This window comes from Atractosteus spatula, chromosome 11 (genome assembly GCF_055471065.1).
Source record: "Atractosteus spatula isolate fAtrSpa1 chromosome 11, fAtrSpa1.hap1, whole genome shotgun sequence".
NCBI lineage: Eukaryota > Metazoa > Chordata > Actinopteri > Semionotiformes > Lepisosteidae > Atractosteus > Atractosteus spatula.
This window is the reverse complement of record NC_142716.1, coordinates 34316405-34560197: the sequence shown is the minus strand read 5'-3', so window position 1 is coordinate 34560197 and position 243793 is coordinate 34316405. Positions and strand designations below refer to the sequence as shown.

Below are 243793 nucleotides of genomic sequence, written 5' to 3'. Positions count from 1 at the left end.
CACACAGTGCACAGTGGCAATGCAAAATGAGCTTCAGAGGCTGGCTCCAGGTCAGTTCCTGATCTTTTAACAAAGTGGATGTTTTGAGGAACCGACAGCAAAAGATTTTAATAAACAAGCTACCTACGTGCATCTCAGAAACAAATGATGTTATCGTTTAACTGACTGCTCAGCGGGAAAGACACCTTGGCCCTCCGGGATCCGAGCCCGACTCCCCCGTGATCGGACCTGGGGCTCCAGGAACGGACCGAAGTGACCCCTTGCTCTGAATTCTGCATCGCGGACCGATTCAGCTGGGTGAGGCAACAGGCTCTCCCTGGTACATGCGCCCGTCCTTAAGAATTAGCTTTCCGAAGGTGCTTTTACTGGCAACGATAAACAATGCAGTGGCACTGTGGGGGAGAGCAGCGATGGATTAAAAGTGTAGTGAACTCCATGGTGGGAGGCTTTCAGTCCGTGATCCACACAGTCCAGTGAGCTGCTTATCCACGGTCTCCATAATTGGAATTTAACAAATTGCAAACAAGCCGTTTTATTCTCTAGCATGCAAGATTGCACAAAGGAGGAAAAGCTCACTACATCTAGCTATGCGGCTCAAAGGGACCGTGTCTGGCAAGAAGTCTTTTTTTTTTTTAAAAAGAATGTAAAGATGTCTGACATGCTGTTCCAGGTACTGTCACGATTACAGACGGGACGCACAGTCTAGCACCAAAACACACACAAGGCACCATTTAAAACTTACATAAATATACATCTTTTTAAAAAAAACACTTTCATATATATTTATACCAGTATATAATTATAATGTCTCCTGTATTTTATTGCAGTTTGTGTCCGGATGAAACTAGTCACTATATGTATATATATAACTTAATAGGAAGATTCTCTTAAACTATACAATGTCCAGATAGGAAAATACAAATAAAAGTGTCCACTCACACATCAGCATGCACGTGCACACTCATCCAAGATGGAGGCAAAGGTGTTGAAGTCCAGTTCAGCCTTTTTTAGCAACTCAGCAAAAAGCTAAAGCAGCTAACTGAGAAGTTGGAAACTGCACAAGAAACCCATGTCACTCAAAGGTTCAGATGCACCTATATGCGTTTGTATAGGAATATGAATTCAGGGGTCCTATTGTTCAGCCACCCTTTACTAAAGTTTTAATACACATTTGCTTTCATAGCAAAAAAAAATTAATAACAATCATTGCTGAAGTGATCTGTTCATAAATAAGGTTAAGTTCCTCTCACCAGGCCAGCCATACAGTGTCTACAGTAACGCCCCTAAAGATGACTGTGTGTCTGTTCTGGTTCGACCAAGCAGGACTGTCTCCTGAGTTCTCCCAGCGCTGGCAGGAGTCCAGGGCATCGTCAGCCACTTCCTCACGCTGTCAAAAGGGGGCGCCAGCAGGGAAGAGCCCAGGCCTACCCACGGGTTTTCCTCCTCTGGAAGAGGCAGAGAGAAGCAACAGTGAGCATCACAGAGTATCACATTGTCTCAGGGCCTCTCTGATGGGCGATACGGGACGGACGCTTTGTGTTCAGAAACCATTTAGAGCAAGACTGGCTGATCATTGTCAGCTTTAAATGGGCTGTAGTTGCCGACAGGAGTGAGGCTGTTGCATTTGCCACTGCAGGCACGGGCAACAACCTGCATCTATGCACCTCCAACAGGGGGGCTGAATTTTCCTCCGGCCGTTATCAGAGAGTTGCCGAAAAGCCTCAGCCCCTCCTGGCCACGGAGAACAGCCAATCACAGAGAGGAGGCAGGAGGCTAGAGCTGGTGATGATATAGGAACACACACAAGGACCTACCAGAGGCGTGAGTCCGATTCTAGGAGCCTCAGCACTTTTTGCAGAGTGTTAATGTGTTTTAACTAGAGGACCTGAGTGATGTCAAGAGTGCCCTCTTTGATCAGTTTGACATCTAAAATATAATCGTCCTGTGCCTTCCTTGAGAAGAGAAGAGGAGGTTTAAAAAGATTCCTTCCTCTTTATATCTGAGCTTCAAACTGCGTGCCCGATCCCAGACTGCTGCAGGAAGGAGCACGCAGGGCTGGGGGCGGTGTTGGGCGGCCTTACCCCTCGCCGAGCTGTCCGGACTCTCTGGGGGGGCTGCTCAGGCCCGGCGTGGGGAGTGGGGGGGTGCCGGCTGGCCCGTGCGGACGCGGTGCCTCTCCAGGCTGTCCAGGATGCTGTCGGCCAGGTGGCGCACGTCCGGGTGGGTCTGGGGGTGGGCGGTGATGCTGTGCAGCTGCTGCAGGCCGCCCTCCTCGATCAGCATGCTGCAGTACCGCGGGGCTGGCGGAGGACAGGCAGAGGACAGTGCTTGACAAACGTTCAGTTACAACGCGGCACATCACACACGTGCAACATCAGACTGTTCGTGCTCCTGGGCCCGAGCAGGATTTCCTGGGGAGTAATATGATTCCAGGTACTCCCTCCCAGGAGAAATCTGCACATAACCAGGGCTGGATTCAAGGACAAACTGCATTATTACTTCAGAGGAATATCCTACTATAACATTCAGCACTCTTTCGTTTTGTAAGCACTGTAGATTCATTCACAGCCGTGCCACCAAGCTTTGAATGACATAATGTCTCTATTTTGGGAATACTGAAATTTCCAGGAAGGGGGACTGTGAGAAATTCACGCTCGTTGGGCAGGATGTTGGCAAGCCCCACAGAGCAGCCCGGGCCTGGTGGGAGATGGCGCCAGGACTCCTCCCGTCCTGTAGGAGGCGCCGTCACCACCCTGCCTGCCTGCAAGCCCTCACCGTTTTTACTGCAGACGTGTTGCATCGCCCAGGCCGCCCACAGCTGCACTCCAGGTGTCTGGGAACACTCCAGCAGGGGGAAAAAAGGGTTAAAGGACCTGGAGGCAAGGAGAGACGGAGAGCATGAGATGATGGGGGGAGGAGGGGAGGAGAACTGAGAAGGAAGGGAAGTGGGAGAGACAAGGGGCAGCACCACTGCGGCATGTTGTATCTGTCCATTTCAAACAGAACCCGAGAGACGGCACTACCGCACGCACGAAAAACCAGGAACCCAACACAGACAAGGAAATGGAGACAGGCAATGACATTTCGATTTTCATGGTGGTGGGGGGTGAGAAGAAGATGAGAAACTCAGGTCAGGGCCCGTCAGCACAAGGCTCACCTGTACGCCACCATCTCGCACTCGGGCGTGGGCCACTTCAGGATGGTCGAGTGCTGCGAGGGACAGGAGACACAAACAGTCAGGCTTCCACACCCTTCGTCTTTACAGCTGGTCCGTTTAGAAGACACTGCAGGCACTGCAGCGCCAGGAGTGACTTAACATGTCAGAAAGCTTTAATTACAATACGGTGCTGTATGGGTGGTCAACCTTAATTACAGAAGTGAGCCTGTGTTAATTAAGCAATTAAGGATCATTTCAGGACTTAATAAGGAGGATCCAAGTATGGAGTCCAAGTCCAAGTGTTGCTGCTGGTGACCCCTGGATTAATGCGCTGTGTGGGACATGACTGTTAACTGGGCGCTCTGGTCCCATGAGGAACTGGTAGGTTTCGGGGTTACCAGTTGCTGCAGCAGGTCGGAGCGCAGAGAAAGCCCCAGCGTCCAGGCGGCCTCCCCCCGCGAGGTCAGGTGGGCCAGGATCCCCGCGGCGAAGTAGCTGACCTCCACCTCGGGGCTGTGCAGCAGCTCGCGGATGTGGCCGACGAAGCTCTGGCACATGAGCTCCGAGTGCAGCTCCCGCACCTCCGCGATGTTGTTCTGCACAGAGGACACCAGGGGGCGCCATCAGCAGGGAGGACCAGCAAGGCACCTCACGCCAGCAGTGACCACGTGCCGCATGGGGCCGGCGGCGGCATGCAGGGCATGATGCTACAGCACGTCACGTTTTCGCCTTTTACAAACAAGGCAGGACTAAATGCATTACACTAATTTAACAAATAAACTAGTCTAAAACATAACTGGGCTTGATGCTGGATAGTCTTTCCATTCTTTGCTCCTCTTGGGCAGCTGTGTGGCACACTGAGCCCTTTCAGGCTGCTCAGTCAGCCCCAGGCTTCAGACTGTACATTTAGTGCTTGCGTTCATTCTAAAGATCACATTTTGAAAAATGAATCTCATTAGTACATGAACATGAATATAACAGCAGCAATGCAAAGGAAAAGTGTTCAAAATGAAACAGCTGGCGTCCCAAGCTCCCTGCTTGACTTTCTTTACCAGGAAGTGGCATTTTAATTGGATGTGAAGGCATTACTGCCCATGTGCAATACCTCCCAGATTCAAAATACCTCAATGAAATATTCAAAGGTTTCAACAGACAAATGGAATTATTGGGTTTTGTCTGAACTGAATGTCCTTTTGGTCATATTTCTAATTTTAAACACCTTATCTGAATGTTTACTCAGTCAAGAGCTAAGGCAGAAAACCACGTGACACACATACGCAGACTCACCAGCAGGCCCAGGACCTTCTGCTGTATGGAAGACTCAGAGGGGAAGGACTGTGGGCAGGGAGAGAGGTTGTTAGAGAACTGTGTGGCCCAGCACTGCCTTTCTTGCGATGTCCAAATGTTTGTGTGTGCTTTAGGTGTGCTTGTACAATGCATGTAGCTGTATGTTGGTGTGGTGTCTAAACACCCACGTGTTAGTATCCATCACTATCACATGAACAGCTCCAGCCCCTGGTCCAGGCTCTGTATGTGCAGGGTCAAAGGTCACTGACCTCCAGCACTTTCATGAAGAGCTCCAGCCCCTGGTTCTCGATGAAGTGCCGGCAGGTTGTAGGAGACTCATCAGTGAGGTTCCAGAGCGCGCTAAGTGTGAACTTCAGCGTGGTGTCCACTAGACTCTGTGTCGTCTTCTGACGCACGATATGGAGGAGTTGCTGAGAGAAAAGAACACACTCAGCCACACAGACGTACCGCGGCACACATAGTGACACAAGACAGACAACAGTAGCAGGGACAGTGCCAGACCCACACATGACACAGACACATAGGCCTGACATATATCAGGTCCGAATATACAGATAATCAGTGTACATTCAGGTCCAGCAGTTTCTTTTTTCTCACACAACACTGCAATACACTCACCCGGACGATGTATAGCTCTGCGCCCAGCTGCGCAGTCTGTTCTGTAGACAGCTGCGGAGAAACAGAGCTCATGAACACATTTTAAAACCAGCCTCTCCTGACACTGCCGCCCTTCCTCCTCTAGAACCACTCACCCACGCCAGCTCTCTGCCTCTCTGGTGAATACAGGCCCCCACTGTTCCCTCCCCCGGGCTCCCCTCGCCCCACTGGCCAACGCGTCTCCCTCCCCCGGGCTCCACTCGCCCCACTGGCCAACGCGTCTCCCTCCCCCGGGCTCCACTCGCCCCACTGGCCAACGCGTCTCCCTCCCCCGGGCTCCTCTCGCCCCACTGGCCAACGCGTCTCCCTCCCCCGGGCTCCTCTCGCCCCGTTGGCCAACGCGTCTCCCTCCCCCGGGCTCCTCTCGCCCCGTTGGCCAACGCGTCTCCCTCCCCCGGGCTCCACTCGCCCCACTGGCCAACGCGTCTCCCTCCCCCGGGCTCCACTCGCCCCACTGGCCAACGCGTCTCCCTCCCCCGGGCTCCTCTCGCCCCGTTGGCCAACGCGTCTCCCTCCCCCGGGCTCCTCTCGCCCCATTGGCCAACGCGTCTCCCTCCCCCGGGCTCCTCTCGCCCCATTGGCCAAAGCGTCTCCCTCCCCCGGCCTCCTCTTGCCCCATTGGCCAATGCACCCACTGCCTCTCCCTCAGCTCGGCTCACCTTGGCTGCGAGGATGGAGATGATGGCTACAGCCATCCTCTGCATGTTCTGGTCCTCATGGTTGCACAGCCACTGCATCACCAACTTGGCAGCTTCAAACCTGTGCAACAGGAGAATGTAAATTAGGCCAATTAGTACCAAATTGATCTGAGGATCTCTTCCAGCTGTTTCTTGAAAGATGTCAAGGTACTGGCTTCAACAACATGGCTGTACAGCTTGTTCGACACTTTAAGAAGCCTTTGTGTGAATATGTGCCCCTTATTCTTGGTTTTAAATGCACGTCTATGTTATTTTCACTTGAGTCCTCACTGCTGTTTCTGAAGGAGCCTGCTGGGTTGACTGTCAACACCCTAGAGGATTTTGAATAACTGGATCAGGTTCCCTCCTAGTCTCTCAAAGGCTAAAATGGTTAACTCTGAAGTGGTACAAGATACATGGAGATACATAAGCTAGAAGGAGGTATATGGTGTGGATACAGTGAGGTGTCCAGAAGAAAGGCAGGAGCTGGGCTGGACAGGGCTGGTCAGAGGTGGATTAGCGTTGGCTGGGACTGACTGGATAGAGATGAACTAATCAACTGGGCTCACCTGTTGAAGGGCACCTCCTGTAGTATTCTGTCGCTGCAGAGAGAGAGCAGGCAGTTTTTCTGCAGCTGGAGAGGAAAGGCAACACAAGCTGTCACTGAGAAGGACTAGTGAGTGTGGGACAGAGAGGACTGTCTCTTGGCTACGCGTGAGTATATGCGTGTACAACACCGGACTGTGTGCAGTATGGGTTAGACTGGACTGCAACACACTCGTGTGACTCGGACCGTTGCCGAGTCCATAGATGAGTCCATATAACCTGTTGAATGTCAAGCCAGGTGAAGATCTGGAAAGTTACAATAAAAAAACCCAATATGTCCCGTTTATCAAGAAAACGAAAGCTTTGTGCCATCAGTGTGTTGGAGCAACACCTCGGGTGTACTTGCTTGCAGTGATGCCAAGCAGAGTCCCAGCAGCTTACTTGAGAGATGAGAACGGGACAGTTCAGCCACGAGTGTCCTGCTCAAGACCTGAACCCTGAACATGTGCCTGTGGGACACGCTGGAACCAATGCACCAATGAACCAATGAACCAATGCACAGCATCCCGGGTTCAATACATGCATCAAAGCCTGCGAGTGTACGAAGCCTAGCCCGCAGCAGCGTGCAGTGTGCATGCAGCTGACAGAGCGGCTGGGGTATCTGTGCTTGACGCGAGTGACGAGGGAAACTCTCCCTGCGCCCGCCGGCTCCGAGCACGCACAGAGCCATCCCCTCAGAGTCTTACACTGCCCGCGCCTGAGCAGCGGAGGCGGTACCTGCTGGTGGTTGGGGAAGTTCCTCATGGCCTCCAGCAGCAGCTGCGTGACGGTGCCCAGCAGGCGGACGGGCATCCCCGCCGCCAGGTCCTGCTTGGTCAGGTTGAAGACGCAGGCGCTCGCCGCCAGCTGGACGTGCAGGGTCATCGGGTGGTTCTGCATCCCGGCCACCACCAGCTGCGCAGACAGACAGGCCGGCCGGCAAGGAGTTAACACAGAGCTCAGTCTGGAATCATCCTTCTTTTTCCTCCCTACAACCCCAAAGTGCAGACTGTTCAACCAGCCAGCTCACTGCTGGAACACTCACAGCCCAGAGGACCTGTGTGCAAGCAGTGCGGACCCCCCCTCCTCCCCCACCGTCGGCCATGTCATCTTGAAGACACCGAGAGCTCCACGTGCTTCACAGGAGAGTCTGCAGCAGCCGGGGGATCGACGAGTGTCTTAATGACACCGCAACCCACAGGCGCTGTGTGGCAGGAGGAGAACAACCTTGGCAGCTCACGCCCACACATCCCCAGCAGTTCTTTCGGCCACTAGAGGGCAGCCTGGACTCAAACCTGTGACGTCGGAGCCACAGGGCTCAGCGTGCACTGCTTGACAAGATGACGGAGGATCAGGAAGACTCCCTCGCTGGAGTTTATGATTCTATGTCCTTGTTTAGTGAGCTTTCAGGGGCAGAGTTCACATTAAGATCATGAACTATAGAGGCTGTTCTATGTGCTCAGTGTTCAAGATGCCAAAACATACATGCTAGTTAATGGTCATAGTACTTTTATGTTAAATGTGGAACCAGTACTGGATTATCAAATATTAAAACACAAATAACCCCCCACACACACTCGCACACATACAGTGGCACAATCCACTTCCCCACAACACTGACTGAAGGACACATACCATGCAGGACCTGATGTAGATGTGTCAGTGTTTGCTCCTTTTCATGCTTGGTGCTGTGCCACACACACACACACACACACACACACACACACACACACGATTCCCCCCCGTTCGACACAGCCAGGCCGTGCGCGAGACCCCCGTTCACCTTCAGGATGTCGGGCCGCGGCTTCTCCATGACGTGTGTCAGGCTGAAGAGGTGGAACAGCGCCTCGCGCACGAAGCACTCCCGCTCGCTGTAGCGCCGCAGGGCCTCGCAGATCTGCCGCTCGTTGGCCTCCCCCGTCACCTGGCGGGACACGGAGAGAAACAGGCCAGCCTTTAATCCTCGCGCAGTCCGTCTCATTCCTGCGCAAACGAGCCAACAACCCGACGCAGACTGTATCGCCTTGAAGTGCAGCCGGTGTACCAGGTCTCCGGAGTACAGCAGCTGAACACCTTTCAGGTACCTGCCGAGACTTTCTGAACTACGTCAGCGGTCCTCAGCCCAGGCCTTCCTCCGTCTCCCCTGGTTGTCACTGCAGAGAACTTCTTCATCACTTAGAGAACTTGCCCGTCAACCTGGCATCAGTCAGCCTATCAGATCTTCCCAAGCCCAGACCAGTTTCTCCCTGTCGCAGGTGCGTGGAATGTCAGACTCTCTCCCACCCCTGCCAGGACCTGATTAATCGATCGTCTAATTATTAAGCACTGATTCAGGAGACATAAGGTGGCAACTGATGGGGCGGAGCAGTGGCTCTGTGGCTAAGGATATGTGCCTGTGGCTGGAAGGTTGCCGGTTCAAATCCCACAGCCGGCAGAGGCCCTGAGCAAGGCCCTTAACCCCAACTGCTGCAGGGGCACTGTACAATGGTCGACCCTGTGCTCTGAACCCAAGCTTCTCTCCCCGTCTGTGTGTCTCATGGAGAGCAAGCTGGTGTATGCGAAAAGTCAAATTCCTAATGCAAGAAATTGTATAGGGCTAATATAATAAAGTGATCGTAATTGGCTTTGTAATTGATAAGCTACTCTGTAAGCCAGTTGAGGAGAGCATGGACATGAGCTCAGGTTACCAAACTGCTGCACAGCAGCAAATCTGCAGTCGAGCCCTTTTGAAACCGGCCACCGAGCACAGGAACAGCGGTCTGCAGAGGTCTTAATAAAGCAGTCACTCGACGACCCTGGCCTGAACCGAGCAGGGGAAATTGGCTCGAAAGCGCGGGCCCCTCCTCACCTTTAGGGTGCCCTCGCCGGACAGGAAGTCGCAGAACCCGGCGTCAGTGGCCAGCAGCCCCACGAACTGCATGGCGGGCCGCTGCTGGACGAAGGCCACCACGGCGGCGTCCGTCACCTGCTTCCTGCCCGAGACGTCGAGCGAGGCCAGGCGGGGCAGGATGCCGGGCCGCTCCAGCAGCTGGCGCGCCACGTCGGAGGTGAACTGCTTGTCGTCGGAGATGTCCAGGTGCTGCAGGCCGTCCAGCTGCGCCAGCACGTCCAGCAGCTGCGCCGTGCTCATCTCCAGCCGCTTCATCTGGTGCATGGTGAGGGAGCGCAGGCGCGCGCGGCAGCCCAGCAGCGGGCCCAGGTTGGTGACGGAGGTGTTGGAGATGTCCAGGCTCTCCAGGCGCGGCAGGGCGCACACGTCGGCCAGGCCCTGGTCGTAGAAGTCCACGTTGGCCAGGGAGAGGGAGCGCAGGCCGGGCAGCGCGCTGAAGCAGCGGCGCGAGGGCTCCTCCAGCGACATGGTCAGGCCGGTCAGCACCAGCCGCTGCAGGCCCTCGCGCGCCTCCTTGCTGGCGGCCAGCCCGCGCAGGATGTCGGCGATGGTGAGGTCGGCGTTGACCCCGGCCGCGTCCAGCTCCAGCAGGCGGTGGGGGCAGAGCGCGCGGCGGAAGGCCTCGGCCGAGATGCGGGCCCTGCGGATGAAGGCCCGGCGCAGGCGCAGGTGCTGCGCGCTGCGGAAGATGCCCACCGTGCTGTCGTTCAGCAGGCCTGCGGGCAGAACGCACACGTGGGCTCCGGCACCGAGAAACTCTCCCTGCACGACCACCACAACTACCTTCCTCATCGCGGACACCTCTTCCCCGATAGCCTGCCTCTGGGACCATTTTTGCCTTCTACAAAACAATTCAGTGCTCCCTAGGAGAGGACAACTGAAGTGGGACCAAGAACACACACGCTACGCAGAGAGCGTCCCTCCCTCCTGCCTGCCGACACCGTGCTGCCCCGTCCTGAAAGAGACCGATCTCGTTCCGAGAGACGCTCCAGGGAAAACCTCTTTCACGTTTTGCAACTAAAAACAGCGCTAAAGCAGTGTTGTAGAACTAGGGAAACGAACACGCAAAACCAGATACATAAGCAAATGAGGAACCAGACGAACTGACAGAGCTGCTTTGGGGGTGCAGGCAAAAAATCCTTTGAGACCAGTGAAACCAATGTCGCAGTGGTCCAGTTAAGAATGGTTTTTGGTAAATACCAATCAGAAGACCTTGTGACCTCCTGTGCCACAATAGGATCTGTGACTTTTCGATTGGATAGTTGTTCTAGTGGGGATAACGTCCACTGCTTGGCTGTCCTATACAAGTTTCAGAAGCTATAGAATCTACACCAAGGAATCTGAAACTCAACATTTTTTTTTTAATTGAAACAGCCATCCATTATATCCATTATGCCAAAGCTGCTTATTCCTGGTAAGGACGGCAACAACTCGGAGCCTATCCCAGCAGCACCAATTAACCCGGCCAGTACGTCTCTCTGGGCAAATGGGAGCAAACCCATGCAGCCAGAGAGAACATGCAGACTCCCCACAGACGGTGTCCCAAGCAGAAACCTGACCTGGAGCTCAGCTCGAACCCCTGTGCAGCGGGAATCTTATTTCCACTGTCCTCATTCACTGTTCAGACGGACCGGCCCTCCCCCCTCTGCCCCTTACCTTCAACCGCCATCTTGCGCAGGAGCTGGCCTGCAAGCTCCTGGGGGAAGACGAGCGTCTCGCGCAGACAAAGCGAGCCGTCCGCACGCTCCAGGCAGAACCGCTCCAGGGAGTGGGCCAGGAAGCTCAGGCAGAGGTCCGTGAGGGACGCAGGGGAGGCCTCCTCCTGTAGGGGGCGACCAAAATCCCATGCAGGTAAAATACAAGTGCAGACTCACACGCTGACTGACGTACGCTTGGGCTCCTATCAGCGTGAGGTGAGGAAGTTATTTGTGTTTCGTCCCCAGGTTAATAATCGTACTCCAGGGACGTGCAGAGAAGCACGTTCAGTTGTCCACCAACGACCACACGGCTCTGTGAAGTACACATTGCATCGCAACCTGCCTGCCTTTCCCACCCGTCTTCCCTCTCTCGGCAGCCGGTCTCTGTGAGCCCCTGTGCTGTGACACTGCGGTGGAGCACAGTGCCCCAGCAGGAAGTACCACACACTGTATTAATCGCCGTCGCTCCATACAGAAAGTGAAAGGTCCTTTTACAGTGTCTATACACACCCGTGTGCAGTTCAAACAGGGCGTTTTCCTGCCAAGCCTAAGGACAGCGTCCACTGCAGCTTGCAGGACAGTAACACCCTGCTGTCGCCCTGAACACTAAGCTCACCTCCAACTCTCGCTGCCTCCCCTCACACCTTTCAATTAACATACGAATTTACTTAGAATAAATGTATCTTTTAATAAAGTGACCCTGAAAACCAACGAGCACAGACATTGCAGCCCATTTAAAAATATGGCTGTAATCGTTGTCGGGGCTGTATTGTATTCAATTTTTCACACTTCTGCACACGGGTATATCTGGCTAATGGTTGCTCTCTTTCTATGTCTATCGTATATCATATATATCGGAAAAGTCGTCTGACAGGGATGCGGTTTAGTAGAATGATTTTTAATAATGCTGAATCACCAGCACAGCTAGACTCTGTGCATCTGTGGAGTGGCGTAACAAAATACGTTTTAAAGTTTCCCGAAAGCCGACAAAGAAGGACCTACTGTACTTCTTTGAAATTGTCAACTGTATCTTTGAGCTCCAGAGCCCATCATATTAAACGAGAAAGGCAGCTCAGGGGTTACAGCACTGCGGTGAATCACCAGACACATTTCCAAACGGGATAATAATCGTTGCAGGAGTTATCGTTTCTCCAGACACTGCAATATTTTTTTCCGGAGCAGATCGCCCTCCACCTGAGTCCGAGAGTCCACGGACTTTGCGAGGATAGTGCGGGCGCCTAAATGCGCCAAAAACAGCCTGTACGCGGTCCAAAACAGAATGAGGGAAAAGGTCCCACGGCCTCTCTGCTATACATCTCAAACAAAATCGAAAGCGATTAGTGACCCTTATTTGTTGCGCAAGACACAGAGGTTAGTTATTCTAGAAACATCAAGAATGACCCCATTCACTGAAACAGCGGGAGCAAAGGCCAAAGACATATCCTTCTCAAACCGGAGAACTGATCATGCACAGAGCTAAAGCTCTACTCCAGACAACCTCTCACACTCGTAATGAAAAACAGGGATACCTTAAAAACACCTACCATGATTCTCAAAACGCCGATCGAAGGCAGTAGAGTTCAGCCGCCGCAAACACCTTTGTAAAATACTGCGCGGTAGAAATAAACGCACAGCTTTAGTGAAAGAGTCTTCCTTGGATTGTTTTTGATTGACATTTGTTCCCGTTAACCAGGCCAGTCGCGTTTACGGCATCGACAGCGATTTTTAATCCCATCCATGTGGATAACTGCTTCCGATCTCCATTTTAAACATCTCACACTCACTGAAGGAGGAAACGAGACCAGACCGTCCCAGGTAAACAAGCTGGTGGCACAGGAAGTGTAACCCGGGGGCCGAAGGCGGGGACTGTATTTGTAGTTTTAGGCAGGGACGGGAGGGGGCGTGATGGCTGCACACATGATGTTGTACTCTTGTATCATTTGTTAAAACAGAATGACTTCCCTCCAGGGAGAAATGGTATATCGAGGTAATAAATTGAAAACTATTGATTTTAAAGACTAAGACAGAGATTAACGAAAAAGAAAGTATATCCAGCAGCATTTATGTAGGTCCCCACACTGCCCTCGATACAACTTAATTGAGGTGCCACATTCTCTCACATAAGATAGATACTTTATTGATCCCGTGATCACGGGGCAGCAGTGCAACAGCAGCTTAACACAGACAACACAGCCACAGTGTAACGAATGATACAATAATAATAATACAATACATACAATACAATCAGTACAGTGAGAAGTGTACATAATTTTCCTTCTTGGGCTGACTTTCAATGAACTCAGGTTCAATAGAAATGCATCGCCAAACACAATACTAAAAAGATGCTCTCGGTACACTGTGACTGTTGTCTCCATGATGTGTGTTGGGTGAGTTGTTGTGGCTGCCTATGAGATGTGCAGGCACTGACAGTTTTCAGGTCACAGCATGTTACACCTCAAAATGCTACTGTATGTTTTCCATCACGGCGGTGGCTGGAAAAAAAAAATGCTGCTTCGACTCCTTCTGGCCCGGTGGCCCAACATGAACCACAGAACCGTTATCATGGATTCCTTGTCAACAAGGTGACCGCAAAAAGGTGCTTAGGTGGGAACATTTTCACATGCTCTATCCAGAATGCAGATCCTGCGTTCACACTCTGATACACTGGGCCACATAGTAGTGGGTGCTGTCCTGACCATAGTATAATCATAATCACCATCATGATAACATTATGAGATCGGGCCAGAGCTACAGCTGAAGAAGGATAGGTGCAGCATGGTGGCTCTGTGGCTAAGGCTCTGTGCCTGGGGCTGGAAGGTTGCTGGTTCGGATCCTGTGGCCGGCAGAGGAATCCTACTCCATTGGGCCCCTGAGCAAGGCTCCGAACCCAACTGCTCCATGGGTGCTGTATAAATGGCTGACCCTGTGCTCTGACCCCAAGCTGCTCTCCCTGTCTGTGAGTCTCATGGAGAGCAACTTGGGGTATGTGAAAAGACAAATTCCTAATGCAAGAAATTGTATATGGCCAATAAAGTGATCTTATATATATATATTTCCTGCCAGGCACTTGGGTTATATACAGTTCTACAAGTTCAGTTGCTATGTATCCAATTATAATGCTTTAAAACGGGGAAAGGACCTGGGAACCTTTGAGGGAGTATGGTCGCATGGTTCTTATGCAAGTTAATTTCCCACCAGTGACTAGAGGGGCACTGCCACAGGTGCACATTTCCACTGGGGGGATTCCCCTCAGAAACCCCTCCCTCACCCCTTCATTCTCTTTCTACCGAGAGCACACCATTTCCGCCCGGTACTCAAATAATGCAAATAAACCTTCTGACAACACGTGGTAAACCCACAATACTTCCTGGATCACCGGATATTGCGTAAGTACCGTCACTGCACTACCGTGAAGCTACTCTACTCGTCACAGCAGCTGCCCAAACGTCCTTAGGAACTGCAGGAGTAGGAGCAGCTTAAGGCTTTTGTAGCATTGTCAAGGGCGTGTTGCACATGTTCAGCATCTAGGTTAACCAGTTTCTCTTTTTACCGTTGCGGTCCGGGCACGGATGTTTATTTTCGAGAGTTGCTTTTAAAGATTCCTTGCACTCATCATCAAGGACATTGGTATCGAGCACACGGACACGTGCTGTGTAAGTCAACATCGGTCTGCTCGCTGTCTGTGGGTGTAGGGTCACGCGTGTCTGATCCTGTCCTGCGTCTCAAGTCACCTGCGGTTTGAGAGGACCAGGGAGAGAATGGCCGGGCTGATTAATTTCGAAGACGAGAAGGAAGTGAAAGAATTCCTGGATAACCTGGGCACGGAGTACAGCTACCAGTGCCACAAGGAGAAAGACCCCGAGGGTAAGACCATTCGCCCAGGAGAGGTGTTGACTGGGATGCGAGGCTGGGGGGGGGACTATTATTGCGACCCGTGTAGACTCAACACGCAAGAACTCGCGATTCGGAGAGCTGCATCTCCATTGCTCTCCTGTAGCCAATGTGAGAATAGTCGATGATAAACATCCACTGCATGACTCCGGATCTGCCCAGGTTCGACTCCCTCCACCTCCACCCCCTTTTTCACACTTGGACTTCACGGACCAGAATTAGCTACAGCTCACTGCTAGACTTGTTGGCGTGACATAGGGTTGGGTAGTGCAAGCTCAGTGTTAAACAGGGGTTAATATTACTTTCGATAGCGTTTGGAAGCCCCAGGAAGCAAGATTTGTGTGTATTTATATGTCTGGGGCTCAGCATGAGTGAGGACGCTAGCGAGAAAGGGTGCAGATACTCCCTGAAAGAAGTGAAGATTTGTTTTTCTTTCATTTTCCTGCGTGTTAACAGTTCGAGGGCTGAGGTGCCTTTTCAGGCATTAATTAATGCAAACGAGAAACGAGGTTAGAAACAACTAATTGGAATCGGGTTAATTCACTGGAAGGGTTACCAAAACATAAGTTCTCTTTCTTTCCACTGTGTTTACTTTCAGGATATTGTACAAAAGTACAAAAACCTGCAGGCCCATTCCATAATTTTTTTTAAAACAAAGCCATTTCTTTGTTTACATTTTCTCAAGATCTGAACTTGTCACGAAGAGTTATTCAGTTTGTGTAGACGCCCACACAATAATGTTGTAGCTGACGAGGGCTACAGCACAGAAAACTGAGTTTTAGAGTGAGGCTTCAGCATGCTTCAGGCGCTCGTGATGTAGTTGCCACAGCAGTAGACGAGGGAGGCAGATGGCTTAGCGACAACCAGCAGCAGCCATGAGGGCCGCTGGACGGACAGTCGAGGGAGAAGAAGCGAAGACGAAGGGTCTCGGGGGAGCGAGAGCGCCCGAGCGCCCGCTCCACCGGGGCCGCTGCTGACTTTCCGGGTTTGTGTGTGTGTGTGTGCCCGTCAGGGTGCCTGCGCCTGGCGGATTACCTGGACGGCGTGAAGAAGAACTACGAGGCGGCCGCCCAGGTCCTCAGACACAACTGTGAGCAGAACGGCCACGGGGAGAGCTGCTACAAGCTGGGGACCTACCACATCGCCGGCAAGGGTAGGGCAGACATCGCCCCCGGCGCCTGGCACTGACGTACAGCTCCCTCACGCACGCTTATATACATACCCGCCACACAGCTCTCAGTGGGGAGGAGAACAGAGTGATGAAGCCAATTCAGAGAGGGGATTATTAGGAGGCCATGGTTGGTCAGGGCCAATGGGAAATTTGGCCAGGATGCCCAGGTTAGACCCTTACTCTTTTCTAGAAACACCTATATTTTCAATGACCACAGAGAGTCAGGACCTTGGTTTTACATCTCATCCTAGGACAGTGCCTATTTACAGTATAGTGCCCTGTCGCCATACTGGAGCATTAGGACCCACACAGACCGCAGGGTGAGCACCCCCTGCTGGGCCCACTAACACCTCTTCCAGCAGCAACCTTAGTTTTTCCCAGGAGGTCTCCCATCCAGGTACTGACCAGGCTCACACCTGCTGAGCTTCAGTGGGTTGCCAGTTGTGAGTTGCAGGGCGATATGGCTGACGTACCTGCGTGCACACATGTACACACCGTCTCCCTCTCAGCCCTTGTCTGCTTCCCTCTCTTCCCTCTCTCCCGGGTGCCTGTTCTCCCGCGCTCTCCAGGTGGGGTCCCTGCGTGTCTGCGCTCGGCGTACTCCTGCTTCCTGCGCTCCTGCGAGAAGGGGGGCAAGAAGCGGGCCGAGGCCTGTCACAGCGTGGGCCTGCTGGCTCACGACGGCCGCGCGCTGGAGGCCGGCCCGGACGCGGGGGCGGCGCGGAGCTACTACGAGCGGGCGTGCGGGGAGGGCCTGGCGGCCAGCTGCTTCAACCTGAGCGTGCTGTACATCACGGGGGCGCCGGGGCTGGCGAGCGACATGGGGCGGGCGCTGCAGTTCGCCCTGCAGGCCTGCCAGCTGGGCCACGTCTGGGGCTGCGCCAACGCCAGCCGCATGTTCAAGCTGGGCGAGGGGGTGCCCAAAGACCAGGCCCGGGCGGAGGAGCTGAAGAACCGCGCCAAGGAGCTGCACAGCCAGCAGAAGGAGGCGCAGCTGACCTTCGGGGAGTGAGGGCGTCTCCCGGGAGACTGGGGGGGGGGGGCTCTCTCCGACACCCTTGACCCTTCTCTACGCCCTCTCGCGTGGCCTTTGTGCCGCTGCCCTTCAGACAGCGTGCTCAGGCCTGCGTTAGTCCAGCCGGGGTGCAGACGAGCCCGGAGCTCCTTCAGAACCAGAGTCAGGAGAGCGCCTGTGTGGCTGCTGCCGGGGGGGGGGGGGGAGAGTGCTCCCCAGCTCCTCCCGCAGTTCGCCAGGGGCTCTGCCAGGCGGAGGCACACGGACCAGGACAGCGGCATCTCTGAACAGAACTGTGGAGCTGCTGCTGCATCTCTCTTCAGCACGGGAGCGCCCGCTCTCTTCTGAGGCCATGCGCTGTGTGGCACTGTCATCCGCCGCCCGGTTGTGTGTCCCTGTGGTGGTGGCGCGTGGTTAAAACCCAGCGTGGTCAGCCCTGCCGGATTGTTTTCCCTGACATACCAGCAGCCTGAGGGCACCTACTGCGATCTCTCATTGTAGGGGGCCCAGAGGGGATGTCTACTGAGCCTACGAGACATTAAAACACAGGGTGGAGAGTTTCTTCTGCGTGTCACTAACAGAATCCAAATAAAGTGTTTAGATTGGCCAGCTGCTGTGCCTTGATTTTGATTTTGCTACACCAATGTTTGTCACAAGTCATGTTTTTATCCTGTCTGTGAACTCATACATTTTATTTACTGTCTGTAAAGTTACTGATGGCAGGTAACCCTTCTGCGATTATAAACAGTTCATACAGCAGCGGTGAACAAACTGCATAGCAGAATCAGCCCAGACTTCTGATTATCTTTGTGTTTAGAAAGAAGTTTGATTTAAAAAATACTCTATAGCAGTACGTACAAGTAGTGTGCAGCTACCCTAATCAGTATCCTCACTTCACCACAAGGTGGAGCCAGAGCCCAGAATAATGGTACTGGGCCTCGGGGCTGTACTGAAGGACCATGGAGGAGTGGTCTCTGTCCAACATTCACTTTAATTAACAGCGACGTAGTGCTGATCACCGTCTGTTTCAATTTGCACGCTAAACAAGCAAAGAAAACACCAGGCTGGATCTGGGCTGGCTGTGAATGGCGAGGGCTCCAGTTTCATTGTTTCAGCATGAAGCCTCCAAGTCCAACCCCCGGGGGACAGCGAGGCTGCAAGTGAGACACCCCGCTTGTCCCACAGCGGGAAAGGGCTGGGATCCTGTAACACGGAGAGTGGGCAGCAGGTGTTAGCTGTGCTCGTTGGCATCGGAAAAGGGGAACCGGAGACGTCGTCCACTAGGTTTCCCGTTCGCGGGGGAGCCGGCGGGCGAGAGCCGATGAAGACACAGCAGGGTCTTCTCGTAGAGCCGCAACACAGGCACTGCCTCGGCGTCAGACCGAGACAAGAAAGGGAGCACTGGCGTGGAGGCCTGGCCCTCCGAGCCAGGAGCAGGAGGCTGGAATACGCGCCGCGGGCGGAGGGGTCCTGTGTTCCTGAGCTCCTGCTGCCTCGGCAAGCGGGCGGCTGCACCTGAGGAGACTGCAGGGTTCACCCCCACTCCCTGCCTGCGGGGGTCTGGCAGCCGGGCGCACCGGACCCGGGGCTGAACGGGGTGGGGGTCCTGGCTCACTGCCGTGGGAGGTTCCGGGGCCGAGTGGGGTCTCGGGTTGGCTCTAGAAACACGCCCGTCAGGCTGCAGGTGCGCAGCAGGATAGGAGCCCTTTGCCCAGTGTGGTTGTGCCCTTGTAGAAAAAGAAAGTGCTTCAAAGAGTGTGAACTCGCCGGACCTGTAAGCACAGGCTGCAGGAGTTGAGAAAACGCTTTCTCTGGGCACCACCCGGCAGCTGTTTCCCCTCCAGGTGGCGTGCTCTGGCCGGGCACCATGTGAAGCAGCAGGTCTCAGGCTCTGGGAAAGTCTTCAGGGCTCCCCTTTGGCACCCAGCTCAGGGATGCCAGGGAGTTCCTTCTCTTGGATGTTTTTATTGCTGTGGCTGATGGGCCTGGAATGTCAAGTTGGCATCGGTTAAATACGTCCAGTGGTCTTAACTGTGAGCGTGGGCCCCGCAAGGCCTTACATAGAAGAGCCTGGTACCCCTGAAGCTTCTCTGCTGGTGTGATGTAGGGCAAATATTCTGCTTTGTTTACAGAAAATATATCATTATTGGATTACAGTAGGGGCATCCAAACTGGGAATGTAGCTAATTAAACGTCTGGATCTCAGCCCGTAATTAGTTTAGATGTGATCTGTTCCAAAACACTCCAGCAGACTTTCAACTGCCGTTTGGGCTTTAGAAGGTGGTAATCTTTTCTCCAATCTTATCTCCAATCAAATTACTAGCGACCTCGCGGCTTTTACACAGCTGCCAGCTGGATGTGGTGGTGCATTTCTCTCTCTCTCTCTGTGCTCCTCTGTTCATTCCTCCTCTCTCTCTCTGTACCCTTGCTTTTAAAAACCTTTTTTAATTTTGTTCGAGGCGTGCGCATGCGTACACCAGCTCGCTTGCGCTGAGCCCGTGCCAGCGGCGCACGCGAAGGCCAGCCGGCTCAGCCGTAGCGTCTTGCGCCGAGGATTGGGGAAGGGGGCTGGCCGTGCGCGCGCGTGTGCGCGCACTCGCGGAGGGAGAGAAGAGGAGGGGGGGGGTGGGTTGAGCTGAGCGCGAGGCTCCTCCCGTTGCAACCGCTCGCTCTCACTGAGACCTGAGCGCTGCACGAGCAACAGGGCACAGCTGCGCCAGCCGCAGTCGCCGTATTCACATCCAGTGCCGAGTGTATGTGAACATCAAAGAAAAGGCGTTTAGGCAGAAACTAGGATTACATTTCCGCAGGGAGCAGCGGCCTGATTCAGCAGGTCAGTATCTCTGCGTCTCGCTAGCGGAGCGGGTTATTTTGGTTCAGTTTGCCAGGAGATGCGCTTTTCCCCGGGATTTTCAGTTGGCGAGCCTGACACTTTGAATTAGCGGGGCGCCCCGCTGCTTCGTGGACCGCCTGGTTCCGTTTTCCTCTCCCCGACCCGTGTACCGCTCTCGCCGCTGTCCGCCGTGCCGGTGCATCAGCGGTCTCCGGCCGGGTGGCACGCCGCGGCGTGTGCGCCTCTTCGCCCCCTCCGTGCGTCTCTTTATCCGCCCCCCCCTCCAACCCGGCCTCGGGGCTCGGGCTACGGATGTGCCCGGCTTGCGGCGGCGTCCCCGTCCCGCCCAGATCCGGGGAGTGTCTCGGCCGCGGAGGGTGGCTGGAGCTGCGGGTCACACAACAAAAACGCCGAACAGAACATAAATAAAAGGAGAAGCGCCTGGCTCCTGGTGTCGGCGTTTGAAATGCAAAGCCGGACCAATTAGAGAACAGCTAGTGAGCACGGTGCGTGGTGGGTTCAGGCGTGCGGTGCACCCTACTGTCTGAGGCTCGCTCGCCCTCCCACGTATAGCATGACAGCCCCGTGTTTTTTTATATTAATTTCATGTTGGAAAGTAATGAAGGGATCCTTTTTTTAAATCGCTGCGACGCGAGGCTTGGCGGGGCCGAACTTCTCTCGGTTCTGCGTGATCCCGGAGCTCAGAGGCTTGAACCCGCGGGGTCGCGTTTGTAAGACGAGCGGAGACCGTGCCCAGGGGCGAGTCCCCCGTGGAATTTGTGCTGGGGAATAGCAGGTATCTGACAAGTCCTCTGTGGGAGACTGATACCAGCGAGGATTTCTTTTGAACGGTCACACGGTCATGGCCGTTTCCGAATCCGTTGCTAAATACACGTGCCCTGCGGACAAGTAAAAAAGTTCTGAACGGTAACTTATTTAAAAAAAATAAATAGCAGTTTTTAAATGGTTTCCCCTAGACGTGTTATTTGAAAACCAGCTATGCAGACGGTTTTTTTTTTGCTTCACCCGACGCATATTCCTTAGAAACTAATGACTAATGCAGAGCTGATACCACCCTGCTTGTAAACTGCTCTATCTCACAAAGAGATTGAAGTAACGGCCTGTTTTGTCTGCACAGCATAAAGGACAAGATATTCCAGTCGTGAACTCTGCAAAAGAGTTTTTTTTTATTTTCTTTCGCTCTGCAGAAGAGTACGCGGTGTAAGATTCTAAAGAAGGGAGATTCTCGGAAGCGACAGGTTCGTCTCCAAGGGGACTTGTTAAGAGCCTGGCCTTGCTCGCAGCGAGCGGGTCTGGAAGTGGGCGACGGTCCTGTAACTGGAAGGTTGTGGGTTCGAATCCCAGGGGAGACGCCTCATCCGCCCTGCTCCGGTAAAACAACCAAACGCCACTCGCAGTGGGTAAGAGTGGCAGCCAAGTGAAAAATAATGTCAGCTGTGAAGGGGTGTTAAAGCCATGGGCCAGTCAGAGCTTGGAGGCTGATGTCCACTGCAGGCGGGTTCTGTAGGTGAAACAGGCCACATTCCAGTATTTAACACGGAAGAGAGGGAATCGTCGGGAGATTTCATCCGTCTCGCTGGAACGCTCTAGCCAGGCCCTTCCCCTGCGGCAGTATCCTCTCCGTGTTTTTGTGTCTGTGTTGTCCGACACCAGAGTTTTCTGCCTTCCCAGGTAGGCCGGCCCGGAGCTTCGGTCAAGCTGGCAGGCGTTTGAAGGGCGCGTGCCCAGGGCTGGGAGGGAGCACAGCGGCTCGCAGAGACGCCCGCGGGGCCAGCGCTCTCACGGGCGCCTGTACGCTCTTGGCTTGTGGCGTTGAGCCTGGTGCTGTCACGTTCCGTTCAGGTTGCTGGCGGGGCTGAGGCAGTTGAGCTCCATCTCACGTCCCTGCTTGGTCATTCCTGAGGGTGCGGGGTGACCACTGTCGGATCCCCACTCCTCCCTTCACTGCGCCCCCCCAAGCCTGGACCACCCCCCGTGTGGCTGACGTGTCGGTACAGCCCTGCAGCCTTCCGGAGGATTTGATCCTGTTCAGAAATGACTGAGCTAATCCACCCACTAATAGGTAGTTCACGGATACTTAAAAAAAGATTATTGGTAATCTTCAAGACGACACACAGCTCTACGGTATTTAGTTGCAGGTAGTTTGTGTTCCGGTGACCCAGGAGAAGAATTGCCCTGTTTGTGCGCTGGTTATTATATGTGATTGTCAGGAGCTGAACTGCTTTTTCAGAAACATTGAATTATTGATTTGTTCTTGTTTAGGGACTAAAGGTTTATTATTATGTGCTATGGAACTGGTATGCTTGTCAGTTTTTGGGATATTTTCAGTTTTAATTTCCCTGTCTTCGGGAACTGGGCAGCCAGCTGTAGGTGTCAGAGTTTTGTTTGTCTTTTTCTTGAAGGGGAACGAATGTTAAATCTTACTGGAGTGATAGAAAATTGTATGACCTGATAAAAGTTCACCACTTCTACTCCTACAGCGGAGTGTGTAATCTAGTCTGAAGTCATGGTGCAGATTCGCAATGTTACAAAGTTACTTCTCAAGTGAGATTTCTCCATTTTGAAACCCATTGTTAAATGAGGCAGTAAATGAGGCTTTAATGAATTTTATTTAAATGAAAGCTTCTACCGTTCATCGTTGTGTCCAGTGGGAATACTCGTTATAATGAATAGTTTACCCTCCACAAGAAAGCAATTGTTTTGTGTCCAACGTAGGATCATATTTTTAGACTGTTTTATGCAAAGACTAATAAAGAGACATCTCAAAATTAAATCACGAGATACTTGAGCATGAATGCTGCTAAAGATCTGTGTACATAGGCACTGTAGGAGCATATATTTGAGTACAAAGGCAATCTTTCTGTGTTAATCCTGACATCACAACGTTCCTTGTCAGTGCAGGCTGATGAACTGGGGCCCAGGGGCGGACCGAACAATACTTTCAGGCACACGCTGAAAGTATTTATTCTCAATGAAGCTTCTGATTTGAGAAACTTTTAAACAGCGACCAGCGTAGGGACAATCTAACTTGACTGAGCTTCACACTTCAACTACAATATGGCGGGGGGGGGGCAACAGTGTTTGGGCTGTTGAGCCCTGTTCGGGTACGAGGCTCCCACAGACAGCAGAGACGTTGTGTTTTCTCTCTTCAGCGTGGAGTTAGGCTCTGCTTGTCCCACTGCAGCCGGCGCAGGCTGCCGCAGCTCCTAGCTCGGCGCTGAAAGCACTGCTCGAGTATAAAACGCAAGCCGGCCTCCGTGGAGCGAGTCCGTCCGGCAGCCTGCCGTTCGCGGAGAAGGGAAACGGTCACGACTCCTTTTGTACGGTGTGCGTAAGCAGGGACCACGTTTTAATTTCTTCGAGCTGGTGTTGGGTTTGGTGTTTCCTGGCGGCACCCTTTTTGAAAGTGTGGTTGATAGCCCGGGGTGAAGCATTACAGCACCCGAGAAAGCTCTCGCATGAAAAGAGTGAGCATTCCTGTGTGATTTCCAACTGGGGGAAAGAAGTCTCTGTTTACATGGTTAAGGATTCTGGCCTGTTTTTTTTTTGTTTTTTTTTTTACAGGCCTCAGCTGAGGAGATTGTTAATCGTATCAGTCGGGTTCGCATGGCGCATGGGTTTTGGTTTTAGAAAACACTGCAGTTTATAACTTGCAGCAGATGATTGTTCATCTTTGCACTGTAAACGCTTTTGGCCGTTTCAATCACTTTTCCTTTCTTAGTCCAGTCTTCCTCGGAGGCAGTGACGGAGTTTGACTGCTTTGTGAGCTTCCCCCCCCCCCCCCCCACCCTTCAGATCTGGCTTTCTGTCTGTACGAGGTTGTTGACCAGTTGGCCGTGCCGTTCCTGCTCTGGCACTGAGGTGGAGTGGGAGCAAGAGCTGTACGGTACGTGCCGCAGGGTTTGTCCGCCACGGTCCCTGAACTCAGCCCACAGACACCACTGGGGATTAATGCTGAAGAGCTGGGATTCGCAGATGCTTTCTCTCCACTTGGTTTTATTGTGTTCCTCGTAATTAAAAGCATGTCTTCGCTTTTGGTCTCACGCAAGTGCTTTGTGTGTTTGCGTCAGGCCTTTGTGGGAAACTGCTATTTCATAGTAATGGGAGCTTTCCGTCTCCTGTGGTTCTGTGCCTGAAGATTATCTGAATGGAAGGGGGGTGGTGCAGGGGCAGTAGGGCAGGTTATTTTAAGATGCAGGGTCATTCTGTGTGGAATTTCTGCATGGCCTCAACATCTGCCCGCCAGAGTTGAACTCCAAAGCCTGAGACATCTTGAAGCTCAGCTCATCTCCAAGGGCCTTTTTGGTTAAAGTTCATCTGACGCAGTATCCATTACGCTGCTGGTAAAAGGTGGGATTGTAAAAGGTTTAAGAGAATTTCCCCAACAGAGTGCTCGAGTCAAACTGCCGTAAAGCTATACTACAGCCATCCAGAAACGAGCAGTGTTGTAAGCCCTACTTTATTTGCAAGCTCTTTTTTTATGGAGTTTTGCACCAGTGAAGTGCTGTGTGCCAACGCCACACTGCCCGCGGTGCCGCATGTGATGTATGACCTGAGCTTTTGGACACCCTCAGACAGGAGATGAGCTCAGCGCATCCTAACCGAGGAGGGTAGATCGCTGTTGGCACGGCAACATAGGAATCAGACCAAGGGACTCCCCTAACACTACTCAAGCATTATATTATGGCCTAGAGGAAATTCAGCTTGCATCAGCTGTAGAGGTTAGGCTTAATAAAACCTTTCAATTTCAGCATCGCTGTGCCAGGGGAATCCATTTTTGTTTTCATTTATAACACTTTTAGTTGTGGCGTTTTTCTCGGGATGAGTCAGCAGCGCAGTGGGTTAGAAATAGAGCTCAGAGACAGCGTTTTCTCCTGGTCTGTAACAGTCTGTAACCGTTCTCTAGTGAGACTCGGCGTATTGCGTCTCTGCAGGTATGCCTGGTCTAGTCAGGTCTGTTTATTTTGGGGATCAAAGTGACTGGTGCAGCGGGCGCAGTCGTCACTGATTTGGAGCGATAACAGCTGGTAGAGCTCAGCCTGTGCCAAGTGTGCCAGCTGTGTGCAGAGAAAGCAGCTGCACGGTGGAGACAGTGTGCTACTGTGCTGCAGTGCAAACAGGCACGACCGGCGTTAGAGAGGAACCACAACAGAGCACAAGGAGGAGGATCATTCTCTTTATTTTGCACCCATTTGTGGATTTTAAACTGCTGCCGTTTCCTTGGTTACTGTGAGTTTTTTGGTATTTTTTGCTAGTTTGGTGCTAGTTGTGGCTAGTTGAAAGCTCTGGTGCATTATGTTGTTGAGATACAGAAGCAGAATGACTGCTGCCATAGGTGTGATATACTGTAAGTGTTCAGTCTGTGAATAGAACGTTCTCTTCTGCTTCTACTTACTGTTGTGCAATAATTGAAATTGGATCTTAAACTTCTTAATGAGTCTTTGTGCTGCGTGACTGTGATACAACGGTAATGTCCCACTATATATGGGGTTCAGAAATTTTATAAATGATGATATATGATGAAATTTTACGTGGATTTCTCCATGTTCTCCACAATGGATATGACAAGTCAGTAAAACAAGCCACTTTCTGTATTTATCATTTGTGATTAATTAATGTAAATATAATCTTGTAGCTCTGATTTGCACACTGTACATTTTTATTTAGATATTAAATTGTAAATTAAAATATTACCTTATCTTCCAGTAATACACTACCATGCAAAATATTACTGCTGCTTAAGTATTACTGCTGCTTAAGCAGCAGTAATATTTTGCATGGTAGTGTATTACTGGAAGATAAGGTAATATTTTAATTTACATTTTAATATCTAAATTAAATTAAATTTGATAATCAAAACAGTTGAATTTTGTCCTTTTCGTTTTAGAATTTGGTAGAAAGCACCATTTTACAAACGTTTGTATAAAATCATTTAAAAAGAAAACATAAAAAAAATTCCACCCTCATGGCAATTTTTAATTCTGGAAAAGTTTGTCAATTTCCATGAGTGAGGTCATAACAGGACAAGCAGCAGACTGTTAAGTTACTGTCTGTACAGGAAAGGCCATGAAATTAATGTCCTTAAGAGGAAAAAAAAAGTCAATAACCCTAGTATTGAAGTACGGACTAATTGCACAGTCTAGTGTAATTGTGATTAGACTAAAAGTTTCACCTTTTTCTTAAAAACGGTGGTTGTTCTCAGAAGTAAATCTATCCAGGTTCATATTTATCAGTTCTAAAACAAAATATAAAGTTAACAATAATAGGCTTTCCCTACTAGTAACTGGTACATTATGTTTTGAAATCAATTAATATGTAAAAACAATGCCTGGGCTAGCCAGTTATTGTCTGCTTTACCTAGTTCAGCAAGATCCTGAAAATGTTACAGAAACAAGTATGGGCTGGGTCCCTGGCATAACATTCATATTTCTCAGTATTGGATGCATCCAGTCACTGAGCCCTGAGATCCATGTTTCTTATCTGCTGCTTTAGTAGGGTGGGGGCAGGCACTCAGAAAAGTGATAACTACAGGTTTTGCAGACTGGGCCGTATTGTTTTCAGTTGTGGCAGCAGCATCTTGTGTCCGGATCCCCTCAGATCTCAGGCACTGAGCACAGCCGGGCCAGGTCTGTACTGGGGTGAGAGAGCTCCATGGAGACGCAGGTTACTGCTGTAGATGGAGTTGGTGGACCAGTAGGAGGAACTAATCCGCCTGTACCAGAATTTCTCATTTCTAATCCAATGCCCCGATATGGTGTCTGAGGACACTGCTGTAGAAGTTGTCCTTTGCGTCGGATTTTAAACTGAATCCGGACTGCTTGGTCATTAACTATCCCATGGTACTTGCAGAGAGAGTAGTGGTGTTGGTCCCAGTGTCCTGACTGAATCCGTACAATCTGGCCTTCCTAAAGATTCCACTTAATTCAGCTGGTGAATTGTTTCTCATGCGTTTGCTAGGTCTGCTGCACAATTGGGCTGCTAGCACATAATGGCTGCGGTTTGCCACCCAGCTGGATAAAGTGGGCTCTTTTCTGTGCACAAGGTGCTTTGAGGTCCTTTGGGATTCAAACCACTATATAAATACATGGAATGAATTAAGATGGATTGGCTGTAGGTCACAGGGAAGTTCTGCTGTAACTCTTGGCACTACTTGCAGCTTGCAGAGAGCGGTGCCATTCAGAACGCGTTATCGTTAATGGGGGTGTGGATTGGTAATCAGTGATCAATCAGCCAGCTACTATGGGTACTGCTGGTACCATTGTTTTCAGAAGACTTGAAACGGCTGATTTACAGGTAATAGCTGTTAAATTCAGAGTGATCACTGACGGATTTGAAGATCACTCTCATTCTTGAAGTGGCGTGTCTCCGTGAGCGTGCTCAGTGCTTACAGCATGCCCATTAAATGTGGAGGCAGTCTGCAGCTTGCAGCAGGTTTGAAAGCTCAGCCTTTCATCTCCCTGCTGCCGACCCGTGTTATAAACATTTCACGGTTTCATGGAGCCCTCAGCGCTGTAGCAGTTCTGCGCCGATTGTAGCACGATCCTGGCAGTGCTAGAGCACAGATTACAGACTTGTGTGCTGAGCAGTTCTTAACCTTGTTTGCCTTTGTTCCTAAACGCTCTCCTCCCCCCTAGTCGCCCAGCAGCGTAAACGTGATAATGGCTGGGTTGAAAAAAGTTGTTTTCTAAAATGTGATTTGTCTGTCTCCTGTCTGTGCTCGGGAGCTGGCAGAGGCAGCGGTGTCGGAGCGAGGGGCCGGCGTGAGTGGTCTGTCGCCGCTCCTGGCTGCCCTGGATCACACGCTTTCTTTGACCATGCGTGTGCGCTGCAAAGGCCTGCTGTGCTTAAGGTTGTTGCTTCCTGTTTTTTTAGCTTTTAGTTCCTTTTAGACTAATATTCCAATCCCTAAAGTATTTTCTGAAAGTATGGACACATAGAGGATTGCGGAACTCTTCCTTCTCTGATGGAAACCTCAGTTCACATATAATAATAATAATAAAAAAAAACTTTATTTTATATAGCGCCTTTAAAGGTGGCTTCTCAAAGCGCTTTACAGGATGACAGCAACAATAAAACATATAACATCTTCCTACAGTGCAGAAGAGTTTCAGGATGGCCGTGAATTTTGTTACCTGGTTAAGCATCCTTCTCTCGAGCGCAGTCGGGAGAAGGCCGGTCCGTACAGTGTCTTGAACACACTGTGCGTGTGGTAAATCCCCGGATGTCCGTCTGCTAAAACTGGACAGAGTGGCCACATTCCAGAAAGTGTTGTGGGCTGTCGCAGAGTGTGGTGTTCGCCAGGGACCCGGCTGCTGATTGAAATTCCAGTGCGATAGTCTTCCGTCATGTAAACCCTGCTGGCACCTTACTGACAACTGCTACTCCTTGTCCACCCGCGCGCTGGAGCTGAGCCAGGGTGGCTGGAGGGACTTTGAAGGAAGAAAGGCAGAGGATCAGGACAGTTGCAAGTGAGAGGAGGCCATTTGGCCCGTTAAGCCTGTTTTATCACGGCTAATTGAAGCTAATTGATCTGAGGATCTCATCCTGCTGCTGCTTGGAAGAATCTGGGGTATCGACAGCGTGGCTGGGTTTTGCGTAGGAGGGTGAGCTGAGCGACTGATGTCACACACAGTGAACATGCTGAGGAGCCAGCAGCAGTACAGTATGTCTGTGAGGGGTGAAGACTGGAAAATTGTGGATCATGCAGTTGTAGATAGGTTAATGTACAATGATGCAAAAACGATCATGTCCGTCTCATCTTGCCTGAATGCTCATCCACTATAACAAATTTGCAGAAAAACCACCCTTGCAGTATAGACATGCTAGTTTAAAAGCAGTGCTATGAATGTGGTTGAAAACAGCAGTTCCTATTTTCAATATAACACTTAGCATCCCTTCCCCTCTTGCTTTCGCACACAGTCACACAGTTCTAGAGGCGTAGCCTAAGTGTTTCTTATTGGGGTTAATTGAAAAAGCCAAGGAGCATATTTTCAGTTCAGAGCTACTGGACCATCGCTCAGTGTTGGAAGTTTTAAATGCATTCATAAGATATCACTGTATTTGTTGAAAAGTACATGATGTATATATTTTTAGCTCTACATATTAAATTACATCAAAATGTTAAAAAGAGACATATCCAAAAGCAGCCCTGCATCGGTCAATTCCTTTCCACCAATTATTTCACTTGGGCTTTTGGAAAGTCCTGGGCAGAAGTTACTGCCAGCTTTCCAGTACAAAGAAATCTCAGCTGTAGATGAAATCTGTCAGTTGTCCCTCTGTCTGAGACCCTGGTGGTGCTCCACTCCTCCGCATGTGCGCTCAGTGAAGCATGGAGATCAGTCGAAAACCGTGTCCTAACCTTGCAGACAGCCCAGCCCCGAGACAGCTTTTATTCAAGACCGCCAGGGCTGCCCCCAGCCTGGCTGACCCCCCTCCGTTCTGAGGAATAGTGCAGCGTGCAGGCTGGTACACACACATAGCTCCTGAGCACCGGGGGAGGAAAGAAAGGAACGGAGAGGCCTCTCTGCTTCTTAGGCTCTTTAATGTGGCAGGTGTCACGTGACCTCTCTCGCGTGAACAGCTCACAGCTCCTCCTCTTCGGGGTGTCGCAGTTGTCAAGGCCGTATTAGGAGGGACCGGCCATATGTCGGCTGTTCCACTGTCACACCAACTGCAGCCTCTCCGCACACTGCTGCACGTGTGTGTGTCCTGTGTCAATCTGTGCAGATCCAGTATTGCCTTGCCTGCTGCCGGCTCTGCTTCGCTGGTGTGATGTGCAAGTGCAGAGTGATCTGAGTGGAGGACTGCAACAGGTTGCTTTAAAATCCCCTTTGGAAAACAACTGTGAATATTTTCACAGATCATCTTGCAAAACAGTTTGCTGAATCCTTTAACAGCAGCACTTTATCCAAAACTCCACCTCAAACAGACAGCTGATAGCTAGTCAGCCACAATATGTTAAGGATATCAATAGGAAAAATAAGAATTTATAGACCAGATCTCCATTTTGTTTCCCTTATGTGTAACAGAGCTGTCTTTTCCCACCCCTTCCCTCACCTCCTACAGAAAGAAAAAATTGTTCATCATTAATTCATTTACAAGCACTTCCCTGAGGTTTTGTTGAAATAGTCTTCCTGAAACGCCCGGCCTGTGTTGTTTGTGAAAGGCAGCAGTCAGGGGCCTCACAACCTGTCCATCTCTTGCTTGGATCTGAAAACACAGTTGCTGCTCTGCAGCTGCAGCAGGCTTCAGTGTGGTGGATTGCAGGTGGTCTCTCTGCCAGACTTGAGCTGCAAAAAGCTGAGAGCGTTGCCTGCAGGTATCAAAAACATAAACTACACATGTACAGCTTGCACCACTGAACCTGAAGAGGAGCTTATGAGAAGGACTTCAGTTTATGTTGAAACATCGTTTTCATCTTCCTGGCATTGTGGGGAAGCAAATACAGTTTGGAAATGGAAAGTTGTGATATATAGGTAAAAGCATAGAATTTAAATTAAGAATTGTAAAGATACAACTGTGCAACATATAAGTCGGACTTAATTTAGAATAGTGTGGAAAATCTGAGTCATGGAGATGCGAGAGAGATCGCGCCTCTGGAATCACTCCAGAGAAGTCCATCAAGATACACTCCCAGGCCTAAAGGAATGCACTGCACTGACGGGCTAAAAGCACCGAACCCTTTTAAACTTGAAAAGGCAAGACTGAGGATACCTGATTCTTGTATTGGACCCAGCAGACGACACCAGGGGACACTAGTGGAAACGATGAGGAAATGCATTTAAAACTGAGAACAGGAGGCACTTCTTTCACAACACAAATGGTTGTGGGTGTCTGGAACAAGCTGCCCAGCCACGTTATTGAAGCCAATGTTCTGGTTTTCTGCGAGAAACGGTAGGGTGAGATCGTCTGATCAGTTAGCTTCTGAGAAAAGCAGATGAGCTACTTAGGTGGGGCAAATGGCTTCTTCTCCTTCATAAAAGTTTCTGTGGTGTAATGAGCTGGGAAACCCAGGACTAGCTGCAGGGCTTTCGTTCTCTGTTCCTGTTCCTTACTCACTCACTCCTGATTCACAGCCGCCGCTACCCGACAGTGAGCCCAGGGCTCACAGGTGCACACAGATCTGAGCTTGTTATTTAAACTGTGAGGCAGGATCTCTTGATAATGAACTTTGAAGGAGTGCTCATTTTGCGGCCATCGCCCAACCATTCAGATTTCTTTTTTCAAAAAAAGTGCTTTTTGCAGCATTTTTTAAACCCGATTCTGAAGTGCGAGTGCTATTATTCAAACCTTTTACAACCGTTTGATATGTGAAACATCCACGCTGGTTATATTATGCGTCCTTTTTGGCAGATGCAACAAATTCCCCAAATGCAAAATAACCCACACTGGCCGACAGGAGGCCCTGTGGCTGCAGCTTGGTCTGGCTGCCCCGATCCCGGAGTGATCGGCTGTTCTCTGGGGGTCTCCAGCCGTGCTCGTCAGACAGGGGCTCGGACCCCCGCTCCCAGCAGGGATGCGCGGTTGAGGGCGTGTTGCCTTTTCTGCACTTCCGCTTTCTTGCCCTCTCCCGTCGTGTCGGGACTTGTGAAGAGACGGTTGTATTTCTGTTGCCTCATCGTGCACGGCGAGTGGGCGTGAGAGCAGGGTTCAGAATCCTAAACAAACCCTGTCCAGAGTCAATGATTTTGCTGCTGCTGCTGCTGTAATTGTTTGCCTGTTGTTTTTGTGTGCTCAGAGTGCCGGGGATAAAGGCATCCAGTGATAGGCTGTTCCACGGCACAGCCTATTCTTTGGGAAGCAGTAGACTTTTACGCAGGGTGAGCAGAACAATGTCTTGTCTATTTTTAGCGTTGAAGCTAATGCTGGAGGCTCACGCATCCTATTAAGAGTTTGTCGCTTCAGATAAACAGCTTTTAATTGAACCATTAAGATGTGTTGTAACGCCTTGTGAAGGCACATGAAGGTGAGGGGTGTGGGGCTGGGACAGAGATACAGCTGTTCCCTCAGTCCGCAGCTGTTGCTTGGCTTCCAGTAGATTTCCTCTGTGTTCCGTTTGGCACGAACAGGAGGGTTCTCCCTCTGTTTACAGAGAGAAACACTGAAACCTTTTTATGCTGTAGATTTTTTAAAAAGGCATTCATTTACAAGCTCGCTGTCAGAATAAATAGCATTGCTTTTTAATAAAGTTTTTTTTCCCATTTAATGATACAGTGGTGAGCTCTTTTTTTAATATAAACCAGTATTTATTTATTTTTTTGAGGGACAAAAGTTGAACCAGGTTCATTATGATTTGCTTTGTGCCTTTATATTTTTCCTTGGTAAACTATTCTGAATTCTAATGAAGGTCTTCAACAGCTTTGCTTGTCTGCTCCAATGGTTTATTGTGAATCTAGGCAAACCATTGCTGCAGTGCTGGAGGAGCCCCATGAGAGATGTCTCAGTGCTTTTCATCATTAAGTCTTTATGGTTCTGTTAGAGGAAATGTTTTATTGTGTGAATTACACACATTTACAGCATTCCTGGGCCTTTATTAAATATTTATAGTTGGTGTTTACGGCACCAACTTTGGATGGAAAGTGCAGAAAACTTTACAGCAGTGGCATCTGATTCTACCCTCAGACATGGGCTGTCTGAAATGACACATTAGCCAGGCCTGCTGTTGACTTTAGTGGTGTAGGAGACGCATATGTGCCAACAGTTCAGCGCAAACATGCCTTTAATGAGTTCACATACATCAGTCTTTTTTTCCATAGCACAGCTAATTGAGGTCTGTTGTTAATTTACGAGAGGTTTTGTGAGTGCAGTATTTTGTATCCTAGCCACAATCCATGGCAACATTTATTTTGTTCTGCATTTAAAGTCACATAAAGGTAAGGAGACAATGGCATTAATTTTCCACAGAATGTGTTACTGTCCAGTAGATATGACTGTACAGCTGTTTATTTAAAAGAATGCTTGGAAATAACACTAGTAGTTGCTAAAGTATGCTCTTAGCATATCTTGCTGTATGTGGCAGCAGTGTGTGAAATTTTATTTGCTAAGCATCTGCAACATGTGTGGGTGTGTGTATTAATGTATCGAACACATTTAGTCTGTGTAGCTCATCTGATATAAAGCACTACATTTAGATGAAGAGAATATTCCACATTATATGCATTTTAAAACTGTGATTGTGACAGAAAAAAATCTCAATCTGCATTGGCCATTCAGTATTTTTTGTGCTTGTTGTACATTTGTTTAATGTTGTTTTCCGTTGCTTTCTCCATTGTCTGTATTTTTTCTTAAGTGTTATTATTTCACATGAGAGCTTGTTGCATGGCTTTGTTCTAACCAGAGCTCCTGAAATCCCTTATCTGAAGCCTCTCGGCTTCATCATTAGCTGTCAGTCTGATCGTCTGGGTTGGCCTAGGTGATGCCAAAAAGTCTTTTCTGGCTCTGACGTTTCCTTGCTTCGTCTTGAGACGACCTCACAACATTTTGTCCTTTCTTCCTCTCCCTCAAATCTCCTGTCGTGTCTGCCTTTCCTTCAGAACCTGCTTTGTGATCTGTTTCTTTCATGTCTGAGTGTCTCTTAATTTTGTCCACTGCCTGTGATATTCTTCATTCCCTGCTACTGGATTGCAAACTTTGCACAGCTCTTTACTTCTTTAAATAGACATTCACTTGGGTTCAGTCCGTCTGGCTTCAGTCTACATTTTGAACAATGCTGATTTTTACATTTAAAGGGGCTTGAATCGGATGTCATGGGAAGTTTTTTAAATGTTTATGAACACCAGATGTAAGCTTTTACTCCAGTAGGCCAGTTTTGTTTTGGTTATTTTACACTGGATACTACCGTCATTTTATTGACCCACTGTTCTAGGAAGTATCAGTGAAAGGTATTTGATTACATTCAAGACAAACACAGTCAGCTCTTCATGTAGCACAACAGCCCACATGCTTAGAACACAGGAAGTGCAGGACCCCTGAGACACATGTCTTTCTGTTAATGTGTGCTTTAAACTCCATTTTTAAAGATTTAATGGATCTAATCCAGTCCCTGGGTCAGAGGTTCAAGATCATTTTTATTATAACATTATTAAAAGCACACTCGTGAATAGCTTGTATTTTTCTTGTAAACTGGATGTTTCTGATATTTACTATTTAAAATTTAAATGGAATCCAAAATAAGGCTACAAGGTTTTTTTAATTTTTATCACTTTAATGCACTTTTTGGCATCAGGTATTATTCTTGTAAAAACAGTTATATGCAGTATAAAATGGATGGAAGAAGGGATGTTCCAATCAAGAAACTCATTCAATTAAGTGATTAAGCTTGGCTGCAGTGAGAGCCAGCAGGTGTGTTGCTCTTCAGGACTAGGACTGGGAAGTCTTGGATGAGTGTACACCAGGCTGATCTTGCTGGATTAGATAGCGTGGCAAAAGAGTTCAGAAACAGAGGGCCACACGTCGGGTGCTGCAGGGAACAAAAGTAAAGACTTGCCCGATGTGGATGAGTTTTATTTTGGGCCTGAGATTGTGGAGGATTTACAGTTAGAATGGTTTTTCAGTAGTACTTTGTGAATGTCTTACTGCATCTGTACTGTAATTTGTTTCTCTCAAACTCGCCAGTAGCTCTTAAGATACCATCTTATTCTTGAACACGATCATTACAATTACAGTGTTTTTCTGTTGTGGATTCACATGCATATATATGAACTTTTTGTAACCACACACCTTTTAAGACTAAGCTACAAGTTATGACAAGCAGAAAATGTCTTATAACTACCCTAAGTGAGCCAGCAAATTGCTTTCCTCTCTGCCTGCTGAAGAGAGTAGCTTTTCCAGTTTGTTGCCGGCACATTACAGCAACACAGTGTCTCGGAGAGCTGCCTCTGGGTGCAGAGCCACTTCAAAGGCAGGAGTGACAAGGGCTGGGCTGGCTGTGCCTCCTTATCCAGAAGCCCAGGCCGGGGATGGTTGTCGGAGAGAGGGAGGGAACGAGAGCGAGATCACAGGGCGAGCAGCGGATCTTGATCCGTACTTCAAACACTTCCGCTGATAATCGCCTCCGGCCTGCCCCAGCAATAGCATAGCCACGCTTAGAGCTTCTAGTGTGGATCATCTCAGAGAGGTGTCGATTAACCATAGCTTTCAAATGGCCTTCTAATTGGAGTCTGAGGAAGGGCATGCGCTACTTCAATATGGTGCTTCTTGTTCAAATGGAATTTAATGGAAAAAATGATTTTTTGTTCAACAGATTTAATAAAAAAATAAGTAATTTTGCAAAGTGAGAGAGTTCATTTACTCTGCTTATTTGCCTTAAGCTCAGCGGAATGGTGAATAAACATAAGAATACTGTGAAAAACTTCAAGCAGCCGGGCAGTTTGCCTAAAGTTGAAGTGGGACCTCCCTGAAATTTTGCATTTCATCTCTTTTCTCCAGATCTCTTATACCTGAAGGTAGTATTTATGCAATTTGACTAGTATAAGTGGCCAACAAAACCGCCCAGATAGGACAGATGTCTTTTTTTGTCTTTGTTTAGATTAGAACATACTGTGACTTCTGGCCAGTAATTCGCCCTTAAGGTTAAAATGTTTGGACTTTGTTTCACCAAGTCCATTGTCTTTCCCCCCCTGTTTCCTGCTGAGCTTCATGTGCGTTCCCTGCTGCAGTGGCAAGTCCTGTTTTCGCCCACTGTAGTCCTGTTTCTGCAGGTCTCGCTAATCCGCAACTAGCTGTGTGCTGCTTTCTTTCACACGGTGCCACAGGGCGTTTGGCCGGCTTCTGAGCCTGACGGCACCACCACCCTGAGAGGCAGGAGGGAAGGGCGCCATGTCTGCAGTGCATCACTCGTGACAAGCATGTGTGATCTCTTCGCACAGCACACAGCGCCAGGCCGCTCTCTGTCAAACGCAGGCGCTGGCGTTTATGAGCTCTGCCTCCCCCCCTCCCCTACAAACACTGAATGTTCTGTGTACAGTATACCTGTTTTACTCATCCTTTAGTGGGCAACATCAAAAACCAGTCATGCAGAAGTTGTTTAATTAGAATGTCTTTGTTCCAGCGAGAGTAAGAGGAAAGTGACTCATTGTGGGAAAGCTGTGTTAGCGACTCGGGCGTTACTTTAGGTTTTGGCACTGCTTCCAACAAGTATGTAGGCAAAATGTGAGGACTGCTGCTTTTGAAGCCCACAGAAAGGTGAGTGCCAATTAAGACGGAGCGATCAACTATTTTCATCTCGGGAATGGTTTGTCTTGGTGTTGTTCAGGAAGCTGAGTCACAGGAGAAGGATTCTGAAGACAATGCTCAGGTATTTGATGACTGGGAAGGAGCTCCCAGGGCTGATGAGAAGCAGATAATCAGCACAGCAGTGCAAACAGGTGATGATAAGTGAAGTGCAGCAGTCTAGGCTACCTCCTGTGTCCATTGTAATGTTGTGTGGACAAGCTTATCTGAAGAAGCTGCATCTCAGTGCTTTTTTTTCTTCTTCCTTTGTAAAAGAAAAAATTGTTTTGAACAATAGTATTTCAAGAGAACTGATAACTTTTCCAAATTACAGCAATCTGATCCTTTTCTTAGTTGACAGTCTCCTGGCTGCACAAATCTAAGTGGAGAAAAGTTCTGTAGAGTTGTACAGGTTTTGAGTATTTCCTCTTAGTGCCAGCTCATGTGCAGATCCTGTGCTTTGCAAATCCTGAAGTGGCTTAAGCCATTATGCAAATGCATGCTTATCCTTTTGTGTATTAGTATCATTGACTCTTCATGTACACACATTTGATAAAAAAAAAACCTCTCATCTCGACTGCGGTTGTTGTCTCCCCTGATTTGAATGATCAGTACTGAATTTGTGGTAAGCTTTCTTAAAACCTTGATACTACAGTTTGGAATTCAGCATTTAATTACAAGGCCCAAATGTGCTGTTATGAAATGAATGCAGTTCTGAATGTCTATTTAATTTGCTTACCTGATTGCTCTAAAGGTGTATGTGTGGAAAAGAAATGATATGGTAGTAAATCATTACCAGATACTGCTTGTACAATCACAGTGAGGGATTTACCGGAGCCTATAGCTTGTTTATTGCCTTCTCATGCTGGGAGTTTCCCTAACATTTTCACTTTTCCGGAAATGCTTGGGGCTTGCTTCTTTCCCAAAACCAAGCACACAATCCCTTCTTCCTTCTTTGTCCATCAAGAAGAGTTGTATTTAGTGTTGTTGTATTGGCAATTAGGAGAGGTCCCATTTCCTCAATTTATCAGTCTCACACATGCATCAGATAATGTTCTTCCCCCTCAACACAGTTTTCATGCAGTTCTGCCTTGGTGATTTCTGAGCCCAACCTTGTTCTAACAGGTTTCTTTTTTAAGCGAGCAGGTGGTTTTTTCTCAGTTTTACTTGTTGTAATGTTTCTGTAGTAGTACACTTGCATGTTTAAAGGGTTCCTTAGAAAGGAATCTCAGAAAGGTTATTAAATATCAGTAACAAAATAAATGTATTGACGGTATAGAAACTTTTGACAAATTCTGAATTAAGTACCAAATCACGAACTTTGTGAAAGTACTGTAGGTCACCGTGGGTGAGAGCAAGAGTTCCCACACATTGTAACGTGTTGCGACCCTTCCTGCTCACTAGTCGCTGTAATAACTGATGTAATGCGATGTCCGAATGAAGTACAGATTGTGCCTCAGAAATTTCACTCAAGAAAGTTTCCGACGTAATGAAGTAAGTTCCATTTATTGGCAAAACCGTCTTGAAGTTGAGAGCAATATTTCTGTGGGATTAAAAGAGATGTATTCAGAAGTCTCACGTGAAGGGCTGCTTCACGTCATCAGATGTATCGTTACCTCATTTTGAATTGCAGAATTCAGTATGGCACTGCTCATTCCTGGAAATTGTCTATTTTGTGATGTAAATTGGAGGTTTTACAAGTTACTGTGTACGTTTTACTTTTGTTGTGGTTGGAAGTGCACTCATCAATGCAGATTCTTTCTAACCCTGAAATATAAAAATAGCGTTGCAGTCCCCCAGTGAGCTTTGCTTCCTTAAACAATGTGCTGGACTGTACTGTGGTGGGAAAAGTTGAGTGGGACCATGCATTCGATGAGAATGAAGAGCTCTAGTGTGTGTTTGCTGATGTTGATTATGTTGCTGCTGTGTATGTGTGAACACGTGGAATGTGTAACTCTTTGTTGAGCTATGTACAGAGGAGAACATTCTGTAACTTCAGCTAACCTAAGAAATACCCTTGTTAATTTTTGTAGTTGTATTTGCAGAGACTTATAACAGTGCAGCTTACCAAGGACAGTTTCACATGACTTCAGCATTAAAGATCCTTTGACCTATATTCAGACACCCGTAGTGTTTTCACAATTCAGTCAGGTTATAGTTCAGAGTATGTTTCACTTTCACCAGACTTTAACAGCTGCAAATGTGCATCAGTGAGGAAATGTGCAATGCTTTTTTATCTGATGTACTTTTGTAAGGCTCGCTGAGTTGATCTTTAACCAATACAAATGCAGTTCTTAAAATGCAAGATAGAATGCTAAATCAAGGGTATTCCCTGTTGGGGCCCTAAATCAGTCTGCAAGTGTGCAGTTCGCACGTCACTTACTGCTGCTCTGGGATCTTGCCATCCCCCCAGCTTGGCATCGATGCCTCTCTCTGGGTTTATAGTGTTCAGCAGCGTCAGGCTCTGCGGAGGCTATATCTAACACGTATCCACAGGCTGGAGTGCCCAGTGCCACAGTGTGTGCTGCTGGTCTGCATGCATCAAAGCAACTGGAGCACATACCTGGAGGCCTTATGGGCTTCTGAATGAAGTGAGTAATGAGCAGCCGGCTGCTGGAATTGGTGCTCTAATTATTCTACGTACTGAGAAGCTAAAAAAAAAGTCTTGGTCCAAGGTCAGCGTGTGTGCTGCATTAAAGAAACTCATCAGGAGAGCACGTTTGACAAGATTCCTGTTCAATTTAAGCAAAAGTTTTTTATTCTGTGGAGTTAAGCAATATTTGTTACTGACCAAGGAATTGTGTATTACCCAAAGCACTTGTGATTGTTTCTTAATGTGTCAAGTCAAGACAAGTACAGCTGAGCTGACTAAAGATTTGTGTGCCGTCTGATAAGTGCTCAGTAATGGCAGCCCATCTCAAGAATGTTTTGTCGAACAAAAAGCTCTTTATTATTAGTCAGCCAGGTTCTTGGTTATACCTGGGCTGTTCAGTTTTTGCTGTTTTCATTGCTTAGGGTGTGTGAATGTGTCTGTCTGTTTACGGCCTTTTTTATAGGAGGAAAGGGATTGAATCACAGTGTGTTCTGGTGTGGAGGCGAGCTGGTACACAGAGCTGTTAGTGTGCTGTCTGCAGTCTTGTTTTCAGGCGTTTTGAGGCTAATGCAATTACTCCTAATGCAGGACTCCAGACTTGGACAAAAAGGACAGATCTCCACTAAGGGCACTCTAGGTATGCCCTGTTTCAGGTTGATTCTGATCATATTTATTCTGGATGATATTTTCTTCCAGCTTTTCATGGTTGTATCATTGTTTTTTCACAATCGGCTGCACTGTGCCATGTTTCCCTGTGTTAGAAAGAATACCAAATTCTCTTTTTTCGCTTTCTTTTAACACACTCCTTTTCTGTTAAGGAAGGAATATTTGTGTTGCCTGCAGAGCATTTCAAGTGCCCTGAGCACGACCAGCTTTGTCTCAATCTTTCCATAATGCCCACAATGTCACTGCTCACTTAAGGGTTGGCTTGACTAAAAGTCATGGGTACAGTCAAAAGGATGACGTTTGCAGTTATTCTCCTGTAGTTTCTGCACAGTCAGTGATCACTTGTTTAGAATTGCGTAATTATTAGTGCTGCCCAGATCCACAATGATCCCGTTGATCCAGCTTTGCCTGGCAATTCCTTGTTCACTCTTGGAGCTGCAGGAATTCTGTACCTGTGCCTCCTAGTCAGGGGTGTAATGGAATATTAGAGAGTAGGGCCTGGAAGCAGAGGAAGTGCTTATCCATAGGCTGAAGGCGGTTAGAGGATTGAGTTCTAGTTACACCAGGAATAGTTCCCACAGAGCAGCACTTTGGTCTTTGAAAGATGGGAGTAAGACGTTTATCATAGTTAGATTGAATTACCAGTTTTGCGTTTAATTAAATGGTGTATTAAGACAGTAGTATTTGATTTATAGTTGGTTTTAGGAAAGCTCAGAAAAAGGTAAGGCCTCCTACCTTCATTTTGAGGATTTTTTCAGTCTGTGTAATGAACTTTGGTCAAGATTAGTGCTTTTCATCTTCTCTGATCCCAGAGTACTTCATATAAGAGAGGGGACCCACTTCACTGAATTCTACCATTTTGTCATGTAATTTGAATACAGTGATGGTGTCCCCTGTCACCACACTACATCAGTGGTTTCTGTAAATTCTGATCTGGAGACTGGTCCCCCAACACTATTTACAACAGCAACCTTAGAGTGAGTACGAACATGTCCCAGCCTTCCTCAGCTTCTGAAATCTCACTGAAAATTGCTAACTCACCACTGCTGTGTGTTAAAGATGGCATGGAGGGGCAGCAGTTAAAACTGTTGCCTCGGAGGTCTTGAGTCCTAGGTCTGGACCTGAATAGGAACATCGTCTGCATGGAATCTGCTTGTTATTTGTTTTTTTTTGGGGGGGTTCTTCAGTGTCTCTTCACCTTCAAAAGATGTGCCATCTAGGTAAATTTGTGTCTCTAAATTACCCTCGTGTCCCACCATGTTCTAGGCTCCTGGCTTAGCCTCTGGGACACCGTGACCCTTAACAGCAGTAAGAGGCTTTGTGGAGCTGGTTTGATATGAACTCCAGCCACTTGTCTGGAACAAACTATTTTGGCCAGTTAAGTCATTTGATTTATTAAACACTTGAATAGGCGGTAATATAAATGGAAGCTCCTGTAGTTGTGTGCAGTTTTGTTTATGATGTGCTTGCTCTCCTCTGGTCTGTTCTGCACAACAACAGTGCCCCTTTCCCTGGAAAAAATACTCATTTTGTTTATTAAAACCCTCAGTGTCGCCAGGCAACCTTAACACATGATAACAAGCTCCTATGACAGAGTGCCTCTTCTACAGACTCCTCGCAGGCTGTCTGCACTTCGGCTGGAACTCTTGCACCTTTCGATTTCTTTGGCCTCGGGTTGACCCGCTATCCCAGCAAAGGAGAAAAAAACCTGACAGAAACAGACCCGTTCCAGTTATGTCTATGACGCCATGGCAGATGAATTTGAACGTTGCTGCCTTTATCGGCGAATCGATTTGGTTTCTAATACTTTGGTGTCTCTTGACATTGCATTAGGGGCTCAGCATGCTGTCTGTGAGAGCAGGGAGAGACCCTGAACTTGTCCGCAGTCGTGTAGAGCAAATACAGCAGTAAGGCAGAGCGGACTCGTGCGAGTCCAGCATGATGCAGCCCGAGGCCGGTGCTTCTCCTCAGTGTTTTCTACGAGAACTCTCACCAGAGAAGGCACCATAGCAAATATGAACTTGCCTTAAAAGCCAAAGGGCTGAGTGTTTTTTTTTTATTTATTTTAGCAGTGTCTCACGTCTCTGTCTAATCTGCTGTGCAGGAGAGGTGCTGCTGCACATGATCCAGCTGGAGGCTGCTCTTCTGTCTGGCTGGGCAGCAGGGAACTTAATGGTGTAGCCTTGTGCCAAATCTCATTCAGTTACAGTCCTACTAATGGTTTCAATTATGAACCACATGGCCTCTGATCATTTTGATTAGGAGAGACATTGATCTTTTTGTAGATTTCCTATTACTTTTGTATAAAAGGGATGTTTGTATTTTCTGAAAGCATTTAATTTCAGAGAATCTCAATCCATGACGGTGCTGCAGTTCGCTCTTCAACAGGTGTAAACAGATTTTTTTATCACTCACTGTGATTGATACCAAACAATTTAGCAGTCGTAATAATCACAGTTCAGAGTTCTAAAAGGCATGTTTTGTACACTCATCGGTTAAAGGGCATCTCATTTTTCCAGGAAGAGATGTGTAAGTGTGTTCCTAACCTGTGCCCTTTGACCTCTTCCAAAAAATTATTACAAAGTAATAATATAATGTTTTTTCTGACTTTTCTGTTCATTATTGTTGTTTATTAATACTATTACCAGTGCAGGACAGCTGACAATCTATGAATGTACCATAACGATGATTGATTTAATGAAAGACGCATTACAAGTCTGTATTTAAACAGCTCTAGGAATGTATGATGATGCTGTTATCAAGATCTCCGTCCCTTGTCATTAAGTGTTGTGCTGAGAAAGATCAATGTAGAGTTCATTCTGCTGGCATCCTGTTATAACGGCTAGATTTTAGTCTTGGTGAAGAGCCAACTTAGTGATCTTGTGCAGATCTTGTACTTAAGCGATCGTGCTGCCTAAGTCTGTCACTAGCAGAGCAGAATGACTAGGGAATTTCCTCATTTACAGCGCTTCTTACCTTAGTCAGGGATATTGCGGCTTATTACTGCTCCAGATCTGACCCTGCAAATGCATATGGCCAAATGCTGCTTCTAATCCTGTAGGGCTGTTTATTCATCCTATCTGTAGCACCTTAGCCCCTGTTATGATTAAATACAGATTTCCAGGACTTACAGTTGAAGGCTTCATTCCCATCCACTAGTTTTCAGTTTTGTATTTCCTCTCACCCAAAATTCTTCTCGCCCAACACATAATATTTTACCAGATGATACATAATATTCATACATTTTAATATTTTAACTTTACACCTGTTGTTGCAAATTCACTCAGAGGTAACAGTCTTGAAATTTAAAATGCCTTGGCCGGCTTTGGCAAGACCCATGCTGCACATAAAACCTGAAATGGATCAAATTGTCCATTTAAGAGTCCATTCCCTTTGTGCTGGGCCTCTCTGGCCCCCTTCAGCTGCCTCTTAAACCTGTGTATTTCATTACAACCCACCTATTCATCCTTCTTCATAGGCTTTGTACACAAGGTGCCTGGAAGCACCGTTCGAGCAAGCTTAGTAGATCAGAGCTGCACTGGAAATGTTCCTACACTGCCTCGCTGGGCACAGAGTGGAGGTGCTGGGTATGGGCAGATAAAGTGCTGTGAATAACAGCCGCCGGCAGGCAAGACCGACGGAGGTATGCGAGGGTCTGATGGGTGTCCAGCACACTTGCAGGGCCGTGCGAACAGGACTGTCATTACGTTCTCTGGTTCTTGTTCTCTGATAAAGGTCTCATTAAAGCTGAGGAGACTGCATGTGTAGGACACGCATACCAAGAACCACTCCTGCCCACGCACGCACCTGCAGCAAATCCCTAGTTCACAGGAAAGGAAAAAAAGACCTATTTCTTCCGCCTCTTGCTGTGGCTTCTTGACTTTTCCGGGGGTCTCGTAGCAGATTGTACTGATGAAGCATAAAATCTCCGGCTCTCGGGAGGCTGGTGAGTGACGTGGGCGTCGCAGCTGCCTGAATGTTGCCTCAGACCCTACTGGAAGGCAGAGGAGAGGTGAGGGTGGAATATTAATGATGTAAAAACTCTGTTTACATCCTGATTTGAAATGTTGGGTGGCTAGGCCTGCTGTTCCTGGAAATCAGAGCACACCGAGGGCTGGTACTGCTATCTGCAAGGTCTTGGGTAGTTTATCCATAATTTCATTTATGAAAAACAGGTTGTGTTAAAGGGTGATAAAGATTTCCTGTCCATTCAGAGTAACAGTATTGTTTAAGAGTCAGGAAATGCAGGGTCAGAGCAGTCTGGGCAGAGAGCAGAGCGCCCGACACAGACAGGGCATGTTAACACAGCTCTGCCCCAGGTTCAGAGCAGTCTGGTCTGAGGGCAGAGCACCTGACACAGACAGGGCACGTTCAGACTGCTCTGAACCTGGAGCAGAGCTCCTGACACAGACAGGGCACGTTAACACAGCTCTGCCCCAGGTTCAGTGCAGTCTGCGCAGCGGGCAGAGCGCCTGACAGACAGGGCATGTTAACACAGCTCTGCCCCAGGTTCAGAGCAGTCTGGGCAGTGGGCAGAGGGCCCGACACAGAGAGGGCATGTTAACACCACTCTGCCCCAGGTTCAGAGCAGTCTGCGCAGCGGGCAGAGTGCCAAGACCAATGATCTCATGGGAGAGGCTGGAGTGAAATTCACAGGCACATGGCTCTTGGAATTTGTCAGTGACCTGGGGGTGTTGGAGAGCAAGGAGTGCCAGAGCTGATTATAGCAGCTATTTGTGATGTTTTTTCTCACCTGGTTCATAGTTTCATCGTCTTTCTCAGTAAGTGTAGTGATTTGTGCTGGGTTTTCATTTGTGTCGTGTTCCTACTCCAAATATAAGCTGCGGCTGCTTTGGTTTTTGTCAATTGTTGTAATTTGCATGTTAAATTTTGATATATTGATGTTTGTCTAAATGCATATATTCTAGGTACTCCTTGTAACCCTGGCACCAGCTTTGTTTCGCTTTTCAAACTTAGTTGTTTTCTGCACATGCTATCTTAAACTTTGATTGAAACAGAGTTTGATTCTCTTCATTTATATAAATATTTGTGGACCCCTTCCATATAAATTTACACTCTTGCTTTCTGGATAGGATTCAGATTCTCAGTTACTTTGGTCTGTTGCTGTACTGTATACTCTGAAACATTACTTATTTCTGCTGCAGCATACCCTCGCTCAGTGAGGGCTCTTTCGAATAGGTTTCTCTGCCACTTCTATCAAATGCAGTATTTCTGAAGAATACTGCAGCAGTAGTTAAGGACTTTGATTCTTATTTTGTTTACTGTGTTTGCTTATGTGTTGTACAAGAAGCTGTCACCAGCCAGAAGTACAGAAGCTGCCTGTCATTTGGTAGAATTTGTAGGGCCGCGTGAATGAGATTTCATTCCCAGAAGGAAGTTGCTGTGAGGAAGGAGCCAGCTTTTCTGTGCTGGACCACCACAGAGTGGGTGTATGAGCAGGCTAGCAGATCACCAGCCCTCTCACTGTCTGAGTCAGTGCTGCTGTGACTGCGCACGCCCTGGCCACCTCTGTCAGCACTGTGCACTTGGCTGGGATACTGGCACCATCTAAACCCGGTAGTCAGCAGCACAGGACAGCTGCTACCTTTCTTCCTTGTCTTGCACTTACAACATTTCCCTCGGTTCCACCTTAGCTGAGGCAAGAGGCCCCACCTTGTGACGACTCGGAGTACTGCAGACCTGTGGGAGAGACGGACCAAACTGCGGTCTGTTCTACAAGTGGTGAAAGGGACAGAGTCATTAAAGTATTTCTCTAATATACTGCTTCAGGCAGTTGCATCTGTGTAGGAGAGCCATAATGAACTATTGACGTTGTATTCACACTTTCACATTTTTAATGATAACGGTCTTTATGTATCATTTTCCAAATTTGCTTTGCCAGTTGGGTTTAGGCAGAACTTTAGGGAGACCAGATTGTTCAAGCTCAGAGTCTCTTTTAGCCTTGACACTGGGATTCATATCCCTTATGAGCAGTGCCGTGGGGTCTTTAAAGACCAAGTAGTCAGAATTTCAGCATGGAAGTCTCATCCATGGAAAGGCTACTCCTTCAGCAGTGTCCCATAATGAGAGTGATGGGTTTGGTCAGTTTTGGAGAGCGCCACCTGCTGATCCACCATCCCTTACAGCCGCAAGCTGGCTCTCCCTACGGGTCTCCCATTCCTGGACTGACCAGGCTCAGCTTTGCTTACCTTCTGAGATCTGATGAGATCCGGCTACCAGCTGCTGTCAAATGCTTTTAAATAGAAGTTTTAAGATGTATAAAAACACCCCTTTCTACTGTGGGATGGTGCAGCCTGTAGGACTGACCGTTTCCTTTCATAGCTGTCGCTATGTAACCCAGGCCTGTGCCTATGTTGTGTTCTTCACTCGTCCATCCAGTTAGCAAAAGAGAACCCCCAGCCATGTTTTTTGTTAAGTTCTTACTTGTTTTCATGATATCCTGGCTGTCTGTCTTAGTTGTGCAATGTTTCTTTGTGGTTTAAGGGCACGGTTGCTGTGTCACTCTGTTGCTTTTTGTAGTCAGGCCACTCAAGTATCACGAGTGCTGCAAGCAGGTTACTTTTTATAAATCGTGTACCCAATGTTCTGCATGTTAACATTCTCATTTGATTAATTGAGTTGATGGGGTTTCTGCACTGCATGACTTTAGGATGCCCTAAGCAATATAATTTCTGAGCACTGTGTGAGCCTCTGTCCTGTCCACAGCAGTGTCAGGAGTGTGTTCCTGAAATGCTCATGTGTTTTCTGTCCTTCCTGTTCTGATCACAGCCTTCTGATTGGAGACAGACGGCCAGGCAGGGGGAGCGGGCAGAGCTTTGCAGCTGACATGCTGATCTGACAGGCGGCTGGTAAGTGACCTTCTGGGAATGAGGTTTGTATTGAATGCTCTGTCATTACTGTAACAGCTTGAATTAATGGCCATTCCTTAGGGATGACTCACCACAACCAGGATTACAGCTGTATTGCCAGGTTTAAAATAAATTAGAACTGTTTAGCACTTCGTTGTTACCTACTCTGACAAAAGCTGCAGTACTAATAGAACCTTTGACCCCTACTTATATCGGTGTGCGATTACAGACAGGAGGAGAGGGCTGTGAATGTTTCTAGACTCCCTCAAAAGGGTAGAACAAGGTCTTTTTCGGCAGCTAAACAAGGATACTTCTATAAGACCCTCAACTTTTTTTTGTTGTTTTCTGAGTAAAGGCAGGGCTTACTTCACTACTGTACCACAACACTTTTCTAATGGTGCTCTGCAGCTCCAGGTCAAAGGCTCACACAGCCTTAAAGACCTGACTGATCTTTAAGGGTTGTGAGGGATACCAGCTCTGTTTCTCTTCAGGAGGAGGGTGCAAGACAACATAGGTCAACTGTGTGCTCAGTGTGCACCATGTACAATAAAATCCCAAGATCATCCTAACCTTTCAGAGTGCTTTTTGCACTTTTTGCATTTTGCACCTTGTTAAGTTCTGCCAAGAGTAGGCAATTTTTCTGACATTTTAAGTTCTAACATTTTACTACATTTCCCTTACAGTAATCCTAGGAATTCAAGATTTAGCTTTTTACCTTTTAGAATAGCGAAATATTTGTTCTATTCTTATATCCTATTCACAATTGTTGATCAGCTTGGCTTACAGCTGCACAGGAGAATGAGGACTTGCGCGTACATGTCTCTGACATGCCCACCTGTTAGAGCCATTTGTCACTCTGTGAGCTGCAGTGGCTTATGGGAAAGTTAGCACCAGCTGGTGCAGGGCTGCAAGCTCGAAGGCATCCAGCATGATCCAGACATTGTTCTTAATTAACTGGGATACACTTGCAAAATCCAGCCTCAAGGAAATGGAGACATTCAACCAACAGAGTTTGCTTGCTTTTATACTTACCTAGTAATTCTTACTGTATGCTCACTGTGTGAAATGCATGCGCACCTTCAACACCAACATGGATGCATGTTGGTGATGATTCACCATCATTAGTACTTCTATGTTTTTTCCTCAACTGTACACCTCCCTAGAAAATACATTTTTACCCAGGTTGTTTCGATGAAGACATTTTGCACACCTAGTACATGTAATGTGTTTAATTTTCTCCAGCATCTCACCACTCACCCTTTTTTTTTGTGGCAACATTTTTCTGTTACTCAACAACATGCAACAAGACAGTATGTGAATCATTGAGGGGAAAAAAGTCAGTGGTGCAACACTCACAGGAAAACCCTTTATTTCAGTAGCCTGTGAGTAAACTTGTGACTGTAATGGGCTTTTCTCCAAGTGAGAGTCTTGTGCTTTCGTTGTGGTGTTCTAAAACAATTTGTGTTCCAGTGATGATAACACACCATGCTTCAGGCATTCGTATGTTCTTACTCTGTCCCTCCCCTGGCTGTTGAAGTTGTCCCATCAACTTTCTTGACAATGCCTGCCTGTATATGACCAACATTAAAGGCCGCAGTCGCACAAAAACAGGGTGGAGTCTCTTTTGCTAACAGAAGACAAGAGCGTTACGTTCGACATGTTCGAAGAGGCCCCTTGATCCATGTGAAAACCATTTCAAACTGTTGGACGATGCTGTGAGCTTTCTTACCACTTTAAATGGCCATTGCGTCTGCTCCAGTTATGAAAGCTGTGTACTGGATGTGGAGTCTCGTGAATGGATCAGTCAGTGATGGTGCTTGCCTGAGCACACGTTGAGCTCTGTGATTGCAGATTGGAGCCTGCATCAGGTCACTAGCCCACTGCGACTGGGCCAAGGTCTGCTGACAGTAGGGTGGGAGTAGTGCCCTACGGCTCTTTCAGCTTCAAGGTGTCCCCTGGTCACCTGCAGGCTTATGTGGGGGGAGCCCCTCTCCAGTATGAGGAGGTGCTGTCTGTGATGTTGTGTTGCCATGCTGCTTGCATGTTAACAGACAGGGTGTTTCCTGGTTGTGGCATGTTCCTGACCTGCGTGTTGCCCTGTGTCTCTGCTCAGTGGGACGGATGGCTGTGCTGCCCCGACCATGAGGTAACTGCTGCCCTTCTTGTGCCACGAGGAGACGGATGGTATGGGAATGATGGACCTCCCCAATGGGCAGTCACATGTCGCCAGCTTCACTGCTACTGCATCAGAGGTGAGTGACAGCGCAGGGCAGCAGGGCTGGGGAGGGGTGCATTGGAAAAAGACAACTTCTCGCACGTAAAACAAGATAGAAGACTTCAAATCCTGATGAAGGACAGGGGCATTCACAGTACAGCCCCTCCAGTCAAGTCTGGCCTAGTGTCAACTCCTTTGTTATTTAACTGAGCTCCCATATCGCGAGTTAGGCAATTAATGCACTGACAGTGAAAGATTGGTGCAGGCGATTGTTTGCAAGATCTGCCTTGAGCAGTTCTGCTGTAGAGCTTCATCGATGTTTGTTTGTGTGTGTTGCCCACTGTTCAAGGACAGCGTTTCTAAGCAGTCTCTTTCAAGAGAATGTTCTAATCGCTCTGCAGGGTGAGATTTTTGCATTAATTTGTCTAGCTGTTTTCTCACAGAACTGAATTTGTTTTTTTGCATATGTTACTGTTTGTATCATTATACCATTCTAAAATTCAAATTCTTTCACGTTGGACATGCAGTAGAAAAAGCAGCTTGTTGATGTCAGTTTTATTTTTGCGCCATTTATCCCATACCCCTTTCCGGTTTCGAGCTCAAGTCTTATCGCAGATCACTGTAATGAGCCTTGGGTCAACATGGCATAGACAAGAACTGTACATTGTCCTGTAAACCGTGCCCTTTTCAGCCTTTCCTCATTTTCCACACTATGGCATACAGTACAGGAGAGTGACAGAGCTCTAACAGCACGGCGAGTTTGCGTGAGACAGTAGGGGACTGTGCTGTCAGCTGGCCCAGTGTGTGGCAGTGCTGTGTGGGGTTACAGTGTGTGTGACGGTAGGGGACTGTGCTGTCAGCTGGCCCAGTGTGTGGCAGTGCTGTGTGGGGTTACAGTGTGTGTGACGGTAGGGGACTGTGCTGTCAGCTGGCCCAGTGTGTGGCAGTGCTGTGTGGGGTTACAGTGTGTGTGACGGTAGGGGACTGTGCTGTCAGCTGGCCCAGTGTGTGGCAGTGCTGTGTGGGGTTACAGTGTGTGTGACGGTAGGGGACTGTGCTGTCAGCTGGCCCAGTGTGTGGCAGTGCTGTGTGGGGTTACAGTGTGTGTGACGGTAGGGGACTGTGCTGTCAGCTGGCCCAGTGTGTGGCAGTGCTCTGTGGGGTTACAGTGCTGAGAGATGGGTGAATGTGTGCCGGTACCTCGACTCGGATGGTTTTAATGGGTACGAATGTTTTTTTCCCAGAAGAGCAGCAGCTCCGAGTCTCTCAGTGACAAAGGCTCCTCTGAACTGAAGAAGAGCTTTGATGCTGTGGTGTTTGACGTCCTGAAGGTCACCCCCGAGGAATATGCCGTAAGACATCCGATTACATGTTTCAGTTGCAGCCCTGTAGCTGAGGGGACTGTGACTAATGTCAGTGCCTCCTGCCGGGAAATGTTTTACTGAGAGTCTCTAATTAGACTAAAACCAGAGTGAGCGTAGCATGAGGAACAGTACTAGACTCTTGGATGTGAATGTCTGTAATGATTATTCACCCGTTCAGCTGACTTTATCCATGAATTCGAAAGCCTGTCATTATTGCTGGCATGCTCTTCTCACTGACAACAGACTGGCCATTCTTCCCGTCTGGCACAGAAAAGGGGCTTTTTTTTTTAAACACAGCTTGTATATCCTGTTTTTCCCCACCGGCGCTTGGATATCGTTCTTGCGATTGCGGATGCAGGCCTGCTCTGGCTGTGCCATGTCCTCTCCCCCAGCGAGCGGGGCGCTCTGTCTCCTGGTGGCACGCGGGAGAGGGCAGCGGATGTGAGAGTGATCTCCCCACCTCCCCCCTGCCCCTGCAGCTGCATGCGTGTCCTGCTCTCAGCTCAGCAGCCAGAACCAGCTTCAGCTCTGTCTTCCACATTCTGTGGTCACCCAGTAAAACAGCAGGCTCCATTTAATCACATTTTTTCTGCAACTTTTGCGCTGGTTATGGAAACAGGGAGAAATTTGTTCATCATGGGTATTTTTTTTCCCCATCCAGCCTTTCATTTTCAGTAAGTGGCTTTTAGGGTCGTGGTGATCTGGAGCCTAGCCTGGCAAGCACAGGGTTCGAACCAGGACCATACCCTGGGATGACCACTTGCCCATTCAGGACATGCATATTCACTCACACATACTGAGAGACACCTGTCACAATTGAAGGAAATTGGAACACGCACAGAAAACCATTGTGATTTTGGGGAGAACATGCAAACTCCACACAGAAGACTGTCCCAGTCTTTAACCCTAGAGAATGGGAATCAACTGCTTGCATCCATATCTGTGACTTTTTACGACGACAGTAATCAGTGGTTATAACTTAAGTCAGTTATCCCCAAGGCCTTACTTCAGAGATCGAAGTGCTGGGATTCATATTCATAATGCAGCTTCTCTGACGGAGGAAAGAATGAAAAACACTATAGCTGACATAAGAACCCCATAGTTGTAACTCGACCACAGTTTCACGTGGTTTCTCATAAACTAGATTAATCACCGAGTCGTTCCAGCTGTGATGTCATTTTTTTAAATGAAAGAATTAAAATATCAAAGCTCTCTTTGTTTTGTCCATTAGGGTCAGATAACACTGATGGATGCTCCTGTGTTTAAGGCCATTCAGCCTGAGGTGAGTAATAACTAAGAATTCCTTGCATTTATATAGCGCTTTCTTTTCAAAGGACCCAAAGTGCTGTACACATCGAACAGAACCCTTCTCACCCAGTCCTGAAGTACATAGTGACATGTGGCTGCAGTCAGGCACCATCAACCTCATTATTCAGCATTATTCAGCAGATCAGGTAGAAGATTGAGATACCAATACACTTGGGGAGCCCACATTGTATATGCCCAGGACAATTGAGTTAACACCTCTGTTCCATGACCTTTCGTGATTTCGGGGACCTGGTTTTAACACTACACCTCCTACAGCAGTCACCACACTGCTTTTGGTTTTTGGTTTGGTTTTGTATTTTGGTTCGGAAATTCGTGTGCCACTTACACCTGCCACTTTGTTTTCCTGAGAGGTCTCCCATCTCAGTACTTATCTTTGGTGTGATACGAAAGGAATTTCTGGCACAGCCAGGCCTACAAACTGAGATCAGATGGTGTGATTAAGCTTTTCTACCACACAGTGGTGCAGGAGACATCAAATGTTTCAATTCAAAGTGCTCTTAGACATATCCCCTAGGGTGCTACAGAGCCCTCAATGAACTGGAAATCTGATACAGATTTCTTCACAATCTTATTCCTCAGAAATAAGCCAATTTGTGATGATTTCTTTATGAGATCTTTCAACCCCTTTGACTGTGCATTAACCCCTTTCCTGTTCCATCTGCCTTATTTGAAGAGAATGTAAGTAGTGTGAGCATCCTGTTGGTCATGGCTGTTCCTTCTGCTGTTGTTGTAATTGAACTATCCACCAGAGGGCAGTGTGTTTCAATCCAGTAGTCATACAGAATTGTCCTTGAGCTCAGTCATCGCTACAGCAGTTGCGTTGACTTAAAAGTGGCTGTGTATCTGCAGTCCATGTGTCATTGCTTTATACAGCCAATACTAAGACTCAGCAGAGCAGTAAACTACTCTTGTTTTGATTCCCCTCCTCCTTAATAAGGCAGGCTTAATAAACAAGGCTGTGGAAGCAGACTCTATACATGAATATAAATTAATGACACATTTTCGTCATAAAATAAGTAATGTTTTTTATGGTACTTGAGGGTTAAGGATATCCTTCTGAATCTGGAACATTACCTTGTGATCTGAGGCTGTCTGTTTTCAGCCAAAGAACTTGGCAAATAAATGCATTTTAATTTTCAAACTATTTTGGCTTTAGCATAAATGTGAAAAAATTAGTATACCTGATTGCTTTACTCTTTCTGACAACTGAAGAATTGTGACAGTCAAATGGTTTGCTGCAGGTTAACCAAGGCACACAGCTCCTATAAGTGGAACTGGCTCTTGGCACTTTCGGTGCCTTAAATCCTCCGGTCTTTCTTATTCTGACTTGGTCTAGTCAACCCGCATTTCATCAGCCTGTATTTCAGGCTCCCACGAACTGACAGACTCAATAGGAAACACCATCATGTATTTAAAGTGATCTGCTTTCAGATGTGTTTTAAAATATGTATTTTTTTGGAGCTTTGCTGCAGCTTTGTTATTTTATGGAAATCTTTCTCTGATCTTCATCAGGCCAGGTAAAGGAGCAGGTCAGTTTTCCTGTTTCTTTTTGCCCTTCTCAGGAAGTAAATAATGTGTGCTGCCACACAAGTTGGTGTCACGAAAGTTATTTTGTGCATGTTGTGCTTATTGCTTATTGTCTGTGTAGCATTGTTGGGGGAATAGGCAAGGAAAGAGGGTGTCATAAACTGAACCTCTTAAGTTGTATCTGTAAAACCATACAATCAGTTGACACTGTAATATATGGAGGTTCGTAGACTCATTTATTCACCCAGGCAAACCCTTCAGGCTGTAAGCTGTAAGCTGCAGCTCCAGCTGTTGTCCTTTGAAACTGTGTTCTGTTGCAGACAGAGCTAACTTGTGTTTAAGGCTTGCCACATCTGGTCTGTAAAATCATCATGTCTTCACAGACACCATGTGGGCTAGTATCAGCTAAGTCGTTCCAGCCTTAAGCAGAAGCACAACAGAAATTTGAACTGACCTCTTTCTGCTTCAAAACTGACCCTCTGTTGAACACAGAAGTCTCTTTTTTTAATTATTTTCTTTTGTATGCATATGTGTGAAGGTATTGGACATGTGTCAGTGCCTCAGGTCAAATGGTTCTTTGTCATTGTTTCTAAATATAATTACTGACACCTTAGTTCCCTCACTTATTTTTAAATCCCATGTTTCATTTTCAGGGCTTGAAGTGAACAGTTGGTTTCCTCACCTCTTTCACTTAAATGTTTTCTTGCTGTTTTAATTTCAGAGTTATACCTTAAGAATAATTATTCTAATAATTTTGTGTCGGGTATACCTTATGACAGACAAAACTATTAGTATGGTCTTGCCACTGTGAGGCTTAAAATCACCACCAGCAACAAATTTATAATAAACTATATGTATGATTTTAATTTTTTTCAAGCATTATTGTGTGCTGTCTTTAAAAAAAATACCTCAATACTGTCTTCATGTGTGACTTAATTCTATAAATGGCTGATGAAATTTGAAATCAATAGTGGTAACTGCCAGATGGGATTGAAAATAATCTCCACTTATCATCATCAGATCGTCAATGACAGTGTAGATTGATCATTGGAAAAAATAAATGAATTTAAACTCATTGGAAAAGCAGCAGATTTGTAACCTGTTTTCTCAAGGTTTAAGTGACACCTGTCTGGGTCAGATATTTTAATATGATGAGATGAGCTTCCTGATGGAACTAGAAAACCCCCTCTTGCTTGTTCTTGGAAACTAACCAGTTCCTCTGTACGCTAGTGTACGAAATGTCAGGGAGACCAGGCTCGTACTGGAAGAGATACTGATGGACCAGTAGGGGGCACTTTGGAATTTCAAACTGATGTGAGAATGCTCATAGATTGTCTTGACATACTCTGCTGTCGATGTGGAATAAACTTAAAATTCTTGATTTTATAATTGATTTCTCACAGTTTTAATAACTGAGTTTTGATCAACATTGGCTTCAGATATACAACATGAGGAAATCCCTCTAAACGTCATTATGCCCTACCTTGTCAACCATTACTGACCCCCCCCAGTGGCCCCCAGACTAACCTGCAACACCTGACTCTCCTTTCACTGCCAGGGTGAGAGAAGGGACAGTGCTGGGATACTTGACCCTGGCTTTAAATTGTGTGTTACAGGACGCCAGGGGAAAATCAATGATAAATCTTATTGGTTACTGGATTTGAAATCCCCAAGTTCTTCTTATACAATGAAGAACCCAGAGCGCTGATCATTTATCAAGCGTAAAATCAGTCTAAACCTCTTCATGAGATTATGCAGGTGTAAATTATTGCTGTGCTCTAGAAAATATAATCGGAAAAAGAGCTCAAGAATGAGAGAAAATTACATAACCGATTAAAAAGTATATGAACACAAATGAAGAAGATTAAAGCACAGTGATTTCTAAAATGACTTTTTAGACCTTTATTCAAGTTCAAGTTTATTGTCATTACACTCATATACATGGTATATGGTATAACTAAATGCTATTTAGCTAACTCTCGGACATAAGTAGTACAAAGAGAAAAAAAAACCAAGAACAACAATACAATTGTGTAACAAAAAAAGACAGAGACATCAGGCAGTGTGCAAAAAAACAACAACAGGCAGTGTGCAAAACAACAAAAAGGTAACAGGTTATGTGCAAAAATATGCATCAACAGAATAAAATAAAGGGATAGAAATTATGGGGAGTGAGCTTTTGACATGTATGGTAGAGGTAGATTTTCAATGTGTGTTTGGGTTTTTGGTAAGAAAGAAAGGAAGAAGGCACTGTGAGGTTCAGATCATAGGTGAGAGGTGAGAGTGAGAGAGGCTGGGAGTTTAACAGTTTGATAGTGCGGGGGTAAAAACTGTCTCTGAGTCTGGTAGTCCGGGCCCGAATGCTCCGGTACCGTTTTCCAGATGGTAGCAGATCATAAAGTCTGTAGCTGGGGTGTGTGGGGTCTTTGATGATGCTTAGAGCTTTCCTCAAGCACCGTCTGTCATAAATGTCCTGGATAGATGGGAGGGCAACCCCAGTGATGGACTGGGCAGTTTTCACCACCCGCTGTAGGGCTTTGCGGTCAGCAGCACTGCAGTTGCCATACCACACTGTGATGCAGCCTGTCAGTGTGCTTTCTGTAGTGCATCTGTAAAAGTTAGTGAGGATCTGGGGACATATCTTAGCCTTCTTCAACCGTCTAAGGAAGTAGTTGCGCTTTCTTGATCAGACAGGTGGTGTTGAAAGACCATGTGAGGTCCTCGGTGATATGGACACCAAGGAATTTAAAGTTACTGACCCTTTCCACTTCAGTCCCGTTGATGTGGATAGGGGCATGTCCGGTTTGCAGTTTCCTGAAATCAACGATCAGCTCCTTGGTTTTGCTGACGTTGAGGGTGAGGTTGTTGTCATCACACCACGTTGTAAGGAGATTGACCTCCTCCCTGTAGGCCCTCTCATCATTGTCTGTGATCAGACCTACAACTGTGGTGTCATCGGCAAACTTGATGATGGAGTTGGTGTTGTGTTTGGCCTTACAGTCGTGGGTATAGAGGGAGTAGAGCAATGGACTAGGCACACACCCCTGGGGGACCCCAGTGTTCAGAGTTAGTGTGCCGGAGGTGTGGTTTCCAAACCTGATTCAATTTTGTATTCCACATATTAAATACTATACGTGTTGTCAATGCCATGTTTCTGCCTGTTGAGTCAACACATCATTGGGGCTCATTGTGAAAGGATGCTTAATCAAAGGATTAATCACATTTTGTGTGTGTGATTAATGAAACTCACATGTTTTGCCAACAATTAAGTCAGATCGGGCTTCCTAGTTTGCCTGCTAGGACAAACACATGCCAGAACGTGGGGTCGGCTTTGCGGTACCTATAGTACACAGAAGAGAGCCGTGCAGGCTCCAGTCCTCCTGCGGAGCTGGGGAGAGGGTCTGCCGAGGAGGGATGAGCGGTGCAAGAGTTTGGCAGGGCCAGCGGCACATGATGTTTTTGTTAGAGAATGAGCGCTGCTGTGTGTGTGTATGATGGAGCAGGCTGAAGTTTCCAGTCCTGCAGTTCTCTCTCATTCAGATTTATAATGGAAAAAGCACATCTGTGCATTAGAAAGAAAAAAAGTGGGGGCACTGGTCTATTACTCAGTGTCAAAGCATTAATAGTAAATAACAAGCAGACTGCCTGGTTTTTCCCAGGTCTGCAGTTTTCATTACAGGCAGTACATTATGAGTAAAGAGTTTTTGTCTTCAAAAGCAATGCTCCTTCATAATGTTAGAAATATAGGCGCTCTGCTGCTGCACTGTCTCTTGAGCTGACCTGGAGTACCTGGAAACCTGGCCCCGGTTTTCACTGTGCTCTCGGATACGGCCAGAGCAGCATTACAGTAGCCAGTGACAGGACCTGGCATGGAGCTAAAAGACAACTAAATTAGATGTTTTTTTTTGGGGGGGGGGAAGCCAGGCTGATCTGCGTCCTTGCCACGTTGTCCCAGAAAAATATGCCCCGTCTTTGGTCGTGGATTTATCGAGGGCTGTATTTTTCCAAGGTGGATATAGATGTGGAGGAGCATTGCTGCAGTCCTTCTTTACATCTGTTTTACACGTGCCAGTCTCTGTCGCTTTACAACAGCACCGTTGGGAGCTCATCCAGTGTCTGACATGATATTATCATCACATCTCCTTTGCTTGATGGTAGTATCTGAGGAAGTGCTGTAGGTGATGACGAGTCAGGCACACCACATGCACTCAATCATGTGGGTAAAGAATTTGCCTTGGATAGAGATTTCTTCCAAATTAGTATGTGGATAAGATGTGGACATTCATTTTCGCTCTTAAAGTGATGGGCATTGCAGAGACAAAGTAATATCAGTGGATGTGGGCTCATTTAAGCCGGGGGGTTGCAATAACTTCGTGAATTGAGAGGCACCAACTTGCTGTGCTGCTGGAAATCGACTTTGATGTTTATCTTAATGACGCATCTTGCATGGAAAATAAAACCCTGCTTGACACGCTCAGAGAGCACTCAGATATTCCTGCAAAAGGATTTGTTTTTCAGACTAGAGCAATCTCTATTGTCTGTATTCCCGTAGCAGTGAGCAAATTTATCACTGCGAAGAGAAACGGTTTTGTTTCTGGCCTCGATGCTGGGCAGGATGTAGAAATCTACTCGGATCCCTATGGGTTATTTGGCTTGTTTTGGTTTCTGGAAAATGTAAAACCATATTAAAGAAGAATGGAGGGAGACGTGTTGGACGGCTGAAAAGTGTAACTCGTGCAGATTTTTCTTGCAGACCTTATAATCTGAATTTTATTAAATGTTTGTTCAAGGGCAAGTCTGGTTTTCTTTAGCAGTGTGACGATAGCTTGATGGTTGCTCAGCCTCAGCTGGGGTGGCAGTGGCCAGGGGCAGAATGCAGAAACCTTGTGTCTCTGTTTCAGGCTGGTTTAGAGTTTTACATTTTAAATAAATAAGGAGCACCAACAGCTTTAAATGGGAAGTGCTAAGATGTCTGAGTAGGAACACAGATGACTCGATATTGTAGTTGCGTAAATGATGGTTATTTCTTCCAAATCTCTCTCAAATGAGGTCGGAAGCTGTTCAAGTATGTTTCGCCTTGTCATATTTCCTTCATGTAACTGATTTAAATGGTCGCAGTAATGACAAACAGCTGTCGTGGGTGGGTTTGTTTGAAAAAACAAGCACCATTTTTTTTAACCAAGTAACTTAAAAAAAAACTGTAAAGCAAATTCACTTCGGCTTGTTTTTCAGATAATATTTCTTCAAATAAGTAACATCAAACAGGATCCAGTTTTGTAGCATAAGGAGTCTTGAAGCCCGTTGATGTCTGAAAGTCCTGCACTTGAAAGTGAGATGTTTTTAGCGAAAGAGACGCTGAACTCTGGAGCATGACTCACACATTCTCGTACTGGACACGGGTGACAGGTTAATGCACATCTAGCCATTATCCACTCATTGTTTCCTCTTCCTGAAAATGTGGATATAATAAGGACATCTGGTCATCTTGTAAAGCAATCTGAAGTTTCCGTGCCTCAGCTTTAAACTCATAATTGTCCCTTGGTTTTGATGTGTCTCAAAATTCAAAACTAATTTTGTAAGAAAACCTTTTTTTGTACGTGCGGCATTTGAAATGAGTGTGGAGGTTCTGTTTCACTGTGTCTTGCGCCCTAAGGATTTCGCTGTGTTTCCTAGCACACTGCTTCTTATGTACCTCTTTGATTGGAGCAGGTGGGTGACAGGACTGTACCTCACACACGCTGGAGCGCTGTTTTGTATCCGAGTCCCCTGTTGCAGAAAATGTTCCTGCTCACTTTGAAGTCTCTTCCAGCACTGCACGATCAGCTTTCCATGAGCCTCCTCTGTCCTGAGTGCTGCTCAAAACCGCAGGCGCTCTGAATGGACCCATAGTTTCATTCTGCTTCACGTCCCTCAGTTTTCATCATATGGGCAACGTTCCTGTCTGGCAGCTTGAGTGGAATTTAAACTGGCAGTGCATGGAAGACCTTTCCAGTCTTTCTACTGGAGACAGAGTGGCAGATTTAGCCTTCTTTTTTTAGCATTAATTTAATAAAGCCGGTGAGACTGTTTTGTTAGCGTTACCAATTCCATTCCCAGTTTTTCCTTTCAGTCCTCTGTCTGTTTGCATTACATTTGTCGCTGCATGTAATAAGCATCAAGGTCTCCTTTCCTTGTATACTGTAACAAAAGATAAAGGCAAAGATCTTTTGCTTTTTCACTCCCTGGGCCATGTGAAGCGGATGATCTGATTGGCAATGAAGTGTAGGCCTGTTGCTCGAGGTACTGTAAAGTATAATCAAGAAAGGGGTGGCTTCACTGTAACATTCTGAGCTGGCAAGAGCAGAGGCTGTCTTGAATTTGGGGCTTAAAGGTGACCAAGGCCAATTTAGAGTTGATATACTGGCACATGTCGTGCTCATGGAAGTCAGTTTGTGTTTTACCTCTGTCTGAGGTGTTGCTAAAGCTCAGGCTTCCTCTACAGTGTGTAAGGCTGAGCAGTGGAGATTTTGCTTGTTAAGCATAGTGTAGCGAATTCGGGTTCTCAGACTTGTGCCCTCGTCACATGGGGTCGAACCCGGGTCCCCGGCGTTGCTCAACAGGGGTTTTGCCGGCTGAGCTAAAAAAGACCTTCCTCAGCTTTGGCGGCTAACCTCCCTGTTATGCGCAGCGGAGTAGAGGCCCGTGCCATCACCGCGCTGCAACCGGCTCGTACAACCTGTATGTCAGCTGTTTGTTACAATAGCTTAGCTTTATGATTTTTTTTTTGCCATCTCTAACTTTCAAGCATCTTTCTAATAAATCCTTACAGCCCTGGTGATACTCCCTGGAGCTGGCATGGGCAAGATTATCACACCCTGTCTGCCGTCTCTCCAGGGCTAGACTAGAGGGCAGAGCTGCTTGTGTTCCTTGGTCCTTAGACTGGCAGTGCCTCCAGGCAGAAGCTCAGGACTCAGACATACCCTGAGTTTGACATCCCGCAGAGCTGTGTGCTTATCAGTGTCACGGCTTAGCCTGAGGCCTGTGGGTCTCTGTCTCTGTAAGGATAATGTCATTTCAGCTTGACATGCATAGTTGAGTTTTACATGTTACTGCTACTCTGTTCTTCCCACCCTTTCTTTGGAGAAATGAATTGGCAAGAATTCACAGAACTGAAGGGGTCTCCTTACGGAAAATGATAGACTGAAAACTGTAGGAAGAAACTGTTAATTGAATTCGCAGTGTTTACTCTGGAGTATTTCAGGACTATTTTAGTTTCATTTAATTAGAAAGACAGCATCTTCAAGACCTCAAGATTGCTTTTAAAACGCTTGTTATACACATACCCACTGCTTCAACATGTGCGTTTCCTACATTAGGTCAGGAATGCAAAATAGAGGAGAAGATGAACTATGTGAACCCTAGCATCAGCACAGTGGGCTCTGAAACAGTGGTTCTTTTAAGGTGCTTTTCCTTTTTAGTGCTGACTCCCCATTGAATCCAGCTGGACGTGAGGATCTCTTGATATGAAGAGGAGTGGCTGGGCCTGCTGTGGAGTCTGGGGGGGAGGGGGCTTTGAAATGCACTGAGCTGCACTGTGCATGTCCAGCTCAGCGGGTCTTTGACACAAGGACAACACATAGCGCACTGTTGCCTTTGATTCTCTCTGGGACCACAAAAGAAGTGTCTCATCAAAGACCTTCTGGCAGCTTTTTATTGGCAAAGGGACTAACTGGCTGCTCCTGATATTGACATAAATCCTTGGAAAACCTGAGTCCTAATCTAATGTTCATATAGCCCAAAAGAGGCATATCGAGTCAGCCAGCGACCTGTGTGCTTTACTGCTCTGTTAAACTTCATTGCAGCTTTTGCACTGTAGTATAAAGTCATCAGTCAATGCTGCTGCCGATAACGGCCTATTTTGCGTTGCGTGAGCTTCTGCTTATTTTCAAGTTTTCATTAAACCGTTAATATAAAAGTTAACAGCCCCATGAATAAGTGTTATTTCAGATTCCTGCTGGTTTAATGTGTTGTAAAAGGATATTAAATTTAGTTTTAGTATAACTGTGAATTTTACTATTTCCGTTTCTAAAAATGGCATGGATGCTTTTGACAGGCAGCACTACGTGTTGTAGCAGTCCTGAAGTCCATTACTGCAGTTTGTGACAAAAATGGGCTTTCGTTTTTCTTAAGCTAATGGGCTCATTTTAGTGCAGAGATTTACGGGCAGTGGTTTACTAGTAGTCTCAATCGTTGGTGTTGCCGCCTCTGAAAAGTTTGATTTTATGTGTTAATTGTGAATCAAAGGATAATTTGACATTTTACAATTTATTTTTACTGCCAATATTTTGGAGCGCAGCCTCATAGCCAACCATATATTAAATCCAGCCTTGCTGCATAACAAATTTCTGGTGGTTTTCTTCCTGGCTGGTATTGTCACTGGCAGGCAGTGAAGGCCTGTATGTTTGTCATCTTTTGTGGTGTTTTCTCCCAAATAAATGTAAACCCTCAAGGTGAACATTTGATGGCAAGGGGTTGCAATGTCAGCTGTGAAACCTGGCATCTCCTCCTTCCATGTGCTTCGGATTCATCACCCCTCCCCACTGTACCTCCGCTCCTGTGTGCTTCCACAGCTCTGACCCTCGCTAATTGAATTTTCTTTTTTACGGCCAGACAAGCTAGTTGTTTCCAGATGGTTTTCAGGCTCACAGATTTGTTTAAATTTGTATTAATTTGTTTGGAAACGTAAATCTTCAGGCAGTTGAGTCGACGGAGACTTTTAAAGCACTAATTGAGGAATTGAGGCCTTTGCAATGTTTAAGTTTGGATTCCATTTCATATTTAAAGTGGGCTTAAACTGCTATACTGCGGTTTTCATGGCCTTGTGTACCTTCACAGGGGCGTGCTATTTGCAGAGGGAGCTAATTAAGTTAGAAAAAATGACTGTGATTGTGCTTAAGATTTGTTTAAACGCAAGTAATACGCAGGAGAAAGTAATACAGTAATATCTTGTGAAACTGCTGGGCAGGACACTCACTCAGAATGACCCGTGAGTGGCAGGATTAGATAGACGTTGAGTACCCAGGGAAGAACTTTTGTGGCTGGAACAGATTCGAGGGTGGTACAGGAGTGCAGTCCTTATGTCAGGTTAATACAAACTTAAAACCAATCCATTTTTCCTCCAGGAAGCATGTACTGATGTCGGTTTGTATTTCCCTGTAACACAGGGGATAATCCACCAGCATTATGTGAAGCTTTTAGTTAATACCTAATAATTCCATGTGTTTCGAGATCTACTTTCATCTCATAGTATGCTGAAGCACTTCACATATAAGAGGGGACCTGCCTGGGGGACACAGCAGATCAGGAGAAGTGATAAATTGCTTCATCCAGTTGAATTAAAGGGGAATTTAAAGAAGAACACAGGGGTTATCAACACTACACTTTATAAAAGTGCCATGGGAACTTTTAGTGACTAAGTACTTAGTCAGGCTCTTGGTTTAACATCTGATCCGAAGAATACCACCGCCTGGCTTGGCAATTCCAGAGTGCAGAGTGCCACCTACCAAAGAGGTTAGAGTTGGGTCGAGATCTGTTTGTGTGAGAGCTGCAGAGAAATAAAGCAGATTAATTTTAAGAGTAAAAATAAGACAAAATACCATGTTTTGGGAGGACTGAGTGAGAGAACAGCCATGAGCCATGTTGGGCAAGGGATGAGTAAGGAGAACAAAGGAAAGATTGTGAAAATGAATAGAGATGGGAATCTGGGAGCTGAGTACCAGGGACTGTGGGAGGCAGGAATCTGTAAATCAATGCAGAGATTTAGAGAGATTTTGTTTTCTTAGCAACCCATTTGCCTCATGTTCTGTTCTAATTCGGCTGACCAAAATAAATTTGTCATTCAGCTACTGCCTTTGAATCTTTAGTAGTGTGCAAGTTTAGTATGGAATAGTGGATCATTCTGGGAATTGTCACAAGTTAAATCAGGGTTTAGACCAAGTGATGTGGGTGCCCCTGGTACTTCTCGGCCATGGATTCCAGCAAAAATTGTTACATAGCGTCTCACTGCAAACCGCATCACACTCAACAAAAGTTCTTTGTCACAACAATTTCTACTCAGATTTTCTCAATGAAAATTCCTTTTAATTACACTGTATTAATCCATCGTAGTAACAGCTGTTGCATTAGGTTCTGAGACGTTAATGTTTAAACATATAATTGCAAGTCAAATACAGTTCTCCAGATGCATTGCAAGAGATTATTTTTTCATCGTTCGGATCATATTTTCATTCTGTACCTTGTCCGGGGATGTGCATTTAACTTTTTCATTGAAATCTAAACACTGTCAACGTCTAAATAATTATTCTTAATGCGAACAATACTTTTTAAAAAGAACTCTTTGTCTGGCAGTTAATTCTGAAATAAGAGTGTGCAGGTTTTTTTTTTTAATTTATGTGTCCTGTTCAATCAGGCAGTGACTTCATTCTTGTATCTCAGACTTCTGCAGTTCTGCACAGCCTTGTTTTCTCTGAGGGCCCAGCACGGCTTCATAACACAGCTGCAGGAAACCAGTGAAGTGGCCAAGAGACCAAGGGTAGCCTCTACGTTAAATTCTTGTACCAGTTTCATTGGTACACATTCAAATTATCGTGTTTTTGTTTCACAGCTCCATAGGCCTTATGTTTTGAAGTAGCCGACTGGTTTGGTTGTGCAGAGTATTTCAGCTGTCCTTTCATCGCTTGCTGCTGTGTTGCACAGTCACGGGTTCGGAAAGGCTGCTTCGACACATAAGGCCTATGTCACAAAGTCCGAAGTCTCCAGCCCTGTAGCACAGGACAGCCTTCCACTCCAGGCTATGCTGATAGACGGAAAATGTATCCATGAGATGCAATGAGATGGTTCATGTATGAAAGTGTCGCTCTCCAAGCTCGTGTCTTCTGCTTCTCCACACAGGAGCACTGAACTAATCTGCCCTTTCAGTTGTCTAAAATGTTACCGTACCTGACTGAGTTCTCCGCTGCTCAATCTAAGTTTACTGTAGCTCAGTCAGCTGAACTCCTGACTCTTATACGTTTCCGCCCCAGCGACCTGGGTTCGAGTCCTGCATATCTCTGCAGTTGTTTTCTTAAATTGCCTCTCTAGGAATGAATAAAGTGTTTTGAATTAAAGAGACAAATTACAAGGAATTGCACAAGTACAGTGTAGAGCCTCCTCCCATTAGCTTGGGAAGACTTTCTTTTAAGGTCAGGAGACTTTACAAAGGTAGGTCAATGACCAACAGAATTTGTTTTGGAAAACAAAGTTTACACATTTGGGATTTATTTTTTGATTGACATCTTTGGTTTCACATCTGTTTGGAGTTTATACTTTTGAAGTACTGATTCAAAATATATGGATTTCATTAGCCAAATGATTCATTTGTTCTGACGTGCAGAAGATTTTTCCTTCTCAGGTCACTCTTGCAGAAACCATTCTGCTCTAATGCAGTGAGAAACCGAATCTGTTGGAGTATGAAATCCACTTGGTTAAGGGTGGAAGCAGGTGTGTGCCATTTAACTTCTGTCAGGCATGATGTTAGCTGTATATTCTGTTGATAACTTACTGAACAATATAGCTGTTGTTAATTTTCTGTAAAACTGAAATGTTTTTCCCTATGAAAAAGAATCGAATGCTATCACTGCTGAGTCATCACAGGTGAGATATTGCTGCTGCTCCTCCCTGCCTCTCTCTCTCTCTTTCCCTGGTGGGTTTCATGGTGAAACCTTCTCAGTGCAAGCGTGCTGTACATAAAGAGCAATTGGTTGCCCACACTTAAGATAATTAGTTCTTTAACTTTCAGTGCCTTATTATGTAATATGAACATCCTGAACTCATTTACCAAAACTAAAGAGAGAAAGAAATTACAGGGAAATTGCTGTTTAAATTCTGGTATGTAAACTTGAACGTCAGTAAAATAAACCAGCAGTGTTAAGTGTTTGTGACTTTAAGGTTTGGAATGAGCAACTCATCCAAATATAACTGCTGTGCCTTCAGCTTTGAGTCTGGCTGACTGACTGTGGTCAGTGTTCTCCTCCTCCTGCGTGGGTTCACATATAGACACGTTTGTTTATTTGTCCTGATCCAGGGATTTGGGACTCCACAACCTAACAGAGCAGTCTTGTCATCCTTTTAAGTGTTCTTAGGCTCCACTGTCACAAGTACATTATTGTCACTTTAATTTTCCAAACCAGCCTGAAGGCATCATTGAATACTGTCTAGGGCTTTGCATGAACTCATTTCTCACAGTGACTGTCATTGATTATCCTTGTGACTGTGCAGTATGTTGCTTTTTTCGTCATATGCATAATTCATTTAAGCTTTTTTCAAGTATTTTTGAAAAGTACATCCACAGATGTAGGTATAAGCTTTTAAATATACAACTGAAGGTTTTTATGAGTCAATCACATTGGCTGAATGGTCTCTTTCTGATTATGAAGTCAGAGTACATTTCTATAGTGTTCTGGATGTGAGGTGTGGATGCATATTGACTGAGCTCCTTGTTAAACAATGGTGCCCCAAAGTGCAGATTAATGTGAAGTCCAGAATGACCGATACATGCTGTAGACTAGGTGAAAATCGGTTTCTGTTTTACTTGGAATCAATAAATGTTGGTTTGTGCTGCTGTGGTTGAGATCCAACTATTTTTCGTTCCAAGCCAGTGTGCCCCAGGGACAAACAAGAGTGAAGCTGATGAATGCAGCTTAGACAAGATTTTCCTAATATTACATCAGTGCTCTGTGTTCACAGTCCCACAGATGCAGGCCATGCTGGCCCTTGTCCCTGACAGGCTCACTGAGTGGATGTTAGTCCTGAACGCCTGGTGTTCTGCAGTGTGGTCTAACAGCTTCGTTCATTCCTGTGGTCAGCCTAGGCAGGTTTCTCAGCGACCGCAAGGTGCATTCTGCTAAATTGCTGATGGCAGTGCTGATGGAGCCGTCGCAGTCCCTGTGAGCCTCTGTCCTGAAGGCTTTATAGGTATCTTTAAGTCAACGTTGGCAGAATCAGAGAGCACCACATGGACTGAAAACTGGGCAACCTACAGTGAGCTGGCAGTTGTTAAAAAATTCAGAGCCCCGCCATACTGAAGATGAGCCACCCCCAAAATAGCAAAACTGTCTAAATTTTCCGCAGTGCTTATGCACCTCTAACGCACATCAACCTTCTTCTGCACAACGTCGGCTTCAGCCTGTGCTTCATGCACTATGCCAAATGCCAGATCTAGAGGGGCTTGTAGATTCCCTGTCTCTTTCACGGGTGTCATGTAGTGTGTCAGTGCTGTTCACTGTTGCAGGGCTCAGTCATTTATCATGACGAGGGCTGACAGGTGCGCTGCAGGTCCTGCACTGGATTATAACATCATTTATTTTGCATTTCAGCAACATTAGAGCAGGAGTAAGAAGGTGTGACTTACGCCCGCTTAGTAGCCCTTTTCAAAGATTAGTGAATTTGAATATGACTTTGACACTTTCAGCATATTTTTTGCATACTTTATCCACACCTTGAAATTGCTTTGAAGAGCCACTTTTTCCCAGGTTGAATGAGGCTTTCATATCTTCACTGTATTTTAAAACACTGCAGTTATAATACCATGGTTTCTACTATGGGAAACGTGACTGAAGCAGACCGTTACCTGGTTTCGTATTGTCAGGTGCCCTGCTGGATGTGGAGAACACATTGTGCATCAGGAGGGATAAACGGACCCTTTCAGGCTTTGTTTGAACACTATGACATCTGTGTACTCTTGGGGGGAAAAAAATAATTTGTTTGTATATAGGAACTGGCAGCACTGAATCTGTTGATAGTCCTTTGTAGTTATTCATCTGCCAGGACGTGTACCCTTTCTAGAGGCCTGTTACACTTGTATTCATTGGCGAGTCTTGCCCGTGTTGCTGTTTTGGAGCTGAACACTCATTTTTACTGGAATACAGTTTTGTCGTCTCCCCCTTTTGGACTGTGGTGTTTTACGTTTTGGCCAGGTATCTCTCTCTCTCGATGAGATCTGCGACTCGAGCGCTGCGGTTATGAATAATGCGTGTGTCCTTGTGTTGTTCTTGCTTCTGTAGGAGCTGTCGAGCTGCGGCTGGAATAAGAAGGAGAAGTACAGCTCGGCCCCGAATGCGGTGGCCTTCACCCGCAGGTTTAACCAGGTGAGTGATGGAGAGGAGAGCACAGGACAAGGAGGCAGAAATAATTGCCCCTGTGGGCAAAGTGCCATTGCTGTCAGTTTGTTGAAAAACCTTTTCAATTATACCTTTTTTATTGTCCTTCTAATTTATTCTTAGTACTGAGCATTAGACGAAGCTTACCACTTATAATGGAAGCAAATTCACAGAGTTGTCGGGGAATTCTTTTTCGTCACAATTGCACTTACGTTTTATTGAACATAGGGAGGTTTGTGATGCTGTGTGTGCACGTGTGTGTGTTTTTAAGCCTTTTGCCCACTTTTAAGTGAAACTATCTTTCCTTAAAATGGCTCCTTGAAAAACGTTAATGCTCAATTATCTTTAATCAGTCCCAATCCAAAGTATCAGCAAATGGAATGAAATTTATTTATAAGTCATCTAAATGTATCATTATAAACACAACTAAATATCCTACATATCAACTTCAGACAGAATACAAAGCTAAGCTTTGGAATTAAAAAGAGAATAACATCTGATTCAATAGGTTTAAAGTGGAATTAGGTTTTGGGTTTGACTTCCCTTAATTTGAGTGTGCAGTTATTGTTACAACTACATTTTTACTGGGATCAAAAACATAGTTTGGGAGCAGTTTTGGACATATTTTCATATTTTGTTGAAGTAATGATTATGTGATAGAGTTTGCATTTTGATTTCCATAGCAATAAGCCAACACCTAACTCAATAAAGACTTTCTAGCTACGCCTAAATATCACCTCTCACTGTTAATTAGCCCAAACAAATAACAACCATAACTGTAACCGTAGCTACATTTGTTGGAATCAAAAAAAAGTTGGCTGCAGTTTTGGACTTGTCTTCATATTTTGTCAGGGACAGCTCACAAAATTAAAAAGCGTTGTGTACTGTGTCTCTGATCTGTGCTATAATGTGGCTGCCACATTTCAAAAAGCATTTCTGTGTTTGAGTTAACTGAAGTCATGGATGTCCTATGTGTTTTTATTCACAGCTTCGAGTGCTTAATCCTGAAGTCGGTAGCGTGCTTACTAATCCATTTCATCTCAGTCCATTTTTTAATATTCTGTAGACCATTGCAAATTTGCCTTTAAGACCATGTTTAGTTTATTGCCAGCCAATTCAAATACTATTGTATCTTTTAAAGAATGTTTGTGTCTCTAGTGGAAATTCCTACATTTATAGATGTGCTGAAACTGTGTTTCAAGAAACTACATACAGGATATGAAGGGCCAAGTGAAATGAGCGTTTTGAATAATATTAGCTGGAAAATAAACACCCAGAAAGGTCCTCAAGTTGTTTTTCTATTCTAAGCTGCCCTTTACATTTCCCATGTTTCATGCATGAAAGCAATTGCTTTTAAAGCCCAGCTTGTGGATCTGAAGCAGTTTTTGCTGCCTCTGCTGCCACCACAGGCTCCCTGCCACCCAGGGCTCTCTGTAACTGGCCTGAGGCGCTGGTCCAGTTCAGGGCTGAGGCCATGGGCAGTACTTCTGTGGCCTGTGAGGGATTGAGAGTAGAGAACTGAAAGAGGACATAGGTTCACTTTGCCACAGCTGACTCAGTCATGGCTATAATTACCCACAGGAGACCGATCTCTTTTCTAGCCCTCACTCCTTTTACAAGCTAAACCCATGTTATTAAATGCCTGTGACCTTCATCACCACTGAGATTTGCGATCTTAAGCTCTTTTATTATTGTTCCGTGTCTAACTGTACTTTAATCGGACGGTTTACAGGACTATAAATGCGCTGTAAAGAGTTCAAAATAGTTATTATTGTTTTCCCTGTCTTGTGTGTAATTCATGTTGATGAAAATGTGGAGAGAGAAAACAGGAAACTTCAGCCAGCCATTCCAGCTCTTCTTAGCCATCTGTGTGCGGCTGCACCAGCTGGGAGTCCCAGATGGGGAATATCCATTTTTCGCAAACCAGCTTCCTATAGGTTTATAAGGAAACCCTTTGCATCTCTACACATAACAAATGAGATAGTTCAATCTGTAAAATCGCAGAACCTGGAATATTGCGACTGTACATTAGTGCTTCTGTAGAGTTCCGTCAGAGAAACGGCACTCTGACAGGTCCTACAGCCGGCCTCCCCTGTGTTTGCATCACGGCGGACGAGATCCCAGTTCGGAGCTGTAGGAATCGTCCTGCCTGTGCCGTGCAGGAGCTGGAATGGGAGCTCCTCCCAGTTGTGGGTTATGGACTCTTCTTCAGTGGAGTCTTTCCGGTCAGGTCTGATCCTTACGGTGTGAAGAGCGGATGGAGGACAGCCGGGACACACCTCTGCCCCTGAGGCGCACAGGCTGCTTTCCGGATTCTTCTCTGTCATACGAGACGTTGGATTGAGATGTACTCTTTTATTCACAGAGATTCAATCCTCTTTTTTGCTTCTTTTTTTCCTGTCCATTTGTGTCTTGCGTTTCCTCGCCTGGCATCTGACAGTTGTTATGCACACCAGCTTATGTTTATAATAATAATAATAATAATAATAATTGCTTACACTTATATAGCGCTTTTCTGGACACTCCACTCAAAGCGCTTTACAGGTAATGGGGACTCCCCCCTCCACCACCACCAGTGTGCAGCATCCACCTGGATGATCCGACAGCCATAGTGCGCCAGAACACTCACCACACATTAGCTATCAGTGGGGAGGAGAGCAGAGTAATGAAGCCAATTCATAGATGGGGATTATTAGGATTTCCCAATGGGAAATTTGGCCAGGACGCCGGGGTTACACCCCTACTCTTTTCGAGAAACGCCCTGGGATTTTTAATGACCACAGAGAGTCAGGACCTCGGTTTTACATCTCAACCAAAGGACGGCACCTGTTTTACAGTATAGAGTCCCCGTCACTATACTGGGGCATTAGGATCCACATGGACCACAGGGTGAGCGCCCCCTACTGGCCCTACTAACACCTCTTCCAGCAGCAGCCTTCAGTGCTTCAGAGCTTCAGTGGGTTGCCTGTTGTGAGTTGCAGGGCGATATGGCTGCTGGCTGCTGTTTACTGTGGTATTTGAAAAAAGGTTTTGACAACATGCAAAAATGTGTCAGACAGGGATAAGTTTCCTGCTCTGTCTGTCTTAAGCTATAAAATATGGTAAATAAAAAATTGTGGTGAATTTTTTAAAGATACTTTTTTATTTGATATTCATATAGTGAATAATACACTACACAAAGCCTGCAAACTCCGTATGAATCTGGAACAGTTATTTGTTTCCATTTGCACCGTAGCCAGCGGAATTGATTAATGTGTTAGTATGGGCAGAAAGTAAGGTCAACAGCCAGGAGGAAATGCTAAACTGTAGAGGTCAGCCATCAATAGGTGACATCAGCTGTACAGCACTAAAATAGCTCAGAAGTCTTCGTGCAGCTGATTTCCAGAGGGCTCTCAGGGCCATATTTCTTGCTTGGCTCTCTTCGCTGTTCAGAATGTCAGTGTGTGTCTGACGGAGATTTTAACATGTGGCTTCTGAAAGAACAGTTTGTGCAGACAACTGTTCGGAAACCCGCGGGTGCTCGTATTGCCTTGTTATGTAGGAATCTGGCTCAAGTTTGTTTTTGCTCTGTGTAACTCCTAAAATCCAGTCGAACACCTGAATTTACGGTTGTATCGGAAAGGGATCAGTTTTGTGTTGCAAAGGTCTCCAAATGTGAAGCTGGTAGTGTCATATTTGCCCATTGCTGAGTGTCATTATTGTGCTGGTGTGTGTTGCAGGTGAGTTTCTGGGTTGTTCGGGAGATTCTTCATGCGCAGACCCTGAAGATCCGAGCCGAAGTTTTAAGTCATTATATCAAAACTGGGAAGGTAAACCTTTTCAAATGACATTTGTTTGCTTTTTGAAATGATTAAAAATGAGATTGCAACACAACGGAGTATTGTTCCCCTTAAAAACTGCTAAACAATAGATGAAAGGTGGCTTGGCAATGAAAAATGACAAACCTTTTGTTGTTATATGTTCTTAATTTAAATAAGCATGTGTTGTATTCAGCACAGTATTTACATAATTTGCTGTGTTCTGTTTGGTGTCTGATCAATGAGTTTATTTAAGAGCTGGTATAAGAAGGTATGCAGGTTTGGAGTGTACTTCCCTCAATGCGTTTATAATCTGTGTTTAAATGCAAAATGTCAGTACTGTTTATTGGAGTTTGGTTTCACTTGGGCATAGTTGACCCCTAACATGATAAATACTTCCCTGAATGTGTTTATAATCTTTTTTTAGAAACTCTGCGAGCTGAATAATCTCCATGCACTCATGGCAGTTGTGTCGGGTTTGCAAAGCGCTCCCATTTTCCGACTGACCAAGACCTGGGCGGTAAGTCCACCTCTCACAGGGCAAGAAATAAAGTGCAGGTCTCCCTGCTAACACTTGGCCTTAACTCGAGATCACCTGACAGTGGTGAATACGCTACCTCACATGCACGCTCGCAACCCTGAGATCACCTGACGGTGGTGAATACGCTACCTCACATGCACACTCGCAACCCTGAGATCACCTGACGGTGGTGAATACGCTACCTCACATGCACACTCGCTACCCTGAGATCACCAGACGGTGGTGAATACGCTACCTCACATGCACACTCGCTACCCTGAGATCACCAGACGGTGGTGAATACGCTACCTCACATGCATACTTGCTACCCTGAGATCACCTGACGGTGTACAAAAACCCTCGGTTTTACCACCTGGGTAAGAAAACAGTGTATTTGTGTTTATAAGTTTGAAGTAGAATTAGTAAAGATTTTATGATCTCATACTATATTCATATCCCACACCTGAAGAAGGCTCCACGGCCGAAACGTTCTGTTCTCTTTCTTCTTTTTTTCAGCATGGAATAAACCTATTACTTGTTCCTTTGCAGCCTACGCATGCTGACGCAGCTCCCCACCTGAACTATATTCATATATGCACAGATATAAGTGCCAGATTTCTGGTATCTTCTGTCCAAAATCATTGTGTAGGTAGGACATAATAAAGATCTTTGATTTCACACAGCAGTACACAGAGACCCTAAACCTAATCCACTAGACATTGAGTTTTAAATCTCATGAAACCTAGAGCACAAGGAGGTTAGTAATATGCTGAAAATGTACCTTGAGTCAGAAGTGGAAACCTATTGGTAACAAGCTCTCTTACTTTAGCCATTGGACCACAAAGCCTAGTCTGTTTGTTGTGGGGGGGTGTTCTCAGCAATCTGTGGGCTAAGCTCTCTTGGGTATTACCTGGGTTATCACAGGAACTAATATTTGAAGAAGATTCATGCTTATTCAAACGTGAAGTGTGCAGTGTCTATTTTTGCTGGTTCTAAACATCGAGCAAGGAAAATTAATGAAAACTATGGGTTTAAATAAGGAATAGCTTTCTGTCAAAATATAGTATATTTCTTATTTTCTTCACAAGATGTTTGCCATTGTAAAAACCCAGGAAGGGATTTTGCTGTTGAAAAGGATGACAGCAAGCAGACTCGGAAGGTTGATTTTTGTCTAACAGAGTTAATGTGACTTTTTTTTATTGTTATTCATTACATGTTTAAACATAAATTTCTTTGGTAACTGTGAAAAAGAGTGGGAAAAGACAGTTGACAAGATTCATCAACAGCAGTAATGGGTTTGCGTTCTTAGAGGTTTGCAAAATTCTGCTGGACCCATTGAGGACTGCATCAGTCCTCCATTCTGTAGCTGGTTGTCCAGTGTGTGCAGTGGGGTTTTCATGAAATCAGTTCGATTTGGGATAGCAAGTGTGCATGAAGAAAAGAAAATGGCTCGACAGTAAATGTTTTGGAAGACAAATAAATGCAGCTCATGTCTACCCAAGGACTGGGAGGGAAAAGTATTGAGCAATTAAAGAAAAAAGAGTTATGTGTTCATTTAATGACTTATGCACATAATACCTATATGTGCGCTGGCTGTTTGATGGAATTTGACTTGCTGTTTTTGCATTGTCCCTTTTCCAGCTGTTGAGTCGGAAAGATAAGACCACCTTCGAGAAGCTGGAATACCTGATGTCCAAGGAAGACAATTATAAGCGCCTGAGAGAATACATCAGCAGCCTAAGCATGACACCCTGCATCCCCTATCTGGGTAAGGGAGAGTATGATCTCTTTCAGTGTTTGTGACATCGCTGGCAAAGCTCAAGAGACACCAGCACTGCTGGTGTGGAATTCCAGTCGCCAATAAAGCAAATCGTCAGCCTTGAGACCCAGAATAGTCTGTATGAGCCGAATATCTCTGTTCTCTCAGATTTATGGCATACAAAGAGGATGGAGAGTGGGAGGATTTTAAAAAGAGTAGAGAAAAATAGCTCCCATTAAAGACAGAGAAACTGAGGTCAGTACATTTCAACTTTTACCAGCAGATTTATGATGCGTGTTCCCTCTGACTGTGTGAAAACCACATGAGCCGGACCTGGGCCAGCAATAGGCTGGGCTCCTGTCATGGAAGGGAGTGAGACAGTCACAGTACTGTCCTCTGCGGGTCTGTCCCATTGCCCTTTAAAACAAGGCGGGTCTGTTCAGCAGCCTTCTCAAGCACCCGTCCCAGCGTGTAAATCCTCACCTCCACTCCTCCGTTCCGAGTCTGAACCAGTCAGAGCTGCTCATGTCATCTCGACCCCTGACAAATCAGGTTTCTGTGCGGAGGTGTGCTGTGGTTGTGCTGGTGTCTGTCTTTGCTGCGGTGGCAGTTTCCAGGCCTCTGTGGGCTATATGGCAGCGGCCATCTCCTGTGCTGCGGCTTTCCGTTTGGATTGCTATATAAATACATGATTCACTGAGAAACCATTAAAGGGCTTTTTTTGGTACTGGCAGCACAACCTGTGTCCAGAAATAAGTGCTGAAAGGTGCAGAGAAACAAAATTACATGATCCTGGCATTAGGAACGTAGTTCCCGTATGAAGGAAAAACCAACAGCCTATTCACATTTCCCTTTTTGTGTTTTAAATAGAGTTGCTCTTGTTTTATCGTTGGCTTGTGCTATAAGTGATGAGTTACAAGTTATAGACGTTTTGTTCGTTCTTTTCCAGTGAGCTCCAGCTTTCTTCTCCCTGATTCGTACCACAGACAAGATATTAATGGATATTGCAATTTGTATTGGGGTTTTGGCTGGGTAGATAAAATGCTAATATGTCAATTAAGGAAATATTGGTTCTATTGTGACTGTGCTGTCACCTATCTGTTGCTTGCATTTACGAGCTTGACAAGCTTGTCATAAAAATAGCTTGCAATGCTAGTTCTACATTTCCAGTGATCTGAGGTCAGTCATAAATGTGTTTTATAGCCACACTGTTTCTCTAGAAGATACTTTTTCCTCATTTTTGACTTGATACTGCCAGTGTGGTATCCAGAGGGGATTCTTAGTGAGCAGGCTGATTTGGAACAATTAACGAGTCTGGAAGGCTTCAGGGGAAAAAGCAAATCCTAGTCCTGCGACAAGTTTGAAAGCCATTAGAACTGTTCATTCGTTCTTGTCATAAATGTTCTGCTGAGACCATCAAGGTTTCTGGCAGCAGCGTCAGTGGAGATGAGGTGATGAAAGGTGTTACATCTCGAGACAGGAGATGGAGAATCTTTCAGGAATGCCATCTGGCGGGTTGGATATGACAGTGTACTGAAACCTGTAGGTTTTTTGTATTTTCCCAGCATTTAAAGTGTCGGTTGTCTCCCCAGACAGCATTTTCCCCAGTCTCACCTTCTTATACTTTTAAGATGTATCGAGGCACTTTTTTGTAGCTTTGTAGGACAAAAACGTTGAGAGCGTGTGATTTAAAATATTTTTAATAATGATCACAGCTGGCTTTATTCAATCTTGTCTGAGTTTAGGACTCAACTTGCCCTCCATGTGAATGTCTCTAAACAGCAGCATTGCCACATTATCCTGACCGGGAGCTAAGGAAGGGTGGGCTTGGTCAGACCTTCCGGGAAAATCGGTAGGTGAAATTTGGTTGACCAGTAGGTGGCGCACTTTCCCTAGGACAATAATTTGCCAAACTAATGCCCCTTTATGGCAACTGGGGAAGTTGCTGGAGGACATGCCCTCATAAGTGGTGCTGCACTTCAGGGCCCGATGAAGTGGCTCTGCTTCTGGATAAAAACTGCTATTTAAATGCAGTTACAGTTTGTCAGTTTACTAGCTGAGCCACTCAAGAGTGTTTTATAGGCACTTGATATGCGTCGTTGCTGTTAAAGACATTGCGCTAAACAATTGTACTCAATTTGTGTAACTGTATGCTGAGAGAACGTGATTTGATTAGATTTGCCGTGTCTCTGTTTTCCTGGAGTGTTACAACTGTCATTGTGATATTAAAGACTGTAGGAATTTTTACCTTTCTGTGTCTATACGGGTGCAGAGACTTTAAATAGTTCGGATCACTTCTAAGCAGGATCCAGGTATGGCTGTGAGGTTATTAAGGAGTACATTTTAGTAGCAGTAAAAGAATGCAGTCTTACTTACTGTAATAATAATATGAAAACTGCGGTGTTTCAGAAAAGGTTGCTTTTGATAAAATACTGTAGTAAAACAATTTGGCCTGCACATTGATGTGGAAATAATATTATTTGTAACATGAGCTGTAAAGAATAATGTATAGTATAAAAATTAGCAATTACTGACATATGATGTCATTTATACTTCAATTAAGTTTGCCTTTGGCCTCAGTATTAAAATGATTTTTAAGATTTTAGAAACATGCTTAGTTGATTATGCAGGATTTGAAAAGAAGCTTTATAAATGGGTGATATTTCAAGACTGCTGCTTTTTCATATCTAAATTTATAATAGCAGCTTATGCTGAGCCACGTTGAATCATGCGTGGATGTTTTTGGTGATTTGCCAGTTTGAATAATAGAAAGAACAAAGGATGTAAGAAACTCCAAGCAAATTTTATTGTCCTGAAATACTACAGCAAAGCGATACGGCAGTACTTCATTATGAATTAGATGTGGGTAACAAATAGCAATTTTTAATAATTATTTAAACCCTAATGTAAAACTCAGATGCACCCACAGGAGTCCCTGTTACAAAATACTGTAGTGAAGGATGGTAACTGCCAGTTTTGCAGGTCCACAGTGTTTGACCTTGAGTCGTTTAATGTGCAGAATACAGTACTATGAGGGAACGACAGTCAGCAGGCAGTATTGATTAGTACAAGAGCACCATTGTATACATAAGAATTTAATTTTGCAAACTTAAGTTGAAGGTCATTTGGCACATTTAGCTTGTTGGCTCTTCTGTAGCTGAGTGATCTGGAGATATCATCTGTCTGTTTCCTAAATGTAAGGTTGGTATTGTCTTCAACATCATGATGGGTGGCTTGTTCCATACTCCTGCATCCCTGTCTGACACCTCCTGTTCTGTTTACTCTGACTGAGGCATGTTCATTTCTTCCTTGATGACCACCTGAGTGAAACATGCATTAACTGCTTCCCTTCGTTTGTTTTTGAACCATGGCAGTTTGACGTTTACACTGCCATCTCATCAGTTAAACTCCTCCATAATAGAGGCACTAAGAATTTTTAGTAGACAAGTCGATCATGTGGCCCTCTTAGTTGTCACTGCTCACTGGGATGATACCCACCACGTTTAGAGTTAACAAGCCAAACGGTTTTTAAACAGGACGAGTTTGTGGTATGAGATGATATAGCATTAAGGTGACTATCCTGAACACTGCAGAAATTGCATTCACACTGCAGAACTTATCATCATTTGGCAGTAGAATCACATGTCCCACAATTTGGAGTTAACTGCTTCAGCTCAAAACTTTGTGGTCAGTGGCCACTTTTGGGAAAGCAGCCTGTTGAGGATATGCTCCCGACAAATGATTGTGATAATTTTTATTTCACAAGCAACTTTGGTGAAATATGCCCAGTAATAATTCAGTTACTGCCAGAGTCCCCAAGAAGAGAGTTTCTGAAGAGGTTTTCAAATATGTGGCTCAGGCCACTGGTATGATGTAGGGCGGATTTCAGTTTGTCACACATTTGATGAGCTGTCTGTCCCAGGATACCTGCCAAGTTGCTCCACTGCCCAGTCTTCAGCCACAGTGTTTGAAAAGAAAAGTAGCAAAGAAAAAAAACCTTATACTCACTACAGGCGTCCATGCTTGGAAGCCTAACAAGCAGTGCTGTACAGCACTGATACTGACTGTTTAATATCTTTGATAAGAGGTAACTAGATGATGACAGTATGTTTAGAACAATAAGCATAACAGGAGAGTTTTCCTGGGGAAATGAGTCTGGGGAATTATTAGCAGCTGTGAGCCAGCAGGAGCAGATGGGTTTTCCCCCAGTGTTCCCAGAGCTTGATGTGTACCTGGGTGTGACAGAGCTGCCTAGCTGAACACTAGGAATGCAAAGCTGTTTCTTTTTTTAATTGTTTCTTCTTTTCACTAGTGAAGAAAATTCTAAATTCTACTACATGCCAGCAGCCATATCGCCCTATAACTGACAATTGGCAACCAGCTGAAGCTCAGCAGTGTGAGCCTGGCCAGTACCTGGATGGGGGACCTCCTGGGAAAGCTAAAGTTGCTGCTGGAAGACGTGTTAGTGGGACCAGCAGGTGCGGTCTGTGTGGGTCCTAATGCCCCAGTATAGTGACGGGGACACTATACTGTAAAAAGGTGCCATTCTTCAGATGAGATGTCAAACCGAGGTCCTGATCACTGATAGCTGATGCTTTATGGTGAGTGTTCTGTCGCACTCTGACTGCTGGTGGGGCTGCACATTGGTGGGGGTGAAGGGGATCCCCATTACCTGTAAAGCGCTTTGAGTGGAGTGTCCAGAAAAGCGCTATATACGTGCGAGGAATTATCATGATCATTTTGTCATTCACATTTTAATAAGTTGGAGTATAGCATCAGCCCTGCCTTTCAGACGAAGTTTAGAAATATCCTCAGGCCAAACGGAGTAAACAAGGAGCCCAGGCCACGCTGTGTGTACTAGCTGTGGCCTGAACAGCGCCTGAGCAACGCCGACGTCTCTGAATGGGGAAAGTCCCTGGCCCGGGGCGCAGAGGGGAGGAGAAACCGCGGGAAGGTGACAGCGGGTGATTTGTAAGGAAAGAAGGGCGTCCCGCTGGTGCTGCTCTGGCCAGTGTCCCACCCCCCCTTGCAGGAGGACGCTGCTAAGCTCCTCGAGCCGACCTGCACTCTTTTTCCAGCCCCGGCGTCTGGAATGTCCATCCCGCGTGAAGCATGGATATCCGGCTGTTAATCTACACGCAATCGATTGCCGCATCCAAGTGTGCGCCAAGGAAAAGTTAAACACGTAGGTCATAACTCAACTGTTGAATCAAGTGGAGGGGAACAGAATAACTACAATCTTAAAAATATTTTTTTTTCCTGGCAGTTTGACGTTTCATTGGTTGGTCATTAATTGAATAAGCTGGTGGGATCAGTATCGCTGTTTTCCACACTAAAATTTATTGTTATGCTCTTATTCTGTGTTGGGCAGCATTTTAGGTTTGCTCTGTCTCAGCTGTTGGTAGATGCTTCAGTTTTTCAATCACACTTCTTTTGCTGTTGTAGGTCTAACAGATTCCCGGTGGTACTCCCTGAGATACGTTTGAACAGCACCTACTTATTCACACAGCTACAGTGTTCCCATTAAACAAGCCAAATCCCAGCTTCATTCTGGTATTTCAGTTTCCATTAGCTAGGGATTGCCGGAGTATCGCATTACTGGAGACTGTTTGTCCGAATTAAATGGGACCTATTCATCATTTAACAGAATCTTGCTTTGTAATGTGCAAGAGAAACGGCTTGGAAAAAAATAAAGTAACTTAACAGCACGTATATGAAAACTGGTTTCTGTACAGAAAAGCAGTGCTGTCAAAAAGATCATTATACAATGTAAATTGAGCAAAAATGACATTGATATGCCTGGAGCTGGCTGTGCGCATTGCGGGTAGAGCTGGGGAAAGGAACATTCAAAAAAAGATAACTGTGCCAAGCGTAGTTTTTCCATGAGCCACAAGTTCTGTATTGGACAGATAAGAAAAACAATATCAAATACTTCTCCTTATCACCTCATAACTCACATACTTTATGAACGGACTTCCAAGTAGTGATTAAGTTAGTGAGCGGTTTCTCAACACATGTAGATTTGCCTGGAACTTGAAACTTTGACAAACTATTACCTTTTAAATGTCCCTGGTTCGGAATGCATAGAGGAGTGTGAAAGGACCTTAGTAGGTTCAGTTTGTATATACTCTCAGTCTCAGGGTGTCTCTGCACATTGATCATCAAGGTGTGGGAACTTGCCTGCTCTTCTGTCATCCATTCAGACTGAGAAGAGAAACACGAACCAAAGGACACCGATGGGAACTTTGTGCATTTGCTTTCAAAACCAAAACAGAAGGCACTTCTTTATTCAAAAGGCAGGGGGGGCATGGCACAGCCTAGTTACTAAACAAGCTATTTGGGCCGAATGGCCTTCTCATTTGTAACTATTCTTGCGTCTGTTGGCATGCTTCAAATAGACAATTAACAGATTTTTGCAAGGAAGTCACAGGATAATGGTCTGAAGTTTCTTAGGGCATGATTCTAAGGCCGGTTTGTTTTATCTAAACTGCTTGAAGTTATCCTTCTAGATTGACTTTTAACACTGCATTGCACTGAAGATTTTGATAAGCATGGTCAAACCATTTTCCATGCTGTCTCTATACCGTGGAGTGGGCTATATGAAGTATGAAGATGATACTTTGTCTGCTGACTTCTGATTAAACAAGGTTGTTTTTTTTTCTCTGCAGATCCAGTGGCTTAATAAGTCTGTAAAAGGGCTTGTCCTCTTCCACTTCGGGGACAATCAGATTATATGCCCTAGGAAAGGAAGCATGTCCTCTTTGATTACGGTCTTCTGGAAGCTTGTCTTGACAGAAAACAGAAAACTTGAGTTTCAGTGTCATTCCTGGTATTTTCTGGAAGTGCTTGAAAGTGCGGGCCGCCTCTACTGTAGAGGTGCTTCGCTCATTCGCTCTCTGCTTGTCTAGATTACCGCAATGTGTTTCTCATTGTCTCCCACATTGCCTTGTTTTGGCAAAGCCGCATATTTCTCATCTGTCTGCATTTTTTAAACATGAACGCTTCTAGGACAAAGCCTATATTTTTTTTTGCTGGCAGCCCGAATTCTTTAAACATGAAGACACAGGGTCACATGTACTTATTAAAATATAAAACGCAACATCTGCAAGCATACATATGGACTAGCTAATGCAATTAATATTACATGCTGTTAAACGTCACCCTGTTTGCTGTGGACTGTTGAGGCTTGCGCCGTGCTCTGTTCGTAATGAAAAGTAATGAGGACTCTTTTAAATAGGAAGGTATTTAAAAATAGTTTTATTTTGCGTCTCGTGGTAGTACTGTAGGTGGCAGAGTTGAGTCGGGGCTCCATCTCCTGTCTGATATGTTTGACTTGATAGAAGTGTGGCTGAGCTAGCTGGAGTGGAATATACAACTGCCAGTAAATCGCATGTACATAATTTACATCCTCACCAGAATTGAAAAACAGGACTATATCCCTTTTAAATAATTTGATAAATAATTGCTGAGAGTTTGGAGAGGGGGGGTGACGTTGGGGGAGGGAGAGTAGTTGGCGTGGGGATTGCATTTAGCTGAAGCACGTCAGACCTCTTAAATAGTTTTAAAGATAAGGCCAAATATATTTACATACCACGGCAAGCCAAGCTTCTTGGACAGCACAGACACTTTTCTTGGAATATTTATATTTTGTGCCTTAAAAATACCTTCACTATGTACAGTACCTTTTGAAGGCCTCTTGTGGTACAAATGCATTCATTTCCTTCACATCTTTCACATCTGCATACAGTATATTATGAATGTTAGGCTTTGTTTTTCTGGACAGTACCAGCGGCAGCTCATGCCTGCGTGTGCTCGTCTGGGTCCCCCCTGGAGGCTCTGGCAAGGGCAGCAGTCAGTGGAGGGGCTCGGGAAGGTGCGTGTGGCACACCCCCAGCACTGCTGTAATAGTCCCAAGGGTTCCACCTGCACCCCCCCACCCCTCTGTACCGCACACAGCAGGGATTGTTCGAGCCCCGAACAATCTGCCACTCCTGGTGTGCTGATACTCCTGCTTCAGTACCTAGGGATGCTGGTCTTTCCCCTTTGCTTTTCTTGAGTTTACACTCCGTTTTGTAGTACTTCGTTCTTCTCTACCTGCTTGACCTCTTCACACTGTCTGACTGGCTTGTTGGGGGTCAGAAGCCATGAGCAGATCATCCTCAAAATCTTCTTTGCATTAGTCAAGCGCCCTTCATAGACTTTCCTAAAAACCTTGACATTTTGCAGTTCTGATTTGTAGTTTTGAGAATAGATGAACATAAGTAATCAGGTATTGCTGTGTGAAGATCTAAGGCTGGAAACTGCTGTCGGTCTGCATCTGGATACAATCCTTACTTGCAGTCCTCTTGCAGGACGACTGAAAGATCCTCAGTAAAAGGTCATCTTTTCCAGATACAGCAGAGGGGTGGGATGGTTTTTCTCAGAGGTGAGAGGTCAGGGATAGCGATCAGGCACTCCATCCTGACAAAAGTATTCCTTACAAACAGTCACTGGACCTTAAACTGCATATACAGTACACTGTTCATTGAAGAGGTTTGTGAAGTTTCTGCGTTATATACAATGAGCATTTGGAGAGGGGCAGGGGCAGGAAAAAGCATTGGGTGCATCTCTTGGTATTGCCCAGGATGTCTTCAGTCGATGGGCCGGATCATCATTCTCACGGCCTTCAGGGAGTAGAACCCACCCCCATAGTCGGCCCAGAAGATGCCGTCCTGAAACTTGCTACGGTAGATCCCCCCGCTGTACCACACGCCATTCAAATTGGTCTGGCCGCACGCATTGTACCACCATCCCCCCTTGTGGAAATGAGCGCAGTTACCTGCAGAACAGGAAGGGGTCAGTATCCAAGAGAGAAACATGCCTCTTCAACACGGAGCTAAGTACCTGATCAAGCCTTAGATTTTGCAATATAAGATGTTTGTTTTGAAGAGAGGCCTAACCAAATAGGAAGTTGTGATCATTTGTTCACTTTGGAATAGGCTACTATACTTATCAGTGATGCATAAGACAGAAATATGTTCTCTGGAGTTATTGTGAGTTTGACATTGGAGGAATGCAGAGAAGTGTGTGGATCAGGCCTGTTTTCCTAGTATCCTCACAAAGGGAAGCGACAGGGAGGGCGTACCTGAGAAGACATCCTTGTCACGATCCAGCGTGGTGAATTGTTTGCCGTTGTGGCTGCTGAAGGAGTCGCCAGCGTTGCCCTGGTAGGTGCCCAGGCGCAGGCGGTAGAACTCGCTCTCTGGCTCCAAGCGGAAGCTGCTGTATTCGGCATACACCTTCTTCCCCAGCCAGTCCTCCATCTCGATCAGCAGCCTGTAGTCCCCCTGCTTCCCCAGGTTGTAGATGTGCTCCAGGCCCAGCCAGTACTCGTTGTCAATGTTGCCGAACCCTTTCTGAAAGGACAGATGAGTCAGAAAGTATCTCCTTATGGAGAAAAGACCTAAAGACATTACCAGGAGGTTTCTTACCAGACTGCTGTCCTCTGCTTACTAATTTGTACAACTCAAAGCAAGAAAAAGCACACAGAAATTCAGAATATAATCAAATATATCTCATGCACTGATTAAAGACGGCACACAGGGACACCACAGCTTGTTGTGTGGAAAGACTAAAGAGAACTGGAACACCTCTCTTAGTGTTAGGGTGAGCAATTTTTGTGGACTCAAAAGAGAGCCTTCCTGTGGAACAGTATTTTTCAAGTGAAGTTTTGATTTACATTCACCAATAAGCAGTGGAATTTGGATGTTTAATTCAACAAAATTATGATTTGTCAGGTTCCCGTCAGTATACGGTTACAAATTGGACAGTTGAGCTGAAAGTAAATAGTGAAGTCATTCTAGAAAGTAAAATGCAAGGACTGAGTTGGTTCTTTTGGAAATTTGAAGTCATCTGCTGGCTGGTTCCTCACTGGCTACTGTGCAAAACGTTATTCTGCTCAGATAAAAACACTTATTGTATTACAAGTTGATAAAATTATTTTTTCCCCTGTAGGCTTCTGGGATGAGGTGCGGTTGTGTGAAGGATCTGGAGTTGATAATCCTGCTTCAGATGGATGAGAGCATCACTCTCTTCTAGATTAAGAGAGCCAAAATCAGAGGAGGGAAAAACTGTGGATTGTAGATTTGCTTGAGTTTCTCATTTATGTATATTTATTTCTTGGATCAAGGAATCAAGGCAGTAATAGAGTATAGAAAACATGGCGTGATTCTTCATCCATGTTTCTGTTTAACCTGACTTGTTCAGTGAAAGGCTGATTTAGACACAGATTAAGTTTTTGTGCACCGTTCTTATTTAAACTGCCAAAACATTTCTTGTTACAAAAAATTCTAAAGGAGACCTGGGGTTTTTGCATTTATTTCCTGAGATTTACAGCCTGTCCATTTTATGCTTTTCGTGATACATTGCAAGTTGCTGTCGGGCATCCCAATCAGCAGTTTAAGCACAGTTTTGACTGCGGTTTAGTAAGACCCTGTCAGAAGGAGGAATGGTCATGTTGTTTTTGGCTTTCCGTTTGGGGCTATGTTGTCATCCTGCCACTGTGGGAGAAATTGAATACTTTTTGCAGATTCGGAAGCCTGTTAAGCAGACTTGAACTGGCAAGACTGGCGTTCCAGTTAGATCTGTGTTTTGGGTCGGGGGCTGCTGGGCCTGTGTATTTGGAAGTAAGGTTTTTTGTGGGTGTTATGAAAATCCCACCGTGACCACCGCAGTCTACAGTTAACGACCCCTATAATGCTGCCCATACATCTGTCAAGGTTTGCAGTCACCTGGATCAGAAAGGTAATTTGGAATCTGCCAGCTTTCTCTTTCCGAACCGCATGGCTTCCATGTGATTGCATTGCACTGGATTGTTAGCCCCGGGGGATTTGAGGTTATGCATGTATCCGAGTATGATTTTTGGCCGTGTGTAGAATCTGAGGCAAACCGTTTTAGGATGTGCAGAGACTTGTAGATCAAAAGCCATCGGGTTCTTTTTAGGATTTGCCCTTTGTGTTAACGGCCAAGACGAGGGCGTTCCAGGTTCAGAAATGCCGACTCGCTTAGTTAGACGTTTGTTTTTCGGACCCAGTGAGAACGCTGGACTGGAGCCGACCGGTGTGAGAGACGTGCCGTGCGGCTCGTTCTGCCCTACCTTGTAATTGTCCCAGTTCCTGAAGAAGTTGACGGAGCCGTCTTTCCTGCGCTGGATGACAGTCCAGCCGCCATTGTCCAGGCCGTGCTCGCACCACACCTGCATCAGCCTGTCGCTGCCGTCCGGCTTCAGCAGGTAGATCCCGCTGGTGCTGTGGCCTGCCTGTCGCACCTGGTAACAGTCTCGGAACGGCCCTGCAGGCACACAGAGAGCGCGCGGGCAGCCGTCAGTCAAGCCAGGCCAGGCCAGGCCCTGCCTCCTGCCGGAGCCCCTGTCCCCCCTCCCGCAGCGCCAGTGCACAGGGGTTAACAAACACTGAGCTCAGGTGGCATTCCGGAGAACAGAGATGATTCCCTTTCCCATTGGTTCATTCACTAAGAATGTGTCACGCCATATGGTCTTGTGTTTAAATATAATTGAAACGTCTTTTGAGAAGAGATTATATTTGTATACCTTGGATTCTTCATATAAGCTCAATTACAAATATGCATAAAGGCCATGTTATGAGAACCGAAATGTTTCCATATACTGACGTTTCTTTGGAGGGTAATATTGCTAGAAATAACTCCTTTTTATCCGCAGTGTTTAATTAAAAGCTGCTCGTTTCCTTTCACCATGTAAAGATGGCTTAGGAAGACGTAACAAAGGTCTTGATATTTGAACTTGCGAGAGACTGTAACTCTTGACGTTCTTGACAGGGAGAGAACAGCGGTTGTGGGCGAGTTCTTACAGTGGTTGGACACGGAGACACCATTCTTATACATGGCACACTTATATAAAAAAAAGTTTCAGGGCAGCAGTATTACCATGAAACACTTTTCAGTTTCTTTTCAGTTTGACTTTAAAGGTTTTGCTTTAAAAATCTCTTGAAACTCCTCGCATGGCAGCCTACTGTATAAGCTTCAGAAAAAAACGCCTTTGTCAGATGGGGGGTTTGATTCAGCTGCGGCTGTAATAGTTCGTCCAGACATTTGAAACTTATTTGCAAAGTATTATTTTTATTATGATTTCTTAATTTATTCCAGCTTCTTAACCCTCTTATCTCAAAATGAATGTCCGGGAATGGTCGGAGGTAAGAAAGACGTAAAAAGGATCAGTCGCTGATTTGTGTACCAGCGTTGCACCAGAGACTGATTTTCTGCTGTTGCACTCACTGCGTTACGAAAACACCTAACCTGTTTTTCTTGGTTACAGACTAATGGAAAGTGTCAGGAATTCTAAATGATGCAAAAAAAAATGTATAGGCTGCTTCGATTTTTTTAAAAACTTTTTATCAGTCAGGCACTTAGTTATTTCTATGTAGGCTTGGTGTTACAGTTTAGGACTCAAGATTCTTTCATGGGGCAAACAGGAACGTTCATATGCTGCTGCACCATTTCTTGTATAACTGCACCTCACAGTAATGACATCTGACGTGAGTAGGACGTATTCCGAACTGGCTTTTCCAGTGGCTCCGTAACAAACTGTGGGGTCTTTTTTTCTGAATATGGTTTCCATTCCATTTTAATATATCATAAACCCCCAGTCCCCTGGGCTTTGGGAGCTCGCAGCTGAGGTACTTTAGCAGGAGGAGAGTAAGTGTTGATCCTGTAGCTCCGGCATCAGGCTGTATTAGTTTCTATTTTCGTTGGGAAATGCTGCACCTTCCTTTGGGATATTAACACAGCCACGAGCCAGGAACTGAAACCTTCCGTGCCAGCTGTGTGCAACCCAGAATGCTTCTGGCTCTCAAGGCTTTCATGATCTCAGCTCAGACTCTGGCCATTGGACCAGTGCCTTCTCCAGGCTATTGTTGCCTCCACAGGGAAGCACAGATGAGTGGGGGCAATGCATTGTTGAGGCCTTATTGGAGTAAGAATGCGACCAAACTTCGGCAGTGAATGAAGTTTACAACAGAGGACTAACGGCTGGAAATTGTCAAAAAAGTGTTGTTTTATAAATTGTTCTATAGATTAAAGGCCTTCTCCAATCCCACAGTGCTGAACTCTAACCACAGCTGGGTTTATGCTAAAATTTGTTTATTGGCCCTCATAAATGTAGTCACTGGCTGGCATTTGTCTTGGTCAAGAAGTCAGAATGATGACCGAGCCTGACAGATGTGAGGATGAAGGGAGTGGCCCCTCCCTAGGGACAGGTGGGAGTGGCTTATCTCAGTGACCAGGTGGGAGTGGTCTGTCTCAGTGGCCAGGGTGGAGTGGCCCCTCCCTGGGGTCAGGTGGGAGTGGCCTATCTCAGTGACCAGGTGGGAGTGGCCCCTCCCTGGGGTCAGGTGGAAGTGGCCTATCTCAGTAACCAGGTGGGAGTGGCCCCTCCCTGGGGTCAGGTGGGAGTGGCTCATAAGAGCAGGGAACTTTGTTTGCTGTATGTGTTTGGTAGTGTAAGAGCTGTCCTCCCTGACCTCATGAGCAGTACAAGATTTTAGAAGACAAAGATAGTAGTGTTTTAGGAAAGGTTGCCCTAGTGTTGCCACATTCAATTTTATCCTCCCTTCTGCTCACTTGTCAGAACCAGTAAATTATTACTTTTTTCTCTTTGGATTTGGGGGCCTTCTGCACAGATTGAATTCAGGTTTTCTTTGGTGTCCTTACATTTTGTGGAAATTCCAAATCTTTAGCATTCAATCTCGGATTTCAAGGAGACACAAGATTCCAAAAGACACCTGCAGGTGTATCTGTAATACACATTGTGCTTGTGTATATAAAGGGTCAAAGGGAATGTTTTAAGATGACATGATAACCTGCTTTAGCCTGAGTATTTCATGCAGTGAAACGGAAGACACTTTAAAAGCCCTTCATTTTAGTCTAACTATGGTGTTTGTGAAGATTTAGATAATTCCAATGTTTCTGCATTCCAGAGAGATGGTGTACAACAGAATAAGAAATAAGGCTCAAATTTCATAGCAATTTGTTCCAGTTCAGACTTTGTGCAGCAGGATATATAACAGGATAAATACATAAATCTATCTGCTGTATGTAAATCCACGCAAGATGTTAGGCATTCCATGTTTCTTTTGAATAAATTTGCATTAAATGGCAAATGGCAAAATAAAAGGAAAAGCTTAGATGACTTTTGTTTTCTCACTTGAATGTTTTTTCAGCAATGTATAGTGCTACTGCAGTTTAAACACATTTAGAAACCAGGGTAAAAGTTGCTTTGCTAAAAGCGATTGAATGGCCACATAATCCTGATTGATGCCATATGGGACTGCCCACATGAATCCTATTGGAGCCATATGGGAATACCCATTTTCAAAGTTAATTTTCAGGAAAACTGGGGAATCCAACAGTCTTAAACTACAATTGTATCACAGAACATTTGGTATACATTTTCTGCTCCAGTGCTCCAGTCACACACTGGAAACACAATTTAAAAATCGATATGCCAAAAAAAGAAAAGGGGGAAAATATGAAATATTTTACTACTGACCTATTTAATGAATTTATCATTTATTTATGAACTATTTCATAAATGTATTTTCATACATTTCATAAACTGATTTTGTAAACAGACTGAAATGTGTTTTAGAATGAGTTTTACATCAATGCTAGTGAAAAGCTTGTATTTCTATGGAATGTGTTTTGCGTAATACTGTATATACTCTACCCTTCTGCTTTGTCAGTACAAAATGTGCTGCTGCAGCTTGTAAAACCATTAATGTATCCATCTGCTGTACAATTTACATATTCTTTCCATCCCTGCCATTAGAAGAGTAGTTAATGGTATAGTAGGATCAAGAATTTATCTTCAGATCTCAGTAAAGTGGGCTAACAGGACACTGTCTTTTAAACTGTGTGAGGCCGATATCTACTTAGGCTGAATTTGGATATTATCTACAGTAAATCAAGCAAAGCAGTTAAATCTTTTCCTGTTTCTCAGTATTTTAACATTGGCAATTTTTATGTACTGCATGTACGTGGTCAGATTATGTACATGCAGTGCTCAGAGGACATTCCCAGGCCTAGGAGCGCCGCTCTCTCTTGGGAAAGATGAAGGTCCCTCTACGCTGTTTGTCTCTTAGTAATGAAAATAAGATGACTGCCTGGATTAGATGAGCCACTTCTTTTTTGTTTGTGCGGCTTGATGCTATTCCAGTGCTGAAAATGTGTAGTTTAGACAGGGCTTGATTACAGAATGGGATTCCCAGTTTTGGAGGGGGAATTCTGTTTGCAAAGTTTTTTTTTCCCAGAGAAAAAGGAGGAGGCATTTAATGAGTGGCTCTTTCCTCTAAAGGTTTTAGCCACACTGAGGGTGAGAGCATATGGAGCTGTTTAGAGCCCGTCTCTGAAGTCAGTGACAGTTTAAACTGAGGATTAGGGGCCTAATTCATAATGTAAAACCCAGTCCTTCCTAGGCAATAAGTGTTCTTCCAGTGAAGGTGCTGGTTAAGGTAAAAACAAATTCAGAAATACTGTAAGTCTAAACCTGAAAACCTTTTTTCGTTGATCTTTCCAGATATGTTTAAGACCTTTATGATTTTTCCAGAATGTGTTCACGGAACTATTTTTGCCGTTTTAAGGTAGTTAGGGTTTTTTTTTTTCCAGCTTTTACAGAAGAACATCGTTTCTATTGCTAGTGAACTGCATTGATGATCAACTTCTGTTTTCCTAGAGTGCCTTTCCAGATGAAATTGTCTGGAGGTCATTGAACAAGCCTGGGCTTTCATCCAAAACAGTCCAATTGTTTTCTTTGGAGTCTTACAGGAGGTAAAATTGCGATGATGGAGTGAGTGATTAGGTGGTCAGAGCTTCTTTACATCTGCTGAGCAATGTATCGCATCATTCCATACTGTAGCCCAGCTTTCACTTATCATCAGCTTCCCTTCAGCAAGGAAAAGTGCTGATGCTTCTCATAGTATATCATGTGTTATGACTGTTATATGGTAATTCTTCAGGTCTGACACCAAGAGTCCTATGCTTTGAATGTAAACACCAGTCACTAAAGGAAAACAGTTTTATGGAACTACCAATTCATTTCTCAGGATGTGTTTTTGTCATTATTATTATTATTCACTTTGAGCAGATAGAGAGAGGAGGCTTTTCATTTGGCCTGGCTTTTGTTTTGTTACTTAAGTACTGTAGTTTAATTTTAAACTCTGTCCAGCTGTTTCTTGAATGATCCCTAAGTCTGGGCCTCAACCTCCTGTTGGGAAATCTGTTCCACAAACCTACAGCTCTTTGTGTAGAAAACTTTTCCACTTCAAAATCCTAAATTAAATCCCATTTAGTTTCTAGCTACGAGCCATGTTAGCCTGAAATAGTCCTTCGGCTAATTTTGTCTATACTCTTTACGATTTGTCTGCACTTGGATCAAAACTTCTCTCAATTTCATTTGCTCTAGACGGTATCAAAACAGCTCCCTTAACCTGTCTCCTGGTTAAATGACAATTCCCTGAAACCAGGAATCAGAATTATTCCTCTTCTTTGAACTCATTTAAGGTTATAATTTCTTTGTGGTATCATGACCTAAACGGAAGACAATTTCCTAAATGAGAACTTACTGCTATAAAGCTTGATTTAAACTCCTGTAATTCAAATTGTGCACATTTTGCTATATACCCATGTGTTCCAAACATTTTTATTCCTTCCCTATACATTCTCCCAGATCCCTGTCTTCCTGCTGTGTGATGTGTAATGTGCGTTCCAGCCTGCTGCATTGGCAGATTAGTGCTTAGCAGTGTTCAGTTTTATTTACCAGCTGTCTGCCCAGGCCTTGGATTTTTTTTGTGATTTCCCAGCTGCTGCATGTTTACCATATCCCCTATTTTTGTATCATCTGCAAATTACGTTGCCGACTACACCAGAATCGAAATTACTTAGACTCATTAAGCAACAGGCCTAAAACAGATCCCTGTGGTACACCATTACTTTTCATTATTTCTACATTAGTTCTTATTTTGTTAACCACTTCTTAGTCTACATGTTTACATTACCTTGGATTCCTGTGTCTTTTAAATGTTTAAATACCGTAAGTGTGTATAGTTATTAGACAGCTGCTGTCTTTCACAATGAGTTTTGTTAGCATCCGCATGTCATGTCTTACCGTCTGAGCTGAGTGTGCCTATGGGTACGGGGGGGATCCCCAGCGGGCTGGAAGTGGGTGAGGCGTCCATGCGCACCCCCCTGTCCCGAGGGAAGGCCCGATTGGGATCCCTCTGGATCTCGTTGCTGCTGGTGTAGCGGTGGTTGATGGGGATGTTCTGGGGGACCACTTGCACCAGCGGTGGCATGGCAGGCAGGTCCTGGCGAGTGAAGGTGCGCAGGCACTGCTCTTCCAGCATGGTGATGAGCACCGACTGGTTGTTGACCAGCCCAGCCAGCGCCGAGTAGCGCAGCTCCAGCTCCTTGTAGCGGCTGGCGAGGCGCAGCATCTCGGAGGTGACGTTGAGGATGCGGTTCTCCAGCTGTGCGATCTCCAGGGAGTTGTCCCTCTTGCGGATGATCTCGTGCAGCAGCTGCATGTAGAGCTGGGTGACGCGCGAGTTCATGTTGCGGCTCTCCTTCCTCAGCAGTTTCATTTCGTTCACCATGTTGCCGTCCACGTCCACCACCAGCTGCAGGGTCTCGATCTCCCGCCGCTGCTTGGACAGCACCTCCTTCACGTCCGCCAGGTCCATGCGCGTCACCCGGTTCTTGTCGGGCTCTGGGCCGGTGGAGTGGGCGCAGATGGGCCCGGTGATCTTCTGCTGGGGGATGAGGAAGGTGTAGGAGCACTTCCTGTTGGCGTCGTCCTCGGCCGCCCGCGCGCTTCTCCTGCGTGGTGCTGCGCTAGTCTGTGAGGGCGACGCCCCTCTCTGGCACTCCCCCCAGGTCAGCAGACACAACGTGGCACACACACTCCATGCCGCCACCCTCATTGCTTCCCTTTAGGCCTTCCGCTGCCGTCTTTAGGGGAGCTTATTTCAAGTCCTCGAAGCCTAGAATGGAGATGACACTGGTAAGCCTCAGTCCCTGCGGAAACAGTATGTTGATAAGTTGTAACTGTGCAGTGTTTCAGGGGGCTTCCGGTTATTCTCCCAAACCCATTCCTCACTTAAAAGCTTGTGAATTGAACTGCTTTTATATTCTGTGTGCATTGCTTTTAAAACCAGTTAAAAAGAGTGATTTTAAGGATAAATATGGATAATTAGGTCTGCTTGATATACATGGATCGCTTAGTTATGAGTGTCCAGCACACAAACATCAGAACATCGCAGATAAGAAACTCCATAAGATATTATGTTAATAACTCTGTGCATACAAGCACCATCCCACATGTGAACAAGTCACCATCTTGGGACCTGCTTGCAGGAGCACATGTGCTGTCCAGTGCTCGTCTGTGACCTTTCGAGTAAGACCAATGAGCATTCATTCTGTTTGTGAAACAAAAGATTATCCTAATTGATCGATCATGACGCTGACACATAGATGATCATGGAAAAGGAAAGGGATCAGCTTTGCAGTGAAAGTGACCGCCTAAAGCTTTTGGAGACAGGATAGTTGCCGTCACAGATTGGGTAGGCGCTTGGTATAAGAGGGGATCAGAATCCATCAACCATATCACACAGAAAAACATGGCATCATCTATTATTTTTCATTGCTGATTTACAATATTTCAGCTATAATATGAATTAAAAAGAGTTTTGTGGTCTAGACTGGGAAGCTCACCACCATTTGTATTGAGAAAATGGTTTTCAAGTTCTGAACTTATAAACTCACTTTTTAAACACAACTCCTTTGTAAGTTGGGGGCTGTTATATCAGTCAGTGTAAGCATACTGTAATGCGAGAGATGTACTGTTACTTTCTCACCACATTCAGTACGGCCTTGTTAGGTAATGAAGCGGTAAGGAAGGTGTGGTCAGGCAGCCTTGATCCGCAGTGAAGAAGGAAAAGCAGGCTTGTATCCTGACATATTTCCAGAAATCGCAAAGAAAACTGAGCCTAGTACAAACTGATTTTGATACTACGGAAGGCCAGAGTCAAATTCTCCCTGCTTTGGCTTTCTTTTTGAGAACCTGAGTGGGTTGAGTCATGGGCAAGTCACGTGTATATATATATAAAAAAAGCTTTTCACTGATGTTTTTAAGGAAATCCTCTTTATCCTAAAGCACTCTCTAACTGCAGACCACAAACCAACCTTTGCCCTTCCCATCTGGATGAACTCTGAATATACAGTACGATAGCTAGCAGTTTTTCTTTGAAGTCTTTCCAGCCAGGCATTGCATCTCAGCATACTATAGGCTAGTCTGTCTGTCATAACACATTATGGTACTTTATGCTTACGCTGGTATCCGTTCTTTGCTAATTTAACCAGGTATAGCTGCTATTTTTGGTGTCATTGAATATTCTGCTGTACAACGGCACCGACTCACGTGCTCTGGTCCTTGTGGCTTTGCTGCAGCCTTGTTTTATAATGGAGGCAGATTCATTTTCAAATGCCAAGGCTCTCTTTCTTTGTTCTCAGATTTCTTGTGTTCAGTCCCGTTATGCTTTCCCTAGGGAGTCTGATCCAATGGCAAAGTTTAAATTTCCATTTGTGTGCCTCATTCCCAGATCCGTTTTAATCCGAATTCAACCTGGTTGTCCAGCTTCCGTTTGCGGTGAGACGCAAATGTCTAAGAATCATCTTTTGTTAGCAAGAAACAAAACAGTGTTGCATCGGTACATTCAGAACATGCGTTGCAGCAACCATATTCTTTCTGAGTCCCTCAGAGAGGCTCCTTACAGGCACTCCTTATCCTGCTCTGACTGCACGCACTCATGGTGTTCTTTGATCCCCCTCTTTAAACTTGAAGATCACATTTCTTCAACTGTCAGGTCTGCATTCCATCACCTTCAGAATATTTTGCACATCCGCCCATTCCTCTCTGTAGTTGAAGTCCCTCCCCCTGTTTCTGTTCTCGTACTAAGGTGCTGTGTGGCGTGCTTTTACACTCAATTACAGTTTGCTGAAAATGCGGTTGTCAAAATATAGTATCTTGGACTACTTCTCACCCGTGAATATGCTACATGCTGCTTCTTTTCCTTCTCTCTGACCAGTCGACTCCTTGTGTGTTAATCAACCTTTCAGATTACAAGAGGAAGGCTTCTTGAAGTGACTATTGCTTCAACCCTGCTGAACCCAAGACTACATAATACCGTCTGACACTAAGAATGCTTAGGCTTTTTCGTTTTGAAGAATTTGTTTGAATTTATTTAAATCAGAGTTAATATTTTAAATTCCTTTATGGTTGTGGCAGTGTTTTTCTGTCAAGTCGTTTGGAATGCGTAAGTGTTTAATCTATATTGTGCTTTATTTGTGAACTTAATTGCACTGTCCAAGAATGTGATAAGAGATTTCCTTTGGCATCCTCCCCGAGACGCAGGATCTTCCAGGAATTAAGGAATGTCAGATGTGCTGCCACAGTAAATTCTCTGTCTTTCAGCAGCACCATACTTGTCTGATTTTTTTTCCCTTCCCCTGCTGCAGTTCTGAGGAATGTCTAAAAGATATTGCTGTCTCTCTTCCAGTCTTCCAGAGCAAGTGCGTTCCAATTTTTATGGAAATCCACACTAAAGACTGGACTTCTGGTTTAGGAGCTTGAGAACAAACCTTTCGGTTTCAATGCAAAATTAATGTTTCCATTGCTGCAATACTTTTTTCTTTTGAACAATGTAAAATTAATATGAGTAGCAAAGGGACAAAAATGCTAGTTTCTCGCCAGTTCTTGTGATTGAATCCATTACCTTTTATACAAGCTCTGCAGAAAATCTGTTTCATGAGACAAAGGTGCTCTTGTTAACTATTAATCTGAATCAAACCCCAAAAAGTATGATGTAGAGCAATAGATATCCAGGGTGCTGAACAAAGCAAGGGACCGGTGGTCCTGGCTGGACTTGTTTTGACATCTGTGGAAAGAACAGTGTGCTAGATCAAACTCATTTTACATAAGAACATTAGTAATGTGGAATGTAACCCCTGTTTTTTAATGTAATGGCTTTCTCTTCAGCAGTTCTTTCTGGCTGTGGTGCATGGTATGCTTAATTGGCATGGGCAGTGTAATGGATGTTAATAGACAGGAGTGTCAAAAGGCTGATGGGCCTTTCCAAACTTGTTGGCACAAGTATCCGCGCAGAAAACACCATTAGAATTCCTAACAGATGTTGCGTGCCCTGTCTGAGCCAACTCTAACCACAGAAAAGGAGCCAGAATGAGGCTTGTCAAATCCCCGTCACAGAAGACTGAAAGAAAGCATTGCGCTAAAGTTAAGTCTTTACAAACAAGCGGTCCAGTTTCCTACAATGCCAATGAGGAGTGTGGTATCAAAATGTCACAAAATGGCTGAGAATCATCTTCTGTGGCAAAATGATTCATTTGTAAACACCTGTGAGTTTTAGTAGCGAACTCTGATGATTGCAATTTTTTTTGTGCCAAAACAAGTAAGTGTTCTGAACCTATGAGTTCAAGAGCATGCGTTCTACCTCGAGAGTGTCTGACACTTAACCGCATGTTATCTGTGGTGGTGTTTAAAGGTCAGCCTCTCCCACTCTAACTGTCTGCCTGTAATATAATGTAATGTCCTGAACAACAGAGCTGGGCAAGGAAACCAGCCCAGTGCTTACTGAGTCAACCAGGGCTTTGAACTCTACATATCCCCTTCTCTGGTCTACCTTTTAATTGCGAATGGTGTCTGAACCACATGTTTTTAGCTAGTGTGCTTTGAAACAGTATTTTGTTGTTATATTTATAATTCTTCATGCCACCTCTCTGAAATTGCATCGGTACCCATACCAGAGATAAAGGGCCAGCACAACTGTTTTGTTCTCTATACCCTGAATATTGCAAGTCGGTAAGCTGGTACTGGACAGGTGAGAGTAGAACTAATAGATAGTGAACCTAAGATACTAAGAACTGACAAAACCGAGTTAACGTAGTGTCTTCAATGAAAACACTGTGCATTTGTAAATAGCTGGAGTTTATTTAAAAATTTTCACAATATGATTTGAATTTACTATTTTGGGATTTTGGAATATGTAGCTCATAATAGTGGCTTGGACCGCCAGGATGATCCCACAGCGTCACCGAGTTGTGGTTGTGGCACTTGTCTGGTTTCTCAAAACAGCAAGATAGAGATTTCTGCACGCCTCAGGATATTTAAAGTAATTTCCTTGGGAACACATTGCACCCCACCTCTGCTGAGCTCAGCTTCCAGAAATGTGTGTACAAGGAAAGTTTAACACGGATACCATCTATCCCTAAGATCTGCTCTCCACTGTCGTTCATCGCTTCCTCATGTTCTCTGGCCGGGGTTGTTTGTCACCCTCTGGGGCAAAGAGTGGAAGAGCTCCAAAGGTGAGCCCGATGTTGCAATGCAAGACAACATTTGTTTGTTATTTGCATATGGCCATTATGGGTTTGTCAGAAGTGTAAATCCAGAGGTTTGTCCCCCCCCCCTAAAACTGTCTATAGGTGTGATATGTATGCAGTGATGGAGTGCAAGGTTCTCCAGCCGTGAAGGTCTGTACACACAGTGGGTCAGACCACCAACAGACGAGCTTGATGAGCTGGGTGTTGGTCAGGAGCGATGTGATCAGAGAGGGGAGCAGGTCTTTGAGGAGGTCGAGGCCCATAACGGGGATAGAGTGCAGAATACCGGAGACTGCAAGCACCAGATCACAGCAACCAGAGGGGTGGAACTATGCAGGGTGGCGCATTCTCTACCATATGTACACGGTCAGCGCAGTCCTGACTAAAACTCTAATTGGAAATAAGGCAAGGTCTTCTCATGGAAAAGGGATAGCCTTGAGCCTCGAACTTCACAACTGCTGCATGGATTTAAGCAAAGTTGCATTCTGTAAGATACCACTGTGGTGCAAGAGCTGGCTTTAAAGAGCAAATGTAACTTCCTAGTACGTTTAATATTAGGAGATGTATCTTAAGATGGATTTGTATAGAGGAATGTCAAGTGGACAGAAATGACCTGTTCATAACTAACAGGCTTTTTGAATTCTCGCTTTTGAATATTTTATTCATTGTAATTCATTTCTCATGTCCTTTTGATTGGTGTCCATTCCTCAGTTAATGTGCTTTCTGTTCATGGTTCTTGGGCCCAAGTTAAAGGCATGTTGTATGCGTCATCAAAGTTAGGATTGCGACCATCAGTGTGGGGTAGGAATGATTAGTGTTTTGTTTAGTAATTGCCACCCAACAGAAAACAATTCTTCTAGTACTGTGGAAACTGCAGATATTAATGCTGAGACTTACTCAACACATCTGGCCTTCAGCTTTTCAGAAAATCGGTCCAAACATCATGACGCATAAAAAACATTCATCACGTCTGGTTTAAAAAATAGTCTTACTGTATGTCTAATATTATATTGTGATCCGCTACCATCCTGTTAATAATTTCATGTAGAGAATCATTGTTTTTAATGAACACCCACCACAGATGCAGTTCCTTTTTTGTGCAAGTTTAAATATTTCAGAAGTTTTTTTTTTATTAAATCTCTGATGCAGGTATTAAATATCAGTGCATCTCATTTCAGTGCTGGGAAGTCGAAATGATGCATTAAAAGGCAGATCAGCCTTTGTGTGAAGGAGGGCAGTAAATGTGTATGTTCAGCACTCTAATTGTGATGAAGGGCCCTTTATTGCGTACTTAAGCATCCATCCATTAATTTTCTAGCTCAAGCATGCTAACGCAATTAATTAGTTCAAATGCAGGATGAAGGGCTGGGAAAGCCAGCAGCAAGGAAGCTTTCAGCTGGAAATGTATAGATCCTGAAATTTAGTGCAGAAAGTGAGTATCTTTCTGTCTCAGAATAGATTTTGTTCTTCTTTTCATGTTCCATTAGGATCCAATAGTGCATTTGTGAATTACTAGTGTGAAGAGCCTTGACTCTACAAAACATTATTGGAGCTGGAGCCTCTCTGCTCTGTTGTAACGTAATGATAATGGATACGATCCCTGGGAAAAGGTGGAAACAAATGGGTTCAGATTTAAATGAAATATTGCTGCGTTGAAGCTGCGTTCTTGGACACGCGTTGTAAAGTTGTGTAACATCATTGATTATGAAGAAAGGTGCCGACCTGATGGCAAATCGCATTTTGCCACAGCGAGTTACAATTGAGAAAAAAGAGCTTTTAAATATTATGGCAGTGTTGTCACTCGCAATGTACATCTCTTTTGTGGAAAAGTGTAATAATCATTAATTGTAACCAAGACCTTTGTTGTTTTTCCATTTTAGTTTGGTTGGTTTCCACAAAGAGGAAACAGCCACTGTGCTAACACATTGCCTTTGGTCACGACATGTAGGCTCCACATTGCGACATGTAGAGAGACTGACAAATCACTAGAACACGCAGTCATGCTAAACACATGGATTCTTCACAGGAATGAAGAAAAAATAACTCTTGGCGACAACTGAGAGCACAGATAATCTGATAATTGGACCTGTCTGCTATAGTATCTATTTTCTGCAAATCCAGTTTCTTGAGTATCCAAGACTATATTAGAATGTGCTCAGTATAGGACATTAGGTGCTTTCTCACTCCACTTAGTTAGAACTCTTAGAATGTGCTTTCTGTGACGGACTGTAGCTGAACTAGAAAGATACCTTCAGTATACCTGTACCTGTACAGTGTGGAGAAGAGCAGTTCTGATCTGTTAAGTGACAACGGCCTAGTTTACTTAGACCCTGAAGCCGGCCCAGGCCTGCCATTGATTTAGGTGTGAGATGGTATCTGAGGGACCTGAGAGAGATGAATAAATATAGAGATGTACAGTAAGCTACAGAAAACTCAACCTGCATCACTAGACTACATCATGGCCTGTGTAACTTGTTTAATGGATGTGTATTTTAAGTTTAAAAATGATTTATTCTTTTCGGATCTTCCAGTTGGAAATTGCCTGTTGTGTATGCACTCAGCGTATCGCTGCAGCTCTCACGCCAAGCTCCTAGGTGCCTGACAGGCTGAGGATACCAGGGCCCAAGCAAAGCCAGCCAGCCCCGGTCAGGCTCAGCCAGTCACGTCATGCAGAGACTTCTGGTCACAGTTTGCTGTTGATGGATCTCAGAAGCAGGCTGGTTATGTTTGAGCCGGAGTGTTGACGATGTAATCCAGTTGTAAGTTATTTCTTGTTTTATCTATTTTTTAATTGGTATTAGTCAGTAGCAGCTACACTTGCGACAGGAGTTTTTAGAATATTGCTTTATTGAATGTCATTTATTAAATAACTTAAAGCTCTGCGTTTAAAGAGGAACAAATCTGAATCAAAGAGTTGCCTATTTGAAATACTTAAAATAATCTGCATTTTGTCAGGCATTCGGTCCTTGGACCAGATATCTTTTTATCTGTATCTGATCACGGTAATGGCTCCGGTATTATTATTTTTTAGAATAACAAGGTGTACTTTATGTTGGAAGGGAAATGTTCAAACCTGTTGCTAATTTCTTTACAGAATGCTACTAAAACTCTTCAACACACATTTCCAATTAGCTGGCTCTGGAAGGTTTTTTTGTTTCTTTAACACATGGCAACTTCAATTGTTCTTTCATTAGCAAGCCTGTCTTTGACATATCGTTCTACACATTTCAGTTTATTTTTTCATCTATTTTAACACAGCTTCCATCTACAAATTTTGGAACATAAAGTAGTCGTCTAACTGAAAGAAGTCCTGTGTCTGGAAATGCTTTCATCAGATTAAGTAATGTTGAAGTCATCTAAAGAAATTACTTTTGGCTTTGCAGTGCTTCTTTCTTAAGAAGGTTCTGATGAATTCATATTGGTTTCTTTAAATTACTAATCGTGCAGACGTGTATTTCCTCACACAAATAGATTTGCACAAACACACACTGTAATTAATTGCTGGTGTCTCACTGAGCCCCTGTGTCTGGATTAGCAGGGAATTATGGCTGGCTGCAGGATCTAGTGCTATGCTTATGTATTTTACTCATTAAACTGCAAATGAAGCCATGCAAATGATATCCAATGCAAATAAGATGTGACCTGTGAATTAGCTCGCATTATACTGCATTTATTTTGCAGCAAAGTATCTCTTTTTGAAGAAAACGTACTTTTTTCGTTTTTTGGGTTGCAGTATTTATTTCACGGCTGTGTTCGTGATATCCGGGACATCTGTGTGTCTTGAGTTGGGCAAACATCCTGAAATTCATTATTTGGAAATGAAAGGAAAAAGCACTAATAACCTAAGGTGTCAGTTACAGGGAGCACCCTGGATCCCCGTCCCAGTAAAACAAACATTTCCACTTCCGTGCCTGCTGTGGAGAGTGGTTTCTGAGCACAGGGCTAGCAGTGTCCCTTCTTAAAGATCTCTTTGGTCAGATAGTGGATACGGTACTGCTTAATGCAGTGGGACCATAGTCACAGTGCTGGAGTCTGGGCTAAGACAGTGAATTATATCATAAAGCCTTTTAATACAAGTTCTGAAAAGCAGTAATAAAAGTACCGTACCCCAGTACCCAGGCAATACTATTAATCTTGTTCTTGACAATAACGAATTGGGAGGTCACATCCCCTAGAAAAGTTGTGCCCTGCTTGCTCTCAATTTGGGTGGTGAGTAGTTGAGACTGTCGTATTCTGGATGTGAGGAGCCCGTTCTGGCCTGACCTGTGGACTGTGAAGCTCTGCTGTTATTGCTCTCTTGAGATGGAAAAATAGGAGGACCTATGAGATGGATCCTAGACTGGGCTTGCATTTTATTCAGTGCCTTTTAGGCTCCATATACTTTTTTGTGCTATTAGTGTGGTCAGTCAGTTTTTTCACGTACTGTTCAGTGTTGTAGGCATTAAAGTCATTATTATTGCCCACAAGTTTTTTCCATCTTTCCCGACATTTGGACTGGCCCTTGAAAGGCACACAGCTTCTCAGCAGGGAGACCGCGGTCTCTTTTGGACTTGTGGAAGGAGGAGGTGAAGAGACACTGTCTCCAGTGCTGTCTTTGAGGGGATGAGGTGGGTACTGGTGCTAAGAATAGAATCAAGTACAGCATGCAAGCTCCAGTGCCAAAGCATTACATTAGTAGTCTGCTCTAGGCATTTACACATGCGTGAAGCCGCTCAGTCTTTTCTGCTTTAAACTCCTTCCATGGGGTAAGCAGTTCAATTTTCCATTGCATTTTTTCTGCACCTAGGTAGTCCTGGCTGTATCCATATTGCATTTGTTTTAGACAGAGCCACACTAAATGGTAACCTTGCTTTCAGTTTTCATTTGGAGAGCATCCCTTAATGAGAGTGAAAAAGGATCTATTCTGGAATTACAGTATACTAAGATAATGTTTTTTTTTGGTGATTTTATTTTGCCTGACTAACTGCATCACTGTGTCTTAAGCCACTACTGGACGACTGTGTTAAATAATTCAAATTTTGGAACAGTTTTCCAAATCTGTCATCCATACTGCAAAAATATGGCAGTTTCAGGGGAGTGAATCATAGAGGAGTCTGGCGATCGTCAGTGTGAGGATGCACCTGCCTTTGGGATTTCGAGGCTGTCTGTTTAAGTTATCAGGACATTTAAGAGACCCTCTTTTCTCAGACAGGCTTTTCACAACATTCTCTTCAACAGCATCTGAAGCATCTACTAAGCATCACAGGAACTGCAAAGAAACTCAGCCCATCAGTTCTTCTCTTGGTCTTCGTTACTAAGCTTAAGTCACCATCTTTTCTACAACAAATGCAGTAGCATTCCTAAAGTATCTTAAAATCATAATGCCCTTTGTTTTATTGTCGGAAAAGGCACTGTTCATCTGCTGTCGTGGCCAGATGTTATCTGAAATAGCACAATATGCTGTTTAGCCCTTATCTCTTGGAGTCTGAAGTGAGTAAAAGAAGTGAGCATTTGAAAAGCTTCAGTAAAAACACTACAAAGGCACTTCAGTTGTTCGTTGAGATCAGTTCACTCAGCCTTTTCAGGTACGTCTTTTCTGGACTGCTTCATTTATGATCTTTTTCGTTTCTACTGCCAAGACCATCGTATTCCTCTTGTTTTCTCACGGTTATGTACAGACAGCTGCAGTGCCATTTGCTTTGATTAGTTCTAACTGTGAATACAGCTATGTGGTGGCTAGTATTAATAATTGGAGTATTATCATAGTAATAATAGTATTAAGGAGGTTGGAGCTTTGTGGTGGACTCAGTAAAATTCAGAATGAGAAGACAAGGTCAGGCCTATCAGCCTTATCCATAGAACTGCGAATTTGAGTTGCTTGCTTTAGTCTGCAGTCTCTGTGGCGGATTTGTTTAGTCAGGTTAAATTTGTGGTTGTGAAATTGTGGTAAAACAGCTGCCTTTTCACAATTAAGATTTCATTTTTTTTTTAATGGTCCTGAAGGTCTTAATGAAAATCTGCTTTTAAAAATACACAAACCTACTTTCTGAAACTGTGGCGTCAGAGCTGTATGAAGGAAATTCTATTTGGAGTGAGAAGAACTGGTAAGACTACGGCAACCACAAAAAAACTCATTATCTGCGGGAGAAACTACCATAAACCCAAGGACATGAAATAAATCTGGTCACCAGTGATTGTCCGTGGAAAACACTACAGGGCCCTCAGTGCTCCTGAAACTCCTTCAGATTCTTCAGAACATCAACAGGAGTCTGTTATGGCTAATGTCCCCTCCCTGGAGCTTTGTTTAGAATAGTGCCTCCTTCGATGACAAGCCCCAGCATGTTTAAGGGGGGATCATTCAGCTTGTTCTGAAGTCTGCCATTTAGGAAAAAAAAAATATTTTTTTTGCTGCCCTTGTCTAAACTAGGAGCTTTATTCTATGACTTAAAAAAAGTTTAAGTCATGAAAGTTCTCTCCCTCAAGAGAAGGCAAGAGTGACTTCAGTTGTAAAACGAATTTTAATACTGACCATACATAATTAATCTTCTAATTCTGGTTCTAGCCACAATGAAGAACATTTGTTCATCGGGGTGGAATAAATATAGCCCCGATTTGCTGAGCTTATGTACTACTGTTCAAGTCCCATTGGTTCTGGAGAAACTTAAGAAGAAAGTTTAGTCTGTTCTTGAATAGGTTGTTTGTTTTCTTACTCACATTCTGTCTTTCTAAATGAAACGACCCATTTTTATCATTTTTAAAGACAATCTTAACGCACCGCTGACTCTGTTTAAAAGATCCTGGAATCCTAACACGTACTGTACGTCTCTCCCGACACCCACCTTGCCTCCAGCCCAGGTCCGAAAGAGCTGGTCTGCTCCCGCCTTCAGTCTGCGGCTCCAGGCGCAGTGAGCTTGCTCCTGAGTGGCATGTGTGCTAGTCGCATGCTGTCCCCAAATCCATCGAGTGTACGTTTCAGGACAACATCGGCAAGGCTTGTGGAAAAACCCCAATCCAGAGCCAAGTGAAGGTTTTCTCAGGGGTGCCTGTCCTGCAGTGTGGCTGCGACTGTTCCCTGGTGATGGCCTTATCGCGGCGCGGCGCTGGGCACAGTGCAGGACAGCAGCTGGTGCTGGAGAGTGACCGGGGCTTTCTGGGTTCCTGTGTTGTCTTAGGCTGGGAGCAGAGGGTGGGTGGGTTTAACTGTCCAGCCCACCTCTGATGTCACCGCTTCTGACATCGCTCCTGGAGGAGACTAAACAACAAACTCCTCCTCGAGTTTCGCATCACAAATTCCTGCTCGAAGAAAAAAAGAATCGGAGAGGAAAAGGGGGGAAAAAAAAGCCTCAAGAGTTTTTCACAAGGAGGGCCTGTGCTGAGGGAGGGAGACTGTGGGGACTGTGTTTTCTTTACTGGGCGGGTGAGAACTGAAAGCTCCTGGAAGGTCACCACTGGAAGCCCTTGGCTACAGCCTGTACAGGCTTGCTTTGAGCCCACTCACACTCCACACACACACACACACACACGTGCCCTCACACAGTGATGAATGCGTCTCCTTTTCCTTACCTATAGCGCAGCTTGGCACCATTATTGCTTTTAATCCCATAAGGCTTCACTAACATCACCTGGAAGATGTTCGTCCTGTCTCGCAAGACTTGTCTTCCTTACTGGGTTGATGTTAAAATGAGGCGCGTCTCATTTGTAAAGGTTTTCTAAACACTGATTTACATGTACAGTAAGTCCAGGAGGCTTTGGTATGGCTCTGTTCCATGTGAAGGTCTGTTAGCTATTGCAGATTTGTTTGTGTGTGAAAACAGGGAAACGCATACAGCAGACGCAGCCTTTGATGTTTACAGGATCTGTACACAATACGTCTCACAGGAGGTGACCCCATTTTTGACCGTCTTTTTTTAGCCTTTTATTTTTTGCGTATAAATGCCAGGAAAAAAAAAATGGTTTTTACTGGTGACCTTTTTTGACAAATAGTTTTTTTTGTTGTTTTAGTTTCCTCCCCGCTCCTTTTCTTTCCACTCGCATTCTGCGTTACAGTTTATACGTTTTTTACTGTAGAAACAGCCCAAAACTGACAGATCCCATTAACAATAATCAGTTTCGATCAGTCCATCTGATTTTACCCCAGGGGTCGCAGGGAATCCAAATAGATGCTCCTCGAGTATTTAAAATGTTTGATCTCATTTTGCTAAACCTGTATATTTTAATATATGATGTTTAAATAAGAAAAAATGAATGACTTTACCAATCTAATTTGTTTAATAGCCTTTGTGCACTGTGCACAAAGAATGGGCCCAATAGTTCGGTCTCCTCCTTAACTCTTCCTGCAGGTGTCAGTAGAGAGCTGGTTTGGTACGGGCTGAAAGGGCTGGGTGTGGAAACCAGGCACAAAAGGTTGCATCCCTCAAGACAATGCCCACAAATCCCTACACGTTGACAACAAAATAAATATACAAAAAAAAACCCGCTGAAGTGACTCATAGTTTGCAGAAACACACGCTTCCTCATGTTGTGACTTTGTTTTCCGACAAGGGCTGGGCTGCATCATTCAGCGGCTCATGTTACTCGCAGGACGGATTCCCAGAAATCTGCGAGATGTCAGTCCCTGGCCCCAGCCCCAGGAGCGCTGAGGCAGCGGCTCCGGCTGAACTGTGAGCCTTGGGTCATCTGAGCACTTCCTGGGCCTCTGGACGCCTTCCAAGCCACCACAAAGCCACAGTCATCTACGTGGTTTGGACACCACAGAATTATATCTCCCCTCCTGGAGAGCATTACTTTCTCCACTCATATCGCCGGCTGCAGAGGGGTGAGACACAAGCTGCGGGACAGGTTGTCTTTCAGCCTTGTTTGTGCACAGCTGAAGGTTGATCTGAAAATATTAGACTGAAAATATTTAATACTATGTATATGTTTGTACATTATGTAATGTATACAGTTACTTAGTAACTATATGTGGACTTGTAGTAGTAGTAGTAATAATTGCTTACACTTATATAGCTCTTTTCTGGACACTCCACTCAAAGCGCTTTACAGGTAATGGGGACTCCCCTCCACCACCACCAGTGTGCAGCCCCACCTGGATGATGCGACGGCAGCCATAGTGCACCAGAACACTCCCCACACACCAGCTATCAGTGGGGAGGAGAGCAGAGTAATGAAGCCAATTCATAGATTAGGGTTATTAGGAGGCCATGATTGGTAAGGGCCATTAGAAAATTTGGCCAGGATGCTGGTGCTACACCCCTTCTCTTTTCGAGAAATGTCCTGGGATTTTTAATAACCACAGAGTCAGGACCTCTGTTTTACATCTCATCCAAAGGACGACGCCTTTTTTACAGTATAGTGTCCCCCTCACTATGGTGGGGCGTTAGGAGCGCCCCCTACTGGCCCCACTAAGACCTGTTCCAGCAGCAACCTTAGCTTTCCCAGGTCGTCTCCCATCCAGGTATTGACCAGGCTCACACCTGCACTTTATAGCTGGGATTTCAAATGATTCTGACTAACTTTGGAGTCATAAGAACATATATAACTCCGTTTTAGACCGAGCATCATATCTGCAGCTAGAGAATTGTCACAGATTAACCTTTTTAATTTTTTAAAATTCATTTTCAAGTTCATACACCATCCATCATTAAAGAGCAATAAGATGAAGAGAACAAAAACGATCACTGTGGAAGGAAATAGTATCCAATATCATAAAGATGCAGACAGAGAGATCTCCATTCCCAATCGCCTTCTAGCTCTCTAGTTACAGCCGTCCTGTCTCCTCTTCAGTCATCCTCCCCATCCAGCATAACTCCCCTCCTCCCTTAGTTTGTAGAGGGACATTTGCAAACATTAAGATTTACATGGGTAGGTAATTTACACTGTGTCTTTTATGGATAGCAATTTTTTGCCTCATTGTTGCCTTCTACTAAAAAAGGTTTTTCTTCAAATTAATGCACAGTCCTCAGCCTCAAGTATCTGTATTTATATTCCCGAGACTGTGCTTATTCCTAACTGTATACATAGGAAGTGGTTTTGATATGTACTGTATATACTTTAAAAAAAGAAAAAAGATTTGGGTATTTGAAATGTCCCTATCTTTTGTGGTGTGTATATTGTTTAATTTTTGATCACCCAGAGGACAGTCTCATTTTTTATTTGCGCTTTGCCTGTACACCATCTTTGTTCACACTGAATGTTTTGTCAGCTGGTACGCCTTGCACACCAGCTAGTCTTAACAGCAGATAAAAAAGCAGATGAAGTTCAAACCTTTTTGCTTCACTCAGAGTGAGTCTATCTTTCAGCGTCTTCATCTATCATGTCCGTGGCCATACACTCTGAAAAGGTCTGTATATTCTTATACACGGAAAGTCATTTTTTCACACCAGGTAGCAAATTGAACATTAGCTTATGCAGTTCAGTAATTCATAATCAGCTTCTTGTGTAAGAAAGATTACTTTTGATGATTCAAGTGCTGCTTGTGTGATTCTGACATGCATATTAAGCTCTTGAAGGCATTATGTTTTAATTACCCTTCTCCTTAACGAGGGAGCTGTTTAAGTAATGATCTCATTTCTGCTCAGCAGTGCTCTCCTCTGCCCAGTCTGGAGGCTCAGACAGTGCTTCATTCTCAAACCCCATCTGCTTCTTTCACAGAGTTTCAATCCCTTTCACTGTTTAATTCCTCCAATTAGCAAGCTTTTCAATTCTGTCTTCAATTAGGGTAATTGTACTGTTTAACAATCGCTGGGCAAGGTTTTTAGCGTGACTTGGCAGCTCTTGCACGTTGTTGTCGTTGTTTTAGAATGATTTATTTGTAACTACAGAAGATGCCAACTGCGATGTGGCTCTGTGTTTCAGATGTGCCTTGTAGCTGCTTTGGGAGCCTGTGTTATCTCCCACTGCAGTCAGTCAACACATCTCCACCCCTCCGTAAATACAGTTCAGCTTTAAATCTCAACCCTGCAGGTTTGAGGGCACTACTGTATTACTGGTCTTGGAGCCCTCTATGTCTAGCATGTCACATATTGCATGAAGCTACCGCTTACCCGACTTATTGTCTTACTGCTCAGGCACTGTTCAAGTGTGAGAGTTTAAGTTAAAAAAAAATAAAATTTATATTTGGAAATTATTCTTTGGGTGGAAATACAAAATATCCAATAATATAAAAAAGTGCTGTTTCATTTCAGTGGGGGAGAAGATGAGTGAATTTGTTGGGAATCAAGCAGTGAAACAGGTCACGCATTCTTATTACTGTCCAGTTTTTCTCGGTTTTGAATGAACCAGGTTGAGAACAACATGCAGAAATCGATCAGGAGAACAATGTGCAGCTTTCATACAGCTTAACATCATCCGTATGCTAGATTCTGCCGAAAAAGGGAAAATGCATTTATAAATATAACTTTTTAATGAAAGTTCATGTTTTAACTATTGTAGATGTTGCCATCAACACACCCCTTGACGTCTGAATGTTAGATGTCAGAGTTATCTTTGACTAGCTAATAAAAAAGTCTTTATGTGTGAAAATGAAGTAGTGTGCTTCAGGCAACCCTTGAGCTTCAGCATTGCCCTTGACCCTCTCTGGTTTCACCGGCTCGCTCCAAAGGGCCCTGTTTTCAATCAGCGCTCTTGGTCAGGACTCTTGAGACGTGCTACAGAGCAGAAAGTGACTTCTCAGTTACTTCTGATCTTGTGGCTCAGAGACGCTGGGCTAAAGAGAGTCCGGCCCTGCTCTGTACTTGTACTTATCTCGGGGTTGCACACAACTGGTGAGGCAAAGAGTCGATCCACTGTTCTGTTAACCCGTTTGCCAAAAACTGCCAATGAAAAAAGTTACATGGTATTATGTTACTTTCTTAAAGCAGAGAGCTCACTCTAAAGAGTGAGCGCTTAAAGCAGAGTGCTACATAAACATGTAACCCTGGATATAAGCCAAAGTTTAAGATGATTTCTGCATTCTACAAACTTGCGCTTGTGCATTGATTCACCTCAGTTTTACAGTGCTGACTTATGCCTAAAACAGGACAAAGCACTATCTTTTACCTGGCCTAGATCACTGCTTCAGCGCTTGTCCAGCCCTGTACAAGCAGGAGCTATTTAACCCTCCTGTCCAAAGTCATCCAGGAGCTGGGGAGGGGCTCTCAGTGCAGTGTGGGCTTATTTGCATTCCTACTTTTCAATCGCAGGGCCTCTCTGTAATAACTGACCTGATGAGGGCGCTGTGAGTGTGGATGCAGGGGCTGTGAGAGCAGGACAGAGTAGGGGGAGTTTTTTCAGAAGCTCAGTGGTTTTTTTTCCCCACAAGCTTGTTGGAGTCTTCACTCTAACACTTCCCTGCAAGCACAATAAGAGCTACTTGAAATGTCAGTCTTACTGCAGCTTATAAATTAGGAGTGTGTGTACAAAGGAAGAAGTTCTTATCATGGAACGCTAATTGCCTGTGTGTAGATTAGGTAAAAACACAAAGGATGTCAACATTTGAAGCTGAAATTGTAGACCTGGCTAATGGTTGCTTCTTTGTTCAGGGTGTCAGGACACTTGTGGGTTGAAGGAACACTCCCATAGCTTCAGGAAAGCAGATTGCAAAGAATGAGACGGAGACTTCATAGGAGAAAAGATAAATCAGGTATCAGCAGAGAACAGATGGCGGTATTTTAAAGATTTTGTTTAAAGCACGGAACGCAAGTAAGACAGTCTCTTAATTGATTAACCCTTTTTCTTTTAAAACTGTTTTTGTCGAAAAATATACTGTAGAGCAAAAGATAGCACTTCAAAAGAATAGAATCAATTTCTGAAAAGAATGAATTGCTGGCATACTGGAAAAAGCACATTAGAATGGCCAAGATGTATTTGAAAAGAATGTTGCTATAGAGAAAAGAGGCCATAACACGTTTTTTTTAGTATTACAATAACAAAAGTACTGTAGAGGATGAAGTAAATGATTCCTGCTATGGAATGGGAAATGCTTCAATGATTAAAGGGGACAAAAAAGATGTATTAAAAGAGCTTTTCACTCAAGTGTTTACCAAGCAAGAAATCAACAGCAAGCCTCGGGCAGAGGAAAAGCAAAGCTCTGTATTAAATTATGTGAGCAAAGAGAAGAGAGAAATGTTACAGGTACTAAAAACGCACCGGGTAATCTCCAAAACCTGCTGGCATTCTGTCAGCTGTAATTAAGGAAACACAATGTTTATTAAGTCATTAATGAAACTCTTCCAGCAGTCAATCAAGACAAGGGCTGTGCCAACAGATGAGTAAAGAATAATATAACACCAGTGGTCCATCCATAAGAGGGAGACAAAGCTGACATAACTAATTACAGTACCTGATAAATCTGTCATATGTCGGGTTATGAAAAATGATATTTAGAACTCTATTTGAGGGCCATCTTTATGGCAACAGGATAATGTGCATAGACAGTGTAATTACATCCTTGGATCAATTAGCTTCTACCAAACTACATGATCCAAATGGCTGTATCTGCTTCATAAGCTTTCTTATCTTATGTTCAGCAGTCTCTCCCTATACCCTTCCCAGGAAAAGTACATTAGGGACTCCACTCCACTGAATGTTAAGGATACCTGATTTTCCTGTTCTTAAGAGCAATGTGATAAAAGTCTCTTTATAAAATTACAGTTACAGTTTATATTATTTTCCTTTGGAACTTTCTTTCCTTTTCCTCACATTATCGGCAGGAGTAAATACCTTTCGACAGAAAAACATACCTATCTCTCCACTTCAATTAAAGATTTATGCCAAGAAGCAAAAAACACAAGTCTAAACTCTAAACAATTACATTGGTAAGAAATCACATAATTGATTTCTTACAAATCACAAGGATGGACTTCCCATTTGGTTGTTTGGAAACCAGCAATATGACGAAATGACAAGATGATTTTTTTAGAGCACAACAATGACACATTTGTTTGGCAAAACACCTGGTAACCACTGAAGTTCAGAATACAGGTAGGACTGTAAATCCAACACCTTTTGTCTGGTGTGTCTCTCAGCTTTGTTGTACTCATTTTGGTAACAACAGTCTGCTTGTTAAGTATAAGAAGAGATTACAGCAAATTGTCTAATTGCAAAGGGATTTATTTTTTGTCAGTTTGCCAGTGACGCCAATGGAATTGCATTTATAGTTATGGAAAACAACGAATTGTTTTTTATTACATTTCCAGAAGGTCAGTAACCTTTTGCATAGTTATGTGTATGTCCTAAGCACACATCTGGTAGTGGAAATAGCTGCATATTGCAAGAAAGTGACAAATGAGTTTAGCCAAATCTAAAGTATTTTTAAGTGTAGAATTACATTTGGGACTCCTCTCAAAATGTGTGTAATTAGGATTGGATGTTTACTGTATATTTATCTTGCATGTTAATAACACCAGTGGTTTCCTTGTGTTTACTTTAAGCGAAAGTAATGAAAGCCATCCGAGTCGGTCCAGATGTGGCGGGTATTGTTCTGCAGATGCTGTGTGCTTCACCTTGCAACTGCGCTTGTACATCCTAATCTTTATGCCCCCCGTCTTGGATGAGTGGTCAGAAGTTCAGTCGTGCGCCAAAAGGCGATTACTCCGCTATTGAGACTGTCTCGGATACAGACTTTGGGGAAAATCAGGAGTCCACGTGTTTACAAATACATGCAGAGGGTCTTCGGCTGTTGTGCCTGTGGGCTGTGGAATACACTGCAGTCAGACGTCACGGAAGATATCGTCTTCCCTCGTCTTGCAGGATTTGCCGTAATCCACACTGGCATTTTCTGCAAAAATGTTTGTCTTCCAGTCTGAATTAATTTTTTTTTTTGGCGTCTTTGAAAAGCCTCTTTCTTCAATTAAATCCCATCATAAAAATAACCATCATAATGAAAGATGTTAATTTCAGTCCACTAACACAGTTTCTCAGCTGGTGGTCTGCAATATGCGAGATAACGGTCCACGGACTGGGACATCTCTGGAAGCCGTTCAGCGAAGGATGAGGGTGAATGTGTAATTGAGCTGCTGGTCATGTGCATTTCTCTTGCCACTCCAAGTTAACAGTTTGAAGGATGATTTTATTGAAACATGGTGTGCTGTTTTTACTCAAGCATCACATTAAAAAGAGCAGCTGTGATTTATACAGAGTACTCCGCATGTCAGAGTATAGTTCCTGCTATAATTCATTTGAAGTTAGTTGAAGGTATTTTCTGATGAGATTTAAAGATGCATAAACGCCCACACACAAACACACATCGAGTGTTAGTGTTGATGCAGTTTCCTCTCTTCAGTCCTGCACACCTCCTCCAGTGTGGGTGGCCAGTGTTTATAAAGATCTCTGAGCAAATTAACGTCTTACATTGTCTATGGACTAAGAGCAGAAATGAACAATGAGGTAGATCTACCAATAGGGCCTGATAACGGTCCTCTTCATAGTCGTGGTCTTCTGACTTTACACTTCACTTCATTCTGAATTTGGAGGGTTTTGAACGATAGTTTCAGTCGTGAGCTGTGGCAGATGGCACGAAGGAGGGCCAATCAGAGTATTTGCTGGATTAGACTTGATGTTGAACAGTGAAACATGGTAACATGGTGGAGCACCCCTTGTCTGAACCAACACTCACTGTGATTGCAGAGGTATCCTTGAAATGTAGAAAACTATGATATTACAAATTCCTGATTATTGTGTGCTGCAGTGTCCAGCTGCACAGTATGAAACAGCAACATTATCCATTTTATATTCAGTGGTAGAAATTCCCTTTGAAATGTCATCTCTCATGTTATTGCAGGAGACATCAGGAATATAAAATGGTTTTGCAATTTCATTTCACATCAGATCAATAAGTCTTATCAGATGTTCAGATGTATCAGACAGTCTAGTCAGTGATTCCTCAGTAATCCTATACAGGGCAATAATGCCACTATTTTTGTACTGAAAAGGAGAAATGTTTAATTTATGCTTTAATCTCTTGTGGTTTCAGGGCTAATTTAAAAACCAATTCTTTCTCAATGCATTTTAAAATTACTTAAAATAAAATACATTTTTAATTTAACTTAAAGTTAAATTATTGAGTGCTGTGGTCAACTATACACATGTATAATACTGTTACAGCTTTAGGTGACTGGGAAGTGTCTCTTAGATTTTAGATGAAGTTTGTGACACCTTGCAGAGTAAACACTTCTAGCTTCTCAGCAAGCAACCCCTCTGCTTTGATGTAGGGGAGTCCCCTGATCAAAAACACTTGTGAAGTTTATCTTGGTATACCTAGGTAAGTTTTGGGTTAATGACTGTCAGTGAGCAGTCCAGAAATACACCATGTAAGATCACATTTAGACCAGAGAGAGACAAGAAGGTCAGAAAAAAAGGACAGGCAAGAATAGAGAGCAGCCAGGAGGAGTTGGAACTTGAAGCTTGAGCCAGGCGAGAGCCCCTACTTCATGATCATCCAAACAAAACTTGACTGGAGCTAAGTATCTGAACCTTGCTAGGGAGAGCTTGCTCTTCTGTGTTTTTAGGGAACTTGGGCTTCCTTTGTCAAAGATGCCTTGGTTAGCTTAGGGTGCAGTTTTAGAACAGGGACATACGCTTCCATTTGTTTTGTGGCTTCAGGGGTGCAGAAAGAGAGAGAGATTTAACTGCAGGTTGTATTGCATTTTTTAGAAAGGCAGCTTCTCTCTCTCTTAGCCTCTGTAGGCATCATTACGAGTATAATACTTAGTATAGGTCTGGGAGTTTTCTGGATGATTAAGATGTTAGGCCTCTGAAACGCCTCGTTTGTACACACTGTACATAGAGTAACTTGTGTGTTGTTATCTGTAGGATAGTGTTCGTCTTGTCCTCGTTAATAAACATTTGTTTAACCAAGCGTGCCTGGATTATTACTCCTTTCACCAAAGCTGTGCCAGAGAATAAAGAATTCACGTGCCTCTAATTATACCAACCGCTGGGGTACATTCTGGAGAAAGGACTTACAAGTGGGGGTTATGAATATTTATTTTACTTATTGGCTAAACCGTTCAGTCAATTCCTGATTTTCTCCTTTTTTCGTAACCCTCCACTTGTAACAATACATATACCCACATCCAGTGATGGACTGGCGTCCTGTCCAGGGTGTGTCCTGCATGGTGCGGATCATCTGCCAGGCTCTGGTTCATTTCATGGATGGTTATTGAAAATGGATGGGTGGATATATACTTTTATATACTGTATATATAATCTCACAAGTCATTAATTGCACGTGGGCCTTGACGATGGTATCAAATAACTAAGCAGGCTGTGACATTCTATACTGCTTCCCCAAGTCCTTCTTGCTGAGGTTGGTTTGAAGGCCTGTTGTCTCAGTAGGAGAGGTAGTCAAGTATCCTGATGCTGCTGGAAATGACGCCAGTACTGGTCTTTTTCTTTCCCTTACCTGTTACACGTGGGAGCTGGGGGTCTGGATATCTCCTGAAACCACTGTTGCTCTACCCTTTGAGGGTATATGTGTTGGACTAGCTGTCTGCTTTGAGTTGCCCTGATTCCAGTGAAGGCAGTGGTCTTGTCCTGTAAACGGCCTGTGCAGCAGCCCTATGCTTATGCGTGTGTGCGTTTCTTTCTTTGCAGGAATTTACTTGTCAGACCTCACCTACATTGACTCAGCCTATCCCTCCACCGGCAGCATCCTGGAAAACGAGCAGAGGTCCAACCTTATGAACAACATCCTGAGGATAATCTCGGACCTGCAGCGCTCCTGCGAGTATGGTGAGCCGCCCCAGGCCTGTCCGCGGGGGGAGGGGGGGCTCAGGCAGACACTGGTGCACACAGCAGCAGCGCTCTGTCTGCTCCGGGACAGAAGGTCACACAGGTCTGTCGGTCTCCAGTGGAGGTGAAGGTTGTGCTGAAGAGAGTGGTGCACAATGGGGAGTGCAGGCCCACCTTCCAAAAAAACAGTAAAATTGTCCATTTTTCCACTAGAAATGAAAACATGAACACATTCAATACAGGAAACTGGTCATCTCTTAATGTTTTGTACCTCACGCAAAACAAATATTCGCAAAAACCAACTTCAAGCCGGACACAGTTTGGACTGTATGAAAATATAACACTTGTAAGTTCTGGTATGGCTATAAATATTTATTAAACATACACACAACAGACATGTTCTGTTGACTTTACAGCTGTGGAATTCATCTTTATGTTGTTTTTGGGATTAGCTCATTTTATTTATTATTTTATTTGTGGGATTCCGGATTATTTTGGTGAGTGATAAGATGGTCACTTTCATTTTGTTTCCACAGATATACCAGTTTTGCCTCATGTCCAGAAGTATTTGAACTCTGTCCGTTATATCGAAGAGCTGCAGAAGTTTGTAGAGGATGATAACTACAAGTAAGCAACATCGTTTGTACAAGTGGTTTTCTCCTTTGATCATCTAATCAAAATTAAGAATCACTGCACAAAGCCTTCATCTTTTCAGAGTGAAAATTAAGATTTACTGTCTAAATAGAATGAGGCCATTCCCAGCTAAACTGCGTGATCTTTATTAATAACTACTTTCTTTAATATACTACATATCAAAAGAATCATTGCTCTTTTCATTTTGTTTAAGAAAAATAAAATACAGTGTACAGATTTTAGATATTAAATCATTTTGATTATTTCACTGTCATAACCTAAGATAACAAAATTCTGAGCTATTGGCTGAGTCCAGATGATAAGGTGATTTAAACTACTGAATGTCAAATGTGGAACTGAAAATCAAGAAAGAGAAGCAGAAAAAAGAGAAGAGCCTTTTGCAGTCAGTATGTCGGAGCAGTACCTCAGGTAGGCTCACCAGCGGCGAAGTTGATGTCCTCTTTAGCAATGAATCACGGCTTTGTGTGAGCTTCCCGGATGGGTGTCAGCACATGCGGTGCAGATGTGCAGGGCCATGAGTTAATTATGGTGTACAACAGACCAATTGACTGGGAAATCCAGGTGTGATGGCCTGGGGAGCAGGGGGCTGTCCCTACAGACCTCCAGTTGCAGCGATTCTTGGCATCCTGGTTACACGACGCTACATTGATCAAATCCTGGGACCAGCCGCCTGCTGCCCGTCCTCCCTTCCTACAGGCTCAACCAGACATGAGAGCATTCCAGTAGGACAAGACATATCCTCATGCTGCCTGTGTAGTACCAGCATTTTTTTTGAGATAGTTTGCTTAGGATACCTTACCTGCCAGACTTGAGCCCCAATAAACATAGGTGGGATGAGCTATGATGATGTATGTCATATAATGCTCAGTTGCCCGTGATCAGAGAGATGCTTGTCCAGGCTGATGCAGTGGGATGGAACAGAATCACAAAAACATGTTGAAGATACTGTACATCTTGTGCAACAGTCTTCAACATTCACAAGATCCCCTGTTGATTTTCCCTGTTTCTGACTAATGTTAATCTGCACAATACATTTGCCAGTTTTTATTGCTGTTCCATAAAAAATCAATTCATCTTTAACATTTTTTTGTAAAATTGTCGCAGTTCTTTTAGTGTTCACTGATATGATTTTAGATTCAATAATAGCAAAAAAAAATTTTTTTTTAGTTTTTGGTGCCAGTTATATAGAAGCTATATAAAACATCTTCTCTAAATGCTGTGTTTGCATATCTAAATCACAGGATTGACATGGCATTTTCTCAGTCTTTTTAATGGTTTTGTATTTTATGTTTAAAAAATGAGACGCTTATGATTTGTAGTGTTTTCTGACGCAGCTATTTTTTCTCCAAGGCTGTCATTAAAGATAGAGCCGGCCAGTAGCACCCCTCGATCCACAGCCTCCAGGGAAGATCTTGTTGGTGAGACATTAATGCTACTTTTACCCTTTCCTTGCTGTATTCTCCAATGGGTGGGCTGAGTGTATGAAGGTCTCTGCATAATGAAGGGCGTGGAAGAGGCAGGAGCTTTCTTGGCTGGGAGAGGTAGAGGTGAAAGGGAGACATTCAGTGGCAGGTAATGGATAAATTAGCAGTTAATATTGGCTAGTGCTTAACCGTACCGGCTGGGGGAGGGGGACTGGTGCACAGGTTTAGAGAGCAGAAGAGGTGAAGGAGGAATCTTGTGGATGATAGTGCTCATAACTTCACAGACCAGGAGAGGAATGGAGAAATGTGGCACAGTAGCTAAATAAAGAGATTGCAAGACCAAGAGTGGGGGCATTGGGACACAGGGAGAGACTGATCCATAGTCATAGATTCTTGATTAGAAATTCACTTTGGCACACAAGTTTAATACCCTCTATCTCTAGGGGTATTATACGCTCAGTAATTGCAATAAATGTTTTTGGGAGCAATTATTAAGGATTTATTTTCTACATTTATTACATACTCACGTATTCTGGCAAGAGATGGTTATACTTTCTAGTAGGTTGACTTATATAAGATGAAGAGTGCAAACAGTATTTCTGTGAGGTTCTAACAAGTACTATGAGTGTTCATAGATATAGTCTTAAATCAGTAAATTCACTAGTGGAAATATTACCCCCCACCAGCTAGGAACGTTGCATGAGTATAAAGAAGAGATAGGTCATTGTTAAATATTCATAGTTCTTTTAAGCTTTTTTTGTTTTCTGCTCAATCCGTTTGTGAGTGCCACTGGCACAGAGAGAGGGTGGCAGGACTGATCTCCTCTCTCCCCGGCAGGCCCGGACGCAGCAGCTTCTCCTCAGAGTGGGCGGAGGAGCGCCGTGGCAGAGGGTGCCCTGGCCAAAGTGCCTCCCACGCCTCCCTCGCCGCGCAACCTCATTCCCTACGGTCACAGGAAGTGCCACAGCTTGGGATACAAGTCAGTGAAGCATCGCCGCCTGTCCATCCTGGCTAACTTGACGTCTTTTTGATTGGAATAGTAATAATTGCTTACACTTATATAGCGCTTTTCTGGACACTCCACTCAAAGCGCTTTACAGGTAATGGGGACTCCCCTCCACCACCCCCAGTGTGCAGCCCCACCTGGATGATGCGACGGCAGCCATAGTGCGCCAGAACGCTCACCACACATCAGCTCTCAGTGGGGAGGAGAACAGAATAATTAAACAAATTCATAGATGGGGATTATTAGGAGGCCATGATTGGTAAGGGCCAATGGGAAATTTGTCCAGTACACCGGGTAACACCCCTACTCTTTTCAAGAAACGCTCTGGGATTTTTAATGACCACAGAGAGTCAAGACCTTGGTTTTATGTCTCATCTGAAGGACAGCGCTTTTTTACAGTATAGTGTCCCCATCACTATACTGGGGCGTTAGGACCCACACAGACTGCAGGGTGAGCGCCCCCTGCTGGCCCCACTAACACCTTAGCTTTCCCAGGAGGTTGCCAGTTTTGGGTTACAGGGTGATTTTTGTTCTAAGTTTGCCTTCAGCTTGACTCTGGAGTTATTGGAGCACGTTCGTCTGTTTCAAAGCTTGCTTTAATCAGAATATCTGGCCTATTGACGTGGATAGTAAAGAGAGGTACCTGCCTTGTTGTTCTCAGAAAGGAGTCAAGATCCAGATTAATCCTTCTTCCAGAATGGCAGTTCACGTGGCGCTGTGGGCGCTCTGCAGTGACAGGGAGGATGTTGTGGGGGGGCAGGTGGTATTTCCTTGTCTCCCTCTCTGGTGCGGCGTTTCGTCGGGAGAGAAAGTGGACCTGACGTCTCGGGGGTTTTTTTCCCCTCCCAGCTTCATCCACAAAATGAACACGGCGGAGTTTAAGAGCGCCACCTTCCCGAACGCGGGCTCCCGGCACCTGCTGGACGACAGCGTGATGGAGAGCCACACGCCCTCGCGCGGCCAGGCAGAGAGCTCCACGCTGTCCAGCGGGATCTCCCTGGGTGAGCTCGCCGCGCTGACCCACACTCCAGCCCACGCCTCCGCCGCCTGCCTCACGCACTGAATCCCCGCTGGCAGGAGAGGAGCTCAAAAACAACATCTCTGTGACCTCTTTTTACACAGATGCATTATCAACGCATCTTAAATAACTCCTGTTACTTAGAATTACATTGCGGGTGGGGTAATCTTCATTGTAACTGAATTGGAAAAGCAATTTACAGAAATTAAAGGCGATCCAATTTAAACAGAAAATGGTAACTCTACCGGCCCACATTAAGTCATGAAATTGTTGAAGCTGGAGAAAATAAAATACACCTGACGTTCAGACTGCATACAGTATGACAGTACTCCTTATTTTATCCCTCCATACTATATTTTGATTAGCTCCCTGTTATCTGTAGTTCCTAATGACCTTGTTTTTTACATAATATTAATTATTTTAAACTACATTTTGAATTCTGTGATGTTTTCTTACTGTTGGACTAACTTTGCCTATCCAGTTTAAGTGAAAAAATGGCAAATTCATTATGAAAAGGGTAATCCGGTTGAACTTTTACTACAGAAAGACATGCTACAGCCTCAGCTCTGAACAGCCTGTCTGTCCACGTGGGATTGTACTGCTGATGGAATTCTGTATTGGGTTTAATCCAGCTCCTGCCTGGACTAGAGAAAATGTTTGTAGTGAAGTCCATAAATCAATTAATCATTAATACCTGACAGCAATGAACCCTTATAGACCTGACAGACCTAACTGCTTATTTGCATTATAGAGGCTTTAATTGATTTGCCTTTGAAAAACAGCTTAGTTAAAAAAGGATAGCAAATATAAACATTATTATTGTAACTATATGATTATGATGAAGGAGGAGGTGCTCCTCTGTTTCAAAGTAGGTTGATACAGGTGCAGTTTTATAAACGAGATCTAATCCTTTCCTGTACAGGTAGCAGTGAAGGCTCTGAGCTGAGTGAAGAAATGTCTTGGCCTGCTTTTGAAAGGTAAATGGATGAAGCACAATGTACACACACATGCACGCATATACACACACTTGTGTCAACAGCTCTGAGATGCTGCCCTGAACAATGCATGACATGCTTTACTTAAAGCAAAAACAAACAAAATGGCACCTGAAAGCCTTGCAAATTTAGTAAAGACTAAGAGACTTTCAAAGACATACTGAGACTGCTAATTGCCAGTATTAGAGCAAAGTACGTGAGAGATTCAGTTACTTCAATGTGTATCTTTGTTCCTAAACACATCACTAGTTGCTGCTAGTGGGAGAGTACAAAAATAGTGCCGATAAATTACAAGTAATGTTGTAGAATGTGTTTCATTGCTTGGTAAATGTGAATTATGTTTCTAAGACCCTTATTACAGTTTCTCGTAATTTAGAAAATGTTTCTCGGTATTGTTTCATCATCATTTTCATTAACTTAATTCCTCAACTTAATTTTATCAACTGAAATATTTTTTTTTATTTACAAGCAAATAAGTAGCATTTTTCTTTTCTGTGACATGCTGGGACATATGCCTTAAAAAACTTCTTTAAAACTAGTGTATAGATGCATTGTTTCAATGGTCCTCAATAACACTCAAAGCTTTAAAATAATACTTTATACTTCTGTTTGTCAAATGAAGTTGATAGGTGTCGGTCATTTAAAGAGAAAAATAAAATTGCAGCTTTCCTGCAGTTTTTTCACAGTTCCCTATTTTCTCTCATCAAAGCCAAAGATAAGGGGTCTAGAGTGCCCTGTGTGGGTGAAGCACCTCGGTAATGCAGAACTGCAGTTTACCTGGCTTGTTCCTCTATAGGTTCTGTAGTGTGTTGTGTGTGTTCTCTTAAAAACAAATATCCCAAAATCCAACAGGACCCGCTTCTATCACTCCATGGGCCCTGTTACGAGGGTGGCCCGCATTCCTTACCGAGGACACCTGAAACCCAGCAGGTACAGTCCCCACCTGACCCCCCTCCAGCATGGGGGGACGGATCTTTAGTGTGTCCGTGTTTGATGGGCTGTGATCAGGTGATGGACTCTGCTGTGACCTCCTGTGTGATCCCTTTCTCTAACAATACTTGTAGCTTCCTGCTGTGATAGTGCTGGGTGAGCCTCATCAGTCCTTCTAGTTTCTGTCTCGCCTCGCCTCTCTTTCCCTGCGACACGTGGTGTGGGCTCTCACTTCCTACACTCTGGTGGCTAACACCTCCTCCCAGCTGCACACGCATCGTCCTGCATCTCTCCCCCGAGGCGCTGCTGCTGAATAACGAGGGTGGCTGGGCAGGAGCAGAGAAGGCCCAGGGTGGCCATCGCTCTGAGCTCAGAGACGCAGCCCAATGGAGCAGAACACGCCACATAACCAATTCAATTGCTTCCAAGTTAATTACAGGCAGACACTGCTTTCTCGTTTACAAACATGTACGTCAGTCATCAGTCACACGGCACGTGTGTTCTGAATATAAATATAGATAAAGGCTAGCTGGGAAACTGAGATTTCAAAACCCAAATCACGGAGATCTCTGTGCTTTTCTAGCAGTCAGTTGAATCTGTATCACTGAGTCGTGCCGCTGACGTCTTTCTGTTCGCAGTGCCAGTGTTCCCCCTGCTGTCCCGCCTGTCCCGGGCGCTGTGTCCCCCTCCGCTTGCTGACTGTGCTCTCCCCGCAGCTCGGTGGAGTCCGAGGAGCTGGCCGTGCACCTGTACCCTGGGGCCGTGACCGTGCAGGGCGTCCTGCGCAGGAAGACACTGCTGAAGGAAGGCAAGAAGCCAACGGTAAGAGTGTGGCGAGGGCCCTCCTGGGCGGCTCTGCCAGGTAGTTCGGTGATCCAGGCGGCGCGGGTTCGGGCTAGCAGGGTCTCCCCAGCGGCGGCACCCATTTGGCTGAGCCCCACTGAGGTCAGGGCTCTCTCCGCTCTTGGCAAGTGCAGTGACCTATCCCAAACGAGGTTCTTCATCACGGGCTGACAAATAAACCTACAGTCCTATAGAAGGCCCAGCGCTAGGTTCCTCTCTCTGTCTTGAGCTCCAATTTGTACAGTCCCACCATTAGCCAGAAGTACCCAGAAATAAGAAGTTTTCTCCCAGAACTCAGGGCAGCAAATGGTCATAGAGCAGAGTATGCACCAGCATTTCTAAAGTGTAATGCAATTCTGCTCTCACTTTAAGAGGACCATAAAAACAATGAAACAAGTCATTTGTCACTTTGTTATAATTGGCTTGCATGTTTATATCCGTCTCTTGCAGTGGAGAAGTAATTTATTTTCGTAGCTGCTAGTTATTAGATATAGACCAAAGCACATTAGCTCTAAGCATTGATTAAAACCACCCTTGTCCCTTTTGGCTGTTGAGCAGTGGCCAGTTCTTTCTGTTGCTGATGTTTCAGCATCCTGACATGGAAAGTTGGAGTCACCGCCTGGCAAGGGACATCAGCCAGTACCAGTGTGATGGGCACCCTCCTGCCCTGTGAGAAGTGTCAGTAGAAACTGGCACTCACTGATGAATTTTACAGGCCCATTTTCATGGATTTCATGGCTAAAAGACTTTTATTGCATATCTGTCCCATAAAACAACAGAGAACAAGCTGTTATTTCTGCTTGCAAGTGATATTCAGGTCTGCTGCGCCTGAAGATTTATCCGGTTCCATTGTTGAGCAAAGAGTGGCACAGCAGGGGACAGACTTGAAAGGCGATGTGTTGTCCTCACTGTGATGGCCAGCCCAGGTGGTCTGATATTCACTGACCTGCCAAGCCCACGCTATTGGACGCACTGTGTAATTTAACACTGCCTCAGTCTGGGCTGTTCACAGCAGGATTGTGTTGTTCACACAAAGCTTCTGTGGAGCCTGATGGCTTAATGACCTACTACAGCAAGTGTCGTTGCTTTTCTTTGTGGATCCTGGAAAATGTTGGATTCAAACTCAGTATTTTTAAGTGGATTATATGGTTTTTAATTGTATTTAACATTAAAGCTTCTTATTTTTGGAAAAAAAATGACTTCATCCTCACGTTTTCAGGATAACACACTTAAAAAAATCAGTGTTGGATCACATTTGACTGATGAAAAATGAAAGTGATATAGACAAGCATGCAAAAGTCATACTGCTTGAGACCACAACATTTAATGTGTGTTAGGGAAATGTGTATTCTGTGCTAGTAATGTTGTACAGTATATACCTTAGGATATACAACTTTAGGCGAACTGGTCTTCATGCAGAAAAACATACAATGAAGATGATGTTTTATTTTAGTGAGTTATATCATGACTAGATTATATGATTATATTATATAATATGAAAATGAAAAAAGAATCATTGTCAACTAGTGTGTATTGTAGAACTCTCCTTTTCGCGAAATACAGTAACAGGATTCATAGTTGACTTCTACAGCATATTGTGTACTGTCCTGCCAGCATGTCTGTGATTAGTGCTCTTTAAGTCTGGGGTTCTGAACATGTCGGTTTATTTCATCGTTTCAGGTGGCATCCTGGACAAAGTACTGGGTGGCTCTGTGTGGGACGCAGCTCTTCTACTACCCTGCGAAATCTCTGAAGGCAACAGAGAGAAAGCATGTGAGTGTCTCCTGGTCTCCTGACATCATCACAAGTCTTCCTGCTCTCACATCACTCGCTGCAACACGGCGTCTCTCTGTCCCCACACTCTCTAGTACATTTCTCTCCGTCTCCTGACATTCCTGATGTCAGTGGAAAACCACGCAATCTTCATGTCGGCGAACATATTTCAACAGGGCTACGCAGAGCTGAGACGTCACAGTAAAGGAGAGAGGCACCTCTCTAGCTCTCTAGTGTATTCAAGGAACAAAAACTACCGTATGCGTCCATTAAATAATCCTGAGTTCAGATTTATTTTATGTGTAGTTTAATGTTATTCTTTAAAAAGCTTTGTCTTCTGAATTAAATGAGCCTGCAGCTTGAACAGTTAATTTACCATATCATTCCAAGAGGAAAGGAAGTTTGACAGCTGGCCTGAGAATGAGATGAAACCACATGAGAGCTTTCAACAGAAGGCCTAGTGAGGGGGGAAACACCCCATCCCCCCAAATAAAATGGGACAATTAATTAAGGATTGTAATAAGCTGCTATCAAGCATCATGGTACTTTCAAGCATCTGTTTGTACTCACTCCTAATGAAGAGCATTACGTCATTATAGTCAGTCACACAATCAACAGAAGTCTACTTGAAGTAATGTTCCAGTTTCCATTCCCAAAGAATGCAACAACATATAAGATTTCCCAGGCACATCTGTGTGTGAATAACCACAAACAGTTCACTTTCTGACATGAAACCTGAGGTCAGACACTGCTTCTTTTCAAACTCGGATTGATGGGTTGCCATTTAATTAAATGCAGAGCTCCAATTAACTCTTATCAACTTATAGCCATTAAATCGGCGAAGGATTTCTGCTACAATTAATTTTGCTGGAAACATAACGTTACTTGTGCTTTTGGATCTCTAAAACTTACCTTGAATGTAGATTAGATCAATTGACGGAGTAACTGGCCAAGTTTCTGCCTTGTCATTCACATTGTGGGCACACAAGCTGGATTCAGGCATACATTGCACTGCAAGGAGCCTGATTAAATTGGCACCATGTCTTAGGAAAGTTTCAGAAGTTTTCACAATTGTTCATGGCAAACAGATTCTTGACTAGCTGGCTGGAAGAGTGATGCTTTGAAAAATGCATGCTGTCAATTGTATAGCCAGCCCAGTTCACACAGCTTCAAATAGTATAAGACTGTTTCAAGGAAAGTGGTTTGAAAAACAACATAAGCTTTGGCTTAGGAAAACTTCATTAAAGATTCATGTTCTTTTTGTGTTTTCTTTTAAAGTCTGTAATGGAAAACAAGCTACGCCTCACACACTTTCATTATGACTATATTAGCTGTCTTGCAAGGAAGCCTGTTTAGAGCTATTAATGGCAAGAGCTATTTAATATTCAATCCCATAAGCAAGTTCTTGTAAAATATAAGAGCAAGTGCTTGCTCTTCATAAGACCCCAGAACCCTGAAAGCTGTTCTTTGTAAGATGCATGAATACACCCATTTCACGAGTCAAGGTTTAGCTAAGTCACACAGATGAGCCTTAATATGGCAAAACTGTTGTCCATGGCTGCTGTCTTTGATTTTATTTTTGTAAAAACTCTTTTTCAGACATTTCTACCATCCAAGCATTGTAAAATAGCCAGATCTAATTTGTATTGGCTATAGCTGTGCCAAGTATGTCTGCATTCCCTGGCAACCTCCTTGGCCAGCGCAGTACCAGTAGAAAAGACCAGGCCTCTACGTCAGACAAACACAGCAGGAGAAAAGCTGTGGAGATCAGGTCCACACTGGCCTGACTGTGTTCACTGCCTCCCTGTTCTGTGCCACAGCCTGCACGCCCATCGCCTGCCGCAGCTGAATTTCCACGCTTGCCCCTGCCTGCTCCAAGATTTGACCATGTTCTTCCTATTTTGAGTGACAGCAAGACAGCCAGCGCCTGCGGTGGGCGGACCGCAGCGTCTTTGCTGCCCCATTTGTGGCGGTGCCTGCTAAATGGCGATTTCTCTTTCTTTTCTCCATCCCAGTTCAAATCCACCTCAACTAAAAGCACCTCAGTTGTGGGCTGGATGGCTATGATGGCCGATGACCCCGAGCACCCAGACGTCTTCATACTGACCGACTCCGAGCATGGTGAGCTGTACAGTACTGTCCGGGTACCCATCCGACACTGCTCAGCACAGCACGGTGCACACAGCGCAGTTCAAGTATACAGCACAATGTAGCACAGCATGTATTTTGCAGTAGAGCTCAACACAACAGGACACAGCACAGTGCAGTTCAAGTAAGTCCAATTCCCTTCTCAAATGTATTAGGCTGCAAGGCACTTAAGGAGGTGCATGTATTTTGATTCATTATATACTTAAAGCGTTGCATAAGTACTTAAAGCAATGTCATTAAAACCCATTTCCATGCTTTATCTTTTATTTTTTAATATATGAGGTTCATACAATTTCAATGCATTTTATTCTACATGCATGGTTTTTTCTTACTCGTCCCACATTGACAGGAGGTGTCCAGTAATACTCCTGCATTGAGGGGAATATGATTCTGTGCTGGAATCTGCAGCAGAATAATGGGAAGCCAGATGTGTTTTTTATTGCTGTTAATGAACGTGAGAGCTGAGAGCATTGCTGGTCTGCTGTTTCAGGAAACTCCTACAAGTATCAGGCAGGGAACAAGATGAATGCCGTGCTGTGGTTTAAACACCTGAGTGCTGCCTGTCAGAGTAACAAACAGCAGGTAAGAACAGAGCCTGAGTCACTGGGATCTGCCTGTGGCACAGCCTAGAGCACTGCGTACTCCCACTGGGATCCTCTGTAGCGTTCTCTCCAGGTCTGCTCTTGTACTGTGGAGGATCAGTAGAGAACCACTTGTGTGCCTGAGCATGTAGAATTTAAACTCCTAGGAGGTCATGGCGGTTTCAAAAATCCTGCTTTCTCGTTGGTAACAAGCAGAAGCCAGAGAAGAGCTATAATAATGACTAAACTAACAAATGAGCAAGGTGGGCTGAATGTGCTCCCCTGTCTCATGAAAAGTATTGCTTATTATTTGCATTGTAATTAGTAGTAATGCCTTTTAATATGTACTATTTTACACACTGGCCAGAACTATGCTTATCTAATCAGTCAGAATTCTAGTACAATTACCAAGGTTTGCCCTGCTCACCCTGCTGCCTCTCTGCAGGTTCCGGCTAATCTGATGTCCTTTGAGTAGCACTGGCATAGAGAAGACAAGGCATAGATTTCATCTGCCGCACTGAGCAGAGCCAGGAGAGAGATCACTAACCCAGCAGAACAGCGGAGCGCTGCCCCCGGGGACACGCTGGGCAAACCCTTCAAACTGCCACAGACCCAGCCACAGCGGACACAGCGAGACCTGCCACCCCCTGCCTTAAGGAGAGAGAGAGGAGCCTGAGAGGTGTGAGAGGCCACTCCAGGAGCACAGCGCGTGTTGTGACTGACTGCGTTTACTACTGAATTTGGGTGTTTGTCCTTTACTTTTAAAAACGTTTTTTTTGGTATTTTTGAACATCAAAACTCGAGGCCCTGTGTGCCCTGAATGGGATCTTTCTTCCTTTTGGTTTTTATCCCCTTGCTCGAGTTTCGAGCCTTCTCTTTAACACTTTTTAATGTTTTTTCGGCCCTTTTTATCTGTCCCCCCCCCGTCAAGGCAAGGCGCAGGTGTTTTGCGCCGCCGCTCCCGTTTGTTCCAGGAGTCGCGCTCGCGGCAGGTCTGAGCCGGAACAGCTCCGCACTGCCGGGACTGAGGAGCTCTTCAGCCTGAGGGGGGATGTTGAAAACAGGGTAGATGTTCTTTTTTTAAATTTTGTTTTAGATTTTGCAGCAGGTTTACAGAAGCAGAGTCATGCCCGGATTCCTTCCAGTATCACGTCTCTGAACGGGTGCACTTGTGGCTGAGGAGTTCTGCTCCCCTATCTCTTTCCGCCAGCCTGTCCTGGTGGGGGAATACTGCTTGCATCCTTTCAGCGGCAACACCTTTTATTCCAGCAGTTGTGCATCATTTACAACAGAAGGAGGGGGCTAAGGGATTGGGACAGGGCTTTCTGTCCTGTTGTTATCCAGGTTTTATAGCGTCTTGGGGAAGCACGCATTCTTCTCACTGATGTATAGAATTAACTCTTACCTGATTTCACTGATGTCACCAAGGGTGCTACTAATGGGGAAGCTGAAAACTTGGTATTTTTGCATTGTCACAGCTGTACGATTTAACCGTTAAAGACCTTGACACCTGGAGAGTCTCCTAAACAGGGTACTGAAAGGGGGTTAAAAGAGGTCAAGACCGTGCTTACCAGTGAAGTTTAGAACAGGGACCTGTAGAAGAGAGACAGGAGAGTCTCTCTGCAGTTCTTCAGTTAGAACTCATGGAGCATTAACAGTATCTCCCACCACAGACACAGCCCTTTCTCACCTTCCTCCAGTATGAACAGAAGCCCTGCTGAGGTCAGAGTCAGGCTTGGGTTTATGGACCAGACCTGGAACACAGGATGGACCCAGAGCCTCCATCTGACAGGCAGTGTCTACCTGCAGTCCCTCTGTTTTTTTTCTTTTATGTATGTAATTCCCCCCCCAAACACACACATACACAAAATGACAGTTAGTCAAAAGCTAAAGGAAAGAAATTTAAAGCAAGCTGAACGAGGTTTTGTTCAGATATGAGAATGTAAATAGAACCATACACCGACACTCTCCGATGTTTGTCACAGCAAAAACAGAAGGCCCCTTTCCTAGCAAAAAGTGAGATCCTGAAATTAAATTTGAAAGGCCTGAAGGAAAGCTGTGGTGGAGAGCAACACCGTTTGTGGGGTACGCTTTCAGACAACAGCCCAGAGAGCCCCCACCCTTCCGCAGGACGAGATACAACAGCATCAAGCAATTTTGGAGCCATTTCTTTCTGTTCCTTTTCTACCACCATCTTTGGAGTCAGCAGTATTACTGTGTAGAACTAACGTGCACGTCTGCGTTATTTTTAATTACCCGTTACATTTTTATTTCACAAGTGTCTCTTTTGTTTTGCAAGTGTTTTGTACCTTTATTTACCAAGTTGTTTTTCTTATTTTATATGCGTCGTATTTTACCTTTTCTGCAGGTAACCTTGTGAGTTAGATGGTTTACTGTTCAGCGTGAGAACCACTGTACCCTGATTGTGTTTACCAGGTCAACTGATGCACATTTGGCGCTGGGTTAGGACATCCCACCTCTGACACGGAGTTGGGTAGCGGTGTTCTGGGAGGGCCGCCCTCTCCAGCCTGCGCTGCCTGTACGAACTGTTCTCAGTTAACATGCAGATTCATACAGCTGCTGTATACTCAAAACTGTTTACATGACCTAAAGGAAGAAAAGGAATGTCTGAAGTTTACAAGTCTTACTTCATGATTCACCGTTATCGCACAGCAGCTCCTCCTCCCAAGCCTGTCCCCAGTACTCACCTTGCACCCTGAAATCTTCATCTCCAAGGAAGCTAGTCGAAAACAACAGGAGCAGAGGATGCCTTAATAAGGAGATATCAAACTCCCACCCATGTATCTGAGACAGCAGATAGCCTGATAGCCAGACAGGTTCCTAGTTCCTCTCTTAAACTTCAGTCAAATATGTGTCTCAAAATCAACATAAGCACAACAGGAGCACAAATCCAGCATTTATTGCCTACTTTTATTGCAGCTTTGAATGTATTAGTTATTTGTACTTGAGCGTTAAGCAGAAGGAAATTAAATTTTGCTTTTGCTTCTTCAGAATAGAGGCTTATGTCCACCCTGCCATTGTTTACCTTGTATGTAAGATTTCTGGATAATTTTAACAAGATGGGTTCTATTAAACGACAGTTATTATTTATTATTTTTAGTTAATGATATAGGGGAGACTGCTGCCAAGATTTCTGGGGATTAATTACTGTGGCCAGGGAACAGTTTTGCACTGAAGATTTTTTGATAGTACCACGGTAATTTTTTTTTTCCAACCACAACAGGATCATGACAAGCAGCTGAGAGAAGGCATTGGTGCAGGAAGGTTTCAAATGGGGGAGGCAGAGATATAGTCTGAGCCACCGGATAGAGAAGAGGCCAGGGAGAGGGAGGGGGGAGGTAAACAGTGTGGCGTAATGGTTAGAGCAAAGGGAGGAAGGAGGAGGCCGTGTAGGGTTGTGATTAGAGAGGAGAAGCACGGAGAGGGAGACGGCATGGGCTGAGACACAGGGAGAGAGATACAGGGAATGAGGGAGTGGGAGCTGATGCCGAAGACCCGACGTAGAAAGGATTTTACTGGCACAAAGAAAAGTCAAGTGCTCGACAGTTAGAGGGGACACCAGTGCTGACTCCATCGCAAAGACAGGCTGGGGAGGGCGGGCTCTGCGAGATAGCGAACAGGGGGACCAGCGTCTGGGCTGCCCCGCGATGTCCTGACCCAGCCTCTCACTGCAGTGTGTGTGCGTGTGTGTAAATAGATCTATTTTTTTAACATGGAAATTTAACAAGCACATGTTTTAGCTTGCTTCAACGTATGAATTCTGCAAGGTCGCTAGGTGACTTGAAAACTGAGTTTCAAAGTTAATTTAAAGGTTTTTGTTCAGGCCATTTTTGTTTTTAATCGCTAACGTCTTTTATGCATATTTCACTGCAGCTGAAAATGGCTCGAGTCTAAAGATAAAGATGGATGGGGGGGAGTCATAATTCTGGCTTTCTATTGTGTGACATAGAATGGGATACATTTCTAATCTTACTTCCCATTCATAGTTGGATGTTTTCCATGATGCTATCGGTAGTCACTCTTAAAAGTTAGTACAATTTTATTGGAATTGGGAGAAAAACTAGTGCGGGTTTGCAATTTAAATCTGAAGAGGCAGAGATTCCAGTGACAGCGCCTGGGGGAGGAGAGAGAGATGTGTGTAAGTGTCTACCCGGACTAACCCAGTGCTCTGACGATTGTGAATTCTTTAGTATGGCACAGCTGAGTTCAGACAGAGGGTCAGATTTCTCAACCGTACAGCAGTGAGCTACAGGATGCTTTATTAAAAAGACTTGTTCCCTTTCAAGAGGCATGATGGAAAAATACAGTCCTGATAGGTTGATCCTCAGTGACAAAGTGTACACTCCTCACTTACTCACACAGCAACAAGCACACAAGACACCACAGGGGCTCTCTTTCCTTTGGCAGTAGTTCTTTTAGAACAGCATAAAAGGCCCATTACACAGACAAAAAAAAAACAGCCCCATGCAATTACGTGGAAAAACCTACCTAAAGTAAAAACATAAATCAGCCAAGAATGGATTAATCTTCTAAAGATCCCATTTTGCATCTGTCATTAAAGCCAGGCAGCCTCTGAGCTTGGCTGTTGTTAATCGAGCACATGTGGCTTTGTGTGCTGAAATCTTGTCAAGGACAGCATTCTCTAATGCAGCCTGCCTGTGGCCGATTTAAGTGCATAAATCTTCATAGTCTTTTCCTGAGTGTGTGCGTGTCTATTAAACAAAACTATTTAATCTAGTTAAACAGCAAGTCTGTAATGTAATGCATTTAGTACAGGATATACCACAATTGGACAATTGAAATAATCACAATGGATACTACAATAAAGGCAGTCAGGTTTATCAGGATTTTTAAATTAAAATCACATTCTGTAATGGAATCGAGTCTTTTTAATTTAGGTTTGTAATTCCCAGCTGTTGTATGTTAGTACAGAAACTGTATTTTTCGGTTTTAGGTGGAAATTCCTTGCTGTGCCAAGCCCTGTGTCTTTACTCACTGTTGTTGCTCTCTGGATTGCTTTCTTCCTCTTAACCCAGCCCTCCAGGCTGACCTGACCTTAGACATCTGATGGTCCCAGATAATCAGTGACTGCTGACCCAGTATGCCAGCAGGACAGTTTTTAGTTGAAGTTCAGGTTATATGCTGGCTGGATCACACCCAGCCCTTCTGTCTGTGATTGGAGAAGAAACATATACCTTTCCTTCTCTGATGCTGAGCACAGATTAATCATGTGTGGTTTATTTTGTACCACTGTTTCTTGACAATATTACCAGGACAGTAAAATCCAAACACATCTGGTCAACACAAGCCAGGTTATCCGGGTAGGCGAACCTGCACCCTAGAGTCTGTCACTAGATGTTCCGCCTTCCTCCCCCCCAAGCTTGGAATCTAGCCATGGTCAGTGTGCTGGTCTGCCAGCATGCCAGTCTGTCAGTGCGCCAGCGTGTCTGTGTGGAGGCCGCTGTCCCTGGTGCTGAATCAAGGCCGCAAAGCCCAGTCAGGCACTATGACCTCTGAACTGAGAGATGTGCTTCCGGGCTTTCAAAAAAATGTTCTACTTCTTTTCTTTCGTGCTCTGGTTTGCATTTCTATTTGTTTTTAATTTTTTAAAGACAAGATTAAACACAAGTCGATGTGTGTGTCAAAGAATGTGTGTACAGGTGCGCGTGGGAGTGCGTCTGTGAGATTTTATTTGTGTGTTTTGCACATAAGCTAGTGTTGGAACACTTTAGGTACTGACTTAACTATAATCTTTCCTACTAAAATAAAACTACTTGAATTGTTAACTGGTGTTGCCATTTCTTCTTTTTTTGACCATTAAAACCAAACCACACCAAGTGCAATTGCTCTTGCGCGTTGAGCCAGTGATTTGATGCACTGAGCCCGGTCTCTAGTACCTATGCCCGGCAGTATGGGCCTGTGCACTCCTTTACACCTCACCTCTGGACTTCAGGTGGATTGTGTAGGATAAAGTGTGTCAAGAGTTTCCCCAGTTGACACTTTCTCCACACCGTTATTGAACCAGATTTCACTGCTGTTTTGATTTTATTTTTTTCCTTTTCGAGTTCGCTGTTTCAGATTCGCCTCCCTTTGCGAGCCCCGTGATGGTCTCCCAGCGTCGGAAGAAGGCAGCTAAATTGTGTCTAATCTACCCTGCGGCACACTTGTGTATGGCCTCCACAGCAAATGTCTTAGTCACACCTAACTGTGGAATGAGAAGTGACTTTAAGAAGAGTACAAGGATTTTATTTTTTGTAGTATTTACAGACAAACACTGCATCCCCAGGGGATGATGAGTGGCTTAACCAGAGAAGGCACTCGACTGAGCGCATGTTGATTAGGGGTTTGAGAGCTGCCCACCGAGACTTGGAGACTGGGTCATGTCTGACTGTGACTGCGACTCCCATGGGCTCTCAGGAGGTGCACAGGGCCATCGATGAGGGAGCCACCTGTCTTTTTGTCCCCTGTCCCTGCAGTAGGGGGCAGCGCTGCCTGTGACGTGTTAAAAGATGACTGGCTTAAAGGTGGGCAACTGGGAGGAGTCTGTGTACGAGTGGCGTGCTGTCTGAGGGGGACTGTCACTTCATCCAAAATTATGACATAGTAATGTGTCTGAAGTAGAGGACTGAGTGTGGATTGTAGCACAGAGCTGAGATGTGAAATAAGCACACACTTGGGTACTTCAAATAAGATATGCATCACAAAAATCATTGGTGATTATTCAGTGTAAAAATAATGTTTGTACTGTTTTCTGTTGTTTTGAATAATTTTGATTTTGTTCCGAGATGTCGCAAAAACTGACGTGACATAGCCTTAATTACGGGTGAGATCTTCAGCAACAAGTTAAATTAATTTACTTGTTGGATAGAAGGGCTGGAAAAGCAGATATCAAGAAAGAGACAGATTAAATCTTTTAATAAAAGCTTCCCCGGATGGGTGTTCAAGTCCCAGCTTTTTCTGAAGGAGAGCAGGATGACCGTTGATTCTAATCTGCCTGAAAGTGAAGAATGGAAACCAGGTGGCAGTACAGGGTGCCTGAGAGCCTTTCTTCACAGAGAGAATTGCACAAAAACTAATCTGCGCTTTTCAATGAGTAATCAGAGATATGTTTTCCAGAGAGGAGATGGAACAGCTCTCCCTAGGCCCCCTGATCAATCTGCTAAAATGGAGACATCTTTTTACTTTCAGGGCACATGGATCAAAAATGCATCAGGAGAATTTTTCCCTTTTCCCCTTTCTGAATTTAAAAGAGAAAAAAACAAGACCATCTCCCGAGCACATCTGGGTTCTAAGGATCTTCAAACGCAAGACAAAAATAAAAAAGTAGATTCATCAGATAGAAAAAAACTGGTTGGGGTCACCTGCATGAAATTGTTTTGTTACATACTGTGATTTTTTTTACATTTACTTTTGCCTCACTCGCCATTGATAGCAGCTATCAGCCTGCAACTCACAGCGGGCAGCCCACTGAAGCTCAGCAGTGTGAGCCTGGCCAGTACCTGGATGGGAGACCTCCTGGGAAAGCTAAGGTTTCTGCTGGAAGAGGTGTTAGTGGGGGCCAGTAGGGGGCGCTCAGCCTATGGTCTGTGTGGGTCCTAATGTCCCACTATAGTGATGGGGACTATACTGTAAAAAAGGCACTGTCCTTCCAATGAGATGTCCCCACTACCTCTAAAGCACTTTGAGTGGAGTGTCCAGAAAAGTGGTATGTAAGTGTAAGGATTGACAGCACTGCAAACATCATGAGAACTGTTTTGTGTTTTGAGTGATTCACGTAAAACTAATGTTAAATAGCTTGAGTCCAGAACTTTTACATCCTTTAAAAGCAGACTGATATTCCAGTGGATGTTATTGTGCATCATAGCTTTATGAGCACTCCAATGTGTTCTCTATGAAAACCAAACTGTTTTAAAAATAAGATTATAGAACAGACCACACTGAATGCAGAGTGTGTTGATTGTAATCTCATTAGGATATTAAATGGTGTACCAACGCCCCCTAGTGAAAATGACTGTAATGACACCCCATCACCCCAACTGACTGGACTTGAATTACCAAAGGTTTGGTGAAACCTCCAAAGTGGGAAGAGGCAGAGATTGCAGTATCAAAACAGCAGAGCATGCAGAAAGACATAAGCTGTAAAAGGAATAAAAATAGATTAAAGTACAGAAAAAGATAAGGGAGGACAAAGAAGGTGGAAGAGAGAGAGACCTACAGAGAAGGCGCCAAGCTGTTACCTGTCCTGCCCAGGTAGTGAAACAGGCTGGGAGCCCAGGAATCTGGGGCTGATCCACTTATTGTGAGAGCACTGGCAAGACACAGAGAGGCAGACTGGGCATAGAGCCACACTTTGCCCTGCCTGCTACAGCCTACCTTCTCCTGGAGTGGGTTCCCAGTTATCAGTCAAGCTGCTCCTGGCTCTGTCCCCCTCGCCGACGCGCAGTCCTGGCAAAGAGAAGGATGCTGCTGCAGCAGGGGCACTCTGGGCGAACCCTGGGCAGCTCGAAGAAGCAAAGCAGTCACATACATCCCAATAGTTAATTGCAACTTGATGTTTGACTCCACTTGCAGCGGCTGGAATCATTGTAATTTGGCAATTTTATTACAGTGCATTTGACATGTTGTCTTGCTCCAGGCCTCCCTTTTTTAACTTATTAACACGTTATTCATCATTTCAGTGTTTTATTATCCCCAGCGTAGTCAACAAATACAAGATGCACTGACCGTACAACACACCGACTGGAAGGCATCAGATCAATTATAACTGGGTTTATAATCATCAGAAAACAATTCTGCGCAGGTTCAGTGTTGGCATGGTCTGTCTAAGGCCTTGCACCCCAGCTCCGTGCAGAGCTTGTCCTGAGGAATGACAGCAGCTGGCTACGCAACAGGAATGTGTTTAAAAGTAGAGGGGAGAGGGGCTGTGGGCTTGGAACAGGGTCTGTGTGGAGTCTGCATGTTCTGCCATGTGTTCTGAGCTTGAACCAGTAACCCGACAGCTATGCCTCAGTGCAGTGTGGGTGGAAAGTCTAGAATATTTGAGTTTTTCTATATGTGCAAGTAGATTCTGTTTCTAACTATTCTCATCCTTAATAAAAGTAATAACTGGAGTTTGTATTGCTCATTAGATCTAGAATTTCACAAGCATTTCACAGCCATACATATATATTTGCTGAGCATCGAAAATGTATCACTGTTGAGTGTATGTTTTGAAAAATAATGTATGTGGATTTCAGATATTGATTTAGATTAAGCTGTTAATTAAATGTTGGTGATTTGGCAGGTGGTGAGATTATTTATCCGGCTGAATGTCAGGCCAGGTGAAGATCAAGAAAGAAAAACACAAGCACGAATCAATAGGCCTTGCTCTTCAAGAGAACATCACTGCTGCCTCGGTGCGCTGGAGTCCGGACCTCCGGAGGGCTCGTCTCCAGTGGAGTCCCGCCGGCTGGGTGTCCCATTGGAAACGGCTTTTCGACGGTGACTACACATTCAGAAGAAGGGAGACGTATTGCTCTTACAACCTTCACTTCTGACTCCAGATTTGTGGAATTACGTATTTTAAAGGGGAAAGTTGCTTTTTTTTTAGTTGATTTAGTTTAAAGGCACTTCATTGAAGTGTGCAATTCTATGCATCTCGAATAGCCACTGTCCTGCCTCTGCCTTTTTTAACGTGGCGCTTCCGTTGATAGAATCAGAGAGGAAAGAGTAAAATTTACATTTCCATTTGCCAGGTTAAGGTTTTTGATAAAATGACAGGGGAACTATCTCCTATTTTGTTGATTAAAGCAACCTACCAAATTTAAGTTTAAGCAATGATGTAGGACAACGAAACATTCCGAATCGCTGGTACTGTGGATCGGAGGGACAGGAGCAACCAGCACGAATCGGAAACTTTAAAGCTCAGTGTGGGCTGCAGTGTAACAAACCTGAGACTGGATTGGCTGGCGTCTCAGAGGCAGACGTATCAAGACAGGTGATAGCAGCATCACCCAATTTACATGAATCTGATCAGCCACATTTTAAAAGAGGTGAAAAATCACCTTTCTCTGCAGAATGGTGAAATATGTAAAGGATAAGGATAATACGGTATAGGAGAAATCTATAAGCATTTTTTGTTTGTTTGTATGGAGCCTACCATCAGATCTTTAAGATCGCCAGATCCTAGAGACAGAAGAAGACTCTTCCTTCAGAGGTACCGAGCGCCGTATTTTTAATTCTCCCTCCTCTCAGCGCCCGGGCGGCGGTCGCAGGCTTGGAGCGGTAGCACACGTGTCACTTTAAGAGAAGGGGAGGCGTGGAGCCGGGCCGCATGAGGAAGTGCAGAGCTGGGAGTACAGGGGGAGAGAGACGGCAGGAAGGAAGAAAACAAGCGCTGGAGTCTGTGGCGAGCGACACCAGGCGAGAAGGCTTTTTATGTGTTAAATCGCAAACTCGGCAACGCGGAGGCACTGGCTATCTCGGACCACTCGCCCTGAGAGTAACATAGGTAGGTGTAAACAGAGAGAGCAATCGGACCCCGGCCACCGTGCAGCATTCGGGTAAATTAGCCGTGAAAGAACACCGTTTCAGTGGTTCGTGATGATACAAAGGCATTGCAGTGGGTTATGTGTGCGGTTCTTGTTATATCTCAAGACTGGAAATATATATATTTTTTTTTACGTGCTGTAAAAATAAGGTAAAGGGATGCAATAACAAAATAACGAACGAGTCACGAAATCTCAAGTGGTGCAGAAAAGCAACTGGCAGACGGTCGTCAGGAGGCACGAATGTCATAATTTCACACATGTAGTTACGGTTTCTTTGCACAGTCGGTCTGTGGAAAGCTACGACAGGAGATTGAGTTTTATAAAGCACGCTTTGAGGTCGGTAGCTACAAATTCCTTGCTATTTGGTTAAAGCGGCTCCTAAATGCTACATTATGTAGTGTGACTGAATGCCGTACTTAGAGGCACTCTGTAAGGCATTAGGAAAATCCTTTGACGCTCGCAAAAATACGCGTAAATTAAAAAAATGCTGATTTTCTTATTCAAACTCTTTGCCCTTTATATTCGTTTTATTATGCCTACAGTATGTGTAATGATAACTATCGTGCACCTTAAACGATATTGGAGAGCACTGAGATTTATGAACACTAGAAACAAATACAGTAGCTATAGAGATGAATAGACTGTAGGTCGGGACGCGAACTGGGCCACAGCCGAGCTTCGGACTTCGCGGTCGGTACCAGGCGACAGGAAAGTTCGAGTGTTGTGACTGGCGGTAGGCCTCTGCGCGTCTTGGCAGCGGGATTTTTTTAAGACTTTGTGTGTTGCACAGTAGGTCTGGAGGGCAAATGAAAGGCTGGATTGTGAGGATGAGATTTTAAGGAATATACCTTCCTGCCTGCGTGGCTCCTTTTTACATTCGCACGGAGGTGATGATGAGGTAAATCTTAAAGGGGTAGAAGGCAACGGCCGAGCTTGGCGATCACTTGTAATACCATCCTGTAGGCTAGAGAAAATATCCTTTTTTTACCGTATATTGCTCAGTACACAAGGGGAGATAGCAAGGACTTAGAAGACCACGGACTACAAAAAAGATATGGTGAATAGTATATAGGTATAATTATATATCGCTAAAGGGAAAATGTTCAAATTCTGACGTTTTGTTTTCGTTTAAAACTTTTATGATGAGAAATCGGCTGTTCAGGGTCGTCATCACAAGACTGCTTTTTAAGAACGAGGTTAACGAAATCTATTTTCAGATGTATGCTGGGCCATGAAAACTTCAGTAAGGTGGAATACCCAGTAAAGATTATTATAGACCGTCTGAATGTGTGTTTTTCTCATGTGTAACATTTAAAAAGGAACTGTCTTTTCATACATTACAGTCATGGAGGTATGGAGCACGCAGGAGTGGCGAATAGGCTATAACTAGGCATTGAGAAGGCAGACTGCTGTTCTTAATTCATCTGGTCCTGATTTACAGCAGTATATTAGCCTCCAATAGGTTACACGGAGCGCTGTGCTTTCAAGAGACATTTAGGGTATGCTTACAAAGGCACAGGAACGTTTCCTGATCTACATCATATATGTTAATTTGTAGTAAGTTTAAATGCACTGACAGGGTGCCCCACCTAAATGTGCCATTGTCATCCTGTCATTGTATACGGTGCCTTTTCTCTCTGAATACCACCTCATTGTGCATCGCACAGTCAGACTGTGGTAGAGCCCACACAAGAGCACAAGAGTTTCAGAATCCAAGATAAGGGGGTTTTCAGAGTGAATATGCAGTCAAATCTCAATGCAAAAACGTGGGAGAAAAAAAACAGGTTCACGTTCCCCTAACTCATTCAGGCAACAGGGTGGATGGATGTCAAAGCCCGGCTTCATACAGACGGCCGGTGACTCAGAGTGACCTGGGACCAGACAGGAGTCGAGCCCTTGAGCCTGGCTGGATCAGCTCCATGCTCTCCCCATCTGAGTCTCTAGGGCTGTAATAGCACATACGTAGGTAATGAGGCTTAGACTCGGTGTACTTCAGGTGTCTTACGTTCTTATCTTGAAATGTTGCCGCAATGTAAAAGGTGAAATGTTCGAATCCAGGATACAGTCCATATGAGCATTGATGGTCAGAAACCAAGTTAAGGGAGCAAACGTCACAGTGCTGACATATAGCCAAGAAAAACAGTTGAAGGTAACGTACTTCTTACCAGTACACTCATTTCAGAAAGTGACACCAGCTTGCAAATGGTCTGAGCCTCATTCTAGCAGTATTCAAACCATGATTTAAGATTATTAGTCTACAGTACGTTGATCTCCAAAATAAACTACACCCAATGGAAAAATACTAGCTTTTATGCAGTAATCACCATCTTGTACTCATCGACTGCGAAATTGCTAATATCTATTGGAAGGGGAGGGAGGGGGGGGGGGGGACGTAAACGAAATTCAAAAATGTTAAGAAGCTGTGCAAATCAAACCTAATGTTAACAAGTGTAAGCAATGCAGAGCATGTAGCTGAAATGCACGTCGCAAAATATCGAAAAGGAAATATGAACAAGCAGCTGCAATACAAGCGGTTTAGGCTTTTGTGCTGATTCATCTTCTTCCTCTCGGATCAAGGCTGAAATTGCCCACATTTAGGTCTTTGATAATTAGCGGTCATCTGACTCCCTTTAGCAATTTGAACAACTTCACGTTTGACTAGAAGTTCAGACTCCATTGCATAAGTTTTGGTGAAACGATAGCTGTAGCGAGATCTGCTGCATAAAAATGACTTGACAAGCCCTGATGAAAGTGCATTAACGTGAGCAGCAGCTAATGAAGACTCTCTGACACGTAACCAACCTTGCAGAGTCCACAGGGGAAACAACATGACCTGCTCGCTGGGGTGAAATCGGAAATCTCAGCGTCTGCCAGGGTGCAGACGTGAAAGAGATCAGGAGAAAGACCAAAGAAAGTCCTCAACACACCAGCAGCTTGTTAATTACACTTTCTCCTAACAGGGAGATGCACAGTCGGGCATGCTGCTTGGTGTACTTATGCATTTACTGAACAAACACCCTATCCAGGGAGACTTACAGTGTAGAAAATTTGTGTCGTCCTTTGTGTAAATATTGGAACAGTTTTGCAGGTAAAATAAGATACAAGAGGATTAAAATGACATTAAGGCTAGCATCAATTGGAAAAGTTTAAATCGATGGATCTTCTGTTAAAATTGTGTTCCACACTAAAACGGCCTCGTTTAGAATCTTGTGTACAATATTGGTGATCACGTAATAGAAAAGATATTGTTGCTCTGGAATCCATCCAGCGAAGAGAAACCAGGGACTGTCCTACTCTGACAAGCTGAAGGAACAATATTTTAAATATTTTAAATCCTTAAAGACTCTTAATCCAGGGGAGTTTCTCTAAAGGAACAATGAAACACGAGTGGATGCTACTTGGAAGCTCTTTTAAAGCTCGGAGCAGGAGGCAGTTGTGAGTGTGGAACAGGCTACACAGCCATGTTGTTGATGACAACACAACACACAACAACCACAACACAAGGATTCTTTCAAGAAGTGTCTGGATGAGGTTTTGAGATAAATGAACTTGTAACTTCCTAACAAGCTTGATGATCTCCTCTTGTTTTAGGAAGAGCAACACAAGTGCAATGTGAAACTGCTTGCCCCTGGAGTTATGACATTGTTGATTGAGCTCAGTATTTTGTTATCCCAAGGAGTAGCATTAATTCAAACAAGGAACAAGCCTGTCTGCACACTGTTTCAAGAGTAAATAACATCATACAGCACCAGTCAACAGTACACCTCCTTGAAACCAGGTTTTTCATGATTATCTGTGCTTTAAACTGTATATACTTGTCTGTAAACACTTTAGATTTAATTACGTGATATGTGTACTTATAATCTTAAGTGAACTGCATTGAAAATGTTAATTTTTCATTTTCAATTAAATAAACACCCACAGCAAGCAGATTTCAGTCTGAAGCCCAGGCTAGTTAAAAGTCAGAAATGTGTATAACATGGTGTTAGAACACTAAAAGAAGTTTAAAATTCTTTGTTAGATGTTCTCACAGTTAACTAGAATGTTACTTCATTTACCTTTGTCACCAATTATTGGTAAACAGGTGAGGGTCCACGATTACTATAAATAAAGGGAGCATGGGCAAAAGTTTGTAATTCCTGAATGAACATGGCAAAATTTGCTCAGTTAAGCAAGGACAAAAGACAGTCTATAATTACTTTAAGAAATGAAGCTCAGTCTTTATGACAAATTGCAAGAACTTTGCAAGTGTCAGTAACTGCTGTGGTCAAGACTATCAAATGATATGAAGAAACTGGCACTCATGAGGACCGGAAAAAGTTCAGGCAGGCCAAAGGTGACCTCAGAATCAGAGAATACGTTCATTAGACTCACAAGTCTGCGAAACCAGCGACCGGCCTACCAGGAAGATTTGCTGAAAAGAAACCATTGTTAAGAGTGCAGAATAAGAGGAAGAGTCTTGCCTGGGCCAAAAGACACAGAAACTGGACCTTGGAGGCCAGCTTCACGGAACCTCCTCTGAACAGTTGATGTTGAAACATCTGTACTTCTAGCTGCATTGAGCTCAGCTTGTATTTCAGGGGCAGTTAGTCGCCGGTTTCACAGAATTGTGACTCTAATGAATGTATTCTCCGGTTCTTTGGTCACAGATAATTCAGAAAAACCTGTTTTCAAGCTGGTGTACTCAAACTTTTGACTGTTTGTGCCAATAAGATCTTGACGGATAATGTGGACTGTTGTGTTTTCTTTAGACGTACATATAATTTATGCACAAGAGCTACACTCCACAGAAGATTCATGTTGATGTACTGTTTGCATTTTCTCATTATTGTGGTGGTATATATAGTTAAAAGCACAGAATTTAAATCAAGGGATATCACCTTAAAAATGTCTAATGCACTAGTAATGCCTTGTTTATCATGTTGTGCACAGTTGTAACAACGGTGGGCACTCCTGGTTATCATGCATATTAGTAATATTTCCCCCATAATGGAATGTAGCAGATGGCTCGTACAGAGAAAGGGTATTTTTATTTAGATTAGTCTTCACGCAGGTACCTTCTCTTACCTTCTGACCAAGTTGTTAATGTGCTGCTGTTCTATAGCAGTATGTGGCGTATATTTATAATCATGGCTTCTGCACCATTCCTTCAGCTACCTGCTATAGTGTAACTTTTCGACTGGACTTTTAAGGCAGCCCTGAATTGCACATTGACCTTTCTGCTGTAAGTCTTCTATTGCATGATGCCTCTGATGTGATGGAAGGCAGTGCTGTTTTAAAAAGAGTCCCAGTGAAATCCCTAGTGACTGAAGGCATTGCTCTGCACTTAATGCGTTTCTCTTTGTACCCTCTCCACCTTCCCCCTCCCCCTCTTCTCCATCTCCATGTCAGACTGCATCTCCGTCTTTTCTCTGCCTCTTCTTCGCTCCGTACTGCATTCTCCCTTCCACTCTGTTTCTCTTTTCTCTTCGGCGCTCATCCCCCTCTCTTTCACCAGCACACCAGCACCTTCACCCCCGAGGACTGACCTTCCCCGGAGACCACTGTCAGCCTCGGTGCCGGTTGCCATGGTGACCTGCCATCCACAGTCGGGGCCTTAGGTGTAGTGATGCTTTTGCACTTTAATCCTCATCAACCTGCCTGGAAAAGAGAAGGCAGGAAGGACAGAGGGAGTGAAGGAGAGGTGGAGAGAGCCCTTGGGAAGTGACAGATTGTGTGCTCTCAGAGCTACGGTGATTCTCAAGTCCGTGAACGCTAACTTGCAGCAGGAGTTCAGCGCACAGTGCCCTGCCTGGCTGTTGGCTCATGGCCGACTTCCCCACGTGGCACCCTGCCTCAGGCAGAGGAGCTCGGGAACGGGCAGGGGCAAGCACAGCCAGCCCTGCCTCATGCCCACTGCAGACCCACAGGGACACCGCAGGGACAGGGAGTGTTGCAGTCTGACATCTCGGAGACATAAAGTAACAGTGGGGAGGCAGAGACTGTTGTGCTGTGGCCATAACCGGAGGAGAACGACATTTTTAAATGTTAAAAACATTCTGAGATTTTTTTTAAAAGAGAGAATTCTTCTTGTGCCGAATGACTGCAGGAAGGTATTATCTGGGTTTCAGATATATTTCGTGGATGAGTAAAAACAGGGGTTTGTAATAAGCAGTGCTAGGCTGTGCTCATAAACAGGGCAAGAAGAGGCTGACCGAGAGAAGCAGGAGAGAGATGAGAGTCTGGCGCAGAGGGGGGTGAGAAGGGCCCTGCTGCCACAGGCCCAGGACCGGCAGTGAGCCGCAGCCTGCCTGAATCCGGGCCGGCCGTGCCAGGTCAGCTCCAACGGCTACCAGCGCGGCCGCCCGCCTCCAGACAGGGGTGAGGAGGGGGGGCATCCTCTTCTGACGGGGTCAGGCGCGGGAGTGCCCCTCCTTCTGCCTGGAGGTTGTTTTGCAGTAAGCCGGAGTCGGAATCCGGGAGCTGATCCGGAAGAAAAGAGCAGGGCAGTGATAAAGTGTTCCATGCGTGGTGGGCGTGGGAGGCGCTCTTGGAAGCGCAGAGGTGCACGTCGGTCCAGCACTGAAGCAAACTGCCCTGCCGCCCAACCGCACTGGCAGGCCGGAGCACGGCCTGAGCCGGTGCCCGGCATACAGGCACACGCCAAGAAGGGAGGGAGAATGTGCCAGCCCCCGGGGGGCTGGAGACAGTCCTTGTTAGTGTAATTCGCTTGTGCACCTCGGTAATGCATGCAGTACAAGCTGGTCATTGTGTTCTCCTAGCTGGCTGGGTTTCTCTCTATTTGTAATGTCAGCGGTGACTGATCACTAACTGACATTTCCCGCAGACAGAGATTGACTGATTCAGGCCATCCTGTCTGTCAGGCCTGGATTAGGGGGATTAGGATTGACTAGTTCCAGATCTGAGAGCACTCGCGCCTTCAGACGGGGGGGACTGAGAAGGCGATGTGGCGTGGGTATATGTGAACTGGACTTTTGTGGGTATTGTGTGTTTGTGGGTGCAGTGTAGCCGTTTCAGTGTCTCCTCTTCTGCAGTGATGTGCTGTGTCGCCTCCTGGCACAGCTCTCCTGGCACTATCACAGCTACATGCTGTCAGCTGTGTCTGCAGCTTTGACTTCAGGAGAACAGGATGTGTCAAATACTGAAGCTGCACTATTGATGGTATGCTTTACTTCAAAGGCCTGATAAGGTCAGGTAATATTATTAAGAGAGCTGCCATCCTTGAGAGAGCTTGACTTCTGGCTTTCCCTCTGACAGTGTAAAGTAGTGCCCCCTTGTGGCTCTTATCTCTACTTCATGTTTAACCTGCATGTCAAAATCCTTCTTCCACTGCAGTGTTGTAGAGGACTTTTTACCCATAAGCCCCAAATACTTTCTTAATGAGCCTTTTGTCATTTGTTTGGAGATTTTCTGGCACCTTTTAAAATTGCTTAATAGCTTGAGAACCAACCTTTAGGAACTAGAACAATGTAGAAGAATTGATTTTGTTTTAAAATTCATTTCTGTGACTGACGGCACGTGAATCGGAATCAGAAGGTAGTCCTGGCCTCTCCTTAAAATCTTTGATCCACCGGGTATGAATCGTTCTCTCATTCTCTTCCTGCCTGTCTGGTCTGTGCTACCCAGCCCCACCTCTTCTGAGCCGCAGAGAAAAATCCAGATAACCCCAGCTATCTTTGCATCATCTCCCTCTGACCCATAACCTTTGGAAGTTAAACCAGCCTTAACTCTGAATCCACAGCTCAGAAACAACCTTTAGTCTCCCTCCGTGAGCCGATAGAGAGGGGTGGAGATCTGCCAGGCTGGGAAGGAGGGTTCCTCAGACTAAAGGAGTGGCACCCCTTTGCAGAGGAAAGCCGAGAGCGAGGGGGCCGGCCATGTGGGCTCTGTGTGCGCGAGAGGAGGGAGACCCTGATTCCTCTCTGCACACTGTGAATCGGGCTGCCCCTCTCTATGGCAGGAGGAATTGGGTCTGCATCGCGAGTGCCTGTAGAACCCAGCCAGTTGTGTGGTTTGTAGGGAGTGTTGTGTGTTCGTGTATTGATGTGCTGAGAGGCGTGTCTGAGTGTGACAGGACAGCGGGCAATTGCACAGCACCGTGTCTTTTGCACTTGGCCCTGGGGTTAGAGGTAATGAGCGACAGCAGGTGGCTGGAACAGCAGAGACAGTTTAATTAGATCAAATTCAGTTAATTAGGTGAACATCTTTTCATCACAGCTAATTAATGTTGTGTAATTAGGCTGTGTAATTTGTTCTCCATTGGTGATGCTGATTAAAGAAAGGTTGCGCCTTTCTTTGATGAAGCCATTGCAGCTGACAGTGGGCGATACAGCCTGTCAGAGCAGTGTGTGTGTCTCTAAGTCTCCCTGGGCGTCAGTGTGTTTAACCCCCTAGGAATTCAGATGGGCGTGACAGTGAGACGGCACAGGCATATTGTATTAGTCGTGTGAAAGACATGCAGGCCACAGTTTAATATCCTGTGCAAGGGGTCACAATACATCAAAACCAGCAACCAATTATGTGCCCATAATTATAATTGTGTAAGGTACAGCAGTCACTTCATGTGAGCCAGATGTCCAGGAGAATTAACGTTCACTCACTTTTAAATGAATATCATTTGTAGTCAGAAGCTGCACTTCATCTGCCCAAGAACGGGCACTTGCTTGGCGATATGGAGCGCCAACTAGAATAACGACAACTGTCTGTACTTGTCTCTTTCCCATCATCCCCCCGCAGGTGCGCTGACTGGAGCAGAGAGAGGGCCTGAGCGATGCCTGCGCTGCAGGGGTAGAAGAGAGGAGGGGGGCGGGAGGGGGGCAGCAGAGGAAGGCGATCCCAGGCCAGGCGGACGGACATGAAGCTGAAGCAGCGCGTGGTGGTGCTGGGCGCGGTGCTGCTCCTGCTGGGGCTGGCCAAGGTCTTCCTGCTGGACGGCGGGGAGGGGTCGGCCACCAGCCGCCGCGACCTGCGCGCCTTCCGCCGCATGGAGGCGGGGCTGCGGCTGGCGCGGGGGGCCAAGCTCACGCACACCCTGCAGTCGCCCTGGGAGGTGGCCGCGCAGTGGGTGGGGCCGCGGGAGGTCTACCCCGAGGAGACGCCCGAGCTGGCGGCCGTGCTCAGCGCCATGGCCACCGCCCGTGTGGAGCGCGCCGACGTCGGGTACAAGGGCACCCAGCTGAAGGCGCTGCTGGTGCTGGAGGGCGGGCAGAAGGTCGTCTTCAAGCCTAAAAGGTAACGGCGGCGGGCCGCCAGAACTGCGCGGCGCTTGTTCTTGTGTAGAAGGGGCGCTTCCCATAACTCCTGCAATTTGTCCCAGCCTGAGGTCAGCGAGTCGCCCTTAGATCCTCGCACATTGCAATTTTATGCACAATTTCCTGCCGAGTAAATGTCAAATGCACGGGAATGGGAATGTGTTTATCACACTTCTCACTTTTGGAATATTATGTTTTATTGCTTATGAAATGTACCCTCCTGTTGTGATACATTGTGTATACCACAGGAGCACAGTGTTTTATTTTATCGTACACACTGAGTCCTGCCCGGTTGAAATTCGCAACCCATAGCATGTTTAGATTGACCCACTGCCAGGGAAACGATCGATTTTACAGTATGTCAATCGTCTGCTGTACGGTTTTCACCCTTCCACAGTGCCAAGATTGTTTATTTTAGTGGAAGGGTGTGTAGGATTATCACTCAGATTAACACAATATCCTGCTGCTACATCCTTCTTCCTCAGGTGGATACATTCTCAGGCCATGCCTGGAGTCAGCATCATCTGTTTTTTTTTTAATCTTCCTGTGCATGTCCCTGGTAAAAAGCCACCTAAAGCACGGTGTGCTGTTGGCTCATAGGGGAGAAAACAGGAGTTCTCAGCCCCTTGATTCTGTCTTACTGAAGAATTGCTTTTTGGCTCTTGGATGGAGATGTTGCTGTGTTCAGTGAGCCACAGTCTTTCTCTTTCAGGTACGGTCGTGACTACGTGGTAGAGGGGGAACCCTACGCTGGGTATGACCGACACAATGCTGAGGTGGCTGCCTTTCACCTGGACAGGTAATGACACCTGGTGCAGGTGTGCTGGTATAGATTTGGACGGTAGAGCACAGCTCGCTTTTCATTGTTTGTTCTTGGCTGTCTGTACACAGTCTTATCTCGCCACCTGTCCCTTTCACCTTTTCCCTCTCCCTCTCTTCCGCTCTGTTTGTCTTCCTGTGACCGGCGGTCCCTCCCATCACTCTCTCTGTCCCTCTGCAGGATCCTAGGCTTCCGGAGGGCGCCACTAGTGGTGGGCAGGTTTCTGAACCTGCGGACGGAGGTCAAGCCAGTGGCCACAGAGCAGCTGCTCAGCACCTTCCTCACGCAGGGTGAGTCTCTCCCCCCCTCCCCCCTCTCCCTCGGAGCCGGGCGCCTGCAGTCACTCCGGAGCTCCCAACCCAGTGACCACAGGCGTGCCCTGTCATGCCTCTGCCTCCCCCTCTCTCAGGAAACAACACGTGCTTCTACGGGAAGTGCTACTACTGCCGCGAGAGCGAGCCGGCGTGCGCCCAGGGCGAGGTGATGGAGGGCTCGGTCACGCTCTGGCTGCCAGACGTGTGGCCGCTGCAGAAACACCGGCACCCCTGGGGCCGCACCTACCGGGAGGGCAAGCTGGCACGGTGAGGGCGGGGCTGGGGGGAGGGGAAGGCGCTGTTGAGGAGCTGGCTGAACGCTGTAACAGGTGATCCACGAACCCACACGGGCAGGGATGACGCCACAATGCACACTTCTTTTCCACTTCTCCAGAGGTCTGCTTTAGGCCACACAACTGGATGAGAGCAGTTCTGAAATCGGTCCCAAGCAGATATCCATTCCAGAACCCAGTTTTAAGAGCTGAAAGCAAATCAGCCCCAAAGATTAAACTGTCTTACATTAGCCTGCGATCAATAATTTGGCAGGATCAAACAGCAGAAGAGTCAGGGGTGAGCCTGCACCAGGTATGGGGAGCACTGCAGTAGCGACTGTAGGGGATGGTGGCTCATGCTGTGTGCAGAGCTCCTTGTGCGCTCTGTAGCGTGGCGGTGATCTAAATCCGTGAGAGAGGCCCAAGGGAGTTCTCTTTCCTTAGCCAGTCGGTCCGACAGGAGGGAGAGCAGGGATCGAGGAGGTGGGATCCATCAGGTGGGAGTGAGCTGCTGACAGGAGCGAGAGGGGCGTGGGTGGGTGTGCATGCTGTGTGAGAGCGGTCTACCGCGAGCCCTACCGACCGGTGTGCACAGCGACGTTCCCGCCACCCCTGCCCGCACGCTGATGCCGCCCTGTCCACGCTCCGCCCGCCAGGTGGGAGTATGACGAGAGCTATTGCGAGGCGGTGAAGAAGATGGCGCCTTACGATGCCGGCCCGCGGCTGCTGGATGTCATCGACACGGCCATCTTCGACTACCTCATCGGAAACGCCGACCGCCATCACTACGAGAGTTTCCAGGATGACGGTGGAGCCAGCATGCTCATCTTGCTGGACAATGCCAAGAGGTACGATGCAACGGACCACTTCCTGGGGGATAAGGCAGATGGCTATTGGCATTAACTGCGCCAGTTCTGTTTTTTTCTAATCTCTGCTGTAGCAGTGCTAATCTTCCGTAATAAATTAACTGGCAGTGATCTGTGCAAAAGAGTAAGAGAAACCTTATTTTTCTTGTTCAGACTCGGTCACAGCAGCCAGTGTTGTCTTTTTTCATTTAATTACCTCTCCCATTTTTAATCCTGTTTCAGCATGTGTAATTTCACCTCGATTACTGTTCTTTCATCCTGAGTGGACTTGGTGTGGCTGTTCTAGCTGAATTGTTTGAGAGCTGGTGAATACAGGACTTGAATCAGGAATTTGGAGGAGATGTAGCAATATTATATATCTATGTGAAACCTCTAGTGCTCCTCTAACATCATTTTAGAATATAATATTAATCGATGGACATGCAGGGAAACGTACCAGTAGTCAGTTCAGATCTGGTGTAAGAAAAAGGATGTTGGAGACATTGAAGTAGTAATGACTAAGTCCTAGTAATTTTGCATGAGTCATTGGGGTTATATGCTTGGGGAGAGAACACAGAAACTCTGTGGCTCTTGTTAGAATACCAATGCACTGGGCATAATTGGAATAAATATGCACACAAAAAAAAAACTGAAAGGAGAACTGTTTTTCTTGTTCTACCAGCAGCATGAACTTTGCTAGATCAAGCTATTGTTTGCCGTGTGAATGGTGCGTGTAGCTGTGTTTCTGTGTTTGCTCGACAGCTTCGGGAACCCTGCCCTGGACGAGAGGAGTATTCTGGCTCCACTGTACCAGTGCTGCACGTGAGTATCTGCATCTCTGGCCGCTCTGCAGTGCTGTTCGTGTGCTGTTTCCCAGGCCTGTCTGCTTGAGTGTAGACGTTCCCACTCTCAGGAACTACTCTGTAAATAATCTGGATATACTTGCCTCACGACTGAAAATTGCAGGTTTCTCCTGTTTCTTCTTGGCTATTTTAACACTATTTTAACAGCTCATAGCTGTGTAAAAGGGTAATGCAGTTTCTTAGTAAGAACTCACAAAGCTGTGCACAAAGACCGTTTTGCCAAGAAAAAAGCAACACTTGAAAGCACAGTAACACATCCTGAAACCCTTTGCTATTGCGTCATTATCATCACACATGTCCTGGGGTCTGGCAGCTGCTCACACAGCGCAGCAGAAACGGAGACGGAGGACATCTTGTGACTCTACAGTAATGCGGAGGGCTGGCGGTGCCAAGCCAGGCGCAGGCGTTGCCACCCTGTGAAATTCCTGAGCTTTGGGGCTGCCCCATCATAGGTACCCCAAATTCTAGCTGCCCTCTGAGTGAAGGTCTGTAGTGTGGTTCAGAATTGATGGCTGTGCTGTGCGTTTGGTGTGTTTGTGTATTGATGGGTGGAGCGGTGGCTCTGGAGCTAAAGATCTGCGCCTGTGGCTGGAAGGTTGCTAGTTCAAATCCCGCGGCCGGCAGGGCCCCATTGGGCCCCTGAGCAAGACCCTTAACCCCAACTGCTCCAGGGGTGCCGTATAAATGGCTGACCCTGTACTCTGACCCCAGGCTCTCTCCCTGTCTGTGTGTCTGTGTGTCTCATGGAGAGCAAGCTGGGGTTTGCGAAAAGACAAATTCCTAATGCAAGAAATTGTACAGTATATGGCCAATAAAGTGATCTTATCTTATCACATACAGCACCAGAAAATGATGCAGGTCTTGTTTGTCTTTCCCCTGGAGCTGAAGGGCGGTTGAGGGCTGTGAGATTCCTGGACAGGCAGTGTACGCCTCCATGTCCGTTAGCTTTTGGCCTGATGAACGCCCCTGTGCATCTCTCTCCCCTCCAGGGTCCGTGTGTCCACTTGGAACAGGCTGAACCTCCTCCGGAACGGGGCTCTGAGCGCGGCCCTGCGCACGGCCACCGCTCACGACCCCCTGTACCCCGCGCTGGCCGAGGCGCACGTGACCGCGCTGGACCGCCGGCTGGAGAGCATCCTCGCGACGGTGCGGCAGTGCATCGAGACGCAGGGCGCCGAGAACGCGCTCATCGAGGACCGCATGAACCTGCCGCACCCCTAGGGACTGGGAGAGGGGGCGGGGGGGGGGGCAGGGGGAAGGAGCAGCCGCTGTCCTGGGACGCTGTAGCCCCTGCCTTTTGGGCCTCCCCACCCCATCTGGCTTAGAGCAGTGGGGCGCAGGGGTTACGTTCATGCTGCTGGACCTGCTCGGAATTTCCCTGCTTCAAAGGTCAGCATCGCTGGATCGACAGCGGGAGCCTCCATACTGTTAAGTGACATTTCGAGTGGGGAATCTTTCCCCTTGTCTACGCCAGTGGTGGACGTGAGGCGCTGGGGTTGCCGGGCGTCGCTGGAGACGAAGCAGAGGAGCAGCGCGGTCTCCTTGCCCACCGGTCTTGGGATTCTGTCTGGGGAAGCCCTCACCGAACTTGCCTCGGGCAGGACTGTGGATCGAGCTGCCGGCTGTAGCGGGGGGCCTGCGGTGCTTTGGAGCCCTGGCTCACTAAGGGACAGCGAACTGTGCACACTAAAATGGCTCTTTCCAAAAGCGCGCGAGAGAGGAGTGGGGCCGTAGGGCGGGGTTTGTCGTACTGCGTGAATAAACCTCAAGCGCTGCGGCCAACGCAGCCTGGAGTCGAAACCTGCCCTGAGCAAAAGTGTATAGACAATGTGTTAATAATGTTGAAAATAATTCTGGGAATTGTCATTATAATATTATGTAAAAGAACTGAGGATTCAGAGTTTAGATGTGCTGTATAGCTGGGGGGTGTTTAGCTGGACTGGGACGCTGCTGGAATCCAGGAAGGGTTGTGCTGGGGGTGGGGTAATTATGGAGATGATTTTACATTAAAAAATGAGGTTTAGCTGCTTTTTTTATTTACTACACCTGACCTGTACTTCCTTTCTGTCGTGGTGTGAAAGGGAGTCTCTCTCTGGTCTCCCCCGTGGCGCGTGTCATCTGTGCTGATGAAGAGCACGTTGTAATTCCAGGCCCAGGAGCAAAGCGTGAACACGGCTTCTAAATTAAGAGCCGTAAGAAAGTGTGACTGAATCTCCAGCTTTGACTTTCATCTCCTAGGTGCCTCCCCTTTGCAGTGGAGATGATCAAGAAGTAGCATCTAAGACGGTCTCCATTTCTGACACGGAGCCGAGCAGAGCAGGCAAGGGTGATGGGTATCACTTCCTAATAGGTCAATTTTAAAATACGATAAATTGGCACTATTCATATTTCTCTCTGTGCAGCCTTTGTGAGACAGAAAACATTTTTCAAGGTGTATTCTCCAGTCCTAAAGCCCCTGTGATACATATTTAAAGGTAGTTAACTGCACCAAGTCCTAATGACTTGAAATTGTTGAGATGTGATCAAACAGGTGATGTCTTACGATAATTTCGAGATCATAGGGGAGCAAAATGGGGGATTGGGTTTCAGCCATCAATTGCACAAAGTACTTGGATTAATTTATCAAGAATTTTCATTTCTGTAAGACTGGACTGGGGCTCTGCAGGATCTGATGCAGGTAAGTCTGTGTTCAGCTGAAACGACTCCGGGCCTGGAAGGCAAGAGCTTTATCTATCTGATTGAACTTGTTGTTTGCTTGATGGGACAAGTTGAAACCTTTCCTTGTCCTAGAGGCCTGGAGATTTAAAGAGACCTATTAAACCTTCTGGACAGTGACCCTGAGGACCGCGGCTGGGTTCCCTGGTCTACTTCTACTTATTATTTAAGTTTTGGAAATGTTTACCTCTCCATTCCAATGCGCAGCAGCTTGGTGTTCTAGTTGTCTGCCGGTGAGATATTGGGATGAGGTCGCCCGGTTCTGTTCAGTGGGTGAAGAGTCTTCAAGAAGTTGTTCCTCTGGGTGGATTAGATTTAGGCATTATTCTGCTTGTGATCAAAAAGGCATTTATTTTTCTCTACAAAAGTTTTTAAAAGGGTAAGGTGCACTGTGAAGTCCTTACGTGCAGACCCAAGGCTAGTTTTTGTGACTTTATTGTGCATTTGAAACCGGAAGCCGGAGGCTGGGTCCTGTGAAGAGTATGGTATCAGGGTGTGGAATCCTTGGAACAAGTTTTACTTAAGTACTGAAGGTGCAACAAAATGCCTGGTGGAAGAGAGAAAGAGGTTTTCTTTATAAAGTTGCTCATTTCTACTACTGCCAAGTAGTACTCCGGGGCGGAGCGGTAGCTCTGTGGCTAAGGATCTGCGCCTGTGGCTAGAAGGTTGCCGGTTCAAATCCCGCAGCCGGCAGAGGAATCCTACTCCGTTGGGCCCCTGAGCAAGGCCCTTAACCCCAACTACTCCAGGGGCGCCGTACAATGGCTGACCCTGCGCTCTGACCCCAAGCTTCTCTCCCTGTCTGTGTGTCTGTGTCTCATGGAGAAAAGCTGGGGTATGCGAAAAGACGAATTCCTAATGCGAGAAATTGTAAAGGGCTAATAAAGAAACATTATCATTAACATTATCACATTATCAATACTAGCACAGATATTCAATTCAAGCTTTATTGTCCCTTGGGGAAATTTGTTTTATATTGTATCGTTTCTTGTAATGGTTTAGATATGCGACTGAGAAACTCATTCATTTCTGCTCCTGTAGGGCTGTAGTCCACCAGGGTTCATACTGGAGGTAAACTATAATCGTTCATCACTAAAGACCTGGAAGCGGTGATATACGACTGTACTGAAGCTCTTATGAATCAAAGTCAAGAAGTGAAGCATTGCTGCTATCAAGGACAAATATACTGATGGGGGGAAAAAAGAAACGCAACATTTTCTGGAATGAGAATACTATAGGAGGAGGAGGAGGTGTTGTATTTCTTTTTTCCATCAGTATCTTTCATGTGTTTTCACGCAATTAACGAGATACGAACTATTTTTCTTTGTAACTACGAGACGCACATGAAATAATTTTTTCTTGATGGCAGTGGTGCGCTTCCTTAATTATGAGTTCAGGAAGGTGTAAAACGCAATGTACAGCGGTCCTCTAAAGACATACATGTAAAGACATATCTGTGCCTTGGGTACCTGCACTGCGTTTCCAGCTCTGATACTGTAGGGGGCGGCGTATGTCAAAGCGGAGTGCTAGAGAAATACACCAATAGAGGCGTTTTTAAGGAAGTTTTGTAAGGGAGCAAAGCGGAAGACTGCAACTAGGCGGGCTTTCTCCCCCCTTAGCAACGGTTCCTCCGTACAGCCTAGCAACCTCCTCCGGATCCAACAGAGGACCGGGGAGTAGTCCGGCGCTATGGCGGCCCATGTCAGCGAGCTGGAGGCGGCGAAGAAGAACCTAAGCGAAGCCCTGGGAGAGAATTTGAAGCAGTGAGTAGGCCAGGCCAGGCTGCCCGACCAGGCCTTTAAAGACGAATCCCCGCCCAGGGCTGTAATTTACCAGCGGAGCTGGCTCCCAGCGTCAGACGCTAAGCAGGCCTTGTAAAGCAGCGGGCTTTCCTGGCGTTGTGTTCCCGTCTTCCGCAAGCAGTACCTGCTCGCTTGCCTTCTGTTTAGAAAAAAATGCTTGCTGTATTTCTATTCGTTATTTAATGCTTCTATTTGAAGTGTCTGCTGTCTTCTTTCACCTCGAACACAGGAAGTTACTTTTAAATTATTTTCTTTTTCTTAATTCTGAGTAAAAGTAGCACAAATCACGGTGGTGGGTATTCGAAACTCTGCTAGTTCTGTTCGGTCTGCTTGTTTGTCTTATGGACGATGTGCATTACTGTTCAGTTCAAGCCGCTTTTACAAGAGCCCGAGGTTTGTGCGTGTTATTATTTGAGAGAGTTTACTGCAGCATCTGAGTCTTGGTTACTGTTGCAAAGTTGGAGCTCAGCTCTTGTGTAGTTAACGGGACTCACCGGCGCATTTCGTTGTTTGGAATCTCGGTCAGGGCTGTTCCTGGCTTTATTTCCCCGGATTGAAGTCGTTTTGCTGGCAGGCAGTTTTGTTCTGGATTCTCGGTCATTAATTTAAAGTTCACTTGTAAGTGTCCTGTTCCACCAACCCTCCTGACCTCGCAGGAAATCTGCGCTGTGTCGTGTGGGTCACTGTTCCCGTCTCCTGCACATCTCTGCAAAGCCTCCTCACAAATTTATTTTTGTTCCGGGCTACATTTCAACGTGTGGCAATGGTGGCGGTAAATTCCTGCTCACAGGTGTATTCAGCGTGTGCTGTGTGTAACAGGACCATCACTTTGGTAAAACTGCTAGATTCCCTGACTTCTGCATTGCTGTTAGTCCCACACAACCTGGGGCGCGTCGTGAAGCTGCAGAGGTTTGGAGTGTTTCGCAGACTGAGGCGCTCTCTTGTACAGACCTGTCTGTGACTTTCTGCAGGTACTGGGCAAACCTGAAGCTGTGGTTCAAACAGAAGATCAGTAAAGAAGAGTTTGACCTCGAGGCCAGGCGGCTGCTCAGCCCAGGGAACGGTAAGAGCAGGCCTTCTGCTGGGGGGGCTGCTGGGTAAGACTTGTCGTGCTTTATTGTGGTTTGTGCCGAAACCTTCAGCAGGTAAAAGTCTTCCACTGCAGCGTTCGGACTGCTCTGTTTAGTGGACTATTTTGTAAATCACCATTCGTTGGGTTTTTAAAAATTTATTTATTTATTTTTATTGCTTTCTAGCAATGTTGTCTTGAATAAAGTGATTCCGAGCACAGGGTTTATCAGTTGGGTAAAGCATGCAGGGCACGTGTCTTTGAGAGTGTCCTGGTCAGTAAGTGTCCCTGTGTTGCATCATCTTTCATTTTACAGGAATGTAAAACATTTTACACACACTTTCATGTTTAGGATCTGTCTAGATATTTGCTTGTGGCACTTATTTTTAATAATAAAACGGTGTTAAACCCAATGTTCAAAAAGTTTTGAATGCCTTCTGTAGATAGGTGTATAAAACTCCTTTTTTGAAGTAATTGTTTGTAAACAAACAGAATCCTCACCAGTTTTTTTTTTTACACCCACTTGATTTGGAATTGCCAGTTGAGTGTTTCTCATGACGCAGCTTGGATCTATAATCCCTGCTACCTCAAAGGGGAATGTGCTCAATTGGCGGCAGACTCCCCTCACTCTTCCATCTTTGAGCCCATTGTCACAGGCAGCAGAGGCCCACACCTAAGGCTCAGTGCTGATTGGAGGAGAGGCGTGCCCCTCGCCAACAGCCCAGCATGCCTGCAAGTACTTGGAAGCCACAGGCGTCATTGTCAGCAAGAGCCGAGAGAGCCCCTGGTGGACTAACCCCCCTTGTCCTTGGCACTCAAACCACCATTCTCAGTTACAGTCGGCTGGTGACATGACCCACGCCTCATGAAAAACGCACGTTTACTGGATCCAGTCATTTTTTGCCATCGTTTTTTGTTCTTAAGAAAATCTGCGAAGATCTGACTTAACCTCCTAAGGCACTTTGACATATAAAAGATATGGCACAATACATTTACACTGGTTTTAAAATGTACGCTGTAACTCAAATCTTGTCAGTTTGTTACTTTTTTTTTAGTTTTCCTCATTTGAATACATGGCTTCTTAATTCTGTAAAGTCAGCAGTTTCATTTCACCTTTGCAGTCAAGTGTGGTAAATATTAGAAAGTTTGAATGCCAGAAACATTTCGGAGATTAACCCCTTGTGAAAGAGGAGGATGGATTGCTGCACACACTGACACCTGCTGGCATCTCTCTGCAGTGCACTTCCACAATGACTTCCTGCTGGCCATTCTCACTCGCTGCCAGATCATGGTCTCCACCCCAGGTAAGAGGCTTTGCGATCGCAGGGAATTTTTTTTTTCCTTTGTCAAATTGAAAACAAGACCACAGTCAAACTGTAATATGTCTGAAATGTTGAAACTGTGTGGTAGCAGTTCCAGTTTGAATTTTGCCAACTTTAAAAAAAGATAATACTTATTTTTAACTGTCCTGGAGATTCCATGGTTATCCTACATACAGTCATACCTGAACTCTTCTCTGAATCAGTAAATTGGCATCCTATGCCTAATATTTATTAAAATTCCTTCATTTCCCCACATGAGTTTTGGTTAGTAGAAGTTCCCTTTCCCAGGCACACAGACAGTTGTTCCAGTCAGTAGATGGCAGCAATCTACATTTAAAGTTCGGGTGCAGTAAGACGTAAGTCTCTGCTGATGTTGACGCTTGTGACACAAAGTGTGCGTTGGATAAAAGCATAACACAATAGAGAGTTTTTGAAAGGAGATGATCACCCCTCGACTTAATAAAACAGAATATGCAGACTACTAAGTAAATGTACATGAAATAAAATTGTAATATTTTGCTATTTGTCATACACTGTCTTCCCAAGAACAGAAATACTTGCACAAGCAGATAATACTAAACTGATCTTGGGTTAGAATCGGCGGGTTTTATTCTTCAGAGAAAGTCTGTCCCCTCTCTATAGAACCAGTGAAAGAGAGGTCTCAGATTCATTCGTTCTCTCCCTCTCCTTGCTAGTCCTTGCCAGCTGTGCTTGTTTAAATTTCAAATGGGAGGCTTCCTCAGGAGAAGAGATGCAGAAACATACAGGTCTACAGTGCTCAGTCGGTAAAGCTCCTTTGCTTGGAGAGCAGTGTGAGCTCCAGGACTTGGACATTGCTCCTTCAAAGTTCAGTCATGTCACCCTCCGTCAGTGACGGCGTAGGAAGTGGAAGAGCAACCAGGTGCCTGTGGCTTCAAAGGGACACACAGGGTGACACTCAGCACTTCCTCTCCTGTGGACAGGTCATGACGAGTGGCTCTGCAGGTGGACATGTTGCAGGAGCGCAGCCACGTGTATCCCTCTCTCCTGAGCAGTGCAGGGCCTGTTGCAGGCGAGCCTAGTCTTAAAACATTTGCTAATTCTAAGGGAGGCAGGAGTATAATTGGACATAATTGGCCATTGCAAGCTCAAAAACGTTTTGTGAGAAAGAAAGAAATGCAAAAATAGCAGGAACATGAAATACTACAGTACGTGTAGTATTGATGGATATGGTAGTTCACTGTTTCTGAAGACTCCTTTTGCTGTGCTGGATTATGACAAAATAATTGCATTAACTCCAGGGAAGTCACTTACTGCATCAAAGGCAGTTCTAACTTAAGCAGTTTAGTTTGTGAGTATGTGTGAATTGGCTGACTTTTGAATTTTTTTTCCTGGAGAGCTGATATTGGTTTACTCTCGTGATATTTCCATGCAGCTCACACTTAAGGGCTAATTTTTAAATGGCATGTAAAAAATGCGTACAGATTGTTTTCCTTTTCTTCACTGCACATAGACTCGAAGAAAGGCGCTTTTACATGGCACATTGACAAGGTTGATTGCTTGGCTTTAGAAACTTCCTGTGATGTGTGGACGGATTTTTAAAATGCACCTTTATTGAACAAATCCAGCTGCATCTACCCGTTAAACATTTTTCTGATGAAAGTTGCTTTATGGCTTTGAGTTAAGAAAAACCATATGTCTATGTACATTTTCAACAATTAGCGTGCCCTTCTATAAAAGTCATTTTATCTAGTCATTCCTGTTATGTGATTAAAATGGATTTTTTGTTAGTCATCCTATATAACTAATTTACTTGTGTTGTAATGAACAACATAAGGAAAAATTAATATCAAAATGGAATTTTTAAAGAGTGCATGTTACAACACCAGAAAAAAAACGGGAAAAAGCCTACTGAAGAAAGCATGATGTATTCATTCATGAACCTTCTGTAATGCAGACCTTGGCACAAGGTGCCATGTAACAAGATTAACAAGATTGTCTAGGATTAGCGAAACATTTTGCATTTAGGCCATGAAGAACATCAGCTTAAATTAAAGGAGGACATTTGTTCAGTTTCCAGTGGCTCAGTTTGTCTGATGGTGTTTGACATTTAGGTGACTTTTAAAAGCTGTCTCTTCAACCAAACAGTTGGGTAGATGGCTCTGACACTCTGTGGGGGGGGAAACAACCAACAAAAAACCTTTGAATTCTTAAATGAACTTCTCCATAGAATCTTGAAATAAAATGCAAATTCCATTGACATTAAAATAATAGGTAATAGTTTAAATTTCTTCTTGTTTATTCATTTTAAAGCACACTGAGCTCACAGACTTAATATAAAGTGCATTTTCCTAGTGCAGTTATCTTTTGCTAGTATGTTTGGTTCTGCTATAATGCAGTATTTGTGTTCCTGTAGAAATTGTGCATTATAGATATAATTAAGTCCTTGGCAATACCATGACTGGCCACCGTTTTTCTATGCTGCTGAATTATTTTTTGTGTGTTAACGCCGAGAAGTGAATAAGAAAGTCTTGTCCTAATCTCATGCGACCACACACATTGGCTTTCCTGGTTAAGAAGGAAGGTGGGGTTTAATAGAGGAGGACAGGAAGCATGAACCACATTCCAGTACTGCATGTAAAGATCGCCACAAAACTGATTTTCACCTTCTGCTATTTGCCGGGATAAGCTAGAGGAATCTGCATGTCACCACATACCCATTCATTCCGATCAAGTGAGAGGGGATGGGAACAGGAGGAGCCTGGTGAAAGGCTTGACAGTAACGCCTGAAAAACGCAAAACTCACTTCAGCCATCTTTTACAGAAGTTAACATTTTTAACCATCACTCAAAGCAAATAATGGGTAACTCTAACCATGTCTTACCCAGAGAAGTTTTGCATTCCAGTATATAGTGTCCCTAAACCATAAATGATGGAAGTGACTGTGATTTATATTGCATATTTTATTTTGTTTTAGATTACTAAGTTAAATATTTAATTTTGAAATGTATTACAGTAGACAGCAGTACAGTAGAAAGGGAAGGATAGGGAGAGATCAAAAACCAGGGAGAAGACAAGTTTCCAGGTATCAGACAGATAAATTGAGCTACACCCAGTGAGCTGCCCTTTACAACTTTACAAAAAGGTAGGCTCCTCTGACACATGGACCTTTTTTGCTTTGCAAATATGGCTGTTATGAGTACTTTCTTCTTGGCAGAAACTAATAAAGAAACTGTTCCTGCTTTCTGCCTCCCATCCCATTAGTCAGCTATTTATCTTTGTGCCTTCTCTAATGTCAAAGTATTAGGGTACTGTCAGATGTGTAGAGTTGAAAAAAATCACAGATCAGCTATGCAACTCACAGAACATGAACTAGATTGTGCTCTATTGTCCTGTTTGAATGATCTGTCAGGGTGCAGTCTGCCAGAATGATTGTGTTGTGTGTATTAACAGTTTGGCATAAGTCTAAAGATAATTACCGTTTGTAAGCATGTCACATAATTAATTGTAGCATTTAATTAATACTTAATTATTGTAAAAAATCAAATTCTCCCTTTTAAATATATTATTAGACCATCTAAGACTGGAGTGGGCCACTGGCTGAAGACGTTTCCTCTAGATCTTTGAATGTTCGGTGAACTTGTTCTTGAAGTATTTAGTTAAATCAGCTGTAGTGTCCTGGGACATTTATATTCTCAATCTTATAATGGCCATGATTTCAAGATCAATTTATTAAATCTTCCTGTTGGCCCTATTTAGCTTGGGGTTTGTGATCTTCTGTGGTCTGTTGCGTGCTCTCCCTGATTGTGTTTCTTCTGTGTCTTGCAGAGGGTCCTGGCTCTTTGCCCTGGGCCGGGGGCTCTGCCTCTAAGCCTGGGAAGCCCAAAGGAAAGAAGAAGTTCTCCTCAGTCAGACAGAAATTTGATGTAAGTCCCCATCTTATCCCATCTGCTCTTCTGAAATTACAGCTTCCCCTCTATATTTCTGTTTGCCCCAACTTTAATATCCAAATCATTTCCCCCCCCCCAGCTTGGAATACTGAATCCCACTTCCACCTGCCTTCCCTCCAGTGTCTTTATCTGCATGTTGTCTCCCTCTTTGTGCTGGGAGTGCTGGCCTCTGGCCTCCACGCTATAAGCTGCTGACACCATGTACAGTAAAATCCCAAATTTACGTCCTGCCATTGAAGCGGAAAGGCCGGTTTTACGGAATGAAAGTGACTGGGTGGCACTGGCTGTTTCCCACTTGAGCACACACTTCCCTGTTCAGTCGTTTCTTTCCCATTGCATTTAAACAGCAATCTCTAAATTTTGCATCCTCATCTTAGCATCATGCAACTGGAAATGTTACACCATACGCAGATGAATTGGCAGACAAGCTCCTTGAAAGAATACAGCTTCGGATTCACCACTGTGAAAGACTTGGGGAGTGTTACCTCGTGGAAATTGAATTGCTCGCCGAATCCTCAGTTTCCTTGCATAGTCCCGCTGTGAAATAAATACAGTACATCTTTTTCTTTGACCATATTGCTGTTCTCTGATTCTCACCATCCTCAATAATATAAAATCTATTACCGTGATTATTCATCCATATGCAGTAGGCTTTGTGTTTGTTAATGAAGGAAAGACGCAAGACTACATGTTTTAGTTTCCAACATTATTATTTGACTAATTTGTGAAGAGTGAACTACACAACACCCATCTTAAGGAAAATCTTTTTTGGAATGAAATTGACCTGACCTATTTCATAAAAATGGGATTTTACTATAATCTTATGTAGACTCAAACCCATTCACAGTTCACTACACAGCTACTATTCTTATGAGAGTAGCTATGTGGTCTGTATGTTTATACATGTCTGTATTTGGTATGTACCCCAGGGGGCACTTTTTCCAGTGTGTTACAGAGGTAAAATTCTCTTTAGGGAACTAGGGCCTGACAGGGCTGCAACCATATTATTTTTCTTAGGATTTTTTTTATTCATGCAAGTTTTGGTCTGCATATTATTTCATAAAAATACAATGGGTAATAGGGAGACTCTTTCAAACCCTGCCCCTCTACAATGTAATCTAAATTTTTTGTACAACATTACCGCTAGCTGCAATACCACTGCCATTCCAGAGAAGCCACAAGACTCCTCGTTTAGTAGTTTGTTCCATATCGGGTTTTGTGAGCTGCCAGTAAATACGCAAATATATCCACCATCTGGTGGAGGTTATTTCGAGATTCGTACTTTTTGTTATGGGAGTTCTCTGGTACAGCTGTTGGAGAAGCTGGAATGGGTCAAGCTGCTAAGCAGTGGGAGTCTTTTGCTCATTTTCCCTGATCTGCATAACTCCATGGCTCTCTCTCTCCCACAGCACCGCTTCCAGCCCCAGAACCCCCTCAGCGGCGCGCAGCCCTTCAGCCCAAGGGAGGCCGGGGCGGAGGAGGAGGAGCTGCGTCTCAGCGCACACACGCTGCTGCTGCCCACCAGGGGGCAGCTGGAGGCTCGGATGATGGTGACGGCCTTTGAGCTCGGCTTGGACAACGTCACCGAGGATGCTGTCAGCACACTGGTCTGCGCTGTGGAGGTACGATGATGGGGATGGAGGAGGATGGAGGATAATAGGATTTTTTGTTTTACAAAAATCCTTCCTCAGTTCCTGCACGTTTTCCACAGAGAAGGTATAGGAGAGACAGGGGTATCTGCAGATAGACCAACTATGGTTTGGCATAATATGGTTCCAACTTCCAAACCAGTTCTTTGTGATCTTGCACTGCAGCTGCCTGTGCCTCTGCTCTAATTAAAATGAGTTATTCTCAGTTACTGGCTAGCTCCTTTTTATTGTTATGAGGAAATTAATGTGCTTATTGCATGATTTTCTTTTTATTCATTGCCAGTTATGATTAGAGGTAATTTATTGTAAGGAACCACATGGGTCATATCTACCACATCTTGACAGGCAAAATATGACAAAAGATTTTTGGAAGGGGTTTATAGTGTTTTAAGTGTTTTAGTTTGTAGTGTTTTAAGGTGTGTGATAAAAGGCTCAGGGGACAGGTTACTCTCGCTCTCTCTCGCTCTCTCTCGCTCTCTCTCGCTCTCTCTCGCTCTCTCTCGCTCTCTCTCGCTCTCTCTCGCTCTCTCTCGCTCTCTCTCGCTCTCTCTCGCTCTCGCTCGCTCTCTCTCGCTCTCTCTCGCTCTCGCTCTCTCTCTCGCTCTCTCTCGCTCTCTCTCGCTCTCTCTCGCTCTCTCTCGCTCTCGTCACTTTGTACATGAGGGGCTCAGTGAATTTACGCTACAGTGCCCTGACAACTGTTCTCCGGCTTTTGCTGTTGTGATTTTAAACTCATTGGCTAAAACCAAGTGGTGACCAACTGAAGCCTCATCCTTTTAACTCTTTTCAATTTTCTTTTGTGCACCTGTTCACAACAATCCATGCAGAACTGTTTCCATATTTTTCCAGTTCTTTCACCTTTTCTTTCCAGTGTTTTTTCTAAATTATTTTCAATGTTTATGTAGTGTTGCATTACAACCAATTGGACTCTACTTGAATTTGCCACCCTTAGCTTTCAATGAAGCGGACGCTTCTAAATGCATCATCCTGTTTCTACCCCTGCTTTCAGAAAATGACATTTGACATAAATGACATAGATGCTGATCATGATGTTTTTAAGTCTTCCCAGAATTTGGCTGGTGGCCTATATGAAACCATTTGTCAAGCCCTCAGCTGTAATCTCTTCTACTCATCTGATCTGCATACCCAGGAACTGGGAAGCCCTGATAAACTCATTGTTCACTCTTTTCTTGCACGTTTTGAAAGAAGGGACTTTCTTTTTTAGTGTTGTTGATATCTTAAATTTCATGAACAAAGCTCAAGACAATTTGGGAACAAAAGATTGCAAGAAACAAAAACCCCCTCCAGTTTCAAACCTATTTTTTTGCATAAGACCTTATAGTGTACCCTGTCCTTCCTCCTCCTCCGTCACTGCTTTGAAATGGGGAAGTGAAATGGTGTTCAGCGTGTGTTTAATATATTTACAGCCGAGGAAAAGCGTTGTATAGTGGTTGGACAGTAAAGGGATCAGAGAGGGATGATGCGCTTCAGTTGAAATGCAGGAGATCACTTTAAAAGCATACATGATTCTTTAGCTGGTTTTAAAATGGGCACAAGCCAGTATCTAGTATGAATTAGTGTGGGAGGATGAGGGATCTTTCTCTGCTCTTTCGTGATGAGGTACTTTTCAACAGCTTCTTCTTTACTATTTTTGGACTAACCCTTGGGTGCTTTTTAAATACACAGTTTTTCCAGTTTGAATTTCTGTAGGGATTCCAAGAACCTTGGCTTTAAGTGTAGAGCAGCTGCCAGTTTGCCAACAAGCATAAAGATATTTAACTTTAATATAGGGGTGTATGTTGGCACTGTGTTGTAAAGACCTGAAAATCTGCTCCCGGACAAGTCAGTACACCTCCTTGAAGGAATGTCTAAAGAGACAAATTTTTACCTGGTTCCCCCTGTGCTCCCAGAAAGAGAGTAAGCTAACATCAAAGTCATACCTTTCCACTCAGTCATAGAAAGGCACGCACCCTTCTACTGAATTGGCTGCAAGACCCTGCTGCCTTACTAAATTGTCTCATAAGCAGAAGCATTCAGTGTTAATGTACACCTTTTCTCTCACCCCCCTGAATAATAGTAATTAAGGGGTCTAAATGCGACCCTCCCCCCCAAGATCACATAAATATCTTTGATACTTCTGGCATCTGCTGGATCTTGGTGCCAATGTTATATACAGTACATTGTGTTGTATTTTACTTAAACAACAAACTAAAAGGCAACAAAGTCTACTGTTGTACTAAGTCACATCCTGCAGGGTTCTTGAGGACAGTGATGGCTGAAGTCCATCTAACCGTATGAACTCATGCATATCAACCAGTACATTTGGAGATCTCTGCAGCCATTCATTGATGCCCAGGTCCAGACCTGCCCACACCAACAAGCCATTTGAAAAGGGCCCCTGCCTGCCATATAATAATATAACAAAGGTGTGTAGCAGGTGCCTGTACAATTAAAACTTATAACAGTTGAGTTGCTAACATTCCAGTTCACGAGGAAATAGGTTCACAGTAACAAAAAAAAATCCACTAACTTTTTAAAAAATTCAATCCTTTATTAGAAGAGCAGGACACAGTCTTGCGGAGATTCATTTTTATTGAGTTCAATAAGTACAGCAGTGTACGTCGGGTCTGTTTTCTAATTTCTAAATGAGTTTGGCTTATTTCATGCTCAAGAGGTTTGCATCCTGTTCTTTGAAGTTGATTGCTCTTTCTCTTGATAACTTCGTTAGGCGCAGGTCATTTTCTTTTTCCTCTACAAAGATGGTTCTTTTATTTTAACAGACCTTGTGGTGGTGTGTTCACCAATACAAAGCTGTAAACTTAACATATACCAGGAATTTTTCCATACATATTAAGTACTTGCACTTTGACCTTGAATATATGCTGATGTGTCCCACTTCACAGACTTATCCAAAATCTGTTACTGGCTGCCTAAAATATGTGCTGAAATAGACAAATACAATGCTATTTTCCATCGCTTCCCAAAACCAAAAAAAACCTACCCCTTATTTGCAATTTTATGACATAATTATTCTATTTAAAGTTTTATTTACTTTCTGTTTCTGTCTTTTTAAACAGTATTCCTGGGAAGAATTGTCAGCTATTCAAACAAACTATTTGTTGATTTAAAAACCAGAAATGAAAATATCTGGGTTTTTAGAAATTAGAGTTGTCGGAAAGACAACATATTAATTGTATCCAGGATATGCTGCATATGTTTTTCCATCTGCACGGTTCAGTTTGTATCTAGAAGTTGGTGCAGAAGAAGTGTAGACTGGCTGAGGCGTGCAATTGTCCCTCTGCCCCAGCAACATGTGGCTGGCAGTCTGGGGTGGTGGGGACATGCCTGCTTTGTGGAAACCAAAGAATATCTCGGTAAACAGCCTTTTCTGTTCAATGGGAACAGAAGTATGTTTAGAGCTTTGGATGAGAGATTTAGCAGACTGCATACACAGGGACAGAACAAAACTCCAGCTGAAAGATGACAGAAAGGACTTCCAAAATGGCACCAAACGTTGTCAGTAGTGAGGCTACCGAGTGAGGAGTCCCAGGAGGCCCCTTGAGGGAGCAAAAAGCAATCATTGTGGCATGAGTCAGAAGGCCGAGCCATGGCCTCCAGAGGTGGTGAGTGTTCCAGCTTCGTCCATGCATTCGCCTCTACACAAAGAGGAGGAGTACAAGTTATCTCTTCCACTGCCCTAACCTCTGGAGAGGAAGGAGGAAGACTATTGGCTGCTGCCCTGCCCCTGCTGGCATCCTTCCCAGTATTCCCAGGAGGGGCTGACATTTTACCCATTACCAGAGAGCATCTCTAGGTAACTGGCCTCCTGCCTTACGTCTTCAGTGTCCTGCCCAGCGGTTCCAGTGGGGTAGGGTGTCAGCAGGCTGTTGACATCCAGCCTGTTGTCTTCAGAGGGATAAGATGCCATGACATCAACACCCTGCCTGTCATCCTTTGTACATGGTACCTTCCTGAAATCTTCAGTAAAAGAACACTGCCAGATAATGGATTGCCTCTCTAGCCATTGGAACGTGAGGATCTCACAGCTGTACCCTTGAAGAGCTGACCTTGCAACAGTATTCTACATTAAGGTTCCAAGATGGAGTGCCCCATGCACTACTGCAAGGGAAAGTGGGGACCCTTTTCTGCCAGCTCTAGGTGGATTCAAGAAGGAGGACAGCCATCTGGGATTTTTCCCTCTTTTCTGTCCATGTTGTGTTTTAGTAGGCAGTTGCTTATGCATGTTGTAGGGATGAGCTCTGTAGTAGAATATGTGATAGGTTGCCTGCAGATACTGTAGCAAAGAAACTGCCACTAGAAGCTGCCAGAAACATTGGATTTAAGTATTCACAGATTTACTTGCTGCAGTGTATAACAGTTTTACCTGTGTTTTGGAAAGCAAAGTTTTCTCACAGGCTTTAGCAAGGTCTCTGAATACAAGGGTGCCACACAGTGGAAGAATTGTTGTCTTTATAGGTTGGTTTTTGTGGTCTTTAGTGGTCAATAGCAATCCCATCTTAATGCAACCTGTCAGATATGCATATAACATTCAAAATATCATGTCAGTTTGGGAAAGCAGGTAATACAATGCACTTTAAACATTCTAGATCGTATGTAAACCTGTTTGTCAAGTGCTGAATACCTGCTGATTTTAAAAGCACCTTCCAAATGGCACCTGATAAAAACTTACAAAACAACTGATTTGGTTCAATTAAATAATTAAGGTATATAAATTGAAGGGAAACCAAAAACGGTCCTCAAGAACCAGGTTCGCTCACCTCTGTTCTAAACTAATAGCTCTTGTGTAAAAATCACATGTTAAATAGCGTTATATTGATAATGTTACTGTGTTACTGGATGTCAGGCAGCATACATAGAGGTACTGTACCACCTCAAGGCCATCAAAAGCATAGGCGGTACAACATATATAAAACTCTACAATGTTATGGACGTTAATACTGCAGGGGCAGGAGACAACCTTAGGTATATACCCATTATTGTAAATAAGCACAGTATAGGAAAACACAAGGCATGTTGCATTCAAAATAAGATTGTCTTCTGTGGCAGTTGTTCTACTTTTTGAATAAAGTTTTACCATTACTGATTTGGTAAATTAGCAGTTTTGCTAATTCTGACAAGGTGGCACAGTATAGTAGAGCAGTGCTAATTGTGCTGATCTTGTTCTGTCAACTTTAGTTTTTGATGAACAAGAGCATTTTTATTTCGTAAGTGGATATTTTATGAAAAACATACTTGGATATGTGAGAATATGGACAGGATCTTCCTTTATCATATCTGTGTTCATAGACTCTAAGAAAATTGAAGGTGTTTTCATTTAATTACACATTCCTGTAGCCACATTCAGTACTTGCAGGCCAGCCCTTTCTCATGGCCACAGAAAACCATGAGGCAAAAGTCTGCAAGCACTGTAATACAGACCCACTTGGTGGCATGATCAGCTTGCAATGGCAGTTTCTTAACTTGAATTTGTTAATGTACCGTTCTGTCATGGTAGAATTATCTTTCTTTTAAAAATTAAACCTTTGATTTCATTGTTAAATGCTCACACTTGTAGGCTGCATACAATAATATATACAATCTGGCTTTTAGACAATTTGAGAAAATTCAGCTGTTGGTGGCCCTTTCTCAGGACTAGACATTGCCACTTTGGCAGGACCGTTGAGTGAAGGTTAGCAGGCTGGCTGGAGCCGAGGCTCGAGTCTCCACTGGAGATAGGGAACATTCTGGCTTGCGCATCTGAAACTGGTAGTCAGCTGTTCTTTGTTCTTCAGGTTTGCACGGCCGTCCCAAGCGTATACTTCAATGCCAGCATTACCAGTTCACACAAAAACGACAAAGAGACAGAAAGATGATGAAACATTTATGCATAGAAAACTTCTAGACCACCTTCCTCCCTCTCTGTTCCAGCACCACCTGAAAGATGTCCTGACAGCGGTGGTCTCCCGGAGAAAGGCGTACCGACTGCGTGACGGGCACTTCCCCTATGCCTTCGGTAGTGACATCACACCGCAGCCCTACTTGAAGAACAGTGTGGCGGCCTACCAGAGCTGCACAGAGTGGTGAGGAAGGCCTGGGACATATCGCACTGCTCTTGCATATAAAGGCAGTTTCTAAATTTGATACAGAAGAACTTTTTAACACTATAGAATGTTATAAAAAAAAAAATACTGGTAAAATAATTTAACATAGAGGCTACCCTTGGTCTCTCTGTCACTACACGGTTTTCTACAGCTGATGTTTGAAGTGTTGGTGAGCTGTGGAAAAATCTGCATGTGCAAAAATAACAGAAGAACAAAGCTGTGCAAAGCTGCAGAAATGTGTTCCACCGGAACACAAGATCATTTTGATTGAAGCAGACATGTAAATTAAAACAGTACATGCACCCTAGTTCTTTACACTTGAGTAGGTGTGAGTGGTCAGTCTGTTTCTCATTTTGTGCTTCTAAATAAAACAGTTTTTTTTAGATATCCAGCATCTAGTTTCATAAAATTTGAAAAAACATCCCTTTGCATGTGTGCAATTTGAGACAACCATTATATAATAACAGCACATTGTAAATTAAGGATACAGTTATATCTTTAATTTACAATGTACTGTTTTCTGCAGACCTCTTAGTTTAATCAACATGTATATTTTTTTGGATTCTTAAAGCTATTTTGTCTATTAAATTTATCTTTTGCAAATCACAAGGCATATGAAGTTGTAGTAGTATCTATTGTTTGCTGCACTTCTTTGTTTAAAGAAATCTAACAGGATCTGCCTTCTTAATCCACACTGGCTATCCCACAAAACTATCTCATTATATTGCACGTGTCAGACCAATGCAGTATCAGACTTGCTGTGCCCGTAGTCTGTGTCTAGTCTGTATTATGCTATAGAACTCGCATCTTGTGGTGCTCCTCCACAGCACACTGCTAATAGGCTATGTGTATTCATACCCCACAGCTATCCACCAAGTGTAGCTCAGCTCAGACCTCTGGCTTTAGTAAATTCTCTGGCAGTATGTGTGGGAGGGCGAGTGTCTGTGTGTGGGTATCGACCAGGACAGCTTTGTGACAGCACAGTACATGGAGCAGCGGTAGCTTTGAGAGGAAGTTGGCTCCTGGCTCAGCCTGACTGAAGGGTGCGTCACTGTCTCACACCTTTCCAAGCTACAGGAACTCAAATGCTAATAAGTGGGGAAAAACTTAAGAATTTCCCCTTTTGCTCGCTTATTTTTTCAGTAATTCTCACTTTTGTCAAGTTTAAACATTTTGGCAGCCGCTTTTTACAGATTTCTTGTAGCTTCTTTCTCCTTACTGGAAGCATATGTGTGGGTATGCTTTTTTTACGTTCTGTAATTGTTTGATACGGTTTTACTTGAATTTACTTTAACCTGTAAACCTTCAAAACCACTGTTCCATCTGCTCTTTGTCTTTTTGGGGGCTGTGCCTCCACAGTGTGTTTAAACCTGCTTAACAGAAGAGTTTAGATTTATTGGGGCTAACTATGGTCCATTAGTGCTGTTCGGATATCTCGTTTGTACAGGAATTCACAGATCTGCTGTTGCTGCCGGCTGCTGCAGCTCAGGCTATTGACTGTGTGCATCCTTGTGGAATCCATGTATATACTGGTCAGATGAGGTCAAGATGTGAACTCACGTGTTCTGTATTCTAGCCTAAAAGCTTATTTTATTCATTGGTTTTAGTATGGGTTTATTTTGTGTTGTTTGTGCATGTCTTATGCTTTCAGAAGTGTGTACATAAAAGGTGCTTTAGAAAGGTCTTTCTATCTCCTCTGCCCCAGTAGCAGTATGATCTCCCTCTAACCTCCTCTCTCCAGTCCTCCCCCCAGTGCCTCTCTACCAGCAGGGCCGCCCCCCCAGGTGTCGCCAGATGAGGCAGAGCAGCAGGCTGCACTCCTGTTGGCCTGTTCAGGAGACTGTCTCCCTCCCCCACTGCCACCTATCAATATGTCGGACCTCCTGGAGGCACTGCAGGTATGGAGGACACCAGGGGGGCATGTTAGCAAGATAGTTTTATAGCTGCCTAATGATGGCGATTACAGCATGTCAGCACCTTTTAACTTACTTGCGTTTGCATGGAAACTAGGGAAAAGATTAGTCACTTTGCCAGTTGCTGTGCATGCATTTGTCACAAGTGAAAAATCAAAAGCCCTTAATATTTTACTTATTAAGTGTTATAAGTAATGGTTCCTTTTTTGAATATGGTATTAATTTAACATTTACAAATTATCATCTAAAAAATAAAATCGGGGTCTGCTGCTCTAAGCAGACATCCAGTGTGAACTGGATTCTTGTGGCATTCAGAACCACTGTGGAGCTTCAAGAACAAATACTTTCAGTGGATATTCATGTTAATGATGATGAACTATTCCTCCCTGACTGGCCACTGCTATTCACAGGTTCACCGGGAGGTCATGCCCTCTCACACTGTGTATGCCCTCAACATGGAGCGTATCCTGGCACGGCTGTGGCACCCCAGTCACGAAGAGCTGGAGCAGGACCACATCCACCGCCGGCGCCTGGCTGCCAAGGAAGGACTTCTGGTCTGTTGACCGGCTCTCGGAGAGACAGAGTGCTTCAGAAAGCAGGCCTGTGTGACCAAGCTTCCCAAGATAGTACAGTCTCCTCTGGGGCCTCTCCCAAAATGAACTCGTGCTTTTGGGAATGTCTACTAGACTGAACTTTTGGTTTCACTTTAAGAGGTGGTTCAACCCTACTTGTGATATAGAAATACAGAACACTGAGAGCCAGTATCCAGTAACTGTGGGAGGGGTGGGGGTGTCCCAAATTCTGATTCTGGTGATGAGAAACTCAAGGATTGTCAAAGGGACTCAAGGTAGTATTCAAACTTGTACAATGGGAAGTTCTAATCGCTGTTTAAACAACCTGAGAAGCACAAGATTTTTACAAAAACCAGTCTGGTCTTATGACTAACCTTCACAATATATAATCACAAATTGATGGCCTGGCCACATCAGAGATGGAGAGACAGTAGGGGTATAAATAAATTCAGGAACTTTCTGCTGAGGATGGATTGTGATAATAAAAGTGTCCAGTACTTAGCAGGTGTAGCTCACTGCTGCAGAAGATTAACCAAGTCAGCGCTGTCATGAAAGTAGTGAATGCCATTTTCAGCACCCTGCTTACTTTCTTCCCTGCACAGATTTATTTCCCAGCCCAGCCTGCTCTAAGGAGTCTGAGCAAGATGAAGTCTTATGTTAATGCTGCCAGATATCCTCAGGATCTGCTTAAATACATTGAGAAGTGTTTTCCCCCCTTCTCTGACACATTCAATCATACTAACTGAAGTGCTGTTTGTCAGTTGCTGATTAAAACACCCCATGAAGAGCATACATTTGTAAGTGATCATAAAAAGTTACATAAACTGTCATGAGTGTATAAGTCCGTCTTATACTAACAATTTAAAAGATGCTCTTGCCTTTATGAGGCTTAACCAAAAAGTAAAGGGATGAACAGCTCCAGTTCAGTCCAGGTCAGTGGGTTTATTCCACATCAGTTTTCTCTTTGCTACATCATTTACTTTCTTGATGAAAAGGATCATTCCAAGGCCTCTTGTTGATGACTTGAAGCTTACCTGTTAAACCTACACAGCGGTGCAGATCTCAAGGCTGGTAGAACCCGCTCCTGACTCTCTGCATTGTGACTCACCTCACCTTCCTGAGCTATAGCGGACGGGGCTGTGACGCTCAACAAGCTCTTGCTGTGATGTTTTGGTTGTAGACTATTTACAGGAGACGTACAAGTAATTTTGTCAGTACTGACTGTAAATAGTACATTGACTTATGTAATTAAAATAACTGATGCACTTTATTGCATTGTTTCTGTAGAATGTTTTCAAGAAACAACTTTTTTTCCCACCTCAAATACGTTTTCCCATTTTGCAGTGTTTTGACCCCGAGCAAATGCTACATAACATCTTAATGCTGGGAACTCCAGTGTAAAGAAATAGTGAGTTTCACAGCTGAAAGTTGTACAGGAGGAGAAATAACTTTAAAAAATCATTTTCAGTATTTTTTTAAACCTGTGAAACTCACTCACTTTTTTTCTGTAAAGGTCAGCTGTTGAACTTCCTAAAAGTACACCGATTGTTAACATTCTTGAGACTTGTCAGTTTTAGACATTTAAGAAATTGTTGACTAAAAATAGTCACTAGGTGTCACTAGTGATCTATAGTGTTTTATCCTATGCAGCGTTTTAGTCAAATGGAACTTGTGACAAACGAACAGCCTACCACGAAACAAAATTAAAGTAATTTGGCATTGCTGAAACACAACTTGGTTTTCTTGAATGGTCACAGGACCGTAATATTGTCGACTGACACAAAAGGTCACAGGATTGCATTGTTTTATAGTATAAATTTAATCTAATGTGTAACAAACTGGTCATTGTGTGTGCTGGAGTTTCCAGTGTTCACATTAATATTAAGAAACTGTAAGCTGTTAACTAGATTTGCTGCGTAGGTGTAGCAGGTGCTAGTGACTCCTGCAGTTTCTGTACTTATCCCTCAAAGCCAGAGTGAATACAGGAGGATTGTTTACAAACCAGCTGTGAACATGCTTGAATTGTCAGGTTATTCTAGTGGAGGACATTCTGTAGCTTAACCTCACTCTCACTCCCCCACACCTCTTTTGAACTCTTTGACTTTATTTAAACCGTGAACAAGTGTCTTGAGGGTCACAGGATGGTACAGAACTCTAGACACAAGCTGCACCAGAAGGTGCTTATGTATGGACATGTTGCTAATCTGGGTCGTTGGGACTGCACCTGGTAAAAAGGGACTTTTTTTTCTCTTGCCATCTCCAGTCAAAGAAAACATGTTCACTTTATAATGCACATATAACTGGGTCATCTCCTGCATTTAAAAAAATGGGGGATTTTCTTTTCTCATTCAAAGAGAGTAAACTCATGGAGAAAAGCCTTTTTGATAAACATAGTACTATAAATGTATGAATTAATATGTTAGCTGGAAGATAAGTTGTCCTTCTCCTTAGGACAAAACAGATTGACCAACAAGGGGGGAAAGATTTTCCTTTACTTGTGAGTCACATTGCTATGATAACACTGAGATTTTTAAAGGGCGACTTCCTGAGGAAATGGAGCAGTGAACCTCAGCATTTATATTCACCTAGTATATAAAGCATTCCAACCAGACAGAAATATCTTTTTCCTAAAATAATTATATGAGTAGCCAACCAACTCAAAATCAATCATGATACCTTCTTAAATTAAACCAATACACTGAAAGGCTATCCCTGACCTGACAGGCATAAATACAGCAGAGCTCCTGCAAGCCGCCTCTTTTTCAGCAATTGTAAAACGATCTATTTTTGATTAGTTTTGTTTTTGTACCTCGAATCGAGTCGTGGGCGTTTCCTTCCCGCTGATTCCCCTGTATAAACAGATTTGTCCTCTGCTCCCAAAGCTAGGTTCTGCTCAGCGTCTTCCGACAAAACAGCAACACCCCCCCCACTCCCTCCTTCAGGCTCCCAGACCGTGCTGGTTTCAGCTTACTTGTAGTTTTAACATGTTGACGTTTTCAGTAGTTTACAGTATGTGCTGAAATAGTTTAAAAGGCTTAGTTAGCAAATCATTAGTTCAGCTAAGAGCTCGAGTAAAAGATTATCTGGAATAAAACCAAAGAGAGAAGGAAATGTTGGAAGCATTTTGAAAAACATTCTGTATGGGTCTAGATTAGGGAGCTGAATTGTACAAATTTCTTAACATTATAAATGGTATTTACATATTATTGAAAACCTTAGTTGTGCACAGTTTTTTTTTTAATATAAGGAAGTTTTACAAACAAGTGGAGGCCATTTGGTCCAGCTACCTCAATTAGTTGTTGGAAGTGAATTCATCTAAGGATTTCATTCAGCTGTTTCTCAAAACAAGCCGAGGTTGGGTCCTCTGGTTCATCTTTTAGTGGTGATTCTGAAGACATCCACTGAGTTGTATTTGTTTAATGTGTTTGCATGCTGAGTATTTGAATATATTTCTCTCATAACCTTCTGTCTTCAAGATTAAAAAGGTTATTAATCCAGTGTCAGTGTAGGTCACTGCTTTAAAACCAAGAATGTTCTGTATCTGGCTGCTCTTTCCTGGTCCGATTCCCAAGCAGCAATATCCTTTTTTGTGACCAGAATATTGTAAATGAGACCTTAGTGAGTTCTAACTGGAATTCTGCCCTATTTTGCTCTTGGTTTCCACACATGTGAGTTCACTGCCTCCGTGCATGCAATAAGTGTAGTTTTTTTTTCCAGCCCTAGTTACAGAGACATGTCCCAGCATGTCGGTTTGGGCTCTTTGCCGTGGGCAGACATTTACTCGCAGGCAGGGAGCCAGCAGCACAAAGAGTTTGTGACCACTGTTAACCCACATCCCCTTGCATCCTCGTTCGTGAGACACTTCAAACACCACACCGGCTCCCTCGGACCAGTACACTGTGCAGCACCTTTTCCAAGTCCGTAAAATCGCCCGCATGCGGCAGAAAGATCATCACACTACCACATGTACCTGCGGTACAGGCTGAAGTCATTTTCGTATGTGTGAACATGCTCCTTTTGACATGAACCTGTCTGGAGAACTTGTTGGGGTTTTTTTAAAGTGGGTACAAAGATGACTGATTGTTACTGAAAGTTCATTCTTTGGTTAAGTGGAGGTAAATAAGAGGGCCAATCCTGGAGCTGGAAGCAAAGTTTTATGGGTCGCACCTATCAAAATGAAAACCCTTGGAACAGTTGAATTTGAATCACTGAAGTAGTTCAGTGATCATTTAAAATGGAAACTCCAACATCCCACCATGCTCAAGGTCAACAGTTCATTTCTGACTGCTGAACCGTTTAACTTACTAAATTGATCAAACCTCAAACCTCCTATGTAAGTCTTCACAACTAATAGGTTTATTCCATGCTGAAAAAAAGAAGAAAGAGAACACAACGTTTCGGCCGTGGAGCCTTCTTCAGGTGCTGAAGAAGGCTCCACGGCCGAAACGTTGTGTTCTCTTTCTTCTTTTTTTCAGCATGGAATAAACCTATTACTTGTTCCTTTGCAGCCTACGCATGCTGACGCAGCTCCCCACCTGAACTACTACCTTTTCAACTAATGACTGGTGACCTATAAGATCTGCTGCATCGTGGCTGTCCTGGACCAGGGTCGACCAACCCTGATATAGGAGCGATGGCACTGTGGTTAAGGATCTGTGCCTGTGGCTGGAAGGTTGCCGGTTCAAATCCCATGGCCGGCAGAGGAATCCTACTCTGTCAGGCCCCTGAGCAAGGCCCTTAACCCCAACTGCTCCAGAGGCACTGTTTAAATGGCTGACCCTGCACTCTGACCCCAAGCTTTTCTCTCCCTGTCTGTGTGTCTCATGGAGAGCGAGTTTGGGTTTGCGAAAAGACAAATTCCTAATGCAAGAAATTGTGTATGGCCAATAAAGTGATCTTATCGCTATAGAAGTACATTTCAAGGAACGTTAATGCAAATGATAGTTCATATCTGTTAACGTAAGGTATGGCTCTGTATCCCTGTCCTGTGGTACAGCTGGTTAAAATATGAAATACATGTTACCCTCTTAAACCTGGGTGCTCTGGAAGAAGAGCATTTTTAGACATGGATGAGGGTGCAGGTTTGCTTTATCAGTTTAGGAATCACCCGAATGCTACAATAGGGATGGTTAGTAGCTCGGTGAACTCAAGCGGTGAAGGTTCAAGGGGGAAAAGCTCATAAGCGAAGGAACCAGTCAGTGGGTTAGTGAAAGCAGGGAAAAGCAAAACGCGAAGTTACCACGACAAATTTTCTAAATAGACTGTTCTGTTGACCAAGCAGCGGTTTTGTTATTTTAGGGGCTGCTCTTGGCTGAAGCGGTTGGACGGAGAAGGTCAGCCTGTAAAGGTGATGGCCTTCCATTTGAACTAAGTCAAGGTTATTGAGAGCGGGCTGTTACAAGTTTTCGTTCATTTAGGGGGCAGATTATCTGTTTTCTTTTTAATAAAAAGTGGTTTTCCAAATCTAAAGTACTTTATGAGGATATTTTCTGCCAGTTTGTAAATTCTGTTGTTTCTCAACTAAATGAGAAAATGGGAGCGATTAATCTTAACCAGCTGTTAGCAAACTCAAAGTAAAAGTATCCGTCGCAGGCAGCGCAGCGGAATGTCACCGTGCTGGGGCGGACGAGTGTGTGGGGTTTACGGAGCAGGTCCCGCAGGTGACGAGAGGATGACCTGCGGTGTTTCTCTTGGAGCCCACGACGCGTCCCTGCATTAAGTACTGAGAGAGAGTGCACCGGCTGGCGCTTGGCTGTGGTAATCATTCTCCTGAAGGGTAAAGTTTCATGAAAATACCACGGTACTCAAAAAAAATCTTCGTAAAACTCATTAACCGTGCAGATGATGTAGTTAATACCGATAACAGCGGAGGAATGTTCCCCAACACATTGTTTCTGCTCTGACTCAAACCCCATGCGACGGGGCTTTACAAATACGAGTTATTGTCAAATTGATACCTGGCTTTTATTAGGATTTGTTTTCGGTGGTCGTAAAACCAGGCCTTTCACCTTATAGATATCGCATGTTCTGACCCCGGAAACATGTTTGAGAATTATAGTTAGTTCGGAAGAGCCTTCTCTTTGTAAAGTTCCAGTGAAACGTCCAACAAGCACGCACCGCGCTCTCCGCGTGGTGCCAGGCCCTGGCAGCAGCTCACAGCCCCTCAGTAGCGCTGCTCTGCGACCTCATTTATCCCACTTCACAGCGAACCCCGAACTGGTGCTTATCGGGATCTGTGAAGCCCGTCCTTCGAGACCTATTGTAAAACCTTTCCCAACAGTATATGCTGTAAAGGACACAGCTGCACCTTTAAGTATTTCGATTACAAGACTATAGCAGCACGACTAAAAACGAGCGGTTAGCATTGTTACCTCTAGGCGCCGGGGTCCCGGGTTCGATTTCGGAACCAGGGTGCTTCTGTGTGGCGTTTATATGTTATCCTCGTATTCGTGTGGATTTCTTGCCACAGCCCAAAGACATACTGGTAGGTTAGTTGGCTAGTGAGTATACTGGTGTGAGTGTGCGTCTGGCCTGGCATCCAGTCCAGGTGTACCACGCCTTGCGACTTGTACACGTTTCTTGCATAGAGCACTCTGCGCTCAAAACGCAATGACGTATTTTATGGGTTATTTATCGGGACACATGGAGTTCTAGCCCATACACCGGGTTTAACAGATTCTTAAAGTAAGATTAAAATTATTATGCAGAGCAATCACGTTTGAAAGAGACAGCTTCGTTGTAGAGCGTCTTAGAGTAGTATTTCTTATATGCAGTGCAACTTCGGATTTTCCTGTCCATTGTGGTCCTTAACATGACTCCTGCGTGTGTATCACCTGTCTCTTCAGCAGCTCAACCTGGGAGTTGTGTATCTTTAAAAGCATCATCTATCATTTAGTTTGATTGTAGACTATGATATGAAATCACCTTTTTTTTGATACACGTCGGAATTAGTGTGTCACGTTATTGCGTTAGAATTATTATTATTATTATAGAACAGTGTTTCAGAGAACTTAGTGCATTTGTGTTATTTTTGTAGTTTGTTTATGATGTTTAGAACAAAATCACGGTAAGGTTGTTAATAATAATAATAATTGAATAATAATCCTATTTTAAACATTTTCTTCTGTGAATTCCAACCGCAATTCTGCGGGGATGTACCGAGGTAAGACCGAAAGTAGCGCAATGAGTCGCCGGTGGCTGACAGTCATTTGTGGCTGTTTATTGTTTATGAGGTGTGCAGCGCGAGTGACTGCAGCGGCCGGCGCTCGAGCGCTGCCTGGGACTGCGCGCCGCGCGTGTGCGCTCGCGCTCGCGCTCCCGCTCCCGCAAGCCCTGCGCAGGGCACAGGGTGTCACGCCTCGAATTCCAGAAAGATTTCCTCTTCACAAAAAAAAAAGAAACGTTCCCTTTTAATTCCACGTATTTCCCCTTCATAAACAGATCAACAGGATGTTTTGCGAGTTTGTGTACGCGAGTGGGAGTGTGTGTACCGAGCTAGGACGTGCAACAGGTATTGTTGCAGTCCGTGTTTCCAGTTTCCATTACAGTCTGCACCAACAGGACTCGACACCCGCGGTCTGTGAAGAACACGGGACTTAGACACACAAGGACTGGGAGGTGCGCAGAAGCCCAGTTTGCATTTGCCTTCTGAAATAACAGTGTAGTGCATTTCACGCAGAAGCGTTTGAAAAAAAGATGCGCACTGATTTTTCTTCAGAAGCTGCTCAATATCGCCCTTAATCAATCCCTGGAGAGTTCGATGGCTCTTCGATGAGGGCAGCTGAATAATGGTGAATTAGTACTGCTTTCTGTGTAAACTGCGGCGTCCTCAAAGCTCCGAAATTACTTAATTTAACTAAGAAGAATGTATTTGTATGAGCAGTTAATCTGAGGTTGGCGGTTATGCTCGGCAGCCTTTCAAACTGGAGCTTTCCTCTCGGCCAGCGGTGAGGCAGGTGAGGAGACGGTGAATGCTCAGCAGATTGCCCGTGATTCTGCCAAGCGAGTCTCAAAACATTCAAATATCACCTCGGGCCGACTTCTGAAAGTCTAGTACAAAACAAAAGAAGCTTGTTCCGAACAAGCCAGGCGAGTCACCTCGAGTTTGAGATGAACATATAGACCCAACTTTCGCTGGTTTCTGCTTCTGCTCCTTATTGTGATGCGAAGTAAACAATTAATGGAAAAACGTTAATAGGAGAGAAACTGCAGTGGTTGCCTCAAGGTGTGTAGGCGAAGTAGAGATATCAAACGGCACTTTTTCCGCCTCTGCCTACGCTGGGAGGCTATCCTCTCATCATGAACACAGGCAGTTGGCTTGGGTGTCTTCTCTACCGCGCCTACAACCACCGTCCGCTAACAGACCGCTGTTCCCGACGAGGAGCGCTTCGCTGGTCTGCCGGCGCTCCGGGCCACAGCGGGAGAGAGGCGCGGATACGTCTCGTTACAGTGGTTTTGCCCCGGTCATCATCACACTGCCCGTCCATTAAAGAAAGGTTAACATTTGTCGGTCAAAATATGGATGGTCACTGCGTGAAGGCAGTGACTTATCGCTTTAATAGTGAGAGCAGCGCCGAGAACATGTGGCGAACTGTTCGTCAGTTTGGTCAGATGCTACTGCATCTTAATCGTAAGAAACTGACGAAGACGCTTTACTTTCACGCTGAAGAATATCTTTTTAAGGTAGTGTTAAACTAAGTGCATGCATATATATATAGACCAGCGCATTACCAACGTGTACAGTATCGGTGAGAGAAAGGCAGAGAAAATGACTCGAGAGAGATGAGGCTGTGAAGGAGGAGGTATTTGATGCTTTGAGAGGAGCATCTTAAACTGAAACTCCAGCACCTCCACTTTCACACAAGGGAAATTTCGGCTGCCGGCTCCTCTCCCCCTCCCTCCCTCGTGCCTACTTGCAGTTTAAAAGCGCGCGGGGGAAGCTCGGCTCAGACCATTGTGACGCGATGGATGTAAGAGACGCCGAGTCAGCCCGGCACGCCGGGGCGATACAGCGCCGGCAGGGCAGCGGCAGGGCCAGGCTGCTTGTGCTCTTCTTTGTTGCCCAGACGCTCCTGATGGTGCTGTGCGTCGCTGCCAGCTTCCACAGCTTGTGGACCGTTCAGTCGCAGGTACGTCCCGTGCGTCCGCCGCTGCGCAGGACTGGCCGTTTTAACAGCCACACAGAAAGCATTAACGCGTTCTGTCCCATTAAGTCTCATTTTCTCACTTAGGAGAAAATGGTGTAGGCGATGGACATAAGTTCCAAACCACTGTTAACACAAACTATTAGAGCAATCAACCTTTTAAGAGGTTGCAGAGGTAATCTAACAGCGTAACTAACCAAAAGCAGATAAGGCGGTTACCCCGTCTGTATGACGAGTAGAATTAACGTAGGCTACCCTACAGTAATACATGTTGATGCAATTCTGTTATGCACACCTGAAGAAGGCTCCACAGCCGACACCTTCCGTTTCTTTTATTCTCTTTTCAGCGTGGAATAAACCTTTACTTGTTCCTTTCCATTCTGTTACGCTACTGGTGAGCTTAAATGATTTTGTGCAATTGTGCTTGGCAGTTTTGTCCATGCTGGAGGAGTCTCCTCGAGTACTTAAGGGAATGTGTTTAGTCATTCGAGCTCTTCCCGAGTTTTAACCCTTGCTAGCCCAGCAGCCGTCCTCTCCTCTCTGCCTGCGGTTTGCGGCTTCTGGCAGCGACGGCGCCGCGCCAGCTCGGCATGCCCTCGATCAGACCCATGTAGACAAGTTTCCGAACCTTATACGACTCTGATTGATACGGTTATAGAGCTAAAGGGCATATTTTTACGTAGCATTTTAGAAAATGCTCATTTCATAATTTAATTTGTAGCGGCATAGGTTGAATATTGTCCGAACTAATCATAACGTGCTTTTGTGTTTTTTGTCAATCCGATTCAGACAGCGAATAACACCACGTTTCATATATACACAAAAATAGCATTTTGTTATTTGTTTTATGAGAAAAACGTGAAACTTCTCTGAACAATGGTGCTGATGATTTTTCCTGTAAACCGAGAGATTTCTTTTTAAAATTCTCAGCAACAGCAGAGAACACACTGCAGTAAATTAGAGGATAATCCGTTTTTAAAGGCCACTATAATTATTGTGTTGGAAAAATATTGTTATTCATATTTTGTTATCGTGTTATTAGTTTGACCACATAAATATCCCTGAACGAACACTATAGTGTCCACAAATTGAGCGGACATGCCTTACTGCTGCCTGAAGTCTCCCGGTTACACCCGTCCTCTGTCTGTACCGGGTAACTAACAGGGGCTCCATGCCTGCGTTGGACCCCTGGGTTCAATCCAGGGGTGCTATCTGCGTGGAATGTGGATGTTCTTCCCGTGTGTGCCTGGGTTTCTCCCCCCAGTCCAAAGACATACTGGGAGGGTAACTGGCTCTGGTGCGAGTGCGTGCCCCGTGATGGACTGGTGTCCCGCCCAGGGTGTACCCTGCCTTGCGCCCGGTGTGGGCCAGAAGACGGCCGGCCGGAGTCGCCGCTGCACTCCAGTGTAGAGAGAGTGTAAGCGCGGGGGGAGGGGCGCTTTCACTTCAGAAGCTAGTTCCGCCAGGGCGAGATTTTGTGGCTAGGGGCACATGTCACAAGTCCTAGACGTGTAATCTAGTACAGGGCGGGTAAGAGTAGTGCGGAGCCTAACGCGCTGAGCGGGAGGGTGTGTCGCGCAGCCCATCTCCAGAGGCACGGGCCCCCGGTGTGCTGGTGCGCGATACACTTGGGACGCCCGACCTCCAGGAGACACTCCGTGCGCGGGGACTATTGCAGCACGCGTGCACGAGTAGTCAGCGGAAAGCTCCGCAGAGGCAATCTCATGCGTGTCCCCCCCCCCATCTCTGGATCTTTGAACGGGTCTTTCCTCCTGTCCGCCAAGACGTAGTTATACATGAATTTGCCTGTGCTTGTAGTTGCACCGCTTTCTAATGAATTAGAGGGGGTCTCGTTGTTTACACCGGTGGTCGTGCTGTGTGTTTGTGTAGTCTTAGAATGGCCATTTGTCCGTAAACGTAATTAACGTGTTTAGCATTGTTTTTTTTTTTTAAAATAGGGAAATGAACGACACATTAAAGGGACCCGGTGCCTTTAAATAATAATCTTGTTTTGCTAGTTGTTAAATTGGCAGCATTAAGAGGCTGCGGTAAAGCCAACAAAAAGCTATAGTGTATGAATGCAAAATATTTCAGAACATTATTGTTGCATTGTGCTCAGACCACGAGTCAGGTCGTGAAGTCGGTAAGATAGTCAGCGCTAAGCCTGGCGCGTAAACGGGCTCTTGGCCAGTGCAGACAGGAGGAGACACCTGTTCCTGCGCTGCCGCTGCAAGAATGACCACAAGAGGGCGACAGACAGAACAGAATCACACGCCAGTGCCGGCCGCGCTACTGCGGCGGGCAGTCTGCACCGCCTGTCGGTCTTTTCTTAACTGTCCCGCGGCAGGAAAACCACTAAAAGCGGGTGTACAGCAGACCTACAGGTTCCAGTCACGAGTTCTGTGTATATTCAGAAAATCTTACCACTGCGCAGATGTGTTTCTTTAATTAAATACAAACTACTTGTAGCTTCACTTAAATCTTGATTCATTTGAAACCGGGGAAAAGGATATTACTGGGTGAAGAATATAATTTTAATGAAAACGCAACCACAATAAAACGCCTTACGTTTTGTATTGTTTCAACTAAAAGAGCCTCCTGTGTCGGAAACGAAGTATCCAGTTTTGGGGTTCAGGTCGTGTAGAACACTCCGCGAACCAGTCGAGTAGCGCTGGAGTGCTGTCGCTCGCTAGGGCACGCCTTTCTTTTCAGCGTGCCTGGCCAACAGCCTTGCAAGCCCGAACTTAAATGCGCCGGGAAGAACTTCCTGGCAATCGACAGCAGAGGCGGCAGAGAAACTGTGAAAACGGGGTTAAAGAGCGACTCGAAAGCGGATGTTATGTGCAGAATCACGGTTCTTCAACAGCAGAGGTCGGCAGCCGAGGGCACGACAAACCGGGCTGAGTGGACGGTAACGCACAGAACGGGAGAGTGCTGTGTATAGATCGATTCGTTTCCCGTTAAGAACAAAATAATAAATAGCGTAAGGATCACACCCAGAAGGCTATCGCTACCCTGTCCAGTAATGCTGTTACTAGGTAGATACTGGGGAAACCCAAGCCACGTCACATTAAAGCCCACACAGGTTGTTTTATCGCATAAATAAAAACTTTTTTCACGCCACCGTGATGTTATGTTCGGCAGAAAAAAAATAAAGTGCTGTTTTTATTTCTTTTTGGGTCCGACCGACGCTCATATACAGCGATTAGAAGTAAACTGCAGACATATTCTTCTGTATCAAGTTACAGTTTATTTAAACCAGACAATCTACTGGCCACTGACAACTAACTCAGTCTTTGAAACATGGGTGGAGATTAAAACAGTGTGCTGATGGATTGAGACCACTCAATCGAAACAAAACTGTAAGGTACTGAGCAGAAACAAAACCCACCTGCAGCCAACACACTGTCCCCTAGATGGCAGTGTTCACAACGCTACAGGTGTAGTGCGCTGAAGGATTCACACTGATGTACCTATCTGCACAGTGATGTCGCGGATAATAGCATTATTGTTTTGACATGAGTAGAAGCAGAAGTGATAAATCCAGTATATTGTAAAACAGTTTTACTGTAGTATAAGTGTAAATGGCAAACAGTACCAGGAGGAAGAACACAAGAACATAACAGATGATGTGATGTGGCCTGTCATCAGCCTTACACCCTAACAGCAGCAGAGATAACTGCATTAGCTGCAATGTTTAGAGCAGGCACTCCTTACATCTGACGCCTGTGAAGTGACTTGTGGGAATTCCCCCTTCCCCCACATTGGACCCCACTATCACCACTGACTGTGGGGGTGCTAGGCAGCGGTCGTCTGTGGTCACGCCCTGTCTTTTAGGAATACACCCCACACAACCAGCCCAGGGACTCAGCAGCAAACAAACAAGTCAAAACTAATAAACACACTCAATCCATAACCTCTCAGGAGAGATGATGTTTTAGAGGTGTTCAGTCATAATCGACAAATGGCAGCTTCGCACCAGTGGCTCCTCAGCCCAGCACAGAAACCCGACAGCTGAACCTGTGGTTTCTCTCATACTGAGCAGGATTACTAGGGCAGCAGCATGTCAGTGGTAGGGGAAAACTCCTTGGGAGAAGTACAGCACGTTTTAGAAAAGTCTTCTGCTGAAGCCCCAGCAAGTGTGTGTTAAACACTTTTGTATAAAAGAGGAATGCCCCTTGCTGAAGCCACAGCAGCAGCATGTGCAGATGTGTGTCCTGCAGTAAGAGAGACTCTTGCATGTCTGGGCAGACTTCATGTATCTATCAGTATCAGTGGAGATGCATGTCCACATGCACTGCCCATGAAGGGAGAGCATCTTGAAGCAATCAGGTAAGAGTGAGCAGACAGTTAAGGTGTGAAGGGCAATTAACTGACCCGCCACACTTGCACAGTGTAACAGAGTGAGCCAGCCAGCCAGCCAGCCAGTGTTCTATGCAAAGGAACTACAGTCGTGCAAGCATGTGGTTTCTGAGACCCTGCAAGAGACTGAGCTCGGTCTGAGTGTGCAACACGTCAGGGAACCTATCTCTTCTCCTATACTTCAGCATGAGGGCCGTTATGAATAGGGGTTCTATTTCGGGACAGGACCATCTTGACGTGACTAATGTGGGGAATTTTCCGCAATATTAAACCACAGTGTCGCTTGGAAAGTTAAAAACGCACGTTGACATTTGTCCCCCATCTAAGATGCAGGTTGGTGGTGGGAGCGGACTGAATGCCACTTTCCCAAACAAGCACATTATTTCCATGCTTGTAGGATCATAGCGCTATTAAACCACAACCTGTCAGACAAGAGTGTGTGTTTCCAGGTACAGAACTGGGGTGGGCTCTTGTTCCAGGGATGCTGCTGCTTCATAATAGAAGCTGCTCCACATGTTTCCACATTTGTATAGCAAATGACAGCTGGTCTGCTGGTGTTTGACTCTGCTTTCCTCTGTGTTGCAGGTGCCTTCAGTGATACAAGAGATCCAGGTAAGATGGGGGTGGGGATGCGGGTGGGAAAGGGGTAGAAGTTTATATCACTGGAAAGTGGCATTTTTACAGTGAAGTCACTGAAATATTGAACAAGGAAGTGTAATTCCCAAGGAACATCCACACAAGAATCTGAGAAGTGACCCACATCTTTTCCCATTTCCTTTCATTGCCAGCTCTTTACCTTGAGAAAAGGCAAAAAAACTACAAGTGAATGTTCACTGAGACAATTTAACAGTTTAACACCTGTTAATCCTAATCCTATAACTAACACCTTAAAGCTAAAACTTACCAGGTTATGTACTCACGTACTGTATATCAGAGTGCACAGATCTGGTTCTGGTGTCACCAAATGACCAAGCTGAGCCAAGCCAAGTTTTCGGTGAACAACACTCAAACATTTTTCATTGCACTTAATTCTTGGGTGGTGTTAATCCTTGTGAACTAATCAGAGTTTGTAAGCTACAATAAGCAACCTTCCTGAGACTGCTGGAATTCAGACATGTCTATATTGCTGTGTGGAATAGGAACATACAGTCCTTCAGACCCAGAGAAAACAAGTTCTTTAGTTATTCCCTGCACATCAAGTGAACAAACAGGAACCAAACTCATTTCTTATTGGTAATGTAATTTATGGGCAGAGAACGATACTTTTGAAAACTATTCTCAGGGTATTATGAAATCAGCACTTCACACAAAACATTTTACAGAACTAGTGCCTTTAAGATTTAATTCCATCCAAGCCCTCATTACTGAACCCAGCTCTTGATTTACTTTGTAGTGGGGGAAATGCTATACGTAAGACAGCAGAGGTGACATTTATATTAACACTCCATCCATTTCAGCATGTTGGAGGGAAACTGACCATTACTCCAATAGCCAACAGCTTTTATACACTTCTACTTTACACATTTTTGTAGGCAACAATGAAGAAAGTCTGGTGCATTGTTTTTTGGCCTGAGAAAAAAATTCAGGGAGTAAAAGAGAGGAGACAGAGCCTGTGACCTCGGCAGGATGTTAAAATAAGATATGGGGGCTGTTTCAAAAAGAAAGATTATCTCATTTATGATAATTCAAATTCAAATTAGCCAGATTGAGTTAATTTGATAATTGACTTCAGGATTACTCCTTTCCCACAAAAACAAACTGTGGTTTAATTTATCTGGTTAAAGTGTTTCAAGCTTAAACAATCTGACTAACCACACTTAAGTTCACAGGAGGTTTGAGCATTGCGTCCTTCATTTACACCAACAAGACCACAGCAGAAGAACATGTCTTAATCCAGTGACCATGAATTGCAGCTCTTAATGGAAAACTATGACGATAAAATCCAGAGCTGTACTGTTGCTTCTGCAAAAGCCAGAGAAGATCCCTAGCAAAGAATCACTGATAAACTGAATGTGAAAGTTAATTATAAAATCCAATGGAATGTCCCAAGATAAAACAGAAAAAGTGTCAGCATGCATGCACTGGCATTACATAACTTACATTATGATTGAAGTGGAACTCCTCTTTGAGCCCTTATATAGTTGTACAATATTGTTTTTGATGCAGCAGTAATTTTAAAATGTATAGATTTACAGTAGGTGGAACACAATGGGATGACCTGAAAACAGGTCAAGACAAAATACAAGAATATCATCCAAAGTGATATGTGGTTCTTCTTTAGAACTACTGTACAATACAGTATAGTGAAATCCTCTGAATGAAAATGATCCCTAATTTTAGCCAACAAGAAAAATGAGCACAGTAAGACTGGAGGAGGAATCACCATCATCATCATCAGAATAAACAACATATTCCTTTATGGGGTTATTGTCTTTTCCCCCAACATTTTTTTGGTGTGAATAAAGTAGTTTAGGTGAAGCTTTTCACCCCCAAGTTGCAGAAAGTCTTAAGCCAGGTAATAATGTGACATTGGAAACAGCTGGAAAAAAACTAAATATAAATGATATTAGCACGGCCCTCACTCTCTCCCCATATCACCCCATATGTCCCTCACTCTCTCCCTATATCATCCCTCATGCGCCTTACTCTCTCCCCACATCACACCGCAATCCACATCCCAGAAATAAATTACAGTCTTGTTATCTGGGAAATTCCACACTCACTGTACTGAATCTTGACAGTGCTCCTGAGCCCATATCCGATTTGTCAGGATACTTACCCTGGTGTCCACCTCAGTTCCCAGCAGACACACTGTACAAGGATATTTGTCAGCACTTGCACTTATTCACACTAGATGATTCAGCCATTGCAAACCACATTATAAAGAGGGTATTTGGTAAAGCTGTGACATCATTGCTGTTCGATGTATTGTAAGACTTTATTTTATAGAATGTTTTTAGCATCTTTGGAGATTCTTTCAGTTGACTGACCCCAAAGTACCTTGCTAGAGGTGCTTTTACCACTGTGGAAAGTGGTGTGCCACCATAGCTGTGCAACTGACACTCCCACACCACACAACAGCCTGTCTCAGGTGAACTAAGATGACTCTTCTCTTTCATTGAGAACTATTGACTCCTAGATCTGAAAACATCTTTTTACCCAAGATTTAATAATAACACGACGAGGTCTTTACTACGACTTTAAAAACTATAGTAATATTTCCCATAATGTGGAGAGCTTTCTTCTATGAAGATAAGAAAGATCACAAACAACATGTGAATATATGACTCACTGTGTCCAGCTGTCTCTGGAAGAGATCCCACAGAATTTGCCTTAGTGTTAGTCAGCTGAGTCTCAAAACACCTGCTGCTCAATGTGCAAAGAGTTCTTGTATAACTGATTCCTTTACCCAGAGTTAGTGCAACTATGACAGGGCACGCAGGGTAGAAGTAGGGCACTAACTCGATTGTGCAGAGATTTATACAGAAGAGTGGCTGTGGAGTCAAAGGTGCATGCTGTACCTGTTTGAGTTTCAGGTCACAATAGCCACAATTCAACCTCGACGTTCTTTCCATTTGTCAGGATCTTATTTCATGCCAGTGGATTAATGCTACAGTCAAGTTACATTATTTTACAAGAATTAGTTACTTATTAACTGCTTAATTAATTCAGTTAGCAACTCAAGCTTTCATTAACAATAGATTCAGTTTAGTATTACTATGCATTTATTAGATCCATATATCATACTGTGCTACTAAATTAAAACTTTCTTTAAAGTGGATTGGATACTTTGACACAAAGGATTGTTTTCAAATGTTGCAAACAATTTCCTAACAATTTTGCATTTTCATTTATTTCTAAGGGAATGAAAGTACCTAGCATCTACCTGCAAGTGCATGGAAGTAAGTACATTTTTTAAATTTGCCTTATGCAGTCAGTAAAGATATCATTACTTTGCATTTAATTTTGAACGTACTGTAATTCCAATTTATCCACTTGTGCACATGAGATTAAATTACTCTGTAAATGTCATAACATAATTCCCAGTCACTGTCATGTTTTATCTGACTGGCATTTCCTTTGACTATCCAACATTTTCTTTTAGTTCTTCTGCTGAGTGACTCCTTAGTAAACGTTTGATCACCTGCTAAAAGCTTACAGGTGCCTGCGTTTAATTTTCAAACATGGTGGTTTCTGGCAAATACAAAAACAAAACCAAAAAAAGCAACTACATTTCCTGGCATCTCCACACATTATGTGCTTTCGGGGACAGCTGCGATGATGCTGACTGGGGGATTTCTTTGGAAAACGTCTGGACTGAGTCTGCTCTAGGAACTGTGGCTCTCTTTGTGCCCTTTGACATTTTGACAAATCTGGATTTTATGGCTTTTTAGGTTGCGTGAGGGCATGCAGATGGGGATTTTTGTAAAGTAATGTTATCTGAGGGTTCACTGAGGACAGAGTTTTTTTGTTTGTTTTCCCCATACTGTACTGGGAGCATCTGTGGTCTACTGGGCATCATTAAAGATTCCTAACCTTTATAGGACCACTAAAGCTAAAGACAGTGCTTGCATGGTTAGTACAGCTCTGATTTCAATGCAATTAATCATCTGAAACAAACAAAACAGTTTTAGTAACACACTCCATTAAGGGAGGGTGTTACATCAGTCATTCCAGGAAAATGGATCACTGTCAGATCACAACCAAATCAAACACGTTTTCCATTGGACAATCTAGAAACATCACAAGATGGAATCATTACACACAACAGTAAAACTATTTAGCCCTTTCTTCATCAGATCAGCCTTACTATGTACTGTAGGAACCTTTAAACATAGATTTGATGCTTGCCCTTATGTAGTCACACTTATTTTCAAATGCTGTGCACCACTGCTTTTTCAAAATACCAGTTTTTAAATTTTTTCTGACTTAACATGCAAGTCTTATATTAATAATGAAATCTCTCGGTGTTATGTTATTACAGTATATCACTAGTCATGAGCTATTTTTAAGGCAGAATGTTTTGCTGATGAATAAACTCAAATGTAAAGAATGCAATATTGTGTTATTACTCACAATCCCACTGGTATCAGGGGGTTATTGTAGTGAAATACACAAAAATGTTTCAAATTCAATAATAGTTCCTTCCTTAATGTAACGTGGAATACTAATAGTTATTACATTGAAATGTAACTATATTTACTATGGGGCAAAACATGTGCTGGAATGAAGTACCTACCTATTTGTGTCATTTTTTTCAATGTAATTAGCTTTTGCTTTAAGTTGTACCAGGGGCCAGGGGTGTATGAATACTCCTACAGAGTTTGGAGCCAAGTACAAGAGACCTAGTAGAGGGTTTCCTTGGCCTCTCCTCCAGTCTATGCTGTGTTTTGTGTGTAAAAGGAGGTTTGAGCCCCAATCACAGGCACCCAGCTTCTTCCAGATGGTCTGAAAACTTTAATCACACACCTAAAGTCTACAGCTCTATTATCATTCGCTGTCACACAGAACCACAGCTGGAACCTTAGTAAACATGGGTTTTTCGCAGATGTTTTCATTTTCATACAATTGTATCTTTTGCCATTCTGTTAAAGATGGAGCTTAAGCACACAGGCCTCACATCACGGCATGTCACCCTAACAGCCCTATCTCCTTACAGAGCCTGAAGCCAACACCAGCCTGCAGTTCAACATCGAATGGAGTCGCGAGATCGAGCTCCAGAACAAGAGCAAGATCAAGTTCCCTTGCACTGGCCCGTACCTGGTGTACGTGGCTTTAAAACCACAGGTCGGCTCGGACACCAGCCTCATTCTGCGAGGGCGGGACAACCCACTGTACTTCCCTGTGACCGGCAAGAACAACCAGTCAATCCACTACTTCAAAAAGGGCGACACCATCACTGTGGACCTGACGACTACTGACACCAATCTTAGGCTGGATGAGCTCTCCCTGGGGTTCCAGTACTTGGTAGGGAATGTGAGGCAATGCATAGAGGATGAGGTGTAACTAGCTCAAAAGAACTCCTAAAACCAGAGTGCTGAATATTTATTAACATTCTTGTTATTTTTATTATTATTGTGATGTACAAAAGTAATATTTTGGAAAAAATGTTTTACTTTTTAAAACTGTAAATAGTAATTATTCTAAACATATTTATTTATTGTTATGTGCACTGAAATGTGGAGTGATCAAATTTTGTTTTTTGCACGAATCACAGAACGGAACTGTAAGCAAGCTGTCTGGGGAAAACAGACAAAAGCACAGACAAAGCACCACACACGGACAACCCAACCTTGCTGTGATTTGCAATTCAAGTCAATAATTTTTTGCTATTTGTTAAAATATAATTTTGCATCAGTCCGCCTTTCATTTTTATTTTGAATGCTGCAGAGTTAACTGAACTGCAACCTGCGACCTTGATTGAACGCACTTTAGTCTCAGTGAAACAGGGTCACTATGGGGGGTTTGTGTGGTTCTCTGCAACGCATGTCTGTATCCCAGCTAGCAGTGCTGGATTTGACAGTGTTTCGAATGTGGCACTGAATGCCAGTTCCCAATATGCCTTAATAGTGCTGTACTGGAGTGCAATCCATAGTGTGGTAAGATAGCATACATCACAACCTTCTTTTTACCTCCTCTCCATATCACTAATGGCACCTCAGCAGCAAGTCTTAAGTCAGTTCTGTTTTGAATACGGAAGTTACACTTTTCAATAATCTGCAAGGTTATGTTAAAAAAAAGGAATGTGATATCATTCGTCTTTCCATTTTTTTAATGCACAGTCAATATTGGGACAACATACAGAGTCTCAATATTCAATCTCAATATTATCAGTTCTTATGCAATCTGACAGTGATTAAGGGCGTTATTAGTGTGAGCATATAACTTCATGTTCAACAAGACACTTTGAGACAGAAGAGGATTTTAAAACTATCCTTCAATTGAAAGATTTTAATTTGCTAAACCAGCATTTAATCAGCAATACAGAACAGCTGTTCACTGCCAGCGATCAAGCCCAGAACAATGTTTTGGATTTTTCATGTCTGGTCTGTTTTTATATACTGAACTGGAAAATTGATCGGTCTGACATGTTCACTGCACACTGGAATTAACCACCCATTTTCATTTTGGGAAGGGTGTGATGCAGTTTTCATATGAACATATTTCAGTATTAGGGCAATATTAAGATCCCATACTTTCCCAAAGTGTCCCAGTCAACACGGAGTCATAAGGTTACCGTCAGGATGAGCAGCTGTCCTGTACTCTCACCCTCTTCAGTGAGATGTTCACAGCTGGTGTGCTACAACGCCCTGCTGTGCTATACTGTGCTGTGCTCTGCATACTGCAAACTGGACCAGAAGGGGCCTCTTCTCCACACGTTTCCACTCCAGCCTGTCTGTCATTGGCCTTCTTGTTGCAAGCTGCATTGGGGCACGATGGAGAGGAGCTGAGCAGCTCACGAAATGCTCCAAGGCTCTTTGCTTCTTAATATTGTAAACCTAGCAGGCCTAATATTTATGCTTACATATGTGAAGTGCTCTTCTAAAATTCTGACATTAAATTTCAGGATACACATTTAGCATTCTGACCATCTAGGTCCTGCAAAAATATAGACAGTATAAACCAATATCCTGCAGGCTTCCATTTCGGGCCCCGCTTCTAACACTTACAGCTTAGCGTGGAAGCCAACATTTGAAAAGCCTAGGGTTAGAGTGCCAATTGCACTCAAGAAATACAGGACAGTGCTGTTTCAGCAGCACAATAGAGCTCATACAGTACTCCTGCAGTGCTGCTGCTCTACCAAGAGGAGGCTCTTTCCTGTGCAGGAGGTGAGAGGGGAGGCAGTTTACAGTCTGGTGATGAATGCAAGTGTCACACCCCAGGGTAGTGTTTGTGCAGGCAGCAGTACAGGCTTCACCAACAATGTCCCTTGGAATCAGAAGACATTAGGTTTATTTTTTTAAAACTTTTTATTTAAAGACATTATGTTTACAAAGAATGGATCAGGAGCTTTGTGTAGCCCTTTCCTGCATTGAACCAAATATTAAACAGTTCTTCAGATCTTCATTGAAACAATCTCACAGTTCACATTGTACCTCTAGTCAACAAAAGTGAAGTTAAATATTTCTCATTGAAATTGTAGTCTATGTTTCAGTTCAAATTAAATGTGATTTCTTGTAATAGTTGTGCAGATTGTTTCACAATCATTTGGTGTGCCATTAGATGAAACATCTGGGAAGCACTGGGCTGGATAACAGGATCTTTAGTTGCAAACGCACTTTAGTTTCAGGGGAATGGCAAACATCTAAAAATCCAATAGCAGAAAGTTCAGATTTCTCTGTTAGCAAAATGGAAAGACTTACAGACTGGAGAAGATGGAGTGAAGAAGCAGGCCTCTCCTGTTTTATAAATTCAGACAATGTCTGTGCAATCTGTTCTAATCTGCAATGTAGGCAGGCAGAGAACTCAGACAATTCTGTGAAATGTTTACTGATGATGACTGTGTTACTTTTCTCTTCAAATACTCCATATGTATATGTGGAAATAAGTATGCTGTTAAAGCATTGTTCTATATTTTATATATTGTAAGAAAATTAATGTCATTAAAGTTAGGATGATTTAATAAAGCATTTTCATAAAACAATGCATACAATCAGAAATTTCATTGCCTTCTCACCACTTGTGAAACTCCTACACAATTACAAAGTTATTAATAATAGAAATGGCAATGCCACTGCTAATAGTCATTTCACAGAGTCATTCAAAGAGACTTAGATTTACTTCTGGTGAGTCAGATTTTGCTTAACATCTCCTTTGGAGGCCAAGGAGGTTAAGTAATCTGAGGGTAACAGTGAGTCACTGGAAGTGAAGTTCTTCCAACCTCCTGATAATAAGCCAATTTACCTAATCTACTAGACTACTTATTCCACATCAGTTATGTAACTCCTGGTGTGAGAAGAACTATTCCTGATTTTCAGTCCTGTCTCAAATTGCATATCTATATATCCACTTTGTCAGACGGTCAATTAACAAAAGTTCTGTTGATCTCCAAAACAGATCTGGAGTCAGTCTGCTCCTTTTAACAGGCTGATAATCTTGTAATCGAACAACCAAAACAAAAACATAACTCCCTATTTTGGCGTCCTAACTACACTGTTAATCAACTTTTTTACTAATTAGAAACTAATTCCAAATCTCAAACCATTCAAACAATAACAACTGTTTAACTACAGAATAACTCTTTCACTTGGCATGTCTTTTACTCAGTCACTCTCTCCCTCACCTTCCTCTCTCTCTACTGGTCTTCTAAAGAGACACTCCTAGTCTGTTCCCCCAGTTTATATCAGCTATGTTTTAATTTCCGTCACTGTTGTTAAAGATTAGTTCTCTGTCATTAGAACTCTTGAGCTGTATCTACTAGAGTACACATACTAGATGCTAAAATAGAAGTTTTTTTCAGCTGTGATTCCTATGTATGTCCTTGCTGCTATTACATTTATTGTCACAGGATCTCTTCCAGTGTATTTGCCATCACATCTCCTCTCCTGCCTACTGACTCTATAATGCACCACCATTTTAAGTCACTTTTTCATCTGATGGATTCTTTGCCATTTAAGTCATTGTTCACAGCCGAGCTGTTGCAAACCAGGGGTCAGATTTTGTCCACACACTTCCTGGTTTTGATAGTAAGCATGCTGGAAAGAAATAATGCAACTCTGCCTTGAGTGCAATATATTTATTTGCTTTTTTCAGACATAGCATTACATATATTTCCTAAGTGTTAGGAGTGAATTTGAATACATATATGCCTGGAAAAAACAGAAACAGTTTTGTGTGCTAAGCTCAGTGAATAATACAATATTCTGATTACTTCAATTTGAAATATTGAACAGCAAAAAATAGTGCGGACTTATATATCTCTGTCCTTTTTTGTATTAAAAAGGCAGTAAATACAGTAATTTATAAAACACAAGTACTATATACATTGAACAAGATTTAATCATTTTAATATTTCTGATCAAATACTGCATTAAGTCAGATTTTATCATTCCTAATAATAGATGTAAGCTTTCTGATTTTGTGTAGGGGTATTTCTTAACTTGTTCCCTTCTTTATTTTAAACCCAAAATAATTAAAAGTGCTTTTAGGAAGCACAACCACAGGTGTTTACCTTAGTATCAAAAGGAACACATTTGGCAACAGCATATATTAGAGCAGGGGTTAACTTCTAACACACAGACATGTTAGAAACACACCTTTCTAACGACATTGTTATTGTCTGGGACTTCATCTTTTTGCTTTAACCTCAACACTGACCTGTATTTTGATATCTCAACAAAGCTGTAGGCTGCTGGTCACTGAAGGCTCCTATTTAACTCCTGAATTACATTAAAACAGGTGTAAGGGTGTCAATATTAATGTCTAAAATGTTCCTTTAAAGTACATATTTTCCAAACATTATCTGGTCATTTTTTTCAGTTATTAAAGATGTTGAGAGGAGCCCTTTAGCTCACTGAGCGTTGTGCAGAGGTGAGAATTTGTAAATGATTAGAAGCTGGTTGTGCTATATGGCTGCTTTAAAACTGTCTTGTCCTCTTGGAGTCACAGTGAGGGGAGCAGGTTAGGTTGAGGGAGTGCAGGCAGCATGGGGGGCACATGGCATCTATTTGTGAAGATAGGGGATTCTGGAGTTTTGGAAATTTACGGCATCTGGCATAACTTCTGTGGTTTAAAGTCTCTGAATGTCCCATCAGCCAGCTCGCACGCAGGTGCACGCACGCACACAGACGTGCATTTGTCTTCCTGACGTTGTGGGGAGTTCCAATCTTCCCACTCTATCATTATTCATGATTCCAAATTGCACTCACGAGAAATGCCATACTGGAGGAAAATGGACCCAAACAAATCACTTTGGTATTATCAGGTTTCTAAGAAACATGGGCTACTATAATAAGCCATTTCCATTGTAGGAAGCAGCCTATCCCCGCATTATCTGTTTGCTAGGATTTATTCCCATTGTGGGGATGTTTTCTCAGATTTTAAAAATACATGCACTCATACCTTAAGGGACTTGGCTGTATCTGCAGCTTGATGCCTTATGACCTTGGCCTGAACGGATGGCATAGATAGATGAATTGATCGGAGTGCTGCAGGCAGTCCTGAATAATCTCTCCTGGGGTGGAGCCACACTGTCCCTAAAGTGGTAGTTTCACTATGCAGGGTAGGTAAGGGTATAATTAATTGTTCTTATTCTCATTGACAGAACAGTTCTAATAGGCTAACTGTGAAATGACTGATCTAAACTTCATATTCTTGCACAGAAAATCTTTTTATAAAACTATAGTTACTTGTTTTTTTATATATATTTGTTATTTCAGATGCTGATTTCAGATTATTATGCACTGTCCTTTAGGTTTTCAGAAAAGACACAAAGCGACAAACTTCCATCACTCTGGAAAAAGAATCTAGCCGCACATACTGTACACTTGTGTATCAGAAACTTCCTTCGGCTTTGCAATTCAAATCTATAGGACAGCGGCAACACAAACTTGTGTTTTGTTTAAAGTATTAAATTAAAATGAAAGATGGCTGTTTACTTACTTTTCCCACAAACAGTATATTTGACTTACAACTTCAGATTAAAAGAAAACTGACAGTCTTTCAGGATATTTAGAATCATGCTGTTTTCTTTCATTTTCAAACCAGAGGTGCGTGTAAACTACTGTACTTAAGTTTTCTATGTATTGGCTCTGTACAGACAGCAAGAAAACTATATTGGAAAATTTCTCCACCTCATGTAACGGCCAGGCAAGGCTGGACAAGTTATTGGCTGTAGTACGTCAGCACTTGTACGCATAAAAACAAGGTGAATTCCCCGCTAAAAAGGAGGCAATGAAAAACAATGAGCAGAAGGAACTACTTGTCTACCCAATTGAAATTGTGACAGAATCCTGGATCTACTGTTCCAGATTTTGCAATGACTATGTTCCAAGTCATGCAGAAAAGAAGAAAATTCATTTTGCTGGGAATTACCCCCTAGAGCAGAAATTTGCAAGAGAACAGTTTAAATGTTAGGGAAGTTGTGTTTACTTTTTTCCAAGAAGATGAGGATGACATCAGTGGATCGGATCCATGGAGCTCAAGCTGTCAACCCAGAGGTTATTCACAATGTTGGGCTGGAGGCCGCAGAAAGAGATTTCATACACATTTCAAAGAGTCTATCCAGACCCACTGAGAAATGTGCTGTGATCAGGACCTAAAATATTACTATTTAATTCTAATTAGATGTTAATATATTAAATTATGATGATCACCTGGGAACCAGATGAGAATTGGACTGCTGTACAATGCTGATGAATTCATGTGTGTTGATTTTGGTTGATGGTTCTCATGTGTGATCTATATAAGGAATCTTTTCCTCCACACAGGTTACGGTATTCAGTCGGTCCTAAAGATGAAGACTGCCCTTGCTTTTTATAGTTTGTTTAACAGAACCCAATTCTTTTAACCATTGATTGTGCCATTATGAAGTCCTCTGCAATTGGCTGTAGTATAAATCTTACCCTAATTGTCTCAGTGGTCAAGTTATCAGGAAATTGTTGTACAGTCTGAAGTGATTAGTAATGATTATCAGTCTTCATGGTGGCTTGGTTTAAATGACATGCTTGCTGTGGTTTGGAGGAAACCATCTGGGGTCTTCAAAGTTTTTGTACCTCTCAGCAGGTTTTTTACAAAATGCCTTTGAAAGAGTTGAAAGGAAGGAGACAATGAAAACACTTAAAATTCACTTAGAGCAAAACAAAAATAGTAAAGCTGTCAAACAAATTGTGGTCTATATTGCAATTTGAAAAAAATGTTCCTGCAGCTATGAAGACATGACACACACTTTTTGGTTTTTAAATTTGAAGTTTGAACTTCACCCCTGAGCTGCTCCACTACAACACTATTGAAACTCCCTGGCACATTGCCGCACTCCTGCTCTTCTTTAGGGGCCCGCTAACTTCCACACACAGCACACACAGCCAGAAACTCTCCCCAGTCCAGTTTTTGGTTCATTGTACATTAACTTGTCACTACCACTTCCCCACACAGCGGAATCTTTTACTTAATACTAAAAATACTTGGGGAATGTTTTCAGCAGGAAATTCACACAGGAAGAGAACACAGGCAGTACCTATAGGGAATTCAGAAATAGAATAAAATATCCATCCTTTTATCATTAATATGGATTTTAAGCTATTTTAGCAATCCAACATTTTTTAGTTATGACAAGCACTCCTGCTCTAAAATGTACAGGGGAAACAGAGATGACATGACTTCTTGCCTCCTTGACACAGTATGGTTACAGTGTGATTAAGCAGGCAAATGACTTAAAAGGGACAGAGAGAAGCTGAGCCTCCAATCTTCTGGACCAGCCCTGTGCTTTAAGCTGATGAATTTGTTTCTAAAATAGGGCATTCTTTCACATCCTCTTGGCTGCAGCCACCCTACTGGAAGGAAGGCTTGGTAACCATCTAGGAGTCACATGACCTCCCAAAGCCCAGCTCAGTTAGATCCCAGTAGTACCGTGAATGGGTCCTGAACTGTACAAGCACTTTACAGCCACTTTGTTGAACTGGGCTAAAACTGACTGGTATCAAAATGAGTGGTTATCAGAACTTTAACTTTCTATACAATAAAACATACAGGGATCCTTAATAGTGGTTTGCTGAAGCACAACAAACATCTGATTTTTGCAAGGGATTTCAAGTATTCTGTCACAAAATCAGATTGATCAGACAACAACATACATATGCTCCTAAGCCACACAGCTTTCCTAATATTAGGAGGACACAGTGCACTGCCATTGCATTCAGAATACTTACTGGACTCATCTATATCAGTGGTATTTTAAAAAGAGTTTTTCTATTTAAGAATGTAAAGATATTAGCCTATTAAGTTAAGATAAAGAAACAACACTGTTCTCTTCCTTGTCTCTCTGTACACAGTATTTCCAAATGACCTGAATCTCAAAATAAGGGTGGTTAGGAATTTGTCAGGCAGTAAACATTAGCCAGATTCAAACCAGCAATCATCAGGCTATAAGGCTCTCACAGGTGTGCTAGACAGTGCCTTCACCAGCTGAGCCACTCTGAAGCACCATCAACATGAAATTGATTTTTCCTGGTGATCATAAGGATGTGCAAACAGCTCTGGAGCAATTTTGAGTGAAGGGCATTTTGTAACATAGTGATTATTTAACTTAGCTGTCTTTCCTTTGAACAGGAACATTCATTCCACAATAAACACAGTATGCACATACAGTAAAGCAAGAATTTTTTAAACCTTTTAATTTCCTGCTTATTAAGAATCTCCAAAACGAATGCACTAATGTGAAATATATTATTCATAAACTACATGTATTGTAGGCTTTGTTGCAAAAATGCATCTCAAAGGTCATTAGCAAAAATAAGTTGACGTAGAATAAAACACCCTGTTTTCCACTAAAATACCCATATAAACCACAGAACGTATGTTATGTGCACTGTTGGTATATGTCATAGAATCTTTTCCATTTTCCCCATACATTATTAGGAGTTTCACATTTTCTGTTCAGATTTATACCCGAGTGTCATGAGATCTTTTTCCATTTGGTTTCCCCTTTTTTCTGTACAGTATGGTGAGTGAGTCACTCATTAGAGGCAGCTCTTCTAAGAAAACCGACTCTCTGCATGCCACAGCAGGCTCCCAGCACTTTCTACGTTTGTGTTTTTGAAGAAGAGCATCAAGGGACGTTGCTGTGCTTTGCCCTCTTTCCACTAGGTCAATGGCAGAGTTTAAGAGCGAGAGGAGGTAGTGAAGCAATGTTCAGGAAATCACACAGGCTTTTCTAATTTCCTGATCTCTCAATAAGCCCACTCACTTCCTGTTTGTCAGTGTGAAATGCTTCAATTAGTTTTGCTGCAAATTCATCATTGCCACTTAGAAATTGTAGACATACAGTAGATGTGCAAATACATCTCAGCACCTCTTGTTTGCCACTGAACAAGTTTAGCTCAAAACAAGCAGGAAAAGAAAAATGTGTATTTTATTTTAAATTTAGAATCATTGACTGATGTATACCTTTCCGACTTGGAATTGCCAATTCACAATCAATTTGGCTCACCACTACGGACTTCTTATCAACACGGTGAGAACATTCAGGTGGGTAGCTGCGTCAGCATGCGTAGTCTGCAAAGGAACAAGTAATAGGTTTATTCCATGCTGAAAAGGGAAGAGAGAAAACACAACGTTTCGGCTGTGGAACCTTCTTCAGGTGTCAAGACAAGGCTCCACAGCCGAAACGATGCATTTTCTCTCTTCTCTTTCCAGCACGGTGAGAACATGACTACTATTAATAATAAGAACTGTACACACTTTTCCTGGACATTCACCATTTCACACGCTGTATAAAAGATTCCCTGCAGAAAGGTTGGCATCAATGGTGATGCGTTATCATAGACTTGGAAGTGGCTGTTGAGACAGCAGCTGGAAACCTAGTAATGTTTAGCAGCCCCTCACACTCTAAATATTTAGTTAGCACAAGTATTTATTGCACTAAACCACTGAAAAGTGTGTAATAATCACTGTATTGTGCAAGGTCAACACTCCAGGATCAAGGTATGGATGAATAATAACAAACCAATCTGCCACTGCATTGGTAAGGGGGTAGAAAGAGTAGCAGGCAAATGCATGCTGTTGAAGCTGTCCAGCACTGTCTGCATCAGCTGGACCATGGGTCCTGCCTATACTGTACCTGTCAACTCAGAAGCCGGCCTGTCCACTGTTGGAATGCTGTTCTGTATTGGGAAAGCTTGACTGACCCTTGAAATTCATGCTCATGCAGGCAAGCAATTACGTGCAAATAATCACACAGCAGCACATCAACATGCTTTACCAATTCTGCTGTTCAAAATTTATACTCCATGTCTTTCTCTGCCAAACACTATTTGTACTCAGTCAATATCCGTGTGAGACGGCACTCCGTAACATAATGAAATATCCTTCCCACTATATGAAGTCTTTTTCTGGAGCACAACGATCCCCCCTCGTTGTTTTGCCTCCACACTCTCACTCTACAGTCAAACCTGTGCGCAGAAATGTGTTTCATCTGAGAAAAATGGCATTCTGACATTGTTTTCTAAACCCAGTATAATAGAGGGCTGCCCACAGCAGTCAAGTGTGGTGTTGATGTAAGGTGAGACACACACCAGCACAGAGAGATAGCTCAAGTAGCCAAGCCTGATAAAGTTGGCCATTTTAATTAACACTGGTTTCAGACGGGTTCTGATGGCTTGTTGAGATGCAGTAGGTGCTGAAGGACATACAGCAGATCAAGTGAACGATTAGACAGCGTTGCAATCCTTACTATGAAACAATAAGCAAAGATGGCATCCACCTACACCAAGCTCACTCCTGCTTCTGTATTTCATAAAGGTGTCTGGCAATCAAACTTCAAATGAAGTCCTGTGTACACTTTAGACTCCAGAGTCATGAGCATGTTGCATGATGTGTGCTTGCCCCTGACTGCACATACAGATCAATTATTACAAGATGTATGCCTCTCTTACGAGTCCAAATTCCAGATATGCAAGCAGCACATACTGTATGTGATACTGATTAGCAATGGATAAAGACATAAATACTGTAAGTTATGAAAGTGGCTATTAAAGCATCTCAGGATCTAGAGACCATGATGTCTCGGGGTTCAGTATTGGCAGCTCTTATCTTCAAAGTAAGAAGTAAGAACTGAGGCTTTCGCTGAGCTGTAGGGGATCTGAGACACACTGATCAAATGGAATCGTAAGGTTTACCTTAGTTAATTAAGTTCTTAGTAAATCATTAACAGTCACCAACAGTCCAGAAAAAAGGATAAAAGATAGGGAGAAAGAAGGGCGACAGAAAAGAGAAGACAGGAGAGAGGACAGACGGAAAGATACAAGGAGAGAGAAGAGAAAAATAATGCTAGGCGCTTGTTTCAAACAGCTTTAAGAACAGATTTGAGTCAAGTATTGGAACCTTGTTAAGAGAGCATGCTATTCTGATGTTTAAGGAAACTCTGTTTTCCTTTATAAAGAATCTCCAGGTTCAAAACGGTATCTCCTGGTTATTGGATCCATTTTTTAAAATAGTGAGATAGGTTCCCATTCACGTAGCAGCATCTGGATTTATATGCAAAGAGATGTAATCTCTTCCACTGTAATTAGAAGGCAGGTTTCTCCTTCTGTGTGGCCTGTTAGGCATAATGGATGATTCAGAATACTTGGTAGCATTTTGTTAAATAAAAGTTAGCAATTTGGAAACTGGAATAAAGAAAAACAATCAGAGCCATGGCACAAAGGAAAAATAAACTGAGCATTTCAAAATCACTAATGTGAAATGTACAGAAGAAGAAAGAACTTGAAGTTGTAATTACCAATAAGCCATGACCAAGTCAAGAAAAATACATGCAGTTGATGACAACGAAATAATCAGATCTGTCAGTGAAACTACCAACAATCTCCAGAGTGTAGGGGTGAAAGTGGCAAAGTCTACAGTTCACAGAAGACTGAGGCAGCACAATCACACAGGCTACACTGAAAGATGATTCTTACGTAAACTGCACAGCACACCTAAAACAGAAAATGTTAGAATTTTTTAATTCTAATCCAGATTAGAATTTGCTCTGAAGTACAGAGATGAGGCATGAAACGTTCTGAAAAAAGTTTTATGGACAAATGAGACCTAGATAAAGCTTTACCAAAGTGATGAAAGGGGTAAAGCGTGGAGAAAGAAAGGAACTGCAGATGTTCCAAAGAGTACCAGCATCTGTGAATCAGGGTGGAGGTAATGACGCGGCCTGGGCAGGCACAGCCACCTCTGGAATCTCATCTTTATTGATAATGGAATTAATGCAGCTGGATGAATTGTGAATTATGAAGATTAAATGGCCCAAAGCCATTTTATCTACTTAAGTGGGAGAAAATACTTTCAATGCTGTTTTTTTAAGATGTAGCATTACAATGGCCACAAAATGTGCAACCAGTTATTTCATCGGAAGGAAAAAAAGTGGAAAATGTTAGACTGGCAAAGTCAATCTTCAGATTTAAGCAAAAATGGATGGATGGAGGATGCATTTTACATGCCAATTACATTTTATTGCTTAAGTCTAATCATGCCAATAACTTCATGCAAGACTTCAAAGTAAAGGCCTTAATAAGCAACCAAATACTGACTATTACACTCTAACATGATGAAATGTATGCATGTAATGACTCAAAAATAAAACAGATATGATATTGTATTTTACATTCATTCATCTTTTGATTACAAATACAAGTTGCTTGACTGGAAAGAAAAAAAATAGTTTTGTCTGTGCTGTCCTAATACTTTTGAAGAACACTGCATATCTAAAACACTTTGTATTAAAGTTAAGACAAGTGAATTATACAAACCTCTGGCATTTCATCTATAAGAATGTTTCTGTAGAGCTGACATCATAACCTCACATGAGACCTATCAAAACAGGAAAATCTTAAGCTGAGCTTTAGACTGAGTCACAGAGGAAATATGTCTCATTTCTGTCGGGAGAGAGTTCCACACACGTTGTGGTGAAAAGTTACAAAATGGCAACAAGACACTTATTTCCCCCATGGCCACTGCTACTGGAAATGTGCAAACAGAGCAATGAGATAACTCAGCAGTTTTAACACTCAAACAGCCCTTGTATGGCAATAATTGCCTGGTAAAGATAAATCCCAAAATGAAAAACAAAGCTATTTATTAGCTATTTATTAACAGACTGAGGTCTGTTATGCAGATAATCACTGGTTGGAAGAACTAAAAATGGCTAAGGAAAAAGAAAAACATCACAGGACAGGGTTTGCGAAATGGCCATCACATTTGCAATTTTACAATGAGCAGGCAGAGCCCAACTCCATGAGCCAAATAAATATGGCAGTGAGTGGTCTGTGCTTTGAGACCTGCTCTTCTAAAATTGTAAATCATAGCTTTGGAGTCGTAGGTGATCATGTTATGTTCAAAATGTCCTACAGGATCTTTTTCTTTGCCTCTTTCATTCAGCATATCAGTTGTTTCAGGGCGAGTATCAGTCCCCATGTGTGCATGGAAAACTAAAGTCCCCCTTTTACATAACCTCCTCTTCATGCCATGTACCTCTGTATTGCAGAATGTGATAAAGTATCATTACAACCATCTGAGCTAGGTGGTTTTTAGCACTGAGGTTTGCAATCCTGCTCCAGGGGACTCTCACACCTGCTGGTTTTTATTGCAGCTGAATTGCTTAATTCTTAACTGAGTTGCCTTAGTTAGAAGCTACGCATTTTTTTCTATTCAGATGTTGAAGATTTTCTATTATGTAATAGAAAATGTAACAAATTTAACAGACATTTGTAAAAGACAATATTCAGTGTGTTTTGGAACTAAAACAAATAAGAGTTTAGATTAAACCTAGCTGGAACAAAATCCAGTGGGCACGTGGGTCACCAAGACATGGATTGGGAACCCCTGCTTTAGCACACGTCTATTAGTAATTCTCTTGAGCTTCAAAGTATCATGAAAGATCCAGACATGCAAACTAATTTAAATCCATCTGCCCAAAGCCATCTTATTTAAACCTGTACCTTACCATCTCTTCCGTCTTGTCTGTCTTGTGAACACTGTGAGCCCTCTAATATTACATTAATCTCCATCACTCTGCAGAAGCCAGAAGTGCTTCTATAATCATATATTGAAGAAATTATCTCAGAGGGCCATAGCCAATGCTGGAATAGAAAGAATGTACAAAAATCTCGAGCAACTGAAACCTGCTGGTCAAAAACATATACTTTCGTTAATTACAATCTGATGTGAAAAATGTTGAAGGTACAATCTGCACATAAACCCAGTAACAAACAGCAATGCAATAGCTGTAGAATGTGAAAACTGACAGATGAGGATTTCCTCCATCCATTCAGCAGTTCATCTAGCAGGCCAAAACTGTGTGTTTCCCTGTGCCGCAAATGAGGTGGATGTCCTTAGAATATTCTTGCCACCTGCTACATTAGAACACAGTTATAAAGTCACCATGCATTGCAGACCATCAAAACCCCAGGTTTTGTGGAGTGGCCTACCTCTCTGCTCTTTATTTTAAAGTGATCATGTGTGCAGCAAGTATGCAAGTGTGCCACTGGGGAATAAAAAGGATCACCAGAAATCATCTGTGTTAGTAAAAAACAAATTGAAAAATTCTGGAAAAATGCACAATCATAGCAGTAGGTCTGGCAGCTGAATTGGTAAGTGGTACGGATTCACAGGTCATAAAGTTGTTTCAATAAATTTATTGGCATCAGCCCATTTTTGACCTTTTCTTAAATGCACCTTGTCCTTACTTTTTCCTCATTGCAGGACTAAAAAACTGCTGGTGTGCATGTAGATACTACATTTGCACTATCAGTATCAGTATTGCCAAAACAGGAGGAAGGAAATCCTGATTTGCAGATCATTAGGAAAGTTAGCAGCCTCATTAGCCAACAAAGCACAGTAAAGAAAAATGTGTTTTCTCAGTAACTCTTGGCTGCAGGCCTAGTCTGTCTCCTAAGCATTTAAAAGCTGGAAGGTGGCCAAGAATATGGCTCTGGTGATGCAAGACTATTCTCAGAAGATATAAGTAATCATAAAAGGGTTTCGCCATGATGCAACAACAAAGTGAAATACCACTGTACACCCATTGACAGTTTCAGCACGGAGTCACGTGAGCTCTGCGTCACTCTCTAAGTGAAATCAAAGCATGAGAAAGCCACCCCTCTATGTTTGTAAAGGTCTCTCAATAAAAAAAAATATCAATGAGATATGTAAGGTCAAAAAGTTTGTTTGGACAATCAGAACTGTCCAATGTGAACATGTGAACCAGGAAATGTGAACTTGCTGTCACCACAGACAATGACTTGGCAGGCTAATTTGTTTTTCAACACCTACACCAACAATTCTGGAGGTAGTATCGGTATCAGACAGAGGAGTGTTGATTTAGGATTAATCCACCATATAGGCTGAAAGAAAAGAACAAATATCACAATCACAATCAAGATCACACTGTAGTACAAGGGCACACTAAAGGCAGATAAGATGCTGACACAGTCCTCCCACCCTGAATGGCTCTGTTCATAACTTGCACCTGTGGCAATGCTTTTCATCAAACTGTCTGCAGCCTCCCAGAGGGGTCCTGGTACAGGAGAATTACAAAGAGCCAACCCACTGCAACTACAGGGAAGCCCTTGATATTACAGTGCAAAATGCTAGAGTCATTTTCTTGGAAGAAATATTTAACATTCCTCTTCCTTTATATACATATTGTCCAGTTATGTTTCTAAAATGGCCCACACAGTTTTCACACAGTTTAGACAATTGCCCAAAAGTATAAACTGCCAAGCTACCAAGTACAATTTGGTGCTTTGTGATTTATTTACAAAATGTGTGTCCCAGCTTGGTGATTTACTGTTAGAACTCTATGCACACAAATATATGTATATATACTATATATATATGTAATATATATATATACTTTTCTTATTCAAGTGCTTTATAAGAGTTTACAATAAATATGGTGTTAATGCAGTTTTTCTCCCTAATTCTTACTGTAAATATGATGCTCTGGATAGGAAAGAAACTAGCATTTGTTTTCCAAGTTAAAATACATTTGAACAAAACTAAGATTTTTCTGATGTCATCCTGATGATTTTCAAAACTCCAGTCTTGTGAGCTCTAGCACAGAGTTTCTCTCTTGTGATCTTGGTGCAGTCACTGTCCAAGGTCACACATCACTTCTGCTTTCGCTAATCATTGAGTTTGCCAGATGTAAACTAGGACCATTGTGCTCAATTGTAAGACAGACACTAGCTAAGGTGAGCCCCCTTCCCCACAGCTGCACACTGTCTGCTAAAGTTGATTATCTGAGTTCATCATGAGAAGTCATGGGACAGCTAATCCCACACACTGTCTAGTGTGGGTTGCAAAGGTGGAGTGACATTTTCTGATAATTGCTGTAAGGTGGCAAATGGAAAACTAGCAGAATGCATATAATCTATTTCACTTCACTTCTCTAATCTATCACCTGTGCATACAAATTGGCCAGGTGCAGCCAACAAGTTCCTGTAATCCCTTTAGCCTTTGTCACGAAATCTTGGGGGATCATTTTAGATTTAGGTTTAAACTGTTCCATCCTCTGCTTAGGATCAGAACAGAAGCACCGGGAGATATATTCCAAGTCGACAATGTATCTGGCAGAAGATTGCATACTGAAAAAAAGCAAAAACTACAGAAGCAGATTAACCTGAAACTCCAGGTATACAACTGTGGGAGAAAAAAAGAACACTTAGGAATATCCTTCCAGGGAGGTTTGTTTATAAATATCTCAGTTTGCTGGCAGTCTGTGCACAGTTTCACTTCTGTCAAGGAGTATTTGAACGTGTATGAGTGAGAGAGAGGGAGGGATTTTTTTTCCCTTTTTCTTCCACGTGGTCTTAATTACCCACCTGTGGAACACAGCCAATAAAAACTACCTCCAGTTTCATCTTTATCAGAAACAATTTCTTCAGCATGTAGGCAGAGAATCATCCTGGGCTGAGCATCTGACCTATGCTACTGTATATAAGATCTGGGCTGCAGAAGTATGAGCACAGCTGGAAATCACAGAGTCAGAGAAGGATGGAGACACATGAGTTTCTGGGCGCCCGGGATCCTTCCCATGCCACAAGGAGGTCCTGGATTAAGAATGGTCTTCTGATGGTCGTGTTCCTGCTGTTGATGGTGGGGCTGATATCAGTGGTGACGATGTACTGCTTGACTCCATCTACCCCGGACGCACAATGCACTGAGGTACAGTACTGCATCACAGAATATTAGGGGACAGCTGGCATTAGCAAAAAGGTTTAAAATATTTATATAAAGAATTGTAAACAGTTGCTTTTATTAGCACTTGCATGACTGTCTTAACTAATTTACTAACTTTTTGTTAAGTTTATTTTGCTGTCAGTTTACATAGCACTCATTCATATGAGCAATGTTCTATTCATCTGAATAGTTGAATGAACAGTTAAACTCTCACTGACAAAGGTCCAAAAACCGACATTAAGTGCCATCTGCTTGAATGAATGAGTGTTCAACAAAATTAGATAAAGTATCACTCACTAATAAAACTGTTTTAAGTAGTCAGTGCTTGTTTCACTTAAATTAGTTCCATTTAGATACTACAGTTGGTACCAGTATTGTGTTTGTTGCTAGTATATATGTAACTATAAATATCCATAAGTGTCAGTGTGTATGTAAGAGAGAAAGCAGCTCTTCCAAAATCTTATACTTTCAGGGATTAGAAGATATCAGTTCTTGCATTTTTATTCTGATCTCATGAGACTATATCTGCAAAAACAGCAAAGAAAAAATATTACCATGGGTGCTCTAAAGCTTTCTTGCAGAGCCTGTGAACATCTAGAGTATTATAGGAATTATAAACACAAATACAGTCTGTGTAAACAGAGTTAAAAAGATGATACAATCTTTTTTCTAATGCTCATTTATTTCTGAGCTATAATCTAGCTACACTTCCCCAAAAACGTTTAATATAATTTTCTATACTGTGGAACCTATTCTCTAATATATTATAGATTACTCTGCATACTGCCACACTTTGAAGGCTTTATTATCCTGTTGCTGTGGGACATTTTGGCAATCACTCTGGAAAAGGTAGGCAGCAAGAGAAATTATGTTTCAGACGTGGATCTGATCACACCCATTCCATTTTTTTTCAGGAAAAGAAATCGTCTATAATCTATCACTTCAATGGTGAGTACAGCTCTTACTGATAACAATGCAGACTACATTTACAGTACAGGCTCACCTCACAATAAAGCAGAATGCAACATGAAAACTTGTAACTTAAGTTGCAATATCGAGCCCTGACACATGACAATGAGCAGTTTTGACACAGGGATAATACACATGGAAAACCACATGAAGCACTGGAAGAAGCTTTATCTGGTAGCTTTGAATTTGTATATAGCCTGATACAGAGAACGTTTATATATTTCAAGTAGCAGAACCTTCTTCTTATTCAGATGTCACTCAGTCTCTATATATGGAATAGACACTGTATATACATACAGCTCTCCTTGGACAAAGTGTACAAAGTGCTGTATATTTGGTTTGGCAGGATTAGCATGTGTCTCCATGATGGCATCCTCTGGTGAATGCTGGAGAAGTTAATGTCCTCTGGTTTGCATGTCTCAGCCCATGGGCACATGCTCTCCATGGCAGTACAGTACGGTCTTGACATTCGCAAGGGCTCGAGGCTGAGAACTGTCTCGAATAGCGAAATTCACATACAGTATAACCATGTCCACCCTATAACATCTCATAATGTACTGTAGTATATAGTATGTATGGCTAAAAGACATAAGCAACCTTCCCTCAAAATAAAATTAAAGTACTAATGCATTGGCTTTAAGTTAATTGAAATAACATCATAAACTAAAAGAAACAAAACTAATCAAAAACATACAGTAATCAGCTAAAATAAAAAAAACATGAATCCCTCTTCCTCTGTATATAGTGTACAGTGCGGCATCTTACTGGGGCAAATCAGGAGGGTACAGAAGCCATGTCTCACCTGGGATTTGAACCCACAACCTTCCAGTTACAAATTCATTTCCCTAACCACTGCTCCACATATCACTTGGTCTTAGACCTAACAAGCAGAGCCAAGTAAAGGTGTATACTGTCTATTATTAACTCTTGTGAGGCTGCCTCTGCTGTAAACCTCTTTTGCCAGTTGACTATTCCCTTCTTGTACAAAATCCCAATCACACAACTACTTCTTTCATATTTGAAAATTGCTCAAATCCAGGACTCTCCTGCAGTTTCCTCTGTGTCCTGTTCACTGTAGCACAGGTCTTGCTCTAGCCAGACAGGCCAAAGGGGGTGGGGGGATTGGGCACATGGCATACACACAACACAGAAAACTCAATTCAGAACTGAGAGATAAAGAAAAACACCACGGAGTCAAAGCTGATGCTCACTTTATGCTCACTCTAACAAGATGAAGATTATTCACATTAAAATGCAGTTTCGGATTAAATGACACACACAGTGGCAAACCTAAAGGAATTAAAAAAAAACCCAGTATATTAATTAGGGTTATTATTCAATAAAACACCAACACAGTTTTATTCACCCACAGAAAACTCTGGCTGAATAAAAGCATAGTCCTATGAACACATTTACCCACTGCTCACCATCTGCAGATACTTCCTGTTCCGTTCTCATGGAACTCTCCACCTGTACACAGTAGTGACCTGGGAGTAATTAGTTTACATCAATGCCAAAGAACAGTTTCCTTTTCGCTTATGTACCATTACGTATATGTGGTGAGTTCACAAACCAGAAAAAAAAAGAAATGTCATCAGACTGGTTTGTTTCCAGCGGCTTTCCCCAATTTAAGTACAGAGAAATGGGAAGAGAGGTGATCACAATATTTCCATGGAGGACTAGGCGTGACTTGCTCACACTGCTGCCATCCTTCCATTCCAGAAAAACATTCCAGAGAAACTTTCCTCGAGCATTCACATACCAGACTCGCTCCCAGAATTAATGGAACTTTCACAGACCAATCCTTGTAAATATTGTTGACCTTATTAAACATGGTGGGCTTGTCAGGTTTTCTTTCATGACTTGCAACTGCCCACAGTGCAAAAGGACAGGTTACCAGTTCCAGATGTCTCAAATTCCTGTACACATAGCAATGGCATGATCTTAATGACCAAGCTTGTGTGAATAAGATTCTGTCCATTCTCTCCTGAGGATCTCTCTTGAGGTCACACATGGACATTTACAACTTTTACAAATGTTGTAAAAGGACTTTCACAAAACTTGCACAGGTACAGTAAATAGATATTCCCAATACGTCCAGATTGTCTGATATTTTAGCTAGAGAAACAGCAGTAATGTATAGCAATACACATTAGAAGATCATTTTCTGCCATGTTCTTAAAAATGCCTACTTAGCCTACTTCTATATATATAGACTCTGAGGTTTTTTCCACTTTTGTTTAGATCCTCTTTCATGTGCTACAAAATACTTACTGGAGCCCCTTCGACAGATATAAAGTTCCACTGATGACTGTATGCTACCCACACTGTGACAAACACTACTGCATTTATACCTTTTGTATTGCTTCATCTGTTCTTTTTTGTTGTTTCTCAGAGAGCAACTACAACCAGACATCGTTAACCTATAGGGTGGCTGAGGTGCAAAAACCAGGCTCCTATTTAATCATCAGTGAAGTGTGGTGGCACAGTATCAGCAGCAAGGACAAGAAGGAAGATTTCAAAGCAGAACTCCAATTTGATCCAAAGAGGGATACGCAGAATAAATGGAACCACAATATCTCCTGTGATAATACGCCCAGAGTTTTTTTAGGCTTCAAAACTGATCTGAGGAACAAACACAAAATCTATGTGCGGCTGAATGTGGAGAACAATATAGACAGGAATAAATCCAAGGTGGAGATCATTGAGCTATAGAGAGTAGCAGTGACAGAGGGTTTGGAAATCTGGGGAGAAATGGAAGAGGTAGCCCAGTCCCTCACTCTCACAATCTCCAATACTAGAGCGCATGGGAAGCACGAATACACCATCAGTGCCTGCTCTCTAGAGGCCCACTCCACACTGACATCTCACTGCATGTCTAGGTGCTTGTGTACACAGCCAAGTGCTGTGGTCATCATAATGATGACAGGGTAAATAATTTACCCACTACAAAGAGATGAGAAATCAGGACTGCAGAGTGATTCAAATTACAAGAGACTTTTTAAAACCATGTGCACTACTCCACTTGAAGAATTTTCTTTATAGTACAGTGCATAATTCTAAAATAGTTCCCTCCTTCGGACAGTAAAGCATTTATTTATGGATATACAAAAAGGCAGCAATGCTCACAGGGCAAGGCAGCCAGGAACTTGAGCTCCCAGGGTACTTTGAACATAAGAAAGGTTACAAATGAGAGGAAGCTATAATGAGAGGAAGCCATATGGCTCATCTAGTCTGTTTGGTAGTTAGTAGTTAAACGATCCCACAATCTTATCTGGCAGTTTCTTGAAAGAAGTCAAGGTATCAGCTTACACTACATGGCTGGGGTAGTTTGTTCCAAACTCCCCCTACAGCTGGTCAGCTGCTACCTAGAGTTGTCCATCCCAACTGTGCCACAGATTTCTGGGGTGGGGAGAAACAGACTGAACATAACGGAGACTGGAAGAGGAGTAGGAGATGTGGGGGCTGTAGTCTGTGAGCGGGGTAGAATGGCAGTCAGCTCCACCTGACTGGTAAGTAAATCATTGGGGATTATATAGGTACTGAAAAAACTACAAAAACATAGGGTTCACCTCACTCCTGGGGCTCAAATGGGATATGGTTTTTATCTGCTGAGAAATACTGTAGGTAAAGAGTTCCAATACAAAGACACTACTGTCCACTGCATAACAATCTTAAGAATACAGGATTGAATTTTTCATGGAATGAATCAATGACAGATGAATGTTTAGCTGTTGATTTTTCGTCTTACAATATCTACAGAATTGAAATCTGAAATATTTAGGCTGTTCAGCATTTTGTGTCCTGTTCCAGATGCTACCTTATTAGCATACTGTATTTCCACTGACACTGAAATGCACTAGAAAAAAGCCACAAGATGTCTCCTTCAATATTGGGGGTGTGGTGCATCCACACTCTCTTTCGCACTTTGGAGGACAAACTTATTAAAAGTCATTTTGGTTACCAAAAACATTATAAATGATTGCATAAACTGAAGCTGATTAATCACTTATTTCAATGATATATACATGTATGTTTTTTGTATAATTTCAATTGCACTATATCAAATAAAAATATTCTGAAAACATTTTGATCATAATCTAACATGATAATTCTGAAGCTATGGACTAGGCTACATTTAGCCTCTAACCAATACCATACGCCAGATGTAAGCCCAGGTGGAACAGTCGTTAAGAGTTCTGGGTTTTAACCAGGAAGGTTATGGGTTCAAATCCCAGGTGGGACATTGCTAGCCTTGGGTTAATTTGGTGCCAGGGCCTTTGGAATGCAAACCAAGTGACAGCAGCTACAGTACATAAACATCACTGGGAAGCAAGACCCTTCACAGTCTAAATACTTTGCAAAAATTTCAAAGAAAGTGATGAATCCTGTTCGGCACTTTGCAAAAACCTTCATTAATGAATTGATCATTAATCATTAACAAAAGCACCAGAATCAAATAAGCAATTTTCAGTCAATTTCCATTTCTTTTTTTTGGGTTTCTGTTGCAATGCCACGCTGACGCAATTCAGGCACTGTGATATCGCTTTCAACAGCATTTACAATTCATTATAAATGTTATTAAGATTTTTAAGTGTAAACCTTATTGTTCTGTGTGCTGTCATTATCTGCTGTCTTATTTTAACCAATATATCTCTTGTGAGCTGCTGACAAGTAAGTTCAAATAGAGAAGGCAATATAATTGCAACTGTCTGACGGTTGCTGTGAACACAGCATGCTGTTGGACTTCTGTAATTATTCTCAGTTTCTCACTAGACACTGTATCACTGCTCACAATGTGTACTGGGCAGAGCATACAACTTCACTTTGTCTTGAAACCAGTTAAATATCTGCGTATTCTGTACTTCTTTGAGACTTAATTTTCAGAAACAAAACTCCCCAAGATATCCAATTCCTGCTCTTGTAGTCACAAGGCTTCTAGCAGTTCCAGTTACCTGTATGCCTTTAACACTGCTCGGCATACGGTGAAGAGACACAGGCAATCTAATCATGTTTTTTGATCCACAGCAAATCAGCCCTTAATCTATCACAATTTGATGTGGACTCTGCCTTTTCAACATGAAGGCAGCACCTAGTCTTTTAGATTTTGAGCTGATTTTTTTCAGCAGACTACTCAAGCACCATTTAAAACTTTCTCTGTTCTTTAAATCAAAGGATGTGATTCTCATTCTTAAAAGATCTATATTTAAAAATGAAGAGTAATGCTTCTTTATAGTGAGATCTATTTCTCAACTGAAACCCCGCAGTGTAATACATATACAGTGCCTTGCAAAAGTATTCTGTCAGACCCTTTAAAAGTTTTCAAATGTTGCTGTATTACAACTGACACACATCTTTTTTCAAGCAGCATTTTTATTGTAAACTCACATACTCAAATAGAAAATTTCTAAAGACAAAATTAGTTGTCAGGAGATATCTTAAAGAAAGTCAAAAACTGAAATATGCTGACTTGCATTAGTATTCAGACTCCTGTGATCTGGCAGCTCTAAGTTTACACAGGCGAAAGAAACTGCCCTAACAAGAATATAATTGCTTTACCATTGGCCACTGTCTGTACACCATTGAAGTGACTGTTACATTTACTGGATAAAAACTTCGATCTGTTTAGGGATCATTGGTCAGGTGGTGAATCTGAAGGAAAGGTACAAAAATGAAGGCTAAAGAGCATTTGATAGAAGTTGGAGATCAAGTGTTAAAAATACATAGATAGGAAAAAATATTGGTACAATAACGGTACAAAAAATATTGGTACAAAAACTATTTAAAAAGTGTTATCAAGAAGTGAAAGCTGCATCATGCCACCCAGACTTAGAAAAGGCCATTTCTCAAAACAAATTCAAAGTCTTTAGTCCTAGTGCTCAACACCATATTATCATCCCACAGAAGATGAAGGAACCTCCACTGATCCAAAGCCCTCCTTGTTTAACCACTACCTCAAGCAAAATTGGTTGACAGTGGGACTCCAGTTTCAGGACAACATTTACTCACCTCTACCTGTAAATTCCGGCAAAATGACAAAACATTTCCTGGAGGCAAATCACAGTAATTGGATAATAAAAATGAACATGCTAATCTGTGCTTGGAAAGTTCAAGATTTTAGACATCAAATAACTTGTTCAGTGCTTCTGCCTGCACTTGTTAGTACTGTACAACTGTATTTCAATCCTCTGTGATTACCATAAAAGGATAAACAAATAGTCAGCTGTATTCTAAATATATCCATCAGTCCATTTTCTAAATGCTTCATTCAAACCACATTCACACACACTCATACCAGGGCTAAGTTTTCCCAGAAGCCAATTAACCTACCAGTATATCTTTGGACTGCAGGAGGAAATCAGAGGTATTCTAAACATAGAGAGGAAATTCATATTACATGCATTGATTTTAACAGCATAACATAACAGCATAACAGTTTGCAAGATTACTCAATGGACTTAAAATGAGCAGGAATTTTAACCTATGAAAGAATGTTAGTATGAAGAAATTCTTTTGAAGCTTTTGAACAGTGTTCTCTTCCTTGCTGTCAACGTGAAAGACTCTTATTAACTTGAGCTTACACAATAGGAAAAAATGACAATATGTGAATTAGCAGTACCTATACTCCATCCTCACTCCTCTGGGTATAAACGGGCATGACGTCTGGGTGCCTGTACCCCAGCGTCACAGCTCTGGGTATAAACGGGCATGACGTTTGGGTGCCCGTACCCCAGCATCACAGCTCTGGGTATAAACAGGCATGATATATGTGTGCTCGTACCCCAGCATCACAGTTCTGGGTATAAACAGGCATGACGACTGGGTGCTCGTACCCCAGCCCAAAACCACGTGAGTCTTAAGTGTGGTGAGTGATACAGTAGTAGCACTAGCCCTCCATTGATAGAAAACTCTGCTGTAGGCGCTCCCAGGTGTGTAATATAAATAAAGGTATACAGCTCATCCTTCTCAGCTTGGTATGGCAATGGGCAATTGCAATTTAGCAACAATTCTAAAATAAAAATTAAAATGAAAAACGTAATCAAACAAAGTACATGTGCATGACATCTATACAGTGCACTCCATATTTATTAATACCCCAGATAAAAGAAAGATTAACAGATCGGATAATATTTAATTCTAATAATGTTATACAGTAATCTTATAACATTGCACAGATCAAAGTCATAGTCGTCAAATTAATTCAATTACAGAAAACAACAGCATCACATTTATTCACCCTTAAATGTTCCTTTAAATTCAACAAAACTATAATTGCATTACTATTATTTAATCATCTGAGTATAACAATATTAGATTTTATTAAGGGAGAGTTTATCCAATCCTTAACTCATTCTGCTTTATGATATATTTTGATCCCATTTCATGGGTAGCAAAAATCTAGAGGGTACTGTGCATCGTACTCTTGCCACAACTGGATTATATAACATGACCTCAATCTGTGCTGTAAACCAGGAGTATAAGAACATGGCATGCATACTCACTGTATGGTACAGTATGTGTATGAAAGATAAAAATAACAGTGAAATATCTACAAAGGCTGCTACTGTGAGAGAGTGTGTCTGTACACATTTTTCCCTTTCTTCTCTATCTCCCTTTCACTATCTTAATTCCTTTTTTTAAACCGTTCAAAGTTTTACTTGCAAATTTGCCAGAGCGTACATCTTAACCAACATCAAAGTTTTTTTTCCATCAGTTTTCACAGTCATCTAATATAGACATAAAAGACCTAGTAGGAGTTTTGGAGGCAAAATATGTTGTCATCAAACACATGATTACGTTTTGATGTTGCTTTTTGATTGCAAGTACATCACTGCATGTCCAAAGCAAGAGAGGAAGATACCAAGCAGCAGCTGGAGAAGCTGTCATGGAGCTGGGCTGGCTCGTGTGCACGTTTTAAGGTGGAGCTTACAGTGAGCACTGCTTTTCAAAATGCAAGGTGTAAGCTGAGCAAATGAAAGTGAAAGCTAATACAGGGAAACAGGCCACGGAGGAGAGAGACTCTGACAATACAAACGCACAGTGAAGAGTAAGGCCTGCTCTAGCAGACACATGATACTGCTCTTGGTGATTATAATGCTCTATTTGGCCTGATCAACTGTTCCGTTTTTTAAATATTGTATTTATATCCACTGCTCTATATGAAATATGCTACTCCATTTCCTCTGATTCCACACAGATACTGTATGACATTTTTAAAGGACCTGAGCAAACAAAGTGACTGAAACTTAAGGAGTATAACAGCAAATGCCAAATTAAATTGCTGGGTGTTGAGTCACCAAAGGTGCCAAGGAGTAAAGTGAAGTATGATGACCAAGTACCCATCACTACTCTGCATGAGGAGGAGTATTCTGAAAAATGAGGGAAAATCCAGGTTCATCGTTTCAAACAGTACATCCAAACGACCACAGATGAGCTCCATCTTATTTGGTTTAATTTCTCTGTAGCGACACTGCTAATTCCAGCTCCACTGGGAGAAAAGCCACTAAATATAAAATCCATCTGATCACTACCTCAACAAATTCTTCCAATAGAGTCCAACAAAAAAAGAAATGGTCACCAGATGGAAATAACTACTGCAACATCCCAGAATCCACAAATCCAAGGCGCCTGATTTGTCATTGGCGAGTCGTGGCATCTTGCAGGTGATTGGTGCAACTCACTCACTCACACCTCGTTAACACAGGGCTGAGGAGCGCACAACACACGAGCATCAGGACATCCTCACACCCAGTGGCATTCCACAACACTCACGGACTGTCAGGTTTGTTTGCAGCACACTTGACACCAATTCAGACATATGAGCAACAATCTTTGTTTACCACACACCGAAATAATCCAAAGGAATTGATTTTTTATTCAGATTAGCCATGTGAAGACCTGAGGATTCATTGCAGAGTGTGAAAATTGTATTTGAGGAAAGTTTTCTCCCTCATTCTTATGGTCAGTCTTATGGTCAGACTCAAAAATTATACTTGTGATAGAAAATCAATCAATTTTTTAAAATTCTGTGCCTGGATAAAGTGACATAAATGAGTGAAATCATTTCTGTCATGTGCAATTACTGCTCCAAAATAATAATAAGAAGAAGAATTACTTATTTTCACTATTGACTTTTTCACAATATTGTGATTAATTAATCAATATTATACTGCTGTTATATATACCCTTTGCATCTTTGCACCAGTTTCTTTGGATAAAAAGCATCCTCCAAATGAACAAATTAAATAATTTATCATTAGTTGAAAAAAAATGCCATATCTTTTTCAAACTTAATTCTTCATACATTTACAGTAGTATTATTTTAGTATTAGTATTGTCATTCTTTACTTTCTTACAAAAGTTCCAACACGTTGATTTCTACAAAGTAAACAGCACAGATGTGAGAAAGTTGGGAGGATTTTTAAAAGCAGACATGCCCTCATTACTTAAGATCATTGCAAGAGCATAACTATTAACGCCTGGGGGATAGGTCACCTGTTTTAAGTTAAAATGAAACTTGAACAGAACTGACAATTTATTTCTGTAGCTAAGATAACATAAATCTAAAGCTTTTGATTTAGATCCTGTGTCCATGTGCATTATTTTGAAAGAACCAATCTCATTGTCATTGCATTTTGTTCACCTTTCCATGAGAGTCAACTCTTGTTTGATCCCTTTTCAAGATAACTTGTATTTTTATTTCCAGAATAGACCTTTTTGCTTCTCTCTGTGCCTAGCTGGCTCTGACAGCTTTGGGAACAGAATTTATTGCTTTAATTCATATTTAATTTATTACCCACACATTTTCAGCAGTTGGGGATGTGGTTTCCAGAAAGCCGCTTCTCAAAACAAACGTTTGATGACAACATCAGTGATATAAACATCACATTGACCAGTGAGCTAACTGGTCCACAACCCACACTGCTCAACAACAGCAATTATAAGAATGATAGAACAATGGCTCAGAGCATAAATACATATGTAGAACATCAAAAAATGATTGTGGGTACTGGGTAACCACATATTCTTAAAAGTCTGTTAGAGGCTGGAAAACAAACCCTCCAATGACTTTTTCTGATTCAGCTGCAGTAGCATTTTCTTCAGCAAGAAAAGCATGAAAAGGCATATCCCTGGAGAGCCAGTGTAGCACACCTGAACTAAGAAATGAAGAAGAAACAAAGAGCTAGAACCACCTGAATGAAGGGAGATTACGAATACAGCTCATACAGTATAAAGACCAAATGAAATATTTTGGCACAAAATATTTTACTATATCTAATCATAGACTAGGAGCAACAGTCATTTTCTAATGAAAATCTAATAATGTAACCCATAGCATCTACTAATGTAAACTCTAGGTTATTGTTGCTGTAAAACTGCTCTGAGTCAGTGTCACTTTCATTCTTCCTCTTCCTACTGCGACAGAGTAGAATTCTAATATTGCCAGACAGTCAGCTTTCTTTTGCGTGAAAACATACCCCACAAGCAGCAAGCACACACTGAATTAAGTACAACTGCTGTCATTTAAGGATGTGGTTTTTATCATGCTGGCATTATCAGGATGAACCACTGTCCCTCTGGTCTAATGTGTCAGACAGCAGCTTCCTGATCGGAGTTCTGAATGATGGTGGGAACACTGACGCCTGGAGCCACCGAGCCTCCACAAACTGGAAAGTCTAGCCTGGCTGTTACAGGGTGAAAACCACAAGAATGGACATCTGCAAATCTTTTTTTATATTTTTTATATGTAGGTGTTTTGTACCATTCCAGATTTACTGGAACCAGCTCCTTAATTATTTAACCGCTAAATGGCAGGATCACTACTATAGCCAAATAACTATAGCCAAGCTACTGTATATTGTTTGTAACAAAAGAATATTTCACACAACTTCAGTCATCATGATACAAAGAAACTGAGTGCCATGGAATCAGTCCAATAAAGAGAGCATGCATTTGTTTTTCGGGTTGTCAGCCCCCACAAAACCTACAGCAGTTCCTAGCACTTTGATCCCAGACAGACAGAAGGTGCTATTAATTTACGTTGCAACAACGCCTTCAAGGACACAAGTTTCAGTTGAGCATATAAGTGACACACAGCTGTGTCAATTAATGACCACGAAAAACTGCTCTACTACACAGAGATTCTATAAAAAGAAGGAAGACCTTGAGTTTATTTCTGCAATAATGCAATAAATGCAGGCATAAATACAGAGAGTGGAGGAGGGGACAGTAGTGTACACATTCATGCGTTAATCCCATCCATGTCTATTCAGAATGAGAAACATGACTTTCAGTGGTTAAAAACATTGGTGGGACAACTGTTTATTTCAAGCAAAAGTGCTAATCATTTTATTAGTTTTGTCACTAACTCAAAGTAATAAAACATTAAATGAAGCCTGCTGTACAGTACGCATGTGTTGTGTTTCATGAGGACTACAGATTTCTCTCTCTGTAACATTCGTTTGTCAGTAAGCGAGTTAGGATTTCTAATTCCTGTCACCACCTGGGATTGCTCAATGTTCCTTTGTAAGTCTGGGAACTGAAAGACTTGTCCACATGTCATCAGAGTCCAGACTGCATTTCTAGAAGAGATAAAGAGAGACAGGGTGTGCACTGAAAACAGAAGTGTGTGTGTGTGGGGGGGGAGTTCAGGAGGGATTGCCCTGAAGGTGTGGGAGGAGTCCCAGAAGAGAGCAAAGCGCAGGTGTTGACACTTTTCCAGAAAGGGCTCTTTGCTCCAGGAGAAACTGCTGAAGAGATTATTGAAAGCTCTGCTCTACTGCTCATGCCAAGGAAAAGGACTCACTAAAATAACACACAAACTTGAACATGGAGAAATCACCAACTAAACTCCCTCTTCTTCTCAGATATATCTTTCTTTCCCCACAGAGGAAAAAAGCTGTCCCAACATAACAGCAGCAGCAAAAAAGCAACAGGTTCAGATGTTTATTGGGATCTGATTATACACTGTATATATACAGTACAAGGTTCTCAGAGATGTTCTGTTATTAAACTTTCTGTGAAAGGACAGCATTACATGACATTCTTACATTTACTCGCCTGCAGATGTGGTCATATGAAATCAGGATTTTAACAAGAAGAGGTGCACCATAATTAAAATCCTGGGCTTGACTGTGCTTGGAAGACCAAGTTGCAAACTGACGCAGGACAGCGTATATACTGTAAGGTAAGGTACACAGGCAAACACTTGCATATTTATAACTCAACTAGCTTTACTTGCGATGTACACTAAATGCTGCTTGTTAAAAGCAAACTCTACTTATGTCAATGATGTCACTTCCAAAGCCTTTTCTTTCCTGCCAGTGGTAGATACACAAGATGCCAATGGCAGATGTGGGGATGCTAGTGAAAACCTAAAACATTTTTGCCAGAAAAACAGACGTGACTGCACTGTTCTACATGTGGCGGTGCACAGAAAAGGTTAACATGATGTGCGCTAGCAACAGCTAAATACGGAATCAGTGCTGGAACTCAGGGAAGTGAGCAAAAAGCAGAAGTCTTGCACTCTCTTGCGAGATTAAATGAGGTCTCAGGCAGTGTCATCTTTAGGGAAGATACATCCTGACTTGTAACTGATGATGAAACAGCAGTTTCCTGTTGCTCATGTCAAACAGGGGGTGCATCTTTGGTCTGATTATCTGCTAGAGTCACGTGCTTTGAGCTGTCCATTCCTAGCAGTGCCCAGTTTCCTGACAATGGTGTTGTGTGTCAGGGGATATTGTGGGTGTTTGGGACCTGTCTGTCCCATTTCCTGTAATGGCAGAGAGAAAGAGAGGGGAAGGGGAGTGAAAGATAAAAAGAGAAGAGACAGCAGAAGAAAAAGCTTGCCAGGAGGTTTGATTCGGCACAAGCGCTTCCCCCCCTCCCTAGTGCCCAGACCCAAGGATGATCAAAAACACTAACCATCACAGCAACACTGTGGTTGACAAGTTTCAACCTGAACACAGAAACACAAAGCACAAAAGAACACACAGCTTGACTTATTAGAAAAAGTTGTACAACAAGACAGGATTTCAAGTGCTAATTTAGTCCAACCCACCATCTTCCTTTAAATCCATGACATGTTCCAAATTTAAGAGGTATATGGTGCAACACTACTGGTTGGCTTGTAAGGTCATTGCTTGGTTACAGAACAACAGTAACACTACCACCTACCACTACCACTACGCAGTTCCAAAAATATGCAAAGACATACTGATTCTTGGAGTACGTAGTACAACTATCCGGTAGAATCACTTGCCTGCAGTCTCCAAGTTAAAGTGGAATCTCTGCAGTGAGAAAATGGAAAACAGAAGTAATATGGAAATCATATTTAATCAATCACACTTATGCATGTGACTATTTAATATTAATGCTTGCAGCACTATCTATTTAATACTTTTAAATAATTAAACCGTCAACCTTTGTGGCTAGAATAAATCTTTCTATTTCTATATCCAATTTGCTGCATATGAGCAAGGATGTTAGCAATAAGGAAGCCTTAATTTCTTTCTTTATAATTTGCAATGCATGTATAATCTGTGAAAGTCCAGCAGCTGCCTGCTAGGAAAACAATACATCGGACTTTGGACAGACCACTAGCTAATTTCCCAGAGCTGCTTTGATTGCTTCATGACTGAATCACTCAATCTTGCAGACCAGTTTTTTAAATTTCCATTTCCAGAGTTGCCTGATGAGAAATCTCAGAAACACATGGAGTGAGTTACTCAATAATTCCCATATTTACTCAATAATTATTACTCAATAATTCCCATATTTCTTTTAAAAAAAAGAGTAAGTGCAAGTATGCAGAAAACTACAAGTTTAATATCTGGATGAGACTGCTTGTTTCGAGCAAGACTGACAAAATTAACTCCCCTTGTCTCTTGATGTTTATTGCATTTTTTGGCGAGGTGGCCATCTGTTGGGCAACAGAGCCTCAGTATTTGTATACAATACACAATATACAACATCTTTGTGTCTCTTCTGGTTAAAAATCAGTGGAATTGTCTGAAGCTCATAATATATTCTTTACATTCAACTCCATGGAAAAAAGGAGTGTTCCACTATGTGAGAGTCACAAAGGGCACCTGCTGGTCTCCCACTCTGCAATGGCTCTAAGGCACCGCAGGCATGCAGCTTGGAGTGTCAAGAAGGACCAATAAAATCTTCATTTCTAAATGACGTTTGCAGGGTTTTTTAATCAGTAAAACAAAATGAAGCACTTGGCCATCATCACAATAAACAGCACAGAGATTGTGGTGTACAAGAAGTTAATCTATCGACCTCTCTTCTATCGCCAACTCTCCTTACAAGGCCGAAATGGCAATGCACACATACACATTTGCCACATAAGTAAAAACAAATTACTGTATACTTACAATAACCACAGTCACACGTCTATTAAAATAAAACTAGTTGTGCTGTATGCATGAGATTAATGAGATGTTTAATAAGATGTTTAATGAAAACTACAGGTTTAGCTCTCTAGAACATTCTTTTGTGCACAGATTATTTAGGATTTCTAACTTCTGCACAATGCTCACTTTTAACTGATCCCACATACCTGTCGCCGGTTTGAAGCAGTCAGATGAGAGACAGAGACACAAACATGCGTCTATCGACCTGACAGTCTGTACTAACACTGCAATTGCCCTCCAACAGCACCAGAAAGTCAGTTTATTTTCCTCCTGTTGTTACAATCGGAAGAGTTGTCAAAAGCCAAACTTTTAAAACAAGACAAAATGCCTAACAGCCTACATCAGACGTCCAGTTGAATTGCTGGACGTTTTATCACTTTTAATCAAGTAAGGACGTGTTTTTACCTTTAAAGTGAATACTGTGCCCATTTTTCCCACTATTATACAAATTTGTATAAGTTAACCTTGTTGGATTGCATCTTATTGCTGTTTTTTCTGGAATTAAGATTATGATCGTCACTGTAGACACATCATGGCACTGTTTTGGGGGCGACCTGTGCGTCACACAATCAGACCTCTGCAACACTGGCCCACAGCCTTCAAAGACATCTTTATTTAGGCAGCAGAATGCTCTAATGTAGCGATTCAGTGCAAAATGCCACTAAGTCACAGGAAGCCAAACCATAAAGATAATCGGAAACTATGATTAACAATCAGACAGAATAGTTGTGGCTGGACACTTGCAGTGACGCAACTGCTCAGTATGAGCAACTATAAAAAGACTGCTACCTCCTTTGGGAAGATCACCACTTTGATAGTGAAGTGATGTCAGGCCCTAAACTGGCCAGTGATGGGGAAACACCTTGTGCATCATCAGTGGGGAGTTGAAATATAAATAGTGGAATTGCTATAAACAGAAGGACACTGCAAAGCTGCCAGACTGTGAAAGTCACGGCATTACAGAAGCCTCTCTTTTCCATTTCAACTCGATCGTCGTGTCTGCATTGGGCTCATGACGTAGCCTCTTGCTGGCGCAATGCCACACAGGATGCCAGCAATAAGACGGAACGGAGACTGGCCACACACTCAGGAGGGACAGTCAACAAGGTGAAGGCATGGGGAAAAAATGTACCTGAGAATCAAGACCTTGGAAAGCAAGATGGGAAAGAGGTTAATTAAGAATCCCTGTCCAGAGCAGGAGAGAGATGCTGCCTTTATTACTGTCACAGCATCTACCACCATCTTATTACTGCCAAACGCATCTACACACACACTGGGTTCACTGCAAATGACTGCGTAGAGCAAAATAGTAAAGGTATAAGATATAAGAAAATACTAAAAATAAAAAGATAAGAAGATTTTTTTGTGTGGTTATCTGAACCTTTGGGGGAATTTAGAATAATAAGGGATATTACAGGTCATCAAAAATGTTTAGATCAACCAATTTCATCCTTTTTTGCTCACTTGTTTTCATATCAGGTATGCATAAGAAGTTCACTTCCTGCAGAGGTTTCTTTGTTGTTGGGTATTGAGGAGATCTATGAACCTGAAGCTTTAGTTCCTTCACCAGTGCTGTTCCCTGGGCCTTAGTGCTAGAGCATACTGGGAAGTGATCTCTCTAGAACTGAAAAAGTGAGAAGTGAGATTTTGGGGTTGGGCAGACCTAGTGTCGCAGGATGTGGGCCGTTGAGGCAGTCAAAGGGTGGGGATTAATTGGGCTATGTTGATTAGTGTTGCAGGATGTGGGCCATTGAGCCAGTAAAAGGCTGGGTGATTAGGTTATGTTGATTTCCAGGGTGGTGTCAATGTTGCCTCTCACACAGGGGGGGGCGACTGCAGTTGTCCCAATGAATACCGCCTAGCAGGAACAATTAGGTATCGAGACTTGGAGGTGTGAGGAGTCGCAGAGCCAGTTTAGCCAGACAAAGGGAGGAGGAAAGAGAGCTGGAGAGTGAACAATGAACTGATAAGGTCCCATGACACCTAGCTCGGCACCCTCCTGGAGAAATACTGGGCAAACCCGATTCTGCCAGGGACTGTGGAAAATCCCCTGAAAAGGATTGGCTAAGCAGAGGGATAAAAACACCGGAGACAGGACAGAGGGCTCTCAGATTTCCCACTGGACCCTGGAGACGACACAGGCAGCGCCGGGGAAGCTGCAGAATGCAAGACCATGGAGGCAAGGACCTATTAATCCAGGGATTGGCAACTACAGGAGACATTGGCATTGTAACAGAGGTACTGTGCAGAGACTTTTTAATACCTGAAGGCAAAGGACAAAGAACCTGGCTCAGCTAACGGATACAAACTGAGCAGAAATAGAGTACAGCTCGTGGGAGGATTTCTAGTGTTACCTGAACGGAGATCAGGAAATTTAACTGGGTGATACCCCTCTCCTTAAAGTGGTTGTTCGTCTCCAGGCCATCAGCGACTTTCACGGATATTAAGAAGAAATGTGGTAGTGGCCTCCCTTCAGTACTTTACAGAAGAAAAGACTGCTGTCCCTCTGGATTTCATCGCACCCCTTTGAACTATTTTCTTTTTGTTGTGGATGTTCCTTGTTTTTTTATGCTTCTTAGAATAGTAGATTGTGTTGATGTATGTAGAAAATAAAAAGGGCACTTATACATTACAAATGCTTGTCGCTGGTCTGTGTGTGCATTGGTGATTCTGGGAGAATAAGAGAACCCGTAGAGGGGCCCTAGCACCCCCTTTGTATTGCTAGGTGGCGTAGTCGTACACGAGGCAGGAACATTCCTCGCCCATAGGGTTCACCTTACTGTGACACTAGCAGCACAAGGGATTGTACTTGAGTGTCGGGCCCTGCATACTTGGTCAGTCACCACCACTGCGGTATTATGACAGCAGGCATAGTTTTTAAATCTTTCTGAAATGGAAAGATGTGTTTGGAAATTTTACTGCAGCCTGTGCTGTCCCCACACAAAATAAATCATTGACATTTAATGTCCTTTAGATTTTTTTAGACATGCTGTCATTATTTGCTACTATTTGTGCGCAGTAGAGAACATGGAAACTGAAACCCGTGATACAGATCGCCACCTAGGGGCAGAATGGCTGCACCACAGCTTCACCCAGTAAAAAAAAAACGACTCTGGTTTCCTATCATACATTACTTCATCTTCAGAGTTTGCAACAAAGCAGTCAAAAGGACAAATAGGAAAGATGATAGTAGGGGCACCTTAGTTCTCTCTTGCAGTTCTTCAAATTTTCTTCAGTTTTACTTGAATATACAAAACTTAAACTGAAAATGTTTTTTAATAGAGATATTTTGTGGGGCACCAGACATTTCTTACAGCCCTCAAAGACATTTCTAAAAGACCTCAAAGCAAAGAGTATAGCGTCCAGCTGACTCAGTCATGTTATATTCAAAGAGTTCGAATATTTTGGCTGCAACAGGTTGAACACAGTGATCTTGTATTCCTAAAACATTATGACTTAAGTTTTCCATTGCAATTTTATTTTCTCAAGAATTCATGACAATTCAGGCAATTCTGGCCTAAGTGCTTTTGGTTTCTTTCTTTTTCTCCTTATATTTAAAAAAAGAAAATGTCTTTTTAGATTAAATGAACACCTGATGTAATTTACTGCGTTGTAAGTAGCAATAACTACATCTTAAGCACAACAATATGCGAGTTTAACTTTGAAGAAGTGACTTGCAGTAAAAACCTCAATACTTAAAAAATGTTATACATTTATCCGAAGTGCAGAGCCAGAGAGAAGTGAAATTTATGTTGTATAATACAAACCTTTTCTAGAAACTTCTTCTTGTACAATTCTGGGCACCACATTAAAGGTAAATGATTTTGCCACACTAGCACTAGCTGAAAGAAGATTAGGTGTGTTGTATTCATGTTAAAGAAACTGATTCTTTCAATCCCTGAACAGAGGAGATCATGCTGATTCAGAAACATATTTACAAAGCGATCTTGATAACGTCATGTCAGAACCAAGAGTCAATCAAGAACACAAGAAAATTAACAGGAAGTGTATTTAGAATGCAAAATAAGATGCACTTCTTTGTAGAACGTTGTGTCTAGAACAAACCTGCCAGACACGCTGTTGATGTATATTCCCCAAGAATATTGTAGAAATGGCTCAATTGAGATCCTTAGAGTCCAGAGTTATTAGGAAGATGAACCAAAAGGGCTACTTCTTTGAAAATATTTATATAGTGACTTTCACTCTACAGACATTTTGGTAACGAATGTCATGACTTCTTATGCATGCTGTCGTTTCCACGTGGCCCTAAAAAGCATTTTGAATGTTTAATGTATAATGTTGTGTAGCAGTTATGAAGGCATTATGAAGTCATTATACAGCAACATACACATAAAGATTTACCAACATTTTTTTAATCATGATTTCATTTTTATGTTGAATGTAACTGTTTTGTGATTGTATTTAACCTCAGGGTTGTAGAGACTGGGTGTTAAAAACAAAAATTAATGTTAAATTCCCCAGGATGATTTTTTTCATCTTGGTACTTGTGAATTCCATCCTGAATGAGCCCCTCACTTTTTTTGCTCTAAGGTAAATTTTATTTTTCACTAGATAAACTGAAACTCAGTGTACAAAACGTTTTCAAAGAAGAAAAGTAAATCAGTGTCACCAAAACCTTCACTGTTCCACAGTCATGGCATTATCATAGCAAAACCAGAACTGGAATTTTAATTTGTTTCCAAATGAGGGGGGGCTGAGGAGAATCTGTTCTAGTGCCTTTGCCTCAGATTACCTATGCTATGCTGCCTATGCTGTCATACATCATGTGAAACACTACAATAGATTCAGCAGAACTCTTCACCATAACAAAACATTCCCCATGATGCATTTCTTTAAAAAAAAATCCAAAAAACAGTATGTAATTAACAATTAAGTGATTTTCGATTATATGTTCCACAAAAGTGTTTTTTTTTACTGTGTTCTTAAACAATGTGACTATGTTTTTAAATATCTTACTTTTTTGGACTTTTACAGTTTTAATGGTAACAACAGTGTACACAGGTCAATCAAGGCAGGCTTTCCCACAAATAAAGATTAAAAACAAACACTTTTGTTGCCAATAACTTCAAAGAGTCATATTTTCCAATGCTGAATAGGTTCATGCTGAAACGGATTGTCTGTACATTGCTGTGACAGTGCAGCTTGATTCAAGAACTTTCAAATATGAACAATATACTGCTTTGGCAGATGGGCATGAGGATATATTTTTAATGAACAAGTTAGACCCTTAACATGTTCCAGTTTCCTCCTACATTTCAAGCACATGCCGGCTAGGTTAGTGGGATTTTCTCTGTGTATGCATCCATGTACAGTTGTGAGAAATTGGAATTATCTGGATTTCTGCATGAATGGCTCCTAAAATGTGATCTGATCTTCATCTAAGTCATAATCATAAATAAAGACAGTCTTATTTAACAAACAACAGACACAACATTTTACACTGTCATATCTTCATTGAACAAATGGTTTAAACAATCAAAGGAGAAATGTGGGGGAAGTGGGAATGTCACTGGATTTGGTCAGTGGGGCTAAAGCGGGGAAAGCAATAACAGAAACAAAAGGATTTTAGACCTCTTCTCTATGTGGGCCAGACTGACTCATATCTCTGTTCTGTTTTTCTGGTTATTTTATTTCTCATTTAAGTCTAATTGTAAATTACTTGATTCTATTTTTAATCTGTAGATTTGAATCAGAATACTTATTGCGCTTCCACATTAATCATTTCCCAGGATGACACAGAAAAGAATTATGCGACCTGTTTTACTGCTGCAAACCCACAAACATGGCCCTGGAGACAGAGGATATGCTCCTGTCACCTGCAGTGCTGTGCTCCTGGGATTTTCACAGCCAGGTACTGGCCAGCCCCAAGCAGCTAATTACCACTTATCCCATCCAGTCCCGAAATGTTCAGCCAAATATGGGCCACACTTTGGAACCGCTTAATAATAACAATAATTGCTTACACTTATATAGCGCTTTTTCTGGACACTCCACTCAAAGCGCTTTACAGGTAATGGGGACTCCCCTCCACCACCACCAGTGTGCAGCCCCACCTGGATGATGCGACGGCAGCCATAGTGCGCCAGAACGCTCACCACACACCAGCTCTCAGTGGGGAGGAGAGCAGAGTAATGAAGCCAATTCAAAGATGGGGATTATTAAGAGGCCATGATTGGTAAGGGCCATTGGGAAATTTGGCCAGGACCCCTACTCTTTTCGAAAAAACCCTGGGATTTTTAATGACCACAGAGAGTCAGGACCTCGGTTTTACGTCTCATCCGAAGGACGGCACCTGTTTACAGTAGTGTCCCCGTCGCTATACTGGGGCATTAGGACCCACAGGGTGAGCTGACCAGGCTCACACCTGCTTAGCTTCAGTGGGTTGTCAGTTGTGAGTTGCAGGGTGATATGGCTGCTGGCTATTTTTGGCCTTGAACCAGCAGTACCCCAAGTTGCAGGGCTCATCCTGTGCTCTGAAGCAGAACTGCATAGATTGCTATTATTTCCTAAATCAGTGAAGCATTCCAGCAAATACTGAGAAACTTTCAGACATTAAACATAGGACAGAATTTATACGCCGTTCCATTCAAAGAGTTCAACACATAAATCATTTCCCAGCATGATTCTTTTGCATTCTGTACTTAGTGTTTTGGAGTAAAGGATAACGACTGTACTACAAAACACTAAGGACAGAATGCAAAAGAATTACAGAAATCATGAAGTCTGCTAAAAATAATTTTCTGTTCCCTGTACAAAAATAACATTTATTTAAGGCAGACAAAACGTACAGTAACCATTGTGTCACCTTGCCGGCCTGTATAGCATTGCTGTCTCATCCCACTGATGCCCTGGTTTTAATCCTGGACCTGGGGTGTCATCTACGTGGAGTTTGTGTGTTCAATTCATGTTCACAAGTGCTTGCTCAGGGTGATCCAGTTTCCTCCCACAGTCTAAAAACATGCTGGTAGGTTAACTGGGACAGCTGGCCCCGGTGCAGGTGTGTCTGTGTGTATGTGCCCCGTGATGGATTGGTGTCCCATCCAGGTTGTACCCTGCCCAGCACCCATTCTTTGCCAGGATAGGCTCCAGCTGACTTGGACCCTCAACTGGAAGAAGCAATTAGAAAACGGATGGATGAAAAACTTATGGAGCATGACTTAGAGAAGTTTAGAAGTGTAAAGCAGTAGCTAATACAGGATAATTTATTCCAGTACAGCTGTATCTCTAGGAAAGATCTCTACTGTTAAATAAAAAGCTGAATCAGGCTAAATGTACAGGGGAGGTCACAACCTACATTCTCACAGTTCAGTTAATAGTTTTTATGGTGATTAAAATATCAGCATAGATCCAGAAAAATTGTGTATTTTTTTATAAATAGAACAGCACAAGCATCTTCACTAGCTCAACCACTTACGCGGATTTGTTATTGCCTCATTTGAAGATAATTTAATAAATTATACTTTATTAAGGTATCGAATGTGGTCAGCTGCATATAACTATAGCTTTATTCTTGTTTTATTTAGGAATGTTTCCTGTCCAAAAATGTTGGAAAAGATTCCATCCTTTATTTTGATTTTCAAAGACATACAGTAGTAGATCCATATCCAATGCACAAATGTGTATCTTTTTATTCTTTGGTAATGGTAAAAATTCCAGTTTAGTAAACTTTTTTTCTGCAGTTTAGTAAACTTTTTTCTTCATTATCATTTATTGTGTGATATTATGTTAATAAAATATAAAAAACCTACAAATATTCCATGCAGTTTAAGAAGAACAGATTCATCCTATAGCGTAATGCAGTTCAAATAAAACCTAAGAATTGTTTAGTGGGTGAAAGATTTAACAATTTTAATTTTAACCTGCCTTAATGAGTAAACAGCCTAATGATGGGGTGGAGGCAGAGAGGACAAACTGAGCTCAAGAACCCCAGTATTTTTTAGCATAGTACCGTTAAAGCACTGGTGGATGAATGGTGAATGCATTTTCACTTTGTCCAGAAAATTACCACAGGAATAAGCATTCACAAATGTTAAATAACTATCACATCGTATTCTGGAACTTCAGAGTCAACTTATCTGACTGTTTATTATGATTCTAGTTGATTTATTGTCTAACGATTTATCAGTGAATCATGAGTAACCGACATTTGGCCAGAAAGCTGCTGCTAAAGAGCGAACTTCACAGAAGCTGGATACATTTCAGAAAATTATAAATTTGCCATTTGGAAAACAAGCCCTACAATTAACCAACCATTCAGCAAAACTGAACATTACTTGGCTCATCTTTAAGAGGTGAGAAAACAACGACTTTCTGCAAACATTAATATGTAAAAAGTAGGGGTTCAAAGGCAGAATCTGAGAATATATTTGACAGATGTGAGCAACTGAAAGGTTTTGAAAACACAATCTGACCATTACCATGAAGCTTTAACGGCAAAATAATGAAACCACAAAAATGTGTACAATGTGTGGAAAAATGAAAAATGTGGTGCCTCATATGTACTGTATAGAGATTCTGTAACACTGGACTTTGAGGGCTCAGTAAATAACTTTATTAGTAGGAGTACAATGCAAAGGAACAAGTTTTCCTTAATATTCTTAAGGTAGCTTTCATTTATATAAAGAAATAATTTGTTTTTTTTCTTTTAAGTTGCGGAAGGTCGGATAAATATTTTGTTTATGTGAATACATTTTAAGACAAGCACCCCCAATGATTCTGAAACTCGATGCGAAATGATAAACACTTCCATGTTTAGTTGGATGTGCCTCAGAAAAAGGACAAAATCAGTAATCAGGACAGTATCAGTCAAAAGCTTAAATATTTACACATATACAAACTATAATAAGATAGATAACTGTAACATCCTAAAAGCAAATTTAAAATAAATGATTAAGTAACACTAGATAAGCCAAACTTTCAAAATGCGGCAAAGCATTTTATTCCTGTCTGTCTGCTGTAAATAAACTGCCCCACAATACCATTAAATGTACTATTTTTACTATATATATAAATATAAATGTTTTTTTGTTTTATGCAAGCTTTAAAGAATTAAAAGGTCATTTCTGACAAAAGCCCTTCTCTTCTTTTAAGAGAATAGCTGTAACCATAACGCAGAGTCATTTGAGTAACTGGTGAAACAAACGATAACCCAGCTCTTTTACGGGACTGAGCATTCTATAACAGTTTTAGGACCTGCTGATTTAAAGAGCGGACACTTGGAGCTCCTTGTTGACATGTCCAAGATTGAGGGTTTAGAGCTCTTTTAAAATGGGGAAATGCAATATTAAAAAGGGTTTAAAAAGAAAAACCTCAAGGAAAGAAAATTAGGGTTAATGGAAAGGGGGGAGCTGCACTTTTTCATTTTCATTCGTGCCTTGCAGTTCCATCTACTCAGTATATATACTACAGTATATATATATTGTAAATATACTACAGTATCCACTCCGACGGCAGCCGGAGCGACGCGCCGGTTGGAGTATTCTCGGTCGCATTTAATGGCAACATCAGCTCAAAGATTTGGTTCAAACCACCAAATGGAGACGGGCATGCCAACAAGCGGACCCTGCTGATGCGGGATTAACGCCAGGATGAGAGAGAGAGATATATACTACAGTATATATACAATAACTTGGGTTTTAAAAAGGTGTTGCACAATTATGATGCTGCGGGGGATAATCTTATTTATAGGACAGCATTTATATATTTTACAGAAATTTCACTAAAAAACTATTTCCTGCATCTAATCAGTTTCTGTGTGCGTGGCACCGCCACTACAGTGTTTCGTTCCTATGCAACTGGTCCAGAATGTGGATAAAGACCAAGGCACACAGGTCCCCTCACAATACAGCTTAAAAATTTTCCATACTCCATGAATTGAGATTTGAAACCTGACCATAAAATGTGCATTAAAAATGGACTGGATGAGAATAATAATGAAAGAAAATGTCTTCGTATTCACAGGGCCACACATAACACACATCACATTTTCAAACTTTCCCTTAAACCACACTTAATTGCTTTTGAATAAGCGTTTTAGAAAAGCGTTAACTGCTGAAACCCACTCGTTTCACTTTTGAACCACTACACCTGTGAGCATTGCATCCATCCGAAAGTGAGCAACAGGCCTTCATGGTTGATTAGGAAATGGCGTGACTGACACATTAATGGTGACACGTACAACATAAAAGCATAGAAAGACAAGATAAATGTAATTATAGATGTATATACAGTCTACTTTCTGGGTAATGCACAATTTTGGGAAAAACAGGCAAAAGCCCTTTAATGTGATACTAAAGCAATTTCTGGCATTACAACCAATAAATAATGAGAGATTCCCAATTCAAAGGAGAAGTAGTAAAGAAGTATTAAGAAGTCTGAACTCTGATCCATCCACCCCGAGCAACAGAACAGTGTTGGAAAGAATATCTGCGTATACTTATTTCAAAAGAACTCAGGCACTTGAATTGAACTGAGAGGCAGCAAAACATGTCCAAGTGGACATGCAACAGGAAACTAAAAGCTTTAATGAGGTGCAAAGTGAAAGACCAAAGCAATAATTGAGAGCAAAGGAAAAGAACTGCTCCAATTGGTTTCAAAAAGGCTCTGAAGTCAATTTTGATCCATATGCTAAAAATCTGTAATGTTCTATCACAAGAAAACCCTTCACCGGTACATAAGAGATAAAGAGACAGATCCTGGCTTTCAGAATGAGTACACTAGTGTGTAAAACGGTCATAGCAAAAGGGTGAAATGAATTACATACAACTTGCATAAGTAATTGATCAGGGGCGCCACCAGCAGGATTTTTGCTTTTATAGAGCCTACGTAGGTAGAACTGCCTATGACATCTCCCACTCACACAAAGCATATGCTGGTGGAGAATGCAATTTTAATTCCAAAAAGGTTGGAAAGATGCCTTTGAAAAGTAGTGTCCTATAGGTGCATCTATCTGGAAAAAAACATACTTTATTAGCCAATGTGTATGTAATGTCAAATTGTTTTGAAACATTTGTAAATTTAGAACAGGGATTCAAAGCACCAGATTATATAAACCAAAATAAAATAATTCCTTCCAGGCACCTTCTATTGATATTCACCAAGAAAGCCAGGATAATAAAGAAAGTAAGAAGCGATTAAACAAATTCAAAGAGCTTTACTGGAAAGGCCAATGAGATAGAGTGTTGCCAAAGCCAATAAAATTAACGTTTACAGTAGAAAAAAAAAACACTGAACATCTATATCACATAAAACGTTGTGAAACAGACTTACTCCCAGCTCCTCAGGCTATGACAGGAGATCACATTCTGGACTGCAGCGTTGCCGAGTTTCATGCCCCCTCCCCCAATAGGATTGGAAGCTGTTCGGACTCTGGCAGGTATAGGAATTCTGGGATTAGATTTGTTATTTTGGGGACGAATATTCGTCTTATCCCATAGTATTTCTCAATGCAGCAGAAAGGGCATCTTCCTGCTGGCATTGGGAGCACAGCCTGTACTCTCTGGGCAGCCAGGTCTCCGTGTCGCGCCCAAAAGGACGGAAACAAACCCAAACCGAATCTGACAGTTCCTCCCTCTAATGAGTTATCCACAGTATAACTAAGAGCAAATCACATTCTTCATATACTCTTTTATTGTAAACACAAATGACAATGTCAAGGTTATAGTTTTATAGGTTACATAAAGATCTTAAATTCACATGTACTCAATATTGTACCTGTTTGTATGTCCCAAATTGTTATTTTGGTTAAACTAAAAATTGTAAGTAACTCCTGGTTTAAAGTGTGTGATCTTTTTGATACTGAATCTCTTCTTCAAAGTTGAGGACAAAAAGATTATCCAAATCAGATGTCTAAGTACCACATAAAGAGAAGTTAATCATATCAATTACCAGTGGTTAACTATGACTGTTCAACAGACCTCTTAAAAAGCCAAAACATAAATCAAAAACAAAATACTACAAAGTACAGGGAGAATGGCTAAAAAGTGCAAAATGTTTTAAAAACAAAGGGATTGTAAATCTTGGCACATTGTGATCTGGTCCTGCAGTATCAGACCTATTTTCAAATCTTCAGCTCTTTGACCTTTATACAGCACAAGGTTTAATTTATGGGTTGTTTTTGGTAAGAACTGAGTTTGTCTTCCTGTCCTTAACCATCTCCTTCCACCTCCATTAAAGACAGAAATTAGAATAAGTGCTCGTCTTGTGCCCAACATCCTTTTAAATGTCATTCTGTAAATCATTCCTCTTACTGGTAAGTGTACTCATATCTCAAATAGGAAAACAAAACACACACCCAAGTTTAACAAGGTGTTGTCCAACGGAAGGTGATTAGAAAAAGATAAAAAGTACAAGAGGCATACTCTCAACTGCATTATGATTGATTAAACTGTCAACAATAAAGCACAAATAGGGGCATCTTAAATCCAGAATATTTGAGATTTCCAATACTGTCAGTTGTAAAAACTATCCTGTTGCGTCACATTTTCTTGAAATTTCAATTAGTTCTGTTAGATACTAAAGTATTGAGAAGGTTTAATTATTTACAGCAGGAAAGGATGATTAAGATTTTAATTGAACAATATTACTTAGTATCTCTAAATACATGGGCTCTATATGGGATAAATGTGAAATTTAATTCATTGTCCATTATATTTGCAGTAATAGTTGGGCATAAAAAGACATCTAAGACATCTAAAATTTCAAACATCTTAATTAATGGAACTTCTGGTGAGCAACTTTGTAATTAGATGTAATTTGTAACCTGTTCTACAGCTGCTTTACTAATGATGATGGTCAACGTCTATCTCTTTATTCGCACTGAGGTGGTGTAGGAGCTAAAGACTGAACTATGTGATACAAACCTAAGATTTGCTGGAGAAAGAAAGAAAGGGTACTGTGAGAACCAGACAGATGACAGAAAAAATTTTTTTGGAGGAGCCAAAATATTGGCCACAGAAGTTAGTTGACAGAAGAGGTCAGCTCATAAAAGTTGGAATATTACGAGAGATGAGCCTGTTTTTATAGCAGGCTTGTTAGTACTACCTTTTTCCCCACCCTGAGAATTAAAAACAGCCCTAATTTGTTGCTTAGAAATACAAGACTGAAGCTGTTCTTCAGATTGTACTGGAAATTAAAAGTGTAGAAGATACCTCTTCTCTGACATGTTTGACAGTTGGGATGGAATTTTCCAAGACAGTGGGTGTTTGTGCACCCTAGCAGCCAGATTCAGACCCTAGAAAGATGATGTGTTTAGAGCCCTAAGAGAAGACAAAGAGTGCCTGCAGTGTTCCGTCTGCTCTTTTACAACATGAAAAAATATTTTAATTTCATCAGGACTGCTATGTTAGACATGAGGCAAAGCATCTTTGAATTCCTTGAAATTTTTACATTTGTAACAGGTAAATATTTGGAAATGCTTAAATACATGCTGCAGAAAACTAATTTAAAACACGAGTAAAATCCATTTACATCTGTAATTTTAAACACCTAACAAGCAAGGCTATTCATGTTTATCATCCTCCTCTCAAACAATGTAAGAAAGAAATACCTTTTATCAGTAAATTATACCTGTTTTAAGTAAACATTAAGATTCATCAGATAAGTCAGCTGAGAACAAAATCCATAATTAAGGATTGGATGCAAAGAAGACAAGCAGTGGAAGATCAAGGTAACCTAACCCTGTGAGGTTCAATACCACGCCCTCACGAAGAGATGCTCCTGTCCTGCCAACCACAGCGTTTCTCCGCCTCTCTCTGTGGAAACTATCCAGTCTTGTTATGCATCAGGAGTCTGAACTGATGTTACCTTCTAATAGTGCAAGAGTGCACAAGCGGAAAGTTCCTGCATAAGGCACATATGAAATGCAAACAGGACTTGTGCTTACCACATTGAGAGAACTGTGTCTCTTCACCCTCGCCCTGCCTTTGCGTGAGTGGAAGGGTAAACCAGAAAACTGGAAAACAGAGGTGTTTCACCGAGACTGCGCTGCGGTATTCTAATCAGGTGTTTTCAAGTGGAACATTTTAAGGGTTAAATACGAAACTATGCTGAACAGAAGAGCCAGTTTAGCAACAGAGTGATCATTTGTAGCGAAATAATCATGTAAAATGTGAAGATGGAACATCTTGGCTTTACACAAGGTGAAGGGAACTTTTCCAATATGAACTTAAATATCATTTACATGGTTACATTTTGAATTTGTCTATGGTAGTTAAGATGCTAATGTAGGATTTCTGATTTTACTCTTTTACTGCTTTATTGTTCATCTGTAATGTATGCGGTTCTTCCCCAAGCCCACAATTTTTTTTACTATTTAATGAAATAAAATCGAATAATGAGTGACCTTATCAAGAATAGATAGTTACACAACTGCAGTGGGTGGGTAGCCTGATGGTCCAGATTTGTCATAAGAGGCCCAGAGAGCAGCTTACTTTCGGGCCTGTGTAGAATCTAAAACTGAGCAACATTTCCATTTTTACCATGTTAAAAAAATTCCAATGAAAAAAAATGCACAGCTTTGAATAAGGCCTCAGCAATGTTATAGCCTCAATGAAGTATCACAAACCACCTGATTAAAGTTTGTAAAACATTTCTCCAGTACTCTATGTGCTTCTGTTCCAAAATGGGAAAAAATAATCTGTGCTTCAGACACCAAGAACCAAATCTGTTTTTTCCCTTCTTGTATCGTATTACGTGACACTTTTTTTTAAAGAAAAATAAAAACTCCCAATTTTACAAACCCACAATAAAGTGGTACTTTTATATTGACATTCAGTAGTTTTTGTTTTTTGGTTGGTGTCTTCAATCCTTTTTTTGGGGGGAAAAACAAAACTTTGATTTGTTGGTTATATAAAATAAACTTGAGAGGAGATTAAAGGCTTATTTTATATCAAAATGCTCAAACACCTGTAGCACAGTTCTCTCAGTTAAGAATAAAATGTTCCTAATTGATCAGCCCTTTAAGTATAAAGTCATCTTAGAGAATACTGAACTGGTGTCAGGCTCATCTAAATCACTGCTAATACCTTGCATAAGGCATGGCATAAGGAAGCAACACTTTGGGTTAATTAATCAAATTAATAAAACCATCTTATTTCCAGAAATAGGTATGTAAAACACTACAGTACTCTTACACAATGCAACAGAACTACACCAGTCTACAGTGGGGACATTTGAGCAGGAAGAGCTGTAATGCCTCTTCTATACCACACAGATAACAGCATACTGCACTGTACATGCACACTCACAAAAGTGCACAGACAGTTTAAAATAGTTCTATAAAGATTACTGCAGGCCTGTGTTGGGTCTCATTATGGTACTAGTTTCCTGTATTTTTACAATTTATAGAGGATTGAGAGCACAATATGTATTACACACATATGAGAAGATGCAAACTGGAATCACAAAAAGTGATTTATTTTGCTTTTTTAGGATTCTTCTAATTAAGCAATTAAAGCAGGCAAAGCGTCAAAGCACTAACACTCCAGAGAGGGCAAAACACATTTCAGGTGGCGGCAGAGACATGTCTTGTTCCCATTATGATTTAGGTTTCCTCTGGAGGTTCCAGGCATTGATAAAGAATTTTAGCACTGGGGTATCAGGCTAAACTATATTTATAGGTTCACTTTAAATATTTAAAAGCCAAGTTATCAGAAAAATAAAAAAATCTATCAAATTGTTATATTTACCCAGATGGGAAATAAAAAGCATTGTTGGCACACTAAGCCAGTTAATATATACATATTAAATGTTTGGCCTGCTATTTGTGAGGCTAAACAAATGATCTTGTGCTAATTTTAATACTGTACCTTAACAATAATCACACTGCTCTTATTATATTCAAACATTTATCACAGTTTGTTTTATATACAAACTTTTTTACAGTACTTTTGTTCATCAATGACAAAATGTTAGCTTGCTACAGCAAACGAGAAACAAAGATTCCACAACATCACGATCTTTCTACACTACTACAGCTGACATACCAGCTGGGACATGGCAGTGCCTGATTCAATTGGGGAGGAGTATAAGCAGACAGTCAGGGGTTTTGCCTGACAAACACCCTTGTCAGATCTTTAAAAGATGAGGTTTATCCAATGTGCTTTACAACTGCTGAATTGCAAAGAATGTAAAGATGATGATGGGCAGCACTGTTCATCATCTCGAACACACACACGTGAAGCAGCTCCAATACACACCTTACAAGCTACTCTCATGTAGCCACAACGCTGTGCCCCCCAAAATGGAGAGATATTTCATAATCTGTCTGCGACTTTGGCAAAACTCCAAAAGACCAATAATACAAACTACAGATACAGAGAAGGGAGCTGCCTGGTTTTCTGCACAATGGTTGCCTACTCCCTCAGGTACCTAAATAAGCACAATAAAAATGCATACATGATATTATATCTCAGATGGGTTATTAGATGTATGTACTGTACAGACAAAGGCCAAAACATTATGGCTAGACTGTCCCTATATATTTATGTGAACCTATTCTGAAAAGTTCTGTGACCCAGTGCAGCTTTATTAAGCCTTTGACAAATATCAAGGCTAAAAAAATAAAGACAAAAGAAGTTTCACTCTCACTGATATACACACATATATATATACACACATACTGTAGCCTCCCACTTTTATGGCTGGCTTCTTAGTGAAGACAAAGAAAATGAAATATTTACTCAATAAAAGCTTGTCTGAGTAAGAAAGTAATCTAGAAATCAGTCAAATTTTTTTTTAGTCAGGCAGCACTGCGTTCCCTTCTATTGGACTCTAGATTTTTGCTAGATTTTGCCATTCCTGGTTGATACAAGCAGAGACTACCTGTCTGTCAGTCAAGGGGTACAGATCTAACTCCTGTCTAGTGTCACAGCACTTGCTGAATAAATGTGCATTGCTGCACAGAGGATTACACTACTCTCTGGCCTTCCAGGAAGAACATATTAATGACTTGTATGCATATAGGGACAGAACGTTTCAGGAACTGACATATATTGCTGATCGTCATCGTCATCAAATGCCCCCCCCCCCTTGTTTGTATCTGTTCTTATGTTCTGGACTTTAAACCTCACCTTCTTTTTGCTTAAATAATGGCTTATGTATGCACATGTAGATATAACAGAACCCCTAGCTTTGTTTCAGAGCAGTTGTATGGAAAGGCTGTAAAGTTAAATCTAAGAGAAGTATTAGAATACTTCTCTACCGTACCATCCACATGATCTCTACCATGCGGTGGTTTTGAAGTCAAACTCAGACTTATTTTCTTTTCAGACTTTATACCATTGTATGTCCTGGAGCTCTCCACATATGAGCTGAATAAATTCTGGTTTAAGTTCAAAATAAAAAATAACTAAAGACTATATGATTTAGTGGTACCCCATTTACATGATTTATAATAGTTTATAGGTTTAAAATTTTAATTCTTAGCTAATGCACTGTTAAATGAAAGTCAAGGTTTTTCTGTAATACTTTTTAATATTTATGAATATTTACATAGCATTCACAACGTTTCAGTTAATGCTGTATTAATTATCTGCTAATTATTGACTGTTGTTTCCTTTCACAAGATAATATGTTGTAAACAGTTCTTTTTATTCTTGGTGCAGACTTTAATACTGTTGCCTATATCTGTGCACCCCAGGTGTCTATTGTATATTGTATAGGTATTGTATTGCCCTTCTTGCCTGTTTGGTGTCTAGTGCCGTAGCTTAATGATCCAAGACACCCACCGAGCCAATTTTTAAAGAATTTCACACCAACAGCTTTAGCAACTTTGACTTAATTGAATAAGAAGTCCAATAAGCTGTGTTCCATGTCTTAATTGGATTCTGAAATGTGCATCTAAAACACGGGTGTCCAATCCTGGTCCTCTAGAACAATTGTTTCTGCAGGCTTTTAAGGTCTTTTTACAGTGAAGTCCAGTTCATTAAGAGCCAAACTGGAACGAAACCCTCAGACACACCAGCCCTCCAGCACAAGGAACACACACCTCTGTGGTCAAATCCGGCACTCGGGGAGCTTGTAGCTTTGTTGATCTTGAAGATGTACTGTAGAACATTATTTGATCTCATTTTGTAACTGCAGAAATCATATCATATACCAAAAGGCATTAAATGTGCCAATGAATATTAAATCCAACAGTTGTTACTGTGTTTTAATTCCTCTCAGCAAACTTTTTTATTTCCTGTATATTAACAGTGTGAAGTTGCAGGCGGTTGAGACAGAAAATAAAAAGAGTGAAGGCTGGTGAGAAAAAGAAAAAAATGAAAAGGACCTGGAGACTGAATGAAAAAGGTAAAAATTCTTAATGACAATGATTCTTCTGAGTCGTAATATCAGGGAATAATGATATGTAGAGAAAAGGAATATATTTTAATTTGAATAATAGCAGTGCAATCGCTAGAGTTAGACTCTAATGATGGAGCAAAGATTCAGGGTTCTGAACAGACTGAAATAAATTAATTATTTACACAATTGGGAACTAGATCGGGAGCCTGATTGAAAAACCAAAGGGTTAACTGTACGGCTTCCTGACCTACAGTAGTTAGAATGTCTCTTGCTCTTGGGAGCTCTTGGGAATTTTGCTGTTGCAGTCCCTTGCACAGGCAGTACAAACAGCATCTTTCTCAATTTTGGAACAAGAATAAAAATATAATTATGATGCGAATACAAATACATAAAGTAGACAGACTGACCAATTGAACCCTGTAAGACTATGAAAAGCACAGTTTACTACAAGAGCACATACTATACTGTACATAAAGGAACAAGGAAAGGCCTGACAGTCATTAAGGGAGCGACTGGAACCCCAGCAGCAGCTTGTTTTCTGCACCTGACTTTGGTAAATGTTGGATTCTACATTGGTGTAGACTGTGGGTTTCCCTTCACCTGTTTTCTGTATTGTGACCACTGTGATTCCTTACTGCCTCCTTCTAATCAGGGCCGATTTCTCACTTCAAAAGCCATCTTCATGGGTAACCTTACTAAGCACGCAAGTGAGAGAAATGTGAAGTGTGCTGAACCGGTTCCAGTGTCAGTGGCTTTACAGCATTACAGATTCATTTGTTTAAAAAATATTTCTGGGACCGATTTAGATTTTGTTCTCGTGTTTGACTGCACCCTTGCTCTTTGCGAGGTGCTGCATGAAAAAAGGTTCCTCGCCATATAAAAAGGTGTTCTACACAATTCAAATATTTTGCTGTGTTGGGGATGGGATTCTGCAGAGTAACTATCAAAAAAAATTTTTAACTCCAAATTTTTCAAATATTTTTTTTTCAATTCATGTAAAAGCTTCAAGAGAAAGGTCACAAGCCCCCTAAACTATTACTCAAACTGAGTATCCACTTACTAACCACCCCATTCATTTGTAGACACAAATATGCTCAATACTTTACAGAGACACACAAAACTGAACCACACTTTCACTGGAAAGCATCTGTCCACAGTCTCACTCCCCCATATGAAGAGCCTATGCCCTATACTCAGAAGATACTGTTTCAATTAAAATCTCAGTCATCCATCAAAAAGGCCAGAAAATGCACCATCTTTAACACTGTTTTCATTTAATTTACTATTTAACCCAATTAACTCAAGGGTGGTTAATTAGGGGTCCTGCTGTGTCAAAGTCCAGGAAACTCCAGCTTGTACTTTCCCATACTCAGCTTAAAAAGACATAAAGGGCAGATTTTTAAATGATATCAAAAACTAAATGACAACACAAGGCAAGGAGATCAAAAGACACAGATGTGTTAGAAAAAAATACAAAAGGAGAATGTCACATGAGAATTAAATATACCCATTTTTATAAAGCCAAATACTAAAGACAACCAAAAATGAAATGCAGATTAGCGCAGTGCATGTTTAAAGCATCCTTTACACACTCTTATAGCATAAGACACTTCAGCTATGTCTTTTATGATAACCATATGGCTATTTCCAACCCCTTTCTGGACTGTTTCCTCATGTGCTTTACTGACTGACTCAGTTGCAAACACCCCGCAGCCGCTCCGCGCGCTCAGACTTTCTACAAAAATGCCGATGGCTGCAAAACACAAAGGAACCTGTCAACATGTCTTGCCCCAGATCTAAGACCAAAACCTCTCTCCTCACCCACCTGGTGCACAACACTGCCTGAAAGCAGCAGCTTGTTGAAATACTTGTTGAGCTGTTCAAGAAACAACCAATTCAACCTCTAATACTTTCCAATACCAGATTCATGGAACACACTCTTCATCATCCCATTAGTGCATCATTAGTCTGTAAAATGAATTTAAATGCTAAATGTAATCAACATGATATATATAGATTAAAGCATTAATGCTTTTCATATGAAGCAATATTGCTCAACAACTGGCCGCACTTAATAAACATTAATTGAGGACACTTCGTCTTAATAAATTATTAATCAAATTAACTTGGAAATCTCAAATTAAGATTTCCAGCTGTATACCTGTTGTATAAATAAATGCATGTGGTAAAATTATAGTATTTGATACAATTTCCATATATATAAATACAGTATATGTAAAAGGTGGGAATAATGTTCCATAAGACTGTTTCTCGTTCTGAGCTGGTTAAATATCTCATGATCTGCGTGGTGAGTTCTGCGTCAAAAGACCGTTCTTTTTCACTACCACTGAAACTGCAGATACCGTCTCCACCACATTTCAGAAGCAAAGTCCTCTCTCTTACCTTCAGCCCCAGCCAGGTCTCGGCTGACTAACCCTGCAAAGTGTTGACCCTTTCCCTGGGCTAGCAGGTTCAGCCGATGACACAATGAGCACCTATATGGCCTCACGTAGCACAAAAACATAGCAACCAGGCAGTCTTACACACACACGGGTCAGGATGCTGCACTGTGAACAGAGAGGAAATGCATTTGTAACAGTGGTCAGATGGCTGTGCATTTACAAAAAGATGCCTTTATATTTTAGAGATTTCAACAGTACCTGTAAAGTAGAAGACAGAGGCAAAAGACAGCGGGGAATCTCTGGTACTGGCACATGTGCATAGAAGAACATAGTCCTCCTGAGATCAGGTCTGTTCTATAAGAAAATGTATGGAAATTCAGAAAATAACACACATTCCACAAATTATCACTATCTGCAAAGATCAATTAGAACATCAGTGGACAGGATAAAAGTGTGAGGAGTGACCTTTCTACAATTCATTTCTTTGTCAGAAATGTGATTCATTGAAAGCAGAAATCTTTTCAATCTGTATTTTCAACCTGGAACAGTGGTTGCAGGACCTTTTTTTTACACAAATTATCCAAACATGCTGGAATACCCTGAAAAAAATGGTTTAACCTATTTTCTGCTGGAAAATGACAAAAAATTCAAATTACATTGGTTTAAGTTTTGTATATGGAATATCTGCGAGGTGTGTGGTTATTCAGATGACCTTAGGTGAAAGAAAAAAAAATGCCTCCTGAAATATCTAGGGCAATCTGAAGTGCTCTTAGATATGAAAATGGAGAGATAGCACCTCTGAGCAGCAGATTGTGGAGATTAAAGAGACTGCTTTTCCTGTCTACTCCCCCTCCCGCAGGCAGCACTCACAAAAACACAGCGGTCAGGTGACTTCCAGCAAGGGCAAGCAGTGTGGTCACATGGCTTGGGCCTGCAGGTGACTCCAGCCAGTTGCTGAGCAGCCTCCTCTGACCCACTGCACTGAGAGGTCTATCACTCTGCATGGGCCTCAGACCTCACTGTAAGTGCTCAGGCAGTCTTCACAGACAGCGCTGGCACGGAAATAAAAACCCCACTCCCATACACCAGGGTCAGGTACAACACAGTCAATAAACACACCTATTGCAGTTGCTCAGCGGTGCAAGGCAGGAGCAGCACATACAGCAGAGGAGCTTCCGATTCCTTCATGGCAAAGGTACTACACAGCCAACGGGAGCTTAAGCACTCTCTGCAGCAGGTGTAGCACAGACAATGGGAGCTGTATGCATCCTAACAGAATTCACAGATAGCTGCCGGTGCTCCCATCTCAAATATAATCCCTCTGAGCTCTGTTTGGCATCTCCACCTGTTGTTTTGGTTGTTAAAAGCAGAGCATTTCCTGTTTACTACGCTGCTTTGTGTTCAACACACACAAGGGACATGTGACTTCCAGCACTATTGCTAGGACATGTCACATGGCTGTCAAAATAAAAGCACGTGTATGTGTTTATGAATATTTTTGTTGCTGATAATAATAAACCATTGTCTCACATGTGGTCACAAATTCCTCAGTTCTCTTGCCGGACTGTTTACTTTCACCAACAGCCGGTGTTACTTGCACTCAGTTGAAGAGCCTTTGAAAAACAACATGCTGCAAGGATTCATGGAGAACTTCCTAATCCAAAACTTGGAGGAGAATTAACATTATTTCGGGTTTGGCTAAACCTCAGATACCACGCGGCTCTTAGCAGAGAGTTGGGCTGAATAGCAAAATGGGTTGAACTGACGGAGAGATATGTTATATGATTTCAGAATGAGTCTTATCAGAGATGTTTTCCCAACACATGTATACTGGCCTTTTTAAAAAATGAAAAGCTTGTAGTGTAACAAAAAAATTTAACTGACTCACACTACCATCATAAAAAGACATTAGTTTAAAACTTCAGCTTCTCTTTAGGACAAAATGACGTTCTGGTGTAACAGCATGGTGCATACTTCCCTAATTAGCCTGTACAGATTGGTACTGCCTGTAAAGGATGTGGGCACCTCGTATGGCATAGCTGTAGCCTAGGCATAGGGGATGCTTTAATCATCGAGGTGGCAACCACAAACCCGCCATGCATCACCATCTTAAAATCCCTGTTGTTAAAACTCTTCATGACTAAACTTTCTCACCCTACATGCACATTTGAAAACTGAAGCATGATTTAAGCTTCACACCCAATTTTCTTTGGAAATGTTTTTATTATTTTGACACTGACTCCTAACGGAAGGGAAATTCTGAAACAGTATCACCCAAGGCTATCTGGATAAACCCTGCCTGAAATGAACCACAAATGGCATGTGCACACTTTTCAGCTAATCCACAGGTTCCTGGACTGTTCACTAGGGCCTCGATTTCCAAATCATTTTAAACAGAGACAGTGACCACAGCTCCTAAAATCACAATAAAGAAAACTCAAATATAGGAGTGAGAAAGGCGTGCATTAAGAAAAAAAGATGGAGAGTATTGATTTCTCTTTCTTGGAGTGATGCATTAAGATTTTCTGGGCCCCTACTGGAGTAACTCAATATGAAATTGGAAGCTAAATTTCTAAAACATCCAAATGCACAAGCCAAGTCCACACATACAAAGATAGCCCTTAGGAGCAAATTGACAAGGAGCTGAGTATCCAGTTACAAAGTAGGTAAATATTTTAATTTTTATTTGGTGGAGAAACCGATTCCAAATGCTGCCTTTGAAAAAGAAAATTTAAACTCTTTCCTCTCTTGTATGCAAGTAATAAAACAAAAACTGAAACTGAGAGAATGACAGATTTTTCCCCATCACCAATTTTTGCAAAAACATAAACAAAACCACAGAGAGTGGTGGCCTTCTGCCTCCTAATCCACGGGTAAA

The 243793-nt window shown here is 43.4% G+C and overlaps 7 protein-coding genes and 1 long non-coding RNA gene across 13 annotated transcripts; 5 read left to right on the top strand and 3 right to left on the bottom strand.

The window, feature by feature from the left end:
* Positions 1-519: 519 nt before the first annotated feature.
* zyg11 (zyg-11 family member, cell cycle regulator) lies at positions 520-12819 on the bottom strand. 2 transcript variants are annotated; one of them, XM_088926571.1, is made up of 15 exons: positions 12516-12819; positions 10931-11096; positions 9233-9990; positions 8168-8308; positions 7123-7299; positions 6369-6433; positions 5782-5881; positions 5084-5134; positions 4714-4875; positions 4445-4492; positions 3556-3753; positions 3158-3210; positions 2776-2873; positions 2082-2300; positions 520-1445 (listed from the first exon to the last, which is right to left on the bottom strand). In XM_088926571.1, exons 1-14 carry the CDS (start codon positions 12516-12518, stop codon positions 2119-2121), a joined length of 2202 nt encoding a protein of 733 aa, XP_088782697.1. In that variant the 5' UTR covers positions 12519-12819; the 3' UTR covers positions 520-1445; positions 2082-2118. The 2 variants fall into 2 exon arrangements, with proteins under 2 accessions (XP_088782697.1, XP_088782698.1); XM_088926572.1 differs by lacking the exon at positions 4445-4492 and having other exon boundaries at positions 800-1445.
* A 1553-nt stretch (positions 12820-14372) lies between these two features.
* On the top strand, positions 14373-17657 carry coa7 (cytochrome c oxidase assembly factor 7). The gene is made up of 3 exons (XM_088926570.1): positions 14373-14835; positions 15875-16015; positions 16603-17657. Exons 1-3 carry the CDS (start codon positions 14730-14732, stop codon positions 17043-17045), a joined length of 690 nt encoding a protein of 229 aa, XP_088782696.1. The 5' UTR covers positions 14373-14729; the 3' UTR covers positions 17046-17657.
* Positions 17658-19722: 2065 nt separating this feature from the next.
* On the top strand, positions 19723-130249 carry ralgps2 (Ral GEF with PH domain and SH3 binding motif 2). Of its 2 annotated transcripts, XM_088927122.1 has the most exons (21): positions 19723-19881; positions 46160-46239; positions 48353-48491; positions 49699-49806; positions 51050-51100; positions 66753-66836; positions 70568-70657; positions 71073-71165; positions 72807-72933; positions 112933-113070; positions 113607-113697; positions 115075-115142; positions 115986-116127; positions 117004-117155; positions 118095-118149; positions 119020-119097; positions 119814-119919; positions 121621-121713; positions 123729-123834; positions 124352-124443; positions 124888-126153. In XM_088927122.1, exons 3-21 carry the CDS (start codon positions 48426-48428, stop codon positions 124915-124917), a joined length of 1770 nt encoding a protein of 589 aa, XP_088783248.1. In that variant the 5' UTR covers positions 19723-19881; positions 46160-46239; positions 48353-48425; the 3' UTR covers positions 124918-126153. The 2 variants fall into 2 exon arrangements, with proteins under 2 accessions (XP_088783248.1, XP_088783249.1); XM_088927123.1 differs by lacking the exon at positions 119020-119097 and having other exon boundaries at positions 124888-130249.
* Positions 78735-102491, bottom strand: angptl1a (angiopoietin like 1a). Of its 3 annotated transcripts, none has more exons than XM_088926569.1 (5): positions 102201-102491; positions 90098-90971; positions 84059-84252; positions 82049-82319; positions 78735-79128 (listed from the first exon to the last, which is right to left on the bottom strand). In XM_088926569.1, the coding sequence occupies exons 2-5, from the start codon at positions 90909-90911 to the stop codon at positions 79124-79126; spliced, it is 1284 nt and encodes a 427-aa protein (XP_088782695.1). In that variant the 5' UTR covers positions 90912-90971; positions 102201-102491; the 3' UTR covers positions 78735-79123. The 3 variants fall into 3 exon arrangements, with proteins under 3 accessions (XP_088782695.1, XP_088782694.1, XP_088782693.1); XM_088926568.1 differs by lacking the exon at positions 78735-79128 and adding an exon at positions 79914-81742 and having other exon boundaries at positions 90098-91005; XM_088926567.1 differs by lacking the exon at positions 78735-79128 and adding an exon at positions 79914-81742.
* A 4551-nt stretch (positions 130250-134800) lies between the features above and the next one.
* Positions 134801-150195, top strand: fam20b (FAM20B glycosaminoglycan xylosylkinase). Of its 2 annotated transcripts, none has more exons than XM_088927100.1 (8): positions 134801-134952; positions 143729-144223; positions 144956-145042; positions 145244-145353; positions 145473-145644; positions 146306-146497; positions 147257-147316; positions 148347-150195. In XM_088927100.1, the coding sequence occupies exons 2-8, from the start codon at positions 143847-143849 to the stop codon at positions 148576-148578; spliced, it is 1230 nt and encodes a 409-aa protein (XP_088783226.1). In that variant the 5' UTR covers positions 134801-134952; positions 143729-143846; the 3' UTR covers positions 148579-150195. The 2 variants fall into 2 exon arrangements, with proteins under 2 accessions (XP_088783226.1, XP_088783227.1); XM_088927101.1 differs by lacking the exon at positions 134801-134952 and adding an exon at positions 141647-141713.
* LOC148823912 (uncharacterized) lies at positions 140095-152527 on the bottom strand. Its single transcript, XR_016093734.1, has 3 exons — positions 152369-152527; positions 150260-150372; positions 140095-140632 (listed from the first exon to the last, which is right to left on the bottom strand). It is a non-coding gene; the product is annotated as an uncharacterized LOC148823912 (long non-coding RNA).
* Positions 151615-169697, top strand: tada1 (transcriptional adaptor 1). Its single transcript, XM_088927102.1, has 8 exons — positions 151615-151835; positions 152846-152937; positions 154182-154247; positions 158073-158170; positions 159604-159816; positions 165772-165923; positions 167686-167842; positions 168268-169697. Exons 1-8 carry the CDS (start codon positions 151762-151764, stop codon positions 168418-168420), a joined length of 1005 nt encoding a protein of 334 aa, XP_088783228.1. The 5' UTR covers positions 151615-151761; the 3' UTR covers positions 168421-169697.
* Positions 169698-185799: 16102 nt separating this feature from the next.
* On the top strand, positions 185800-190580 carry LOC148823910 (uncharacterized). The gene is made up of 2 exons (XM_088927098.1): positions 185800-185836; positions 187594-190580. Exons 1-2 carry the CDS (start codon positions 185800-185802, stop codon positions 187938-187940), a joined length of 384 nt encoding a protein of 127 aa, XP_088783224.1. The 3' UTR covers positions 187941-190580.
* The last annotated feature ends 53213 nt before the right edge of the window (positions 190581-243793 follow it).

What these genes read in the sequence shown, in the direction of transcription:
- zyg11 (XM_088926571.1), bottom strand. An exon ending in CAGAGCTATACATCGTCCGG is followed by an intron (nt 4,876 to 5,083) that starts GTGAGTGTATTG and finishes CTTTTCTCTCAG; the next exon opens with CAACTCCTCCATATCGTGCG. An exon ending in ACACGTCTGCAGTAAAAACG is followed by an intron (nt 2,301 to 2,775) that starts GTGAGGGCTTGC and finishes GTCCTCCGCCAG; the next exon opens with CCCCGCGGTACTGCAGCATG.
- coa7 (XM_088926570.1), top strand. Translation starts at nt 14,730, where the DNA reads ATGGCCGGGCTGATTAATTTCGAAGACGAGAAGGAAGTGAAAGAATTC. An exon ending in CAAGGAGAAAGACCCCGAGG is followed by an intron (nt 14,836 to 15,874) that starts GTAAGACCATTC and finishes TGTGCCCGTCAG; the next exon opens with GGTGCCTGCGCCTGGCGGAT. An exon ending in CTACCACATCGCCGGCAAGG is followed by an intron (nt 16,016 to 16,602) that starts GTAGGGCAGACA and finishes CGCGCTCTCCAG; the next exon opens with GTGGGGTCCCTGCGTGTCTG.
- ralgps2 (XM_088927122.1), top strand. Translation starts at nt 48,426, where the DNA reads ATGGGAATGATGGACCTCCCCAATGGGCAGTCACATGTCGCCAGCTTC. An exon ending in ATTATATCAAAACTGGGAAG is followed by an intron (nt 70,658 to 71,072) that starts GTAAACCTTTTC and finishes ATCTTTTTTTAG; the next exon opens with AAACTCTGCGAGCTGAATAA. An exon ending in ACTGACCGACTCCGAGCATG is followed by an intron (nt 123,835 to 124,351) that starts GTGAGCTGTACA and finishes CTGCTGTTTCAG; the next exon opens with GAAACTCCTACAAGTATCAG.
- angptl1a (XM_088926568.1), bottom strand. Translation starts at nt 90,911, where the DNA reads ATGAGGGTGGCGGCATGGAGTGTGTGTGCCACGTTGTGTCTGCTGACC. An exon ending in GGAACTGGGACAATTACAAG is followed by an intron (nt 82,320 to 84,058) that starts GTAGGGCAGAAC and finishes CTGTCCTTTCAG; the next exon opens with AAAGGGTTCGGCAACATTGA. An exon ending in TGACAAGGATGTCTTCTCAG is followed by an intron (nt 81,743 to 82,048) that starts GTACGCCCTCCC and finishes CCTGTTCTGCAG; the next exon opens with GTAACTGCGCTCATTTCCAC.
- fam20b (XM_088927100.1), top strand. Translation starts at nt 143,847, where the DNA reads ATGAAGCTGAAGCAGCGCGTGGTGGTGCTGGGCGCGGTGCTGCTCCTG. An exon ending in CGGGAGGGCAAGCTGGCACG is followed by an intron (nt 145,645 to 146,305) that starts GTGAGGGCGGGG and finishes TCCGCCCGCCAG; the next exon opens with GTGGGAGTATGACGAGAGCT. An exon ending in TTGCTGGACAATGCCAAGAG is followed by an intron (nt 146,498 to 147,256) that starts GTACGATGCAAC and finishes TTTGCTCGACAG; the next exon opens with CTTCGGGAACCCTGCCCTGG.
- tada1 (XM_088927102.1), top strand. Translation starts at nt 151,762, where the DNA reads ATGGCGGCCCATGTCAGCGAGCTGGAGGCGGCGAAGAAGAACCTAAGC. An exon ending in GCTGCTCAGCCCAGGGAACG is followed by an intron (nt 152,938 to 154,181) that starts GTAAGAGCAGGC and finishes ATCTCTCTGCAG; the next exon opens with TGCACTTCCACAATGACTTC. An exon ending in CACTGGTCTGCGCTGTGGAG is followed by an intron (nt 159,817 to 165,771) that starts GTACGATGATGG and finishes TCTCTGTTCCAG; the next exon opens with CACCACCTGAAAGATGTCCT.
- LOC148823910 (XM_088927098.1), top strand. Translation starts at nt 185,800, where the DNA reads ATGAAAGTACCTAGCATCTACCTGCAAGTGCATGGAA. An exon ending in CTACCTGCAAGTGCATGGAA is followed by an intron (nt 185,837 to 187,593) that starts GTAAGTACATTT and finishes ATCTCCTTACAG; the next exon opens with AGCCTGAAGCCAACACCAGC.